General features: G+C 29.8%; 1 protein-coding gene across 5 annotated transcripts; it reads left to right on the top strand.

The window, feature by feature from the left end:
* The first annotated feature begins 44,713 nt into the window (after nt 1-44,713).
* On the top strand, nt 44,714-205,461 carry tna (Zinc finger MIZ domain-containing protein tonalli). Of its 5 annotated transcripts, none has more exons than XM_075378412.1 (15): nt 44,714-44,905; nt 104,123-104,284; nt 156,225-156,405; nt 167,498-167,782; nt 171,421-171,570; nt 174,138-174,519; nt 178,432-178,567; nt 182,816-183,026; nt 187,714-187,902; nt 189,143-189,285; nt 190,077-190,218; nt 192,459-192,594; nt 194,096-194,304; nt 195,041-195,304; nt 200,041-205,461. In XM_075378412.1, exons 1-15 carry the CDS (start codon nt 44,883-44,885, stop codon nt 200,194-200,196), a joined length of 2,769 nt encoding a protein of 922 aa, XP_075234527.1. In that variant the 5' UTR covers nt 44,714-44,882; the 3' UTR covers nt 200,197-205,461. The 5 variants fall into 5 exon arrangements, with proteins under 5 accessions (XP_075234527.1, XP_075234547.1, XP_075234534.1 ...); XM_075378419.1 differs by lacking the exon at nt 44,714-44,905 and adding an exon at nt 45,294-45,889 and having other exon boundaries at nt 167,498-167,737; XM_075378405.1 differs by lacking the exon at nt 44,714-44,905 and adding an exon at nt 45,295-45,889.
* The last annotated feature ends 14,297 nt before the right edge of the window (nt 205,462-219,758 follow it).

Genomic DNA, 219,758 nt, shown 5'->3' with positions numbered 1-219,758 from the left:
TGTGTGTGTGTGTGTGTGTGTGTGTGTGTGTGTGTGTGTGTGTGTGTGTGTGTGTGTGATATTTCAATAAATCTACTGCGATAAAAATGTTCTGTACCTTTGAATTAAGAAATTACTGTTAATTCTATAATCTGCGATAAGAAATTGAAAAATGAACTTAGCAAGTAACTAAAATTTTTATTTATTTAAATTTTATTGCATTTTAAAGTTATGTACATTACAAGTTAGCTGTTAAAGTTTAACTAACACTTAATGATAAATAAGAATACAACCTCAAGTTATTCAAAGATGGAAAAAATATTCGTACGACAGTATAATATTCTTGTTTTAATAACAAATTGGCGTCGCTAAAGATATTATTACTACAGAATATATGATAAAAAACTGTATATACGAGGTGCGTGAGAAAAGTAATGAAACTGACTTTTTATTTACCAAAGTTTTATTTCTTTCAAACAACAATATTATCCCCTTCAAAGTAGTTCCCTTGGGCAACTATACACCATCGGAGTCGTTGTTACGACTCCTGGTAACAGCGCTGGAAGCTTCAACTGGTCGGTCAAAGTCTTTTGAATATTCTCCAGAGTTCCAAAATGACGTCCTTTTAAGACAAGTTTCAATTTCGGGAAAAGGAATAAATCACAAAGACTCAAATCAGGTGAATAAGGGGTTTGAGGAACCGTAGCAATGCGTTTTGAGGTCAAAAATTCCCTGATGGAAAGGGCCGTGTGACAAGGGGAATTGTCATGATGAAGCATCCACTTGTCTGCAATGTCTGGTCTCACGCGAATCATTATTTTCCTGAGCCTTTCAAGGACACCTTTGTAAAACACTAGGTTGACACTTTGTCCTGGAGGTACAAATTCTTTATGCACGATACCCCTACTGTCAAAAAAGCAAATCAGCATGAATCTTTGATTTGGTCATTCAACATTTTTTCGGTCGAGGAGATGACAGAGTGTGTCTCTCTTCGCTTTGCCGCTTTGTTTCAGGATCGTACTCAAACATCCGTGATTCATCACCTATGATCACACAATTAAAGACCTCTTGGTCATTGTCAATCCTCTCAAGAAGATCAACGCACACGTTTCTTCGATTGTCCTTCTGTTCCGTTGTGAGGTTTGTCGGTACCGATTTCGCACAAACCTTTCGCATGTCCAAATCGTCTGTCAAAATTTGAAGTACGGTGAAAGTTTTTTAAATTTAACTGTTCACTCATCCTCCTTATTGTTACACGACGGTCTGATCTCACAAGAATCCTCACACACTCAACGTTTTCGTCAGATTTTGAAGTTGAAGGTCTCCCTGAGCGAGGTTGATCTTCAACATGGCCTTCCAAAAATGATTTGTGCCAGCGGAAAACTTGTGCTCTTGATAAGCAATGTTCCACATAGGCCTGTTTCAACTTTAAAGGTCACACTCGCTGATTCCCCAAGTTTAACACAAAACTTTATTGCACAACCTTGCTCTAAATTCCGATGCTCCATTTTCGTAACACACAACAAAAACACAACTTCACTGATGGATATAGGGATGAACAAACCGGTCTAGCACAGACCGGTAGACACAGCGTTGCCAGATCGCTCGCAGTGTTACCAATCTCATTACTTGTCTCACACACCTCGTATATATATGTATATATGAATATATATATATACACGCGCGCGCATACTGCCTATTTTTTTTTTAATAATTTGTCTATAAAAGACAAAAAGAGGATGATGGTAAAAATTATAATAATAATAATGCGATATGTTTATTATTCTTCATGCTATAAAATAATAAGAAATATATATATATATTTATTCTTTAACCACTTGTTACCTTTAATTCATTATATGAGCATCAATATCTCACTGTTGATATAAATGTCAATGATTTGCTATTAAAACAGCTGCTGGCTCGTGTGATAATAGATTTTAAAAATTTTTTTAACCTCCGGAATACCGGTTAGGTATTGCTTCAGAGGATGAGATAAATGATTTGTAGTGTGTGGAAATGCCATGCCTGACCGGGATTTGAACCCAGAACCTCCGGATGAAAGCCGAGACGAAACCATTCCCGCCACGGAGGCCGGCGATAATAGATAATACAGCGAGATCTCACACTCTGCCGACAAATAATATCAACATATATTCAACAATTCTATACTATACAAGAGTGTAAACCCATTTGATATGGTTAAGCTGGGATTCTTCTGTTAACAATATCACTAGTAGATAGAGTTATCCTTTAACTCAGATAATTTTTTAATCTTGATTTTTTAAAATTATTATATATGAACCTACATTTATTTATTTAAAAGATGAGTAAATACGCAAAAAGAATTCAGAAAACAATAGAAACCTTAAGTCATTTCTCAATTTGACTCTTAGACTCCCTCATTTTTTTTTTAACTAAATGTTTTGAAAGTTAATTATTTTATATACAATATTCAGGAACAGGTTTTTTGATTTACGTTTGTATAAGTGGGTCTGTACATGAATTTTTGCAATAATTATATGTAAAATATAAAATCAGCTTCAATCCTGCAGTCGTCATTTTAATTTTCTAGCTATTTATGTATTACGATACCAAAAATATAGATTAAAAAATGTGAACACTCACGCACCGAGTAATTAATCAGCTCAATGGAAATAGTTCTGTCTTTACCTTCGGTTAATCCGTTTTTAATACGCTAATCAAAAATCACAGTATGGAGTACAAGTAGAAATTGTACATGATAGTAGATCAGTTGAGCAACTTACACGAACAGATAGAGTGTGCCGGAATAGAGGTTTAACAAACCAAAAATTATATTCTTGGAGTTCATAAGAAAATCATTTTTTACTAGTAACTACAGAAAGCCTTAAATTGGGTTTCAGGTAGACATTTATGGTAATTTTTAAACGTTTTTTAATTATTATCTGTTCATGTTTGTACTGCTTAAAATTTATTTATACTGTTTTTCTGAGTTTTTATGTAGAATGTATTTATGCTTACTGACACTTTAAAATACAACCATATAAATCTGTTGTATTTGTACTCATATAGTTAATATCTAGCCAATAATCTGTACACATTTATATTCATATTTCTACTTGTAATCTCGCGTCTTTTAGTAATTTTTTATAAAGGATTTAGAACTGTTTCATCAATCCTTAATACTCTTATGTAATTGCAGAAAATAAACTGCAGATATAATTTTTATGTTTAAAGAAACGTAGAATAAAACTATCATACAACAAAAATGAAATAGTTTTCTCTCTTTAAAAGTAGTTTTTTTATGTTTATATACCTTTAAAAAGTGGTCTGCAAGTAGCAGGATCTCTCGAACTGATTAAGTTTTAATAAAATTCTTCCAAGATTACCGTGTGAAACCCAAGGTTTCATATTAATAACAACAAAACAAAATATTTCTAATGTAATTTTACTTCCAGTTAGCAAATTTTAAATCTTGTAGAACAAAATAAAAAGCCTTTTAAGATTTAACTACTTAACTGAGTAACCATTTCTCGCATAAACACCATAACCATTTGACACATGATCATTCACTAATTAATCATGTTCACAATTGTGGTGTGAGCCACGTCACTTATGTTTAATACCTCAGAGAATCATTTAGTGCTCCAGAAGATCAGTACAGTTAGAGATGATATAACAAAATAACAACTCTTATTTATTGGAACATTTTCACGATGTTTTGTCAAATTGGTCGTATCCAAGAACTTAAATACAAAATCATTTACAATTGAAAAATATATTGGGATTACCCATGGTCTTTTTAACTTTCCGAGTGGAAAATTAATGGATCAAAGTTCAGCCTCGTGTCAGTTAAATTTTAGTGATTTTGTATCTTAACCTGTCTTTCAGCCACCACTTATTGTGGAGTTCTAATAAACGACAGGTAATAGAAATAATTCTGAGTATAACTCAGCACATTTTACACTTTCGGTTCACAAAAACAGTTTACATGTCTCTTTTCTTATCCTGCATAAACATAAAAAATTCCACATTATTAAACGACCCACTTTCCATTATTAAGTCAGAATAGAAGTGAATACTATTTTACAATACACACCGAGTTTAGTTGATATAGTTGAATTAATATCAAATAATATTAAAAATCTTCACCTGAATGTACCTAATTTATTTTCTAAGCACAGAACCCTACTCCTTTCATTTACCAGTTGATGAGCAGGGGTAAATTAACAATTCTAAACATGCGAGTTGATACCATCATGAATTTTAACATCGGTCCAAATGCACTCTTTAGCAAGTTCAAGGTTTTACCTTCCTCTGAACTGATTGTATTTTTTCGTTAGTAATCATTGTTTCATCAACTGTGTCTTACATTAGAATTAGAAAAATTTCAATCTTCTAGAAGAACTTGATATCTCTCATATCTCTCAAAACAAAATATAGAATATTATGGTAGTACCAAATATCTCGTTCAAAGTAACAATTTAAGGTTATTTAAACATTATTACTCTCTGTAACTTAACTTTGCTCCGGATCTTTTATTCCTACTACATGTTATCTACTACTTACGAGGTAGATTGATATTAAACGTCAGTGAACCTAAAAATGAATACAAGCTAGAAAAGACAAAACAAACCATGACTATAATAAATGCAGTCTTGGATGTAAAAGAGCTACTCTAAGACATTGATATTGAAAAAGTCACCTTAGGTGGTACATAGTTTTCAAGCAAAATTGAAAACTTTATTTTCAATTTGATGAAGAAAAATTTATTAATTTTTTCTTCATTTTCTAAGCAGATTTTCGTTTCGGTGTATCCTTTGATTATTTTCTCGAAATTTCAGAAAATACTCAAAGAAAAGGTTCTTAATTTTTAATTATGTGTGAATCTTAAAATATATATATATGTATATTGTTACCACATATATGCCTAATTTAATATCGGCGGGCGATAACGGTAACAACGATGTGAGCGGGGCGCACAGTATACGGACGCGCTAATACAAGAATTACTCCCACCGCGCAAATGACCGCGCAGTTCTCCCTCCATAACGGCGCTGCAGCCCCACCTCTGTCAGGCTCCAATAAATAACAAATAAAAACCGTCGAAGCCATTCGACGACAACAGCCCTTCTCAGGGCTACCATAACGTTGGCAATTACAACGAGCTGTCGAAGCCAATCGACGAAAATATATATATATATATATATATATATATATTTAAATACTGGAAATTTCATCTATAATTCTCATCGCTTATTCCAGTTGAAGTAACTGGAACTAATTACTTCAACCCTCTTTTTTTGGAGAATTAAGAATCCAGAAAGGAATTTTAAAGATTAGGAGTATTAGTAAAGAAAAATTAGTAAATAACCTAAATATACAGCAGTTGAAAACACTGTGAAAATTTTTAATTTATTAAGACTAATAATGAATAAGGTAGAGACTGAAAATCAGCAATAAAAGGAAATTCGGAGTCCTGGAGTAAATGAAAAATCTGTAATAATAGGAGAATAAAAAGTGGTAGCAGGTAAAATTTCAAAGTGTGTAAGACAGACTACACTTTGCCACAATCATTTTTAGCTTGGCATCGTAGAAAATGGGAATAATGGAATAAATATGCAGAATGTTGCAGCATGAGGGAATAAACAAAAGTAGAGTTTTTGAGGAAGTGAAAAATAAAAGGAAAGCTACATTAATATGTAGTATAAATATGTTACAGGATAAAAAATTAATACGGAATTAACAAAGAAAAGACAAAAGTCCTTCGCCAAAGAGAAACGGAAAATACAAACCTCTTGAAAGTAAGAAATATCAAGAATAATCACAACCACTTTTAATTTTAACAGATACACTATTTCAAAAAGATTTTATAAATTAGTTGAGATATTTTTTTATATAACACTAACCTATTGCACTGGTTTCGGTTTTGCTAACAATGGCTTCGATTTCAAATATTTTATAATTCTATTACAACATAACATAGGCTTGATAGCCTATGTTATACATAAAAATTCATCATTTTTATGTGAATTATTTTTGAGAAATATTAAAAATATTATTTTTATGGAATTTGAAACTTTATATCAGATCATTTTAAAATTATGTGCATTTACTTATTTATTTTAACTGCAAGTAATTACAGTTGATCGGTAGTTTCTATAATCAACTTAAATTTCAAAAAGTTTTCTACTATTACAAATGGAATTTTAAGATACTAGAGCACAATGAATATTACGATGAATAATAAGTGAGCGAGTTATAATTCATGTCAATGAAATGTGCTACTTTATGTCGTATTGTTATTTATCATAAAGTGATGATTAAATACAGTCCCTTTAAAAATCATGATCCTTGATGGTGGGGAAACTTATGAATGAATAATGAGTTAGAATAAGAGGAATGCTATTACAAGTATCACAATGAGAGAATTATCGTTATCAACTCAAGAGCCAAGCTAATGACTGCAGTGAATTAATGCTAACAATTTTACGAGCGAAATTCAGCAATGCTTTATGAAGAAATAGTTAAATGTAAACTTTTAATTAAATCAGTTAATTATAAGGTAAAAATGTCGGACATCAGGATGTCACTTTATGGGAATCAAGGAAGGAAAATAGTTGGAAACTATGGACTAATTAACCTTATAATTTTTTTTCTTGGCACTGAGACTAACAACTGCATACACCATCTTTAAAAATTATAGATGAAATAGTATCTGCATACGTTTTGGTCTTACATGTGCAAAGCCAACTTAAACTACAATTCAAAACGTGTATTGCATCAAACATGGATACAGATTGCAATTTATTTACTATTAAATGAAGAATTACGTTAAAGGAACCAAAAATAAAACTGGATCAAAACGATTCGATACACAAAGATAATGGAATAAAATCTGATTACGGCTAGGATTTGAAATTGCCTATAAAATGAATAATTATCTGAAAATTACCGGTCACAAAAGTTTAGAAAATAAAATGTAACACTAAAAACCTAAGCAAAGAGAAAAGAAAGTGGTGGTCGAAAAGGAAAACTATCAAAAAAGAATTTAGAAGTAAAACAACAACAGCAATCTCGCTTATAGAAAAAATAAAATAATTTTGGGTTACTAAAATAAAGATTATTGAATTAATATAAATATATTAAATATACAGATTACATTAATATTGGAGGTGTGAGGACAGCAGTTATAGAAAAAAGGAAGAAGTAGTAAGGGTTATGATTACATAAAAGTATAAAAATTATTGAGGTGTTAGAAATTTAACAAGAAATTAGCGTAATTTCTAAGATAGGTTTATTATATTTCTAAGATAGGTTATTTCTAAGACAAGTGTTTTGTTTTTACTTTGTCCGAACACGAAGGAAGAAATTTACTACAAATTATCTAATCTTAATTATTACACTTATGAAATCTAAGACAAAATTTGCTTCTATAAATTAAAAAATTAGAGAAATGAAAAATATTTTTATTTCATATTTTCTTAACTCAATTGTCGCTTGTTTAGTATTTTCTAATAAAGTACAGATCGCAGAATTTGTTGTTCCGGCAAATAAATTTCAATGAACAGTCGAAATAAGAACACTGCAAAAGCAGACTGACGCAATGCTGAAGATCTTTTATGCAGAAAATAAATGACAAGATTATTAAATACGTATATCTTAAGATATATGTATTTGATGTATCTTAATATCTTAATATGTATTTAAGATATCTTAAATACATTGTATGGAATGTACCTTATAAAATTGTAATTAATCTAGATCTATACAAAAATAAATTATCTTTCACGGTTTTAAAATATCCCAAAGTTTATAAAAAAATTTGTTAAAAACGAATGTATAAAATAATTTGAATGACTTAATCGCCAAAAAATTGTTTTACCCAAACTATACTCCTAATATAGGGATGAGGCAAAATTATTTAATATTAACAAAACAAGGGGCTGGTTTTTAAGATGTCAAGGGGTAGTTAATTCGTTAATACAGGATAAAAACTATAAATAAAGTAAACGATTAAAATATGAAACCAGTAATAATTAAGAATGTAAATTATAGCGCTGCGATGTACTGAGGTTATAAGCTTAGCTCAGAACAGAAATCAATTGGAAAGTTTTATCAAACAAGACAAATAACAAATGTTAAGAAAATATAAAATGGTTTCTCGATATATTTTAATCTCCTGCTCAACTCAATTTTAACTTACTAGACTATAATTATTGATTCGGACATCGAAATTAATATCTGACTGATTTTTCAAGATGTAAAACGCGCAGACGTCTAAAGGTGACAAGAAGGGAATAAGGAAAGAAAATAACAGGAAACGATGGCCTAACTAACCTTCTAATTTTATCAAGGCATAGACTAACAACTGCAAACACTTTCTTTAAAAATTGCAGAAAAAGTAATATCTACGTACATTTTCGACTTAGATGTGTACGACCAAATTAAATTGCAATTAATTTGAAATTTAAGTAAGTGTGTGTTTGTGCGCTAACGCTAATAATGGGAAAGTTTTTCTTAGAACTAGGCCAGTAATTATGATTCGTGAATACGGATCAATCTAAACAGTTATGATGATCAAAACAACCCTTACGTTTTCACTACATTATGTTTTACCTAAATTAATTATACCTGGATTTGCACACCCATGTTTCTGGTATTGTTTGAATACTGGGTTTCAATATACGGCACTTTTCACTTCTTAATCAGTGTTCTCTAGTTAACATGTCAATATTAGCCTGAAGAAATAACTGCTTAACATTTGAAGGTAACTAAAAAGTAATGAAGTAAACCGTTTTCAGTACAGTTTATTAAATATTTATACAACTTTACTTCTCTCAACATCATTACTAGCTGTGTGGTTATATCCATTTCCCATCGCTCGACTAGTATTTTAAGGCAGCAACAAATAAATAATTATGAGTCAGTTTGTACATTTTTTATTCGTCATAGGAGTGAAAATTAACTCCAGGTAAAAACCTCTTGAGGCTGACTGACGGTTAGGTCATGCATTTTTTTCCCAGTGATGAACTGAGGTGCTTCCACACAATTTTTGCACCTTAGATTATGGCTCGTAAAGGTGACCAGATCTCATCATTCGTCACTATACTTTCCAAAAATTAATTTCTTCCAATCAGGTAGCACTGTTCGAGTTCGCTACTCTAGTGAAGTATGGTTTCCTTCTAATTGTCGGTAAACTGTCTTGAAACTCATCCACATATATTGAGATATTTGGTTTGAATTCATTTATAGAAAGTTTTTGTACAATTTTCGCTTTCTTGAATATGTCATTAGTGTGATATTCTCCCAACAGTAGTTGAAATCTCAGTCGGTCGTTCTACTCTTTGGTTAGCAGTGACACTTTCTCAGCTATTATTGAACTGTCCAACCCGCTTCTAAATTTTGCACGATACATAAAACACTTTTCCGTATTGATTGAATATTCCGGAATTAGTTTTTAGATAGTTGTAGACTATCTGAAACCAGGAATATTATTGTAGAATGTTCTGCAAGATTTTACCTTTCTGGAGGATTTTTATATTTGAACGTTGATAGTTTCGCATATTAAAATAGATGTTTTTCGGCTTTTTAAAATTGATGGCAATGATGCTAGCTTATACTTTTGTAACTATCATACTTTTTATTTTGTTAGATTTTCAACTGCAAGAGTTATTCTCTTTACTTAATGAATGACAATAGTAATTAAACTGGTGATAGCTTGTCGTTATAAGGTAAATAATATTACTAAAAAATTATTAAAATGTTTTTGAAAAATTATTTTCTTCAACATAGATTCAAAGGTTAATAGAGTTATCAGTTCAATGTCGCTTTAACTTTTCATTCGTCACTGAAATTCAAAAGAGTTATAAAATATTAAAAAGTTTATAATTAATCGTTATACCCTGTTCGAACACAATTCTTTCAGAATAAAAGACTAAGCTAAACTTAAAAAATATCCTTAATTAGAGACAATTGATTTCAATGAAAAATATTCGTTCAATGCATCTGCAGTGCTTCTTAAAAATGCATGGAATCACAGATCTAGATTATCTAAATAAACCAGACAAAACAGTCAGTCTAGTTAAAGGATGTTTTTCGTAGTTCTTGAATTTAAGTGCACTGCATCTACTTATGTTTATTTACTTTTTTTATCTGTAAAAAGATTCGCAAAATTATTAAGATTAATTTATTCAATTTTAAAATAATTAGATAACTGAAAGATTCGAAGGAGTACATAAAATTGTTGTTCGCTAAAGTACAGTTGTTAATATTCTCCTTACATTTATTAATAAGGTCTCGTTTATTGAAAAAACCAGTCAGTATATGACTAGTTTTTAAAAAAATACTTTGTATTGGTCAAAGGGCAATTACATAAACGCGAGTTCAGAAAGCTGATGTGCTTAGTAGCTCGAGTATGTAGGTAGTACCTAATGCAGTTTAATTTAGAAAATAATTTTAAACCGGAATCTTTGAATAGCAAAGATTCGTTAAATCGTACAAAATTGTAGGGACTATAGTCAAAATTATAATTAAATTTAAAATAATTAACTCAGCTTCAAATAATGAGCAGGTAGGAGTAGATTTCGTAATGAACAAGAAGATACGGAAGAGAGTCGAGTATTTCAAAATGCATAGCGATAGAATCATTGTAATAAGGATAAAATGGAAACCAAAACCGACAACGATTGTTAACATCTATATGTCTACAAGCGGCAACACCCAGTTTAAAAAGCACAATAGAAGAATATACACATAGAAAAAGCCACGCGATACTGTAAAGTATCAGATAGATTATATCATGGTTAAGATAAAATTTAGAAATCAACGCGTCGACTGCAAAACTTACCCTGGAGCACATATTGATAGCGACCATAATTTAGTAATAATGAAATGTAGATTGGGGGTTTAAAAATCTGAAGAAAAGGTGTCAGATGAATCGGTGGAATTTAGAGGAGCTTGATGAACAGGAAGTAAAGAAGATCTTTGAGGAGGACATCGCAAAAGGTCTGAGTAAAAAAGATAAGGTAGAAATTGTAGACGAAGAATGTTACAAAGGAAATTCATAAATCAGCAAAAGCAAACTTACGCGGAACAAAGATAACTGGTAGAAACCTGTAAATTTCAGACGATATATTGCAGGTGATGGATGAACGTAGAAAATATATGAATGCTAGTGATGAAGAAAGTAAAAGGAACTATCGACAATTAAGAAATACCATTAACAGGAAGTGCAAACTAGCGAAAGAAAAGTGGATTAAAGAAAAGTGTTCAGAAGTGGAAAGAGAAATGAACATTGGTAAAATAGACGAATCATACAGGAAAGTTAAGGAAATTTTTGTGGTACATAAATTAAAATCTAATAATGTGTTAAACAAAGATGGTACACAATTTATAATATGAAAGGCAAAGTCGATAGGTGGGTGGAATATATTGAAGAGATATAAGGAGGAAATAAATTGGAAAATGGTTATAGAGGAAGTCGAAGAGGATGAAAGGGGAGAAACAATACTGAGATCTGAATTTAAGACAACATTAAAAGATTTGAATGGCAGAAAGGCTTTTGGAATAGTCAGAATACCTATACAATTACTGCGCAGTGCAGGTGAGGAACCGACTGATAGATTATACAAACTGGTGTGTAATATTTACGAAAAAGGCGAAGTTCCATCAGACCTCAAAAAGAATGTTATAGTCATGATAACAAAGAAAGCAGGAGCAAATAAATGTGAAAAATATAGAACAATTAGCTCAGATAATAACTCATTAACGCTCAGATTAATAGTAAAAGGAAGATTAAAAAAAAAAAACCAACATACTTGGCATTTATAGACAAAAAAATGCATTCGATAACGTAGACTGGAATAAAATGTTCAGCATTTAAAAAAAATTAGGGTTCAAATTCAGAGATAGAAGAACAATTGCTAACATTTACAGGAACCAAACAGCAAAAGTAATAATTTAAGAATGTGAGAAAGAAGCCGTAATAAAAAAGGGAGTCCGACAAGGATGTTCCCTATGTACGTTACTTTTTAATCTTTACACAGAATTAGCAGTTAATGATGTTAAAGAACAATTTAGATCCGTAGTAACACTACAAGGTGAAAAGATAAAGATGCTACGATTTGCTGATGATATAGTAATTCTAGCTGAGAGTAAAAAGGATTTAGAAGAAACAATGAACGGCATAGATGAAGTCCTACACAAGAAGTACCCCATAAAAATAAACAAGAAAAAGACGAAAGTAATGAAATATAGTAGAAATAATGAAGATGGAGCACTGAATGTGAAAGTAGGAAGAGAAAAGGGAGGAGTTATGGAGGTAGAAAAATTTTGTTATTTGGGAAGTAGAATTACTAAAGATGGACGAAGCAGGAGTGATATAAAATGCGAATATTACAGGCGAAACGAGCCTTCAGTCAGAAATATAATTTGTTTAAATCTAATTAAGAAATATTAATTAGTTTAAAAATTAATTTAAAGGTCAGGAAAAGATTTTTGAAAGTATATGTTTGGAGCCGTCGCTTTATATAAAATATAAAAGTGAAACTTGGACGACCGGAGTACCTCAGAAGAAAATTGTAGAAGCTTTGGAAATGTGGTGCTATAGGAAAATTTTAAAAATCAGATGGATGGATAAAGTGACAAATGAAGAGGTGTTGCGGCAAATCGATGAAGAAAGAAGCATTTGGAAAGATATAGTTAAAAGAAGAGACAGACTTATATTATAGCCTCATATTAAGACATCCTTGAATAATCGCTTTAATATTGGAGGGTCAGGTAGAAGGAAAAAATTGTGCAGGCAGCCAACGTTTGGAATATGTAAAACAAATTGTTAGGAATGTAGGATTTAGGGGGTATATCGAAATGAAACGACTAGCAATAGATAGTGAATCTTGGAGAGCTGCATCAAACCAGTCAAATGACTGAAGACAAAAAAAATAGTCTAAAATATGGTTCAAAATTAATATTTACTTTTAATTCTTCATTTACTTAAAATTTTTTGTAAACCACTAACCAAGATTATTTTCTGTAGACCGCAAAAACTGGAAGGTAGTTCACATTGGATCAATCCCAAGATATACATTAAAACTGCATGCAGCTTACGTTAGACTAGTACGTTACATTATAGAAACTTCGGCGGCCAACAATAGTCTGGCATGGTGCCAGCGTCGCACAATTAGTAACACGGGCCACGAGTCACAACACTGCAGTATTTCCAACTGCATTCGCCTAAAACACATAAACGTATACAAGTTAGCACATACTGTAAACTCGAACGCGTATATCATTAATTGTATTCACTTTTTAATAATTTTTTAAAAATTTTTACGCAATATTTATGTTTTTGTAAAAACTGCTCTAAGTAACATTCTTCAAAACTGTACAAAATGCAATACTTTGACATCTTTGGGAAAACAGAAGAATAGCTAGTGAACCTCAGTTGTGGTGGACGTAGTGTAATCTATTTGTGACATTCAGTAGTAGTGTTACGTGAATTACTTTAAGTAGTTTTAACATATGTAAAAGGAATATGTTTACATAATTTTTTAAAAAAGCAAGAACGAATTAAGAAAAATAAATTTACTTGAAAAACGAATTGTTGAATTATACAGTCCCCATTAAAGTATTTCCTGATATATTTATAAAGAATGAAATAATTATGTTCGCTAAGCTGGCAACGAATCTGAGGTCACTTTCATAAAATTTATTTATCACATTTTGGAAAAAACAAGAATATAATTGACTAAAATAACTTTACCGTTAACTTCATGGCCTCATTATAATTATAACACAACTAAAAACTCATTTCAACTATGAAATAATTCTGACCAACAATTTAGGTTTAGCATATTTATATGGTATGATCTCGAATAGTCTAAATGTGTCATCAAGGAAACAAATGTGAAATAAAACAAAAGAAAAGAGATTGAATAATCTATAAAAAGTTGAATAACTTTCTGTTGATAATCACTACTTCTTAAAAATAAAAAATAAAATAAGGAAAAAGTCAATTTCTAATAATCTGCGTCACATATTACAATTTTTCTATCAAGTTTTTCTATTCCGAACAGTCCCGTAAACCGACGCTGTTTCATTCTCTCAAATTGACTAGTTAGGATTCTATTTTCCGAAGCTAAATAAATTAGAATTTTTTCTAAAAAATTTATTCCATGTTAATAATCAAAATTTCAGAAGATTCAACAAAAAGCAGTTTCCGAACATCAAAAAATTGATCATTTACATTGTAAATTCTTGTTTGTCTAAGTAGTACAATTTTCCCAAGGTATAAACAATATGTCGCAGCTTAGTGAAGATTCGATAAATTAATTCATTGAATCAAAAAATTTACTATAATTTTATCAAATAATTGGATATATGCAATTCATAGAATTGCATGTATCCGATTAAATAGATTTAACCTGCTGGCTAATTAAAAATATGAAGCCAGAGCACTCCCTCTAACACTTCCATTAACTGGAAATTTATTTCAATATTTTGCTTATATATTAAAAGATTATTTATATCACTCTGAGTACAATTGTAATCCAAACTACAACTGTATTAATACGTCTTATGAAAATGAATCTTGTAATAATAATTATTATAAATAGATTTGTAATATGCTACCAAATTTTTAAGATAAATACTCGTATTTTAATTTTAGCTCGGATTAAAAAAAAAAAAATAGCCGCTAAATTTCTTTGCAAGTTTAATTGTAGTTATACCCAAACACATTTTTTCTATAAAAATTTGTGAAATTATTTTTTGTGCAGGTAATGAACTGTTTAAATTTAAAAATCATTTGCTATATGTTGTATTCAAACCGTTTTCGAATCTTTTTTATAAAGTTCCAAATAAAGCAATTTTTACACGAAGAAACAGTTTCATTTTCAACTATGTATTATGTTATTTAACTTTTTTTCTGACATCTTTTGTCACTTGACTTTTTTGAGGAATTTATTTCCGTAAATTAATCATTTTAGCTTTGTTGTAATTTGTAGTTTTGTGAGTAATCGTCGATAAAATCCTTGAACAGTACTCAGTAGCTTGATGAAATCCAAAAGTTCGAAAATTATAATTAAAAATTACAATTTATTCCCAATTTTTGTAAACTTTTGACTGACGATTGACAATTTTAGTATCATTAGATGTTATATATTAGAATTTATCTTTTTTGAAAAAGTTACTTATAGATATATGTAAGTAATATTTTTTTTTTGTCGGAAAAATAGGTTGTTATTTAAAATAGTATTTTTTTGAGGTTTTTGGCTAAAATACTTGTAGGCAAACTGATCTTTAGATACTTCGGTGTATAAAAAAGACGGCTTTATAATATTTGCATTTGCAAAAAAATGAGACGACTAGAAGAAAATACACCAACCGCGTCTTACCATTAGTGAAAATTTTAATGATTAACCCATCTATTCATAAAAAATAATATAAATTAATTTCTCTTTGGAATTCATTAAAATAATAGAGAAGAAAGTATTTTACGACCACGTTATAACATATCTGTAACTGTTATTATAGATAGTTGTTAGTACACAATATGCTGGCTAATCGTTTTCATAAGAAAATTAATTATTTTTAATAATTAAAACAAACGTTAATTGTTATAAATTTCAACCATACATTTTCTGCAACGACGTTAAATACCTAATATCAAATTTCTTTACAACTGCAATTTCAACCATCACGTAAAAATTTTGTTTTTAATTATTATACTCAATTTATTAATTGGTCTCCCAAATCTATTATAGCAGTCGCTTTTTTTCATTTTTAAAAATAAACACTACTGATTGCAATTGCTATTATTTTAAAATTAGAGGATAACTACCGTTGATAATTAACCGTTTGACTAAAAACAGCCAGATTGGACTAGGTTAACGAGAAAAATTTTCAGCATTTGAGAGAACATATTTCATTTTTTTTAGGTTCACACAGATGTAAAAATCAAGTAACGTTAAAAAAATTTGTAAAAGTATTTTACTTTTTCGAGAGGAAAATTAAAACAGCAATAAGTAATTAAAATAGCACGATAAAAAAGTATCCAAAGAAAAAATGTCGATCTTTAAAGTTATTGTAACATGGTTATTAAGGCTCAAACTTTGCGGCAAAGATATAAGGCGACTCATATAGGACATGTGCGTGTAATGTAACAAAAGTTTACGCGTGCTTGGTTGATATTCCGATGTTTCGTGAGTATAAATTTACTTAATGGTAAAAATCATGAATCATTGATAACACTGGTCAACAAAATTTATTTTTTTGTTTGTTAAATGAGAGTGAATGGCTGATTCTTATAAGAATGTTTATGCTGATTTGATTTATGTTAATAGAATTTTCTTTTGAAACAAAAAATGTATGGTGAACAAAATATGACAAAGCATTACATGCATTTTGTACTCACCTAAAATCTATTTCTTTTGGATTTTCTGCTATAATTCGTTGTAGGTATATCCCTCTTTACATTCTAACAATAGTCATCTAACATTTGTGGGTTCCATCTTCCCTGGTATCGTGTTTACATTGTAGATATTTCCTGGTGAAAGCGTCCTACATGTTCATCACTGATAGCGCCGAGATTGTTAGGGAAAAAATCCAAATGCGAATGCAAGAAATAGATTTTGAGTGACATATTTCACCCAAGTTCTTTGAGTAACTATCCAAGTTGCAGCCCAAGTAAAAGCGCTATTACTTTCAGATCTCCACAAATATGCCATAAATATTTCTCATAATGAATCCTGCTCATACAAGTTTCATATTTTCATAAGACTCCTTCATATGAACTTCTTATGCAAATGGTATGTGATGGATATTAACTTCCAGTATGGAGTAGAATAGTTTTCAAACTAAGCTTTGACAAGTCAGTAAAAAGTCACCATTCATCAGGATAGTTCATATGTCGCATAGCTTCCAGTAAAGAGTCCACATCATTACCTTACTCAGTTTTCATATTGCGAGAAGAAAAGTTCAAATTCTGACTGTCACGGAAAGCACTTATTTTAGTCTTTGGTTGCAAAAGATGCCATCCTTTCAGTCTTGGTGTCAGTATTTCTGCTTGACTCTTTGATAAACTTAGATCACGAATCAAATCACTTAATTCCAAATGATTAATTAAATGCGATTTAGTATATCTATTTTCTAAATAGTTTGGATCTCTTTCTTCATCGCTTGATAAGGCAGTACAAGATTGGACATTTTCAACTTCTAAGTTCCATGTTTCTGGTGGTACTGGAATTGAAAGCTCTTGGCTGTGTGGCACTGGCCGCATGGGAGAGGGAATATCAGGGTATTTAACAGTACATCTAGTTTTAGCTGTTATCCCAGATATCTTTATTACACAAAAATAACAATTTGTGGTGTGATCCTTCGGTTCTCTCCAAACCATTGAAATTGCAATTGGCATGTAACGAAATCCATTTAGCCAACCCGCACTCACTTTACTAAACAACACATTTTATAAGTAAAATGCTCATTGATTGTGAAAACATGCTATAAAATATAGATTTTATTCTTCCAAAATTTCTTTTTATTTCATCATAAAACATTAATCCGTGGTGTGTAAAATCAAGATCACAACTACCTATGACTCTGAAAAACTATTCGTATCCCGATCATTCACAATTGAAACCATTAAGTAATTATTTTTTCTCTTAAACTTCACATTCTGTACTTCATATTTTTGCACTCGAGAAAATATGCTTAAGACTTTAAGCTCTTTAAGATTTAGATTCTATATGATTTAATAGTTCCGGTTTTAAGTAAGAAATAATTCCTCTTTAGCAATTATTAAAACAGGAAAGAAAGAATTACTCTTTTAATCGCTTACTCGTTTAAATTAAAATCCACACAAAGATGTTTCTATAAGGCGTATTTCATGAAAAATGTTTTCTCTTTCTCCTATAAATCGACACGAGTATACACTGGAGAAGTTAACGCTGTTGGAACATAATCATTAATTGACAAAATTAACGTGGTATTTGTTTTAGAGAATAGTTTTCCCAGAGTTTATGATGAGAAGTTAAAGTAATATAATTATATCATTATAAAATCACCACTTCACAACTGAATATCAGTGTTTGATTCTTAAACCAGTTTTTCTTAGTTTACAATAATTATACCGTTTAGATTGTCGGAATTTTATCTGTAAGCGAACAAATAAATGACAATAATACTTTTTATTTATTAGTTTGGAATATTTGTTTTGCCTTTTCTGTTTAGAATTGTGTTTTCTTTGCGAATGGGACAGCCGAGCTGGGGATAAACATTGTTACCAAAGAGTGGAAGAAAGGAGACAACTTAACTCCAAGTGATAAAAATATTATTCATGAGCCCATATTTGAAGCCAAAAAAATATTTTTACCTCCTCTCAATATCAAGCTAGGACTAATGAAAAATTTTGTATAAGCAGTGAAAAAGGATAGTCCCGGATTTTTATACATCAGGCACAAATTTCCGAATGTAAGTGAAGAAAAAATTAAAGAAGGAATATTTTTTGGTCCTGAAATAAGAGAGTTGGTCAAAGATGATATATTTAACTCAATGTTAAGTAATGAAGAAAGTGCAGCTTGGGCTTCATTTAAAGACGTTTGCTAATATTTTCTCGGCAAACAAAAATCCGACTATTACCACGATATTATTAATCAACTTCTTACTTCATACAGAGCTATGGGATGTAATATGTCTTTGAAAATACATTTCCTCCACTCACATTTAGATTTTTTCTTGGACAACTTCGGAGACGTAAGTGACGAACACGGTGAACGTTTCCACCAAGAAATTTCGGTGATGAAAAGCCGCTATAGAGGAAAATGGAATAACCCACCGGGTTGGTCTAGTGGTGAACGCGTCTTCCCAAATCACCTGATTTGGAAGCCGAGAGTTCCAGCGTTCAAGTCCTAGTAAAGCCAGTTATTTTTACACGGATTTGAATACTAGATCATGGATACCGGTGTTCTTTTGTGGTTGGGTTTCAATTAACCACACATCTCAGGAATAGTTGAACTGAGAATGTACAAGATTACACTTCATTTACACTAATACATATCATCCTCATTCTTCCTCTGAAGAATTATCTAAACGGTAGTTACTGGAGGCTAAACAGGAAAAAGAGAGAGAGAGAGAGAGTGTGAGGGAAATGGAATACTAATATGCTAGCCGATTACTGTTGGAGATTAATCTGGGATGTGCCTGAAGCTATTTATAAAAGAAAAGCATCAGTGAAATAATTCTAACACAGGTATGGCCATACCAAATTATAAATTTTACAGATTTTAACTATATTTTCCCTTATTTTTTTTTGAAACGTAATTTATTTAAAACTAAAGGTAACAGAAAAACTGTATTTACAGATTTGTAATGTTCCTAAAAAATCAATTCAAGAAATGATATCACATATAGAGAAACATTAAAGAATTTGTTTTTGTCTATCAGTGTAATAGTTTATGAAATCCCTTTATCACTTCATAAAAAGTGTATTAACAAGCAGTTAAGTAGTTAAATTTTTTCTTTAATGATAAAAGATTTTAAAAAGGAAGAGTAATTTGCTATTACAGAGAAAAATTCGCTATGTTTCTATGACTTACCATTGCAGTTAGAAATTTGGATTTTAACCGATATTACGGAAACTTTATATTCTAGCGTTTATATTTAGGTTTATATTCTAGCTTTTATATTGCGAGGACTTTCCACTCTCAGTTGATTTTGTTAGTAATTTTTGAATGAATTTCATAAAATGTTAATCTATTATTTAATATCCAAGGTTAATGACCTTAGCAATTGCGTATTGAACTCTCCAAAATATTGCAGTGTTTGTATTTAGAATTTTTCCATGATCTAAATTAATATAAAAAAACTCTATTAATATTGCAATTACTATTTATTATTCAACATATTAAAATAAATTTATTGAAAAAGTTATGTTAAGAGTATTCTCAGAACGCGTGTCCTAACGCTCATTCACAATTGCGATCACGGTAGACAACATTCGATGACAGTATTTATTTACCATTTTTTTAATTTGAGTAATAAAACGGCCTTTAATTTTTTTTATAATAATTTATTGTTACAATATTTTAATCATCAGAAATAGTTAAAAGGTTGAAATCAAAAACAGTAGAATGATAATTCCTGTAAACAGTCTGAATTAGAAGGAATGTGACTCGAGGAGGGTACAAACTTAGAGTGATATCCTTCAAGCTCTCCACAACAAAACACTGAAGGTTATGAATAGATCATAGCCACCATTATAATTAAAATTCTTAACTGAAAAATTTGTTGATAGATTAGTAAACAGAATACATAAGATCAAGTATTAGACAGTATTGCAGAAAATAAATTAAGAAGAATCTAAAATGAAACGTCAAAGGGGAAAAATTAAAAATGAAGAATTTTGTACTCCACTTAAAGAGATAAAATAAAAAGAAGTCGAAAACTCGACTTATCTTAAAACTCGACTCCGAGAAAACTCGGATTATTTTTTTTCACGACGACTCTAACTATACGTATAGTGTGTGTGTGTGTGTGTGTGTGCGTATATATATATATATATATATATATATATATATATATATATATATATATATATATTAAGTATGAAATTTCAATTTCATACTTTTGATGAACAAGATGGTTATCAAATAAACAAGGCTTTTGAGCTTAACGGGAATCAAATTTTTTCCAGCTTACGGTTCTGAATTTATTTAATCTTGTGTTAACGATATATAAAAAACTATTTATATTAGAAACTATTTATGGATTATGTCTCTTTATAGCTACGATTTGCCAGAAACGTCAACTACCCGTTAATTAGGTCAGCTACATAATACTTTCGTTATCGGTTAAGACCGTTAAATCTTTTGGAACTTTAATTTGCGGACTTTGGAAAGTAGTTAGCATATAATGATTTGGATTGGGATTTGAAAAAACAATTTAACCAAGAAATTAAATTATCTGTAATTATTCATTCTAAAAACCTATTTTTTAGCAATAAATCTTTAACCGAACTGCAAGTATACATGATTTTATTACCTATTCGGATGAAATTTATCATTTTGCAATGAAAAATTTACGCAAGGATGTGGTAAATTGAGGTCAATGTACGTGATGACGATACATTCAACTGCGTATGATAGATATCTATAATTTCTTTACAACAGCCCTGTTCTTATTACTAAAAGCCCCATCCTGTTAAACAATTACTAAATTATACTAAAAAAAAAAAAAAAAACTAAATAGTCAGTTTTAGAATCAGTAGTAACTAATATACGTGAGCTCTAATTAAAATATTCATGCTACTGAAAAAAAAATATACGGAGATCATACTTTTACACCACAATATTGGATATTTAAAGGAAAAAGATGAATACACTCGAACAATCCTTTATTAAGAACATACTCGTAGTTAGCATGCTTGTAGCACAGAATATGACTCCATTTAAATCAAATTGTTTATAATCAAAGAATAGAAATGTTAAATATCAAATAATTTGAGATTAATTAGATAACCCTTTATGCAACTGGTGGTTATCTTAGTTCGTTGAGAAATAGAAGGGACCTGAAACCTGGAAAATTTCTTTGGCTCTTTGAAATCAGCTTGGAAAAGAATTGCGAGATTTTAAGTTGAAATTAATTTAAGAAGTAATGAAATATGATTGCTAGAAATTAACGGTACCGGTTGTAAAGATTTTTGACGCTGTAGGAAAACTGAATGATGAATAAACCAAATTCGTTAAAGTTTGCTATAGTCTTATAGATTTCGTGAACTTAATATTTCAAATGCGTTGATTTTTTTTAATTTTATGGCTTACTACTAATTAATTGGTACGATCTTAATTTTAAATAAACATAAACGCTCGTATTACTTATGCCAAGATTGTTTATAATTACGTTTAAAAACTACGACCTTTCTATAGACATGGACAACTGGACTTTTTCCAATTATCTTTTACTTAGTACTGAGATTTTCCAGAGAAAAATCTACGCTTTTAAACAAATAATAATTCGAATACCGCTTAGTTCGTATTGTAGTAGATATAAAATTAATTTTCTAACGTAAAAAAGATGAGTAGGAGGATATGTGTAATCGGTCACAGTTTTACAGGATAGAATAGATCAATTAAAAACGGAAAAGAGTGAAGGCCTGTTGATCAAATGACTGACCGCTTTTTTGTTGGGCGATTTACAAACGATGCTTACCATTTAAAAATACATTTTAACCATTTAAGGAAGAAAGTAACTTGACATTTAAATATTACAATATATATTTGGTAAAAAAAAGTAGAATACGCGTACGTTAAAAATGTACGATTCACCGTCAGTAGAATAAGAAATACTAATCCTGTCTTCACCTCTTGCGGTACGAACACGATCTTCTTTTGGTTAACCGGTGAACATTAAATACGAGTATACTTCTAAAAAACATATAAAGTTATAATATTTAACGAAAAATCACAATTCCATCGATTGGATTTTTTTGTTGTTGAGTAACGGTGGAAAGATGTAAACACGATTTCATTAAATCTTTAAATTAATTTATTAACTACAGAATCGTTGAATTTTCCACTGGCTGAAAATTGAAGTAGTTAAACCTGTCCTGAAAAAGAGCGACTCTAATGATAAAATAAAGCATCGTCTCTTATCATTCACTTCTAGATTTTTTAAGATATATGAAAGCTTAATAGTAAGTAGGTAATCCTTTTCCAGATTATTTTAACTTAACATTGACTACGTAGACGGAGGCTTTTAGTCCTATACTTGATTTGTTAGCCAGTATAGTACTGGGGAAGAAGTAGTATAGAGGAATAAGTAAATATTGTCGAATTTAGAAGTAATAACGCGAGTTCCTCCTAGATTGTTTATAGATCTACGTCGAGACTGTTTGTATTTCTCAAATTATTGCGAGGTATTAGAGGCTGATGATCATGACTAAAAGATTCTACTTATTCTTTCCCAGCACTGACAGATTTAATGTTAAATTCATACTCAATGTACCGTGGTTTAGGATAATTATTGTTACTGTATCAATAAGATGAGATCTAAATTCTGGTTAGTATGCAAGCTTAGTATCGGTCAACCTTTTTCCCCCTTTATATAAATCATTTTGCCTAAAAAATATTTCTGTTACACAATAAGAAAAATGATACATCGCAAACTCGTTCTAATTCTGCTCAACAAAATTACCTAAATAAAAAAACGAATCGTGAAATAGGTATTGTTTTTTTTTCTCCCTACAAATTTTATGACATTAGGATATTAAATTTTATTTAATGTCTTATCAACTCAGACTAAAATTACAACAGAAATTTATGCACGGTAAAAGTGTAGAATTTGTTCGACAAACGTTCTGGGTCTTAGGGTTGATCAGTACTTCTAGTGAAGTGCTAGTGAGAATCGGCTTTACTCCTCATTCTGTTCAAATAATCTGTAATAATAATTATCTGGACATATACCCTTAAGGTGACACATTTATAATGTCATTCGGTATGTTAGAAGCAATCTTTTAGGATGCTAAATAACAGAATTCTGTACTTAGCAATAACACTCGTAATAATAGCAGCCGTCATATAAGATATTTTCGAGCTAAATGAAAATATGCCGAATGATTTATTTATACATGGAGTGTAACAGGAAGCATTCTTTGTTTGATCGATTAAAGAATAAATTTGATTTAAGAATAAAGAACTTATTTAGATAAATTAACGAAGCAAAGCGATGTACTTTTGTTTTTAACTGATATCATGCGTTACGTAGCAGAACAGGTTAACTATTAGTGAATATATATGATGTAAAATTAGACTAATAAAAATTTTTTTCAACTTCTTTCATTAAATCTATGGTTATACAATATTAAAAAAACCGTTGGCAGCTTCACTTTTTCACGCGTATAAAATCGTTTTTACTGTCGGGTAGGCAAGGTAAGCAAGAGCTTGGGTGCGACTTTCTACGGGTACTATACTTCTGTTGCTCTTTAACACGCAAAATCTCGAATCTTACCCCCTCTTCCCTTTTTTGGGCGGAGTTATGACGCATATCGTAAACGTTATGCGCTCGCTAAAAATATAAATCTGATAAAGAGAAAGTCCCAGTATAACAAATATTTATTTATTAATATTCATCAAACTTCATATCACCTTTTTCTGCGGAAGTTTTATTAAAGGTCTCGTATATACTCTGTAATTTATGTAATGGTTCCACTTTTAGTTTTTCTTTAAAATGTTAATAAAGTAATCGTTAATACAAAAAATAATGAGTGTAATTAAATATAATATCGCGCTATTCCCACTATATAATTATATTTGAAAACCGCACATAAAAAAAAATAATTTAATATGAATTCCTTTTGTTACAGTATAAAACAGAATCAGTGAAAAGCTTGTACAGGTAAAATAAAACACTACGCTTTGAACAAAATAATTATAATTACAATTTAACAATATTAATTTAAATAGTTTTATTAGTTAATCTATTTTTTAATTGAGAACGTTAAATAAACCTCAGACTTCATTTTTCTCTATTTCGCCTGCTAAATTTTAATTTTAAAACTTAAGTTACGAAATTTTTAATTAAATAACATTTTTATAAAAGAAGCCGGAGGATTTTATGATTTTACCAAACAAATCTAAAGGAGGCCTATATTTTTAATTGCTAACCGTTCTCATACGTCTATTTTTTATGTATAACGTGATAATCCTGTTCCTTTAAATAATGCAATAAGAAAGTAGAAGTTTATTTTTTTAATTTCGGTGACTAAATTCCAAATCATTCTGCATTGTCACAGAAATCTAAATTTTTATTTGTATATATCGTTGATGTCAATTAATGAGTGAATTTCGTCTACTAAATTATCTCTTCTTTACCCTACCTCTAATTATCAGCCTCCAAATAATTTTATTACATTTAACTGCATATCTTTATTTGAATATTTGTGACGCCTATTCAACGTGACCAACAAACAACCAGTGAGTTTCTAATACGATGCATATGATTATGTAACCGCGTTAGAAGTTGCGCAGCAGTTTATCTTTTAAAGTCGTTTACAAATAAACAATAGGCGTATATTACGAATGAAATAGTTCCAGTTTTTTAACGCTTTAAGTAGGATTTTTATCGTTAATAAGAAAACTTATACCAAAAATTTAATGCATCTATATAATTAGTTAATTCCAGTAAAAAACAAAAGCACCTGTTACCCTGCATTATCAATACTTTATACGTCGAAAGGTAGTACTTTAAAATACTTTTATAATTTTATAAGTTTGATTATTTTAAGTTTAATTTAATAATTTTAACTGAAAAATTTCATGAAATTTACACGGTTAAAACAAACTTTTAACAGCGATTTGTATAACTTTTTGCAGTACAGGCACAGAAACTAAGGATTAAGAAAATTTAGATTATCAATAAGTGTATTTTTTAATGAAAAACCAAGATACCAGAATCGTTTTACGTGTAGTCATTTTCCCACATACGTTAAGAAAATAAAAATGGGGAAACGTAGTAGAAAATATTTAGCCGGCACAACATATCCCAGTAGCGGCAACATTGTGTGCCACGTACCTATGTTATAACGGGATGATTTAATTACTTTTTCCTGTGTAGTAGTTATTTTAAATGAATTTCGAGTATTTGTCGAAACTGCCACGGCGTCATTCTATTTTTTAATGAAAACACTTCCAATAAATCTAGTAATAAATTCAAAAAAAATGTTAACGTGAAAGTACGTCTATTCACTATTTACTCACAATATGTCAGCGTATGTATACTAAAATAGTGAAGTTTAATTTGGACATTCAGATACTTTATGTACTGAAATATTTATTCAGTGGTAACGGTAATTAGATTTTAAAAAATTAATAATTGATCCTACAGAAATTGGTAGATTGAATATAGTACGCTTGCTACTTTTAATCTGTAGATCTGGCGGTAGTATCACCAATAACTAAGTGAATGAAAGCATACAGGCATGAGATACAACCTTGGTTGCTTCTAGGTTTCATGGTATGGTAGTTCCAAGCATTAATAATTCATCATTTTACAGTAGATCAGAAGTCTCACTGAGAAGTATACGATAACGTTGCACACTACGCACGACCATTACAGCTGCAATTAAAACACCTTCATAATAATAACTAATAACATTCCATACGTGCTGTCATGATATACAAGCCGTAGAAGCAAGCCTTGACCTATATTAAAATGTTACGAGAGCTTCTTGCAACTAAGATAATAAATGTACATCTTTTTCATTTGATAAATGTTTAGTGTACATTTAAAACAAATTCATCATATTTATGATTCTTAAGTATACGAAAAATAAATAATTTATTGTTATGAAGTCAACCTAAACTTAATCAAATCGGTACTAATTTACACGATAAACACGGCTATTTTTTTATCAAAATTTCTTATTATACAGAAATTTTGTCCGATAAAAATCACTTATTCATGTTATCCGTTTTGATTAACTGCGAAAATACGAATATTTGGTGGCTCTTTTTTTGAAATTTTCGGATCAATTTTCAAGGTTTTCTTAAAGACATTATGTTTTGAATTGAAACTTTTGTATACTTAATAACATTGCTGGTTAAATTATCGGTAATATAATTGATTATCATCATTATTTTTCTGCAGCAGTGGGTTAAATTTAGCAATATATTAAATTTTAGGTTCTTGGTAAGAAACTAGGTTTTGTTAGTATCATTAAATTCTGGACTGTGCCGTCAAATAATTTTTAAAGAAAACACTTAAACGGTTTAATTTCACTGAAGCTAAGTATTAAACGGTTTGCGTTGGAATTTGTTAAAATATATTTATGATTTCTACATACTACTAAAACTTTTGAGTGGAGCCACATAGAAATACTGGAATAAGTATCGAGATACTCCTGAAAAATAGGGATTCTCAAAATTAGCGAACTCTGCTCTAAGTATAGAGAAATCAGTCTGAAGTGCACATGACTGATTACCAGTAAAAGCTTCACATTTTTTCTAATAGATTTCTTTCCGATGGAATTACATAATCTACTACTAGGCAAAGTGAATAGTAGACATAAAAGAGAGAATATGAAATTATCATTTTTATCTGAATTAAAGAGTTAAGTTAAAATGTGGTTTCAAGCTAATTAAAATTGTACATTTTTTAAATTTCTTTAGATAAGTTTAACCTTTCTTATGAACTGTCTTAAAAGTATTTCTCTACAATAACTGCTAATGCGCTATTATCTCCAGGTAACGTAAATAATGTGCGGACTAATAATACAGTTAAATAATAATGTAGAGAATTTGAATATATTCATCAATAAAATCGTCTTATCAGCTGTGTATATTAATGTTGTTTCGTCTTATCAGTTGTGTTAATAATATTATTAAATTGGATTTTAGAAATTGAATATGGGTTTTTATGTATATCAGGCACCTGAAGTAAGTCGTTTGATCCTCATAAACAAATACTGGATATAAACAACTTTAAATTTAGATTTCAACTTGTATTATTTTTATTCAATTTACCTTACATATATTTAATATTTTTTGGGTTTAATTCTGTTTACATTTTTACTAATGACAGGTTTGTTTAAAAATCCATTTTTAAGAAATAAAAAATAGTTTGCATACGCAACGGCCTCTTTTTCATTTTCTCTCTCACGGAGAAAGAAAAAATATACGATTGAGACATTTTTACATACGAGTGAGTATAAATGTATATGCATTTTTCTATATGTAATTATTGCACCTCAATGTGGGTGATTCCTTACTATTGTTTGTATTTAAAAGCGCCATTCAACTGTTTTTGCCTTGTAAAAAATTTAAACAGGAAAATAAAACTCATAACACAATAATTCGTTGCAGATTGCTTAAAGACATTCATCCAACAATCAATCCACTTCGACTACATAAACTTTTTCGAATGACTTAAGATTTTTTCTTGGAGTCAAATTATCAAATTAAATTTAAAATGCTTTTAGTACATTCCTGGCTGATTCAGGCGACTATAAAGCATTATAATTACTTTAGTAGCCAATAAAGTGTACATGTTGGCCAACATAAACAAAGAATGTCAATTGTATATTTTGCTGTTGATCTGTGCCTATGGATTTCCCGTGTTCTATTTTTGCTACAACCGAGCAAAACTTTCATTTTAATTAACTATTATCTGGTATTAAATGTATACAATAATAATAATTTAATAATAAACCAATTTATTATTAAATAAAAATTTAACAAATAATAATTATTGTTTTGTTAAATGTTTAGTATTATATAATTATTTCATAATAAGAATTATAAAATAGTTACAAATAAGGATAATATTATAATAATTATACTATTATTTATTTATTTTGGGCTCCGTTAACTAAACTACAGGTTTACCTCTAATTACTTCTATGTCCTCTACTTATAATCAAAAGTGAAAATGTTAAGCATGTGAAAAATGTCAACCCGAGCGACAGTTTATTAATTTTTAGAAATTTATAATGTTTTTTAAGTATTTAAAAAAATACTAATTGTAATACTATTCTTAATTTTATTATTTTTAAAAACAGGAGACGACTCCAATCTGAAAAGACATTCTTTTGACTGTAATTATGCATATTCAAAAATGAAAATAAAAATAATAAAATTAAGAAAAAAGAACACAATAACTCAGCTGGCTATGGTAATTCAGTAGGTCGTCACAATAGACGAGCAGGTTAACATCAGTCGCTTTTTAATACCAACTTTAAAACTGTTTCAACTTTTATAGAATGTTTGTCAAAAGGCCGAAAGCAATGACTGTTACAAGAAAAAGGTAAACAAATTAACAAATCTATATCATAATACCAGGTTTATAAAAAAATCTGATGTGGACACCGCATGACTTCCTTTGTACGCCTATTAAATTACATACACACATTTTTAAAAGTATATAAAATTTTATTTTACTAACAACTTCTGATGTTTTTATTATTATTTTTTTTATTGTTATTATTGAATTATTATTTATTGTAAAACATTTTTCGCAATCACAGGTTAATAATTATTAATAAATTAATATATTTAATTTAAAAAACAGTTAGAAAAAAAAGGAAATGAAGTCGAATTCGAACCGATGTAATTTTGATCTTGTAAGATCAAAATATTTCATTAATTAAAATTTTATTTGACTATAACTCTGGAAGCAATGAAAATAAGTACCACTTATCGCTGAAAAGCTCTTAATGAGGGCTTTTTACTGCAGTTAAGAAAAAGTTCAAAATTTATTTTGACTTTTTAGGACATTTTTGGTCAAGTCTTTTGCAATCGAAGGGTGCACAACAGTGTACCCAACACTATGTTACAACAGTCCTAAATCCAAACCAAAATTTCAACATCCAACGGCTAATCGTTTGTGAGTTATGCGAGACATACGTAGTACGTACAGACGTCACGCCGAAACTATTCAAAATGTATTCAGGGATGTTCAAAATGGATATTTCCGTTAAAATCTGAAAACTGAAATTTTTCACGGTCGCAATAGTTTCTTTACTTCGTACAAGGAAGTGAAAATGTCATCATTTACCTATTAACGTTACGATTATTTTAATACGACGATTATAATTATTAATTTTTTAATACGTTACGATTATTTTTAATAACGTTACGATATAACATCACGATTATTTTAATAACAATTCACTTCAATATATTATTTATCAATAAGATATTTATGAAGATTTTAAAACAAAAATAATTTCAAAAATAGTTCGGCTAAAAATATCTATAGGTCAGTTTAAATAATTAAAAAACAAAGCGGTAATTCAAAATGTTTTGTAGTAAAATAACTGCACTAAGGTATTGAAAATATTATTTGAATTTATTTCATTGTTCCCGCCTTAAGATATTAATGTTATAATTTTAAATGTTGTACTAGTAATTCCAAAATACTTTTTGTGTATTTTAATTTTGTAAGCTACGACAGTTTGTCAAACGATCTGCTTGTTATGTAAACCGTAATATAGTTAATTAGAAATTACTGAAAATACTTATCTAGGGATATGAAAAAAAGTTTTGAAATTAAAACTTAAACCCAAAGCGTCGCTCCTTACTGTGATGCTACGCTATCTCATTTGTAGCTAACAGAGGAAATGTTCATAAGAAAACCTTCAAATATTTTTAACTCATCTAAAAATGAGGAAGATGTACCGTAAATCCTGCACTGGAAGATTTACGTCAGTTGGCTGGGGAATCTTCCGTTAGTTACACATTTTTACGGGTCTAAGCCGGACTCGAACTCAAACTGATAACGTTTTGATTAAAATACCAACGCTCTACCGCAAGTAGATAACGACTCCTTGAAAACCTGTTATATGTAGAAGCTAGTTTGATCGACATAAAATTAATAATTATTTTTGTAATTTTTTTTAAATAGTGAGTTTAGTTCAGTTGATTTCCTTGAAAGTTCATAAGTAAAAATTATATAAATACTTATTTAATAACCCCTAGCAAGTCCTAAATCAGATATAACCAAATTGTATTATTTAATAAACATTATGTTTGATTAACGAAAAAAACATTCAAGTTTACATTCTAAATTTAGATAATTATTAGAAACACTTAATAACCGTTGAGTCATTTATAAATCTGGACTGTAGATGGGAAAGGAAGATTATAGAAATGAATAAACACATTCATTAGAAAAATTCAATCAACTTCATTCTGCACCGAAAGAGTACAGTTACTCCAGCAGTAGGAAATTCAATGACAAAATTATTAGGGATTGTTCATAAAAAAGCATGGATTTAAAGTCACGGTGCTCCTGAAACACTTTTGAACACAATGAAAGTTCTATATATATTACAGTATAAGGAGTCTACAATTTATTTTAAAAGTTAACTTCGTCAAAAAATAAAGGAAACGAGGTAAAATGTTATTAAACTAAAACTAGAAGTCAATATGTTAAATACATTTATTTAATTTTTGAAATTGTTTTATTGAAGTTGCTGAGTTATGAAAGCTCGCATGCAATAATAGAAAATAAAATCGTGATTTACTGATGAATATTAAATAAAACAATATAGAAGAATTTGATGTATAGTTTTTAATTTTTGCTACTTCCTTTTTTCTAGTTCTTATAAGGCTACTTTTCCTAAATTTTTCTGTTAGTACTCTTTTTTATTTTGAAGTATCTTGGTAGGAAACTCTTCTTATAGATTTCTTTTAATATTTTCTTGATAAATTCCCGATTTTGATATATGGATAAGACGTTTAGCAGAAAGAATTTGTTCCTCAGAAGATCGGAACTTCCTAAACCCACGTTGATATTCTCCTTTTTATTTTTTGTGGGGGAGGGATTCAATTTGATTCTTTTTATATTTTGATAATATGTTGCATGAAACGGGTAACAAGTATAATTCGCTATAGTTATTCACCTCTTATTTTGACTGACTCCTCAAAAACAAGTTGATTGGGATCTCCAGAACCCTTGCCATCACCAAATTAATGCGGGTGGATTTTCCAGGAATATTACGTTCTAGAGTAATTTTAGTTCCGAATGTTTTGACCATTGTGAAAAAAAATGGAAAATTACGGGAAATTTTATGGATGAAATAGCTATCACAAATAATAAGATTGGAATTATTAGTTCCAGATTTTCTTTAGTTCACCATTTCTCTTTCGAAATTCGGTTTTTCTGTCGGAAAACGTTTCTCCCAAACGTTTTGGGTCAAATATTTTTTCCGGTAATCGAAATCGATCCCCATTATTATTTTCTTTTAATGGTATTTTACAAAATTATGACGTCTCGAATTCAGATGTATTTGTGCGGTCTTTAGTACCAATAATATTCATTCAATATTTTCAAATATTTTACTTTACGAGAATCAAAAAAGACAGAATGGATCGTTATAAATAGACTTTCTGCGGGTTTTTAGCCGACTACAAAAAAGAGGGATGATATCTACTCGATTGTATTTAAAAATATATTTTTTAATGCATGTTACGCAATATCTCCGACGTTAGCAAACCGAATTCGAGTTTTTTTTTTTTTTTTTAATCGAAAGAGTATACTTTCGGAATGGTCCCATATAAATTTTGACCAAATCCGAAGATAATCTTAGTGCAATACCAAAAAATCAAACTGCTCGACACCCTTAGAAGCTGACTCCTCTCACCAGTACCGTGTTGGTTTGTTCCCTGTATGACTAGGATATTGATAAGAGTCTATATTATCGTTGTTTGGTCTCCGAGAAAATATTGATGACATTTCTTTCTCAATTTTTCTTCCTTAAACAATCATTCCTTTTTTTTCTTGACTACATTCCTCTAAACTTCGTACAAATATTAAACGTACATTTAATATTTATATAAAATGGTGAAAACTGTTTTATCTCTAACTGCAAAATTATAATATAAATATTTATATTATGCAATAATAAATTCCAATTTTTCAGTATTAAAAATAGTCATACAACAAGCTCCCAAATAAAATCACTCTGTATGAAGCGAATTAAATATTATAATTTTGCAATAAATAATATTCTATAGTTATAAAAACATTTTTTAACCGGGTACTACGAGTACCCGGTCCAAACGTCTACTCGCAATAATGAAACTTATAAATTGGGTAGATTAAGCAACCTCGTCATTTCTGTCAGAGCTTTCTCATCATGTTTTCTATATAATAACTTATTTGGGTCCAAATGAGACAAGGCGATGTCCTCTAAAGTTTTAACTCAATTAAGAGCGACATCAATCTGACCCTTGGCAAAATTTTTCTTCCCGTGATGTATCGCTGCCCTGTCAAGAGTTGTACTCTGCAATAAGCCTACCCATATTTTAATTATATAATAATATATATATAAGTAATATATATATAATAATATATAAGTAATATATATAAGTACTAGATACCACTTAAAATTGTGAAATAAAATTATTTATAAAAAATAAAAATAAAAACCAGCTTCACCAAACAATATTATTAAAAAGTTACAAATAATTATATTTTTATTTAATAACTAAAGTAAAAGTTTTTACAACAAATAACTATTTTTGATGTTGGTGCTTGCCAACACAAGTTAAGCAAAAAGTAACCTATGATCTGTATAATACAACTCCTACTTCAAACAACACAAAATTGGTAATAGAAGCTCTACTACAATAAAATTATGTCTATAAAAATATAATACAATAATAAAAATCATTTTTGGCACGCCGGAAGGCGGAGGTAGATTTCACCGGTGCTAAGAGGACAATGGTTGCATGTGAAAAAAAATTTCACATGTTTAGCATACGACAAGCCCTATCTTACAATTCCAGCAATATTTTGGTCAACCCTTGCCGTAAGGATTGCACATATCAGAAATTGTTTCAGACAAACGTTTTAGGTAATGTTTAGAGGACTAACGACCACTTTAAAAGGATTCGATGCTGTTCCTATTAAGGGAGGTATGATATTTTTTGTTTTCAAAACCCAATTTTTTCCACCCGTGGGTCAATGGTTGGTGATATCAAAAACCCTTACATACATAAGTTTTAGGCCCTTATTCAAAGAATAGTACAAAAATTTAACGAATTCGATATTTTATTTATTAAGAAAGTTTATAGCAATATTTTGTTTTTTTCTAAAAAGCCACCCCATCGTCCGATTTTGGCCATTAACAAACTCGACCGAGATTTTGGGTTAAGTTATTTTTAGGGAACAATTTGAAAATGACTGGCGAAAAATTATGGCAGTTATAGTGTCTACAAGAAAGTTAAGTATATATATATATACATATATAATATTTGGGCTGACGGTGGTTTTGGGGTCTGGGGGATATGAAACGCGTAGATATGTCGAAATTTTCCGGAAGTCGAATTACGGTATCCATTACAATACTTTCATATGAAATCTACCTAAAATGCAATATGCAAAAATACGATATACTCGTAAGAACACTTTATAGATGCTTTATATTATCACCAAGTAAGTAGGTATGCCTTAGCGAACTCTAGATGAGGTGTGATCGTGGGACGATCTCTCTTATATACTCTTGAGATCCCATTTTACATGTCGGAACCCGTTTAGCCGCCTAGCGGTCGGTTGAGGTACTAACTTTACGTAACTTAATATTTAATTTGTGTTGGCTGGCACCGACTTCAAAAATAGTTATTTGTTGTAAATATGTTTACTGTAGTTAATAAATATAAAATTATTTGTAACTTTTTAGTACTATTATTTATTGAAGTCGGTTTTTATTTTTATAAATTATTTTATTATTCGTTAGAAAACTAATACATAGATCATAGATGCTTATGATCAAACCCCTCCAACCACTTCATGTATACAAATTAAACGTCAAAATAAATTAATCTAATTCATACAATACTTACTAACTGCTTTGACTTAGTGTATAGAGTTTGTACAATTATTAATTTCATGTTATTAAAAAAGAACCTTTCGTTAGGAAGTTATATCAATTTATTTATTGTACAACAAAATTATAAATTTTATTATTAGCTATTAAACTTATATTTTGCTTTTCTGTTTCAGTTATGTTACTGCACGAAATAATGCTGAGTGACATAGGACTCAGCAACTTATCAGAAGATATAAGGAATAATGATATACCTTTTGTGTACGTTAAATCACAAATAGTCTTTTCACTCTTTTTTTTGTCCGAAGTCATTTTGGCCATAGAAATACTTTTAATTATAAATTATTAGTGTTGAATAATGAAACATTCAAAATTTTTCTAAATACAACAAATATTTGAGTATAAATTTAAGGTTAATAATTTGTAATGAAACAACCACTTAATTCTTAAAACTAGTACTAATATTTTTACAGCGTCTTTCAAGGATTAGGTGGTTATTTTATATATAAATATAAATACTAAATTTTAGTGATATTTTTAGCCAATGTTACCGATAAAATGAAATATTAATTAAACTCGATAATCCTTGTAATCCTAACAAACAACAATTGTAAATAAACAAAATGAAGTTAAAGATTTGCTGGTGATGCAATAAATCGCAAAATATCCCGGTACTTTTTTGTAAAACTGAAACCTGGGCCTCATTTTACAGCATATTTTGATCAAATAGGAAAATATTATAATCAACTAGGAAAATCCTTTAAAAAATTATAAAAACTTTCCAAACGGTAAACAGTCTTAGTGAACTCATTTAATAAAAAAATGTTTTAATTTTTTTCAACAGAACATTGTTGGGATTTTTAAGTTCTATTTTGAATTATTTGTTTCATTATTCGTCTTAATTAAACAACTTCTTTTTGCGTTACTGTTGAAATTAAAATATATCCTTAAAATCTTTTTTATTTAATTGGATGAATTATGTAGTTATGTTTTAACAACAATAATTATATTTTAATTATTAAATACTTAAAATAAGCACATTATTGATTTTTTGTTATTAGCCTGTCATCATTGTTAAAAAATAATATAAATTCATTAACTATTAAAAAAAAAAATCAACTGAATCAGAAACACACTGCTGTAGTTACTCGGTTACCAGTCCTTTAAAAAATCTTCTCTCCTAGCAGTGGTCGGTAAACATATGTTACCCTTAGAAAATCCAAATTAGCAACTTCCTCACAGTTTAACACTTTAGTTATTCCGCAATTAAAGGTAAATTTCTTAAGAACGATAAAGTGGGTATTCCATTTTATTGCATCAACAAAAACTGATACAATAACGTTTTTAACCTATCAAATTGTACATTATTCTTTTGCGTACATTATTGATTATTGTCATTACTACAACTCTAGGCTGTACATATTCATCAATCCTGCGTGGAAGAATATATTACAGGACCGATATTCTTTCTACCGATCTACCAGAGGATACCAGCAGCACATACAAAACCCCCGATACTTTGTGAAATTTAGGTAATTGGTAGTGTGGCAGAATAAGTAGTTGCTGTTGTCTAAAGCAAATTACGTATTTTCGTTACTGTATTACCATGGAAAGGGAGATAGTTTCTATAAATATGCTATCCTTTTATTAGTTGATTACATTGGTATATAACTTTTTCTTTCGCCAGATGATACTCCAGTATACTCATGTCAAACAAATAAGTAAAATTTAAGTAGGTTACTTAAGTAGGTTTTCAATTTCACCATTTTTATTTGTTTAAATTTTGTATTTTTCTGAGAGGTCTTAATGTACACACACTGCCATCGAGATAATATTCTTGTAATATCGATTCAAACAGTTGAATAAGCTTATTATTATTTTTAATTCTTCGCATTATTTAAACGTTTATAATTATTTGTTGTTTTTAATTGTGCCTTTCGTAGAGAGTAGATTTTATTATTGAATACAAATCACTTTTTTGCAGATAAATCTAAGACCTTTGCTGTAGTTTATTTTTGGTAACCGAGTTAATAATAATCTATTTAATTTTTGCCCTTTAAGAAAAATATTAATAAATTATACTGCATAATGAAAATATATAATTGAAATTATAATTTTCATAATATTATTATCCATGATTATGACTATTTTTTGGGTTATTTTCTCAATAAGAAGGACTCGCGGAAATATTAATATTAAAAAAATATTATTAAATTGTTATTATTATTAGAATTGTTATTTCTAGAAAAGTTAAGAATAATTCACCAACTTCTTTGAAAATTAAGCGTTAATGTAATACGCTTATTTTTTATGGAAATCTATAGCCGACTTAATTTGTCATACCTGAACAATTATTTTGCAGTTATTTATTTAAAATAATATGTATGAATGTATTAGTACCAGTGGGTAAAAGTGATGATCCTGAAAATTCAAGTCAATATGTAAATTATTGTTAGCCAGGAAATTTAGTCTAACGAATTTCGTAGAGTACGCTTATTTATATGACTCCTCAAAATAATTAAAAATAATAATTTTCGAAAATAATAAATTTTAAATAATAGTAATATAAACATCTCACTAATCGGTGTCAGTCGACTAGTTGTGGCGTGGCGTGCAGTTGGTAAGTAAATACGGCCATAAAATGGAGAAGCCTTTCATTCAGGCTGTCCCATGAAGGGATTCAACCGTGAGGGGCAGCGACGCTGTGGGGTGCCTGTGAGGGTTTCCTGTCATAGCTTTGTCTGCTTCTGGCAACAAACGGCATTATGAGAAGCGAATAGAGGAGAACACCATCATCAGTTCACAAGGGCCAACTGCTGTTGGTAGTCGGTACTGGTAGTTTACTATAGGCGTATCGTGTATTCATTGTGTGTTACTACAGATCGATGAAAGGAAACCAAATAAATAACAGAATCTCTTAAACTGTTCAATGTGTAGGAAACAAAATGGTAGCGTTAGTTTGAATATTTATCGGTTTATAATTCCGGCTGAAGAACAATTTTTAAACAACCATATCAATGAACAGTATTTTTGTCGAACACTTAATTTCTGTAGTTAAAATTAAAAACGGACTTACTAAATGCAATTGGAGAACCTGATGAAACAACAAAAAATATTAATACTTTTAAAAAAATGTGCGCAAAATGTGATAGTAATTACAGACCCGCGCGCGCAAACAAACCACCATACACACATTCGCTCATATACCACAGTGCAAAAACTACAGTAATAAAAAAAATATATATATTATAAAATAACAGCCAAATGTTAGACATAAATTTTGTATTCTTTTCAGAATATGATTTATATTTCGTTACTTAAATTATACATTTAACTCGAAGGATAAATTTATTTAATGATGAAATTTTGATGCGTATTTAAATAATCACTCCTTAAAAATGATGAAATATATATTATATAATAAAATGAAAAGCAACAGCTTACATGAATTTTCTGCATTGAACTACTTTGAAGAGAATTTGTTAGTAAGGCATCTATAAATAAAGTTTTAATGTACAGGCTAATATTTGGATAAATTATAAGACTACCTCATCTACTCATAATACGATTAAAATATGAAAGTCGCCACAGCCACATTTTATAACAATAAATAAGAAATACCAGCACATTAATATGGGAATAATATATTTACATTTAACAAAAATAATATTTAGAAAGGAAGTCTGTGGTATGGCAGCTTTGCTTTTCTGATTCTGGGCTTCGAATGAGATGAGCAAGTGGCTTCTTATTCCTTTTTGATTTATCTGTCCAGCTTTAAACCTCTAATTTTATCTTAATATTTATGATTTCTCATACCACCATTCCTTACTTCATTGTCCCGGGAGCTTTCTTTCTGCGATAGCGTTACTTCCTATACCTGGTGCGATTCTCTTTACATTATCTAATCTCTAATATCCTCTGTTAGTCAAAATGCTGTTTTCTGTCTTGTTCTACTTCCTGTTCCTTGATTTTTTCTTGATAGGAAAAATTTTATTCATCAGTTATACTGAGACAAGTGTTAATATTCTACACACGTTGCTGCGTGGATTCAAAGACACCATTCAACCTGAAATACAGTGTGAATGTAAGGGTACAGAGAATAACAATAAACGAAAACGATTAGGACCAGGAACATGACAAAATTGATGTAAAAGAAAATCGAGACATCGGTCAATTTATTTGTTTAATTGAAAGAAAACTAATTTATTTTTTAGTTCCTGGGAATTTGGGAAATAAAGTAAAAAGGAGAGAAGAAATATGAGAGGAAGAAGAGAGTAGAATTGGAGAATTACACTTTAAGATTCAGGCCGGAAAGAGGAATGTCGACGACGATAAGGAGACGTGAGGAGAAAGATCAAGTTTTCTTACCCTTTAATGAATGAAAAAGACAACCAAAAAAGGAGAAGACTTATAATATACCATCCGAGTGTTAAGATATTTTAATTTAATGACTAAATAAGTACAATGAATCATATCTAGCTTCCGACTTTTTACTTCGTATTTTCGTTACAAATATACTACTGACTCTGTCATTCTACCTAGACTTCAAAATAATAAAGTCAAATTTGTGCTATTCAATGATTTTTAACTATATCAGTAGATATCACACCCGTTAACTTCCTTAAACTATATCTTTTACGATCGTCTTGAGCTTTTTAAAAAAATGTTTAACAGAGATTCGGTTCTCCGGTGAATTGTTGTAAGAAGTCTAAAAAAAATATTGGTTGAGTTTGGATAAGGAATAGAACTTTCTTAACAATTACTACAAAATTTCCACAAATGGATAATGTACAAAAACTTAAGAATGAGCTTTTAATATGCATTTCAAATATACGTTTTGTGAAATATACATTTTCTTGTCTTCCAGTTATCATTCAGCAGTCAATTAAATCAGACAAAAAATCGTAGCTTTTCTTTCTGTACGTTAAAAATAAACGAAGTATCTTGCGTGTACCTTCTTTTATAGATTTTCTCAGCAAAGATTGATGGCTTTAATCATATGATTATAATCATTGATACGAATATAAACCATATGTCCAGTAAAGTATTAGCAATAAACAATCTATAATATATTACAGTACAAGAGATAAATACATTATTTAGGTATAGACTGATCGAAATAACTTATTTAGAGGGAAAAAATTTGTTACCTGGACTTTTATAAGTGGAAATGGTAAAGAAGCTTATAATAAACGTAAAAAAATAAATGCGTGAGCGGAGTTGGTGAAGGGTTGATTTGGGGGTTTGAAAAGGGGTGAAAAATAGTATTATTGCGATTTCCGGCGAAAGTTGACATCAGAAAAAGTATCCAATACAAAAGTTGTAGATCATGGAAAATTTTACAACTTTTGTAGAGGTCACATTTTAACATAACTTCAAAATTTCCGAAAAAAATGCAAAAGTCGTGTTTTACTTTTTTATTTTTTATTTCCGCAAAAATAATTTAATTTTAACAAAACTTGATGAAAGTACACCTTTCTTTGTCTTAAATAACCACAATTTTTTATAGATAAAAAAAATCAAGAAGTTTCTGAGATATTCATTTTTTTCCTGTCCAAAACACTTTTTAAAAAAAAATTCTACTTAGAAAAATCATCGTACCAAGTTTTACTGGTGCTCATTTTTTTTTTGACTTGTATGTTTTGGTAAAATAAAAAAAAATCTATAATCACAATTCAAAAATATGCTTATAAATGCAAAAAAAATTACTTTTGCAACTTTGAATTTTTCACTAATTGTTGATAATTTGTTTAAATATTTTACAAAAAAAATCAATAAGTGATTACACCATTCAATTGTATACAAAAGAAGCTGTGTTTCATTGTTTGACCTGAAAATTTATTTTCGTGCAGTGTTACTATAAACATTCAATTCGAATAAGCTTCAGAAAAATAAAAAAATATTTTTTTTTTAAATTTGTTTGTCGTAGAACCGATTAGTATAATTATTATTATTATTTTTTTTTAATTTTGATGAATTCGTAGATGTATAAGCGATTTTTTAATTAAATTATTTCAAATTCCGTTTTTTGGTTTCAAAATTTTTATATTTTTCAAAATTTTTAACAATGGATATTTACAATCAAATAGTACTAGACCAATCTTGGTCTTTTTGGCAAATCTTTAACTTGATCTTCATCGTCTAATCCTTAATTAGTCTGGGTTTTTTCCTATCTTCAAACGTTTCTTCGGTGTAACTAAATTCCTCGGGTAATTGATTTTCCGGGTTCAAGCAAAGACTTGGCTGCTCGATTTCATTTGAAATGTCTTCGGAATCACTAAAATCTTCCGAAATTTTTTAACGTTCAAAGAATTGTCTGAACCATGACATTTTGTTTATAAATCTCAATTGCAATGGTCATTTTTGTTACATTTTTATGCAAGTTTTTGAATTGTGATTATAGATTTTTTTTAATTTTACCAAAACGTATATGTCAAAACAGAAAAAAAAAGAGCACCGGCAGAACTCTGTACGATGATTTTTCTAAGTAGAATTTAGAAAAAAAAGAAGTGTTTCGGGCCGGGAAAAATGAATATCTGGGAAACTTCTTGATTTTTTTTTTCTAAAAAATAATTTGTGGTTATTTAAGATACAGAAAGATGTACTTTCACCAAGATTTGTTAAAATTAAATTATTTTTGCGAAATAAAAAATAAAAAAGAAAATAACGACTTTTTGCATTTTTCTCAGAAATTTTGAGGTTTTGTTAAAACATGCCCTCTACAAAAGTTGTAGATTTTTGCATGATCTACAACTACTTTTATATTGGATACTTTTTTTGACGTCAACTTTTGCCGGAAATCGCAATAATACCATTTCCTACCCCTTTTCAAACCCCCAAATCAACCCTCCACCATGTTCACGCGTTTATTTTTTTACGTTTATTATAAGCTCCTTTACCATTTTCATTTATAAAAGTTCAGGTAACAATTTGTTTTTCTCTAAGTGTAATTTGGTCAGACTAGTAAGTCTAAAGCTCCAGGTCTTTATTTTAAATAAATTAATTTATGTTATTCAAAATATTTTTAATTAACACTAGTAAACGTATACAAATACTAAAGAGATTAAAATGTATTTTTGCAAGTTTCACGGCTCTTCAAAAAACAATTATTTCCGGTCAATATACACATTTTTAAAGTTTCTAAATAATTCTATTGGCATTCATAATAATGTGAAGTTAATATATTGCTTATATTTTACTAGATATTTAAATTATCCAACTGTATAATTCTTAAAAATGTATAATAATTATTTTACGGTAATTAAACGTGGAACTGCCACATTTTCGATTTGTACTTTAAGAATGAGTACAGAATTTTAATTCGATAGAGCATAACGAAGTAACATTAGCAAAGCGTTACTAATCTATTGATTATAGGTAAAAATCCATTTAGAGCGATTAAAATTTGTAACCGAACTGATGGCTCTCCAATACCCCAAACTCTAATAGTTTGCAATAGTCGTCTTCATTTATAAAGATTTGTGAAGTTACAAAGTCCTTTCTCCTGTGAAATAAGATGTTTCTCTTAAATATCGTTAATTAATTACGTAGTAGATTTAAAATGATAATTACAAAATATAAATGCACTAAAGTCATTTTAAATTAACTAGAAAATATAATTAAATATAAATTTAAAATGATGCTATTCTAGTGACGTTCAATTTGAAAAAGGTCTATCTTATGGTTTTTGTAAAATTTAAAAATTTTATGACATTTTTAAAATGCTTTATCTTTTCCCTATTTTTTTATTTTTAAATGATATATATGTGTACGTCAAATATGTAAAAACATAAAAAGTATATCAAAAACATAATGAAAAAATGAATAAGGCTCATAAATTATTATTTTTTAAATAGTCAAGTAGCTTCCAACTTACGACTTGGAATAGATTCCAGCTAATTCAAAAATAAAAATTAAAATGTCAAACTAAAAAAAATCCGTCAAATTATTTGTCCATTGAATTTTAAATGGGTTCATTTATTCATCCTAAATGCATCAAACTCGAACACTTTTTTTTTAGCTGAGAAACCACAACGATCTGTAAAATAAACTTATGACATCGAGATTCAATAATCTACTAAAAATTCCGAGTATTCAACTCGAATATATTTGTTATAGAATAATCAACTACCAAATGCTAAACATGAATAAAATTACTTTTTTGTAATGTGTTTAACGTAATTCTGAAGTATCTATCTCATTTCTAATAAACGAAGAGCTTTTTCTTTATCTTTTTGTCCCTAGAATCACCGATACCATTTTAGTTTTTCTAGTTATTTATGTATTGAGAACATATTTGAAGATGGTAATAATATACTTATTTTCATCATTTTGCAATGATATTATCGTAACTTTGTATTGCATTAAAGCTGGTTATAAATAGGATTCAACAGTAGAATTTTTTGTATTGAATTTAAATTTTATTTGTTATCTGTAACTGCTAAAACTGTACTTAATTTGGCACGATGGTGTTTACCATCGCTATTAAAGTTGTGTTTCCAGTTATTTTACAGACAGTGTATCTAATTAAGAAAGTTTTGACAATTCAGAGGCAATAGAAAAAGTAAACTGACAAATGTGCTTCTAAAAGATGTCTTGGCAGGATATACGTGACGGTGAAGGGAGGTGACCGTTCCTACCAATATATCTATCGGATGCGGTGAATTCCTTTTTTAAAAACTTTTAAAAGGAGGTAGGTAGGTAGCTAACAGAGCTGCGGCAATCCAAACAGAAGAGTATAAGAACACGCCTCACCCCGGGGAATTTCATCACTGCCGCTTGCTCGGTGTGGGTTTGCAGTGCGAGACAGTGGCAACAGAATGTGTTATCCGTATACAACCACTTTTGGGTAAAGAAGGTTTCATTCTGACATATGCGGTTCACTAGGGATCGTTATTAACCGTGAATTTTGTCGGCCTCTCCTGAGCAAAAAATAGTTTTTTAGAAAAACTACACTGGCACCCATACATTTTTAAGGAAACATAGACCACCTCATGGACGAATCTTTTAATGTTGAATATTTTGAAGGATTGTGGTTAAGGGACGGATGCTATTTTATGCCAACAAAATTAAACCATACCCCTTGTGTATACAACTTCGCGTATTTTCAGTTCTTTGGTTAATACTATTACGTATTGCTGCGTTGTAAAATGTACTGTAAATTTTAACGTGATAGAAAAAATACATTGTTTTTTTTAGTCTTCACGTTTCTTTTATTTTGTAGTCATTTTACTAAAAATAAAATTTGCAATTTTTATAACAGAAAAGATCTTTTAGTATTATTTTTTTGGTAACCTTACCGTAATTTCCGTCAAGAGATTCATCGGTGTACTATTACGTCGAAAAACCCTTTGTCTTACATATGACCAATCGCCAACGAAGCGAATATTGAGGGAAAGATGACTGACGTATTTATATAACCTATCACTTTATACTCGCTTGAAATTATACGTATGATGATAGTACACCCATCGAAAGATCGCTAAAAAATTACAACAGAGATGTAAATACTCTTCTTTCATAATCGATTAATTTTAACTTATTTTATAAATAAAAATTGCAGTGGTATTTATTAATCAAGAAAGTAAAGTTCGTTTTTGCTCGTGTAATGTTTAAATTAAGAAGAATAAATAAGTTAGATACAGCTATATCATTCATGAGTATAGTATGAGAACCGGGCATCCATTTTTATTTCTCGATTAAACTTTCTGAAGTAGTTAAAAATTATTGTAAATGGTCGTAGGTTTAAATGTATTTCCTACGAGGGTGCACTAGTTCAGTTAAAAAAAATTAACAATATACCTTTTTGGAAAAAATATAGTCAATTTTTTTTTAAACGGTTAGTTGTTTATACAAATTGGCCGTAGAAGATTTTTAATTTTCTAAATTACTATAAGAAATACTGTTCAAAGTACCGTAATATTAATTTAAGAACTTGTATTGTTTATCGCTAATAATTGGGTAGGTAAGCGAGTTTCAAAGTAGAAATAGTGATGAGGTGGATGATGTGTTAGTTAAAACGCGTACTAATTTTCGGATGAAAGCTGTTATAAATGAAGCATTACTGACGAGTGCTCGGTTTGTCTGGCAGCACTCAGGTGGAGCGATTAGTGAAGACAAAATGTGGAGTAATATTATTTTTAGTAGAGGTTTGTTAACCTTGAGTAGTTTCATCCTCACTGTGTATGTGTACAAACGAGATGGCGTTGGTGTGTGCATTGTGTGGTGCGCTGTGCTGCTGTGTGATTGCTGTAGATCGCCAGTTTGTCACCAGCCTGACAGAGTTGGCAACAGTGCCAGCTATAACCGATATTGTGGCCGAGATGTGGAGGGGATAGGAGGGATGAGTATAGTCCCTCCCTTTCGACGTCGCCCCCTCCACCCGCCGTCTAAAGCCAGACTAGAGACAGACTTACCTTCACTGTTGAACGCGCGCGCGTCACGTTCACGTGCTGGTGCTGCTCGTAACGGAGAAACGCGTTGTTCCTTGCGCTGGACGTAATCCATCACCATGCTTCCTATCACTGCGGACATTCTTCACAGGACAGTTTTGTGTCAACTCCTGTAAAAGTGATAAACTACTACTATTAATGTGTGCGCTCCAATGCTGGGTTACACGGCCTACAGGTAGTTTTCTTGTCTGATTTTTTTGCCATTAGATTATAGGAAAGTCGTAGGGTAGGGTTATGATAAAATTTAGTGCTAGTAAAATATTATTATATTAATTATTAAATTGCTGTATTATGATATTATTCTATTTTTTAACTTATTCATTCAAATTTTTTAACGGTTCGGTCATAACCTCTCGATGTGCTTCGTGACAAAAAATAAATGTGTTTGAAAATTAGCGCGTCTTGATAAGATATGTCGTGTATTTAGTAGTACTATTTCAATTGTGTTTATTTACTCGCGGGCACGTGTTGTGACACAATTAATGTGACCTCTTTGCAAAGTGCAGGCAGGCGATCCGATGCAGCGTTCAAGGCAGAAGGCTTGTGTAACACATGCTTGCTGGGACGGCTAGTTGTTAGTGCGGCTCAGACCCGCCAGGCGGCAGCATCGCTCGTAGGCTCTGTGATCCGCTTCTCATTGAGTTAATCAAACTACAGTAAGTTGTAGGTTCGCGTGGACCGGTTTTTTCTTGCATTCGGTCGAGTTCTGTAACTGGTGCTGTTTTTTTTTTCTCTCTCTTTTTCTTATTATTACAAAAAAAAACCGAATCGTGATTCGCGATATTTGTTTGCTCGCTAAGGTTTGATATTCGCGATACAAATTATTTCTTACATGTGGTCTGTGACTATTTAAAAAATTAAACGAATGATAATTATAAAATTACTTTTAATAAATTTTAATATGTTATTTTTTAGAGCAATTTTTTTTTTAAACGAAATTTGTAACTTAAATTATAAGCAAATCGCAACAACAAAAAAATATATATAAATAGTATATAATATTATTAGGTTAATTGTGTTAAATAAAAAACGGAAGTGTTGCTGTGTTGAAGTGAAATAAAATGAGTGTTCGAAAAATATCGACAATTTACACCTAGCCCACACTAAAAATGGAATTTGATAATAACAATATGGGTTATTTGGATTTAAGTCTAGACTGGTAAGCATTTAATCATGGATAGTAACATAAATAGTTAACCAAAGATTCTTAAATTTGATGGATTTTTGAATTCTAAGTAAATCTAAAAATGAAATTAAATTTAGTTATTGAGTTTATTTGCATTTAAATTACAAACTATTTCTAAAAATTGTAATTGATAATTTATTTCGGCTATTGTTTTTGTAAAAAATGTTTTACCATTATAATATTAAAAATTTTTAAGCTTTTTCCCACAAAACAAAATAAATTAACAGCAAATTTAGAATTTACAAATTTAATTCTTGTAAAAAGAATTACGATTGAATATCTGACGCTTGTGTATATTTTCAAATTTAGTTAATTTTTCATTTCAGTTTAGTTTTTGTTTTAATTCCGCATCAAAATAAAGTTAATATTTATTACATTTACTTCTATGCCTATAATAAAACTGAACGTTATTTTTCTTATTCAAATTTAAATGACTGATATATGGAAACCTGATGATTCCCTATAAATTCAATTTGTACCTATCGATGAGAAGATAGAATTAAAAAAAAATTGATGTTTAATATTTCATAAATTTTGATTATGATAATTTCTGTTGTGTTGATTCCACCGAATACTGTACTTAATTGTTATCACCGTTATTAACAAAATAAAATTTCAAAACGGTTAACGTAGTGTAAAATTATATGAATATAATACTTATAAATGGTGTCCTTAACGATGTGAGAAAAAATTACTTTTTTTAAATCGTGTTTGTATAAATAGATATCAGTAGTGATCACATCGGCTTTAGTGATCATTTTCATCACACTTTTTTCTGGATTCTCTGCTGGATTGGATTATTATTTAATTTAAAAAAAAAATGGTATTATAAAATTAATTCAAATAAATTTTTTTGACTACAGGGAAGTTCAATATTATTTATTTTTTTTGTGGGTGATGTTTTAAAATTATAACTTGGCCAGACATTTATTTCATAGTTGACAGCCGAATGGCAACTTCCTGCGAGCGATTTCGTCACTTCTCATTTGCTAGTGATTGATGGTTGTAGTGATAGACTGTCGTACACTTGTTTAATTTGGAATATTAAAATTAATACTTCTAAGAATTCTGTGGTTTATTATTACTTTCTACTAGTCGGGGAGAAAGAATTTTTATTTTTATAAAAGTAGGAGAAAATATGTTAACTTAGAGGGAGGAAGGATGAACGTGTACAGTTGGCAATGTTGCCAACGTGTGTGTATAGTACGTATTGGTATATAAATACACTGTTTATGTTTATATTGAATGTCGGTGTAGTTACTGAAAATGGATTACGACTATATTCCCTATATGTTTATGTTTCTTTGTTTAACCGCTTGATAGCGCTACTATACGGTCAGGATCTTGATTTTAGTATACTATCGTTCGTGAAGATATCACGTTAATTTACTGGCCCTTTTCCAAGTAAATAGGCTGGATTACCGTTGTCATGATGCGGTGTAGAAATCGATTACTTACTTCCTGTCTTTCTTTTTATATTATTCGTTCGTACATTTTAATGTTTTGCCTATTTTTTTTTATAAAGTGAATAATTTTTTTCTGTATCACTTATGATGATACTCTCTTATTGTTTAATTGGAAGGTTTAACTTACAAATAACCCATAAATCGTCCTAGGGTTAAATAAATTATGTAATTAACCAGTAACGATTTATATTTTCTTAATTTGTAGTGAAGGTTAAACTCGTATAGAAAAAAGATAATGGCCATTAAAAAATATATCATTGATGCCAACGTATTAAATCAAACTATTTTAAAACCCTTAAAGATTGTTGATTAAATACTTTGTTTAAGTCGAATCAGATTTAAATATGTTAGTTTGCTATTTCGAAATAATATCATAGAATTCTTTGAAAGTAATTTTTATTTTAACTTAAATATCTCCAAAGTTAATTTGTTTTTTAAAAATTTATTTATGATTAAATGTTAATAATAATTAATAGCTACTGTTTCTTTTGTCTGAAAATTAAATCAATAGACCAGAACTTGTACCTGAAACTTTTATTTTAAACAATAGTTACTTTGATTATTGCCTTAATTACAGTTTGCTTTTATTTCGTGGTAACTCCACTTACTGATCTCAGTGTTAAAGTTATGAAAAATTAGTTATTTTTACCTTAGAGGATTTGAATGATTTATTTACATATACAATTCTATATAGTCGTTTATTTCTTACTTCTACTGTACTTCTTACTGTTGATGCATTTGTGAGCATTTTAAAATTTATTACGTTTATTTTTAATTCATTAGTTGATCTTGTTCCATTTTTAGATTAATTTTAAATTTGTGAAAGAAGCAATTCACATTTCTGTCCTGGAAACTACCAAAAATTATTGAAAAAGATTAATATTCTTATTTAAGTGTGAAGGTAAACACTACCCGACGATTAAAATTTGAAGATATTTATTAGTAGTATTTTCAAACATTAGAAATGAAATCAGTAATCGTTGCGAACTTACCTCAAAGGCCATGCAAAATATCATTTTATGGTGATTTTTTTTCTACGTTAGTTTACGTAAAATTAATATTAAAAAACTTAATATAACTTACAATGACATTTTTATTCTGATTAGAAATATTTTATTGTTTAAAAATGTTATTTAGTTCGTTATTTATTCGTCAAAGGCTTAACGTTAAAATTTGTTTACTAAAAATAATAAGAAAAAGTGAAATAATAGTTGATTTTTCTAAATTCTTTTTTGGCATTGCTTTTAAATCAGGACTATATTTTTATTTTACTCGTTAGCGTAGTTGTAATATGATTTCACTTGTAAATAAACTGTTAGGTTAGATAAATGTTCTTTTCTTGTATTTGTTTATTTCGTGTGAAAACGTTTGTAAAACTTTTTTGTATATGTATAGAGTGATGATCGTAGCTGTTAGTTCGTGTAGATGTTATGAATTTCGATATATTGTTTATTTATTCATTAAATTAACTGGAAAAGTCTTACGGAAATTGGTAACGAGTCGGTATTTTCAATATTTTGTTGACGTAGTTTATACGAGAGCAGAAACTCAAATTACTATCTGCTTTGTATTTTGCTCTAGAGAGAAAAATCAACCCATAAGATCCTACTTATTCATTTGTGTTGACAATGTTAACTTGAAATATTTAATTGCAGTGCTTATTCCTTGGAGAATTCAAATGAAAGTCATATTAGCTCGTGTTATAATTTCTAATGCATTATTTTTATGTTAATAAAACGTAGTGGATCTGAAAAAAAGTGTATGTTTATTTCTTTTCAATGTCGTTCATTAGCATTGTCATCTTATGCATTTACGTGTTGGTAAATGTGTACAGTACTTAAGAATTTTAAGTATAGATTGTTGCTGCTGTTTCGCATTGAAAAAATAACAACGCAATCAGACCTTCGTCATTTTATTATTTTCAAGGACACCAATTATTATTTATTTATATTAAAACATTGAAGCTAGCTAGTGCAAATAAATATTCTACTTTTATTATGTTTTTAGTACTCTTTTATTGTATATTAATATATATATATATATATATATATATATATATATCTAATATAATTATGATTTACTCTCTTTACCTGACACTTCGTGACATTTTAATTTATAAATATGACTTACAAAAAAATAATCGGAATATTACTTATAAGTGTGATCTTGTTTAATTGTTTGTTGGATGTTTTTGTTGCATGATATTCAACTCCGATTTGCCTGTTTTATGTAAAAGTTAAACTTTTTTTTTTTAATTTTTGTTTGAGTTCTAGAAAATATTAGGAAATAAAATGTTGAAGCAAGAATACATTGTAATGATAATCTAAATTGTCTCCATGTTAGCATTAATGTCTAATAATTTCTTCACTGCCTTTTAATATTGTTATTGGACGTGTGAATTTTTGTAGATTTCCTTGGATGAGTAACAAATATGTAATGTTTAATTAAAGTTTTTTACTTAAATATTATATCGGTTGTATTTATTTTTCATTCTTACTTTATTAATTTTTTCGGTGGACTGAATTTTTATTGTTAAAATCCTTTTTGCATCTTTTTTAGTAGTCTTTGACTGTTATTCTGTGTAGGTGTATGATATATGCGTGCGTAGCTCTAAAATATCATACGGATGAGTTACCACTTGCGTAATTTAGTTGTGACCTTGTTTGTTTATTGCTTATTACTCTGACACTGGAATCCATTGAAATATCTTACAAAACATCAGTAAAGTGGAATTATTTTTAGCTTTACAATTCTATTAAAAATAGGTTTTTCTTATTATTCTTCATTGGCATTAACTTACTAATTAATTATTGTGTGTCATTTACGGGTCACAATAAATCACTAATATAATTATTTATTTTGTAGGTTTGTAATTTGACGATCACATATGATTTTTATGTACGTGCGTGCTATCGTCCCAAAGATAACCTGTGTATCTTTATATTCGTAAAATTTAGTATTTTAAAAATTTGCAAAATATAGTATGATTTATTTTATGTACGACTTTAAAGGACGTATACCTTCTGTAACACACGTTTTAAGCGAATAAATTGATAGATACTAAGCTTTACTTGAAGCAATCTTAATATAAAAATTTTATGAATTAATAGTAAGAGTTACGTGGTTCTGAGGCCGGATTTTGTCTTTCTTTGTATGTTGTATTCAAAGTATTTAATATTTCCTTCATTAAATCATAAAAAAAACCATTAGTCTTTTGGCTGATAGAATACAGCCAGTGCTGGAATCTGCTAGCCAAACCGGAGATTATGCAGTCTATAAATTTTTCCTTAACGTGACCAATTTCTGAAATGACTAGATTTAGTCTTATAATATGTCGGCTAAAATCATTAAACAGTCAGGTAATTCGCCGTCTTATATCATTAAATTTAAAAACGATTCATTAAAACATTCAGCAAACTTTAAAATCTTATTTCTTAACGAGGAGTCACGTAATCTTAATATTTATCAGGAAATTGGAATTGGAAAGCTATTGTTTAATCTATAATAACATTTCTGTAATGTTTTTTTAATCCATGATTCTTGGGTAATATTTATCTATCTATAACTAATTTTATATTTAATATATTTTTTTCGAACATTAGTGCCACAGTATCAGATCAGATAAATTATTTTTAAAAATAAATATATTACATTCACCAAATAAAGTTCAAATAAAAGGTAGGAACACTCACCCTAACTGTAGCGCTTTGGGAGCGTTACAAAATAATCAGCAATCAAATTTTACAGATTACACACACAAAGTAAATTAAAATAAAGTTAAAAATGTTAAATGAATTTCATTTGTACGTACATACTTCTGTCACAGTTAAAACTTGTAATTCTCTATGGTAGGGGATATCTCTACCATAGTAAGATAATCAGCGATTATCTTACTATGATGGATATAAGAGGTTTTAACTGTGATACAAGTATATACATACTTTGCTTTCTGTTTTGCCTCCGGAACCACCGTAAGGTATTACTTCAGAGGATGAATGAGGATGATATGCGTAAACGTAAATGAAGTGTAGTCTTGTACAGTCTCAGGTCGTTCATTTCTAACTCACCGGGTTGGTCTAGTGGTGAACACGTCTTCCCAAATCAGCTGATTTGGAAGTCGAGAGTTCCAGCGTTCAAGTTCTAGAAAAGTCAGTTACTCTTACACGGATTTGAATAATAGATCGTGGATACCGGTGTTCTTTGGTGGTTGGGTTTCAATTAACCACACATCTCAGGAATGGTCAAACTGAGACTGTACAAGACTACACTTATACATATCATCCTCATTCATCCTCTAAAGTATTATCTGAAAGGTAATTACCGGAGGCTAAACAGGAAAAAGAAAGGTCTTCCATTCCTGAGATGTATGGTTAATTGAAATACAACCACCAAAGAACACCGGTATCCACGATCTAGTACTCTAATCCATATAAAAGTAACTGCCATTAAGTGGATTTGAACATTAGAACTGTGGACTTAGATACATAGATACATAGATACTACTTAAATACATAGATACTAATGAAATTTATTTTAAAATTTTAACGTTATTTTAATTTACATTAATGATGTGCAGTTTGTAAAATTTGACTGCTGATGTTGGAGTAACACTCCGAAAGCGCTACAGTTAGGTGAGTATTCTTACCTTTTATTTGAACTGAATCTTGTGGATACAATATTTCTGTTTTAAAAATAATATGTATGTATGTGTGTCTGAAAGTTAAACCGTGTTTATGATATATATGTATTTAATTTCTAATTTAGTCAGTCGTGTAGCGGTTACTTTTTTTTGGACCACAACTTATATAGATTTTAGTGAGCTAGCCTCCAGGTGTTTTACCGAGGAAACCGCAAATAAACCATATGTGTTGTGTGAGAGGAGGACATACACATGGCCCGTAGTGCACATGACGGGAATGGTGCAGTAGGAGGAGCTAGAAGGGTATGCGGAAGTAAGGGTGAAAGGAATCGTTCTCTGGCAGGAACTGTATAGTTTTACGTGCTTGTTGTAATGTTGTTGGAAGGGGTATATAGGAGAGAACCAGTTATATTCTTCGTGGATAGGGGATGGCTTTGTCAACATAACTACATAAGCCTCAGTTTAAGAACGTATATTTAACTTTATTAAAGAGAACAAATTGAAAAACTATCACTTATAAGATAGCTTACCTGATAAATATTGAATGACTTTAATAAGAATCTATATTTGATGGATAAAAACTTTTGGATTTCTTAAATCATTTAATTTATATCCATATACTCATATTTTATTAATTCCTATTCCTTTTAAGCGGTGTGTGAACGTTTTCCATTAATAGTAGGTTTTTAATTAAACTAATTCTAATGCATTACATACATGTTACAAGCGCAAACGTTTAAATATGCTTGTATATATATATATATATATATATATATAATGAATATCATGGTAGGGAAACAGGTGCTGAACCTGAAACCACCTGATTTAGTCGTATGAACTGACCATCTTATCAATTTGGGGTATCGGAATTGAGCAGTAACTACAGTTTATTCATATTTCATCAGTTTTTTATTAATAAGACATAAATCATAGAATATAATTATCAGTGATATAATAAGTTGACAAGTAAATGTTTTTTTTGTTACTGTTTTAAAAGTTTCCGGTTTTTTTTATGAAATTATAAGAAGGTAATAAATAAAGATTAAAAAATCAAATCTAAATAAAAAAAAAATTAAATGTGGATTATTCATATCTCACAATGCTGTGTTTAATTTATAGATTGAATACAATTTTTTTCCCTTTCGATTCTTTTTAGGTTGATGTTAAAACGTTGATTTTTCCTTGACTTCCGCATTTCACCCATTAAGCTTACTCCATATCGTGGTGTGTATCACATTCCCCACTTCCTCACTTTATCATTCTTTTATTACATTTTGATTCTTTATAATATATTTGAAATTAAAATTTATTTTTTGGGTAATCTCTGTGTTGGCGTTCTATTAAGGTGAATAATGTTCTTCCATCATATTTTTCATAAACTTTTAACTTAATATTGACCTCTATGTTTGCTTCTCTTTTAGGAGTTTTTTTTATGGTAATTTATAATTTTCGCTTTGATGTAAAATGTTGCTTGCGTTATCAGATTTCATGTTTTATAATCAGTTTCTTTATAATTGATTTAAACTGGTGCTTTCTTTTCTGTTTGTTGAGAAAAGTTGAGAGAAATTTGAATCGAGACGTTTTGCATTGTTGTCTATCAAGGTAAGTGATATTTTGTTTTTCACATTTACTTGTTGCCATCAATCTCTTGCTTGCTTGTTTTTACAAAAAGCAAGAATAATTGTTGGCATAATGCGTCTATGTATGTTATATGTATATACACACACACCAACCCACCCACACACACACACACCAACACACACACACACCAACACACACACACACACACACACACACCATTAATATTGGCACGCATTTTTGCACTTATATTTACTCTTATACGTATATACTAATACAACTAAAGGTATAGCCTAAATATACATTTAAAAAAAAAATATATATATTAAATAATATTAACAATTAAAAAAATTCACCTTACCAGCACATTGAGGTAAGCTTATCTCTCGGCTTACGTGAAAGCCATCATCAGGAATTAAAAAATATTACATTAAAGTCAAAAGTTAAAAAAAAAATTATGGGTTAAAATATACAAACAATCATGACCGTCCTCTATATGTTTTTTATCTTAATGTGCTGGTAAGGTGGATTTTATTAATTGTTAATATTTTTTAATTAATTAACATATCAGCGGTACCATGTTGGAAAAATTAATTTATCTATATATATATATATATATATATATAAAATTACTTGTTTCACAACAGAACTGAACGTGTTACTCGTACTATGCTAGTTTACAGTACCTGTCTTACTCACGGTGTGACACTCACTTCTGAAATAGAAGTGACACCAATTCTGAGTTGCGTGCTTTGAAAATAATGTTGTGATGTTAACTATTTAGCTAGTGTATACATGGTGGACGGAGTGATATTTTTGGGGATGAATTTCGGTAGGCTTAGCATGGTAGGCTCATATTGCCGGCTGCAACTGTTATGGATAGTCAGTGTTTTAATAGGCGTGGAAGAAGCAAAAAAATTCACCTTTCTAACGATACAATATCAAGGCGAATCGATGATATGGCTGCCGATGTTTGTGATGAGATAATTCAGAAAAAATTGAGTTCAAGTGAATTTTTTAGTTTTCAGTTTGACAAATCAACAGATGCGGCCAGAATTTCTCATTTCTTATGTTTTGTGAGATATGGACAGATCAATTAAAAAGCTGTTCTTTTTGCAAATCAATACTTGGTCATGCAACAGGACAATGTATTTTTGAAGTTTTTTTTATGAAGCTACTAAAAACTATAATTAAAACTATACAACTATATGTTGCTGTTGGCTTATTTAGCTGATGTATTTTCGAATTTAATCGAGTTGTATGTGAATTTACAAGGACGTGAAAATAATTTATTAATCTCAGGTAAAGTTCACGCCTTCATTAAGAAGCTGGATATCTGGATTATTCGCCTTCAAAGCAAAAATTTTGGTATGTTTCCAGTCATTTCCGAATATGTTGAAAAAAATTTGGATGTAGAAGACACTACTATTATTCACTACGGTTTGGATAGCATGAAGATGCATTTGCCTGACGTAAAAATTCAGTTGGTTGAGTTTTTCCTGGAAGATAAAAATGTTTTCTCGTACAGATGGGTACTGAATCCATATAGTGAAAACGTTGCAGCTGCTAAATTACCAGTTGAGATTCACGACCGGCTCATCGAAATGTCTGCCGATAAAACGTTACAACTGCAATTCACATCTGAAGATTTTTAGATACGTTTTTGGCTCGCTTGTCATTAAAATATTAATCCCATTGGCCATGTTTTACCTCTGTGTAAAGGGTTTTTCGTCTCTGGTTGCGTTAGGAACTTAATATAAACTTCTTTACGTACATAATATAATCGTCTTTTTGTCACTTGAAAACAATTTTCTTTTGTTTTTCTAACGTATATCCACGTATGGAGAGAAACGTAAATGAAAAACAAACGCAACCATCTCTTTATTTTATTTTCTTTACATGTGTTATTATAAATATAAGTAAAATGTTTATCATAAATTTTTTTCTCGTAAAAAGATTTCATTATCGTTTACTTGTAAAATTATAGGCTAAATTGCGATCCCCAGGTTGAGAAACGCTGCTCTAGATTGTCATTTTACCATGCAAATCTCTTTTTTTTAAAAGAGCAATCGAAAATGTCTCTTTTCCTCGGATTGGATTCTATTCTCATTTTTTCCAAATTAGTGAAACTCTGCTGTATGTTATTGCATTTTATTGATGTTTTAATTTCAGAATTTGCATGCTTAGTAGTGTATTTGAATTAAAATGATTTATATTTACGTTTTTACATTATGTAAGTAATTGTAGTAATACTGCATAAAAAGGTCTGTAATACTTTATTTTCTTGAGTGCGAGTTTCCCTTTGGATTTTCAAGTGAGAGTATTGCATCCCCCCTCCGGATTAAATTTTCTCATTTAAAAACATAGGTATAAATCCTCTTCCTAAATATGAACGTACACCTTAAACGGAACTTAAGTGTACCTTTAGGGTGAAACGACCCATGTAGAATTTATTACACATCGGCTACAACTGGATGTGATTAAATAACATTTTCATACATAATAGTTATCAACTATTGACAAATTAGATTCGTTTGATTTTTCTTAATATTTCATTTTTTACGTTATTTTGATGTTATTTTTAAAATGAATGAGACAGAGTATGGGAATTTTATGTGCACTCAATGCACTGTGATCTTTATAACTGTTAAACAAATTATGACGGTTGGATTATTAGGCGATAAGATCGTTTACTATTGAATGCTTGAAGGTGCTGTATCGCTGTTAAATGTATTCTTAGGACGTTGTGCCGATTTCATTCGATGTTGACGTCACGTAGTGGCCTTCTGCAAACATAACAATTGCGTAAATCCTATAATATGTGTATTTATTGAAGACGCTATCAATTTTGTTGCTATGCAGATTTTCTTTATTGCTATTAAAAATTAAATACGTAACAAATCGTATTCTTATATTTCGTTTCAACTAACGAAGTAAATTTTCACGAAACATTAGTCGTTTTTTTTTTGACAAACAATATCAGTGCGTTGTGTAATTTAAAATAGGAAATTTGTATATTTCTTATGTTGTAAAATAATCGATTTATCGAAAAAAAATTGTTTTTTTTTTAATTGGATAGAATACCGTGCAGCCAGCCAAAATCATTTATTGATTTTAACTCGATTTCTACATTAACTTCTTTTGTTACCTGTAATTAAGTAGCTCTTAATGATAGGTTAGATTTTTGTGGCGATCATTTTTAGCACGATTACATTACGTAACTGCGTAAATTAATTAAATTTATTTTAGAACAAAATGTTTAAAATTACGTTATTTATAGACGTGAATGATGGGTAATTATTTTATTTGTCACTAATAATTATTTTTATGATCAACTTTATTATTATTATAAGTGAAAGTATTTGTTTTAACTGTACAAATTCAGAACGTTCTAAATTCAATAAATATCTCGGGATTATAAAATTTTTAAATAAATTGTGGATATTGGCTAGGATAAGATAATATCGCATAGTGGGTGCTTGAATTAGGTATAACTTACTTATGATTAAATTTAATAATTGTAGGTATGAAAAACGTACAACTTACAAAAAACTCGTGCCGTCTGTGGGAAAGGAATTAAAAAAAAAAAAAACGTTTTTGTAAGTTTCTGTATATTTTATGTACTTTCGTAGATAAGGAGCACCAAAAAATATCGCATATGTATAAAACCGAAGAACTCTTTTTACAGAATTATTTTATATTAAAAATTCAAAATTTTAGTTTGAAGCGATCACCAGTATTCGGTCAATTTAAGGGAGTCATTGTAATTTCTCTAGCGGTCTAAAGCCTAAGGAATATTAAATAATTAATTAATTTTATAAATATATTAATTTATTTATTTTAGATGATAGTGTACTGTTAATCGATAACATGAGCATATATTTTCATTAAACAAAGATTAACTCATTAACGTACGATGGAAACTAGCGCGATAAGATTGTACTAACGATGTTAAGGAATCTTTTTATCTGTGTCATTGCCGTTTGTGGAGCTCGCAATCAACGCGAGTTTTTCTGCTCTAAGTCACACTTAACAAATGTTGCTATTGCCCCATCCCTATCTAATATAATACATACTCTCTTCTCAGCGGCCTCTTCAACAATACTTGATTAGCTTTCTCTATTCTTCAATATAGGCTAAACATAAGTTGTCAATTTGTTTCACTCTACTCTGGTTTAAATCCGGTAGGTGCTACATTAATGTTCTCATTTCACCACAGTTATTACACTGCACCGTACATTTATTTATTTATCATAATGCGGCTGAAAAATTTCTCTAACGTATTAGTTTCTGATAAGAGAAAGTTTCGTACGATATTGTCTTAATTCATAATCCCCGCCACTTAGAGTTCACTGGTGTTCATTGTATCTACCACATTGTCATGTTTAAATCTTTAAAAAAAAATTGTAATAGTATAACATCATACGAATACAATTCTTTTCTTTCGTGGGTATGAAAAATCGAAAATTGTATTTAGTGTATTTCACATTAACGCAATGCGATTTTATGTAATTATATACTATATAATATATACTACTATACTATTAATAATTGTAAGTAACTAGCTGCTTGCAGTGTATAAGTTAAAATACAGCATGATCTAAGAATTGTTTAAATAAATAACGTTATGCACACTAAAATATGTCATTTTGGTTAAAAATAAATTTATCTTTATTGTTTTTTCCTTTTTTTTAGACTACAAGATATTTTTATAAAAGGAAAGAACTTTGGATTATGCTACCCTATGTTAACTATATTAAAGGAAATTAATACATTTATCAGATCTATTGTTTTTACAGTCTGCTTGTGTTCATTCTAGGACATAGTATAGTTAAGCTGTTAAAAAAAAAAATCGCTGCATTGTAGGTAGTATGAGTGGATCACTCAATATCGGCTATCTACAAGTTTGCAAATTAAGTTAAAATTGAATGACAAGAGGATAGCAAAACGGGTAGAAATTTAGTATACGTTTATAAAATCAATTTTCTATCATCAAAATTGGCAATCGGGGTTTCTAATCGACTTAAAATCTTAAGAACATCGAGTAACCTTTTTATTTGTGTTTTATAAAATTTTACTATTATACTTTCCTATAATTATTTCAAAAAATAAATATTATGCATTTTATTTCTTCATTCTGATTGCAGAATTACACGCACTTTTCGACTGATCAGTACTTTTTACTTTAATGCTTGTGGTTACGTGTGTATAACTGAATAAATGATGTCCATCTTACAAAAATAACGGCTACGATATAAAAACTTTTAAACATCTTTTAAAATTTTATGTGCCTGTGATAACAGTGAAATAACAACACATGATTGAACTTGTTGAAATGGCACATATTTAGAAAAATTCCATTTATGTTCGTTCATGCACGTAGTTTTCACTTACTAAACGTCAATATCTACCTTTGTCTGGTGTTGAGGTACTTACCTTATTCTATGCTAATAAATATAATTTATATGCACCCTTGCTTCCGTTAAAAAATAATTATTCCGTTCGTTTATTGTCTTTATAACTTGATTCTAGTTTCTTTAATTTTTCTATAGTTATTTCGCGTTTTAAAGTAAAAAAAATTTCAACTAACGATCATTAAACTCTGCTGTTTATTGAACTTTGTTTGTTTTTTTTCTTAACCCTTGTTATATACTATATTTTTCTTGTTGAATAATTTTTTAGATAATTCTTCGTGAAAATTATGTTTTTTTTTCGCAATTAGGGGTTCCCTTGTAGATTAAAAAGGTTAGTATCGAGTTAATAGTAACAATTTTACCTTTTTTATTCTAATGTATTGCGTTCATATTTTCCATTCGTAGAACATTTTAATTGAGCTGATACCTGTAATTCCATATTTCTACACGGTTTCTTTCTGTATCTGATATATTTTGGGTAATGAATAGAATTTAGTTTAGGCCTTCTCTTCAATAACTTACTACAGTTTTCTTTAAAATTATTTTACTCACATTACTTTAATATCTCCGTAATCCTTGATTTTTATCAGATAATACTGTTATTACATTTTTTGTGCAGATAAAGACGATGATCAGGTAATAATTGAAATTACAAGAGTAGTAACAAAATACTAAACACGTGTATTAAATTTCACAAGAAATTTTATAATTTATGGCCTAATGCTTCAAAAAAGGAGGAATTATCAATTTTATAAACATGAAAATCTGATTAGCGGACGTTTGGTTCACACGGCAAAGTCCACTTACGCTGAGATCCGCAGATTCGCAGTAAGTCCAATGTTCTCTGTGTTGTTTGTGCATTTAATTAACGTCCACTGATATTTTAGTCCAGCCAAAAAGTTTTGGTTTAGACCAAAAATCTGAAGAAAAGGTGTCAGATGAATCAGTGGAATTTAGAGAAGCTTGATGAATAGGAGGTAAAGAAGATTTTTGAGGAGGACATCGGAAGAGGTCTGAGTAAAAAAGATAAGATAGAAAATGTAGAAGAATGGGGGAATGTTAAAAAGGAAATTCTTAAATCAGCAGAGCGAACGTAGGCGGAACAAAGAGAACCCACCGGGTTGGTCTAGTGGTGAATCCGCCTTCCTAAATCAGCTGATTTGGAAGTCGAGAGTTTCAGCGTTCAAGTCCTAGTAAAGTCAGTTATTTTTATACGGCTTTAAATACTAGATACCAGTGTTCTTTGGTGGTTGGGTTTCAATTAACCACACATTTCAGGAATGGTTGAACTGAGACTGTACAAGAATACACTTCATTTGCACTCATACATATCCTCATTCATCCTCTGAAGTAATATCTGAGCGGTAATTACCGGAGGGTAAACAGGAAAAAGAGAGAGGCGGAACAAAGAGAGCTGGTAGAAAACCTTGCATTCCATACGATATATTGCAGATGATGGATGAACGTAAAAAATATAAGAATATTAGTGATGAAGAAATACTATAAACAGGAAGCGCAAACTAGCGAAAGAAGAGTGGAAAGAAAAATGAACATTGGTAAAGTAGACGAAGCATACAGGAAAATTAAGGAAAGTTTTGTGGTACATAAATTGATATCTAATAACGTGATACAAAGATTGTACACCAATTTATAATCCGAAAGGAAAAGTCGATAGGTGGATGGAATATATTGAAGAGTTATACGGAGGAAATGAATTAGAAAATGGTGCTATAGAGAAAGAAGATAAAGTTGAAGAGGATGAAAGGGGAGAAACAATACTGATATCTGAATTTAAGAAAGCATTAAAAGATTTGAATAGCAGAAAGGCTCCTGGAATAGACGGAATACCTGTTGAATTACTGCGCAGTGCACGGTAAATGGACATTACCTGAAGAGGTAACGAAACTGGAAAGTGGACTAAATAAATTAATGGACATTGGACTTCCGATGGACCTTACCGGAAGTGAACTTTACAGTGTGGACCAAACGTCCTGTAAGCGAAAATCTCAGTAGTTTTGCATTTATTTCTTTATTTTTTTGACTACTTTGAATAAAAAATCAAATTAGAAAATATACACGTTTCTTTAACTTGGCTATTTCAAATTTCTAAAACTTCTTTGTTATTTATAGTCAAATTTCAAATTTTTTAGCTGTTTAAAAGTTATGCGACCTTCGTATCCTTGTTTCTCATGCTTTGCCGGCAATGATTCTTCTTACTTGAGTTGGCCACCGTTTTTTACTACTGTTATCCATGTCCCCGTAACTTTGTGAAGTTTTGTAGCATTCGCTGGGGTTTTCTTTGTGGTAAAGCTATGTTATTAAAAGCTATTTCCTATAGTCTGATCGTTGATTTGTTTTTAAACACACATCAATATTTATTAGTGTAAGCTATATTTTCTGTTTCTTGTGCCTTTAATACTACCCGTTATATTGGTCGTTGTATCTGTTTACACATTTATTAATTCGTGTAAGCGTACTCCCTTCAACGTACTTTGTAAGCGCCGTCTATATTTTTGAAAAATACTTTTATTCTAAACTACCGTCATCAAAACTGATTTGGGAGAAACTTATGGATTATATTTAAGAGCTTGACCGCTGACGTTCGAACCGATAACAATTAGTGTTCAACTGACTTAATATAATTTATTAAGTAGGCTACTTACTGATTTTACCTTACTTTCAAATCGAGTTAACTAGTTACTGTAGCTGATATTACTGTTCTGCATTTATTAATACTACGATATACTTTTCGTCTTCTCTTTTTATACTACACTAATCGCGTTATGTTATTGCTAATAAGCTTAAAGCTTGACTTGCTTCATAACAACGGCAAAAAATTGACGACAATCTTATTAAGTCTTCCTGTCACTTTCCTATTAACCTGCTCAATTTTACTTGATTGTTTAAATTTGTTTTCATAAAACTAGAAAAAATTATGCTACGTTGACTGAGTTTTAATTTAACTCGATTTTAGCCCCCTGTGAAACGCGCTTTAACGTATTGATTGTCAAATTACTAACCTTATTTTCTTATTTCTGTAATAGAGATGTGTCTATCGTAAATACCTATCTTTAATTGATACTGAAACACGTTTTCATTTCCAAAAATCAAATGTTTAACATAATGCTTGTTACTTCTGATTGCAATATAGAGTTTCTTACTTAGTTTATCAATACATTTTTTTTTTTTTTTTTATAAAAAAAAGAAGTAGCTATTATTTGAAAAAATTGCAACCGGAAAAACGTTAAACCAAAAACGCTCCAATTGGATGAGTCAGTTAAAAATCTTAATATTTGTTTTCTTCTAGTTTTTTAAAGATAAATTCCAGATTTGAATTAAAATTGATTTCGTTAACAGAAAAATAAATGTTAAATAATATAAGATCACCCAAAATTTTCACCATTATTACGAAGGTAGCTTCATAGTTACCGGCAACGATATACGACCGGTATGAGAGTGCTAAATTCAAAATTTTAATTATTTGTTGTTAAAGGACTATTAATTGACAGCAAATATCTTTAAAATATCATTTTTCAGTGACAGAAGTATTATTACTCAATTGATGATTGATTTTTTTTAATATAAATTTTTTTACTATTAAATGTCGCATATGCGAGAGCGTAGACTATTCATGCTATAGATTGTTGAATAAATGGGATGCTTTTAACCATATGTTTTAATCTACGTAGTTTATTGCACGCTATTCAAATATAAACAAAGGAACATGTGTTAAAATTCACCTGTCAAAATAATATAGAACATTCGTTTACGTAATAACGTGTCCTTTTATGTATTATTTATTTTGCCCTTGTTTGGAGAATTATTTCGTAGCACGGTAAATTATTATTTTTTTTTTTTAATTTCACTTAAATAGATTAAAAATGAAACCATCTAACCGGTACTAGTGGAGTTTGGTTAGTATTGTAAGTACAGGATAGACCCACTATAACGCGGCTTGATGTACCACGAATACGGAAATAACGCGGATTATAACCTGTCCCCCAAAAAATATCTGAATATCTGAAAAAAATAAAATGGGACGAAGAAACGCTAGTCACCCTACCATTGTATTCGATATCGGTGTAAAACCCACCAATACTTAAAGCTTACGCACTAAATTTTCACGAACAAATTAACAATTGAGAAGAATTCAGTGCTTCTAGCGGTTGGTTATCGCGATGGAAAATCCCTCATGCCATAGGTCAAGTAAATATAGAAGGAGAATCTCGTTCAGCAGATGCGACGGTAGCTGAACATTATTCATAAACAATATTACAATCGGTTATAGAAGAGAATAACTTCAGTGATGAACAGTTGTATAATTGTGATGAAAATGCTTTGAATTATAAACTATTGCCAACAAAAACATTAGATGCGAAGCGGGCACCAGATAAATCTGGTATGGCAATGAACAAAGAAAGGGGTAACTTTTCTTTTGTGTGCCAATATGTCAGGAAATCATAAATTGAAGCCGTTGCTCATCGGCAATTATGCCAGCCCACGTTGCTTCAAACACGTTAATATGAATTCATTACCGGTTACTTTTAAAAACAGTAAAAATGCTTGAGGTGTAATATTTTTTTTAAAGTGATTTAACGACGAATTTGTGCCTTGTGTTAACAATTATTTACGAGCTCGAAAATTGGAAGAAAAAGCATTATTACTTCTTGACAATTGCCCTGCTCATCCGCCTACTGACTTGCTGAAATCTAAAGATGGGAAAATAATCGCAATGTTTTTACCAAAGAGATCACCACATCTTTGATCCAGCCACCGAGGAGTTATTTGGGCATTTAAAGCTTATTACCGACGAGAGTTACTGACCGCTATCGTTAACTCAGAACTACAAGTAACAGAATTTCTAAAACTGTCATTAAAAATTGTTGCATACAGCACTGGAACAGCATGGAGTAAAGTAAATTTTATTACAATTAAAAATTGTTGATCGGTGTTGTCAAACAGTAAATCAGAACATTGATACAGGAATATTTCTACTGACGAACACGCACTGGAATTATCAAATTCACCCGGGCAAGAATTGTCTGTAAGTGATCTCAATGAGTGGTTCAAGAAGACAGTCAAACACCCGTTGTTCATTACATTACCGACGAAGAAATTGTAAACTCCGTTCTATAACCTAACGATAGTGTGTCGGAAGAAGAATGGGAAGGTGTTACAGAAGTCGCTGTTACGGAAAGGTCTACACCCTCAATAAAAGACGTTCTGAAAATAAAAATAGTGTAATAACATGAATGGAGCAACAAAGTGATAGTGATGATCGTCATTTATTACATATACAAAATGTAAAGTCATATATTATAAAGAAGAAATATACAACCGCGAAACAAAAAACAATAACTTCTTATTTTAAAAAAACAATTTACATTCAAAGAAAAATATCGTAACTTCCACACTTAACTTGTTTCCCTGTAAGTACACATTATACTGTATTGGCTGTTTCTATTAAACCATTATTGCTTGATTTTTGCTTATTTTTTTAATTGCTCCTCTTTGTGAATTAAAATTTACTTCTCGAAATAACGCGGGTAGGCTGTAACGCAAGTCCCCCGATAACCGCGTTATAGCGGGGTAACACTGTATTATTTGTTATTTAAAGCTCATAGTGTTATTTTCATTAGGGTCGATGACATGAATGAAGTACCAAGAGAAATATAAATGGAACTTATTCCTTGAATGCGATACCCAGTATAAACACTATGGTGGACAGCTGATTCGAGGTAATTGTGATCGCTAGTGCGATGCATGCAATTATACAAGGTGATTCTTTTATTTTAATATTTGTTATATAATTAACATGCATTATTCATTTGCATTTAAACATACCACGGTAGTTATTTCGTCTAGCGATTGCAGAACTGTAGGATGGATTTTGTATTCACAAAGAGTTTTAGGGTTTTAACGGTATCATAAACATGTATTTACATGGATATTAAGAGAACTTAATATTGTATAATTTATTAACTAAGAGAGCGTAACAAAATTATCGTAATTATTTTGATTGAGTAATTGGATAAAAGTTATATTAAAATTCTGATGTGGATACCACATGACTTCCTCGTACGCCTATTAAATTACATATATATTTTGCTGCACTTCAGTTAAACTTATTTCATTTCAAAGTGAGATACGATCCTCAATTCTTTAATAAAGTGATAAGTTACACAATTGCTGAAATATTAGTTTGTATTAACATCAAATATTTGTACAATTATTAATTCAACAATCTTACGTGAAATATTAGGAGAGAGTAAAAGTCCCTTTATTACTCGTATTACTAGATCAGCATTATTCGTATCTTCGTGAGTTACTGATTAACAATAGTTTCAGATTTCTGGTGTGTCGTATAAATAAAAGTTAATAATAATTAAACTATCCCGTTTAGTGAACTGCTGTATACTTTTTACAAATGTTAATATCGGCCTTACGGTGTAAAATATTCAGTTTTTATTATTAGATTGTTTTGTGATTAATCAAAAATTAAAAAGAAATAATCATACTGGAAAAATAAATATAACATGAAGAAATATATCCCCAAAAAAGAACAAGATGAATATAAAGAGAAAGAAAATGTTAAGAAGAAGAGACGAATAAAAATATTTAGAGATGGTGGTAAATATAAAAAGGAAGAAAATCTTAAAACCAAAGAAAGAATAAAAAGATGAAGCGAATATGTTAAATATAAAGAGGGAGAAATGTTAAAACGAAGTAAAGAATAAAAAAGGAAGAAAATGTTACAAACCAAAATAAGGTAAACAGGAAGAAAATGTTACAAACAAAGAAAGAATAAAAATATTAAGTGAAGATGATAAATATAAAGAAGAAGAAAATGTTAAAACCAAAGAAAGGATAAAAATATTAAGACAGGATGATGAATGTAAAGAGAGAGGAAATTTGAAAACTGGAGAACTTGTACACAAATTAAGATCAGAAGAATATCACCAGAGCGATTAAATAATTGGCAACAAAAAACAAATAAACGAAATGATGATCAACTCCGACTTTGGAAGAATATTGTCCGACAATATCAGAGGAATAATAAACTAAAAGATAAGAATTATTTGCAATTTATTAAAGATCGGGCATGAATGCCTCATTGTATATGTTGTTCTTGTGAGTGGTCTATTTTTCAGTTACTCTGTAGTGAACTTTAATGTAGATAAATTAAATAGAAATTCCAGAATAAATAAATAAAATTAAACAGAAATTAAACTAGAATATCCAAAAATTATAAGATTCTAAATTATAATTTTCAATTAATATTAAATAATCAAATGTTTTACCAAATCTATTACATATATACATTTTTAAAACTACATAAAATTTTATTTCATTAATAACTTCTGATTTTATATATATATATATATATATATATATATATATATATATATATATTTTGTTTTATTGTTATTGAATTATTATGTAACACTTTTTTTACAATCGCAGGTTAATAATAATTAATAAATCGATGTAGTTAAATAAAAAAAAAAATAAAAAAGGAGATATGTCTGATTCGAACCGATGTGCCTTCGCTTGTAAGATCCGCATATTTCATTAATTAAAATTTTATTTGGCTATAATTCTGAAACCAACGAAAATAAGTATCGCTTAAGATATATCTTTGAAAAGCTGTCAATGAGGGCTACTGCAGTTAAGAAAAATACCAAAATTCAAATTTCTTGGACTTTTGAGCTTTTCGTTCAGTCGATTGCAATCAAAAGGGAAGGTGCACAACTAGATGTTAAACAGTCGTATATCCAAAATTTGAACATCCTGCGGCTAATCGTCAACAGACATCACACTGAAACTAGTCAAAATGCATTCAGGGATGATCAAAATGGATATTTCCGTTGAAATCTGAAAACCGAAATTTTTCGCGATTATTTCCCGTTTATTACAGTAGATTCTCCATTAGTGTATATATTTTAAATGTTGATTACTAGGAGTTACCTTATTGTAATATCTATTTTTTTTCGCTAATTTGGAATTTAACTGGAAATTTTCAAACGGATTCACATTTTTATTTTATTAGTTAGTGTCGACTAGTTGTTCGTTTTTTATATTTGCCATTTAATTTCAAAAAGCTATCACTGCTCGAATTTTAGAGTTGATGGCAGTGAGTGGTAATATCTTTGTTACTTTAAAACTTTACAGTTAATCTAAATGATCGTCGATGATGTGGAATATAAGATTGACTACAAAAACTGATATCAGCAAACCGTTGACATTGAGTCCCGCAGTTGTACCAACTTGCACTAGACAAATTACTGAATAGTTATTTCCAAGAAAATCCTATCTTTATTAGTTTTGTCTTATTATCAATGCTGCTAGTTGATTTTATTTTCCGTATACCCTCTGTTTTTTCTGTTTAGCTCCGAAACCACCGTAAGATTTTACTTAAGAGTATGAATGAGGATGATATATTTGAATGTAAATGAAGTGTAGTCCTGAACAGTTTCAGATCGACCATTCCTGATATGTGTGGTTAATTGAAATCCAACCACCAAAGAATACCGGTATCCCCGATATGGTATTCAAATCCGTATCAAAAAAAAAAAAAAGCAAAAATTGCCTTTACTAGGATTTAAACCTTAAAACTCTCGACTTCGAAATCAGCTGATTTGCGATGACGAGTTAACCACATGTAATTGTGGTTTACTTATTAATCAACATAATTATTGTAATAATATTTAATGTAACTTTGTATATGATTTTCATAACATAATTTTTAACAATAAAGCTGTTTTCTGATATAAGCATACATTTTTAAATTATGTGAACGTTAAAAAAACATTTTGTGAAACCTTAGTTATACAAATATTTCTGTTATCTTTCAGTATATTTATACTTATCTATATTGTCATAGCTTGCCTTCTGTAATATATGCCTAAATTATTCGTAACTTTATGGCTATTGCTCATAACGATTCTCTAGACTGGTTTTTTTTTTAGCTATTTGTTTATTGAATAAATGTTTAGTTTTCTGTATTAATACATTAGGCACTAATATAATAAGAAATTATTGTTATTACTATTATTGTTAACTCTTAAATTGTTTGATAGTAAATTGTAATTTTCAAGACGTAAGGAAAAGTTGTTTAACCGACAGGATTTTACCAATTTAAGAAATGATAACAGCCTTGATATTGTCATGAAAATACACGCAAACGATTTGAAGGAAACACGAACCGATTGTATTTATAATGGGAATCAGATATATTCTACCTTAAAGTTACTACTCATACACTCACAAAACACATTGTGCTCGCGCGCGCGCGCACATAAATAGATAGAGAGAGAAAGAGTTGCCCTGATTACTATAATATTGAATTGCCTACGTTTGAATATTCGACAAATATCAGTTGGGTCCGTTTTTATTCACTCGTGAAACCACTACCTAATAAACTATTATGTATAGAGGTGTTCAGCGGTTCGTTACACCCTAATTGTAGGTAGCTGCATTTTTATTGTTTTTATTTTTATTTTAGTGATTTCACCGTTGTACTTCCATCTACGGGGTTCATTTATTGGCACTTTGTAAAGATTGATTTGCCAGAGACGCGATAGGCCGATATTGGACTGCAAACTGTAACATCTTATAGCTGCTACAGGTATGAAACAGCATATTACTGGAAGAAAATCGAAATTTCTAAATTCATATATGTGTACTAAACAGCTTTTTCAAATGAGAGCCACATAGTTAGTTAATTTAGCACTTTATTTCACGCAGTTTGTCTTTAAAGAATTCAACAAGTATAATGAATTCAACATGAATTCATGAATTAAAGAATTCAACATGTGTATTATGGGCTTTATCCTGTTTAAAAATGCTTTTGTGTTACGCTCATTTTAATTGTAATTTGCTGAAGACAATTATGAGGCTACCCGAGAGTAGAATATAATTACTAATGCTATGTGATTCTTTCTTTTTTTGTTTGAACTGCATTTGAGGTTGTGTATCCTTTACTTTTTTTACGTGGTGAAAAATTATTTTTTCTTTCCCGTGATTTATCTGTTGTAAATTTCGTATGCTGTAACTATGTTACGTGTTACTTCGAAGGGAAAACGGTGGTTCTACTTTATCAGTGATGAAGAATAAAATAGAATTGTAAATTAATATTTTATGTATATTTAATTTCTTGTTTATCCTAGAAAATGAGTACGCTGACTTTTTCTGTTGCCTTGAATAGCAATGTTTTTTCTCATAAGATATTACGGGAAAGTAGTATATGTTATTTATAAATTATTTTTAATTAACTATAATATTAATTACAGTATTAATCGCATACGATATCATGACTACTAAGTTTCGCTTGTCACTGCATCTAAAAGTGTAATTATACCATTAAAAGCTGTGCAGAAAACGAATTATTGGAAAATGTAGATACTTCACTTTTTATCCATCGATGTAATCGTTCTTCATTAGAATCAAAGATTGATGTATTAAAGATTTTGATTTAGCAACTATTTTAGTACTAATATATTTATGATTTACGAAATATTTTTTTTAAAATTTAAGACGTTAAGGAAAAAGCGGGTGCGTAAGGGTTTTTTAACATAAGATTATACTTCTTAACCGGTAAAACATTAAGAATTTGGTGATGTTTAAATTTTCTTATTTCAGCTCTCTAATTCCAACATAGCGTCTTACGAATTAACCTCGTAACAATTTTAAATGAAGTTGTTAAAAAGTTAAATTTTCGCAATTAAAAAAGAAGAATCGTGATAATTCTCGGGAAATGATCAGAAAAAAGAGCAAGACTTGCTGGCTGATAAGTAATTGTGATGATAAGATAGGGGTAATGTTCATTCCTAAATCAATTTGTGTCTTGCTGTTAACGTCTTTGTGTTGCGGTCTATATAATATTTAACTTGTTTTAAATGCTTTTTGTACTGTATTTACAGTTAAATATTCATATTTATAGCGGTTGTAGACGTTATTCTTATCGAAGTTAGATAAAATTTTTAACAGTTTCCTGATTGGTGATCACCATGGTTACTGCCAAACAACTTAACCTGCATTTCAATGTTTTGTCGTGCACTGGATAACAAAGTCCGTCATTCTACCGATCAATATTGTTACTATTTCAACACTCCCGTTAAAATTTATGAAGTAATTTCTAGACTCACCTTTTTCTTCTAAAGATGAATTACTTTGGAATACTATTATTACAAAAATGTGGTCTAATAATTATACATGAAGTCTATTTGTATTTTCTAAGTAATCGGTTATAAGTAGGTCTAAACCTTGATCTATTTAAAAACAGTAATATAGAAGCGTCTAGATCTTATAGATAATTAAAGTAATCGCTTACATTTTTTATTAGATAAATCACGATTTTTTTTTAATGTAGAGTATTTTATGAAAATTCAATAGAGGTATGGACTGTTTAAATGACTGACATTGTGTAGAATTTATTAAAAGGACAAATTAATTGTTGCTTACATTGTCTTCGCTATGATATTTTCACAGTTACAGGATTGTTATTTTGTTTGCTTGCCCTTCGAATTTACTTAACGAAAATTATAATTACTGACAAATATTAATCAGGTCTTCGTGCAGTCAAGGTTTCCTTTCATTAAAGTATAGTACGATAGTTCTGTATTTACGTAATCCATTTCAAATACTTCAGTCGATTTATAATTGGTGGTTGAACAGGTTATAATTTCTACATCAACACGGTGTCGGTGCTGTTAAATATATTTTGGAGTATTCTAGTAATAGTTATTTGGTTTATATGATTAGTTTTAGATTAATATTTTAACATGATAATTTAATTAACATAAATCAATCGTTTCTGTTTTTTTTTATGTAAGTCACTAGATTAAATAGTGTTGTGATTTGAATCGTAGTAAATTTATTAGTATTCTAGGGTAAAATTATCGAACATAAATTTAATGTTTATAAAGACTTAAAATAATCCTCTCATACGGCTTACAGAATTAGCTAATCGCTGGTAGATTAATGAAACAAAAATGTAGCTCTAGTAAATAGTTGGACACATCCTTTGTGTAGTTTGAGAACAACAGATCCATGTACTGCTCTGCAAAAACATACCTGAAAAGTTTTAACTCGATTTCTAATCGTCGATCGGTCTGGTGATTGAATCCGCGGCGATTGAAACGACAAGTCAGCCGATGCAACCTAAACGAGTCTTGATTATTCCCTATTGCATGTATATTGACTCCAAAGGCTGTCGCTACAGTCGATGCTGCTCTCTTCTATTTACGAGTAAATGCGAATCAACCGTTACAAAATGTACCCTAAAAATTCCTGTGTTTATAATTTTTATTGCTTAAAAGTTGTTGTTCTTAATTACACTTCTTTTAGATAATGTAATTTTTAACTTGATTTTAATAAAAAAAAACTTATTTTTGAATTTAATAATATTAATTGAAAACAACTTATTGTTTATAAGAAGAAATAGAGAAATTGTATTCTTATTTTTAAAAAGATTACTTTTTTTACGATGAACATTTTTCGTATGCCAATACAGAAAGGAACAAATTACTTAGTTTCTTTACGCCACCGTCCGTGACTTTCTTATAGTTATAATATAAGTATATCATTTGAAGTTCTGGTGGTATTAATTTGATTTACTTTCTTTGAAAGTAATGATATATTATTCCAGTTTCTATAGGGTCACCTCTAGAGCTGAATTCCACCGGCATTTCTGGAGGGTCAGAGTCCTAATTTTCTACTGCAGGTCCAGTGAAGAAAACAAGGAAAACCTGTTCATTCCTCGTGTCCCCTGCCTAGATAGATTGCTTGTTTTTCTTTGGAATAACTTTGCTGTTTTTGTAAGCGACTTGAATCAGGCGACGGTTAGGTTGCGATATTAACAAAAAGTTTGATATATAACAAATGGACTGTTATCCATTTGTTCTCATTGTAGAGGAGAAATTAATTAGTAAATATGTTAGGATATTATTTTTTTCTTTTTCAGCCTTTCTACAAATTCAGTCCTCATATTTAAACAAATCCTAGACCTCAGCTAAATTTACGCGTGGATAATTTTTAACCGGTTCAAGTTAGTATAGTTATTTTAAAATCCTTAACTTTTAGTTAGCTAAAAGGGTTGTACATATATTTTTTACTTTAAATTGTTTGCGTTTCAATTTTTTTTTTAAGAATAATTTTTCCATTATTTCCTGTTTATAAGACATTTTTTAATGTAGAATATTTAAATTTATTACAATTTTTTCAACGTTTTGAAATAAAATTCATTCAGAATATTTGATTATCTTTGTGTTAAACTATGATTTATTGTTAAAAATAGAAATGTTTTCAAGGCCTATCGACATAATCTGTTGCGTAAATTATTCGTAAAGTAATAAAAAAAAGAAGTCTTGAGGCTTGCTTCCCTTTTGTGTTACTTGTTGTCTCGTGCGGTTGTCATGTCAAATCATTTAATTTTATTTCATAATTGTAGGAGTATAAAAAAATAAAAATTTATTACTCTCATAGTAAGAAATCTTCCTTAAGTTTTGCTGTCAGAAGAATTTTTTTTTTATTTTTAATAAATCCATTTTTTTGTTTAGCAATTTAGATATAGTTATTGTTCTTTTAAAAATACTAAAAACGTTTTAATTCATTACAGACATTTAAACAGAACAACAATTAAGAAATTAAATTTCCAAAAATGATTAATATAATTAATCTTAGTATTAATAAATAATTACTACTAACAATTTTGAGAACAGTAAATTACGTGCAGTTTTAAAAAAATGAGGACAAAAAAATTAAAAAAAATGTATTTCAATGTGGCGGGTCGATTTTTGTTTCACATCATTGTGACTTTAGAACCGTCGTTTGGACTGAGAGGTAGTCAGTTGTGCTGAAAAAGTATAATAAGTAGATGACCTACCTTTTAAACCGACACTACACTAAAGAAAATTATCCATCGATTGCATTGCCGATTTAATCACTGGTAAATAATTATACGCTAAAAGTTAGATTCAGTTATTAAGTGTTATGAAACCCTAATAAACAGTAAAAGACTGTTTTGTATAACTTAACATTTTTTTATATACTATACGTAGCATGTAATCTTCACGAATGTTAGTTGTTTTTTGTTTGTGTGGAGAGATTTGTTTTTAAACGTATTTTCAATCAGTACGAGAGGTTTTATTTTTATGTTCATGACGACACTTTATTTTTATTTTTCCGACTTATATAATGACACTGTTTGTGTAGATTTAGAGTATACTTATTTTATACAGGGGAAAGTATAGTAATCGGGTCAAATTTTGCATATTAGGACTTATGCAGATCTTAACGTTCTATGACCAAAAACAAAACGTAGTTTTAAAATTTTTCGATATATTAATTCACCACAGAAGCTTTGAAATTTATGCGTGGGAATATGGATATGGAATTTTGTAACGTATGAAAAATTCCATGTCTCACCAAAATTCTAACCCAAGATAACCGGATGAAAGGCCGAGACGCAATCTCTCCCCCACGGAGATAGGCCTAGTTTTAGCTCTGAAAAATTCGAGAAGGAAGTTATACGAATGTACGTTGACCTGTCTTTTGCTTGTTATCTCCTGGCTGGATGGACCGATTTGGATGAAATTTCACACTATAATTTCTATATATGGGTCTTCAGTGACATTTAGTTTTGGTAACAGTTGATCAAGGTAGTAGGGATAAACGGACCTTATTGTTTCTATATCTCAGAAATTTTACTGAAGCGTACTTAAACATTTTTACTTAATTTAATGCTCCTTAGGTAGGTAAGGTACTTTCTGGAGGTGTTTGGTCTTACTCAAAACTTCATAAAGCAGTGGGGGTAAAAAACCCTTTTCCTTTTTTGTCGTTTCGGGACCAGAATAAAATTTTTTTACTAATTAGGTGATACCTTTATATTAGTATGTCTCTTTGGTTGTGTATTTGGAAACTCTCGTTTAAGAGATTTAAAAGGAATAATAAAATTTCCTTTTTCCATCAGTTATCCCTTTTGATTGATATCAAGTGATTGGATTAACCGATCTCTATGAAATCGGTTAATCCTGTCTGCAAGTAATGCTTTATTTGCATTCTTTAATGTTATACATAATTTACTTCCTACAGACAATAACATTATTTTGCTTTTTACCGACTTTACATAAACATACAAACTTTCGGTTGGAAAGGTAACAATTTTTGTACAAAGAATTGATTGAAAAGAGGGATTGAGGTTAATTATTGTTTGATAAAAATTAAATGGTATTAAAATTAAGCTATCTTAGTACATTCTAATCAAAGCTGTAGTTATTGTATTCCTATTCAAGTGCGATTTGCATAATTTGAAATAATAATTTACTTACCAGGTTACTGACCTTCATAGTGAAATACTAACGCCAGAAGTGAGCATGTCCGGTCATTAGACATGTCTGGTCATCGGTATTATCAATTTGTTTCTTACTGCAGATTACTCGGTCCAATTTTAAAACAGAAATTGAAAAAACACAATGGTAATCCGTATTTTTTGTATTTCTTATATTCTTTATTAAGTTCGATATTTCTTTTTTGTCTTACTGTATTCATTACTGTACTATATAATAGTTGAAATTTATTTCTTTACTTACGGTATAAACAGTTTTACTTTTATGAGGTTCAGGAATAATTAATTATAATATCATTCAGTTCCGTTTTTAGCCTAATAATATGAGTTATCATCAGTTAAAGCGTCTTATCTGGAAAACTGACTGCCATAAAGACGGATTTGTTACTATTCTTCAGAGAACCATTTGAATCATTTATAACTAACATTGTAGTTCAACAGTAAATCTGTTATTTACGTCGAAATTGTATTTTTATATTATTAAAGTTTAGTATTTTTTGCCATAGTAGGAATTCAGGGCATGAAATAAAGTGATGAAAAATTATAGAAACTTAATTGCGACCTAATATAAGTATAGACAGATCTTATTTAATCAATCTAAAATAATGGTAATGGTATTAGATGCCATGAGATGCAGAGTATGTTATGTGATTATAAAATGAAATATGTGTACTTTATGAATATAGTATATCAAGAATATATTTTTATCTTCGTTTACTCACATTTATTCAGTTCGTGTTTTATAATTTTATTATGATACTTTTTTTTTCAACTTTTATCCTTTTCTTAGTCTATATTTGTATAAAATTTCATGTGGTGTAATGTAAAAGATGATCGGCTATTAATAGTTGATCTCTGTATTAGTGATGATGAAGAAGATAATGATGCTATTTTTCCTTGTCGATTTATAGTGCATTTTAGTAATTTCTTTCCGATTGCAGTGTTGTAAATAATATTTGTTAACGTTTTACTGACATTTATGTTTATGATTCGACCTGCGGCGACCCATGTTATGTGTGATTAGATAAGAGTACAGAACCAGTTTTTTTATTACATATACTCGCGCTGTACAGCATTCAACGGTAAATCAGAAAATGCTTGTTTAAAATTTTAATTGTAAACATAACTGTAAATAATCTTATTCTTTTTTTAACATTTTTTTTTGTTCACTTTGCTGAAAGATAGGCTAAAGATAAACCTATGTAAAAAATATTTAATAAAATTAGACGTTTTTATAAGTTATCAGCTTGTCTTTTGAAATTTTCTGTAAAATCAAAATATTTCGTTTACCCGCACTAGATAGAAAGTAAACGGTGGTTTTGTATGTTTTACATATTTCTGTTTACATTTATATTAATTCACAATTTCAAAATGTTAGTTTTAATTTTACACAAAAAAGGGGTAATTTAAAAAGTCGGATAATCAAAGACTACTTTTCGGTTGATTCATTGTGAATTTTTCAAATCCGGGTCCTTAGACCCGGTCCTTAGATGGGCATGTGTGTGTGAGTATATATATATGTATATGTATATAAAATAGTTGTGATTCATTGACTAACGAACATTACAGGATGGTTTTTTCTTTTCACGAACTAAAATAGTATTAACTTGAGATATTTTTCAATGAAACATCCATCTTGACATCTTTTTGGCGTATCTTCACTGAACACATTTAAAAAAAAAAAAACAACCAATATTTACCGTAAATTTTATTTGGGACGTATTTCCTGGAATGGGGTGATATTTCCATCCCTCAGTGAAACGGGTTTTTTTTTTAGGACTTCGTCGGGAAGCATTTTGCAAAAACTTTGCAAAAATGTATTTTTCGAATTAAAACATAACGTTCAAAAATCTTTTATTTAAAAAAAACAAAAAACAAAAACAAAACTGAAGTTCAGCCTTCTGTGTAAATAGTACTTTTATGTTTCACTCGGTCAGGTTAGTAAGGAACAATATTAAATTAACGGTCATAAAATTAGATTCTCTATGGGAAATCTACATCTCACGTATGTAGGAGGGGATCGGTAATTCCCGGTCCGTGTTTGAAATTAGTCTTAACTGGATATGCTAATAATCTCTTGGGAACGAAGCCTTCTTTCTCCACACGTACTAAAAAGAAAATATGAAATAGCAAAAGATAAGGTAGTATCTTATTAATATGTGTGCAAGCGATGTATTTACATTGAGGTTCACTGACGGATCAGGCTGAATAATGTTTTAAACGAATTTGATCAAATAAATTTTCTCATTTCTGTTGAAAGAAAGTACAAGGTAAACCGTATGTTGGATAGAAATTTAATTATACGATTGGTGATAAAATACAATTTGATTATTGAATTTTTTGTTCTTTCAGTTTTTATTTTACTAATTACCATTAATTAACCTTGAAAATATTCAATTCATTGTTATTATTATAATATATCTTTTCGATAGTTGTGTATAATATTGGAGAAACACTTCATTTAGTTACGGATAGAAATTTCAGTTACTGATTAACGAAATTTGTAATCAGTAGTTACGGATTGAATTCTGATAATGTTCTTAAAGAATCTAAAATATACATGGTTCAGATAATTACATTTTTGAACGAACGTGTGGTTTCATTTTAAACTTATTATCTCAGTGAGAAGGTAATTAATAATTTTTAATTGTTAATACTTATTTATTTTTATTGTAGTGATTTCTAATATTTTGACAGTTAATCATGGTTTAGATTACCCTTCGACCAAAACGTAAGTGTGATTTTTCAGTCGTTGAACACGATAAAAGGGGAATGAAACAAGCAATGGCAGACATCCTTATTAATATATGTATTAAAACAGGATGTTAATTATACACGTTTTATGTGTACTTGGTACGATTTTGTTCATTTTTTATATCTTATCGAAAATAAATATTTGTTCCGAAATGATTGATAGGCAAAATACTTCTACAATACTTTTTTTTATATTGTTATTTATTTCATTTTATTTTTACTGATATCCTAGAAAGTAATATGGTCCGTTTATTAGATAAAACGGATTCTTCATTTTCTTAGGTTATTTATTGGTAATACTATTTACCATTGTAATTGAATGCTTGACGTATTTAAAAAATCTTTAATAAAAAGTTGTTATGGTCAGTCACGATGTTCTGCTCATTTAGTGGTTGTAGTATTTTTAAAAGTAATGTTACATCCGGTGATAACTTATGGGTTATATAATTTTACAACTCACTTGCCTTGAGTTATTTGTGTTATATACACACTGGTAATTCTTAAACCGATTTAGTCTAAAACAAGCGGTCCTGTTTTTAGGATACACATTTACGCTAAAATCTTTAGTCATAAAAGAGTTTTCGTTTAAAATAACAAATTCTTAAGTCCAGAAAATATGATGTAGTTTCTATTATTCGAAATTAATATATTATGAAATCCGTCTGTTCCTTACTTAATTTTAATTAAATTAACTTTCAGGAGTATATTACGTATCTTTTTAATGAGAAAAGGTTAATCGATCAGATTAGATGATGCGTAGTAACGGTGTAATCTATATTTGTAATTTAAAATTTGAAAATTATCAACTTCATCATCATATATTCTGCCTGTTGTCAGGTCCTTGGCAACACTGTTTCTGTCCCATGTGTTTTTTCGTGTCATAATAACCTTCACTATCCTTTACGTCATTTATTAACTTCAACCTCTTCCTGCCTCTTCTTTTTTCACCTTCAGTGGAGCCTTTAAGTACTGTATTTATTATTTATTTTTCCCTTTTCCCCAATTTATTTACCAGATCCTGGTTTCTTTCTTCCATTTCATCGCTAATATTCTTCTACATTTATTCTTCTTAATACTTCGTTTTTACTCTGTCCACCCATTTTATCTTTTCCATCCTCCTCCAGACCCTCATCTTAAAACCCTCGGTTTTATCTTGTTCCTTTCTCCCCACTGACCATGTCTCACCATTATACAAAATTACACTTCGTTGCAATTTTTTGCTTTGCAATTCTGGTCTTAATCTTATTTATTCTTCCTGTCTTCAGTTAGTACTCTCCCGAGATTTCTGTATCTTTTTACTTCTGCTTTTACAACATCCATATCTTCTCTCTTATTTACCTTCGTAACTTTTGTTTTATATATTTTGTCGAATGCCTTTTCCATATCTATAAAACACAAGTTCAGTCTTCTTCTTTCAAAACATCTCTCACCAATCATTCTGATCAGTCCTACAGCTTCTCTTGTTCCTTTTCCTTTACTGAAACTCCAAACTATTCTTCCCCGCATTCTCCACCATTTTTGTAATCAACCTCCTATTCATAACTTTCAGCATTATTTTTTGTGATATTAAGCTGAGTTGTATGTTCTTCACATTTTTTGGTTTCAACCTTTTTAGGTATTACTATCTAATTGTTTTAACAAAACCTTCTGGCCAAATTCCAGTATCGTAAACTATTGCACATTGAGATTATTTCATCTTTTAAACATATAAAGAGTTGTATTGGAAGGTCATCTACTCATTTTACTTTCTTCACGTTTTCAGGTTGCTTGCCTGTTCTTCATGTCTTTAATAGCTTGTATAATTTCAGATCTCAAAATTGGTGGTCCTTTCTCCTCTTCCATAACTTACTCCACCTTAATCTCCCGTGTTTCACATTTCCTTCTCCCTACATACAGGTCCTCTCTATTCTCTCCCTATCGTTTCTTTTTCTCATCTTCTTTATATACGCTTTTACCATCTTTCTTCTCAAGTTCTCTCATTTTATAAGTAGGATTTCTTCTATCCTATGTGAAGTTTTTAACCTTCTTACACAATATTTCATACTTCCTTTTCTTTTTTAATTCTTCTATATCTTTACATTTTGCTTTTAGCCGCCTTTCCATAGCGTTCATGTGTTTCTCTCTTTAATTCGTTTTTCAATCTTCGATAGAATGCTCTGTTGTATTCTCCTTGTTTATTTTTATGTTTTCTTCTTTCTTCCATTTTTTGTATAATTTCTTATGTTACCCAAGGTTTCTTTGCCTGGGTGCCTTCATAGTATACGATTTCTTTTTCTGGAGCTATCCTCATAAATGATTTTATCCTTGATCACATTTCTTCTGCTGGTTTATTTTTTATTTTACCTTGAATAATTGCCTTTGACAGTATTTCACCTTATTTTACTCCCCCTATGCCCTCCAGCCCGTCTATATTGCAGTTTTCACTTTGATTGCAGTTTGAATTCTTTTTAATCTTATTTTCATTTTCATCATTAACAGAATATGATCTCTTCCTATGTCTCCTCCTGGAAGCCCATTTCCCTTCTTAACAGCATTCCTGTATCTATTTTCAACCGTAAAATGATTTATCTGAAAGCGAGATTCATCTGTTAGTCTTGTCCAAGAACAACTTCTTCGTTTATGATTTTTTAAAAAATGTGTTGGTAATGAACAAGTCTTTTTCTTGGGCAAAAATCAACCAGCCTGTCTCCTCTTTCATTTCTTGTGTCCAATCCGAACTTGCCCGCTGTTTTACCCAGCACTACGTTCTACCTCCCTCATAATTATTTTACAGCAATTCTGTTAATTTTCTAATAACTCCTCAGTGTTACTGTACATCTTTTCAGTATCTTCATCGTTGTAATCCAACGTTGCCATGCACGCCTAAACTATTACTAGATCTTTTAGCATTCCAATCTTCCTTAAAGCTATTACTCTATCATCCAGATAAATTACTTTTTGTACACTTCTTGCTGCACTATTTTTTACAGCTATTACTACGTTTTTTCCTCTTTTCAATTCCTGAGTAATATAAAGTAACTTCACTTATCACTCTCCTCCCTCCCATCTAACCTTGTTTAACACTAGTATATCCATTTTATTTATTTTTATCTCTATCTTAATGTTTACTAACTTACCTGACGACAATAATATTTTTATATTCCATGCATCTGTTCTCACTGCTTTGACTTTTCTACTTTCTATGACACTCCTTCTGTTGCCTCCTCCGGTGATCCGAATGGGAAGTCGTTTTACCTCCGGAATATTTAACAAAACACGACATTACTACGGTGCCTGACTAGGGAAAAGTAATACACTGACATTCCTAACACTGTCTTCTTTATCTTAGTGCCGTTGACTTCCTATAGAAATTTCTTCCGCCTTTGGCGGCGATTTCTCACTCCCGGGGCGATAGAGAGCCCCAAACCCCTACTTCCGCCCTCCGAAAAGGCCGTTGGCACTTCTCGGAGCGGTGCAACTTATCGCGAGAGCTATTAGTTCCCTTTCTTCGTTATTCAGTTGAATATATCAACCAGCTTTAATATATACAATCGTTGACCCCTTTCTACCGCGGAGATGTAAATTTCAGGATTTCCCTTCATGAAATCGAAGACCTAATTGGCATTTCTTAGATTCTTAGGGATGAATTAATTATTTTTGTGTATTCTAGAATAAATTATTTAAGAATTAAGTTAATTAATTAAAAAAATATACATTAGCAATTATATCGTCAGCATAAATTTAACATAAAGTAAAGCGTTAAGTGAAAAAGAAAGTTCTTTTAGACGTAGAGTTAAGAGTAATAGCTAGTTGCTTTCACAATATCTTGCTACAAACTAATGAATGAAGTCTTGTAGAAATGTACTCTATAATGTATCTCCACTGTGTTTTGATCAGACTGTAAGTCGGAAGGACGGTCGTCATGAGGGTAAAAACGAAAATATCGGAGAAGGTTGACAATATTATCTCTAGCTATCCCTTCAAGCCCATGAGAATGAAAGAACCGACATTTATTTATGAAAAGGTCTTTGGTTTTATACGCTAAAAGGAATTAAATAAAGATAAATAAAATTCAAGGTCTTAAAAGTGATAACGTTAATTAAGTATAAAAATTAACCATTTGAAATTTTTTTTCTGTTCATTTATTTATCAATTTTTTATGAATACTCTTGAACTGTTGCTTTTACAAATCCGGTGTACGATTTGTAAATCACATTTTAACTAGAGTCATATAGTTACTCTTGTTTCGTTGCAGTCTTTCATGTGGTGTTTGTTATTTATTCTCAGTTACTGCCCTGTTGTAAAAATCAGACTTCAACATTTATTCAGCTCTCTGATTTAAATTCAAATTTTACTTAGCAATTGGAATTGTAATTTTATCTTTTATTTGTTTGTGTACTATTTGCAAAATTTTAAGTAAATATTATTTAATTTTTGTACAAAAGTAACGAAAAAAAGTCGTAACGAAAATGTGCGTAATTCTCATTGGTTGGAACTCGTAAGACCCCATAAATTTCGATTACTTCTCTTCAGGTTTATAATTATACATATTTGTCGTTACATTAAAAATGAAGTCGTCGGTGTAACTGTATTTATTTACTACTACTTATTTCACTTTTATTGTCGCGACTTGTCTTAGCCATCTATATCTCGGGCTTATATGCATCGTGGGAGTCTGTTTTCAATACGTTGAAGCAGGAAGTGATTTAGTAACTGCAGGCAAGTTGTACGGTGGTGTTGGTCGGTGATTGAGGCGGATAGTGATCACATTTCTGTAATCGGTGCAGTGTTGGTCTCTTGTCGATCGAGCGGAGTTGTCGACCTCGGAGGTCGTGATGCTGCGCCCACAGACTGCGTCTAGATACCCGCGGCACTGGCGCTCACTCGTTCTCTTCATACCAACAGGTTTCAGCCTACAGGTGATACAGTGCTATTCCATTTCGTTCCATGATTCTCGTGTCTTACCGCTGAGCGCCTCCGCTCAACCATTAACGAATGAAGTTACCGTTACGCTATCTTCCGGAGAATATTGGCAGTCAATCTTTATCTTTCTACTTATGAAACGTGCTTTGTTGCGAAGATGATCAGTCGTATATGAGTAAAATTTCAGCCTGAAATCACATACTCAGAGCGGGATCTATTTTTGAATGTTGATAATAAAAACAAATTATTCTTTTATGGTGAACTTATAGGATTCTTAGAACTAATGAAGATGGAACGGAGGTTTAACGTTTGTTTATCTCTCTACTTAAAAACCTTTTAAGTTTTAGGACATCTTCAATGATTAGAATTAGGAAAATGCATTTTTTTAAAGTATCACTTATAATAAATTTTCTTATTTATTTTAAGGCATTCTCTTCCTCACTCTCTCTCTCTCTCTCTCTCTCGCTCTCTCTCTCTCTCTCTCTCTCTCTATATATATATATATATATATATATATATATATGTACGATTTTATTATTAATTATTTTAGAAAGAAAATCTATAATTTATAACTACTTTCATTCTAAGTAAAATACGAATGATCTTATCTAGACGACCTATGTATGTGTGCACTGCTGAGAGAGTGTGCGCGTTGAACTATTTAAAATTCAAGAGAAGCGAAGGTAGTTTTCTTTTACGCTTCATCTCTCTGGTAAAAATAATTATTATTTCAAGTGTTTAGCTAAATAGAAAGTATAAAGAGAGATGATTTACAATCGTTGAAGTTGTCCATTTGTTAAAAAAAAGAAATTATTTAGAATGTAGATGATAACACCAAGATTTCAGAAAAATGAAATAGATTAGAAAGTGAAGATTTATTTTATTGAAATTTTTATATTATATGTTTATTTAAAAAGATTTAATGTAATTAAATTAGGTAAAGTTTATTAATGGCTTTATTTTTTGCTTAATCACATAGATGCGTGTGGAGTTATTATCAGAACCCGTCTAATAATGTATGTTTAATGAAACCGGGGATCGTACAGATTTGTTGTAAAATATTTTCATGACGTAAATCTACAGATGCAAAATCACATCGAGTGTAATTATTTTACTCAATACAATATCTGAAATATGCAAAGGGGAAAGTATAAAAGGTGGAGGTTTATTTCTCAAAATTTTCAAACACGATTAGAGGTCTATTAAAAAAAGCGTTTTAACTGGAATGTAAATACAAAATTAGCTATGTTTTGAACAGTTTTAAAACGTCGGCCTTAAACATAAAATTGCCAGTAGTTGTTTCGATGCTCAATTTTTAGGAAATAATGTAGTTACTATTTTATTGTTGCTAATATGTCATATGGAACCCACCGGGTTGGTCTAGTGGTGAACTCGTCATCCCGAATTTCAAGTCGAGAGCTCAAGGTCCAAATCCTAGTAAAGGTAGTCACTTTTATGGATTTGAATACTAGATAGTGACACCGGTGTTTTTTGGTAACTGGATTTCAATTAATCACATATTTCACGAATGGTCGACCTGAGACTGTACAAGACTAAACTTTTTTTACATTTATGCATATCATACTTATACATCCTCTGAAGTAATATCTTACTGTGGTTCCGGAGGCTAAACGGAAAAAGAAAGAATATCTCATGAGGAAACAATTATTATAATTGAGGTTGTTACGTATTTGCAAAAGAAATCTGTTTTTGGTTGTGGCATATCGAAGTTTATATGTCTCTTGATTAGTCTAACTTCCAATTTAGATTCAAAACAATAGTAATAATTCATTATTGTAAAGGTTTTGTTACAATATACGTTTTTAAATTCCCAACTTAATTTGGAAACTTAAGAACTGAACGTTCATATCTTTAAACTATCGTTTTAAAAACATGTTAAAAAGTTAAAATATTGTTATGCAATCTATTTTTGGAAGTAATACAAGAAAATAATTTTACAGTTACAGCTTTTGAGTACCGCAATGGAATGTGTTACAAGACTTTTAGTTGTATGTTCGTTGACAGTTCTCTGTTTTAACTGCTATCTCCGTGGAATGGAGGGCATACGTCAAAGGAAGTTCCATGTTCTGTTCTGTTAAATCCGTTGCTTGAAAGGGGTCAATAGCACTGGTAATTGTGTGTAGCGCATGTCGATTATAAAACTGTGTTTAAAACGTAATCCTTTGTCTTATATTACTTGTATTGTTAATCTGAACTAATTGTAATTAAGTTAATATTATATGCGAGTGATAAGTATACATATATTTTTAGTAACTGATAATTTTTAAAAAATAATTTTTAGGTCAAATTTCTGTACAGAAAGTGATATATATATATATATATATATATACATGTATATGTGTGTGTGTGCGCGCGCGCGCGTCTAATTATTATTTATAATAATTATAATCAAGCCTCCTCTTTTTAAAAGATTAATGAAGAAGCTTCTAAAAGAATATTGTATAATAAATATTAATTATGCGCGTTATTTACTGAAGTCAATAAATAAAATCCCAAATTGGGGTTTTTTATTTTAATTTTATAATTCCAAATTGTGGTTTAAGTGGGCTTTTGGGTTAGTTAGTGCGCGTGTCTGTGCGATTTAATATGTTTTTGGATATTCGCTGTATGATGTTATTCCTCTCACTGTATGATTTATGACCAGTAACTAATTACATGTTTGTGTTTACTTTTAGTTATGATGTTTACGCGTATTATTTCATAAAGTACTTTTTTGGATGACAAAGCCTGTCGATAGTTTTTTAACTTCAACTTCCATTGCTTCAAAATTTTCAAACCGTATCCTAGTTCACATTTCATGTATCGAAAAAAGGTTTATTGATCGAATATAGAAAAAACACTTTTCGTTTTTAACTTCATTTGTAATTTTCTATCCTTTTTTCATTTCTTATTGCATATTTTAGATAAGTAACTACAACTTATAATTATAGAACATGAATTCTATAACATAATTTCATCTTCATGAACGTCATGATGCAACTGATGACGGGAAAAAGTATTATGTGTGGCTTTAGAATAAATTTCCTAAAAATTTAATTTCTATTGTTGCACTAGAAGAAACCTACTGATTCTGGAATAGTGTTTGTATCTACTACATAAATATTCGATTACAGTTATCGCATTTATATTTAACTAAAATGATACATATCTGGCATTTGTTTGTTGTCAACTTTTTACGGAAGAGGATTTTTCCACTTTTTATTGTTTAATGATTAAATAACCGTAGAAATATAATTATTCCAGATAGTAGTCGTTTTGAGCAGTCGTTTTGAATGGTAGTGGGAAATCTGGTCGAAGGATACCTAGCGTTCTGATGAACCTGTTACTACAAGTAAATATCTACGACACGTAATCGGTTTTTTTTTTTCATTTCACGTGTAATTTGATATTTTTTGTGCTCAGAACAAATAATTGTATTTTGCGATATTTTAATGAATCTTTAGGATGGTTATTTCTGCGAAATGAATATTGTATAAAAAAAGTGTAAAAACATCTTATGAAACTTCATATTCTACGTGAATTTTTTTTGGTTTTTCATTCAGATTTACGTAGAATTAATTTTATGCTATTGTTAATTATGACGTTTTACACGTTAACGCAGAATAAGTATTCAATGCCTTGACCTCGGAAATTCTAACTTGGCCTTGATGTTCAAAGCCTCAACCAATAGTTTCTTTGTGTCTTACACACGTCAATTTAAAGACTACTTTTATAATTAACATTAGCGTTTACTTATCTCGTTGTTGTTATTGCTGATTTGCCTGTTAGCATAGGGAAGAAAAATCTGCAGACTGAGGAAATAATGTTACGTCGCTTATTCTTTAAAGAAAAATATAATGTATCATCTATACTGTTATTTTGAGCTAAAGAGTATTTTGAAAATGTGTTTTTATCATCATTAATACGATTTTTTGTTATCTATCCTTATGTGTAATGTATATTAATTCTAATTATATATTTTCTGTTGATTATTTAAAAATATATTTTAATAAAATGAATAGAGTTACTTAATTGATGTCTAATATTGAATTTTATTTGTTAGTATTTTTTTTTTTTTTTTACGTAAAAACAATCCGTTTAAAAGTAAATAGAGAAAATCTTTTTTCTAAGGGGGGTATATATACTTTTTAAGAGGGGGTTCATGGTATTTTTTTTATTGTTTCAGAAATAATTATGTATTTTTGTCGGTGGTGAATGTATACTCATTAATTAATACAATTTCTTACGTTAATAATGAATATCATCATTGAATATTTCTAATGTTTCGTTATTACTTATTGTTTTATTATTTTGGATTTCAATAACAATTTATAATCGTGCGTAATATTATTGTTGAAATATAATTTTATTATTTAACATGTTTCAAAGATTTAATTGGGTATATTACTGGGTAGTATAAAAAAACTGGACCAGCCTCTGGTGCTGAGTTTCTCGTTCGGTTTACTACGAAAAATTATATTACTGAGTTAAAGGATTAAATCGGGCAAGCTTTGCGTGTATTTCATTTGTGTGTGATACATTTGTCATCCTTGTCGTTATAAATTTTTTATAACGTTTCAACATCCAAACTCAAAAAATGACTTAAAACTCGAAGCGTGTTCTTTTACATTTCAGTTTATTTCCTCTTCAAATATCTTCCTCCGAATGTCCTGTTAACAAGAGATAAATTGAATTTTATTTAATATTTCTTTGTAAAATGTTGATATTTGTTCTCTTATATATACTCATTACCTTTGGGCTCAGTTGAAAGGATTTTATTCTAAATTTGGGTTTCGATGCCATTCCGGACACATGATTGGCGAAGAGTAAACGCAACAGTTGATTTAAGCATTACTAAAATTTCATACTTAAACAGAAACATCTTCCGCGTAGAATTATGAATCCTTGTCATTTGTAGAGTTGGGGTGTGTCTGATAAATTATATTGCTAGATACATTGCTGATATTAGTTGCTAAAAATACCAGATGAATATCCGTGGTGATGGTACATTTTTTAGACTAACTCCTAAAAGAGGTAGCCACTTTTCAGTTCTTGACAGAACCAAACGGCTGATAGGACTTGAACAATATCTTAAACATTGTGTGTTTTAAATTTTGAGTACTTTAGGGCTGAACGCAATTGTAAACTACTGCTGTGATTTTTATACAATAGTTCCTTTTTTATTATAACATACAATGGCCTCCTCTGGAGTGAAGTTTCTCGAATGTAAATTGCTTCCTCATTTTTACAACAATTTTTTTATTGTTTATTTACAATATATATGAATTAAATTAATTGATATTATTTAAGCGAATTTTTTATTTGTCGCCGAGCCGATTTGTTTCATATTATCTCCTAGGACATCTTTGGAAGTCCAAATGTAATAATTATTTCTTATTTTTATTTTGACTTCTGTATTCTATAAACCACGATAGTAATGAGTAATATACATTATTCTTCATCTTTGTTACTGTTGACGCATTAGCAGTGTGTCACATTTCCTTTCACTGATCTTTGCTTTGGGAAAGTTCTAAAAATTATGTTTCCAGTCGTATGTTTTGTTACTTTTTGTTTGCGTTCAGCCTTTTTTTTATTCTATCTATATTTCATTTATTTATAAATTTTTTATTACTTCAATGCATGTAAACCTCATGTAAACTACATTGGAGCAGTATTCAATTTTTTGCAGATATATTTTAACTTGTGTATACACATTAAATAATATGTAGATGTAATATCACGTAAGTAAAAGATCATATGATTTATTATAGTATGTTTTAAGCAGTGTACAAAATTACAAAATAAAAAATATCAAGATAAAAATAACAATTTTACAAAACACACAAAATATTAATGAACGTTAGAAAAGATGATATGAAACCAATCTTAACGCAAAATGTTGGTCACTTGAAGTGCATTTAAATATGTAAAAGAAAAAGCGCCGGACAGTACACAGGAAGACTTGAATAATGCTGCAACCAGTACCTTAAAATAACACTGAAACACAAAAAAAAAAATGTTTAATGTTTCTCTAAGTGTGATACCATATCTTGAATTACGTTTTTGCGTACATTATACGAGGTGTGTGAGAAAAGTAATGAGACTGACTTTTTACTTACCAAAATTTTTATTTTTTTCAAAAACAATATCATCCCTTTCAAAGCTGTTCCTTTGGGCAGCTATACACCGGCGGAGTTATTGTTTCCACTCCTGGTAGCAGCGCTGGAAGGCTTCAGCTGGTAGGGCTTTTAACTGGTCGGTCACAGTTTTTTTTAATGTTTTCCAGAGTCCCGAAATGACGTCCTTTTAAGAGAAGTTTCGGTTTCGGGAAAAGGAAAAAGTCACAAGGACTCAAATAGGGGAATAAGGGGGTTGAGGAACCGTAGAAATGCGTTTTGAGGTCAAAAATTCCCGATGGAAGTCAGGGAATTTTAAACGGGAATGCCCCGTGTAACACGGGGCATTGTCATGTTGAAGCATCCACTTGTCTGCAATGTTTGGTCTCACGCGAAACACTCTTTTCCTGAGGCTTTCAAAGCCACCTTTGTAAAACACTAGGTTAACAGTTTGTCCTGGAGGAACAAATTCTTTATGCACGATACCCCTACTGTCAAAAAAGCAAATCAGGATGGTTTTGATCGTTGATTGGCTCATTCGAAATTTTTTCGGTCAAGGAGATGACGGAGTGTGCCACACTGCGCTTTGCCGCTTTGTTTCAGGATCGTACTCAAATATCCAGGACTCATCCATCACCTTTGATCACACGATTGAAGAATTCTTGATCGTTGTCAATCCTCTCAAGAAGATCAACGAACACGTTTCTTCGATTGTCCTTCTGTTCCGTTGTGAGGTTTTTCAGCACCAGTTTCGCACAAACCTTTGCATGTCCGAATCGTCTGTCAAAATTTGATGTACGGTGAAAGTATTTAAATTTAACTATTCGCTCATCATCCTTATTGTTAAACGACGGTCTGATCTCACAAGAACCCTCACACGCTCAACGTTGTCGTCAGATTTTGAAGTTGATCTTCAACGTGTTCTCGGCCTTCCAAAAATGATTTGTGCCAGCGGAAAACTTGTGCTCTTGATAAGCAATGTTCACCATAGGCCTTTTTTAACTTTCCATAGGTCACACTCGGGGATTCCCCGAGTTAAACACAAAACTTGACTGCACAACGTTGCTCTAAATTCCGATGTTTGATTTCGTAACTTACAACATGAACACAATTCGACTGATGGCGCTGTCAAAAATAATAAGTTGGCTGAACGGAGTTGTAACTCGTACTGAGCATGTGGAAGGAATGAACAAACCGGTCTAGCACAGACCGGTAGACACAGCGTTGCCAGATCGCCGGCAGTGTTACCAATTTCATTACTTTTCTCACACATCTCGTAGATCTGTAAATACAATTTTTCTAGCATCCTTAATTTTAAATAAATTGCGCTTCAAAAAAAGTTAAGGGAAAATATACTTAAAATCTGTAAAATTTATAATTTTTGATTGGCCATACCTGTGTTAAAATGATTTCGCTGATGCTTTTCTTGTATGAATAGCCTCAGGCACATCACGAATTAATGTCCACCAGTAATCGGCTAGGATGTTAGTATTCCATTTCCCTTTATAGCGGCTTTCCATCACCGAAATATCTTGGTGGAAACGTTCACCGTGTTCGTCAATTACGTCTCCGAGGTTGTCCGGGAAAATATCCAGATGTGAGTGGAGGAAATGTATTTTCAAAGACATATTATATCCAATAGCTCTGTATGAAGGAAGAAGTAGATTAGCAATATCGTAGTAATTGTCGGATTTCTGTTTGCAGAGAAAACTGTTGCAAACGTCTTTAAATGAAGCCGAAGCTGCACTTTCTACATTATTTAACATTGAGTTAAGACCAACTATTATTTAAGGACCAACAAATATTACCTTCTTCTATTTTTCCTTCACTTACATTCGGAAATTTGTGCTTGATGTACAAAAATCCGGGATGTAAATCCTGATGTACTATCCTTCATTTCTTTTACAAATTTTTTCACTAGTCCTACCTTTGTATTGAGAGGAGGTAAAAATATTTTTTTTGGCTTCAACTAAGGGCTCTTGAATAATATTTTTTTATTTGGAGTTAAGTTGTCTCGTTTCCTCCACTCTTTGGTAACATAATGTTTATCCCTAGATCGGCTGTCCCATTTGCAAAGAAAACATGTACTTAGTATATCCTAACCGCATGCGTGACAAAATAGCTATAACTTTCAAATCACCACATATGTTCCAGCTATGTTTTTTATAATTTATTTTTTCAAGAACGTTTTTCATCACATCTTATGCCCCTATCAAATTAATACCATAAGCGATTGGTATCGAAGGATATTTGTTATCGTTGTGTACCACTTTAAATTATACTTGGACGAATCTATGAAAAGGCGCCAGTCCTCAGGTTTAAAAACTTATTCTAAGTGCAACATAACCTCATCAATAATTGTGCAATAAACCAAATTATTTTCATCAGTAAAGTACTGAGAAAGTTCTTTTTGTCGGCTTCGAAAGCCCGAAATTTTTGTATTTTTTCGAAGTAAATTCCAACATTGCAGTCTTGATCCTAACAGTTCAGTTTGATTTTTTTGATAAATTTAAATCTCTAACCAAGTCATTCAATTCAACTTGTGATATAAGTTGTGGCTTATTGGAAGATAATTCAAAATCAAAATCTTTGTTGTCTTCTTCAGTATTACCCGATTCTTCATCGCTGCTTTCGAAACATACATTTACAGGTGGCTCAGGAACTGGAATAATTTCACTGTGAGGTAAAGGCTTGATTACAGATTGCAATGAAGGATATTTTACAGTATGTTTAGAGTTTTAGAAATTCCAGCCACACTTGTTAAACAAAAGTAGTAACAATCGGTTATATGATCCTTTGGTTCACGCCAAACCATGTACACCAAATGGCAAATCCTTCCATGTTCCTTTCATATGATATAATATGTGACTATGATATGATTGTCTAGTATTGTTTATTTATACCTTATAAATTATATTAAACAAAGTTAAACAATAAAAAATGAACTAACAAAATACAATGTAGGAGCTTAAAATACTAACTATACGTTGAAAAATGAAAAAAAATCCTTCGATTAAAATTTAAAAGTTTTTCAAAAATGGTGGGAGAGAAAGATTCTGAGTTCATATTCGTTTGCAGCATCAAAAAATGATTAAAATCGTGTATCGCATGTTAGGAAACAAAAATTATGTTTATCAGTGTAATGTTTATATAAATACTTACATATAAATAGCTCATTCTGCAAAATCAACGTAAAATTTAACGAATTTTGAGTGGTTAATTTTTAATCAAATTAAAGCGAAAATAATTACCGGAAACTTTCAGTTCCTTTAATGTTACTATTGTGAACTTAAACCTAATGAAATAAATTCAATAAATAACCATGTGCCTTATGACAGTTTTACTAATACACGAGTGAGGTTTGATTACAGTTGATCAGTTAACTGTAGTAACTTGTAGTCATTGCATTTAATTATATTAGTAATTCTTTATTATCCAATCCTAATATATTAGTACCTCTGACAATATGAATGTACTTTGTAGATCCAACGACATTTTGTTACTGCAAAACACAAACGTAGTTATTACGAAGTAAATCTTGAAGTACTATTTTAAATGCACTTATAAAATATTTTGATTCCCTACTAGCCATATCAGAACATTAGAAGGACAGTACTACTTTATAGTTAGTAGCTTCGCTGTGACCTTCTGTTCAAGTTTGTCGGTGTATTTATGTCCGTAAGAAACGATTATCTATTGAATATAAAGATTTGTTGTGTCAAGTTGACCTTTAATGAAGTGTATATATTAAAAATTGCCTTAACCTATTTGTGAAATTAATTTTATTTTTTTAGGACTATGTAACTTTAAAACGTTCACACTGAATTAATTTTTTCTTCGTAGGCGTATTTATATGAAAATAAATTGAATAATATTTTGTAAAAAGTTCGAGCGTTTTAGTCATGTATTTCGGAAGTGAACATATATATATATTATAATTATTGTAGATTATTAGACGACTTATTGTAAATATGTAGGCACTTAAAGCAAATATTATTATAATTAATTTCTTCTCTTTAAAAAAATCCTGCAACTTTATTTGTGCAAACGACATTAGAGCGTATACTTAAATATCAATAATGTATGTGTTCCTAACCGAATGTATAACAATAGAAGTGTTCGCTTTTGTGATAGCAGTTTGCTGTATGATTCGTGAACAGCTTGCCGTTCTACCCACCGTTTATGAAGGGTGTGCTGAACAAATGAAGAAGAGGGAGTAGTGACGCATTGCGACTGGTGGTCGGCTTGTTGCACGAGTTGGCAAAGATGATACTTTTGTTGGTCTTCATATTGTCGTTCCCCTCCGCCCACCGGTGAAGTCCCGTTAGAGAGGATGGATTATCGCAGGCCAAGCGATCCCAGAGCTAACTGTTCGGTGACCGAGCTAGTCTCTCACTGGCATTTCTCTCTTGTGTCATCTCCGTTCTTTATCTTTCTCTTCATCCGCTTGCCTCGTTAGTTTTCGTGTAGATCAAAGACGTACGGTATTATAGTTCAATGCTGTAAAATGAGTTGCACAACGCATTTTATTTTTTATTTTAAATATTTCCCAAAAAGATAATTCTTTTTCAAGTTGGTGTTATGATTTCGAGATTATTGATTATAAAAATAAAATTATAAAAGTTTTAGTAACATTATCATCTGGTTTTGGTTTATATAAAATCAGTAAAATATTTCGTTTTAAACCGTCTAGTCTTTTAGGAACAATTAGGATTAGGTTTTATTTGATAAGAAGTTAGCAGTTAGCCTTATTGTGCTGCCGTGGAATAAGAAATTAAGAATCCTTAGGTCGGTTCACAAATAGACTACCCCATCAGATTGTATCTACGATACTCTGGCCGTACTGGTCCTGGGATCCTTAGCATGGAATAGCAGCGTTAAAATTACACCAACCGAACAGAAAATTAGGAAGAAAGAGTCAAGGATGAGGAAAAGGAGTATCGTGGCAAAACTAGACGGACGGACACGCTTACGGAGTAATCGCAGTAAGGATCGTAAAGATCCATTCAGACAGTAATTATTGATTTTACGAATGCAATCGTGGCATTTATACCCGGGTTGGAACAGAAAATCAATCGATCAACAAGTTTATGTCCACCAGCTTAATTGTATGTTTCAACAGAAATTATGTTTTCTGTAACTATTCGCGGAAGGTGAACGGGGCTCCTAAAGTAACAACTTCTACCATCCCCGAAATTTTGTGACTAGATTCAAATTGAAGATGGAAACAAATCAGAAATTAACAAAGAGGATTTATTTTTTATTCACTTATTCAAGAGTATTATTTATTGTTTGTATTAATCCGCGGGAAGATTCTTTTTTGCCCGTGATTTTTCTTCTTTCTTGTGCGTCGCATAATTTGTGTGGTAGATAGATTGAATTGATGCTTTTTATGCACAACAGCCCTGTAAATTATTGTTGTGTATAAAAAGCAACAATTCATCCTCATTGATCTTATAAACCGTCCGATGACATTCCATTGGAAGATAAAGGTAAATATCGCATGCACAAGAGTACCTTTAAACTGATATTTCATTAATCAAACTATTATTTTAGTTTCTGCGGTTTTGTCATGGATTCGCTTGCATTTTCATCGTTATGTAGTATTGCACATTGTGTAACTATAAATATAGAGCTTATTGTCATAAATAATATTTAACTGTGTATATTAAAAATAAATTAGAATCTTATTCTTTACCGATTCTGATTTTAATCGTTATAATATCGCATTCATTTTATGCTACAAAGATAAATAAGTATTACATATAATCAGTAGAAATGCAGATTAATTAGTACAAAAATGCAGTATGGCTTATTCTGTTTTTTTTTTTATTTTTATTTCTAGTGATTTTTCCCTGGTAGAGGGGTTGCGTCTCGGCCTTTTATCTGGATTTCTAAGTTCAAATCCCGATCAGGCGTGGCATTTTTCATACGCTTCAAAATTTAATTTTTTGGTATTCCCGGGGACAAGTTTTGTGGAAAAATCATCTAGAAAAAAATATACTATTCGAATTAAATGTTACACAGCTTATATATTGTTAATATAAAAAGAAGTAGATTTTTCATTATATAAAACGATCATAGAGCCATCATCTATTTAGTGAAATCATTCTAAACAGCGTTCTCAGAAATCAAATTAGACTAACCTCATTTTTTCTTAGGAAAATATGTTTAATGTCTTTCGTAACGTATATCCTTTAATGATATTTACATTTATTCATTTAATGTTTTTGTTTCGAAATTCCTTATTTAATAAAAGAAATAACTTTTAAAAGAAATAACTTTTAACTTCTAAATTACCGAATAATACACATAATGGATTCCAAATAACTTTATTTTAACCTTTAATATTTTATTTTCAGTAATTAATTAAATATCTTATTTTCTTAAAATTAGAATTTATAGGATTTTCAATTGTGCTTTTAAGCTCCATCAGTAGACTGGTTTTTTTTGAAGTGAAGACGTTAAGATTTGCGTATTGGACTAAATTTTTTCTGAGAAAAAATAGTTAAGTATATATTTTACGTAATTCATCGAATAACCTTATAAATTATACTTTCATGTTGTTCTATTTATCAGAATATGAAAATAAATTAGTAGCAGCGTATTATATGAGTATATATTTATTTTTAATAATTAGGTGTAATTTTTATACTTTCTTTTTACCATTTCAATTAAATGATTTTGTTTACTAAGATATGTAAAATCTTTTTACTGAATGCCTTAAAGTAGTGACCCTGTTTGTACAAAGCACTGCGTCTTAAATACGAGTAGAAGAAGTACACGGTGTACCGTGTACTTCTAATCTTTTGAATAGAATATTGTAATATTCTATTCAAAAGATTAATTTTGTTCTCTGTTGTTACTTTTTTCTTTTCTTTTTATGGTCCAACTATTCTGTAACAAGAAAGTTAATGTAATTTCTTAATATTTTGGTTTCGAATGGTTTTCAATGATAACATTGTCATTTTCTTGGTTTATAGAGTATAAAGAAAAAGATGAAGTGAATAAAATAAATATCAGAATTGTACGATGTGTTATGAAAGAAGTAAATTAAACATATTTTCCCTAAGAAAGAAACAATAGAGGTTTATCTAATTTGATTTCTGCGAACGCTGGTAGTATGCTACGTAATTCTTTTTGTTAGAATAATTCCACTAAATAAATGAGTTCATGATTGTTTTATAAAATGAAAAACAATTAATCTTTAGTAGAATTTTTTTCAATTTCATGTCGGAGTAGAGTAGAGTGGTGTTACTATCGCACAATTTCTACAGCGTTCACTCGTTTCGTGTCATTTAACTCGGAGACAACCGTAACGAGTTTGCCTGCCGGTTAGGTAAGCGGGCGCTTTGAAAACTGCATTCAAATCTCTGTTCGGCTTGCTCTTCCGCGATATTTCATCACGTACTGTAGTTCATTACTGTTACATCAGTCAGTCACCCCGCAGCATTCCTCCTGGAAAGTCCTTGTGTATTTTATAATAAAATCTCTATGTGCTTCAGTCTAGTTTGAAATGAATCCGCTTCTGAGAACATTTAAACACGTCGCCTATATAACATTACCCAGACCAGTACAACTAGAATTAATTTATTACGTATAAGTATTAATCACACGTGTTGTTTTCTATTTTTAACTCCTACAAAACTATTTGAATTTAATTAGATTTAGTTGTCAGTTTTATTTTGTTGATGGAAATTTAATTAATACCTTTTTTGTAAACCTATTTCATTAAATCAGCGGGGTTTATATCCTTAACTATACTCTTATTTTTGTTGATAGTTCCATTTTTTTTTGTTGGGGGAAAGAATTTTTTCTCTTGAATGAAAGTAAAAGAACTGAGGTAATTAAAACTCCAACTTTTTGAATCGGATAACTTAATTTAAATTATAATTATTTTATTTTTATTTATCAACTTTCTGTTTCACTAGGGTGTAGAATTATTTTTGGACATGTTCTATAATGGAGACAATGAAGTATAATTGTTTACGTTTTCGAACATTGCATTGTTTGCTACTAGAAGTAATTTTAATCGTAGGAATGTTGGGATTTTTAAATCCCACTTCTTTGTGTTCAAATTTTTTCAAGAAATTTAATTGGTTTTTTGTCAATTTACTTTTATCATTGTAAAAAAACCTGTCAATTGATCTAATTAAACAAATAAACAGATTAAGAACTTCCTGCTTTTCTTCAAGATAATTTATTGGTTAGGATAATTGCCAAATTAAACTTTTTTAGACCTTGACTTTTCTCCCTTGGTTTTTTTTTGAGACAGTTTCCTATGGCTATATTAATCGGTACCCTGTTGGCGTCACCGGTATGACGGCTGAAATTTCTGCTTGGAAAATTATTTGACCTTCCGTATTTAAATATATTATTTTACAGACTTGAATACCCGTTTGTTTTCGTATTGTAAGAAAATAACCTAACTTCGTTAAATTTGTCTATGCACTTTAAAAAAAAATTATTTATAAAGCCAGTTTAAGTTTTAAAAAATATAAGAACTAATTCGGAAAACGTTTTAGTCACATTGAAAACAAGCTTTTTTAAGATATTCTGTTTATCTTAAGAGATTATATTTCCTATATCACTAAGGCATGAAGACTAGTTAGTATTAGTAATGTTTCAGCTGGATATAGTAAGGAAATTTACCGTTTATAATTTGGCGCTAGGGAATATCAGTTCAAAACATTTCGTACACCTAATGACCGCGTTTTGAGACTGGCTTATACATTTCACTGATGTGAATTTTTTTGGATTTTTTAGTTAGTTAATTTTTTTTGTTACTCAAATTTTTTTTACAATCTGTTTCATAGATAGAAAACATAAGTAAATCTCATGGCAATAAGCAAATGCAAAGGAGTTTCCTTGAAACACGGTAATTAAATACCTTCTAAAAAACATCAATAGTATATCAAAGATAGCGTATTTAATGATAAAGTCTAAACACTTAGGCACTAGAATTTTAAAAAAACCAGTAATATGAATAAAACCACTAGGTAAAAGAAAAAGTACAAGAACAAATCGCACCAGAAACATAAACATAAATAATTAGACGATGCACGACTCAAAAATGGAAGCCTCGTCCTGAGTATCATTATTAGTTTCCTAATACACATGTAGCCACTTTAACCGCCAGACATCTTCGCTATTGTCCAAGAGGTTAACAGCTTAATGGTTCATGTGTTCATTAAATTTTATCTAGTACTTGGTTGCTAATGGATTGACTTGTTCCTGAATATACAGTAATCCTAAATACTCATGGATTTCGGTGTTCCAAAAGAACCGTGGCGCCTGCGTTATGCAACTAGCAAATTTATTCTGGAAGCGGGAAGTGTTGAATAGTTTCTATATTGCTGGTACATGCCGTAACTCCAAGTTGGATTCTGTGTGACCAAATCGGTTTTAGTACACTTAGTACAGTAATAACTTGTTAGGACAACTGCGATTTCCTGCCTATCAACCAGTATAGCTTCTTAAATCTGATATCTAGCCGGTTCTGATTTCCTTATGAACCTTCCATGTTAAATGACCATCTAGGTGAATAACTAAATACCGCACACTCCCAACTTGCGGGATGTAACCCCCATGTAAATGGAGGCCTGGGTATCACCTCTTCTCTTAGCAAGTATCATACGAGTCGACTTCGCTTGATTCACCTGTATTTACCAAGAAGGGAAATTGACGTAGCTTAGATCAAATCAAGTCGACAATGGTTGTTTTGTTACCATCTTTTTTTTTTGATAAAAATTGAAACAAAAATAAGGTTAATAACCGTATTTTTGAAATGTATGGAAGTGGATACGCTTATATGCTTATTTGTTCACCGATCTTTACTTCCTTGTACGAAGTAAAGGAAGTATTGTGATCGCGAAAAATTATAGATTTCAACGGAAATATCCATTTTGACCATCCCTGAATCCTTTTAATTAGCTTGAGCGTGACGTCTGTACGTAGGTACGTACATATGTGCGTATGTGTTTCGCATTACTCAAAAACAATTAGCTGTAGGATGTTGAAATTTTGGATTTAGTCCAAAATCCAAAACATTTGGATTTTGGACTTTTTCTTAATTGCAGTAATAAGCCCTCATTGAGAACTTCTCAACGATAAAATCGTATAATAAGTGGTACTTATTTTCATTGGTTTCAGAGTTGTAGCCAAATATAATTTTAATTAATGAAATATTTTGATCTTACAAGGAGAACGCACATCGGTTCGAATCCGACTTCATTTCCTTTTTTTAAATTTAAATATATTGATTTATTTATAATTATTAACCTGTGATTGTAAAAAAATATTTACGATAAATAATAGTTCAATAATAACAATAAAAAAGAAAAAAAAAATGAAAAAAATCAGAAGTTATTAGTGAAATAATATTTTATATATTTTTAAAAATATATGTAATTTAATAGGCGTACAAGGAAATCATGTGGTGCCCGCATCAGATTTTTTTTACTTTGAAGTTTTTACGTCATCGGATCTGTTGTTCTGGAATTTAACTTGATCGAAAGTAACTTCTTTAAATTACATACAGCTAAGAATCGATCAATATTGATATTAGTTTGATAAATGTTTCATGAATATAGTTTATCTTTACTCAAGAACACATGCTTATGTATAACGATTATGTGTATACGCCGTGCTTTAATATTATAAATTACATATTTTTAAATTCATTTCATTTTCATTGTAAATGGTGATCATAGATATGGTCTAATAATTTACCACGAACTCGGCCACAGTTTTTTTCCAAGAGATGACTTAATTTCTGCTGGTTAAAACTCTTTATGGCTGCACCTTATAATGAACATCCTCGTCTCGTGATTATTAAAAAAAAAAAGCTAACGATTTTTACTGGTGTATGTATCTAACGCGAGATGTGCCGGTAGTTACATGAAAGGTAAGCGTTTTAGATTTTATTTACAGACTGTGAAATGACAAGAAATATAGAATAAAGTAGAAACCGACAGGAAACCAGTTTTTATCAGAAGATAGTAGATAGACCTACAATTGAAATTGGGGTATATAAATCGTTTCTGCAATTATATTTTATTTCTTTACTTTTATAAACCCAGATATATTTTTATATACGGTATATAATAATAAAATTATATTTTATTATTAATCTTTTTTATAATGAATTGTTAATTTTGAATAACCTAAATATAAATAATTTTTTTCGTAATATTATAATTTCCATTTCACTAGTGGGAATGGAATCATACAACCGCATAATGTGGTTAAGAGCAAAACAGTCGCTTATTTCACGAGATGTTATCTGTCGTAATGATGATAATACGAACACGACTGTTGTGCTTGATATGATACATGGTTAAATACAAAAAAATAATTTCTAATTACATAACAGTTATAATACGATGTTTTTGCCTGTCGGTAACTGTTATTTTATTGCTTAATAGAACTTAAAAATTACATCATTTATGGGCATGGTAAATAGATATTATTCTTTTAAATGAATTTATCTGGGTTACGTTCTATATTTACACGCTGATGAAACTTAGAATATTAATCTAAATATTACTGCTGTAATAAAGTTTATTGTTCCTGGATATTTGTTTAAAGCATTTTTGTTGATATTTCAATTGATAATGTACTCTTTTTCACTCTTAAAAATTGTAGTTTATTTATAAATAACTGCACTATTTTTTGGATGGCAGTGCAGATAACTAATTTGTGGTCAGTTGTTTGAACATTCCCAACAACTGTAGAAAAAAAATTACGGCTTGTAAATCAAATACTGACGTCAGATTCAAATTCAGGAACCGTCATAAAGTGAATTATTTATGGAACAAATCTCCTTTAATCACGTTCTTCGTTGATTCATACTTTTTTTTCTTTGGGTCGTTAAATAGATTTTTCTAAATTCACCATCCATCTTTTTTTCTATCACCTTACAATTATTGGCCTACTAATTGTAAATTCTGCTCACTCTGTCGAAGGGAGTGCATTGCTGCCTCCAAAAACTAGGGTCCTATCAGGCGAATTCCAGCAGAATTCCGGCATTATTACCGAAAGGTACTTGCGGGAGAAAGTACCTTGGTAGTTTTTAAGGATAACCCAAGTAATAATATATCTAAATCGATCTGCTGAGGATCGGAACGCAATTCCGTCCTAAAACAAAAGAAAATAAATATATAACCGCCATTAAATAAATAAATACACCCCTCCCGATTTTAAGAGGCCCAGCAGCAAGGGACTGACGTCTAGGCTGTGCGATGAATAAGGGGATATATATTGTCGCGTGTTCACGGCTCGATCAGGATATTGAGAGATTGATAATTGAAAATATTTATATAATTACAATTTATTAGTTGAAGAACATAAATACGACAAGTCAATAACAACAATGATAATAAGAATAATCAACTCACAATAATAATAATGACAACAGCAAAGAATAATAATAATAATAATAAATAAATACAAATAATAATCATAGTAATCACAACCAAAACAGTAATAATAAACAGTGGTTACATACTAAACAGAATTTAAAGTAATCGTCAGGATTTATTTACAGGTAGTTAAATATAATTCAGTCCCATTGACAAAAGACATCAGCATTACCGATAGTCTTAACACTTTTAACCACTAGTCTTGTATTAATAACAATAGTACAATAGATATGGCAAGTATACAATTCTTTCACTGCAAATTTCTTTGCTATTCACAAATAAATCTACCCTAACAATTTTTGAATGAAATTTAGTAAATTATTCTCTATAGTCGTAACAGTAACTCACTAAAACATTTCTTGTTTTCGTGAGCTGGAATTACTCGTGACGTCACCATAATTGCGTCGAACCTGCACTAGAAATTCCCTTCTTCACTGACCTCCTCGCAGAATAGTCTCGCTTAAAACTCGCACAATAACATCTCGCTTAAAACTCTATTGTAGCACTCTCTCGCAGACTCTCCTCGCAGAACTGATTTCAACTGGTATTCCCCGGAGTTTTTATACTCCTATCCTCTTTACCTGTCGGACCGAACCCAACTCTAAGCGTGAGAATGATAGTCCGCCCTCATACGTTCCCATGAAATTCCTGCCCCGGTTCGGTAACTCTTCTCACGGAACAAACATTTGTTTATGTGTGTCAGTGAGCAGTATTACAAAAGACGTTTGTTAAACGGACCTGCTACCTTTACTAAAAGGGTTTATTTTAGCCCCTTTCTGGATTCCTACCATTATTATATTTTCTACTACTTTCTTAATTGGTAGGAATTCGTTACTCAGATCCGTTATACCGGTCTTGTTACAATATCCTCCTTCATCCTTACGCTCCGTTCAGATTTTTGACCGATTTCTTTACCCGTACATCTATAATGCATCAGTAATTTTTACTGATTTACAAACGTTAGGAAAATGAAACGATTCCTTGTATAGTATGTTAATAATACTGTCGGTATGAAACCTACTTGTAATAGTGTGAATTTCTTCATACGGTAATTTTTGTTAGTTTAAATGAAAAAAAAAAACAAAAAAAAATTATTTATATATATATATATATATATATATATATATATATATATGTATATATAAAATTACTGGGCTTTAAAGACTACGTTATATATTCTTTGTTCGAAAATCTTCATAAAATCTCATTTTTATTCGAATTATACGAAATGAATTTGTGGAATTTCAATAGACTTCCTAACATAGTACTAGAAACTGAAGAGTTTTGCTGATCAGGTCAGCCTACGTTTTATTTGCAGTTCACTACGTATTGGATATTTCTCGAGGTTTATTGCTACCAGGTACATTCATGAGCGGAGCTCCACCGTCTGTAAAGTTAATTTTTATTCTTATAAAAAAAGAACGATTAAAAGAACTAAAAATTTAATATCGAACATTTCTAATTTCGTATTACGTTTCCTAAGATTTTAATTAATAGTTCTTAATTTTTTTTTTAATTTCTCCTTTTTAGAATGAAATACTACTGGTCACAGCAGAAATCATCTTACCATTAGAATTATTGGTGGCATGAAAACGTTATAAGTTCTGTTAAACTGATGAAGAAATAATGCATTTTTCTTTGCATGTAATGTGATGCTATGAATGGTTGACATAGCTTTACTGAAATATTGGAAATTAAAAAAAATATTACAGTTGTTTTTAAGTTATCTTCTGTTCTTTTTGAAAAAAAATGTTTTTTTTTTAAATTACTTAAAAAAAAATGTAAACAGTTACTTTTTGTTAGTAGTTTTATGCATGTAATCAATGTGTCTTGCTGAACTGTGAATAAATAACAGTACTATTAACTATTGAAGTTTTTTCAGTTAACTGACCCTACTTGTATTGTGTAAAATTTGTTTCTGTGCGTAAGACCAGAATACAACAAATAGTTGTGTTTCCCGTTTCTCATTAAGATAGTTGTCCCGTTACGTTACTGTTCGCTACGCCAAACTGAACTGTCTTTTTACTGTTAGAACGTTTATATATCACTTGGAAATCGCTTGTAGATGCGTTTGAAGTACCATGATATTAAGATGAACTAGTGTCTAAGTAAATGATTAAACTATTTCTCCTACTTATTGTTTTCGTTTTTACCCACTGATAAATATGCCTAGCATAACTTCATTTGTATATGTTTATAGCATTTATTTTCAAAAAAATAGTAAAATAGTATAGTAATTATTTTTTCCTATCCATAAAATGTTGGATAAAATTTTAATAAAATAAAATTTTGTTAAATTTGTTCACTATCAGACAATTTTCCTAATGAAAATTTTTATCCTTTTATTGTCTAAATTCCTGGTTTGTTTGGACGATAACATTTTCTTGATTTTGATTATCAAGTTAAAGACATTTGGTTTTGGTAGCTTTTGAGTGCTCTATAAAAATATAGAAATATTTTCTTTTATACGCTTAATTAATGTACCCCCTAGTCTTGAAACTACTTACTCTTATCTATACAAACGTACTCACATTAACCATTTCCCATTGTTATATGTATAAATGCCGGTGCAGTATATTAATTTTATTAATTAATGAAATTTTAAACGCACTTTTTTGCGACAGTTAAAAGAAATAACATTTAAAAGGCTTTTAATGTCTGTGATTCCATTTATTTGGATTTCACTGATTTTTATCAATAAATGATAATATTATATTGCATTTTTATAATTTTTCCAATTTTTGTTTTCGAAAAAGGAATAGAAATACAGAAGAATGTTTTTGTGGTCATGTAACCTTGTAAAATATTACCTAGTTTTTTTATTTAAGAACCAGATATCCAAAGTTATGTTGAAGATTTTGAGATATCGGTATATGTAGACTACACGTATATTTACACGTATATGTAGACATTATTATTATTATAATGTTAATTCCCAATTTTTGTCGCTTTTTTGTCAGCAATTTTTTTTTTATTTCGTTTAATCGGGTTTTGTTAAGAAAAAGAAGTTGAAGTAGATGAAAACATACATGATGAGTGTATATTGAAGTCAGTGTGATACTAACCATATTATATTAAAAGCATAAATTATGCCTTCTTAATTGTCGGTTTTTCTACCGCAGTCAGAGCTACTATGGAATTGAAGGTAGTTAAAATGAATTTTTGGCTGAAAGCAATTGTTACTAGTATACAGCTACTTAACCATTCGTGACCTATTCCGTGGCTTCATTACATTCACGTTATTCTTTTTTCAATCGGTGTTGCATTTTTATTAAAAAAAATTATCCTACTGATTTAAATAATAAAAACAAAAAATATTCTGTTTTGTTTTTCTCTTTCTCTTTTATTCTTCCTCATACTGATTTTATTTAACGTTCGTGGTGTGTGAATGCGCGCGTGTCCATATATATATATATATATATATATATATATATGTCTGTGTGTGTGTGTGTGACTCCACTTGAGTGGGGAGACTTTTAAATGATTATGTGTATGTAACATTAGAGATATAAAATGTATACAAAATTGTCGTGAGTCAGGGGCGCGAGTTATGATGGTGACTTGTGCAGGGAGTGGTCGCCGGGTGGAGGTGCACAACAGCAGCTATCTGTGGTGACCACAGTGTGGGGCGTCACAACATCAACGCAGTCGGGGCCTCACGGCTACAACCAGCAGCAAGGGGGGACAGCCGCCAAGGGACCCGCGGGCTACCGCAACCAGACTACACCCGGGTGAGTTTTCACGTCCCTGCACGTCGCCATCTTACTAATACTTGCATGCTTTACTACACATATTAACGTGCACGCCTGATACTAATATAGTAATAATTAATTACTTATCATTAGCAAAACTTATACTGATACAAATAGCGTTTGCCTACAGATATTTGTATGAAGTGGTTCGGTTAATAATAATATTTAAAAAATAAGTTAAAGAAATACAAACTTTATTTTATTGCTGAAGACGTCATCATATACTAGTATGTCGTAAGCTGTTTAAAGTTCATTATGACTCGTCAAAGAGAAATAAAATAATTGATCAGAGTATGCGTAAAGCGAATATTTGTTGCTTAATTATGTTTTATAATGAGTCTCTCTAATGGCCGGGTTGTCAGTGATTTTAAGTTGCTTTCATGTAATTTATCAGTCATGAATTTGTAATACAGCGCGAGATCGAATCATTGGCGTTATTACATTTAAAAGGAAACTGCCCGGTTTACTTCCATGACCGCAATTTCCGTAAGAAGCGACGAAAACTGAGTTACACCCATACTAACAAACTTTCTTATTTTTTACTCGTTATATTTACTGTAAGTGAAGAAACTACCCTAAGCGGCATAAACATATTGAATTACAAAACTCGATAAAGATTTTAATATCGAGTACAGTGTACAGATTCGATTTGATTAACAGAGAAATTGTTAATATTTTAATTTGGTCGTTTGATGTTTGACTTCTTAGGCGCTGCCGAGATTAAGCGTTTGAATATGGGTATTGTTGAAAATACTCTTATTTCCAGATAATTTTTTATTGATCCTCAGGACCACAATTTTTTTTTTCTTTTGGCATCAATTCATTGACTTTAATGTTATTTAAATTCAACAACGTTTATTTTGTTAACGTTTCAATGCGTGTTGTTTGTTGTAAGAAAAGTACGAATACTAATTTGTATAATAATTTTTACCTAAAGTTGTATAAAAAAATTAGGAATTGCGTTTAGTGTTAACAATTTAGATACGATTGTTTGTTTTAGTAATTTGTGAAATTACATAGAATTTGATCTGAAACGTGGAATTTTATCAAACAACTTTACATTATTTGCTTGTTAATAAATATAATGACTTCATTAATTCAGTGCAAAGAGATAATAAGATATGAGATGCTATCAGTGTTGCCACGCGTACGCTTGCAGAATATATACAGCAATAAAGTTGATTTATTGATAGGAGTAACCTTTAGATTTATGGCTGATGAATCTAATAAATAAAAATGTTTAACAGTTGCAGTTTTAGTTCGATATGCAATAATAAATAATCTTACTTTGTATCAACAGTAACATCTCGCTATATTTTTTTTACATTATCCCTGTTCGCATTTTCTATTACGTTACCTACCTGTCAAATAAAATAAATATAATATATTTTTTAGTATGACTTTTTCATACTTTCCGAGTTACTGTTTCTGATAATTTGTTTCTGAAGTAAGTTAATATATTTTCGTAATTAAAAATATTTTTGTTCTGAGATTAGTTATGTTTATCGTTTTGTTAAACTAATAAAATTGTTTATCTTGATAATTTTTAACATTTTCATTGTAATGAATGATGTCAGATTTATAAGGAAATAACATTATCATCAGAAAATTGCATTTAATTAACACTGTAATGCATATGTAATTTAACTTTTTATTGTTGAACGGGTAGCAAATTAAACATTGCTACTATTTATTTACACACGTATAATGCACTAAATTAAAGGTATTGTTGGAATTTTAAGGCACCCCTCTTCTATTCGTTACACGTATTTTGTCGCATACGTAAAACCATATGATTTGTTAAAATTATTTATGTTAATTGAGTAATTTGTAATTTATTTATTTAGTTCGTAATTTATTATTTAGGAATTTATTCTAATTCATTAAAGAGAGATGTCATGGTAGGAAACGGAAAATATTTTCCTGATGGGAAAACAGAGTAGAAAAATAAATAGTACATATGTATCACATGACCTCAGAAATACATTACATATATGTACACAAATGGATTTTCAATCCGGTTTCATATTGTATTTCAGGTTATTTATTCCCGTTTTTTTGTGTTCTCGATATTGCTTTCTTCTCATCTGACGCATTAGAAGTTTTAAAAAACTCTGCTGGCGCCAGTGAACTTTATCGTGAACATTTCCACTTCATCGCCTTTTCTAAAGTATGCGAATTCATTATCTGAAATGTCTTCCTTCATGTATGTGTTTTCGTGTGTAGTGTCATAAGTATGAGCTAAACGGACGTAATTATTATTTGTACGTTATTGTTGTTATTATGTAGATTTGCATGTTCTAGCGTCACGAAATCCTCGCAAACATTTAGCACAGGGGCAATAGATGAATTATTTTAACGTTTTAAAAAAATATTTTATTTCTACATTACCACCGATATCACTTTAAAAATCGAGAATTTAAAATTAATGATTAAATTATGGATTTTAATGGAGTTTGCAAAAGAAACGTCGGCTCAGTAATATTATAAGTAGTAAACTATTCAATAAACCTTTTTATTTATTAATTATCTTAAAAAATGTAATATCCCAATTTTAACATGAAACAAAAAATTCAAAAAGCTTGATATTTATGGGCTGTTTAGATTTATACTAAAACAAGTAAAAGGAATGTATATGTACCCAGAGCAAATAAAACGAGTTATATGAAGTTCTTTTCAAGTACTGCTCCTAAATTGTATAACATACTTCCTAATCATATAAAGACCAGTAGGAACCTAAACACTTTCTTAAAGCTACTAAGACGATGGCTAATTAATATTGATGATGCTGAAAGTATGTTCCATGTAATTACATGATTTATGATTACATATATAATTAATTGTAATGCTTTATACTATTAGTCTTAACATAGTAATAGATTTTTTTACATATATAACTTAGCGGGTAGCACTGGATGAAAGGTTTTTTAGTAAACATAAATATTTGACGGCAATTGATCTTCTCTATACTTAACTGCAGAAAAGATAAGTTTCCACCAGAGTAAATAATGAATTGAACCAAAAATAATCCTCCTATATAAGATAAAACTGTTTACTTTTTCCCCTTACTCTTAACTAAAAAGATTAATAGAAAAGGGATGGTGCCACAAAACGGGCAAGACCCTTGTGGACACCTAATCTTTCACTTATACAAATAATATAAATTAAGTATAATTAAGTTAAGTTAAGTAATAAATATAAAAACTGTATTATAATACAATGTTAAATTAAGTATGATTAAGTTAATTAATATTATAATTAATATTAGGATTACTCCATTAATTATTAATTCTGTAAAAGTGAAAGAAATAAAGAAATAGAAGTATTTAATTTTATGTGAAAAATAATGTTTGGCGTGATGAAGTTATCGTCAGTAATGTAAGATGAAGTTAAATAATTAATTCTTCTATTTGACATTTTTTAACTGCCTCTGACTGAATGACTTGACTGAATTTGTGTGTGTGTGTGTCTTGTATTCTATATATACTTGTTATATTGCAGATATGTCTGTTATGATCGGTCAGCATTAGGCAAATGAACATAAAAGAAAATCATTTTATTGCAAAAATTGAACTAGTACGAAACATAGGCTGTATTCTTAATGAACGTGTGACCGTAGCAGACGAACGGTTTAAATATTTTAGACTGATTTTTAATTTTTGAAGACTAATGTGATATTGTATAATATTTCCATACATTTTTGTGCAGAATTTTTCATCCAAAAAAAGCCGAACTTTAGTTTACTTTATTTTGAAAGTATTGTATTAATTTGAATGGGAAATAACATGCACTACCGACCTGTTCATTATCATGTATTAAGTGTATTATTGGTTGTTTTTCTTTCAAGTATTACATTTTTAATTTTCTATTTTCTTCATATTAACACGGATTTTGCTAGTGATAGGGTTTTCACCTAACTCCAATTTTCGTCTTCAATTTTTGTAGCGATCTTTATATGAAAATTTTTGATTTTTTTGTCATGTCTTACATGCCACTGCTAAAAATTAAATTTATAGCTTATTTCATAGCTACCGTATAGTTCAGTATGCAAGTTATCTTCGTTTACTTTTGTTTGTTCTTCTAAACTGGGCCGGCTGCAATGTAGATGGGCGATATGAATTGTGTACGTCTGCTATATGGTTGTTTTTGTGTTTTTATTGAGCGAAAAACGCTTTGGTTTTATCATCGCCCGGAAAAAATTTTATGAAATAAAAAAAAAAACTAGCTTAGAAACTAAAAAATTAAACAAAACTTGTAACTAATATCTCAGCTAAAATTTCTCTTATAAACTATTTAAAACTAATCTCACAGCCGTAAAGTTGAATTAAAAATGAGAGTAATGATAAAATAAAATGAAGTAAAATAAAATTTAACTAGAAATAAAAGAGATTAATAAAGTCCAAGAGGTGTGTAAAGGGCCCCTTCTCGGATAAGGAAAGACTAAAAAATAATATAAAAACTGTAACTAAGATAAAAAGTAAAACTAGGTTAAAAACTAAAATATAAAAAAAAACTAAAACATGCAACTAATAACACAGATAAAATATTACTAAAAGCCCACTAATATCACTAAAAAATGTATAACTAATAGCACAGTGGGAGATTTAACAACATAAAATTTAATAAAAATAAATAAATAAAAAATTTAAATAAAACATAAATAATTTAAATAAAAATTAAATGAGGTTCCAGAGGAGTGTAAAAGGCCCTTCTCGGATACAGAATAAAAAAAAACATAACAATTAAATGAAAAGAAAAACAAACACATTAAAAATAATTCTTCAACGCTAGAACAAACAAATATATATATTACAATTTTAAATTATGTATAAAATATTAACACTTCTTAAAAATAGCAACACCCTGTCTAAAACTTCCTTACTATTGACCAGAATAATGTTTCACTTTAATTTAAATTTACGACGCAAGGCTGCATAACATATGCAATCCCCAAGTATGTGGCACACAGTCAAGCGGTAGTTGCATCGTACGCATAGTGGTGCGTGTCCTGCTGACATGGATACTCGTGGTGATTGTGGTATGCCCTAACTGCAATCGACAGAGGACCACTTCCTCCCGACGAGTTTTTCTGCATGACGAGTCCCATGGTAACACAGAATCTTTAATGTGCCGGAGTTTGTTATCAATGGTAGCCATCCAGTCACCTTGGCACTTTGCTCGAAGAGACTGTTTTACACAGTTAATAAAGTCAGAAGCAGCAGCACGAGTGGTGAAAGGAGGTTGATTACATGCGTCTTTAGCAGCGGAATCTGCACGTTCGTTACCTGGAATTCCCACGTGGCTAGGAATTCAACAGAAACTCAGTTGTGTGTTGCGTTGGTTACTTGTTTAAGTTGTATTGTTATTACGTCATCATCGTTATCATCATCACCATCATCATCATTATTATTGTTAATTAATAACTGTACTTGGTATTTGTATTATATGTATCAGTATTGGGTTTCGATTCTTTTTAAAAACACAATGCAAATTACAACATAGCTTAAATTTTTTGCATCGTTTTTTTTCTTGTATAGAAACAAGCTGATACCTAGCACAATAATAAACGTTGTACTGTATCAACTGCAATATGTACGCAATTGCTTATATTTATCATGATATAAATAGTTAATTTTTAGCTTGTGAGTGTTAATGGGATGTACGCAGTTTATTTTGACTACAAACTTTTTTTTCTTTTTTTTTTAAGTAATGAAAAAGTTATAAACTATATTTGAGTATACTGTATGCATTTAAACAAGTGTTTTATTATAGAAGATTAATATTTGTTTTACAGCATATTGTTTTATTTTAAAGATATGCGTTTTAAATGTAATTCACACTTCATGTTTCTCTTCTAATGTTACCGTTATATCTTTTCTGGTTGCATGAATCTATTTAACGGTTTAATTGGTTGAAATTTCAGAAATATGCAACAATTTTTCGATTAAATTTTTATTTGTCGATTCGACCAAAACTGTTTCTTATTTAGACCTAAACGTAGACATAGATGTAAACTATTCTTGTATGTATACGTTACTTTTTCTATTAAAGCGTACATGTACGCGCGCACCTCTGTGATATTTGATGCGATTACTTCCTCTGTTCAATTGTACCGGATGATTCAAAAAGGATTTCAAAGGTTTAAAAGCATATAACAATTTATTTAGATATCTTACAGATTTGGTTGAGGTTTCATTTTATAGCAAAACACATAAAGTCTTGACTCGTGTAGTTAATTAGTGACGAATTGGGCCATCTGCGCTGTCACTGGTGTTGTTAAAAATGGATATATTTACTGATGCGGAACGTTCTCGCTGTGTGTTTTGGTTTCACAATTTGCAGTCAGCAGTTGCCGTAGAGAGTACGGTAGGGAGCCTCCTAGTAGACCTACAATTTACTCTTGGCACCAAACCTTCGTTGAGACAGGTTGTTCTGATAAACATACAAAATCACCAGGATGCCCACGCGTTCATGAAGCTACTGCGGAACAACTCGGAGAAAGCTTTTCGTGTAGTCTGAAGAAATCGATTCGACCTGCGTCATGTGAGACTGGCGTTCTACAAACGACTGTTTGGTATGTATTACGTAAACGATTGTTCTTGAGGCCGTACAAAGTAACAGTGGATCAACATATTACAGATGACGACAACGTTGCTTAACTGCAGGTTTGTGTGGACGTGATGAATAAAACTTCAGACAACGATCCGTTTTTAGACGATGTAATTTTTAGTGGTGAGTCAACGTTTCACATCAGCGGATAGGTGAGCAACCATAACTGCCGATTACGAGGTATTGAAAACCCTCATGAAACTTTGCAGCACATTCGTGATAGCCGTAAGCAAACAAATACTGTACGATCCGTTCTTTCAGGAGGCAACCATAAATGGTATCATTTACCTGGACAAGCTTAACAGTTTTATTTCCTCAGTTAGACGATGATGACCAATATGGACGCCATTACCATCAGCAAGACGGGGTATCACCTCACTACCGCCTAGAAGTCCGAGATTTTCTTGATACTTGATTCCGTGGAACGGTCGTGAAGGTCCAATTGCATGATCACCTCCTCCCCAGATTTGACCCCGTTAGATTTTTTCTTGTAAGGTTTCATTAAGATCGGGTTTATGTGTATCACCTTTGCTTACTGATCTTGTTGACCTAAGACTTTGAATTAACGCCGCAGCTGCAGAGGTAATGGCCGACTTGCTGACTGCAGTCTAGAATGAAATCAGCTTCAGGTGGGATGTATGTCGCATTACAAATGGAAGCCATATCAAACCAAACCAAATTATTTCTAATTAATTTCTTCTGTTTTATTCAAATAATAGCACTATTTTAATAACACCTGCATGCGATAACGCTATTTCAGATACAATAGTAATAATTTTCAATTAAGAAACTACTGAAAGAACAAGTGATCGACTTGATAGGAGTGGAACAGAAGAAGAAATAGGGCACATGAGGAGGACCGAATGTCCTCCTCATGAATATTGCGTGATAAATTTTATATATTTTTCTATGAAATGAGACCTCAACCGAATCTATAAGTTATCTGGATAAATTTTTATATGCTTTTAAAGTTGTTTACCCGGGTGTTTCCTGTGCATTTATCTCATGCTTTGTCTCCATCATTAGTGTACCGAATTAATCACTTTTAGACTCGATTCATAGTGACCGTATTAAACGTGTCTTATATAAAAAATTTCTGATCACGATGTTACAACTTAATTATAAACGTAAAATATTAGATGTTATAATAAAAAGTTAAACAACGTAAAGTTTTACCGATTTCTTTAAAGAGACGTATTTTACTTATAAATATGAATGATATGTTACTTAAAAGTTTTTTCAGTTAATAAAATTTTAATGTATAGTTATTAATATTGTATACATGTTATTATTTGTATTTAAATTTTTTTTTGTGTGAGATTGGCGTTAATTAGTTAATTAACGTTTACGGTTTTTTTATTAGCGGTTGAGGTATTTTAATTTACTTACTTTTCATCATTTAAATCTTTAAATTACTTGCTGATGAATGGTGTGCAAAAAACAAGAATCAATGTTGTGCGAGCTGAAGGTATTCTGATGTAGCGGTACTTGCATTAAAAGCTGTTGTGAACTGGATATTATTACGGAAAATGCACTGTGTGTATAGTAAATGTATATTTCTATGCATGCACTACTTTAATGCATTTACTGTTCTGAATTACCGTAGTGTGACCCGATGATACTAGTGTTATGGTATTTGCAACGGTCCTCCTCAATGTGCCCTATTTCTTCTTCTGTTCCACTCCTACCAAGTCGATCATTTGTTCTTTCATTAGTTTCTTAATTGAAAATTATTACTATTGTATCTGAAATAGCGTTATCGCATGCAGGTGTTATTACAATAGTGCAATTATTTGAATAAAACAGAAGAAATTAATTAAAAACAGAAGAAATTAAAGAAATATTTTTGATTATGTTAAATTATTAATACCGTTTTATAATCTGAATTACTTCGTGAGATTATATTTTTCTCTCTAAACTAATTATTCCAGCTAAACATGAATTAAAGACATTTAAGATGCGATTAAAAAAAATAATTTACCCTTTTAAAATGGTTTATTAAATTACGCTGTGATAATTTCTCGAAGTAAATTTAAATAATTTATTTAAAAAGTAAGACTACCATGTTAATCCACCGGGTTGGTCTAGTGGTGAACGCGTCTTCCCAAATCAGCTGATTTGGAGGTCGAGAGTTCCAGCGTTTAAGTTAAAGGCAGTTACTTTTATACGGACTTGAATACTAGATCGTGCATACCAGTGTTCTTTGAAAGTTGGGTTTCGATTAACCACACATCTCAGGAATGGTCGAACTGAGACTGTACAAGACTACACTTCAGTTATACTCATACATATTCCGCTCTGAAGTAATACCTGAACGGTAATTCCCGGAGGCTAAACAGGAAAATATAAGAAAACTCTGACATGTACGAGATCGTAGGATTTCTATTGATAAATGTTATTGTCGATAATATTTATTTGTTTAACACATAAATACTGTTCTTACGTTTAACTGACTCCTTTTCATTTTATTAATAAATCCGCTTCCCTTTTCTTTTTGTCACCTATTAATCTGTTGTTTCGGATATTTATACAAAATTTGAATTTGAACGTGGTCAGATTGTGGAACATGACAGTGGGATAATTTGTAAGCACAAAACTGGCTTTTAAATTGTAAAATTTAAGGAAAATAATACTCTATATATAAATCTCGTAAATTTTGACCCGGTAAGTTCTTGAGTTTCAAATTTACAATCATTTTGGTGATATGTTTTTAATTTAAACAGATTTTATGACTTTTTCTAACGTTTACTAATGAGGCTTATGTACCTTTGCTATACATTGATTGTAAGGTTAGAAGATGGAAAAAAAAATTGGTTTCTTTATTTTATTTGTTGGGTTCGTGTAACGGAAAGTAAGTTAGCTCTTCCAGCCGGCCTCCGTGGCGCGACTGGTAGCGTTTTGGCCTTTCTTCCGGAGGTCCCGGTTTCGAATCCCGGTCAGGCATGACATTTTCACACCCTCTGAAGCAATACCTAACGGTGGTCCCGGAGGTTTATAAAAAAAAGTTAGCTCTTCCAATGAATGAAATGTTTTTATCGATTTAGTTAGATAACATATCGTTAATGTTGTGAACACATCGGATTTTGCTTCTGTTTTGCTCTTTTACAGTTAAATTAGAACAAGCCGGTGTTGACTAAAAGTAAAATTTATTGGAAATACATTGAAGCCATTATTTGTCGTATATAATGCACAGTGAGGGAGCGTGTTTGCGCGCTTACGTATGTCTAGGCTAGTTTGGGTGTTCTTATGAGAATTTACCATTACGTAGATAATTTTATGCAACTAATATTAATAAAATTGTATTTATATGAATACCTTATAATATCTTAAATTATTTTTAAAATGTCATAGTTCCTTCCATAAATTTTACAATAAACTTTGTTTATTGGTATTATATGCGATTCCGGTGTCGGTTGATTGCAGTCGTATAGGCATGTGCATCCGGTATCAATGAATACAAATATCTGTATTCAAGGTCTCTCAATTATAATCCAGAAGTATAGAGAATAACATTACACACGGTAAGCTCGTGCTAACACATATCATTTGAGTCCAGCATCCTGTTCGTTTTTGTTTTACGTCTAAGAAATCTATTGCATCATGTAATAATCGGTCTATTTTATTCGTTTGTTGTAAGGAAAATTTTTTCACTATTACACCGATACTAATGAAAAAAAAAAAATTTAATTACTCAGAAAAAACTATTTTCTTGCTTGTTTGAAAATATTTAATATTCGTTCGTTTAAGCTTTATGATAATGCGCAATTCAATATAGGCTGTTAATAATTTTAGCTCGATATCAATGACCGACCGGATGACGACACTCCACATCCTAGATCTATTAAAAGAAAATAATACATTTATGTTAATTATAAAAGTAAGTTATCTTCCCTCTTAATGATTGTTAAAATCGTCCTTATCTGAGTCTGATCAGTTCAGTTATAATTAAATCATACCATTATATCTAATGTGTAAAAGAATGGATTTTATATAAATTTCCTTACTGTTTTTGTTTTGACAGAAACAGTGCTTCAAACACTGAGAAACAGCTTTGCTTCTCTATACGATTCTCTCGAGAGTGTCAGCACTTGTTCTAATTCCTGATAAGAATTTGATATTTATAACTGTTTCATTTATATTTGTCTTGATCTTTCTTTATTTTTGCTGTTTAGCCTCCGATAATTACCGTTCAGATAATACTTCAGAGGATGATATGTATGAGTGTAAATGAAGTGTAGTCTTGTATAGTTTCAGTACGACCATTCCTGAAATGTGTGGTTAATTGAAACCCAACCACCAAAGAACACCGGTACCCACAATCTAGTATTCAAATCCGTGTAAAATTGTCTTGATCTGTACTGTATTTATCCTTATGGGGTGGCCTAACCGATGCCCTTTATCTGCAATAGCTTACCAGAATATTTAGAGGATTTTCTTTTCACTTTGTAATTCTGTAGAATCTTTTTCTTATCTTGCATTATTATTTTATCTTTCAATCTTCACCAAATCTTCGGCCCACTGTGAATATCAAATTAAAGCTTCAAAAGATATGAGCAACGATTTTTTTTTTAAGAAAAAATCTTATATCTGTGAGGCATAACATTAAGGTGGGTAAAGAATGTGTGTTACTTTATTAGAAGAGTTCAGGGAATGCGTTCAGTCGCTTGGACGTCTCTGAGAGGTTACTCTGAAACGAAATTTTAATAACTAAACCTGGTTTCAATATCTATATTAAAAATACTAATTCTGCCAAAGCCATTTCATGGATTATCTAACTTAATTTAAAAAATTCAGTTAAATACAAATTAAGTTAACTCACTTTGAGGAAGATGAAGTAACGAGTGTTTTAGGCCAAATGTAAGGGTATTCCGCTGCAGCAAGCAGAAGTTGTAAGAAATTACTTAAAAATGTTCATTGAAATTTAAAGGGCTGTATTATCGGTTGTGGTTCTCAGTATAAACATCTGAAGATGGAAGTTGAATTTTCCTTTGTAATTACATTTGCCAACACGGTGTTTTTTAAAAAAAATTTTTGTCTCATCTAGGGAACAACAACACTTCTAAAGCTAAAAGTCTGAACTGTGGTTTATGATATAGTAATGAACAACAGTTTTTGCATGTATTAATTACATAAATGTTAATATCTTAATTATGCTACAAACTTTGCTTTAAGAGAGATATTTGTGTGTATCCTCTAAATCGATATTGACGTCTGATAGCTTTTCAGATAAAATTTTTAAACAATATAAATATGTATTTTTTGAATATAAATATAAAAATATAATTATAATGACTGTAACCAGTACTAACTTTTACATGAACGTGTTCTGTATTCTAAAATGACAATATAATGCAATCTAGGATAAGTTGACGACCATTTATTTCGACGAAAAATTAATTGGATAAAGATGTAGTGGTTGTGTAAATGCGTCCATATGTGAATCAGCATAGCACAATATTTTTAGCAACAATTCTTGTTAACGGTAATGGCTTTTGACTGTACGGTCTAGTACTTAAGTTGAATGAAGATGAATTGGTGTAAAGGCAGTATTTTCACTTGGAACGGTAAGCGAAATCGAATAAAGAGGTTATCGAATAACGTGGTACAAATGTGATTTATTTATTTATTTTTGAGACTACAAGCTAACCGCTCGATTACGGTTACATCTGAGAAATGGATTCTGTACCGTGAAAAAGATGCCAAGTCTGAAGGGGATTCGATCTCAGAACCTTCCGAATGATAAAACTAATAGTATGGAAAAATAATATTACAGTTAAAGATTTAGGGGATTTTATGATTAACGGACAAAAGAGCTAGTACGGTTTTTTTAAAATAGAAATCCCGTTGTGTTTTTAAATTTTCAGCAAATATTTTGTGATAATTTAAAAATAAATGTTTTGTGACCTTTTTCAGTTGCTTTCTTCTAGTCATTATCATGTTTACGACTTCGTGGAGGAGTGGTAGAAAATCTGCCTTTTGCTCGGAAGGTTCTGGATGCAAATCCCGGTCGAGCTTGGCATTTGCAGATTCGATAATTTTTTATGATAAAAATGTCAGCTAGTAGGCATTGCAATTAGTAAAACTGTAGTTGCTGGGGTAAAATAAATAAATAGATTCTGGTGCTTCACATAGCCGTTGCGCACGCGCACCCTTGTTTAATAAATAAAAAATATATTTTATAGTGTATTGAAAATTATGAATAATATCCTGTAATATTAATATATAAAAATTGGTGTAACTTATTGTCAACAATAATTTATTTGCACAGCTAGTGTTGATAATTATTGTCACTTGTCACAGGATGACATCGAATCAAAATATTTTCGTTTGTAAAACTGTCTCTTGTTTTGATTGTTTATATTTAGTTCCAAACGTAAACTTTGTTGCTTTCCGTTACTCCCGCCAATCTTTGTCAGCGAACCGTAAACTTTCCTTGTAGTTTTGTTTAATATAATAGAGGATCATTATAATTCTAGTTTATTAATTTATTTTCTGAATAATTGTATATACTATACACCAATAAATATTTTTATTTTGTCGAAATAACGTAATTTTACGTGTTTATTTTGTTTATTTATATTATTTGTGGATAGTTAATATGGCGCGTCGTCGGTTTAATCATTAAACGTTAACGCGTATTCTAATCAAACGAAGGTTAGCTGAATACGTGATGTGACGCCACAAACCCAAATCTAACTTCTTTCAGTAAGAAATACTCAATACTCGCAGTATTACTTTTATTTACTGATATCGACCTTATTATATGCAAATAATATTAATAATATAAAACAAATACTTCGTTTAGTTAAAAGAAGTCATCCGTTTTATAGTTTATTTCCTGTTTAGCTTCCGGGAATCCTCCTCTGAAGTCAAGTAATACTTCAGAGGATGAATGAGGATATGTATATGTAATTGAACTGTAGTCTTGTACAGTCTCAGGTACCATTTTTGAGATGTGTGGTTAACCCAACCACCAAAGAACGTATCCACGATCTAGTATTCAAATCCATATAAAAGTGGCTGCTTTTACTAGGACTTGAACTTAGGACGCGTTCACCACCAGACCAACCGGTTGGGTTATCCGTTTTATTCTTAATCTATTACAACTCTATTGTTAAGCAAATTATCTATTTGCTTTTTCTACTTTCTGTTTTTAAAACTGAGTTAGAAATTGTATTTAAAATTTAATAAGTGTATTTGTGGTAGGTTAACGGACTGGGTTACACTTTACTGACAAAAGCGATACGAAGAATTATTCTTGCACTCTAAATCATGCGCTTTAATAATTACGTGTTTTTATTATTTATTCGTTTAGAAAATAAAAATTTACTCGACTAGTCGATAATGAAGGTAGTCTTTGATATGAAGCGAGATCCGAATAGGCAGTTTGTTTTGGTTCAGGACTTGTTTAAGTCTGCAGTATCAAAAGGTGGAAAATAACTTGGCGATAATATTTTCTCTGAAAATGTATATGTGCACAACCCAACCCTAAATAATAGTAGTGTCTATGGAAAATAATAATTCCGTTTTAATGCAAATACGAGAAATACTATTAGCTAACCGCACTTTAAATATATTATAAAACCCGCCTTTTCCTTGGTTCATTAATAATAATTTTTTTTTCTGAATGCAGTAGATATTCCTTATAAAGTGTTTATTTTTAAATGATATAAATATATTTTCTCCTAATGATAATGTTTAAAATTTCGCGTAATCTATTAAATCATTTTTTCAGAGCTTTCAAATATCATTTATTATAGTTTTTCTATTAAGTTTTTAATTTTTATTATTTATTTTTTAATTGAGTCTGTTAAACAACGTAAGTTTATGTAGCTTCTGTGTAAGAAAATGAAATTGAGAACTATATTGGTAGTGTTAAATGAAAATCAACGTTCTCGGAATTCCATCATTCTGTTACCACGCCTATTATTACATCTAGGGAATTGCAGATTGTAATCCACAAATTGTTATTTTGATACTTAGTATAGACTGAAAATACATCATTATAGCCGGAAGCGAAGAGCTGTGCGCATTGTGTGCGAGAGAGATGGAATGATAGGACGGTTGGAACAGTTACTTAGCCATTCCTTTACGAAAACATCTTGTATAACTCCGTATACTTATAGTATGCAGTACATTGTTCTAGTTGTTTAGGATAGTTAATAGCGTGGTAAGCCGTCAGCCTATGTGTTCAGCAAAAAGCCGCCCGCTAACCCTCGTCATTTCGTGCATTTAGTAATTAGATTTATTATTTGTGATTTTTTTTTATCCTAAAGGATTCCTTATACTTTTGTATTGGCTTTGGTGAGACGTAGAGTTAACCTTGATGACTTTGGATTTATGAAGATGGATGTAAGCTGAGCTACTCGTTTTTTATTTAAGTTGTCAACATTTTTTTTAAATCTATTTTTATTTAACAGTAATGGAGATGATTACCGTGGAATTTATAATAAAATAGTGACTAATTAATATAAAGTAACGATTTTTATGTTGTAATTACGCTAACGTTAATTATATTACGAAGTTGCTTTAGAGGATATTTGTTTTATTTACAGTTTCGTCATATTTATCAGTAAAAACCGACTTCAAGCTTTTTTGAATGGGTATTTAAATCATATAGTTTACAATGAATGGGTATACGAAATCATATAGTTTACAAATACGATATTGATTGACGGCGCTGTCAGACGATTACAAGCGTTTTTTCTGCAACTACGTTTTAATTGTATCTATTTTGGGTCTCTGTAAAGCTGTAGTAATCCAAACAGGTTTTTTTTTGTAGAAACTACGATGAAGGCGAGATTAAATATCTGCTACTGGGTATAATTTGTTGTTGAATGTCAATTTAGATTCAGATTATAAAATAAAATTTGAACAGTGTTTGATGCAAGTGCATTTTGTACTCCACCATTTACGAGTTCTTTCTGGTTCTAGTTCTTTTATGCCTCTGACGATCTGCTGAAACAGTTTTACTCGAATCAGATATACCTTTTGTTGAAAAGCATGCAAAGATTTGAGAAGATTCTCAATCTTCTCTGCAGATTGAGAATCGCTTCTTTTGAGTTAGCAATTTGTATGGCTATCTCTTCTGGCTGGTAATACAGTCGATGAAGCTGGTCTTTCGCTTAGATTATCGTACCTTAAAATTATCCGGAAACTGGTATGATTGGAGAGTTGTTTCTCAAAGTTGAAATTTTATCTTTAAGATTGTAATTAAGTAATATTTATTAGATTTATTAGCTTTTTTAGTTGTAATATTTATTAGTTTTTACGGCTGATGCAGTAATATTTGTGGTTACCAATTGATCAAGAAAATGTTAATTGGGTTTGCACTATGATGATTGTGCATCGCATGCATTACAGAACTTTTGCCGTATCAGAAATATACATACTGATAGTTTCTAATGATTCATTATTTGCTATTCTAAACTTTATTTCTAACAACCGTTACGGGATTTGTAGTCATAAGATGTTTTATTTAGTGTGTTTGTTATATATATATTTATATATATATATATATTGACGTATATCTTAGATAAAAAATATATATATATATATATATATATATATATATATATATATATGTGTGTGTGTGTGTGTGTGTGTGTGTGTGTGTGTGTGTGTGTGTGTGTGTGTGTGTGTGTGTGTGTGTCCGTATTGTTAATATATTAACGATTAAGTACATCCATTACAGCATAATAATTGTTTCAATATTACTTGAATATTGGATTTATCCTTTTACAAATGTAGTAATGCATTGTTAACTGCGTTTATTTTTTCTGTATATTTAGTTTTATTATTGCGTACGTAGGACAACTTCAGTGGGCGTTAAGCGTTCAACACAGCGTGTGTATTAGGGTAACAATTCAGTAGGAGTATAGACAATAGTGAAAGTGCAAATGGCATTTCTCAACAGAATGATAGGGTCTGGCCTATGCTCGTTTCTAATAAAGCCACGATCTAGTTAGCATTGCAAGGAAATCTAGGTCATCCAGTCGCCGCTATAGATAGCTGGCCACTCTGCTCAAGGATCCTCAACTTATTCTTATCTGTGCTGTTTTGAGTTCTCCGCACACAATCATCGTTTTTACAACTGGAGAGAGTATTCTGTACACGACTGGCATCTGGCAGTAAGACCTTGTTGTGTTTGGGGCAGGGGGAGCCTTGACTTGTTCCATAGTGTTGGCCTATTTACTTGTAATTTGTTCAGTTGGAAGGATTAAATGTATTGTTGTTTATGAGCAGAATAAAGATTTGCTATATTATATATTTTCTTCTATTTATTTATGTAACACCCATAATCTAACTACGTGTTCTGCCTGAAGAATGATTTAGATTCCAGGTTTTTAAGATAGCACTTGAAGACTAAATCACTAAGAATGTGTTCTTAGCCTGCATATCACGGTTAACAATATGTTTATGTAATTAACTTCTTAATTTAATTGTCGCGTTTACGTTGGGTACCATGTTAAACATAAAGACAGAATATTTCGATTGTTTGTATAATTTCATAGTTTTTTTCAAATTAATTAGAACATGATTATTATTTTTAGCAGTTAGCAGCCGGTCGTAGGTGCGCTGTTTAGCATTGCTAGCGAATGTAAACAGGTATTTTAATTTCAACAATTATTATTTTGTTTAGAAATTATTCCTGTATAAGACGAGTTTGTGTGCACGATAAAAGCGAAAATTTTCTTAACTATCTTTTTGGACGGTTTTAAAGTTAGTTTCGTACTTCGCCAGTATTCAACGTACTGTGCCTTACTGTTGCAATATTGTGGCTTAATTTATATTGTGTGTTCAAACAAGGTGCAATTTTTGTTATTGATTTTTTCCTATCGTTCTGTTACAGCCTACAGAAATACATAAATTCTAGTCAGTAATAATGAATTATATTCTAATGCTTATAAAATTACAAATACAAAAATAATTTTTCAGTATATAATTTTTTAACTTGCGATTAAATTTACTGCTTAAGAGAACGTAAAATAAATATGGTTAATTTGTTTTCCGTATAAATACATGAATTCGTAATACATGTTCCATTACATCCAACATGTGTATACATTTAATATTTTTAATATCTACATTAAGATCGCATCTTTCGATGTGTAAATTATTGAATGCATGACTGAAATCAGTTATCATAAAAGTTTTTCTATGAAGAAAAGTCGGCAGTCGCACAAATTAATTGTTTAACTGTACAAGTATAAAATTCGTATGCGAATTCAGAAACTGTGTGTATTATACAAAATACTGTGATTTCCAGTGGGAAGTCATTTATGTGAAACGGTTAATGAAATAACGAAACAAAGTTTGGTTTCTAAGTTTTCAGTTTATTTAATATATCTTATCGGTTTATTATTGCATAATCCACTAGTGATGTTGATATTGATTTTTACCTTGCGAGTTGAGTTTTAGTTACCGTGAAATTATTCCGCTAATATAGTTTTTACTCTAAAGGTGGTTGGTTTCAGTTACAATAAATTTATTCCGCTTACCGTAAATTTACCATCAGGTACCATAAAGTTGTATAAAGTTTACTTGAACGGAATGAATATAAGCGTAATACAATAAAGTGTATTATAATAAATTTCTATTTTTTATTTACACAATTATTTGTGTAACTAATGTTAATTTCCTTGTTCAGTTTTTCTTTTCTTTTTTTCAAGATGTACTTTAATCGGAGATGTAGATGATTAACAGAGAGACAGTAAGTTTCAGTTAGTTATGTGAAACTTTGATTCGAAAGTCAATTTATAGGTTTGTTGTCATCGTGTGATATTTACGGAACGAAGCCGCACTTGAGTACCTTCAAACGTCGTGAAGATAAACGAGCCTGCGATAAACTTGTTTAGTACGTATTTTAGTATGTGACGTTCATGGTAAAAATTCATGTTTAAGAATTCTTACCTATTCTCTTGCATGAAAACACCTAATTTTATTTCTGTTAATAATAATTTTAATTGTAATAACGTTATTAAATTGATAACGTACGCACTATTCCCGGGATTTATTTTTTCTTTAATGATTGGTTACTATATCAAAACTGTTATATCAAAACTGTTACTATATCAAAACTATATCAAAACTGGAAATTTTTATATATATAATTTGCAGTTTATGTGAATTTTGCAAAAATATGTTATATGCGAAACAAAAATAATCCGAGATGTGTATATCCGTATTCGAAATGTATTCTTATTCGAAATCTTTGTAAATGCCTTAATAAGTAAAATTTAAATGGAAAGATCTCGGTTACTAATATATTTTGTCATTTAGCAGATTAGCTTATACGATATAGCTATTATGTGGTGTATAAATAAAGGTAAAGGTATGTTAACAATTCCTTCATTAGAGATGATAGTTGGTCATTGAAATTCAATTAAGGGCACTTCTACTCGGAGACCGATCTAACTGATCGTGACTCAATTTTTTCTGTAATGTAAGACGATACTTTTCCATTTTGAGGAGTAGACTGGAGATAAAAGTAGTTACGTAAAACTTATTTACGAATTTTGTTTGAAAGATTGTAAAACTAAAGTAGTAAGATTCGCGGTATTAAATTATTAGTATTTTTTTCTTTTAATTACTAACAGTAACAAAGGAATTTTATGGATAACAGTAGGGGTTAATTATTTAATGTAATTAATTAATCGCAAACAAACCTAAAAATCTATATCGGTTGATGTATTGATTGATTTTCTGAAAATTTCCACTTATCTAGTGCAGCGTTCTTGATTTTAAAACAAGAAATACTTCAAAAATAAGTGGATCAGTTGTCTAAGAGTAGGAGTTTCTAGACACCTATGCTGCTTATTGTAATAAGTGTAGCTGCAGTTTGTTAGTGCCAGGGATCGCTGGACCAGGATGTGTTAATTAAAACCCACAGCAGCAGCCCTGCATTAGAATCTAGTGCTTAACCGAATGCGCCCGGCCAAAACACAATTTTATTTGGGATGAATGATGTTGATACTGTACTACTTGTACAACTATACTAGACTACGTGACTGTATTAGTTACTTTGTGTCTTTGCGATAAGTGTGTTGTTTCGTAAGTCGCTTCATTACAGAAATAATCTTGTATAAGTCATGTTTTTCTTCCCCACTGTTAACCTGTTCAATTTTATTTTCATAAATTAAAATTTTTCCTTAAAAAATTGAAGAAATATCGAGAGAAGTATCTATTTTGTTTACTTTTTACCTAAAGATCTACGCCAGTGAGACTCAAAAATTCTAAAAAAAACATGCTTATTTTCTTTTTGATGCTTGTATTTAATCTTTTATCGTTATCTTCGACTCGTTTGAGCGTTTTTCATAACAGTTTTTGATCTTAGTCTCTTTTTCTAAAAATATGTCACTCTAAAAATGGTTAGAAAAAAAACATAAATTGTGTTGTTCGTTTTGATAAACTGAAAGAAATTTGTTATAATTAAAAGTAATCATTATTATGATGTGAACGAAAGAATAGTTAAAAATTATTGGTACCGCATTATCTGCTGAGAATAGCAAAATACTCAACAGACATAATTACTAAATAAGACTACGTAGCTGTAGTCTTATGGACTACTTTAAAATTCATTGTTCTTCGAATACTTTCGTATTTACGAACGATAAATAACCGCTTGTTTTTTTTCTCATTACTATATGCTTTTCTTATATAGCTAATCAAAACGAACAATCAGATGTTTAAAAATATTTAGACTAATCATTCCTGACTAAATGGCGATTATTTGAAAAAAAAAAATGGTTAGTGACTGAAAAACTTTCTTTTTTTTTTAAAAAAAAAGAAAGATTTTAGACGTTAAATAATTATTAGACTGGACAGTTAATATTTTTCTATATCATTTCAAGCGTTTCACATAGGGGTGAAATGTTTGTCTAAAAAATAGTCAGGTGGGATTATTTTTAAAAAATAAACGTGAAATTAATTTATATTGTAACAAGAAAGAAAAACTATAAGACCACCCCTAATTTTTTTCATAATTCTGAAGTGAACTATGTTCCAAACTATTCGGCAAAATAGAAAGATTTAATTTAACGTTCTGACTTTTATACTGTTATTTAAAACCGTACATCAAACGTCTTTACATTTAAAATTTTATTATCTTTTGCCTAATTAAAATTAGTCTTTTCAAGTTTGAGTAAAGAGACATAGTGAAACAAATCGTGATACACCATTGTTTATGTCACGGTTCTCGGTGTAACTGAACTGCAGTCGTGACCTCTTGTCACAACAGTCATGACATAATTTATTCGGCATTCATTTTTTCACTAAACAGATATACTCTATTAATACAGGGTTTTTTTTACTTAAAAGAGGCCTCATCACTTAGTTTGGTCTAACTAATATTTTACTGGCAAACACTTACATAATGATTTACAGAAGGTGTTAAAATTACGTTCATCCACTTCTTTGCGATTTCAATACGTTTAACCGTGTTCCTGGTTACTCTTGTTAGCTGTACCCTATCTATTTCCCGGATGAAATTGGTAATGTTGTCTTGAATTCCTACAGGGTGTGTGGATTGCTCTTACAAATTTCTTTTAAGTTACCCTATAGAAAGAAGTCTGGACAAGTCAGATCAGGGGATCTTGTTAGCCGCAATCCTTTTCCACCGAGAAAATCCTGTAGCATCTCCATAGTAAAGCGAGCTGTATGCCAATCGACGCTATTCTGTTGCAACCAGCTGTCACGCTCTACTTCTTGCAGTAAGAATATGAACTGTTGGATAATCTTTTGATAGATGGCAGCATCCACAGTTATTTCAAATAACAAGGGTTCTTTTATTCGTCGCTTTAAACCGCACACCATATGCCTTTTTTTGTGGATGTAAGGAAGATTCAAAGAAAATGTGCGTGTTTTCAGTACACCAGGTCTGGTAGTTCTGACTATTAACATACCCACCAAGGTGAAGGCATGCTTCATCTGTAAAACACACTTGTTCAAAAATGTCACTGTATTGTAGGTGAACCTAGTGAAATGTTCGTTTGCCGGCTTAATCTCTGCAAAAATGTACGAGATCTTGTAACTCGATTTAATGCCCTGTAGAACCTACGTTGTTAAAACTGACTTGTGCCGGGCACGTATCTGGTCTAACACCGAACCTGTTTCATGAAATTTTAAGTTGAACATCTTGTATAATCTACAAGATTACAAGCGTCGAAAAAAATTATAATACCGTGAATAATACTTACTATACAAGTAGTATACACTAATACACGCTATTAGTCGGTTAGATTGTTTCATGAAGATCTATTTTACCTTTGATAGAAAAATCATCTGTTTTCAAAAATGATCTGATTTTGCTACAGCGTAACTTTATATTTTGGTTATCAAGTGTAGATTTCTGTATTTAGACAGAAGATATATGTGTTATCGATGTAGGTAACGGAGTCTAGATAATTATAATATGCGAAATTAAACAGATAACATCGGTTAAGTTACAGCTGTAAAAAACCGATTGTAAAATTTTTCAATACAGTGTAGGACGGTTGAACTTCATTCGCAAGATTATTGCGATAATATTATCAACATTAGGTCGTGGAAGTAGAACCCACCGGGTTGGTCTAGTGGTGAACGCGTCTTCCCAAATCAGCTGATTTGTAAGCCGAGAGTTCCAGCGTTCAAATCCTAGTAAAGCCAGTTATTTTTACATGGATTTGAATGCTAGATCGTGGATACCGGTGTTCTTTTGGTGGTTGGGTTTCAATTAACCACACATCTCAGGATTGGTCGAACTGAGAATGTACAAGACTACACTTCATTTACACTTATACATATCATCCTCATTCATCCTCTGAAGTATTATCTAAACGGTAGTTACCGGAGGCTAAACAGGAAAGAAAAAAAAAGGTCGTGGAAGTAGAACCATTATTGTTTAACTTTTATGATCTATGATACTAATTTATTAAATGTGTTATACACACAATTCATTGTTTACCGTCTTACCTAGGACCGAGGTTTGTCTTCCTTAGTGGGTAGGGTACCTTTCAGAATCAGTTTCTACTTAATGAGGTTTTTTTTATTTTAATTTATTGAAAAAACCCGAAATTTTATCCAGGGTTAATTTAACGTCCGTGAACTAATTTTTAGATATATTTTTAAAAGTTTCAAATAATAGTTTTTTAGATTACTCTATACTAATGTAGTGCAACGCAGTTATGAAGTTATAAATAGATAAAATCTGGTTTGAGTAAGCCTAGCGTACGTATGCTAAACGATTGATACAGCAATTTGTATGTTATTTAATCAATTAGCCGTGGCTTCTACAGTCCGGCATTGTCATCATCGACTGAAAATATTGTAATGTTTATCCGATTTTGTTGCATAGATTGTTCAGAAAAACAAAATTTATGTTTAAAATTATGTTTTTCGGTTAGGTTTATTGCATTTTGTTTTTACGTGCATTCTTTCGGTGTTGATTAAAGATTTTTAGTTAGTCAGCTTTTGGAAAGGAAACTTATTTTTCTTTTAAAGAAAACTGATATTCAGGTTTTTCTTCTCATTGTAGATTTATTTTGTAGTTAAAATTTTCGACCGGATCCTGTAAGAAACTTATAATGATCAAATATAGTTTTATTTTATACGGACAGGAATAAAAATGGTCAAAAATTCGTTTGTTTAATTACTTTGTGGTGGTGGTAGTAGAATATATATAATTAAAACTATACTCGTATGTTATGCATTATTTCTATTTAAAACAAATTATTTTCCTGTGTATATTATGCTGTATAACTAAAGCAGAAACTAGTAATATTTTATTTATATTCAAGATGCGAAGCAAATCTTTTGTAAGTTCGAATGAATATAACATAAACATTCTAAAACCTTTATAATTTCTGACACCACCGGTTTTTTCAGTTCGAATGAATATAACATAAACATTCTAAAACCTTTATAATTTCTGACACCACCGGTTTTTTCAGTGAGTTTAAAACAACTATTTGTCACTTTTTCTGTCAAAATAGAACACGTAATATATGTTTTGCATTTGTTTATCAGTGTGATAGGTAGGTAAAATTAAAGTTTTTGTACTTGGTTTCTTCGTATTTACACGATCCGAAGAAACTCATAAACATATTCGCGTATTTAAAAACAAATGTGTACATAATAACTTTGAAATATTAGATGAATGCTCCTTTAATAAAACATTATTTATATATTAAATATGAGAATACATATATCCAACTTAAAATTAGGTATTGTTTGATACTAACTAATCTCATATCAGTCGTTCAGTATTATCTCAAAAAAGATTATTAACTTAAAATTATAAAGCTGTAATGAGTGTAGAAAGAACCGTTACGTAAGGTTAGTAGTGATCAGTAAATAATTTATCTCATCTATTCCAAGTCGAGAATGGTTGTTTTTGGTATCTTTTAGTTAAATAATGAAACGTGTTGAGATCTGTGTGATGCGTTGCAAGGAAATATTAAAAATTAACTTTTAATATAATAATTATAGCGTAATTATAAAAGCAATAATATATAATATATTATCGAAGTAGTTATAATTATTTTTACTTTCTTTTACGTGCCTGAGTTATAGTTTGTGAAATTTATATTATCCAGTTTTTCAAAACGTTTATTGTAATTAGCATTGTTTTAAACTAATCGTAGTATAATAAAGCAGTATTTTATTACTTTCTGCCTCGTCGAAATTTGACGCTTTCAAAATATGAGCCAGTTTGCCCTTACTTTACATCGTGCGTAAAAATATTTTACGTCTTTTACTAATTTCTTTTTGAAATATCTGGTGTTACAATTTGGAATAACAAATTTCTATTTAAATATATTATTTTAAATGACGAATGAATACTTGTATTTAATTTCATATTGGTTGAATTGAGCTAAATAACGATGTAATTTGAAAATTATTAAACATTATTGTATAAAATTATGGAAAGTTTTTACATTTTTCGTTATGGATATTCTTTGAACGATTTATTGTAGGTTTATTCGCAGAAACTGAATTACGCATACCCCTTGTTCGGCTCGGTAGATGGAACTCATGTTCGTCATAATTCACTAGTCCGTTGAAATAATCGACGTTTTCCTTAGTTTAAAAAAAAAAAATTTCTCATTACGCAGAGTATTTTGATAATCACTGGTTGCTTTATTTATGTATTTTTTTTCATTTTAATTTAGTATTGTTTGGTACAAAATATTTGTTGTTTTTCGTTGCTATTCCCTCCCACGGTTAACATTATTATTGTAGTGATTTTACTATCTATAAAACTTGCACTGTTCGTTGAGCCTTATTCTGAGTTCTTGATTGTTTTTAATCTTATAATTTTTAATTCGATTCAAACTGATAGCTGTATCAGTTGTTATCTTATTAATTTTATCTATTAAAATTATTTCCGCATTTCAAAATGTCTCGGCCGTTGCCGTCAGAACAAGTAGTTTGTACACCCACAAAGTAACTGTATTTATTTGAATTTTTTTTAGCATAATTAATTTCCTCTTCTGCTTGTTTACTTACCGAACTATATATGTATAAATATATGAAATATTTAACATCATTATATTTATGTGTTATAATATGTAAAATATATAACTCCATAAATATATATTATGGTGTTTATTCCATAATAAGCGTTTTAACTATATTTAGTACCGGTCAGTCGCAGACGTGAGACAGAATCTCTCTGACGGAATCTTTCAGCAATTGTTATCAATGATTTTATTGAAATAAAGTGTTTGCTGTAATTGTCTGCACGCATTACATTATCGTGTAATACAGTTTTTATTATTTTCTTGTAAATTAACAATTATTGTAGTAGCAAATAAAGAACTATGGTAAACGGTTATTGAAAATAACTGAAGGCAAAATTATGCACAAAGAAATGATTTACATAACTTAAAAAAACTATCTGCTACGAATTATAACTGTGTAATAGTGTTTTTTTTTTGGTATAAAAAAAATTTATGAAAATTAACCGTAGAAATATAATGGTTAATACGGACGCGAGGTATATGAGTTTTATCATAGTTACGTTAAGGGAAATAGAACGTTATGTAAAGAAATTTTGTCAACTAAGCAAAAAAAAAAAACAATTTATTAATTTTTTATCGTGCTAGTTCCGAGAATACAAAAAAATTGTGTAACTTAAAATAATTCATGAGTTGTGATTGTGGGTATGATTTTAATAAAGGTTGAAAATTTTCCAGTTTGGATTGTGCTCAAGGCTTTTATAACAAAATATTGAAATATTTGTTTACGTCTACGGGTGATAAAATTTCTTCTCTCTAGTCGTTAGACTAAAAGCAAGATGTAAGTCGAGTAAGGCAGGCATTTCATTGTTAATCGCATCACTTCCGGAAGCAGGGAACCATAACGAGTAGTCTATGCTGGGACGAGGGACCACCGCCTCCTCGTGGCCTCATGCACCCGCATCGGGGCATAACAGGCCAGTGAAACTTTTGTCTTACCTGCCTGTTGTGAAAAGCAGTTCTCTGAATAAAGAAATGTCAGTCGCTTTTAATTGAGTTCTATGGTGTTTTTCTCTGCACGGGTTAGAGAAAGTTTATACTGTTGCAGTTGACCGATGTTTATGAATTATTTTTATTTTAAGATAGATTTTCATTGTAATTCGGTTTACGAGTACGAACGTTTACAGAATTTAGTAAAATTATTATATGTTAAAGTATTTTGTTTATTGGAAATTATTTCAAAACGAAGTTTTCAACGAGTTTATGTAACTAAGATTGTAACATTATTAAACGAAATGGGAGGAAAAGTAGAAGGCCTAAGTAAAAACAAACTACTACTTTTTTTTATTTAATTTAATCTATTATAAAAATTATTTAAATTTTAATCGTAGTTTATAATGCAATTAATTCACCTAGTGGTTATTAGTAAAACTTTTCCAGTTAAAAATCTTTACAGATTTTTACTTTTTTCATATTTCACAAGCGTGCGCGCACACACACTTTTCAAATTAATCTAAATGAAAACAAATTAAAAGCTAGTTTAAAAAAAATAATTTTCCTCGAAAAAAGTTGTGATAAAAAATATTAGGTGTATATACATCATTATTTAGGCAAATAGGGTTGTGACAAAGGCATCCTGAAAATTTAACTGAAATTACTTAGCCTGATTTTGAGTCAGATAATAACAAAAGTGAGAGTGGTTATTGATTTAGTTATGTTTTGTAGTCTAAAAAAATTACCGCAATTTTTTTGTCTAGATAATTGTAATGTATGAATTACTTTTTTATTAGCGTATATTAATTAATTATTTATCTATTCTGGCAATTGGTTAACGCTCAATTAACGGTCATCCCCCTTTTTTTTAATGATGAAAAACTAACATTAATTATGTAACATGAAAAAGGCCCAGTCTGACCGGGATTGGAATCCGGAACCTTCTGAGAATGAAAGGCAAAGTAATAACGATAATATTTACATATGTAAATAGTGTGGAATGTGGAATGTCTGCTACTTTTAAATACTTTAATGTATATTTTTTTTCTTTGTACTATGTAAGTTTAAAAAAAAAAAAATTCCATTTATTTATGGCGTTTGTTTTTATTAATACGAATTTAATATTATTTTTAATTTTTGTATTCTTTTTTTTGAGAAATAGTAGGTTGTTCTATAAAATCTTAATTATTGTAATTTAGCTGCTTCTTTTCAAGTAGTACCTCTACGGAATTTTGAGGACTGGGATTTCGGACTTCAACTTTTATTGAAGCCATTCTCTCGATTCTAATAAAAAAAAGCTTCTGCTTTGTCGACATCTATAGATTCTACCCCGTATGAGGCGTGTCCATTACGTAGCATTCTAATAAACGGTTAGAATGTTGTTTATAAAGAGAGTACGTTGTATTATTTTCTGCTGGGACTCATTGATGCTTTCTCTGAGCGGTGGGGAGACGACTATCTAGGATTGTAGGTTACTTCCTGAGTGCAGGAGAAAGGAAAGAGACCTGTACTCTGTGAGTCGCGCTGATTCCATTCTAAACTTTGATTTGATAATTTTTTGTCCTAGTGAACTATGGCGTCCTATTTATTTTTCTAATTTGCTGTTTTCCGGTCAAAATCTTCCGCATTCGTCAGCCGTACAAGGGGTTAACATGCCGTACAAGAGTTTGAGATGCATTCTGTGGTACTTACTACATTTATCAGATCGCTTGAATGCATCGATGAATCTCAAAGAAAAGCCAACTGTAGAAACAAGCACGCGCTGAGTTTGATTTTTCATCCATATCACTCGTTTTCTTTGCTATAAAAAAACTGTGCTTAAATGATTGAGTTGGATGCCTGTCCAATAAAACTTAGTCTTAGTTACTGATTTCTTATTTCTAACTGGAAGTGTAGCTGATGTACAATGAAGCATCATTATGGTCTGTTTAATGGTTTATTACAGCTTTATAAGATGAAAAGTGTTAGAATGTATAGTATTTTTTTAAATTAAACTGTATTCCTCTTCTTTTAATTTGTTTTGATTATGGACGGATCTTTTTATTTATGTTTATGCATAGTCTTTTAGGTTGAAAAAAGGAAAGAAAAAAAAATTCAAACGATTGATTTTTAAGTATTGTTAAATCTTTGCTAAATTAAATTTCAGAAATATATAAAAGCTAATATGGTTACTTTAATCTTTGAAAGCTAATTAAGTTGTTGCCTGTGTGAATTCACGCCTCATCAATTGCAATAATTTAGTAGTAATAGTACATACATATTAAATTAGGAGATAAATAGTACCTACGTATTATAATTTTCAATGTCATTGAATGGTAGTAGATGTTTATTTTAAATTAAACTTATGTATCGTAATTGTTGTAGCTAAAACATGTATCGGTTTTTTAATAGGTTTTTTTGTGAGAAGTTGTAAATGTTTATAGTTTCATTAAATTAAAATAAAAAAAGATTACTATTTTTACCGTATTATCACATGATGTTCATAATCACACTTAAGATGACCTTGAATTGTTTGCTACAAAACTTTAAATCTGTAACGTGCTAATTCGTGCACTAACATTAATGAGACATTTACGAGCGATAAAGTTTTACGCGCCCGAATTACATTTGTTCTAGGCTTTATGAAATTTAAATGAATGGATTATCGATAACATTAGTACAAGAAATATTTTGTATGCAATCGGGTCATTTTTTTTTGAGAATTCTAAAAGACTTTAAATTCACCGCATTGTTAATTGGTTGAATGAAATCATTGAACTTTCTATTCCTTATTAAAGAGAGTTTCTGTAAGTGATTATTTTTTTTTGTCTTCAGTCATTTGACTGGTTTGATGCAGCTCCCCAAGATTCCCTATCTAGTGCCTGTCGTTTCATTTCGGTATACCCCCTACATCCTACATCCCTAACAATTTGTTTTACAAATTCCAAACGTTGCCTGCTTGCACAATTTTTCTCTTCTACCTGTCCCTCCTATAGTAAAGCGACTATTCCAGGATGCCTTAATATGTGGCCTATAAGTCTGCTTCTTCTTTTAACTATATTTTTCCAAGTGCTTCTTTCTTTCATGAGTTTGCCGCAACACCTCTTCATTTGTCACTTTATAACAAAAGTCATCTGATTTTTAACATTCTCCTATAACACCACATTTCAAAAGTTTTTTAAATCATTTCTTCTCGGTACTCCGATCGTCCAAGTTTCACTTCCATATAAAGCTACGCTCCAAACATATACTTTCAAAAATTTTTTCCTGACGTTTAAATTAATTTTTTATGTAAACAAGTTATATTTGTGACTGAAGCCTCGTTTCGCCTGTACTATTCGGCATTTTATATCGCTTCTACTTCGTCCATCTTTAGTAATTTTATTTCCCAAATAACAAAATTCTTCTACCTCCGTAAACTTTTCTCTTCCTATTTTTATATTCAATGGTCCATCCACATTATTTCTACTACATTTCATTACTTTCGTTTTGTTCTTGTTTATTTTCATGCGGTAGTTCTTGCGTAGGACTTCATCCATGCCGTTCATTGTTTCTTCTAAATCTTTTTTACTGTCTTCTAGAATTTAGTTACTCCGGATCTAAATTGTTCTTTAACATCATTAACTGCTAGTTCTATGTAAAGATTAAAAAGTAACTCCCTTTTTTATTACGGCTTCTTTCTTATGTTCTTCAATTGTTACTGATGCTGTTTGGTTCCTGTAAATGTTAGCAATTGCTCTTCTATCTCTGTACTTGAACCCTAAGTTTTTAAAAATGTTGAACATTTTATTACAGTCATCGTTATCGAATGCCTTTTCTAGCTCTATAAATGCCATGTATGTTGGTTTATTTTTCTTTAATCTTTCTTCTACTATTAATCTGAGCGCTAAAATTGCTTCCCTTGTCCATATACTTTTCCTGAAACCATATTTGTCTTCTCCTAACACTTCTTCCAATCTCCTCTCAATTATTCTGTACACAGTTTTAGTTAAGATTTTTGATGCATGACTAGTTAAACTAATTGTTCTGTATTCTTCACATTTATCTACTCCGGCTTTCTTTGGTATCATGACTATAACATTCTTTTTGAAGTCTGATGGAACTTCCCCTTTTTCGTAAATATTACACACCAGTTTGTGTAATCTTCCTAACGACCTTTCGTTTCGTATTATAAATCGGTGTACCATCTTTATTTAACACATTATTAGAGTTTAATTTCGGTACCACAAATTTTCCTTAACGTTCCTGTATGCTCCGTCTACTTAATCAATGTTCATTTCTCTTTATACTTCTGAACACTTTTCTTTAATCTACTCTTCTTTCGCTAGTTTGCCCTTCCTATTTATAGTATCTCTTAATTGTCGATGGTTCCTTTTACTTTCTTCGTCACTAGAATTTTTATATTTTCTACGTTCATCCATCAGCTGTAATATATCCTCTGATACCCAAGGTTTTCTAGCAGTTCTCTTTGTTCCGCCTAAGTTCGCTTCTGCTGATTTAAGAATTTCCTTTTTAACATTCTTCCATTCTTCTTCTACATTTTCTACCTTATCTTTTTCTCAGACCTCTTGCGATATCCTCCTCAAAAATTTTCTTTACCTCCTCTATCTCAGGTTTCTCTAAATTCCACCGATTCATCTGTCAACTTTTCTTCAGGATTTTAAACCCCAATCTACATTTCATTATCACTAAATTATGGTTGTTATCAATGTCTTCTCCAGGATAAGCTTTGTAGTCGACAAGTTGATTTCTAGATCTTTGCTTAACCTCGATATAATCTATCTGATACCTTGCAGTAACATCTGACTTTTTCCACGTGTATATTCTTCTATTATGGTTTTTAAACTGGGTGTTGGCAATTACTAAATTATACTTCGTGCAAAACTCAATAAGTCGGTCCCCTCTTTCATTCCTTTTGCCCAGCCCAAATTCACCCACAATATTTCCTTCCTTGCCTTTTCCAATGCTTGCACTCCAATCTCCGATTATTATTAAATTTTTATCCTGTTTTATGTGTTTAATTGCTTCTTCAATTTCTTCGTACACTCACTCTACATCATCATCATTATCATGGGCACTTGTAGGCATATAGACGTTAACAATCGTTGTCGGCTTAGGAATCGATTTTATCCTTGTTACAATGATTCTGTTGCTATGCATTTGAAATACTGTACTCTCTTCCCTATCTTCTTGTTCATTACGAAACCTACTCCTGCCTGCCCTTTATTTGAAGTTGTATTAATTATTCTAAAATCACCTGACCAAAAGTCGTTTTCATCTTCCCATCGAACCTCTCTAATTAAAGCTACACCTAAATTTAATCTATAAATTTCCCTCTTTAAATTTTTTAACTTGCCAACCTTTTTTAGCCTTCTATCAATACACGCTCTGACTCGTAGAATCTTCTGGTGGCAACTTCCTTATCAGTCCCCACTCGGAGATCCGAACAGGGGACTAGTTTACCTCCGGAATATTTTACCAAGGAAGGCACCTCCATCTTTGTTATGAAAATGCAGAGAGTTACATTTTCTTGGAAAAAAGCATCTGTAGATTTCCATTGCTTTCAGCTGCGCAGTACTCAGAAGATTGAGTGATGTTGATGTGACCATTTAAGCCCTCCTTACCTACGCCCTTAACAATTACTGAAAAAGCTGCTGCCCTCTTTCAGAAATCATTCTTAGTCTGGCTCTCAGCAGATACCTCTCCGATATGGTTGTACCTTTGGTCCAGCTACTCTGCATCACCGAGCACTCAAGCCACCTCACCATCGGCGAGGTCTCATGATTTATATCGGGAGTGATTATTTTAATGAATTTTTACGCATTCTATTTTTTTTTTTAAAAAAAAGCTTATTTAATTTTTAATTAAAGCCATCAGATCTTGTGGTTCTTAACCAGATGATTAGGTAAAATTCAGATTAATACCGGGTAAAATCTATCACCGCAATTAAATCTGCGCTGAAATGAACGGTAATTAATTTTTTTTTTATAATTCTCTTAATTTTGCAGTCTAAATGTCATTATTACTAATAATAAGTACTATTTATTCATAATACTTGTATTAGAAATAATAACGCACTACTGATTAAAAATAGGTGTAAAGTAAAGAAAACATAACGAGTGTGACTTCCAGAATCGTTGATGGAATAAATAGCAATAAAAATAAAATGATAGTGATTCTAAAATGATTGCCTCTTAGATTCAAATGAAAAGAAAGGTAAAATAAAAATTTATAAAAATTGTTCAAAAGATAGCATATGAATATGACATTAAGAACTATCGGATGACACGGGAAGAAAAATAAATTTCACCCAGTTTTTTTTATACGAATAAAGATAAAAAATTTTATTCATGAAGGAGAAGAAATTTCATAGAATTATGTTGTTTTTTCTCCATTTAAATTAAGCTTATCCCAATAAAACAACGTTTAATTTTAATTTATGTTTTGTTATTACTTTTAAGGGATATATTTCTAGGAATTTAGTGCGATAATAAGTTGTATTGATTCCGACTCTGGTTTATTCACATCTCTTCCCAGGTTAATGCCAATTTCCCCCTACTCTTGTTGTTACCAGTAGAAAGCGAGGACTTCTCGGTACACCGAGGCCACATGAGCAGTGTATGACTGGATTGAATACATGTCATTCTTTGTTGTTAACGTGTTCGTATGTAGGACAGATCATTTTATTCGTATGTTTTTTGGTATGGGAAAAAAATAGTATTGGTCATATACCTAAATAGGCTATATATATTACGTAATATATATATATATATATATATATATATATATATATATATTACGTAATATATATATATATATATATATATATATATATATTACGTAATATAGTTTTGTTATTCAAATTTATGTGCGTAGTATTAAAATAAAGTATATGTAATGAGAATCTAATTTTCAGTGAATAATTGTATCAAATAGTGCACCTTCAAAGAACAAAACACATTTATAGTTACAATAATTAATATCTTTTTTCATCACTTATTATTATAGTTACTAAAATTTGTAGGTAATTTATACAAGTTGAAGACATAATCGAGAAGATGATGTAAAATGATGATATATGTATATTTTTTTCCCTTTCTACTAAACATAGAACAACTCTTTATTTCTTTTTGATGTGTGTGCGAGTGCGGATGCGGGAACGCTTGTGTATAAAAAATAAAGTAATCGTTTAGTTGAAAGATACGCTTATGAGCTGTGAGAATATTATTGTATTGTTCGCGGATGGACAGGGGGTTGAAAGAAGAGCGTTGGTGATGGGTGAACAGTGGCTGTATGTGAGGGAGGAGAACGTTACTCCAATATTGATTTTCTTTGTGAGAAGGTTGATGGCAGCAACTGGTTCAGTGGGCCGGGGGTAGAAGAAAGGGAAAGCTTCCCCTCCCGTTTATTCGACCCATGAATCCCTTTTCACCCCAGAGTTTACTGCATTTGGTAATTGCATTAAGCTTTGGTGCTTCTGTATACGGAGAACTGCCTAGCTTCTCGTCTTGTTTCCGTTTCATTCCTTGATATCTACCATGTCCTTCTTTTTTGGTCGTTTTTTCTCTCAAAACGACATTCTTGATTCGGCATATATCGCAAGTATTGTGTTTTCTGCTGGTAGCTAGTTAACTGCAGAAAATAATTTCCTATATATGATTTTTTCTTTGCGAGGTGTTAAAATATGTTTCTTTTTTAATTTCATAGTAGTACTGCTTAAAGAAATCTTTTACAGTAGCATAGGTAAAGTTAAATGAAGACTTACAGTTAAAAGCCTCTGTTGTATATTTTTACTCGCTACTTTTGTGTAGCGGAATGGAAGTAATTTTGTTGGGAGACGAATGGAAGGGAAATATGACCCAGTTAAAATATATCAATGTACAGGCGGTATTATCTGTGTTATTTAATTGTGTTATCCTGTATTATCTATGTTATCTTCTTATCTGTCATTTTTCTGTATAAAAAAGTGAAAACAAACAAGGGCTATATAATTTATTGGTAATTATTTTATTGGTGTTAGTAATGGTGGTAGTAATAATTGTTGTTTACTCTCTTAGAAGCAGTTGTGATTATCATACTTATTTTTTTATTCGTCTTAATAAAACATTTTCATTGCTAATTTTTATTTATACATAATTGCTTTATTTATGATGATTTCGTTGTTCCGATTAATTTCTAATAATAACAACATGAAAGTATTCCTCAGCTATCACGAATGTTTCTGAAAAGGTACTTTCATAGAATACCATGTAAATATCTTAAATTCTTCCCTTTTTTTGTTGTATGTGTATGTGTGTATATATATATCGGGTGCCCGAAAAAACTCCGGGTTTTCAAGAATGAATAGAGTTTTCAAGAGTGACAAAAGTTAACGTAAATGGTGTGAACAGCCTTTAGAAACCGGAAGCATTTTTAAAGATCACTCACCAGGTTGGCCTAAAACAATTGTTGAAAACAAAAAGAATTCGTCTTTCCAACAAAGTCCAAACTGTCTAAATCGTAATGTTACTCGTCAACTAAACATTCCTAAAAGCATCGTTCATGATTCTGTTCGCAAACGATTGAAACTTCATGTTTATAAAGTGCAGTACTTAATGAAATTAAACCTAACGATAAACCGCAAAGAGTTCAATTTCTACCATGTTAGCCTTAATTTATGTTAATGAACCCTACCTGCAATGCTTTATGCTTTCTTTTGAAACAGTATATTTCAGTCGTGAATCGCCATAATTATCCAGTACGGGGCTTATAAAATCCACACGAATTAAGGAATTGGTCCGCAACTGTCCAAAGTGAATGTCCGGTGTGGTATCTGCATAATCGAGTGATTGGGCCCGTTTTTCCACGAGCGATTTTACGACCGCAGTGAACTTGAAGATGTTAAAGAACTTTATGTTCCCCTGATTGAATATATGGAGGGCCTAATTTCCAATAGGATGGAGTCCCTCCACTTTACGCAGTTTTCGGACTGCGCTCAACGACAGGTTTGCAGAAGACCGGATAGACAGAGAAGGTTCCATCGCTTGGCCGCGGCAAAGTCCCAAATTGATGTTGATGAATTTTTTCTTTTGATACTACGTAAAAGACATCGTATACCAAGTAAAAATCCACTCGTTTGATCACCTGCGCCAAAAAATAAGAGGAAGCGATTCTTTCAGAAGGCTTGCCGGAGTGTGGATTGTGAAGATGGATTGTCGGTTTGACGTCTGCAGGGGTGAAAATGGTGCTCACATTAAGTTACACTAAGAAGTAAAAAAAAAAAAAAAACAACTTTAGACTTTGTAATTCTAAATGTAATAAATTAAATTAAATTTTAAACCGCGGTGCTTTTTCGGAAATCCGATATTTATATATATATTCTGTCTGTGTATGTGTTTTATAAATTTTTAGACCGTTAGGTTTTTTTTTAGATTTTTAGACTGTCAGGGTTTGTGTTTATTTTATTTTCTTGAGTTGTATATCAAATGAAATCACATAAAAAACAGTTCTTGTTTTGTTAATAAAAATTTATTTTAATTCAAGTTAACATATGACATATGCGTTGCAGGTTGCATTAAATCTGCTGATTTATATTCCCAGTTTTATTTTAGTAGAAGCAATTTATTATTTACAATATTAAAACTGCGGGTTTATAAATTCTGTCTGTGAACATTATTTTGTAACTGCTATTTTTTTTTTACCTTCGGGACCACCATTAGGAATTGTTTCAGATGATGAGATGAATGGCAATTTTTGTATGTAGCGTGTGAAAATTCCATGCTTGACTGGGATCCGAACCCGGAACCTCCGGAATAAAGGCCGAGATGCTACCACTCGCGCCACGGAGGACGGCAGCTGCTGTTTATTTAATCGTTATCTATGTCACTCGCTTCCTTTCTTGTAGTCTCATGAAAAATCATTTGATTTATCGATTTGCATGATGATAACTGTGAAAAGAGATTTGTCTCGGTAAAATTATTTACCTTGAGTGATTTCTGATATCCCATCCAGCATTTTTCATTATATATTTTATATCTCCTTCATTGCTCTTTATGAAAGGTTTTCTCCATGTTATAATGTCAGTTCCTTTAAGCCGTTTTAATTATTATTTTGAAATTAATTATGTATTTACAATTATACATTTACCGATTTTGAACTTAATGAAAGTTATACTATATATAATTTTTTGAATTGTACGAATACCTTTATGCAACGTGTTTTTACAAACAGCGAAGTAAGGCGTGAGTATATTAAGATTAATAGCATATAATATTTATTCTACTGTTTATCTGGATCGTGTTACTGAATATTACGTGTCGATATAACGCTGAACGATCGAAAAAATATAGAATTATTCATTAAATGAACATTAATGGACCTCTGTATAAAACTGGGTGCAAATTTTTAAAGGTAACGGTCGTAAAAGTTCACGTCGTGATAATTACGCTGACAACAAATAGAATCTGGGTTGATTTAGTGAAACGTTTTTTGATGTCATTATTGCATCCTCTTCTGTTCTCGGAAAAGGCGAGCTTTTAAAATAGAATATTTTATACAGATACTTGTGGAATCGGGTTGGGGGATGTAGAGGGAGCGCACAATAGCGGAAGGGTTGTGAATGATGAATTGTATGATCGAAGCTGTACTCCTTCCTCTCCTGATTATTAGTCCCTCTCTGTCACTCTTTCTCTTGTTCTATTCTTTGTATTGAAAGTACAATCGGGAATAGGGAGAGGGAAACTGAAAACACAATGAAGCGAGTTTTTATGCCCCGTGTTTGCAGAAGTTTACAGTTACAGACATTGCAGGAGGTAACTGATGTAGCTTTGAGCTACCTCAGGATGACTTGCGCCTCGTAATGCTTGGTGCTGCATTTTCTAGGGTTCAGGTGTAGAATAAATAATGTATTAACGCGGTATAAAAATTACTGCGTACAGTTTACGCGCTGTGCTCGTTAGTACAAGTTTATTTCCAAGAGAGAGATAAAGAAACCTGTCATATGCAGCCTTATTTCTTTGATTAAAAAATAAAATTACTGTTGTTGTAATCTACTGTTTACAAACCTTATATTACAATTTGTTTATTTAGAAACCTTGTCTTTAGACGGTTTTTTAAACGGGTTAGTGTGGTTATTATACTGCTGTGTACAATTTGTATGAACCGATTAATTTTTGGAGATTTAAAAATACGGTTTTTTATTATAATATAATGATAATCATGATCTGAGTAAATTTGCTCAAAGCAAACGTTGGCCGCAAACATTAAAAAAAAAAACTTTTTACATGTCGACTCAGTGAAATATATTACAAATAATAAAACCAGAAACGAAAATTTTATGTTCTAGTAAAAAATTAATTTTTAATTACATTCTGTTTGAGTGATTAATTTGAAATTTTTCATATTTTTCTAAAAAAATCTATTTTACTATTATTTTATTTATAAATTTCGTAATTTTTTAGTAGTCATTTTAGTGTTGTATTGTACAAATTTATTTTTTCTTAAATTTGATCAGCGATTTTTATATGACGGGTTACTTATTTGCCAAGGAAGATAACAGAAGGTTTAATGGATTGATTTAATGAAACTTTTTCGTTTACCAAAATTTAATTTTTCTCTTAAGTTCGTAATAATGGTGTTCTACAATCCCGATCCGAACATAAGTTATCTATATCGTTACTGTAATAACAATTTAAAAGTATAAAATTGAAATATATTACGGTATGAACGTTGTTAAATCATCATACTGCAGACCTAATAAGCATTTTGCTTTTCAGTTTTAATCTTGATATGTTCCGATAGCCTTTCGAATTTCCAAGTTAAAGAAAGCCGATTCGCCAACAAAGAATAACCGAATAGTAATGGGATACTTAAAACTAGACTTGCATGCTTAGATAAAACTATCCGCAAGGCTCAGCTTCTGCTTAAATAAAAATTATTTTTTAAGGGTGAGAGAGATATCCTAATCTGTATTAAGTATGAGTTGAGGTGATTCTAAAATTCTTTTTGCTTTGAGCTCTATAGACTGCGATAAGAAGTATATCGTACAAAACATAGAATCGAACATGTAACTTTTATCAATTTTATCACGGAATATAACAATTGTTGAGTACTTGATAAGCATTGTCATCGATCGGGTTTTTATTGCGATGATGGTAATTTGTGTTCAAATCGAATTAAAGCTAAATTTAATTGTATTCTGCTGCTCGTGTAAACTAATTGCCTTTTTATAAATATTACAATTTTAGATTAAAGAGTCCGACGAAGAAATCTTTACTTCCCAAAATTAGATACGTGCTCTATCGAGTATGAAATACAGTGTATTTTGTTACGACATTCTTAGGAAGAATTGTAACAGATATACAATAGACGTATATGAATTTATTTGAATTTTCTTAACTTAGTACGGGTTCTCGTTTCTTATTTATACTATAATTTTTTATTTATTTGACTGATAATTCTTGATTATTATAAAATTATTCTTGATGATAAAATGATAAAATACTACGTTTTAATTTTTAGAAAGTATTTGAAACAGAGATATCTTTACTCATTGTATCTTTCATTGACTTTCATCTTTAATATCGTTTATGTATGTTAAAATATATTAATGCTATGCGAAACCGAATTAAATCTGAAAAATAGAAAAAAAATGACGCGAGGCGAAAAAGTTGGTTCTAATGGAAGCCTATAATTCGGAACCAAACGGGTGTAGTGTTTGTTTTTAGTTACTTTATAATGAATGTGTTTGACTCGCAGCAGGTGGTATACAAGGCGGTTTACTTATTATTGAAGATGTAAAACCGGTAATAAATCTTTGCTCACCTTTTGAGTCGGTTTCAACCCTTACATCATCAGGTATTGATTATTGTAAAATTGTCGCTTAAATGTAGAAGGGGCTATCCCCTATTGATCGGACAAAATATTTTCGTTCGTCAAACATGAACAGGGGGTAGGTTAGGGGTGTTCGACTGACAATGAGCTGGCGTGCTGAGGGTAGCTTTTGTCTGCGGGTAGAACTGTTATGGTAGCTCTGTTTTTCCCAGTCCTGCTAACAGTAGCGGGCAAAAGCGTGAGACTGACTGCTGTCCCCTAATCTCTAAATTCCACTTCCTATGCTAACGGGCACCTTTTGACTTTAAGCGACATTACCTGACAAAAAATAAAAGCTCTTATAATTTTCTGTTGTTTTTTTATCGTAATAGATTATAAAATGAATACTCTCCGAACTATTGTTTAACAAATTTTTATTATGATAATAAATAAATTATAGTTGTTAATGTGACTCGGTAAATGCTTTAACGCTTTTTTTACTAATACGTCTTTGAATAATGTTTACTCGGATAAATGTAACCTGATTACAAGAAATACCTAATGTAGGTGTGTTATATAAAACTGAACTTTTTGTCGAGAAACACAATTCAGAAGGAATGTGTTTTTTTAACGATCGAGGTATCTTGTTTCAGAAGTATATATACACATTGAAAAACATGGTAAGGCGTAATACAACAGGAGAATTCTGATGTATTCTAACAGAAATCTCTTGGTTTTCTTTTTACCTTCTAATTGTTGGATTGGACTTTACGTACTTCGATTACAAAAGAAAATTTTATTGTCTTCTTCTACTAAATTTGTTTGAAGAAAATTTACATTAGCTAATCGGCAATTTCACTCGAAGATTTTTATCGTTTCATTATAATTAGTGTTCCGAATGGAACTCTAACAACCAATAATGGTTTTTATTGGAAAATACTTACGTTCAACTATTTCGAGTTACCCTACTTTAAAGTGCGGCAAAATGAAACTTTTATTTTAAATCTGTAATAAGCAGTTTTCGATGACAAAGTTATTATATGCAAATGTACAGTGTATGAACATTTACTGTGCACTGAATATTATTACGTTTCAGTACATTTAAATAAGCCTTTCAAATTGCATTGAAATTAAACACTTAAATAAAACTGAAACATTTACACCGCACAGTAACTTTTTGAATGGTTGCTGCGTGCGTATGTGCTCCCATCTGCTTTATTAGTTCGTTATTACCTGTTCTTACTGGACTGTGTGAAAAGTTTATTACGAATTTATCACTAAATCATTAATGTAGTAATTAATTACTAAATTACTGAAATATTTTGTTTTTTTATTTTAAAAAACAAATTCCTTCTCTTAAATTCAATCCGCCATAAATGGTGAAGGACTCACCTTTTTCCCGGTTATAATTCGTGAATACATGAATACATAAAATACAAGAATACATGAATTTTTACTTCTAGTTTTCATACATACCTGAATTTCTGTTTTTATATTTCATTCTAAGGTATACATATATGCAGCGCATGTATGTCTGTGTGTAAAACAACCGTTGTATCGATCGAGTGAAAAATGTAGGGAATGAAAGCTAGCAGTTAATGTTTGTTGTTCGATGTTGTGAACTGAGAACTAAGGGTTGTAAAACCGGTGGGCGATTGCTGGTTGGCAATGGGTGAGCAAGAGGGGGGAGCACGATTTCCTTTATATTATGTGAATTGTTAGTCCTTATTTTATTGGGATTTTTATTAATCGTGTCATTTCTACATCATTAGCTTGTATACCTTCAACGTATCAGTACTTCAGAATGTTATTGGTTGGAAGTCACTTCTGATTCGTATAATGAGTATTGGATACGTACTATGTCGGTTCAACGACGCATAAAATCGTATATTAAATGCTATAATATTGTTTAAGTTTCTTTAAAACATATTTTTTTACGCGAACAACATATTCATAATTAATATTTTTAATTTTATTATTAAAGTTTCGCGACTTTGATCTTTCTCAGTAAACAAAATAAAAATGTTGGCAAAACGAAATAAAAAGATAACGGAAGTAGAAAATTGAAATTTGTTTCGTGCAAACCATATTCTATATAATAACTGAAAGGCAGTTCAGAATATCAGATCATAAACCTTTGTTGATAACACTGCTAATCAAAAGCACGTCCGTGCTCTTGGACGGCTGCTTGCTTGCCAGTCTCAATAACCTTTATCTAAACTTTTTTTTTTGTTATTTGTATATACTTTACTATTTGTTTTTACTTTACTATAGTTTTTACTTGGGTAGAAATATTGTCCAAATATTGTTTATCAATATTATTTTACACAATTTTTAATGATTTCAATGATTACGTTAAATATTATTTTATTTTGATTAATATAATTTGTTTTTTCGTTATTTATCAGAATCCATTAGTCATTATTATCTCGTTTATGTAAATTTTATTTGAAGAAATTATTAATTCAGGGTTAATAAATACATTTATTTAAATTGAATAACTTTAACATTACTATAAACTTTCAAAAATCATTTATATAAATTTGAAATTTTACAGAAAGTTCCGATTTTTTATTCGAAAGTAGTTTTAATTGTTTTAGGCATTAGAAGTTTAATATCTAATAAAATGTATTTTTTTATATATAAAATAACTTCTTTTTGTTGTTTCAATTTTTTGAAATAACGAGAATCTTTAATTATTACGTTTGAAAGAGAAACAAATTTTATTCTAAAACTTCAACTTTTTTACGACAGTTATTTAATTTACTAATTTATTTTCTGAAGAGACTTTTTCAGTGAAAATTTCAAGGTTGTTTTTCCATTATTTCCTCTTTTGTTTTTGAAAACTAAAATTAAATTATTTTTATCGTCAGTGGTTTTTATTATGACAAGTGTTGTGAAGATGAAGAAGATTTAAATATAATAGCTTTTATTTATATTTATTATTATTTTATTGACAGTATCGGGTTGATTGTTTTAAATTTAATTGTTTTACGTTTCATTAAAATTCAGAAATAAATAGTACCGAAGAAGAGAAAGGCAATGGCTTTATAATAATACGTCGTTGAAATTTAAAGCATCTAAAATACAAATATATAAGTATAGGAGAGAATTATTTTTACGGCATTTTCTTCTTTGGTGAATCTGTCTTCGTCAATTTTCAACTGAACGTTGGCTATTTTTCTCATCCTCGAGCATCTTCATTTATTTCCTTATTGTTTCTTCCTTTCCAAAGGTCAGCATCTTAATCCTTTTTCTTCCTCTTTCTTTCATTTCTTCCATTTCTCTTATGTAATGTTTCACTGAAAACGATTTCTGCGTAGGTTGTGTCTCAATTTAAAAAAAAAAAAAAAATAGATCGGATTATTATCTGTGATTGCTTTTTTTTTCTTGATGATATTGCTACATAAGCTTGAAGCTTGTGCGTGGGGTATGGAAATACAATTTTGTAGGTATGAAAAAACCATGCCTGACCGGGATCTCCGGATGAAAGGCCGGAGACTCTACCGCTCCGCTACTGAGATCGGAATTTTATATTAAAATCTGCAATACTAACTAAGAAAAACATTTCAACCAATTAATTATTCGTTTTGTAATTTAATGAATTATACGAGTATAAATAATTGTGATTGGGATTAAAATGTTTCCAATTTACAGTTAATGAGAATGCTAGCATCTAATTTAATTATTTTAGTACTAATGATAATAACACCGCACAAAAAATATTTTCATATATCTAATTGGCAAAATATATTTAGAAAATCTAATGTTCCCAGTCTATTTCTGTTGAACTAAGTGCAGAACTAAGCCGATCAACTTACTTTGGATCCGACTTAAAATTTTTTTTTATTAATTAGTATATTTTTAAATTAAAACTTTTTATTTATTTATAGTATCTTCATTTTTGTTTAAAAGAAAAGGTCAAGAAAGAAAGAAAATGAGTGCAGTATAAAAGAATTAAATAAACTTTCTTAAAAAAAATTAACACTGTTTATGTTTTATGATTTATTTTTATAGTTGCTTGAATTCATTGAAAAATATTCTCGGTTTTTAATATTAAGTTAATTTTAAACCAGCGTAATTTGTTCGTTTTTTAACTTTATTGTAGTGGGTACATTTCTACCGAACGAGTATTTATATATTTAAAAAAATATAAGTAGTATTATATGCTGGAGATATGAATTGAAATGTACGAAATTATATAAATTTTACTTTACACAAATTTCGGTGTGATATATTATTCATTATAGCTGTTATAGTCGGTTCCTTTCCATTTCAGAACATTCTGTGCCGGATTTGCAGAATGCATTCATCGACCTAATGAATAAGTGAAAAATCATTATGTAATTATTAATTTTTTTAAACCTCCGAAAATATGGTCCGAATTATTATTATTCATAACTTATCGTATGATAATCTTATCTTGTATATTTAATGTGCAAATAAATTTATTTTCCTATTTTCAAGCAGTTCATTATCATATACAAATAACTTATTTTTACGGTGATATTAATTTGTGCGTTTATTTATTGAATCTAAGTAATTGTAATTCGATGTTGGAGTAGATTCTCTTGCTGAAGAATTTACCACGCTAGAACTGAATTGCGGCTTTATATTATCTGTTACATTTTCCTTATGACGTAGGTGCGTGAAATTTATCCTTAGTAGTAGCGGTACTGTTCAGAGTTGGTTTATGTATAGTTCCCTATGCAGTCAATCCATGTAGTGAATAGAATGGTGTTACCGTACTTTACAGGGCTAATGAATATCACTATCATTTCAGTGGGTTTGGCATGCTTACATTCAGCTCAGTAAGGAATGCAACAGGGAACCGCTTCATTCTTCACTGTACGTAGTAACTCCAGCGCGGGGTGTTTGTTATTAGGATTTTTTATGCTATTTGTGAGAGCGATTTTGTTTCCCGAAGGTCGCGCGTATTGCTATTACGGTTATGCCATCTAACATATATACCTCTAGAATTGAATAATTACTAATCTTACTTTTTGTTTTTAGATTTAAATATTATTGCTTATGTTTTTTTTCTTATCTCGGGTCGATTTTCTGTTCAGTAGTTATTGTGTTGTTTTGTTGAAGATAAACCTGATCTGGAAGTTTTAATTGGAATGTTTATTAAAATAAGGGAATATCACATTAAAAACAGGTGGGAATACATTGCTTTCACTCGTATTTTCAGGATATCTCCTGCTTCAGAAAGTGGAAAGATATAACTGTTTATTTTCTGGACTGTAGTACGTAAGTGCAGATCTCGGTAAATAGAACTAATAACGGCAAATTTATATTTGCTTCGACAACGAGGCGGTCGGTACTGTCTTGTTACTAGAGAATGCTAACGATTTTATTGCAATCTATCAGAAATGTTACAGCTCATTAAAGTAAACTATATTTGCTACTAAATGTAGTACGTGTCTATATTTTACGTCTTGTAAAATATACTCTACGCATTAAATAATGAAGGTATAAGTGTAATGCAAGATGATCAATTTTGTCGTGTCCACTTTTCCCTTCAGATATATTATTTATTATAAGATGATGTACGCTTCTGTAATAGAAAGCTATCTGATATAATCTTGGTGGTATTGCCTACGATTTTTATAGAACTTATGATAGTAATTAAGTAAGGTTGAAAGAAGCCTTCGGGCCGATTAATTTTGCAAACTCTATTGTAAGCCCTACATCGGGAAACATCTTCAAAGTTTAAATATCTATGTTTCCGGAGCGTTCTTTAATATTTTATATATAAGCGAATTTTATCTGGTACCGATAAAAACCAGTGCTGCTGCTAAAATAAAACTCCTGAAACATTTTTACAAATTAAAGAAATTAAAAATTTGTTGAAACTTTCAGTACTTTAGTTAAGATGTTTAGTGTTCGTTCAGTTAAAAAATAAATTCAATAATGAAATGAATTGATATGCTTAACTGAGAGTGAAACGTAAGTAATAAAAAAGATAACTCTCGATTTTTTATCGTCATTATGAAGAAAATATTAAGAATTAAGTATAATTCATAGGAAAATATTTAGTATTTTGACTATAATTTATCATTATACTTTTAATGTTTTCATCTATAGCTGTAGCTGTAAATTTCAATTACAATTACAATTAAATCCAGTGTTTGGAATATTTGGTGATTATTATACAATTAAGTGTTACGATTTTTGAGTTATTTACAGTGATGATAGATTTTCTTTATCCTTGTTTTCATTTGCGTTTACAGATTTAATTTTGTTATCTTTGTTATTTGCTTTGCTATTAAGTTATTCGGTGTATATTTAATACCATTACTTACTACGTCTTTGTTACTTATTAATCTTTTTGTTCTAAAGAATAACGGACGATCGTTTTTCGATTTAAATGGAAGATGACTATGAAGTAGTGTTAACGTTTTTCATATTGTACGTGTTACCGTTTCTGCAACAACGAACAGAATTGAGTCTACTCCGGATCCTCAAATAAGTAATAGGGTTATAATCGCCATTTTGATGTTTGACTTGTACTACCTGCCCGTTTTTTGCCGTCGGTTCTAGTTCATTGTTTAAGACTATTATAAAAATATTCTTTAAGAATACAATCATGTTATGTAGTCGCAAGTTGTATCGTATTATAGAGAATTTGTCTGAAGTATGCAAACCCTAACATAATGTCGTGTTGTGGTCATTTGTATTTTCTTTTCGACTATTTATTTTTTGTTACAAAAAAATAAACTTTGTGTGTGGGCACGTATGTTAGGTTAGAGAGTTTCATGTTAAATATTGATTTTTGATATTAGATACTAGCATCTTGTAATATTACAATATTTTTAATTTTATAATTACGTAGCAGAGCATCCATTTATATGGCAATGCCAATGAATGTATTTTTGGTTCTTGTTAAATATTACTGAAATTTTACTTTTATTATAAAAAATATATACATAATACGTTTAAGGAGGTGAATGAATTAGGTTTTTTTGGCGTTTGATTATAATTTGACCATTGCTGTTGTTACAGTTCTCTTAGATAAAAGTAAATAATGGTATACTCCACTACGAGTATTAAAATTATATATTTAATTTCAATATAAAAAGTAATAGGTAAATTATTTTTGTAATTGTCTATAGTAAAAATGTATTACTCGATGCAATTTTTTTTAATTTATTTCGTGAGAACGTTTTACTAATTCTATTATATGTATTGGTGATAAGCTGCTATTGAAATGCGCGTGTAATTCTTTATATTTAATTTTTGTAAACTTGAATGTACTTTTAAGTTTATCAGTATGTGTTGCAAAATTATTCATTCGTAAAAAAATATATTACAGATTATATTTCATGGATTTTCGACAAATACTCTATAAAAAAACGACAGAAAGGAAAATAATGGTAAGTTGAATACTGAGATAGGAGGACATAATTAATCAGAATTGAAGAATTTTGTTATCTGGACAGTTAAAAATAAATAGACAATTTAAGAAGGCCATTAAAGAGATTAGTTTTGAAAGGCGGAATATTGATATTGATATTTGATATTAGAAAGAATTTCTTGAACCGTATTTTCAAGGAATGGCATTGTGTTGTGGATTGGGAGTTGTAGGATCTCAAGGGAATAGAACTCTTTGAAGTGTGTTAAGAAGAATGTTGAAATAGAGGATAACATAATTTGAAATTAAGAAATTCTGCTTCCCAGAATCCCTAAAATCGAATAGACAACGGGCTAAAAAAATAATTCTGTGGTAAATTGTAATCTGATGAGTTGGGTTGAATGTACGTATATTAAGGAACTCGGGTAATGTAATACATTAAAGGAAGAACCTGTACAGAATAAAAATTGTAGGATGATCGAAGCTTTGAAAGTAAAAACTAATAACGATTTAGAATGTGACAGATTAAAATTAGTGTATGTGTAGAATGTGTTGAAATTAGCGATAAAACAAAACAGCATAAGGTAAGAGAAAAATAGAAAGGATGGGGAAATACGTAGAAACAGGCCAAATGATTAATTAGAAAAACTTTGCCCTGAATTGTTAAGTAATGTAGATATTTTTATTAACCGTTATCTAAAATAGGAGGTAGCTGCTCTCAATTCGGTATGTTAGTTTTGTTACGCTGTAGCGTTATTTTTACCAAGCGGAAGTAGTTCTATAGTTCTTTTTTTACTTTAAAGAGGGTGGTTCTCTGGTAGTCTAGCTATACGTTTTTTATTTCCAGATAACTTGAAATATCTAATTTTGTTTATCGAAAATTATATTCCTACAAACTGTAGCGATTTAAAAAAATTATTTTTATGATAATTCTACGTCGGTTCATGCTCGATAGCAGCCCCATTACGTTGATTCTTTGGGACTCATTTTCTTTTTATCAAGACGCTAGTTTTTCGCTTTTGTGTTTCTTTTAAAAGTAATTATCTTGTGAAGTTGGTTTCATGAGGATCTCGTTTTATAGCCATACCAATATTTTAAAGGAAAGTAAAATAACATAAAAATCAACTTTAAGATGTACTGGTTGAACATGGATATACTAGGATGTTTATTAGTCAAAAGATAACGGGTACGAAAATTTTATAATGGTTGGTTTTTAAATGCTGTGAAGGTAAACTTAAATATCATTAATGTGTGTTTGTAACTCGTTTGAAATAAATATTGTTATTGATTAATAATAGATTATTTAAGTATTATAGAGTTTGATTATGCACAAAACAACTGATGAAATTATTCTTTAAATTTTGATTGTTCTTTGTTTTAAGTTAAGAGTGTAAGGATAATAAACGTAGTTCACTCGACTTTATTTACTATTTAAGTATTTAATTGTTAAAGTTTTCAGTGTAGATTTTATTGTAGGAAAAGTTACTGTTTCATTGCTGTAAAATTAATTTAATAAATACCAATTAAAATTCTGCAACCAATCAATTAATTGTACTGTTTTAATGCACGTGTAAATTATTTTCTGCTGAATGTTGTTTCATTTTATTATCTGTTGATATATTTTTATTGTAATTTTATAGATCGTTTATTGATTTATTACATTGGTAATCGGTAAAATAAATTTACATTATTTATTTAAAATTTAATTTCTTTTAATTTTAAAATAACTGTTTATTAAAAACTACTTAGTTATTTGAAGAGGAGTTTAACAACGAAACAGGTAACTTATTCAAGGCCTATGGATTCAGGGTAACATGATAAATGTATTATCACGCTTGCTCAATTTACCGACAATATAGGTTGTCTAAAAAAATGAGATTAAGTAATTTTTTAAGTAACGTTTAACAAACTGCAGACAATTACATTAAATTTATCCATTAAATATACAATTTTTTTATGATTTGTAGAACTGTTTTGCAACAGTCCTTTATTTCAAACATTTTCTATTAACAACTTTTAATCCTTTTTCATTATAAAGATATTTGTCTCACCTCTCCATTTGTCTATTTTTTAGTTCACATAAACATTCTGAAAGCAAATGATGTATTGTAAGAACATAATAATATCCAAGTGTTTTAAAAACCAACCAAAAAGTGTTTTGTATAATTGAATTTTTGACCGGTCCGTTTATTTAGTCATCATGCTCTAAAACAAAAACTTCGACACTTTCAAAAAATGTAATCCCTTAATTCAGATTCATTGATGTAAAATCATTTTGTGAGTTCGGTATGACAGAATAAGAATAAAGTAGTATCTTTATTAACATTTTATTTGATGTTTTGTTTACTCGGTTAAATTAATTCAGATTTTTTTTTTTTTGCTAGCCGTATCGTTAAAAGTTTATACAAGTTATCGGCTGAAATTTTTTTATCCGTGCTTTTGAATATTATAACACACTCAGATTTTTGACTGTTGATTTCGAAAATTGTATTATTTATTTTATTGTAATCAAAAATATAGGCCATTGAAATTCTTTTATCGTTCAGTTGCTTTTACCAAGTAATGGTAACTTTTTGACTTTGAATAATTTTAATCTCTTTGCTTTTTTTTAATGTCTGGATAAATTATTCTGCGAGATTTGTTCAATGTATCACAAAAGTTGGTTCTTTGGGATTGTTTTTTTCTTTAATTTTATCAGCTGACGTCTCATTGAAGATTTGTATTCAGTTGAATCTCAATACAAATCTGAAACTTTCAGCACTGCAACAGATCCAAAAATTTTGTGAATGTTTATTAATTACTCTTTTGTAAAGAGAGTGCCTGTATTTTTAAGGTTCGTTTTGTTCTTCTTAGAACTCCCTAAAACGTTAAAGTTTCATTTATTTAGATTTAATTATTTTCATTTCTATGTTTTTTTCCAACGTAACTGTATTTTATTTCCAACTTAGTGTATTTAGTACACTGACTTGTTATTTGTAAGAGTAAACTGTTAACTTTATTGAAAGCGTACAGTCTAGAGAATCAGAGATCACCCAGTATAAATCAGCCTTTCTAATACGATACTTTCACCGCCTTTTACTTACTAATAGCTCCAATTCATTCTTTGTATGAAAAGAAGTAGTTTCGTTTTAATCCTATCTACCTTATATTATGTAGTAAGTACTGACAACTTTTTACAGTTACACAAGCCTGTAAAAGCTTATTCCATTACTTCCTGTACTAACTTCATCTTCCTATTATGTTCCGTGATTGTTTACTGTCGGAACACTTCTTTGTATTGGAAATAGACATCTAATTCTTCTTTTATCATTATTCGAAATTGAGGATTCACTTTTCCCCGAAAGAGTGAATGCTGTATTAGTTTTGTTTTATTGTGTCTTTTGTTTCGTGTGATTTTTATTACAATAAATTCCAAGAGAATTTATTTTTTTATTATATGAATGCTTTTTTTTAGTTTTCATTATTTCAAATTAAAAGCTAAATAAATTCTGCATATCGTTTATTTTAGTTCCACTTTGAAATGAAATGCTAAAGTTTCTACTTTTTACTGTTTTAAGAAATTTCCTTAATGTTAAGGTAATTTCGTTAATTACGAGTAATTTTCCTTTAGGAATTTTACGGATTAATCATGTCTTAATGCCAGCCAGTTAATTTTACTTAGTCTTTAAGTGGCGTTGTGACCAATAGCTTGCATTATTCCGTGTTGGTTGTAAGTTTTAAAACTAATCTGCATTTATCCTTAAAATCGATGTACCAGTCGTACTCTCCACACCCCCCCCCCCCCCTCTCACTCGGTCTCTCTTTCTTTCTTTCTCGTATGGATTCCAACGTTTATTTTTTTTAACTGTTTTGTTAAATAGATAGTACCTAGTACCACTAAATATTTTTAGTGGTACTATCAATGAAATTCTGAAATACTGTGAGACATAAAATGATGTCTCATTGTAATGTCACGCCTCAATATTATTGTTTATTTTTTATTTTTTTATAAAATAACATATTATTTTAAAGATAAAATTCTGTATATTTTAGTGTTTTATGTATAACAGAAGCTTTTCTTTAAATTTGAAATTAAAGAAGGTTTTTTTTTTGAAAATCAGCAAATAAAAGCAAAATAAATATAATTGAAAAGTGATGTCATAAAATGTGATTAATTTTAGTTGTTTAGTGACACAGTTTAGTTAGGTTTTAATATCAAGGACTTTTAATAAATATTAAATTCAAGTTTTACTTTAAAAATCTCAATTCAAAGTATAATTATCAATAAAATGTGATTTTATTACAGAAGAGAGTGACTTTTAGTAATTTATGTTAAAAAAAGTATAGCAATTAATACAAATAGTATTCAAACGATTCTAGAGTTGTAGAAGTAAATAAATACAATCAGTTTTTAGCAACTGAAAGGTATTATAATTCAATTAAAATATGTTAAACATTCTGAGACATAGATTGGTACTTTGTTATCCACGGTTGACACAAATTGATGTCAGAGACACAAATTGATGTCTCAACTTTATTTTTGAATATTTCAAAAAGTAAAGTTGCAAAGTGAGATTGGTGTCAAAAATTAGTAATTGGTAACAGAAACCTTTATTGAAATTGAAAAAAATAAATGGCAGCACTGGTGGATATTTTTAGCAAAGTAAGTATAGAAGCCTTGAAAAAGTTGCATTTTCTAGTGTGGCAGTCGACCTGTTAAAACTTATTGATTAAAAAACGTAATGATTTAGTATTTATTCCCAAATCCTTCCCCTTCTCTCTCTGTGCTGGCTGATTTGCTTGCGTATATTATCTAATATACGATTTGTGTCGCTTTACGTCACTTGTTTGCATTTAACATTTAAAAATATTTTGAAAACAGAATTTATTTTTTATTTCCAAACGGAAATAGTGTGTATATAAATGCATATCAGATATTAGTATGTAACATGAAGTATCAGATCTAGTGTATACTTATTGCGATATTCTTTCAGCGTAAGATTTTTTTCATTTTTGTTACGCTGGATTAAATTAGTCTTAAGAATTATTTTATTGCATAAAGAATATTTTTATACTGATGTGATATAGTGTGATTTGGCTTTGTAATAGTTGGTTACATATTTGTATTAGTGAACGGTGCTCTTTTTTTAACAAAATTCAAAAACGCTACTTCATAACAGCTTTCCTCTGATTATTTTCTACTTTTAAGTATATTGTACAGCACAATTAATGCTTTACTAAAGATGAAATAAGGTATGTCCAAGCATTTTCACGAATTTTTTCCCTCTAAATTGTTTTAATTCTGATATCAATATAATTTGCAACAAGCATAATAGATCTTTTGCTTGCTACAAGTTATATTTAATTACAAGAATGAAAAATGTACTTAATCGTTATTTCTATTTCTGTAAATATGTGGGTGTTTTGTGTGTATGTGTGTGTTTTTTTTATGTATTTCGAAATAAAAACAAAACAGTATAATAACTTCCAGTGTAAATTGATGTATACTTATCGAATTTGTTACACTTATAGCATTACTATTAGTTTCGGTTCAGGCTTAATAAACCGTTTTTTGAATATTGGATTTATTCGTTGAATGTTAATTTTCCAAATTTAAGTTATCCTGAATATTTTTTTAAATTCTACATTCCTCAAATTATTTTCTTGTAAGATAACTACTGTTCCGCGTTTCGTATCGTGTTGTCATGCTGATGTTTATTGTTGTGGTAGTGTAATAAATAATGTCTTTATCTGATTTTTTTTTTTTTTTTTGCAGGAGTGGTGTGGGAGCGACGTATGGAGGGGGTGGGAGTAGTGGCATGAGCGGTGGTGAGGGGCAGTACCACCCCCCGGCGACGGCGCTCAGCGCGGCAGCGATGGTGGCAGCCGCAACAGCCACGGCCACTGCTACCGCCAGCGTGGTCGCTCTTCAAGAGCGTCAGGACCAGTTTTCCCAGGTCAGCAGCTAGGATAATCTGTTTACTTGATTATACGAGATTCTAATTAGATTTTAAATTGTGTGATAGATTTTAAACCGACGTTAAATCGATGAATTAATTTCCTCCTTCCATATTAAATGACAAAAATCATTCCGTGTACAGAGTTACTTTAGAATTAAATGACGATTATTTGGTTAAAAATCGTATAGTACGGTATTTAAATACGAATTTTCTGTGGTGTCATCTTTATTTTGCGCTCGGTTTGAATTAAACTGGATAGCGTTTTAGTCAGGAAAATACATAAAACCATAGAATTTTTATTTCCTTAGTACGTAAATATTCATTTAAGGCCGTTAATCTCACGATTTATTATTCTTTATTGGTTTATTTTTTCATCGATTGATAAAATAAAAAGTGTCAGATTATCTGGCTGTTGAGTGAAAATAATGTCATAAGAAAAATCCTCTTGGATTGTTCTTTTCACAGTTTGAAGATTCTTGTGTATAGAAATACCGAAATCTTGATTAAAAATCCTGTACGTATGTATGTATCGGTATCTATTTAGCGTTATATCTTTCGGATAGATTATGAAATAGAAACATTAAATCTAGTAGTTGTATACTTGTTTGTATACTACTAGTATACTAATAATATACTTCTACATATTACGAATTTGTTTTTTTTTTTAACTCGGCAGAGAGAGTGAGATATAGTTTTATTGGTATGAATTTTTTTTTACTTTGTCAGACAATTCCATTAAAAATAAAAATAGTAATAGTAAAAAAAAAAAATCACAAAAAAAGGAGCATCCCCTTAAAATGTATTGAAGTAATCATGACACTTAGAAGTTATTTTTTCATTACGGCGTGGAAGTTTTATATTACTTTTTTTAATTCAGGCATTATTATAGCGGGAATAGTTCTCGATCGTTACTACAGAGATGGGGGTAAATCTTTCATTTTTAAAAATAAATGATTGTGTAAATAATCCAGTATGTTGTTATAAGAGATGATTTATTTGCATTCGATGAACATTGGCGTCGGATTGAAGTTGTCAGATTTTTAGAATGTTTCATTGTTTATTATTACATATAGTCTTCCCTTCATTTAAGAAGTTAATAAAGATGATTTATTTGATTAAAAGAAATTTTCACTTTAGAGTAACATTTTACCACTTCCATTGTTAAGGATAGTTTAAAATCGTAAATAAATTCTAAGCTCTGTGAAAATGTTAAAGAGACTCGGTATATTAATAAACATTTTTTCAAATACACCGATTTTTAATTTTTTTCAAATGAATAGTCATTATTCGCTTAGTCGATGCTCATTATAACTATATTATAAATATAATATTATAAATATTTGTTACTTCTGAGTATATTTGACTGTTGAATTGAACATTCACGAAGTGAATATTGCGAAATTTATTTTTCCAGTTATTTTGAATGAGTAATTTTCAACATTTGTACCACTTCAGTTTTCGATACCCTTTATTTATATAATTGTTTACTGCGATTTATGTGAGAATATTAAATTGTAACGAAGAAAGAATAATAATTCATAAGCCTTAAACCAGTATTTCTTCTGCGATTTTTGTTCGTTTAACAAGTTAAAGGTTAAAGTAAAATATTACCATATTGTGGATAAAGATATTTATGTTCAAAAGTTGCGGTGGATTCTCCCGTTTAAGTCGATTGTAAATCCTACAACGGATAAATCTCAAATATTTTTGTTGTTATTTGTGATTGTCTCTTTCATTTCACACACAATATGATTAACCCTGTTCGTTATAATTTATTTAATTACCTTTTTTTTTTGCTACAATTTCCAACTTTAAGTCTTAATAAAATATAATTATTACCTTGAAGAGTTTTACTCTAAAAAGACTTTCTGGGTTTGGCCTTCTTATAAAAAAAGAAGAATATCTTAAAAAAGAAAAATATTAAAAAGAATTTTATTCTTTTAAATTTTTTTCAGAGTTAATATTACTGTAAAAAGACATTGTTACCGACTGACTATTCGTCGTTTGGCACCCGTTACAAGTTTAATTTTATTTCTATTTTACACAATCTAATTTTTATTAAGTATCTTCAAACGTTTTAAAAAATAACCAAGCATTTTCAGTTTTCCATCATGATATATTCTACAAAGTTAGAACTATATTCTGTTCGACATCTATATAAATGTATTATATATATATATATATATATATATATATATATATATATATATATATATATATAATACCATATTAATGATTATTTACCTTTATGGGCATTAACTTTGAATAGCTTATTTTACATTTTGTTGCCGATAGTTTGCACGTATTTAATATAGTTTTGTAAAGCTAAATTACCATTTATTGCTATGTAGATATTATTAGTATCGTGTATTATAAATATTTGTAATAACAGTTTTAACTACGGATGGCAACAGTATTTAGGTAGTCCTCTTTTTGTGAATATTTACTGAAATAATCAGTTAGCAGCTAATTACTTTTACCCGTGGTAAATTAGTTGAATAATTTTGTAAATTTATTACTTACATCATAATCTATTGAAAATGCTTTTTAGGTTTGTGTTAGAAACGACAGTCTGGCGAGAGATGCAAATTCACCAGGATTCCACCAAATCCCTCCCAGTCGTCTTGAAATACATGAAAAGAAAAAAAAAAATAGACGTGAAAAATGTTTTTAAAGAAAAATAATATATGAAAGATAGGAATAAAAATAATATGAATTAAACATATGATTCACTTTATATGAAGGTGCCGAGATATTTTCTGAACTGTGGCTCGGTTTTTTACGACGCCTCTTAGCAGTCCTTCGAATAATTTAAGGATTATGAATATGCTATTTGGGTTGGATTACTTCTAGGTAATCCGTTATGATTACCCCCATTGATTGGTGCAAATTATTATTTTTAAATGAAGACAAGACTAAAATAGTGAAGTTTGGTCTAAGAGAAACTCTAAATGATTAAACTGATGTAAAACGTTTAGGATTCCATTTGAATCAGACACAAACACATATTAAAAAAAGCGTGTAGAAAATTATCTAGAGCCAGATTCGTATTAAGAAAATTTAAGTCGTTTGAATCCAATGAAATTCTCTATTTGACTTAAGAGTTAAAGTTAACTTATTACCTAGTTAAGAGTTATACAAAATCTCTTTTTACACGATTTCAAACTATGACCGATTAATATTTATGTTGTACATATTAACCTATGTGTTAAACATAATTTATTTAGATAGATACCCCTTAAAGACAGATTTCTATCACTAGAATACCAGAAATAGACTGGTTATGGACAAAAATTATACTATCGCAGTGGGCAAGAAAAGTTGGTTTAATTATTAAATAAGCTTTTTCGGTAAACTCCCGTTGTAGACTAAGGTGATCTCGCACATCAAGTTTTAAATCCAACTGGACCTGTAGCTGATAGATAAACTATTTTACTTAGATTAGATTGTTCTCTATAACGGTTAAGAATACTTTGAAGCCATTATTAGTTTTGATTAAGAGGATTGAAAATTAAAGCGATATTGTTCTGTGTGCGTGTGTGTACGCTTGAATGTGTTTGTCAGTCTATAAATTACTTATTTTTTTGTAAATTAGAAAATTGTTAATGAATGATAGCTTTTAATTTTTATTGCGATTCTGTTTAATATTTCTAGCGTATGCTAAGTATACATTTATTCACTCCCACCGATACGTTGAACCATCTAGATGATATGGCTGTAAATTTTATCGCTTTGTTCTTTCATAATTCTAGGATTTTTATGCGGGATGAGCGATGCACTTATCTACCATTAAACTGTAATTTTTTATCATGATTTTTTTTTAATATTGTCTAAAAAAATGGTTTAAATTGTCGCTTTTTCTTTTATTACTGCGAATAAATTTATCTTAAAGAATAACTAGTAAAAATTAATATTTAAATTTATAAACGATTCGCTCTTGTATAGGTCGGTTTATTTATAGTAGATCTGTTTATTTACGTAGCCTGCCGCAGACCCAAAACGACCTTGCAATCTGACATACTTTATGAATGGTACCTTTCTGGATATATTTCATGAAATCTGTTGACGATATCTGTGTTTATTAAACTGTACAGGATTTTAATTTCTTTTGTTGTCCTGCTTTAAATTTATTAATAAAATAACTTTGAGAGTTGTCGCATTATTTAGCGCACCTTTGTAATGTTTATGTATGGGAAACACAGATGTAACTAACTATTACATCTATATTTGCAGTATAGTTATATTCTTTCTTCTTTCTGTTCATGCATGTTTGTTTGGAATGTAACGATAGGGGACGACATCCTTATTCTAAATAACGGTTACGTTGTGTGTTTTGTTCGGGTAATTTATTCTGCAGAGCTATTCTTCCCGTAGAATTTTTCTTTTAAAATTCACTCGCTTCCTTCATTAATACATTTTAAATGTAACTATTCTAAAGTTTTTCTGATTAAACTTATGAAAACGAATTTACTGCAATCCACTCGACATAAGTGGATTGTGATGGTTTACGGAAGTGTTCATTATTATCATTATCATTATTATTTAAATAATTTTACTTATAATTAATTTTTATTATTATTTAATTCAACAGTATTGAAAAAAAATAGTCAGCAGTAGGAACTCTGATAACGGTAAATCATAGGTTTAAAAAGTTAAGGTTAAGCAGTGACAAAGAGAAAAGACTGTGTTTTTTTGTAATTAATAAGGCGTATTTTTAGATCTTTTGTGCCGTCACAGCAGCATAAAGCCGTGTGTTCAGATTTTAATTAAAGAAGGAACATCGTCGTTAGTTTCTCCTGGAGTTTTCTGGCAACGATATTTAATTATGGAAATAAAATTTCAGATATTAGAAAAATCTTTAAAGAATAAATTCAAACCTTCCTCAATGTTGAAATATGTCGCTAAAATATAATGCTTATAATGTGATATACCGTACTTTAGTGATAACACCAATAAATTTGTTAGATCGTATTTAACAGCTGGATGCCGACGCAAATAGCACATACCAAAAATACTATGGGAAAGATTTCCCCTCACACAGTTGAAATTATTCACAAATTCTCGTACCTCCTTACTAAAAAAAAATTATGATAAGATCATAAAAATACTTTATTGTGCTGATATAGTTTGGCAACGTTGTCAAAAAACTAATTAGTATCACTAAATTCAAAGGGAGTTTAGTAAAAATATTTTTCAAGCAAAAACCTAGGCATATTGAGATTATTGATGAACTTAAATTAATTGTAATAGATAAATTAATTAGATGTAAAATTTGTTATTCCAAATATTTTGCTCAGAAAGAACGAACTTACACTCAGAAAAAAAACAACTACAATTAAAATACATTGTAATTGAAGTATTAAATCTTGGGCCCATTATTAATTTGTTTAATCATTTACTAGTCGTTTTATGTGTTATCTGTCGCCAGCGTATTATTACATTGTGATAAAAATAGACATTCAACAAAGGTGGTAAATGTCAGTTTGTGCCAGATATTTATTTTTAAGGAAGAAACGAGTTGTATTTTATTGAAAGACAAGGAAAGAAACGTTACTTCGTTGGAATTTCTCGCTCAAATAAAATTATCATGAGACTTGTTTTCACTTATTGCTGGATTATTCGCTTTCATGTTTGATGTTACAAACCTAATTTTCTCCTGTTGAATTTAACCTGTTGATTGTTTATGTTTTTTAATCGGCATCACTCTTCGGTTTATCCTTATATAAATTTTTTAAAGCGATTAAAAAGTAATTAATGAAGTAAGAAAACAGTCACGATTGAAAAAAAAAACATTCTATTTTATTTTTTAACTGAGAGTATCCGAATAACAATATTTTGTTGCAAATCACTCTTAAATGTATCACACTATTTATTGTTGTATAAAATACGATTAGTTTTCAAAATATACAACGATTTTAGATTAATCTGGAAAGTTTTTGCCTGACCGTTTGGCAGTCTGTATTTTTTCGGGGCCTTACCTTAAAAAAAAATACAAAATAGAGGTAATAATTTAAAAAAAGAAGTATACTCTACAAAAAATATGTTTTTGATCGCATTTATTATCGTTATTATAGTAGGTCTTGTGTATTTGTTGTGACCTAGTAAAAGTTTGTTTTAAAATTCTAACTTGTTAAACGTTTTAAATATTGTCACATACGTTAAAAAAGTATTAGCCTAAGCCACACGCGTTACGTTTTCAAATTTTCTTTTTGTTTAACTTGTTAAATCATGCTAACCTTGTAAATCACTTTATTGTTTTATTTTTTTTATTTGCAAACAGGTTATAGAATCCCAGGAATATTTTATTATTTGGATTTATAATATACAACAGTAAAAGAAAAATTATACCAAAAACAAAATAATTACTCCTTGATTAGAGTCTTCTAATAATGAGGAAAATAAAAAAATAAACTTACAGACAATTTGCTACAAATAGCAATTTATTATATAATTCTTCACGTAGCGATGAAGGATTAACTTTTTGCTGCAATTAATTTATGAAGTGGTAGAGTACTTAATTAGTAGAGTAGAGCATTTAATAGTATGTATTAAGTAGTCTAGTACTAGAGCACTTAATTGAGTTCAGCGACTTATCAGTTAGATGAAACTTAACAGGCGTTCCATTGGACAGCCTAAAAATTATTAATTGAATAATCACAAAAAAATTAATTGGCACAAAAAAATTAATCACAAAAAAATTAATTTTTTAATTAAAAAATTAAAAAATTAATTGTTATTCATGTCGTGATTAATAAAAAAAAATTATAAAAGATTTTATTTTTTCTCTGTTGTTAAATTCATCCAATTTTAGCGTAGTGTATTCTCATTTTTAAGCTTTCCAGTCATTGTCAGTGTTTTTCGCGTTATAAATGAGGAAGCTAAAGCCAAGGCATTGGTACTGTATTATTGCATTGTTACTCTTAATGGAATTAAACGCGTATTACTAGTTTATAAAAACTTGCACTGGAAAGTAGTCTTCATTAATAAGTAGTCTTCTCGAATAAATAAAAATTTAATATAAAATAAGTATTTTCGAGAATAAATATCAGCAACTTCTCCATTAAAAATATAAATGTCTTAATTTTGGTGATATACATTATAATCTTGTTATATGTACCTAGTATTTTGTCGAATATGGCGGTTAAATGCTTGGTGTTTTATATCCTCTCCACTTTTCATAATAATATTATATTAAAAACAATAAACATCGTGAATCTATAAATTAATTCAATTTGCTTTATAGGGAATTATTGTTACAAGTGTTTCATATTAGTATTAAATTTTGTGCGGTATTAGGCGCTATTAGAATAATGAAGTTAAATTTTCGTTAGCGTGTTTTTGGCGGTTCCGTAAGGATGTACGTGCGGGTCTAGCGGTTTGTAACTATAATACGTTTCTAAATTAATCATTCCATTTAGAGGTGATATGTATTGATTATAACAGATTGTTATTTAAAAGAACATTTTTTTGACTTTTAAAAATTTTTCCTTATTTAGATTTTTGGAGTGGGGTAATTAAAATTTTAGTATTATTACATATTTATGTTCTATTATCAGGTACAAGAGTTTTACGAGGTTTTTAAAAATAATTTTTTTCAGGGATTTAACATCAAAAATAAAAATTTCATCGTTAAGTATTAATTTAAAGTACTAAACACGACAGTTGACAACTGTTAGCCTTTTAAAAACAGTGGCTTCTCGTTGTCGGTTAGCGTGTATTAGGTCTGTCGTCGCTTAATAATTAATTTGCATCGTTAACTTCGTCGGGCCTGATTTATGTTATTATTTTTGTATTATTTAATAAGAAATGTCATTTCTAACACAAGAAAAATTTTCTTAATATTATCATCTCATCATTTATATTGATATTTTCAATATTTAGTACATTTTGCCGTTACTGTTTATTTGCAATCTTACTAGCGGTTATTGTGCATTAGTTGATTGTAATTGTAAGATATGTTTTGCGGTTGAGGATTGCTGCCATACTGAAATAAACAGCACTGTTTTGTAATAGTTATTATTTTTTTGTGAGTGGTTATTTATTTTTTAGGTTTTTTTAAGCTCTGCATTTGAGATATTTAAATAGTTTGTTAAATAACTTTATCTACAATATCAATTGCGATATATTTTTCCGTTGAAGTTATAAATTAAGTTATTAAGGTAATTTTAATGTTTAGTACAATCAAATTTTTTCCCCAAAAATATTAAAACGACGAAAAAATTAAATTTTACTTTTTATTTAATCGGTCCTGACTGTAGGTATGAAATTTTATTTGCCGTACGAAGAATCTTTATTATCTCATACAATATATTATTAATGTCGTTAATGACTCGATTAGTTTCGTAGCTTATTTATGTAAAAGATCTTATTGTTTTGGCGGGAAAGTAACGCGGACAAGTATTTAATGTGATTTACTCCTGAAGTTTGTGAGAAACGGCGTATGCAATAAGAGGAATTTTATGATCGTCATATGTGACGGATGAACGAGGAGGCAAGTGCCGCCCCCACTGGTTGCTAAGCAACCTCGGTGACGTAATATACTACGCGTAGTACTGGTGGAGTGACGTCACGCGTTGCCAGGGGCAATTAAGGGTGGGGGTTTAGGGTATGAGTGGGAAAGGTCACCCTCCTCAGAGGCGGATCATCTCACTTGAACTAATCCGACCACCGCTACCCTGTCTTGTCCTCGTCACTCTTAATTGTATTCATTTTGCCCTAGTTCATGGTCGTGACTGTTACTCACGCATTTCATTTTCAATCACACCACTTCGAATTGACCTGGAATGCGACTACTCCTCATTTGCTCTGTCATCATAATGTTATTAAAAAAACATCGTTTTATTGAATTTATTCCAGAGAAGTTCATTTACTTTATTTTCGATTTTATTACTAAATGGTATTCATGAAATCGTCTTTGTGAAGTTGTTTCTAAGAAATATCTGTCGCATAACTGTCCGTATGCCGTCATTGCTATACAGATTTGTTGTAAATCCTTTGAATGCAAAACGTTAAAAATATTTGTTATTTCAAAGTAAACTTATTATTAATATGCGCTACCAAACTGATTTATTTCTTTAATAATATATAAACATACACAACACGCTATACCCCGTTTGCAATGGACAGCATCAGAAGTTACAGGTGAAACTACTATTTCAGAATTATAAAAAGTAAAAGAAAATGTGCAAATGAAAATAATTGAAACTGAAATTAGATTTATAAACATTTGTAGTATAAGAGGAAAAACTGTTGGTTTATAAAGTAGATTTTTGGTTCACTTTCTTAATATCTGGAAATATAATTCCAAATGATTTTTAATTTTCAGTGCCTTGCCCTGGAGAAACTATCAGTAGTACTTTTCTTTTAACTCTATTAGTATGCTATAAAATATTAAATTGCATAAACTGACTGATGATTATCGATCAAAGTGATGAATATGATGTTGAAGATCTAATTACTAGAGGATTGAGACCTTATTTCTTGTGATTCATGTCCTTAGATATTGCTTTTACTAAGTTGTTAAACAACCGTGTTTCTGAAATTAGCTGGAACCTCTGTTTTTAGCAGTGGTTCTCACTGTACTCTAGTTAGACTGTACTCTGTACACTGTACTCTGTTTTTAGTACTAGTTAGAGACTGTTTCACTCAAAATTTTCCTGAAGAACAATCAAATGAGGTCACCCATTCATAAGACTGGAGAACTATTGTATTTTTTTGTTCTTTTGACTCATCAAATACTTGGTATTTTTTCAAGGTCTAAATCATCTGAAGCTGTTGAAAACACAGTTAATTTTACAAATCTGAATCAAACTTTATTCCAATAAAGTTAAAGTTAAAATGTGTAATTAAGTGGTCAAATATTAAGGACAGTGAATGACAATTTGAACACTCGTTATATAAAAATGTATTTCATGAGTTATATAAAATTTGTTATTTTAATTGTTCTTATTATTAATCAGAAACCCAATTTTTAGCCCACGTATATTTCAAATTGTTTAACCTCTGCTTTTAATTGTATTTTGTGGGCATCCTCATTATTATTTGTAAATATCTTTTAAATGAATAAATTTACTATACATAATTATAAAGAGCACTATCAAATTATTATGACATTTTCCTAAACGGATTTATCAGAATAGTGGAGATAGTATATTCACCGTAGTTTGTGTTATCAATGTTGTCAACATAAGTAGTACTACCTTTGAATTCTGTCTGATTGTACATTAATTTTATTTTTAAATTTGTAAATGTAAATTTTTTGTAGGTATGAAAATTTTGATTATTTTTATTATCTTTCAACTTATCTGAATTATTTTCATCGCTTGTGATTGTGCTTTTATTTTTTCAATAAATTTCGACCAAATAGAAATTTCCATGTAGCAGAATATTTTTAAAAAAATTTAATATTTATGTGTGAAATTTATTAATATTATTAAAAATTTATAAGAAAATTAATTAATTATAAAAAATGTTACTTTGATGACATTTTTTATTTATCTGATAAATATAAATGTTTCAAATTTTATTTTTTTCATGATCATTTCCGACCATTTTGTTTATGATTATTAAATGTTTTAACTAATAATATTAAATGTTATTTTAATATTATTAAATATTTTAACTAATGCTGAAATCAGTATACGCAGGTTATTGCAGTCAGCTCTTTGGTGTAATTTTAATAACTGTTCTTTTGCAGTACCATTAAAACTTGTTACTCTACATACACACTTCATAGACTTTCACATTTTTGTATTATTGTTATTATAATTAAAAATAATTTTATTTATTGTCGCTAAACTAATACATATGATAAGTAAATTTTAAATAATTATTACTTATTTTTGCATTTATTGTATATGCAACAAGTATTAAGTTATGTTTTATGAGTGTGGTTTGTGTACGTGTTATTTACTTTTGTTATGAAAAGTTGCTTGATACTTGCACTTTATGTATGCTTATGATTAATGAAGAATTCAAATAAATTCACATATAAAGGTTGCTATTAACACTTATCCTAATGTTTTATTATTATGTAATTAATTTTGTTTTTTAATTCTATGTGGTGTAGTTGATATAAATTTGTTTTCAGATGCCAGGTGTGGGCCAGCATAATCAGCAGTATGGTGGAAATTATGGTGGTCAGCGAGGACATAGCATGGGAGGGCCTAATTCTATGAGTCCAATGAATGGTATGAGTCCGATGAATTCTATGGCTGGTATGGGAATGATGGGTCAAGCAAACGGCCCTGGGCCAGGGCCTGGCGGTGGTCCGATTCATGGCAGTATGATGTCAACGAACATAGGGCCGGTCTCCAAGATGGGCATGCAGGTACAATCCTCATACTTCCAGTTGGATCACAGTTTATACAACTCGGTACTAAATAAGCGTGTTTTGAAATACATAAACTACATACATTACTATTTAATTTGTTATTTTGTCCAATTTTAATTTTTCATTTTATTATGTTTCTTTATGCATTAATTTTATAACCGATACGTTTGATTAATCTTTAATAAAAAGAATATCCTCAATAAATACAAATTAGTTACTGTACAAGTTGTGTTCGCATTTTATCCATTTAGTAGTGTGATGTAATGTATGTAAATTATGTATAACAATAACATTTTTTTAATAAATATATTTGCATATTCTGTGCTGTGCTTTAGTTTGCTCTGTTTGTGTGTGTGTGTGTGTGTGTGTGCGCGTGCGCACTAATAATAAAAGTCTTACTATTAATTTTAAATAGTGTAACAATAGTTGTGAAATATTAATGACAGCATTATTTGTTATCAGTAATTACTTCTGTTTCAAAAAAAGGCATTAAGAATGTTTATTATTTGTGAATGTGAGCATTTGTACAGAAGACTACAACCAAAAAATGGCCTGTGATTAATTTTGTACCACAATTAAAGAATAGACTGTTACGGTTTTTCATTTGTAACATTATAGTTTCTTGGTTTTCATTTAAAATAGTTTGCTATCAATTTAAGTTTATATCGGTTTTGCTGCGATGTGATACTTTGTTTGCCTCATTTAATGCTGGATTTTACAGTAATGCTTCCTGTTCAGGATTTCGGTTGTTTAGAGTTTATCCTTAATAATAATAGTAATGAAATCCGGGATTTATTTATTCTAATAGATGAATCAGATTGTTACATAAATATAATTCATAATGAATAAATTACATAATTATGAATAAATTATTAATAAAAGTAATTATTTAATTGTGAATAAATATTCATAATTAAAATTTAACAAAATGAGAACAACTTTAATTGAATGTTGTCAATTCATTTTTTTTTTTTTTTAAAGCAACTGTAGATGAAGATTCATTCAGGAATTACTTTATCCTATTTTAAACATCAGTGTAGGTTTTGAATATTGATGTGATGTGTTAATAAATATTTCTGTGACACATATATCATGCTCTACCCTTTATTATTTTTTTCTCATAGTAAATTTTTAAGTTAGTTAATTGTGATTCCTCTTTTGGTTTTGAGGAAAGATTACTATTTATTATATATTTCTGTATGAAAGTTGTAGAAAAACTTACTAAAAACATTGTAAAGTTTAAATATTGAAGTTTTAGGAAAGATCTAGTCAAAATATAAATTTTCAGATTTGTTTAGTATTAATAAAAGAATAAGGAGGCCTATGACAATTTTTGCATGGTCTTGTCAGAGTTGTATCAAAACAAACATTTATGATAGTTTGTTTCATTAAATAGTGTGTAGTATTGCTATTAAAAATTATTTTATATTTTTAAATCATTATATTCTGTATTTTTGACTAGATGTATTTACATATTTTCAAATGGAATTATTCATTAAAGATAAAAATTAGCTAATTAAGATTAACTGCCGATCTAGTAATAATCTGTTAGAATTACTCTTATTTAATGTTTTTATTCCCGTATTTAATATATTATTTTTATGAAAGTATAATACTGTTGAGATAGTCAGTTATGTACGTGTCAATAATTATCATCCATGATGTTTTATGTTGCTTTTAAATATATATATATATATAAAACTGATAGCTTTATTAAACTAGATAACCCTTTTATTTTATTATCTCAATGTTAAATTATCACTTATAGATAAACTGTTACTAGTTTTAACTGATTATTTCTATCAGTTTATTTCCAATAAAGTTCTTAACTTACTGGCCATATATTTTAGATTTTTTCTAAAAGTGAAGCGATTCCCTATTGCACTATGGTATTTTTGTGAGTGAATTGATGCTATGCATGTGTACCATTATTATTGTTATTATTTTTTTATTTAATGACACTATGAAGTTAGTGAAAGAAAAATGCAAAGGCTGATTTTGTGTGTCGTGTGTGTAAGTGTGCTTGTATTTTGGGGAAAAGTGCATTTGGTTTGCCCAATACAGTGTTTAGCACATTACGTATGGTTGAATTTTTGTACTTCTAGGCTACTTGTGATACACTAACCTTCTTTTCTGAAAATGTTACCGATTTTGTATGGGCTTTGATTGTTATGTTTTAGGGATTTTGACTTTGCTCTGTGTTCTATTTAATGTGGTATCTGTTGTAAACGTGGATGTTTAGGTAGTAATGTGTATATTTTGCATAGTACATTAGTGCACATAAAACTCATCAAATCATTAGTCTTAAAAATACGAGATCTGAAACATATAAGTTTGACTACTCTTCACAATCTTTAACTAAAAAATTAAAATAGTTTCTATTTGTAATCATATAGAAAAAGTTTTTTTGAAATGTATTTTTTTTGTATTTAGAAAATATCATTTTTTTTCTTCTGGTAATACAAATATCAATTAATGATAACTTTTGCTGCATAAGGGGTGTGTGCATGATCTTGATCATTTGTTTTAAACAAACAAGAATTTCTGATGTAGTCACTGTTTAATACCATTTTCAGCTAGCAAAGTTGTTATGCCTAACACAGTTTATATAATTAAATAGTAGGAATATTAAAAATACCAGAGAGATTATATTTTATTCAGATTCAGTTATCTAGTCACGTTCCTATTCCTTTAATACAACTGGTTAAAAAATAGATATATTGACATGGGTTAATTTTAACAATGTATGTAGCGGTTAGTAAAAATTGAATTCTATTGATGAACCATGAAATTCTAATTGAAATTCTATTGAAATGAATTTTAATGAAATTCTATTGATGAAGTTTTGAAATCAGATCTTAAGAAAATTCTAGAGGTATATAGTAATTTTCTTTAAAGTTACAAACGTTCATTTACTCATGAATGGTTTTGTTTTTATTTTATTTTTTTTTTGTAAAAATTATAATTGTAAATTTAATGTAAATTCTTTTAAATGAATTATATTTGGGATATTTCTGTCCAGAAATGATCATGGTTGTAGAAGTGTACTTTGTATAATATTCATGGGGATCAAAGATACCTCAAGTTATAAGAGTTTTTACCAGTTATTAAATAAATACACAGTTAACTTGTTAAAATGTAACACATATTATAAATAAAGACCCATGCTATTATAATACTTATATATTTTATATTTTGTTAAACATTTTATTTTGAATGCATTGCTTTATTATTTTTTAATATTGAAATCAATGAATCAGCTGAATAATAAAATATAAGGAAGATATATTTGACCTTATTGATTCATTGTATTGTTTATTTAATGAAGAATGCATTTTCAGAAGCACCATCCATCACAACCTCCTTTGCTAATAATGTTAGTGTTTTTAAAAGTAAAGTATATGAATCGTAATTTAAAAAATAAGTGATTTTTTTAAAATTATAATGCGAGTGTATTTTTAAAAAATTGAACATTGTATGAAAACAATTTAATATAAAAATACTTCTGAAATATATTCTTAAAAATAAAGCTTGAGTAAATACCACGGTGATTATAGCTTCCTTATATTTTATTGCTTTGGATACATTTATCTAATATCATTAATTTTTTTTATTTGTTGATATTTCTGTTTTTCCAATAACAATGTAATCCATTGTTGTTTATTTTGATTGTTATTTAGGGTCCAGGTCCACAGGTTTATGGACCCAGAAGATTGGCTCCGTATCCAAGTCCAGCTATGCATATGAACCAGAAACGTGGCCAGCAGTATCCTAGCCCTGGACCAAGCCCAAACTTACAACCAGGGTTCCCACCTACTGCTGCACCACAGGTGAATTCAACTTCTTGTAATGTGTGTGTGTATGTGTGCATATGTGTGCACACTTGCACCAATGCATGCATATTGATATTTGTGTATGAATATGAAAAAGATTTTTAAATTATATTTAAGTGGCTAATCTTTAATTTAAGCCTTATTTTGAACTTTTGATTGGTTAATATTTTATACTGAAACTATTACATCAGATAGATTTGATATGTATACGAATATATTTATACAGTTCTGGAGGTTAAGCAGAAATATAAAAAAAAAATTTGATATATGTGTCGAGTCTCATTTTTTAAAATTGCTTTTTATTACAGTTATTTATTGAAAGCAGGTTTCATTATTGATTTTTTTTTTGTAGATGAGTGGTTTATGTTAGGTTTTAGTTTGATAATCATTAGGATGAATGTTTTTCAAATAAATCAGTATAGTAATGAAGGCCTTAGCTTTTCCATTCTTAGTGCTCCAATAAACACAGAAAAAAGTAGCTTCTTGTATATAAAAAATGTAATTAATTGTGTATCTCACAAGTATTTTATAATGTACTAGAAAATATTGAGTCAATATTCTTTTTTCTATTTATTAGGGAATGACTTCTGTAATCTTGTTAATGATTCTCAGTTAACTTAGTGTTAATGCCAATTATTAGCAGATATACTTATTACATGAACAAGGGACACAGCTGCCTCTGGACTGGGAAGTTATATAAATATATGAGACTTTTTTATCATAATCAATCAGTCAGTGCTGACATCACTAACTTTTATTTCCACTTGTAATTGGCAGCCTATATTTTATTTTCAGGAAGCAAGAAGAATAAGTAACACAACTTATGAAAGTGAATGGGACATTAAAATAAGCAAAAAATATTCATAATTATTTTTATTAACTCAAAATATCAAAATGGATTTTAATTTTTGAATCATTAATATCCCAGTAAATTACTACTAGTTTAGACAAATTATGTTTTTATTCTGAAACATATGAAATGCATCTTAGTAAACAAATGACACCTCCAAACCCAATATCAAACACGTAATGAAAGAAAATAGTTATAGCTTGTTTATACTCATTTCCACAATGGGAGAAAAGTCAAGACAAAAAATTAAGTGAACAATATTTTGTTTCAAAAAAGATGTATTAAAATCATTTATTGTTATTATTATAAAAATGTATATTTGTTCATAAATAAGTCTAAGCATGAATATATATGATTATTTGCATATATATATGATTACTCCGTAGATGTTTACATTTTTTATCATCTGTGTGTAGGTGCATTATTGTGGTGAAAAAAAATTTTCTTTTTGGCTAGATTTGGACATTTAGCCTGGATAGCGCCCTTCAGTTGGTCCAGTAGTGAAGCATAATACTTTGTGTCAATTGTCTTACCTTTTAACATGCAGTCTATGAGCACTACACCATGAGAACCCCAAAAAACCGTTTCCAAGACTTTTCCTGGAGATGGAACCGTTTTTGCTTTCTTTGGCACTTTCAGCTGCTCCCACCCTCCATCCACTGTTTGGTCTGTGGGTTTAATGGTGAATCCATGTTTCATCTAGTATTATAAAATGTTGAAGAAATTCTGTATTTAAATAAATCTTAAACACTAATGAGAACACTAATAAATTTTAAACAGTCAAAAACTGTTTAAGTTTTTGACTGTTGGCAATGTGACACCCTCATTTTTAGAGGAAGGCTTTTTCATACCCAAAATTTTGTGTAAATTTTAGTGAATACATTCCATCAAGATGGTTGTGATGTACAGTAAGTTTGTGTAGCTTTAGTCTGTGATCATTTAGTATGGTATTGTGGAGCTCTGATGATTTTGGTAGTCATAACAGTTTTTGAGTATCCCAAGTGTTCGTCATCTTGAATTAGTGTACGACCACATTTTAATTCACCAGCCCACTTTTACTGTCGAAAACTATATTTCTTATGTTAGTCTATAATTAAAAGTCATCTAAACCATGAAAAAAGTCTAATAGAGATTCTATAAAGTTGTATGTTATGTTTATGAATATTAATTCATATATTTTCACTTTTAAGACTGAACATTTTCTAGTAAAAAGTTATTATTTTACTTTATTTTATACATCATAATTAACTCTTGCATTATTCCATAAACTAGAAGTTCTACCCATCTATAGGTGGTGTTAGTAGAACTATCTTGTATCACAGACAGTAGTAAAAAAAGGAGGTTTGATGTGAATGCATGTCAAGTAATTGACAATAGTGTTTGCTGGATTTGAGCTAGCATCTCTTGGATTATAAATCTTTACTGCTTTACCATTAAGATATTATGACCCCATTATTCTACAGTACTTATTTTTTCTATAACATTTAAAATGTTATGTGACAGAAATAAATGTAAATTTTTTGTTACTTATGAATTATTTACAAATAATGAGAGTATTGTTGAAAATATAAACTTGTTAAAACATGTAAATTAGTAATTTTGAATGTAGAATATTGCTTTATTATTTTTGTAATTATTCATATGACAATTGTTATACTCCTTTTTTCATCAATTTAAAATTTCGTTAATTTGTATTTGTGTCTTTTTGTTGTAGTACCCTAGTGGTTATACTAGTGGTCGACCAGGATTTCAAAGTCAGTACCCACCTCAACAAACTATGGGAGCCACTACAGCAGGGTTTGTACCCGGTTCCGGAAATTCAGGAGGTCGTGGAGCTAGACAATCAACACCTCCATATACCACGTCTGGAAGCCAGTCAGGCCAGTATTTTGGTCAGTTCCAGGCAGGCAGTGGGCCTCAATATGGAGCTACAGGTTTTGCAGGAGATATGCGAAGCAGTAGCTACCAGCATTCTCCGATTCCTGGCAACCCGACTCCTCCACTGACACCAGCAAGCAGCATGCCTCCTTATATCTCACCTAATGCTGATATCAAACCTGGTTTTGGTGATATTAAACCTACTCTCCCAATTCAAAGTAAGAATATTCATTTAATTTGATAGATTATTTTATAGTTAATATTTAAAAAAAGTGTTTAAATTAATCTAGTTATTGAATTTGATTGATTATCTGATTCAGAATTAAATTACTTTATATATAAAGGTTTATTTATATTTATATATAAACAATGTTTTTAAGTATATAATATTTTTACGTTATCGTTTAGGAATTAGACTTATAAAAAGTGACCAATGCATCAAAGTGTATTTTGATTATCTTCTAAAAAAATAGTTTTAAGTTAAATAATTGTTTTGAGAATAGTTTTGAATCAAATTATTTAAAAAAAAAAAAACCTTATATTGATGACAAGAATTTAGCAGCTGCAGTCATTCTCACTTTCTTTGATGTACTTGCAATATTTTTTTAAATTAAGCACTGGTCATATAATTCAATATCTGTAGTTAGACTATATTTTTTATCAACTTCATAATGTTTATATAAAAAAACGCTTTCAATTGATTTTAACTTTTTAATTCATTATCAGGGTTATCATTTTGTGTAGATACATACTAAAGACTATATTAAGGATAAATCTGTGTTAAATTGTATATATCTCTGTTCAAGAGTTTTATTCTGTGTAGTTTCATAAGTTATTTTTTTTTTTTTATTGTTTTAGAACAGTCAGAAAATTCAATCGTTAATACTTGAATTTTTTAACGCTAATTTAATACAAAACAGGTACCTTAAATGAACCAATTATGCTAACACTACTTGTGAACACAGACATTGCTGAAATTAAATCAGCAGCAATTGATGTTTCTGATTTTAAAATTGGAACTACTGGTACACCACATCTTTTCCATAAGATTTTGATCTGAATTTGAAGTGCTTGTAATTTGACACAAATTTTTTCAGTCATGTGTAGATAGCTTTTATTAGTTTTTTTTCAGTTACCTAAAATGCATTCATATTATTATGGATTAAACTTTCAATAAAAAAAACAAAAAAAAAAAACAAATAGGTTACAGCTGTGTAATTATAACAACAATATTAAACTCTGCATATAATTTTTGTGTAAAAGATAGCCACATATAACATGTAATTGATATGAAAGTATGATTGCACTTAAAACATATTATATCTAGGCTGATAGATGTAGTTCAAAGATTGTTTTAAAACATGTAGAAAGAAGTAAAATGTAGTGTTACTAACTAATCTACCAACATTGTTCTTAGCTCATTTGAGAAGCTGTCTCCACTTTACCTTAGATTCAGTGTTGCATATAATGTTATTTAAGTTTAAAAAATAAAGGCTCTGTACTATAGTTCATAAATTATTATTTAGAAATTTGTGAACAAATTATACATTTGTACTTCATGATGAAAAAACTAAGAAAACAATATTGAAATACTTAAAAAAAAGAAGCTAGAGTAATGATTCATTTAATTTTTCATCATGTAAGTCTGTGATAAATAATCATTTATTTTAGTTAAAGAAAAGATTTTTCACAAAAACTTTATTGTAGACCCTTAAAAAGGAAGGTTATAATAAATTCTTATGCATTTCTAGACTCAAGAAAATATTAATAATAAATCATATGAATATTGTTAGAAGAAGATGTATTATATATATATTTTCTTCTTTGGTATCATAATTATAAACAGTTAATCATTTTTCAGTGTTACAGGCTAATGTCATATGTTATTTGTATCTCAATTAGTCTCTCATATATCATGGCATTTTCACACGCCACAAAATTGTCATCTCATCTAATACTTTAAAGCAATAAAAAAAAAGAAAAAAGAAAAAGTTGCTCATATGTTATTTACAACTGTTTGAACATTATATGTAAGCTAACTGGGCTAGTCTAGTGGTTAACTCGTTGCAAAGCAATTGTTTAGCAGCTGATTTTCGAAGTCGAAGGTTCTGAGGTTCAGATCCTAGTAAGAGTTAGTTACTTTTATACAGATTTGAATACTAGACAGTGGATACCAGTGTACTTTGATTGTTGGATTTCAATTAACCACATATCTCAGGAATGGTTGACCAGAGTCTGTACAAGATTACACCTCATTTACATTTGTACATAATCATCCTCTTCTCATTGGGGTAATGGGGGGTTGTTTATTCTTCACTATTTGAACAGATTGCAACGTATACTTTAGGAAAATAAAGAAAAGTTATTTAGAAGTCTTTCATTAAAAAATATCATAATAAAAGCTTACTATACTGAGTAAGCTTTTATTTTAATAACATAATGGAAGTGATTTGATAAGTTTACATGTTGTAATACAAATACAAGAATGATGTTTATCAATTTATAGCATTCAGAAATTTGACTGTAAATGTTTTCCAGAAGCTATTTTCTTCAGCAATTAACTGGGGAAATAATTTTCCCCAATTAATTGCTGAGAGGAAATAGTTTTTTACTACTGATCATTATTTTATTTTATTTTTTTGTAAATTTTAACGAAATCTTAATAACAGTGAAATCACAGTGGAGCTGTAATAGTCATGTTTATAGAAATAGTCATGGTTTATGCATTATTTGAACATTTTTTTTTGCATATGTAAAATAATTTTTTTTTTTTTTTAATAAAATATCTTGTTTTAAATGAAGTTTCATGATAAAGATAGACTTATCCTTACAACGGCAAAGATGTACATTTGGAAACTATCAACTTATCACCTCACATACTTGTGGCACGATGCATCTACCCAATGTAATGTTATATATTCTACTGCTCTACTTGCTAGCTCTTTAGTTTTGTTCAAAATCTCATAATGGCCTGAAACATGCTGTGATAGTGTAAATCTGAGTCCTTTGTAATCAAACAGTGACTGTTAAAAGTGAACTGAAGAAACTAATACACACCTTATGCACTAAAAGCAGTATTAAAAACAGAGGTGAGGCAAATGATTCAGTATTTCATTCGAAGGATGATAACAAAGTTAAATTAAACAATGAATTTGATGACAGTCAGAAGAAACTATTATTAAATTCCTGAATTGTTAACATTGAAGTGTAGTTCCATTAAGATTCATAGTTTGTTTGCATGTTTATTTATTCAAAGGTAGGGAGTTAACAGACTTTTTTTAACAATTCATTTTTACGTTATTTATAAAATGTTGTTCATGCACATGTGTTCATGCAGTTGTAGATAGCAAACAGGTTACTTTTTAATAACATAGGGTTCTTTCCCATTTTAGTTGTCGATTGGTCTTTTTTTTCAGTAGCCTGCTTTAGAAATGAAAATTCAGATATGCTCAGTTTATTCTGGAATTTAAGTTTATAAAGATAAACATCCTATTCGAACTAGAAATGAAGGCTTGGTCACATTGCTCAAGTGCATCCATTGGTTCCACAGTTATAATTTTCATTTAATCGGCAAATTGTGCCACATATTGCATTAAAAATTATGTATTAACATTTTCAAAATTGTTTCTGTTAATAATAGGTAAACACTTCAATCAGTATAATTAAATTAAAATAATAAAAATACCAAATTTTTTTATATGCTTTATCATTTTTAGGTGACATTGAACATATTAAACTTGTAAATGCTGTACTGTATTTGTTTTATGAAAGAAGCTTTTTGTTTTTGGGATTGCATAGTATAAATTTGTTTAGTATTTAGCCAAAATAATAAGGTTATTCAGTTTTAGGAAAATATGCAGCTCATTTAAAGAGGCTGGTTATCACATCAGGCATGAGTGATTCGTTGTATATGATTTGATGCTGCATCTTAGGCCTATTATAAGACTGAAAACAAGGGAATAATTTCTTCCTGAATTTTTCTGTGGATTACGGTAATTTAAAATTGTTTTAAGACAACGGATAATTACAGTCTTGTACTGCACAGCCTCATGAGATAACTAAGAAACTCATTTTAAATTAATATCAAGTGATATTAAGTGATTTACCATATTTTTTATTATTTATTTCAGAGGATGATGAGCTGAGACTGACATTTCCGGTGCGAGATGGGATTATACTTCCACCGTTCCGGCTGGAACACAATTTAGCAGTTAGCAATCACGTCTTCCAGCTGAAACCCACTGTGCATCAGACACTAATGTGGAGGTATGTTTTTTTTTTTTAGTAAAAAACGTTTTTTAATAAAATAGGTTTGTATTAAGTTTTACCAGATGATTTTAATATTCATTTTAAAGCCTTACAGGGACTCAGTTATTTATCATGAATATTAAAATTAAATTATGTGAATCAGTACAATTTAAAGCTGTGTTTTATTTTGTTTGCAATATTACAATTATTGAATGACATACATTGTTGGATGATATGCAGAGCAATAATCTTTGTCCTGTATTTCTGGAATATCCCAACCTAAAATATATTGGATATGAAGTTAGAAATCCATTTTAGCAGTGAAGCAGCATAAAAATATAAAATATTCTCTGTTATATATTGAAGTTATATAGAACTGACTTAACTTGAATTATGTTAAATTGATATTCTTTTCAAATTGTGCTCTCAACATGTTTTTTTATTTTTTATTTATGTAGTTAGCAAATGGCTTTACCAGTTAGTTTACAGCATAATTAAAAATGGAATAAAATATTATATATATATACTATTGTATACAGAGGAAGAGGTTTTTGTTTGTTCGGGATAAACAAAAATCTACCTGATCAATTGCAACCAAATTTTTACCCATGTTTCTTGGCATAAGTGAAAAGGTTTTTAGATATATTTCATCTAGAAAAGTTTTGAAAAAAAAGAAATATATATATATGTGAATATTAACATAAAGTAATATATATGAAAAATTCATATATGTAATATTAATATATATATTATATATACTGAGTTTCCTAAGCATAGCACAGTTGGTATATAATATTATTTATATATAAATCAAATGAAATTCAACCTTACCAATAATTCCTCCGCATTCTCTTTTCTAGCACTTTTGTTCATTCAACTTTTGGTTGAATGACCAAAAAAGTTTGAATGACCAAAGTTTGGTCATCCAAAAAGTTAAAGTTTAATCCTCAGGAAAAGTTATTCTTCAATTTGAGATCTTTAAAATTAAAATATGTAGAATGTAAATTTATAAAATGTTAAAATCGCAACAGCTGGTCATCATAGTATAAAATTAGTCATGTCTGTTATATAAGAAGGTTGCAGTTGTTATGAATATTAGTAGTTGGAGGGAGTTTACGTATTGTGATAATTACTAATTATTTGTTTGAATAGAATATTGCGCTCGAATCTTGTCTGTTCATTGATTAATTTATTGTTATTATAGTATATATTGAATTTTTTGAGGATACTGATTTTGTAAAAGACGTTAAAAATATCTAATATTTTTATAAAATTATTGGGATTGTAGTTGTGTTTATTTTCTAATATGTTTTTAGCGTAATTTGATTTATCCAAGTAGCCATTCTCTATGTTGTTAATATGCTCTTTGGCTCTTAATAGAAAAAGAACGGTTGGTCATGTCTCTACATTGTAAGTGGCAGTCTTCACATTTCAAACTACAGACTCCTTGCTTATCTATATTTATATTTTTGGAGTTTACTATTTTAGTATGATCGTTATTGTTTATAACATTTGTTATTATATTTTTAGTGGTGTATGTTGTCTTTAGATTATAAGCTTTATATATTTTATCAAAATATTTATAAAATGAGTTAAATTCTAATTTTATATAAGATTTTTCGAAGTCATTATGGAATAATTTTATGTTGTCTTTTATATATATTTTATATTTAATTTTAAAGTATAATTTATTGGTCAGCTCTTCATTGTAACCATTTAATACTGCTATATTCTTTATAATATTTATTTCGAAATTTAGTTTTAAATTTTGTCTTAAAAAAAAAATTGTTCACAATTTGTATGATGAGTGTATATTGTCACCTGAAGAAGTTTAGAGAATTCTAAGTGAAACGTAGTGAATTTAATTTATAAGTTTGTATAGTTGATTGGTTAATCCAAGAGATTAATAAAGATAATATTTTTCAGTAAAATATATATATGTATATGTGTGTGTGAGCGCGCGCGCGCGCTGGTCTCTGTAGTACTTGTAGTAGTAGTAGTGGAGATTTGCTGGATGAAAACAAACTTTAATGAATTGGTAACTGGCAGTGTCTTATCACTGTGTGAGCTGGATTATTTGAAGTGAATGATTATGAATATCAAAAAACCAGTTTCCAAATTTTTTGAAACTCTGAGTTTCAAGGGTTAAAATGGATTTTCAAATTTTTTTTGAAACCCTGTTATTTTTTTTTATTTTTTGGTAACAAATGAAGAATCAACCTGATTTTTGGTGAGCACAATCTGCATGTCAGTAACCAATTTTTAGATTTTTAAAATTCAACCCTGAAAGAGTATGAAGGAATGTAAAACATTTTGAACAATAACTATATTTTCCCAATCCCAACTATAATAAATGAGATATCAGTAGATTTGGGCTTGCAAATACTCTTTAGATAAATAATTTAAAAAAAAATTTTATTTTTTTTAATTTAGATTTTTTTAATGTATGTGTGACTGGCTGCTTTTCCCTCCACTTACTTGACTGAAAAACATAAAATGAAAGATTGATTGCTATGTGAAACTCAATTAACCATATAACGCATGTGAAACTGCAATGGGGAGTTAGTACAATGTGTGGCTATTAAATAATGAGACTAATGCTGTAAAATATGCTATTTTAAATTTATACTATTTGGTTATTATCCCCTTTAATATACAGTCCTCTGTCATTACAACGCTCCATGCCAATTTTTTCATTGTTCTAAACAGTACTGGAAGTCTTTTTCTGTGAGCTCTTTCATGACACATGCCACTTTTACTTTCACAGCTTCAATGGTCTAAAATCTTGTTCCTTTTAATGCAGATTTGACCTTGGGGAACAGATAAAAGTCACATGGTGCCAGGTCAAGTGAATAAGGCAGATGGTCTTAGACTGGGATGTCATACTTAGCTTGAAAGGTTTTGACAGACAATGCAGTGTGAGCCGGTGCATTGTCCTGATGAAGAACCCATGACTTGTTCCTCCACAATTCAGGTAGTTTTTTCTTACTTTTTCACTGAGTTGAGCAAGGACCTCAAGGTAGTATTGTTTATTAATAGTTTGACCATCAGGAACCCAGTCAAGGTATGCAATCCCATAAATATAAAAAATACTATCATCACTTTAAATTTCTATCATCTTCAACATCGTCCCTTGGAAACACTTAAACCACTCAAAAACCGGCACATATGATAAACATTCATTGCCATATACACTTTTTAATAATAGATAAGTTTCAGTAGTGGTTTTTCCAAGTTTCATATGAAATTTCATGACAATTATTTGCTCTAATAAAACACTTATCATTTTTTCGGCAAAACAAAAAATAAACATGTTATCGAAATGAAGGCCATGACCAGACTAATATATCTACAGAAACTGTAGTGGCAACAATTGAAAGAGAAGGCATCAGCATGATGCCTTCTGATACTGTGTGGTATACACAGTATCGGTCGCACTAATTTGGCGCATGCGCAGTTCTGCAGCAGCATTAGTCTTGTTATTTAATAGCCACATCTTGTATATATTATAATGAACTATACATGTATGAAAATGCTTGTTCTAAACATCTTTTAATGTGGTTAAGAACTTATGATTAAATCTTATCATCTTTTATCATTTCAAATTGGTTCATAATGCAGTCTCAAAAAATTGTAAATTATCATGATTCTCTATTTTTGTGAAAGATAGAAGGGCTGGCTGATTGTCACTTTGTTGGTTTATCCCTTTTCTTTCTTCCATTTATAATTATTTTGGAATTTGGGTCACTTGCCGTGTGACTTTACTCACAACATCAAAACTTTAGCTGATAATCTTGAAGAAGCAACTTTCTTATTGAGGAAGGATTCTATTGACTCTGGGTTTGTCAAGGAATAGCCAACCAATAGCTGACATACCCACTGAGTAAAATTACGCTTTCTTCATCTCTTATAATCTAAATCTGAGCATTAGAAAGTACTTTTTAGTGTTTATTTATGAAATGACTACAGGGTGGCATCCTGTTGCTACATATTCACTTGAAAGAAATCCTGTATGTGAAATTAATCTACAATTTAGTAACTTGAATACAAAAATTTTGTCTTGTTTTGATCATTGTTTCTGTTGTTAATCTCCTTCTGGCTATGAACTGACTGATTCATTCTTGTTAGAATTTATAGATAGGTATATTGTGTTTCCAGATTTGACCTGAAACATAAGAGGGGATTTAATTAGAAAATTATATGAGCTTGTTAGTGATATCAGGTTGTGTCATATAAGGTTATTATTTAGTAAAATTTATTTTACAGATCAGACTTAGAACTGCAGTTAAAGTGTTTCCACCATGAGGACAGACAGATGAACACTAACTGGCCTGCAAGTGTTCAGGTTTCTGTTAATGCAACTCCACTAAGTATTGATCGTGGTGAAAATAAAACATCTCATAAACCTTTGTATCTAAAAGAAGTTTGTCAGCCAGGCAGAAATACAATACAAATAACAGTATCTGCTTGCTGTTGTGTAAGTATCATTTCTTTGTATTTTTTCTTCATTCCATTATATGGTTGTTGAAAAGTTAAAATTTTACTGCTTCTTAATATATTGGGATAACTTTTAGAAGGCTAAAGTTAATTCTTAAAACTATTGTTTTAGTATTTATTAATTGTAGTTACATATATTACAGTTTAATGTTTATATTTGTGTGCAGAATGTTTTTATATAATGGTATATTAGTGTTATAACCACGGCTGGATTTAGATATGGGTCACATGAGCCTGGGCCAAGGCAGCAAATTTGGGTAAAAATGTGAATTTTTTTTCTAAAAAATAAAGTTTACAAATTTTAACTACTGACATAATGCAATATGAAAAACATATTTTTCAAAGTAGTCTAAAGCAAGATAATTTTGGCAGATCAGTTTTATAGCACAACGTTGTCATTTGCCAGCTAGCATGTTAAATCAGTAAATATACAATCAGCTGTTGGAGAGGGTGGCAGCATGCTATCTACTGTGTGGATAGCATGATGCCATACACACAGGGTGATGCTGTCTTGTGTGCTTGTGCTTGCACAGATCACCAATTAGTTTTTACTAACCAGAATACTTACTGCCGGCTGTCACACCATTCAGGTTAGTTGTTTGTTAAAGCTGACTGTCTAGTGTCTTGTCATTGTTGTGTCATTAGATTTTCACACTATTCTGCTCTTACAGCAAAAGTTTCTATTGTATGTAAAAAATATAACTTGTTTCAGTTCAAATTGTATTCCTAGTATCGTTTAGTGTATTTGTTTTGTAAGTACTCAGTTCATTTTATTTAGTATAATTTTTGTTTAAAGTTAAGTTTGGTTGTGTTATTTTAACCAAAAAAATGGGTGGTTGTAAAAGACTTTGACAGTTCAAAGTTCCGAAAAGTAGCGGGCAGGAGGAAAAATAAAGTGAACTAAATAATAAGTAAAACCGTTAAATTAAACTATTTTCTTTTAAAAGTAATCCTAGTACAGGGAAAACTTCTTCCAAATTTGATTCAACACCTTCACAAATTTAATGATCGATGAAGAAACGTGTGGAGTTCAGTTGACTTTTATTTGATCCTGTTTTGCCTACTGCTGAACTAGAGGCCTATGATAATAATCAACGTAGTCCCATATGATTGTCAATCGAGCCAAGTGGAGGTCCAAATAAAATTGTATCTGATGCTGAAGAAAACAAAGATGTCCTTTTAAAACCTGATAACCCACTACTAGTATTACTGATAACTTGAAGCCAAGTAATGATACAGTATTGTGGAAAATTAAAGACACTGTGAGACTATTTTTTTTTTTTAAATGGTTTCAATCACAATAAAGATGGTTACTTTGAACAATCCAAAAGAGATTCCCTGATAAAAACAGATTTTTGAACAAAGCATTATTTAACTAAAAATTTGCTAATGGAAATCTAGTGAATAAGTATTACCTAGTTTATTTCCCCGCACAGTGATTTTTGTTTTGTGGGCCCTGCAAACTAACTTTTCTCTAACTTCAAATCAGTTCAGTGACAGTGGATTTAGTGACTGGAAACATGATTGCCAGCGGACATTAAAATTCACATGCTCACCTTGATAGTATGTTAACCTATAAACAAAGAGCTGCTAACTAAGTAGTAAAATTCTGTTGGGCTATGCTTCAAAAAGTGATTTTTGTGTTCAAGAAACTAGCATCACTTGGCTTTGCCTTTAGAGAAAAAGATAAACTGTTTGGTTTCACTAATAATGGAAACTACATGATACGCCTAAAACTGATTATTGCAGAGTTTGACCCTTGATTAAAAGCCAAAATTGATAAGCATGGAAATCTTGGTCAAAGTAATTTATCTTACCTTTCATCTACAATTTGGGACAAGTTGATTGAGCTAATGGGATAGAGAATATTTTAAAAGAAGTGAAAACCTCAAAATACTTTTCAATAATTGTGGATTCAACTCCTGATGTTACTCATAATGACCACTTATCCTTCATCCTGAGGTATGTGAATGAGCCCAGATATCCTGAAGAACGCTTTGTAGATTTTTAAAAACCAAGGCCATAAAGTTAAAGAACTTGTTGATTCAGTTTTTGAATTTCTTAAGGCTTATGGTTTATACAATCAGAATTTCCGCAGACAATCCTTTGGTGATGCTTCAAATATATCTGAGGTCTACTGTGGACTAAAAAAAGCAAATCCATTAATATTTTATGTGCCATTCTCTGCCCATTTCCTTAATTTGGTGGAATGTGGTGCGGCAGAATGCAGTAATCTATCTAGATCATTCTTTGGCTTGTTACAATAGTCTATACAATTTTTTTTCTTTGTCGACCCATTGATGGAATGTGCTCAAATCATTTTTCAAGGCTGGTGATAAGAACCTTTCCATAAAATTATTGAGCATAACAAGGTTGTTGGTCAGGGAAGAGGCATGCAAAAGTCTCAACAGAGGTTTTGATGCAATTACAAAGGCTTTCAAAAGTATGACTAACAGCCAAGATGAAAATAAAAAAATGATGAACAAAGTTAAAGGGGATTTTAAGAAAACTTGTTTGAACTGAAAATTTGTTTATGGCAACTTTGTGGTGTGATATTTTCAATAAATTATCTCTTATTTAAAAGATACAATCATGACATATGAATGTTTCTACAAATTTGATGTTGTACAAATCTCTGATTGCATTTGAGGATGAACTGAAAAGGTCTGTTTAACTTCTATAAGATGGCTGGTGAAAAAAAATTAAGACTGTTTAAACTGTTCTTGAACTGAATTTGGTGTTGAATGTGTAGAAAATTTGCTTAAAAGATCAAGAAAAAGGAAGAAGTTCTTTGATAAATCTGACTCACCTGAACCAGGAGAGGAGGAAGAAGAAAACACAGACATAGTTTCCAAGAAAGCTTTTATATGATCCTTAATAAGCTTCTTTCTGATTTGAACAAGAGAATCACTTTCTATATTGAGTTTTGCAGCACATTCTTTTTTTTAATAAATTATGTAGCTTGAATACTGTTGAAATCACAATAGGCAGCGTCTTTTTTGCAGAAAATTTATGCAACTGACATTGAAGAATCTTCATTTGTTGTTGAGTGTCTTCATTTAAAAGGTTTCAATATAAATTATATGATATCAATGCTGAAGAAATGTCACAATCACAACTTAACAGATGAATAAAATTAAAAAATTGTCAGACTTATATCCTAACATAAATATTTGCCTTAAAGTGAATTTATGTACACCAGCAACAAACTTTGCTGCTGAAAGATCATTTTCCATATCATAAAAAATTATTTGAGATCTACTTTTATTCAGAAGAGTAAGCATCCTAACAAATTAATAGATTTATACCCCAACAAATCAATAATCCACTTATAAAAGGATTAGGTTTTTTAGAACCGGCTGCTATTAAATATTTACTATTCCAGATAACAATTGTGTCTTACAGAAAAAGATTCATCAGTCGGAAAAACATTTCTGTTTGATAGAATTAATAAGGCAGTTTACTTAGTATTTTAGGGGCAACATTATTAACTTGCACTTCCAAAATTAGAATTAGAATTAGGTGGACCATAAATACATATAGAAATACATTTACCATTTTCTCGATTAATTATATTACATAAAATTTTTAAAAAATGTTTCACTGTAATAATATCATAAATTGAAATAATAATAAAACCAATAATAAATAAAATTGATTCGTTGGTATTAATATAAATGTTATGATCCTCTTCATTTAAACATCTAGCTGTTTTAACAGTTGAAAAAAAACTTGAATATTAAACTTGATTTTTTATGATGTTAAATAATGATTTTGCTTATATCAAAGCAAGTCTTTAAGCAGTTTTGATGTACTACAGTTTCACTTCTTTAAAAATTCTACATATATAAGTTAGTTTTTATAGTGGTAATATAACCTCCATATTATTCTTGAAAATTGTTGTTATCTATTAATACCTTTTACACCATGTTTTGAAAGGTTGATTTTCACCTTTGTAATTTTAGTAGTAAAGTATAAAAATTTAACGTAGTAAGTGTACAGTTATATGTATCGGTATATAAATTGTCTATATTGTTTCAAAATTTTACAAAAAAAATTAAAAATTTTATGATTTGTAAAGGTGATTCAGTAGTAATAGTTGGCATTGATTAAAAATTGGATTCAGGATGAGGACAGTTGATGGGGAGGTACGGGATCTGGGGAAGGTAGTATTGGCGGTAATTTTACCTGAGCCCATAGGTGCAAAATATGTAAATCTGGTCCTGGTTATAACACTATTTATATTTCTTATTTTAATGCCATTTTTTTCTTAATGAAAAAAAAATGGCATCTTGTGAAAAAATGGCTCTTGCGAAATAATGCCATCTTTATATTTGGTTATATTAAATCAAACTTTATTCAGATTATTATGTGACTGTATCTACCACCTAAAATCTTGTAACTTAACCTCTGAAAATTTGAGACTTATAATTTTGATTCTTATTTTATATTTTATGTCAAACTTTCTTGCATACAGTTGTATTTAAAAAAAATTGGCAATACACATTCAATAGTTTAATTATGTACTTCTTTAATTCTAGTGAAAGTGTGATGTAGAATTGGATTAATTTCATTATATTTTGAATTTTAACAGTTTATTTCAACTGTTGTATAAAATGTATTGATTTTGTTTTTTTTATTAATTTTTTATGTTTATTTTTTTTCAGTCTCACCTTTTTGTTCTTCAACTGGTTCACCGGCCAAGTGTAAGAAGTGTACTACAAGGCCTTTTAAGGAAAAGGTTACTAACTGCTGATCACTGCATTGCTAAGATCAAAAGAAATTTCAGTAATACAGCTCCATCTGGTATGGGTTGTTCAGGTGACAGAGATGGAGTTGAACAAACTGCTCTTAAGGTAATATTTAATGATGATACATATAAATATTATTTTACTGAAATTTATCTTTTTAAGATTCATATTATTCCTCTGTAGTGCTAAATTATATTTAAATTTTAGTAAACAAACCACCTAGTACAGAATATTGAGGTAAAACATATCTTTCCTTAATTTTTCATGAAAGTACTTTTGCAGGATCCCACATCTTTAATCATGATTAAAATAATTCCTTGCCTGAAAAAAATCTATGTATATATAATTTTTTTAAAAAATTTCTATCCTGATTACTGCACTAATACAATTTAATATTGAATGAAATGTAAACCACCAAAACAGTAAATAGATAAGTTAAACTTACTATATTAATTCCAAGAATCAATTTTACAGGATCCCGCATCCTTAGTTGTTATTAAATTCAGTAATTATTTTAAAACATATTTATTTATGATTTTGTTAATTTGTCAAATTGTTTTCTTTTTTGAAAATTTTGTAATTTATTACAAAATGCAATTTCTGTTGTTCAGGGCTGGAATGATGTAATATTTAAATTCATGTTTTCTTTGTTCTATTGTCTTTTTTGCCAACCATTAGGATTGTATTTTTATTACATTTTTAATTAATCATCATCATCTTTGAATGTGATTTGGTATAATTATTTTGATAGAAAATGATAAACCACTTAATGTGTACACATTAAACCTTGTTTTATTTACCACTAATATTAGTACATAACATAGCATTAAATGTAGCTTAGCTAAATATTGCACTGCATCAAAATTAATTTACTGAAACTAATACACAATAAATGCTGTTATAAGTTTATTATTGATATCCCTGTTGTTTTCATAAAACAATAAAGAAATGCAAGAGAATTTAGTCAGTATTTTAAAAATTATTCTTATAAATAATACATTTTTATTGTTTATATTTAGTACATTATTAAACATTAATCATATGAAAATAATAGAAGTTGGTAATAAAAAAGAATTGCCATTAATAGCTTGTAAAAAAATGTCCATACATGATTAATTAGTGAATTCAAATGTACAAGTATTATGTGCTTTAATACTAAAGATATGTTGGAACACCTTACCTCAAATAACACACAGATCTTTTCACAGATTCTTTTGTGTGCCAACATTTTGCAAAAAACACCTTTAATTTTAATTGTCTGTAAAATGAATTTATACTATCACATTATTGTGTAGTACTTGTATGCATGTATTTAAAAAAAAGAAAATGTTTAAAATTTTTACAGGTCTCACTGAAGTGCCCGATAACATTCAAAAAGATAACATTACCTGCAAGGGGACATGATTGCAAACACATTCAGTGTTTTGATCTGGAGTCTTACCTACAACTTAACTGTGAGCGTGGCTCATGGAGATGTCCTGTTTGCAAGTAAGTAAATTGAAAAATGTATTAATTTAACTTAAATTATTTAAATGTATTAAATAGATAACTATCATATTTTAGAACTAATTAGTAATTTTAATTATTATATTAGTATCAGAAATTATAAATAGAATGTTTCTTTAAATATTTAACTCAAAACAGTTTAGAAATTTTTTGTTATTTTTTTTATAAATATAATGAAGATAGAAAAATTTTGATCACTAAATAAGCAGTACATAATAAAGCAGATACCCTTAATATGTTTGTATACCTCTTTAACTATAGGTGTTCATCCTTAAAACATTTTTGTTCCTGAATGACTGTAAATGTCAGTCAGAGTATCAGGTCCCTTTTTGTATGTTTGTATCTTCTTTAGTCAGTCTGGTTGTCTGAACAAATATAATAAAATTACTGCATTTTAACTTTAGTTAATTTACTTAATAAGATATTCATTCTATACTTGGTATGAAATGAAAAGAAATATGTATTATCATTAAACTTTGATTAATGCCTTGCCTAGTTGCATGTTCTTTGAACTATTTTGGTTGCATATGTAATTTAGGAATGATTACCTCATACTGTAATGTTTAGCAGTGGTTTTTATATTCCTCTTTTATAAAAAATTAATTAACAGTAGTAAATTTCTTAATAATTATCTACAAATATAGTTTTCATTAAAAAACATATATGAATGTCCTTGTGTAATTATTAGTTTTTTTTGTATGTTTACTTATTTGAGAAGAGGTTAATTTAAATTATTATATTCATAACGACTAATTTCTTTCAATTTCTTTCAGCAAACCTGCTCAGCTAGAAGGATTAGAAGTAGATCAATATATTTGGGGAATTTTAAATACCTTAAATCCTTCTGATGTAGACGAAGTAACTATTGACTCAGCAGCTAACTGGAAGCCAGCTAGAAGTCTGCAAGGAATTAAGGTATTTCACACATTAAATTATATTTTTGTTTGTTATTTTCAGTGTTGTTATTTTTATTACTAAAATTGAAATATTAGTATGGAATGTTCCTGAATGGGTTCCATAATGTACCAAAATGTGATTGTTACATATATATATAAGGAGATTAGGGCTGTTTCACTGTGTGATAGTAAATTTCCTGGATTGAGGCCTCTAAAACACATACTCAATAAATTAAAAATATTTATTATTAACTTTTTTCATTATGGTCTTTGTCTACTTCTAATTTTACTTAGTTTTTACTTAATTTTTACTTCTACATTTTCCGTACAATGATTTAAATTACTTTAGATTTACCAGGAAAATGATTACTTTGGAATGTCTTCAGCTAGCTCATGGAAGTCTTCTGAGTCAGTAAGACATTTTCAAATATCGTTTCTCATTAAAGAATATATTGGTGCATTTTCATGCCAAATAAATTATTTTCTTTGATATTCTTTTTAATGATTTTCTAAAGGCTTAACACGATAAATGTATTTATCATGTCAATCACATCTTTGCCAGGCCAATCACATCATCACATGGAATGGAATGGAATGCAAAGTTGGCGGGAGTTTATTTCTCCCTACTTATCGCAGAACCTGGACAGAGTCCCTTGCTGCTGGATCATTCTAATCGGGCTTGTTTTTTTTAAAAGGGTTATTTTAAATGGCGGGTCTAATTTTTTAAGTTTTGTTTATTATTATTTAGTGAATTTAACGGATTTAGTTGCATTCCAATCCGTTGTTGAACCAGCGTTATCGAACCCATTTTATGGGCCGACCGCAGAAGGCTAGGCTTATGAAGCCTGTCCTCCCGACGTAATTCCCCTTCAGACCGTCTACGCCACAACGGGGCACTAACTATGAGGAGGGAGCAATGCGACCCCTACTCTGGAGGAGTCGCAATTGCTGGTTTATTTTGATCTAATTAGTAAGTTTTAGAAAGGAGAGGTTGTGTAGAAGTTCTTCATCCACTGTTATGGCTGCCTTCTAGGACGCATCTTTGCTGGGCTCTGTTCCGGACTCCAGTCCGTGATGTTGGGACGAGTAGAGGGTCTTCCTTCTTCTTCATCTTCTTCTTCTCTCTCTTCTTCACATCATCACACGTGTTTATGAAGTTTAATGCTTAAAGTCTGATTTTCTGGCATAAATTCATAATTAATGTTACCTTTGGTATAAAAATCAATCATTTTCTCGTGCAATTTTTATCAATTTCATTTTTGTAAGATATCAGTTTCATAGGTAGACTCAAATTGAACTTACTTGCTTTGTTCTTGAATTGTACATGAAGTACCAAATTTAATCACCAGTACAGTGCAGTTTAAAGTATTTTAATGAATTCACCAGATAATCCAGGACATTGATGTTTTTGTTCCTGTGATAACAAATTAGGAACAAAATGTGTGCATACATTTTCTTTTGCAAACAATAAACAAAAGTTTTTGTACTCTTTCTCTATTAATCCCCGACACTTCTTCAAACACTGAAAAACTTAAGTTTCAATCTTTGATTAAAATATTTTGAATCAGTTTTATCAATCTTGCTTTCAGAAAATTGAGGGACTGTCTATCCATTCTCATCATTCCCCATCAATCTCACCATTCATCAGATCATTTATGTCATGTAAACACAGATTTTTTAAAATTCTTCTTTGCACCTAATTTTAAACATTTCAAATGTTTTGGTAGCTATTTTCCCTAATTTTACACAAGAATATATTTTTTTTGTTCTGAATTTTGTATTTCAATTGTTAGGAATATTTCTTACGTAATATTTTCTTTTGCACTTCATGGATTAGTTGTACAGTCTTTTCCAGTGTCTGTCTTCTTCGTGGTTCTTCCTTCTATTGTCATTTTGTATTCCTTAAATTAAAATAAGTGTATCTAGGTTGGTGATTGACACTGGAAAAAAAATGAAGTTATAATTAACTAAGACCGTGATTAACACTTCTGTATGAAAGGCAGTAGTGATATCTATAATATTCATTATAATTTTTATTTATTTTTTTAATTCTACCATTTGATGACTAAGAACTTAGAATGGGGTGTGCAGGCAAAGATTTTTTTAAAAAAGATTGGGAAATAAATAGTGCATTGACATTATCTAGAAAAAAATGAATTCATCTGGTCTAGCTAATTTATGTATCAGTTTCTTACTAAGGTCAAATATTATTTGTATTCGTGTATAATCAGTTACTAATATTTATAAATAACTTTTCAGACGGAAGATGATGGTGATTCATGTGGAGCCAAAAGGATGAATAAGGCAATGTCTCCTGGTAGCATGAATATGCCTACCATGAATAACTGGGATATGAGCCAGTCAATGTCTCCTTACATTCCTCCTGACATGAATAGTAAGATCAATAAGTTATTATAATAGTTCTATACTTATTTAAATCTTGAATTTTATACTACTTATTCTAATTTAGTATTGCTCCATAGCAGGGAAATTGATCACTACATTTTTTTGTAGCGAGTCGATGAAATAAATTAATGGTTAAAAACTGGAAGTGGTTAAAGGTTTGTAATAGTACCAAATTGTTAAAGGTTTGGTTAAATGGCCATGTTCAGGGAGTCAAAAAAAAAATCAGATTGGAATTGTTTTAATAATCTGGTCACCTGCTTATTAAATGTAATTAAAACAAAATTTATTTCTATTATTTTGAATTTTATTCAAAAGAGTAACTTATATAATACACAAAATGTACACTGCTCGCATAAATATACAAATTATATAATAGAAAATATAAACTATTTTTGAATGGAAATAGTAAAGAAAGCATGATTGTCAGATGCTCTTGTTTCCAATATGAGCTGTGTATTAACCACTATACGTACTGACTACAGGGAAAATATAGACAAGCAAAACTACCTATCTACTTAATGTTAGCTAGTAAACAGTTAAAATAGATGTTTTAAAAACTGTTCATATTATCACTGCCTTAGTACATAAATATTGCAATCACTATTCAAAATAATTCTAAAAAGGTAAGTTTTATAAGATGTAAAAAGGCAGGCTAAATTAGATTTCAGAATTCAAATTATGAAAATGAGATGAAAGGTAATCGGTAGAAATTTTGACCAAAAAGTATAGAAGAAACTCTGTTTGAAGGTAATATAATAATAGCTTCTAAAAATTGCATAATTAGCAATAAAGGTGTTGAAATTTCTGATTTATAACTACTGATGATATTTTTATAAATTGCCAAGGAAACAGAAGTGGGGAAATTAAACTAAAAGTACTACCTATAATTCTGATGAGGAGCAGAACTTGACAATCTTGTTAGCTCTACCAATTACTAAAGCAAATAGACAATTTTTTTATCATACAGAGTAATTTTAATGACAAATCTTTTATCAACATTTTTTAAACAGAAAAATTTATTTGAGTTGGTAAAACATTAGCTTCAATTTATTTACTGCTGTATAAAGTTTCCCCATATGGGCAAAGTATGATTTTTCTTAAAACCAATTGTTGAGTGAAAGGCTTTTATGTTTAATTTAACTAGTTGTCTTATTTATACTGTTAGACTGAGTTAATTAATCTGTAATAATTATAATATGATGAAAATTTTATTTCCATATAGATATCAAACTAAAAAATGTGTAATCTCAAATTGAAAATCAAAATTACAAGTTTTAAAAACTATCATTCAGAATCTCATTGTAATTAATTTTCATTATCCTAATGTTAAGGGTTCCTTTAGTATTATTAGGTAATAATTATTCTTTAACCATTAAGAATACTGGAAAACACTTAATAGCAGTATCAATAAGCAAAAATTGGTCTGCTATCTAAAATATTGAGACTAATTTGTGAAAATTTAATGCATAATTTTTTTTTTAATTTGATAGGCATTGCTAGTGGATCAATGATGACATCAGGACCACCCGCTTATTCAGCGGGAACAGTAAATAGAGGTTCCAATAGTAGCTATGAATTTCCTAACACTACTACCACTACTACTGCCTCAGAATTTCCAGGTGGTCCTTTGTCCCACCTTAGTGATTCTGTCAGCTCTTTGGACCCTCTTAATGCTATGGAAAAATCATTAAATGAACAAGTGAGTATATTATACAATTTTTTATTTTCTTATCGTTAAGCTTATTAAAAATATTGTTCATAATAAAAAAATGAAAAATATAGATCTTAATAAAAGATTGTGTAAATTTTAAAGTTTACTATAAATCCAAGCGTATTATGTAAAAAACTGATAATTTTGTTGTTTATCAATTTTATTCAGGCCTCTCAAATAAAATATCAGCTTCTGAAAATGATTTATTAGGAGGATGATACTAATATCATATAAATATATATGATACTAATGTCATATAAATATATCTTCCTAAATTTTAAATCTAGGAGGAAAAATGTGTAAAACTGTTTTGTTGCCTTTTATATGTTACCAGTAGTATTTCATGATGCTGATAATGTTTATTTAATTTGCAGTAAGAATCTAAAATTACTCCTTAAAATATTACTTAAGATGAGAGTTCATCTCTTCTTGGTTAAAAAATGTAATTGATGAGAGCTTATCGGTTTTAGCATTTGTTAATATTTTTATGAGCCGAAGTTAGATTTTTTATATTTAAATTATAGTATTATATTTTTTCCATGCCACTAACCAGTCTTCTTTTTGAGAGAGTCTCCTGTTTAAGTTTTATATTGACGATTCATCAGTCAAAATTTGGCATGATTTTATAAGTTTATTTTTTTTTGGTTGGGTAATTAATTTATTATTAAATTTTGTGTGAAGTTTCTACTAACATACTGATTTTAGGAATTATTATGAATTACAGATGCCTCACACACCGCACACACCACACACACCACATACACCTCATACGCCTGGCGGAACTCCAGGCAGTGGCGGAGGGGGCGGCGGTGGGGGAACGGGAGGCAGTGGGCCGCCCAGTGTGCCCCCATCCACCGCCCCCGACAGTTCCACGACCACAACCCCTGCAAATACAGGAGCAACACAAGACAACGAAATTCCCTCAGATCTTCATTTTGATCCTGCGGCTGTTATTGATGGTGAAGGCCAAGGCCAGGAAGGACTTAACGTAAGTTCAACAAATTTTTTATAATCATTAGTATTTGTAGATAGTATTATTTTTTGGTTAATTGGTTATAATATAGTGCGATCATTTTATTGCGCTCATCATTTGTCTTGAGCTCACTGACATTGAATAACCATAAAACATTATAGGAATTTTAGAAGAAATATTTGATGATCGCATGATCTTAAAAGGTATGTGGCCCCCTCATTCCCCTGACTTATTATCACCAGACTGTTTTCTCTGGGATTTTTTGAAAGGACATCTATATTGTGCAAATCCACGTATTCTACAAGCTCTAGAATGAGCCATTACTGCAGAGATGAATTCCATTAGCCCTGATGCCCTACAAAGGGTGTCAAAACATATGGTTGAAGGGTTCAGAACTGCCTTCAGAAAAAGTAGATATTTGCAACACTTGCTGTAAGACATTACCAGTTGTGCATAGTGAAATTATAGTGTTTAGTATCACTATGCGCATGATAAAATGATTGCACTATACAAATGTTTTTGTAATAATTTACATAGATAAGTTTATGCGTGCAGAAGGAAATTCAAATAAAATATTTAATACACTAAATGCTGAGTTTAAGTATATAAAGATAAGTTACATATAAAGTTGTTCTATAATTTGTTTTGCATTAATTTTATCCATTTCATTGTTTTAATTGTAGAAATATGAATATAAAATTGTAGCTTGCAAGATATACTTGTACGGGCTTGTGTTATGTACATGTACACAATGGTAACCATTCTGACTTTTAATATGAATTTTATGGTGTTATAAACTTGATGAATGAACTCTTCATGTTAACTATAAAATGTGTTGAAATTGATTCAGTAAATTGCAATTATCTTTTGAATACTGTTGACTGACTAGAAGACATAAATGTAGGTGATTCTTTACTGTATTCTGACTGAGTAGAGTAACAGTTTGTTTTAACGAATTAGTTTGTGTTTTGTTATTCATAACAGCATTTACTTTATCATAAAAACATTCCTTTGAACTTTAGAGTTGTATTTAAAACTGTATTGTGATTTTCTTATATCACAATAAAAAGTTTAATAATTGTTTTTGTTTGGCTAAACAGTAAACAGTTTAGTAACAGTTTGTTTTATAATTATTAACTTACAGGGTGATCTAAATTAAGTTCTAATATTACCTTATTAATATTTAACTGATTGAAATTACAGGTAATTTCAGTTTTTTATTTTAAAAATAATTTCTTTATTTTTATAAGATTTATTGATTTATGGTGATGATTCATTAGTAAACAGAGTTTTTATTTTAAACGAAAATTTAACTTTGAAGAAACTATTCTTTTGAAGATTAACAAATTATTTCATTTGAAGAAAGTAAAAAATTCCTTCTGGTCTTTCTTTTTTACTTAACATAAAAATTATGAATTTGAAGTACAGTAGTACCACTCTCCAATTAGTAGTATATTTCAACATCTAATGAAGGTAATAGCAGATCCAATAGGTGTATTATGAACTCATAATTTTTATTTAATGTATATTATTGATCGTTAATTGATAATTCATACATGAAGAAATTACCAGTAATAAAAATAAAATAATTAAATTCAAGCGACTCTCAACAATTATGATCTCCAAATTGTAGGTTTATTATTTTAAAAAAATTATTATTTTGAAATGAGTAACTGTAAATTGCAGTAAGATTTACTTTGTACATTTACTATTATCTTTAAAATGAGCTATAAAACATAATGCAAAGTTTTTATTTTATGCTATCTCATTACAACCTGATGATTCTCCAACAGCTGGAACACCTTTTAATGAGTAGCATTCTAGAAGTTGAAGGATGTAATGAGTGAATGCTAACCAGCTGTAGGCTCATAAACTGGTACCTATTGATGATAATAAAGTTAAGTTGCATTGAATTTAGCTTCCCTGCATACCATTTACTTTAATTCATGATTAACGGTTGTAGCAGTGGATGGATGTCTCTTAAAATACAAAAATTATGATGAAAATATTTTAAAAAAACCTTTTGGGTAAATAAAAATATAGTTTGAAGATGTAGTAAAATACTCAGTTGACTTTACTGAAAGTCAGTCTCTTTTTGTTGTTAAGAAAATTTTTTATTTTGTGACTATGAATTCAGTGAATAGATAATCTTTGTAAACTAATATTCATTACAATTTTTAAAGTACAACAGATATAGTTATGTTGATGACAACTTGGCTGAATATAATATTAATTATTTTACTTGTATCATCTGTGTAATAGTTTATATGACTGGTATCAGTGACACCAGCTTTATCATGTATGCTATAAATCATGATTGATAAAAAATTAGAAGTTGTGTAAACTTCCTTCCTTGAATTTTTTGGTTTAGCATAAGTGTGTTTGCTTTCAGTAGCACATATATTAATTTACACAGGAATCAATCTAACACGAAATAGCTAATGGAATTTTTTGCTGACTAAATTTCATCAGGTTTCCAATTCCAAATACTACTCTGTGTTAATCTCTAAAAGTGAGTGTTTTTTCATTTCCAGCTTTGTAACCTTTGTAAAAACCTTTGTTCGAATTAAAAAAAATTAAACACTTTACTTTTTCCAAATTGTCTCCTGTAACTATCATGAGTTTCTAAACTCCATCTAAATAAATTTGTTATATTCCGTAGACAGGTATGCAATTGTTTTCAAAGAGAAGTAGTTTGAAGGGATTCAAGTAACTTGAAATTAAATATAAATTGTATACTTAATTATATTATACTTGATTAATACTTACTTATACTATACTACATATTATACAATACGTATATTATAGCTATATTATTTTATTAAAATTAATTATTTTAATATTCATATTATTCTTTTGTATTGTTAAATTATATTTTAAATTCTATTAATATAAACCACCTAGTACAATATATTGAGATAAGACATATCTTACCTTAATTCTATCATGAAACTACCAACAAATATTACACTGCTTGATTTATTTTAACATTTTTAATATCTACTTAATATACATTTTAATTATATGACTTCAATACTATACTTTTATATATATATATATATATGCACACACTATATCACTATATACAGAGTGTCCAGGCTAAAGGTATTAAAAAATAACAGCTTATATTAAGAGAACCAATTTAATAATTCTTTTTTTAATGAACACAGCAACTCACCAAGTTTTAATGTAGGTTAATCAAGTTCAGTGTGTGCACCTTCTGTAGCTTGGCAGATATCTAGATGATAATCTAAGTGTTGCCTGGTGTTTTAGTAGCATCTGTGGCGTTATTATACATACCTAAATCTTCAACAATTCTTTGTTTTAAATTGTCCAAATCTCAAACTTTTCTAATATACACAGCTTTTAATAAATCCGTAAGCAAAAATGTCCAGAGAAGTGATATCTGGAGATCTCGGTGGCCTTATAGTTGGACCCTTTCATCCGATTCAGCAACTGGAGAAAATGTTCAAGAACATGGTAATATCTTGACAAACATGTGATAGAGCACCATCTTGTTGGAAACTAAAGCCTGCAGGGATCTGAAAAACAGCAAATTTCTCTAAATTTTCGAGGTATGTGTGTACTGTCTTACTGGACTCCATTAGAAAAAATGGACCAATGATGCCATGTTTGTGCAGTCCTAACCAAACATTGATTTTCAGTGAGTCCCTTTCATTTTCAATTACTTTATGGAGGTTTTCAGTACTCAAAAATTTGACAATTGTGACTGTTAACTTGTCTGTATGTATGAAAGATTGCTTCCTCACTAAATAACATATCATGATAATTGGATTGTTTTCAATGCAGTACACATTACCTCTGTAGCAAACTGATATTGCAGGTGGCAGTCATTTGGTTTAATGTGATGAAGGAGTTGTAACTTGTACGCTCTTAAGCAGAGCCCCTTTTGAACCATATTATGAACAGTGGAACGAGGAATTTGCAATTCATAACTAGCCTGCCTAATTGACTTTCCAGGACTGGCAGTAAATACATCAAGTACATGTTCCACAGTCTTGTCACTAACTGAAACTTTTGGATGATAAGAGTTAGTGAAAACAAATTTTTGATCTCTTAAATTCACACTGACAAATAGACAGGTCCCACTGATGAATAGCCTTGGATCAATATTCTATTCAGTTCATACACGCCATTGAACACTTGAACTCGTGTAACTGATTGAAACTTGTGTGTCCCCAAGAATAACTTACTAAACTTTCTGTTGTAGGGGGGTCCACATCTCAGCTGCTTACTATTGAGTACAATTGCGTTTTTTGAGTTGGCTTGATTGCGTATGAGTATTGCAGTGACTTTGAGAGTACACAGAAAAAATCTTGGAGATATCTCCAATTGAGCATACATTTAACAGATTACAGTTGGTATTTTATTTTTAAAAACAGGCAATTACTTTTGAATACCTTTAGCTCAGACACCCTATATATTATTACGTATACCATATTAATTATTAGTAGTATATATGTATTATATACTACTAATAATATTAAATATATATATATGTCTATGTATATATATATATATATATTACAGTATAATTTTAAATGTATACTTATATTTAATATTATACTTAACTATATACTTAATATTAATTATATAAATATAATTAAATATAAATTATATACATTATATTACTATAATGAAATTAAATCATTAAAGTTATTCAGGTTTCATTAGTTTGGAGTCAGTGAACAGGCTTTTAAAATATTTTAGTATTTTTTTTTTCTTTGCAGTTATTACCTGATAACGTGGTAGATCCAATGGAACTATTATCTTACTTGGATCCACCTGATCTTGCCACACCACCCAGTAGTGGGGGAAGCAGCAATGGTAACATTGGAACACCTGGTGCCACAACTAATGATGATATTCTTGCTTTATTTGAGTGACTTATATAATCTGTGATTGTGATAAGTTATTAATATTGTGTTAAAAAGTCAGTCATCTGAGAAATAAACATCTTGACTGAACCGGATGAAACATTATGACATGCTGGTAATGTCAATATTTGTATTTATATATCTCAGTTCTGACATTTGTTCCTTTTAATTTTTTTTAACAATGCAGATATTTGTAAATAACTTATGTCTACAGTGATAATGTGTAAAGACGCTGCAAATTATAAAAAATTAATTATGCAGTGAAAAAAGTGCTGAACCTTGGCATAAGACTTCTGATTATTTAAATTGCCATAGTGATGTATGAAATGTGTACAAATTATTTAGAAATGTTCCTTGTATTTGCCATGGCAGAATGTTATTAAACAGTTGTAGAAACTTAATGGTTGGGATGTTGTAAGATCATAAGAAATATGAACATTATTATTATATATGCATCAAAAAAAGAAAAACAAAAGATCAAGAATTCAACGTTCCTTAAAATTTTATGTGTGTGATAGGTACTTATGTGTGTGATAGTTAGGTACTTTGACATACCTAACTCAACAATCGGATGTCCAATCAAATGTGTGTCGTGATCATTTTGCAAGGTGCCTTGTGCACCAGTTTCTGCATTGTGCATTAATTATCACGAATGTGTGTGTGTGTGTGCGCGCATATGTGCAAACATGTGTAGATATGTACATGATGTGAAGATGTATTTGGTATATTGTGCTCTATTTTCACCTCAGATTTTTTGTACAGTTGCTTAGTTTTTTGTTTTTATTAATTATTTTATTTAATATTTTTTTATTTTGCTTGGGAATATGATGAATGAATAATGTTTATTGAAAATAAGTACAGTGAATCATGGGGTTACTGTTATACCGCTGTCTTATGTGATATTTTCATCAATAATTTTATTGAAGAAAAATATCTTTTTATTTATTTGCATGTATTGTGAGATACTCTTGATAATTTAATCAGTGAAATGGTAATTGGTGTTGATGTTTTGTTTCAAATGTTTTGTAAATTGATTTGTATATTGCAGATTTCATTTATTGGCCTATAAAAGTCAATTGATTTTATTCATTCTGTATTACTTGTTCAATAATGCCAATCTTAAGTATTTTTTTTTTTTAAATCCTGTCATTAATTATAAAGTTTTTTGTACATCTATTAATGTATAGAGATATGTTTATAAGATTCAGTTAAAGTATGTGTGGTCTTTTTTTTAATCATTATGTATTTTTTATGTTCCCAACATCTAAGAATTGTAGGTACAAATTGTTTTAATTTCAAAACCGTGATAAAACAAATATATAGTCTGTATATAACTTGTACGAAAAGAGGGCACAACCTACCAGCAGATTAAAAATGTGTGTGTATTTAAACATTTGTAAATAGTATTAACTAATGATGGCACATGATATAATATTAATTATATTATATAAATATATATATATAATGTCGGCCAGTTTTCTCTAGGTAAATATACATTAGTTGAGAATAATTATTAATAAAAGATAATTAATATTATAAATATTATATTTTAACTGTTGTTGGAACCAAAACTGTATTTAATAGAATAAATTGGTAGTATGATGTATTCTATGATAATATTGATATGAATGATATTGATATATGAATATAATGAAGATGATGCTGTGAGTAAAATATAAATTTGAATGATTGAATTCTAAATCCATAATTTCTTCATTTCTCTGTGTACTAACGGCTTTCCATAAAAATGAGTTTTTGTAGGATATTAGCTATTTTAACAGTTTAGAATTATTGAATTATTTGTGGTATGTTCATGCAGTACGCACACAAAACAATAAATGTTAAAGCTTTGTTAGCTGTGTTGGATTTCAGTCATTTAAAATATTTTTACAAAGTGAAGTTTTCATTTTTCTATAAATAGAACTTACTCAACTTGATGTTATGGCAGAAAGATGTCTAATTTTCTTAATACATGTTTGCGTATAAAAAAATACATTTTAAAATTATCTTATTGATATTGTGTTATTTACAAATCAGAATCTTTTGATAATTTTATTAAATTTTAAGGAGATTCAAATCCATAATGATCAGTGATGAAAATTACAAGGATAATAAGGCTTTCACAAATTATTGCCCTACTATTATCCTATTGATTGGGTTGACAAAACACAGTTTAACTTTTTAAAAGACAAGTGTAGAAAATTATTCTTATTAATATGCGAAAGAAAAATTTTATCAGCTCTAAAAGTATATTGGGGAAACTCATTTAAATATTAGAATGTAAGTCATTTTTTTACATCACATTTATAACGTACATTACAGCTCTAGTGCAGTTCAGTTTGTCTTCAGAATTATTTTTCCCTTTTCAGTTTTAATAATGATGATAATAAAAAATCCAGCGCTTAAAAATCTAATTCAATTAGCAACTACAATAATGTAACACAGTATTATGTTATTTTTAGCACTAACCAATTATAATATTGGAATAGGATAATACTGCATTATACAACAGTATTTTACTGCAAAACTTAAAATTGTAAATGAACAAGTAAGTGGTGTATTTATAATGGGTTATTGACTTGTATATAATATTGTAGTTGATTTCAAATCAAATTAATGTCCTACGCTTTCTATTCCTGATTTTATTAGTAAAACTACTGAAGTTTACATTCCTAGATATGAATTTTTGTTCTTGTATACGTGAGAAGTATTTCCTTGTTTCTGAGTTATGAACGTTGTTTACAATGCTAAAATTTTTTCAACTCAAGCTTAAAAATGAGCTCTTATTTCATTTTTCAAAATTGTATTGTTTAAAATGAATGAGTCTAGGTAACTGTTGAAAGATTTATTTAACAGTTTCATATCTGAATTATGTTCTTAACACTAAATCCTGTTTGTGAAGTAATGTTAGTTTTAATATCACTCAGTATCTTTTCTTAGAATTCTATATAGTTTTTATAAAAAAATATCTGGATTTCTATTTTCTTTGGTAATTAGAAATTAAAAGAAAGAGTTCTCTTTTTAATCAATTTTTTGAGGATCTTGTGAGTTGAAGAAATGTGTTGGATTTTTTTTAAGATACCAATTACAAGCATGTTAGAAATCAAAATTAGTTGAAAAGAAGGCAGATCATCAGAGTTGTTAAGGACTGAAGTAAAATTGTTGATTTTTCAATAAAGTATTTTATTTATTTTTTTGTCCAGACAGACTGTTCATTTGATTTTGGGTAAGAAATTAGGAACATAATATGTAACAAATAAGTTCTTTTACAAAGTTTTGCTTAATTATTTAAATAATACCGCATTGAAAACTGGAAAAGACTTAAAATTGAAAATTGCTGATGTACTGAGTGATAGGTTTTGGCTATTATTTTGGTTTAATCTACTTGTCTATTAAATTTTTGAAATTATAAATTAAATATGACTACTATTTTGTACTACTGGTCATTTATCTTTATATTTACTGTCATAATATATAATCTTATGTAACAGATTTACAAAAGATATAAACTTTTCAGAAGTTAAATTTATGAATTATAATAGTTCTTTGAGGAGATCACTTAAAATAATAATTTAGTTTAAAAAATATTGTTAAAATTTTTAAATAGATTTTCAGTCCAAAATTTTTCAGCTGTTGAAGTAGATTTCAGAAATTACTATCAGATATTTAATTAATATCAAAAATTTTGATTTTACTAGATAATGTTGTCTTCAACAGGCTACAAACCTAGTTTCAATTTGGTAGATGATCTTGTTTAGAGTCAGAACAACCATTCTTGAAACAGGAAAGTGAAACTATATTTTGCTAATTATTTTGTTGATTACAGATAATTTCATGTGTGGTCTTGTACAGTACAAACATTTAATTTATATTTTTTACCAAATGGGAAAATGGCAATTTCTTTTTTACTTACATTTTTTTATAAAAATATTTTCATAATAGCCTTATGAAGAATAAATTTACATTAAATTATGTGTAAAAAATGTTTTTGATAAAAAGCATTTTTCACTTTTATGTACTTATCAGCTAAGTACTTACCCACAAAATAATAATGAGAAATTTATACCACTTACAGGCAAACACTATATCAATTTTGATATTGTAGCTTTACTGAGAGTGATATGTGGCATTGGCTCTTGCACATACACAGATGTATTTATGTAATGCTAAAAGTTAGTAGTTAGGAACATTATACACAAAATATTACATTTTAAGATGAATGAACTTTTAATTCTTGCGTCTCTTTTTAATTAAAATTATTCAATTTTTTTGTAAATCTGATTACTGAAAACATGGTTTTGGAAAATGATGGTTTACTTTCACTTTAATTTTATTGAAATAATTTCTTTTCATGTTTTATTTATCTTAATCTTGTTTACTTTTGAATTATCTTTTAATATTGTCTAACAAAGCTTACATTTGTAAAAGTACATTTTCATGAACAGTTGTGAAAAAAAATGAATATAAAAGTATTGTGATATAGATTTTTATTAACAGTTGAATTAAAGATTCAGGTTTTCTGTGCGTACTGTTATATATGAAAATTGTTATAATTATTGAATTATATTCTCTGCTGATTATAAATAAAATATGTAAATTTGTTCTGAGATCTGTTGTGAGAAATGAAAAATTTACTTCCGATTAATCTGATTTATTTTCAAATAATAAAGTAAAGTTAATTTTAATTATTGTGATACTGATTTAATATCACTGGAAGGGAAGAAATATTTACAGTAAGTTTATTTATCTCTAGCAAATTATGTTAAAATTTTCAGAACAGATCATTAGCAGGTTGTGCAGCCCAGATTGTTTTTACTTTGTATTCCATTATAAATTACCAATTTAGAGATTTATTGAGCCAGTAGTATCATTGTAAATTCTTTCTACTGATATCTAAAACCCAGCCTTGTGTATAAAAATTACAGTACAAACATTTAATTTATATCTATTACCAAATGGGAAAATGGCAATTTCATTTTTACTTACATTTTTTTATTATTCAAGCATAAATTAGTTCATAAAAAAGGCATTTAATTTTGCAATATTTTCTATCACAATGTCAGTCTAGAAAAAATCAGATTTTTTTTATATAGAAGTTAAGGGTACATTAAAATCAATGCTTTTGTACTAAAAATACATTTACAACTTAAGAAAAAAATTGTAGAAGTTTCAATATTAGTACTTTAGAGGAATCTTTTATAGAAAAATTAGATATAACCAATACATTATTTTGGAAAATTCAAAATTATAATATTTATATGTACAGATACCTAAGTTTGCATATATATATATTTTCCTTCATTGAAACTATAATCAATTTTAATTTGTATTTCATAAATTATGAAAACAGTATTAAGTAGAAAAGTATATAGTATGTAATTACTACTTTTTTTTAAACTAATAAATTTTGGTTTGATTTCACAATGTTAATTTTGTAATAATATTTAAATATTTTAAAATATCAAGTAAAATGTTACAACTAGTGTTTTAGCTAGTGATTTTCATTCTTTAAAAAGATTTTTGGTATTGTATTTATTTTCTGTTATAAGAAGTATTGAAACATCTATTCATTTTCATTGTTTATTATAAATGTATTTTTTAATTTGTACAAGTATAAATAATAGCAATAAATTCTGAACAGCTTGTTTATTAAAGTTGTTACTACTGATTTATTTTAATTGATATTAAAAATATTTTTACTTTATAGCTAGTTATATAAAATCTTTGTTTTAAACTTTTTAAATATTTATAAATCAGGTACCTTCAAAATCATGTCCTTATTAGCAGTGTAAAATAATGAATGGATATTAGAAAAAAAAGTCGACAGATTATTAGAAATTAATTTTCTATTATCCAAAAATTTTACTTTTCGTTGTATATATAAAATTTAAAGCAAAATTAATTCCTGCAGTTTTTATTTTGTTGAACTGAAAGCTGCAGTTTACATTATTCTCTGAAAATGCAATGTGACTTGTTGGATGCCCTGTTTTGTAATATGAATTAAGTAGATTGATGTATGACAATTTACTTATTCTATAGTTTAAAAAAGTAGAAAAAAGAAAAGAAAAAATATAAATGAGTATTGCTTTTAAAATAATGATGTGGTTTTCTGAAACCCTATATAACATTTTCAATGAAAATTTATCTTTTTATGGAGTAGTTATTATTGTAAAATTGAAATTGCTGCATCAGAATTATGTGAATGAATGTTTTAATATTGAAATTTGTTTGTTATAACCAATAGTAATGTAATATTTTTTATTGTAGGTATAAATAAATGATTATATTATTTTTTTAAAAATAAGGTCTATTTGAATGTTTACATTTTACTAAACATAAGATTAAATTTTAATCGTATCTTTTTGCCAGTTTTTATAACATTTTGTAATTTTAAAATAATTTTTATGAAAAATGAAATAGAATTTACAGTATTATTACTGTAATAAGAAAGTTTGTCATTCCAGTGGTGTAATTTCATATATATAATTTCATATAAATTATATAATAATGTAGTAATTTATAATTTTCAGAAAAGTATTTCAGTATGTTCAAGTAGAGGTTTAATGATAATTATAATAATCATGAATTATTATTATTATTGTTATTAATTAGGATATTTAATCCTTGTTCCATGTGTCATGTTATTTGGACCAAATGGGTAATATTAAGATATTTATTTTATTAAATGTTGAAAATTTGTTTATATTTACCAATAAAAATAGAGTTTTTTTTATAATTTATTTGTCCTTTTTTTCATATATTAACTGTGCTCTCAAAACACAACATGGTTGAATTTAATGTGTGTATATATATTTAACAGATTCACATACACATATATTTTGTATGTTGATTAAGAAAAAGATTATTTTATTTTATTGAATTTGTCTATCACATATTTTATTTAATTTGTAAACAAACCAGTGGTGTCTTCCTTTTTCAAATTTGATTTTTTTTTTGTTACAAGAGATGAACGAGTATTATTATTTTTTTAATATAGGATAAATTAAAAAAAAAAACTATTCAAAAAACTACTTAAGAGATATATTTTATGATTTTTCTTATAAACTATTTTTAATGAAACTGCATTGTTTGGCAGTATTGTTATTTCTTTAATGCAGTTTCTAAGTTAAAATGTAAATTTTTGTATTTTTTTTTCATATTTACACCATTTTTTATTTCTGATGTAAACAATAATTTTGAAAGTAGAGTTTGATTTGTGTAAATGTAGAAGTTATGCTATTACACCTCTCAGAATAATGTCTTTCAATAACCAATAGACATTGTTAACTTTTATTTATATTTTGTTACTGTATTCTGTCCAGCAGTGGCAATAATTAGCTCTTTTGCTCTATAAAAAAATATTGTTATTTTTGTTTAAAAGAATTATAAATTAAGAATGTAATACTGTACCACACACAGCATATTTATTCCCTAATATTGTTTTTAAAATGATTTCAGATATTTTTAAACACTTTTTTATCATTTTCTATGTGATTTTTTTATCTTTTTTCAAAAAAAAAAAGTTTGTATTATATACAAATTGTTCCAAGAATACAGTAAAAATAAAAAAAACCTCAAATTAGCAGATATTGTAAAATATATGCAACATTTTTATCCTTAATTGGAAATATATATAGAAAGAAGAAAAAAATATATATATATGGAACAAACATTAAGTTAATAAATAATATAGTTATTACAGTTTGGTAATTGTAATTTTCTCCTTTTCCTTGTCCATTTATATTTTAAGTGTTATGTCAAAGAATCAAAAACATGAGGTAAAGAAGTGGCTTCAGTTAAAAATGTTTTAATTAGTTGGTTTTTATTTTCTTCAGTGTACAAAATGTGGCTGATTATTAATAAACTCAGGTATCAGCTGCTATTTTAAATAAATTAATAATCATATCCACATTGCTGATAAGGCTGTATAATTTGTATTAAGAGAAGTCAGCCAACTGAATTAAATTCAACAAGCAAAATTTCTAAATGCAAGGTCTGTATTAAAATTATGTCAATTTTTTGTAAACTAAGGAAAAAAATATAATTTTAAGTTTTTTCCCTGGAGGGAAGAGGTAAGTCTGTAAGTGCTGTAGTTAATTTATTAGTTTGATTTTTTTTTCTGCCCTGTCAATAATGTCAGTTACAACCTGCAGTTCTCATTTGTAAGTACCTTAAATGTTTTTGTCTTATTAAACTACTATCAAATCAAGATCTTACCTATGCTTCATAAAATTTTAACACATATTTGACTTGTACCTCCAAAACCTACCATTAACAATATATAACATATACGAGTGGTTATCATTAAAGTAAAGACGGTTTCATTGTAAAAAAATTTATTCTGAAAACTTTATAAATATTTTTATTTACCTTATATTACTTCTCTGTATAATTGCCACATGAATTAATACGTTATCATAGCGATACACTAGCTTCAATATACCCTCATTGTAATCATCTGCTACCAGTCCATTTTCATCCATGTTTCATCGCCGGTAACAATTGATTAAGGAACTCATTACATTTTTCTGTGTAGCGCATCAAAAATTCCAAAGCAGATCCCATTTGGATTTTTTTGTGATGTTCTGATAAGACATGCAGCACTCAATGTGCACAAATCTTTCTGAAGCCTAAATGGACATGAACGATGCAACCAATAACAGCTCTTGAAACATCAGGAAAAAGAAGGGCTAGGTTGGAAATTGTTGTGCGATGATTTTTTCTGATTTTATCACTGACATATTTCAATAAGTTCTTTGTGATTATCGAGGGCCTCCCTGAACATTCTTCATCATGCACATTTATTTATTCTGTTATTTCTAAACCTTTCACACCATTTCTTGACGTTTCTTTCATTCCTTACATTATCACCATATACAGGAACCAACTGCCTATGAATTTCAGCCGGCTTAACGTTTTGATAGTTTAAAAACATATGACTCCACGTATTTCACAGTTGGCAGCAACATCGATTTTCCTATTCATTTTATAATATAATAACTTACTTGTAATCAAAGATACTACAACGTGAAACTTATAGACTACAATGCAGTTTGCACATTACTAGCATGGCCATGAACGACACAGGTTTCCCAACCTTAAGGAGAGAAATTTCCCAGCGGTCTTTACTTTAGAGATAGATATCCCTTATATAAATTTAAAACAATGTATTATAAACTCTTTAGTTATTATCATACATTTATCAAAATAAACAACAATAGATTTACATGTTATGATGCAGATGTATTTAAGTGTGATTCAATGATTATTTAATGGCTTTACTCATTTGTAAAATAGAAAAACATGTTGTTTTATTAATTAACCCATTATTTAAAACTACATTTGTTGTCCAACTTTATAAGAAAAAAGGTGAACTTTGAAATAATAATCAGCAGTTGCCACTGAGTATGATAAAATAATGTAAACTGCAAAAATAATCAACATAGTGGCTCAACATATAATCAACATTACAGGGCTCTTAGTGCATTTTATAGTGCCGTCTATTGTTATATCAAGTATAATCTTGCACTTAGAACAACTGGCTTTTGTTGTACTGTTTTCTAGTGTAAATGTTTTGAAAACAGCTGTCCTTACTCTGATTATCAAGAAATTCTACTGAAAAGCCCAGCACATTGCACTTGCTCTCCCTGCTGTTCAAGGTTTTCAATATACAATATACAATATCTCTGTATGAACTGTCATACAAAGACTTCACTTGGAGAATCCAAGTGAAAGACACCAGGAACAATGCATTTATTTAATAGGGACTCCTAGTGCACCCATTTTATGTAAGATGGATTTTTGTAACTGCAGAGTTATCAGTAACATCACAGAATGTTAATTAGCTGTAAAAGGTTATTATTTTTAAGTGAACCATTAATAATTTCAAACTGTTATCTCATTCATCTTGTTGTTCAATGAATTCTTTAATCTATTACAAAAAAATTATTTTTCTCATTTTCTCCCAGTTTTCTTTTCTTAATTGAGATATTCCAATATCTTTTACTCAAGATCCTAGTTATACAGATATGATGTGATGTTGGTATTTCTATCTCAAGAAAGGTAAATAAACATACAACAAAACATAAAATAATATCATTATCGCAGTGTTAATAACACATATGATGATTTTATGAATTTCAGAACTAGATTAATGCTATTTATGCAATGGAATGTCCTAACAATATTACTTAGTTGGGTTTTAATTAATGCTTATTAAAAAAACCAAAATGTTCTTTTTCCTTCTTTAACATTTATTAATAACAGTTGTACTCAAATACTTTTCAATAAATGTCTTAAAAAATGTATTGTTATTTTTATTTTATTCTGATGATTTTATTTATGTATTATTTGCATATTTTTACTATCATTTAATGTAGTAAATTTTTGTGTGTTAATGTGGATTTTAATTACTTATTTTTTTTCTTGTATATTAATTTTGTGTATTGCATTGATGCTCTGATCATTGTTTACCCACAGTTTTTTTTAATCTTTCCTGGAAAATTACAGATCAATTGGTTTTGTTACCCATAATGTAGTACACTCCCATGTTTCTGACATGATTTGTGTAATGTATCTTTATGTATGGATCTGAATATGAATATGTATTTATTTATAATTTTTAAGAACAGACCTATTTCATCAAGATGGTGTCTTTCACTTCAGTTGACTTTAACCATCTGGTTCTGGTCTATGTACATCCAACAACTGTATACTTTCTGAATGCATTTAATTATATGCACTGCTTCTTACTCTGTAATAGCCAAAAGTTTCTGACAGCATATTTTTCCTGTTGATTATTATGAAATACATTTTGGCCTAAAAATAACAATACTTTTTCTTCCTCATTTTTTCTGAGGAAAACTATAAAAATGTAAATAATGTTCAAAGAGTGTTACTCCAACAGCAAACTGAAAAAATTCAATAATACTACTCTCGGAAAATTGATAAAATTATAAATTTTTAATTTCTCATTGGTTTTACAAAACAATGGTAGAAAAATGGTACTCAAAGATGGACAAACGACAGTCGATGACGATGAGCGTTCAGGAAAACCATCACAAGCGCAACACCGGAAAACATAGTGAAAGTGCGAGAGGCTATTGTTGTAGATCGTAGACAAACAATCCATGATGTTTGTGCAATCGTACAAATGTCATATGGGTCCGTGCAACGCATCTTGTCGGACAATTTGAACATGAGACGCATTGCTGCAAAATTTGTACCGAGACTGTTGAACAGCGACCAGAAACAAAATCGCGTAGCTGTCTGTAGTGAATTGAAAAATTCAGCAAGAGATGACTCTAACTTCATCTCCATCATAACCGGTGATGAGATATGGGTGTATGGGTATGACCCCGAAACTAAGCAGCAGTCATCGCAGTGGAAGTCACCAAGTTCACCGTGGCCAAAAAAAGCACGCCAAGTTCGCAGCAATGTGAATTCCATGATTGTTTTTTTCGACATCAAAGGCATTATCCATAAGGAATTTGTTCCTCTTGGTCAAACTGTCAATGGGATGTTCTATTGTGAAGTTTTGAAGTGGTTATGTTAAAGCATTAGGCGCAAACGTTCAGATCTGTGGGATAACAACATCTGGGTTCTGCACCATGACAACGTGCCCGCGCACACATCACTAGCCGTTTGGAATTTCTTGGCTTCCAAAAAGACGATAGTGATTCCCCACCCACCATATTCGCCTGAACTTGCCCTGTGCGACGTTTTCTCTTTCCGAAAATAAAATTTCAATTGAAAGGCTGTCATTTTAACACAATTGAGGAGATTCAGGAAGAAATGCAGAACGGGCTTCGAACACTTACACCTGCAGACCCCAGGAATGCATGGAATCATGGGAAAAATGCTGGGATCACTGTATCACTGCCCAAGGGGATTACTTTGAAGGAGACAGTGGAAATTATAAGTTATGGTAAGTATTTTATTTTTATGGTAAAATTCCCCGAACTTTTGGGTAGCACCTCGTACTATAGGAATTCTCATGAAGAAAGATGGAAACGTATTAAATAGCACAAACCTCTATAATAAATGCAGAGGAAAGAATGTAGCTCAGAATCTTTTATGCGTATGTTTTATGTATTGTTTCTCTAAAATAAAATCCCTTATTATAAAAAGTTGTCTATAGCCATTTTCTAAGAGACCTTTCATCAGTTTTTGTTATCTTTGATTTCCCCTGGTAGCATATATGTCTGACCCCATCACTTTACTTTTGTTACTCTTAGGACACTATTCTGCAGTTCAAAAACATGTAGGTTGCCTTATGAATAGTTGTAAAGTAATTAAATATTTTAATTGGCTTTCAAGTAATATATTGGTCTGAATCTTTAGTGACTTCTGTGTTACTGGTAGTTTTAGTCCTCATTGCGGAATGGCTTGCAGAGTTTAATTAAGGTGTAAATCATTCATAGTTACTTTTCATATTATGTTGTCATAAGTTATTAAACCTTGAAAAGATGTATTGATTAGAGAAATGTGATAGAGTACATTTTGTCTTTCAAATGTATTTGATTTTTCTAATTAAATATTAAGTTGCTTAAAGGTATAAAGGTGAGATACTATTTCTCCATTATTCATTCTACAACAATGCATTTCCTATCTTAACCCTTTGCCCTCTGATAGGTGTTTTAAGGTTTGTCTTCTCAGGTCGGATGGGCCACCACTGCTGCCCAAAGCTGTATCTGCAACAGAAGTTGTTATACTAACTTATTTGTTCTGCGAGGTCAGAACAGCCACCACTGTTGACCATGGCTGCTTCTCTGTCAACTTGTCATACAAACTACCCACTCTGCCACACAAGATCGGAACCTATTTATGCTTACCTATTGTAATAGTGAGTTACTATGGGTTTTTAATAAATAAAACACCCAAATGGAATTTAAATACCATTTATATAATTTGTTGATGTGGTATCTACTTGTTTAATTGTTTGATTTTATTTGTGAAATTATAAAATATAAGTATTAATAACGAACATTGAAAAAAGCAATAAAATTGTATGCTACAAAACATATTTTTTTACTGCTGTTTTTTTTAACACAAACAAGTTTTTAAATTTTTTTTCTCTATGATATTTTTTAATACAAAGTCCTGTCTTACTGTCTCAGGTATCGCATATAAATTTACTTTGTTTTCTTGATCCACCGTGACCTCGGTCACTGCACACAGCACAGTCCTTTAATTTTCTGTCTTCCAAGGGAAACAATAAGTGTAGTTTGCCATCTAAGCATTGTTGCAGTTCAATATTGCTTTGGCTACGTTGTTTGTTATAATTTCTTATGTCTTCCACAATTGCTTAACTAGCTGTTTCTTAAAAACTCGTTGACTGACTTTTGCAGATTGTTCATGGTAAACAATATATAGGAATTTACTATAGCAGTTTTCAATAACCAGAAAAACACTTTTTGCCACCATTTTATAGATTTTTGGATAAATGCATAGGAAGATATGTACTGATCTGATAGATCAACTCCACCGCCCCATTGACTTGTTTTATTTGCAAACTGAAATAGGTTTCTTTATACTTTCTATCACTCCCCCCTTCTTGACTCATCTATCTGTTTGTATTGAAGCATCGTACAATGAGGTAAACATTGTAACTTCATTGCTATCTTTCCAAAGCACAAGACAAAATTTATCATTCTTTCGAAATGCCTTGGTCTCTCTCTTTTTTAATTTAATTGTTGGAACTTGTTTCTTTGCGTTTTTTTTTTACTTTTTTGGTTATTTCTTACATACCTAACTTGCATGGGTAAGCCTTTTTGATTCCGCATAATTGTACCCATTAGGTATACTTTCATATCATATAAGGCAGATGCTAATTCAATGGTAGTATAAGAACAGTCTGTAAAGACATGAAAGCCTTCTACACTACGTAATCGTCCTCAAATTTTTTTTACTAAATGTAAAATGATTCTGCTCGTTACAAGTAAATCTGATCTTAACAGGTTTTCTGTTGTATGCTTGCCTAAATAAGGCTCTAGGCCACAAATATTTTTTTGATTCTGAAATTACAAAGATTTTTATACCCCACTTTATGGGTTTCTCTTTGTTATAAACCTTAAAATAAACTTTGCCTTTACAGGCTACGGTACTTTCATCTACGCTCACCTGGTACTGTGGAACATAATATTTTCTATATTGTTTGTCCAAATAGTGTACCACTCCACGTATGTTTCCAGAGCGTGTTAGGGTTCCTCCTACAGGATCACTAGTATAAGGACTAACATGTAAGTTCCAAAATATTTGCTGAAATCTGAGTTTGGAAAATGTGTTCTTAAATAAAGGCTGATAATGTACAATATCGGACGAAAAGCAATCCTCCAATTCTGGTTTCGGATTTAATCCCATGTAAATCAGCGCCCCCAAAAAAGCCTTCATTTCTGGAAGTGTTACATCCATCCTGTACCACCAATTTGATTTCTTCCGTAATGGGGTATTTTTTTGTATCTTATCTTTGGCGTACCTGTTTGTTTCATTAACTATTTCAGTGAGTAAAGTGTGTGTAAAAAATAACTGGAAGAATTCTAGTTCTGTTTGGGGATTTTGGCCTTTAAAGCCACTGCTATTTAAAAACTATAGAAAAAAATCCTAGATGCAATGTAGCCTTCAGAATAACAAACAAATTATTAAACATAGTATGAACAAACACAGTGGCCCGTATGAAAAAAAACTTAAAGTTTTCCAACTGCTTGGTGTTCATTGACCAAATACAACACAGTTTAAAAAATACATGAACATTTGAGTTTTACAAAACAACAGGAGTCAACATTTGCCATCCATCTCATACCGGCTTTGACACAACCATGATATTTACACACATACAAAAAAAGGTCCACTTCTTAACATTTTACGAAATATATAAAAACAAAATTTATGATTACAAACAAATGCAATATTAAAATGCACAAATAATATATACAACAATTACATTATATTAAAATAAATTATATTGTATTTATATAAATATACAAGATAATAATAAAATATACTTAAAAGACAACAGTAATGTAAAAGTGAACAGACATAATTTCAGTACACTTTTGTAAAAAAAGTACACATTCTAAATAAATATCTACATGATTAAAAAAAAAAAAAGATGCCTGCAGTATCAGCTGACACCTGTGAGTGAACAGCACTCATCAGTGAAGATGGTTGAAAATGTTTTGAAATAAAAAACAGGGACTGCTTTATATATGCTGCAAGGATTTCTAGATGCTCACTTTTAGGGTAATTATGATATAAATTAGATGTGGGTTTCCCAGATTGTACAGCTTTTAAAAAGCACAGATTGGTTGTTTTTTTAAATTAAAAAAATTGGTTGTTTAGATTTTAACTTATTGAAATCTTTTACAGAAAGTAAAATTTTGTCACTTCCTAAAATGGGTGAAAGATAAAGATTTGTTCTTCCTTTTTCAATCCACTTTCAGTCATTTTAATAACTGTAACTGTCAAGTGAGGGTCCCTAACCATATTTTTGTTAAGATATACTGCATTAGGTTATTTGCTCAGACTAGCTGTAAAATACATAATAAAATTTCCAGTGAAAAATAGAAGTCAGACTGTCCTTAGCAGTCATGAATGTCCTGGAGATAAATGAACTTGAGGTTGCAGAATACATAATATATCTGTTGTTGCAATTTCCTAAATATATAGAAATTAGAAGAGATCTTTCCATTCTAAAGTTTATCAGGTTACAGTTAAAACAAGGGAAGTCTCAAAAAGGCATAGCATGCATGATGTTTTTAAGTTGTATTGTGCTTTTACAGCCACATTGTACACAAGAAACTGTATGCAAATGGATATTTAAATAAACTCAAGATTGAAGGAAAACAGTATTAACACATCTTCCATATTCCCAATTTAAAAAAAACCAATATTATTTATTCAATCTTACCATACAACTCAGCAGCTTCATCTTATTATCCAGAATCAACTTTTTCCCTTTATGATTGTAAAGATTATCATGTTTTGGCTACAGTTACAGCATTTAACTACTCTAGCTTTTCACCTATAAAGTTGTTAAATATGAGAAAACCACTTCAAAGTTGTAGCCCAACTGGTTGCGACAACTCAGTTCCTGTTTCTTTAGTATTGAATAAACTCATTGAATTTTAACTCTTGATAAATGTATAAATTTACTAATGCCCACGTTTGTAATTTTTTGAACTGTAACCCGTAACAAAACAATTAATTACTACCAGTGTGTATTCAACACCACATACGATTGTAATTATACTGTCATGTGTTCACGGTTTGATTAGAATATTGAGAGATTGAAATTGAAAATGTTATATAATTAAAATTTATTAGTTTAAAAACATAAGTAAAAAAAAGACAAATAAATAATAATAATGATAAAAGCAATAATAATAAATGACAATAATAAAGCAATAAAAATAGTAATCACAACCACAATAATAATGACAGCAGCAAACAATAATAATAATAATAAACAGTGGTAACATACAAAACAGAATTTAAAGTAATTGTCAGGATTTATTTACAGGAAGTTAAATATAATTCAGTCCCACTAAAGAAAGACATTAGTATGACCGCTAGTCTTAACACTTTTAATCACTAGTCTTGTATAACAACAATAGTATAATATATAAGACAAGTATAAAGTTCTTTTAAGTTTTTTTATAAATACCTTTGCTGTTCATAAAACTACCCTAACAATTTATGAATGAAATTTAGTACATTCTTTCACTTATAGTCTAACAGTAACTCACTCACTGAATCACTTGTTTTCATTTACTGTTCACAGTGGAATTATTTGTTATGTCACCTTAATCACATCAAACTTAATTCACACTAGCAGTTTCGCTTCTTCACTGACTTCAGGTCCATTATACTGGTCTTCTTACTGTACAATAAATCTATAAATGAACATATCTTAGAGGATTAAAAGTAATTATTAGAGACCGGATTAAATGCAACATAAAATGCTTGAAATATGCATGAAAGATGTCAAAATATGCAAATTTAGGTTATAAAAAAATAATAATTTTTTAGTTTTTTATTTAAAAATCAGCAAAAATTTAGGAAGTAGTTGAATAACATATTGATAAATTCAATAATTAACAATTATTTAACATTTTGTTACTTTTTCAAACGTAAACTATTGGGTTCTGTTCCAAATGTTTGGTAATAAGATTGTGTGTTCGATCACTCAAAATATTTTTATAAGTGGAAAAGGATCACTCCACATCCGCTGAAGTAACTGGGCAGTATTTGAATTTGGGTGCTATGTTAGCACTTACTGTTTCTGGCAAAAGTTCAACCGTGCCTTATAAACCTATCAATTTGACACAAATCAAAGCTTGGGTTATTGTTCAAAATGTTTTCAAATTTTTGTTTAAGGTTACACAAGAATACCTCTGGCAATACTGAGTTCATTTGGTGGATTTTATTCATTAACTGAATAAATTCAGTCAACGCCAAACCTTGATTTCCAAGCTTTTTAATACTCGCAGGTATGTGGGAAAAATGAGTGCTAATTTTTTTTTAATACTAGAATCGTTAAATGCTTCCTTGGACTTGTACTGCCATAGCCTCTGCACTATTAAAGTCGTTTACTACACCTTTGATGACCTCGAAATGTTCATTGTAAAACAGCACAGCTCCAATCCACGTTCCCCATCGAGTTACCACTGCTTCGGGAGGTAAAGGCACATTTGGCAGTTTTTCTTTATAGGCCTTATTGCGAGCAGGTGCCTTATGAAACACTTTCTTTGTTGATGAGACCAGTTTATTTAAATTCCCAAACGTGGATTGACTCGCATCATATACATCGATGTAGATGTACTCCATGAGCAAAGCACGTCGCATGAATTAAATTCGGATAATATACTTGGAGGGCTTTGGCTGCCTTGATCATATAGGGAGCAAAATCTGAGAGAAATATAAACACTCTTTCATCTGCAGAAGATTCAGGAAATATTTTTTTAATACCCTCATTCACAAATCTGGAGATCGTAGAATTTTTTGTTTTTTCAAGGTGTTTGCAGTCCACCAAATAGGAAGAAGAAGGCTCTAGTTTTAATGCACCGAAAATTAAATTCGCAATGTAACGGTCACAAGTGTCGGTAGTTTCGTCAGTTGAAATCCAGATAATGCTATTCTTGAGTTCATTGCGTATTTCTTCCAGAACATGCAGATAAATTGTTGGTTTGTAATTTTTATGTTGATTCATCTGGTATATTATGATTCAAGCAATATTTTCGCAAAAAGTCTTAGAAGGTAGGATTTGTAAGTTTGTGAAGAGGAATATTACTTGTAAGTAATGCATTACATAAATCCATGCTAAAGTGTTTTTTGTTTACCTTTGGAAGTGAAATCACTGCTACTTGCCGCTGTTACAAGTTGTGGGACTTTCTTTTGCAATCCTGCGATATGAAGACTTGTCCTGACATGCTGGTCAAAATATTTTTCTCCCAAATTCGACAATATAAAACATTTCACTCGTATGTAAATGTTCCAGAATAGTCAGCTATCCACGAAGAGACACTTTTTTTTTTCGGAAGGCATGGAACACATTAAACTTTACGCAAACAAATAAAAAACTAAACTGATGCAATGAACGCATCAATAATGCGTAATTTAATTGCCTAGTGGGAGGAGTGCTGCAGTAGGCACGCGCGACACAAAATGGTATCGTCCGTCCTTGTCTCGCGTGAATACGTGTCCTCATAATAATATTATCCTACCAAAACAATAGACGCGCGGCTGCTAAGTGCGCTCTAAGAACCGTGCAGCTAATAGGTTTGGCCGACTACAACGTAAGAATTTATTTATTAACTAGGTACTCTACCGAAAAATATTGTAAATATAGCGAAAATATGCATCATCACTAGATATTAAAAAAAATATGCAGTAACTGGTGAGAATGGGCTTAATATGCAAATGCATTTAATCCGGTCTCTATAAGTATAAAGAACATTTGGTATCTCACATTGACTTTTTTCATATTTACATTAGACCTTAATTCCATGTTCCGTATTGGTTTGCATAGTATTTCTCCCGCCACCATCCCATTCGGTCGCCCTAAAGCATAAGACCGAATGTCTGTACAACAAACGGCTACTGAGCCTCGAATCATTTAAGCGACCAGTCCTAACTAGCTCCTAGAGCTAACCTAATTGCGAATCCAGAATCCGCCCAACTTCGCCAACAAGTCATCGAATCTCCACCCAAGCTGGAAGTATCCCGACGCCAGTACAACATCGAGCGTACCCCTCGTGACTCGCTCGACGATGAATTGCTCATCAGAAAACTGAGGCATCCAGAAGACACTCAACGAGACTGAGCCGACCACGATTGCAGAGAGTGGCCGTTCCCCACGAGAATGAATAATATCAACCCCGTAGAAGCCGACCACCCTATCCACGACCGTGTACGGCTCCTGGACCAAAAGAACCTCGAGGTCATATTCCTCAAGAATCCTCATTGCTTCATTCGTGGCCGCCCGGGAACGATACAGGTTTAACTGCTCCAGGTGCAAGCGTTCGATACAGTGACAACCGTCCTCGAAAGCTTCCCCTAATTCAGGCGTCGCC

Source organism: Lycorma delicatula, chromosome 1 (genome assembly GCF_047948215.1).
Source record: "Lycorma delicatula isolate Av1 chromosome 1, ASM4794821v1, whole genome shotgun sequence".
Lineage (NCBI taxonomy): Eukaryota > Metazoa > Arthropoda > Insecta > Hemiptera > Fulgoridae > Lycorma > Lycorma delicatula.
The sequence above is the reverse complement of the archived record's forward strand: the minus strand, read 5'-3'. Positions and strand labels throughout refer to the sequence as shown.

Excerpts from the sequence above, each read along its gene's own strand:
- tna (XM_075378405.1), top strand. The coding sequence starts at position 45,840 with ATGGAATTTGATAATAACAATATGGGTTATTTGGATTTAAGTCTAGAC. Across the intron at positions 187,903-189,142 it reads TTGAACAAACTGCTCTTAAG|GTCTCACTGAAGTGCCCGAT; the intron begins GTAATATTTAAT and ends AAATTTTTACAG. Across the intron at positions 190,219-192,458 it reads GAAGTCTGCAAGGAATTAAG|ACGGAAGATGATGGTGATTC; the intron begins GTATTTCACACA and ends ATAACTTTTCAG.